Source organism: Lagenorhynchus albirostris, chromosome 8 (genome assembly GCF_949774975.1).
Source record: "Lagenorhynchus albirostris chromosome 8, mLagAlb1.1, whole genome shotgun sequence".
NCBI classification, from domain to species: domain Eukaryota; kingdom Metazoa; phylum Chordata; class Mammalia; order Artiodactyla; family Delphinidae; genus Lagenorhynchus; species Lagenorhynchus albirostris.
This window is the reverse complement of record NC_083102.1, coordinates 31,478,476-31,766,833: the sequence shown is the minus strand read 5'-3', so window position 1 is coordinate 31,766,833 and position 288,358 is coordinate 31,478,476. Positions and strand designations below refer to the sequence as shown.

General features: G+C 40.0%; 2 protein-coding genes, 1 non-coding gene and 1 pseudogene across 3 annotated transcripts in view; 2 read left to right on the top strand and 2 right to left on the bottom strand.

The window, feature by feature from the left end:
- Positions 1-12,963, top strand: part of CFTR (CF transmembrane conductance regulator) — a 198,490-nt gene extending 185,527 nt beyond the window's left edge. The window contains exons 27-29 of the mRNA XM_060156169.1: positions 9,179-9,351; positions 9,991-10,096; positions 11,252-12,963. Coding sequence (XP_060012152.1) covers positions 9,179-9,351; positions 9,991-10,096; positions 11,252-11,452 — 480 coding nt within the window. The 3' untranslated portion in view covers positions 11,453-12,963. The remainder of the gene's footprint in view (positions 1-9,178; positions 9,352-9,990; positions 10,097-11,251) is intronic.
- Positions 12,964-85,268: 72,305 nt separating this feature from the next.
- Positions 85,269-241,437, bottom strand: CTTNBP2 (cortactin binding protein 2). Its single transcript, XM_060156004.1, has 23 exons — positions 241,357-241,437; positions 229,494-229,601; positions 182,061-182,285; positions 166,552-168,181; positions 160,393-160,596; positions 158,865-158,964; positions 150,635-150,785; positions 147,414-147,665; positions 136,787-136,904; positions 133,124-133,399; positions 130,419-130,514; positions 129,094-129,173; positions 110,667-110,753; positions 110,490-110,589; positions 102,059-102,211; positions 101,700-101,887; positions 98,227-98,405; positions 95,751-95,950; positions 95,214-95,396; positions 91,801-91,864; positions 90,538-90,670; positions 89,441-89,542; positions 85,269-86,302 (listed from the first exon to the last, which is right to left on the bottom strand). Exons 1-23 carry the CDS (start codon positions 241,435-241,437, stop codon positions 86,087-86,089), a joined length of 4,926 nt encoding a protein of 1,641 aa, XP_060011987.1. The 3' UTR covers positions 85,269-86,086.
- Positions 99,924-100,025, top strand: LOC132525028 (U6 spliceosomal RNA). Its single transcript, XR_009542158.1, has one exon. It is a non-coding gene; the product is annotated as a U6 spliceosomal RNA (small nuclear RNA).
- LOC132524925 (hypoxanthine-guanine phosphoribosyltransferase-like) lies at positions 112,220-112,878 on the bottom strand (annotated as a pseudogene).
- Positions 241,438-288,358: the final 46,921 nt, after the last annotated feature.

Sequence of the window (288,358 nt, the reverse complement as noted above, 5' to 3'; positions counted from 1 at the left end):
AAGGAAACAAAAAGATGACCCTAACATTGTGGTCTAATAAATTGGTAGCATTGCTGTACATTTTCAGGCTAATATGTATAATGGGCCCAGCCTAAGGCCTGCCACATAATAGGTACTAAGTAAATGTTAGCTATTATAATCATGTTTTCATGAGGTCTTTACCTGGCCGTCTCTTAAATGTTGTTGCTTGTCAGAATCCTAATTGTTTTCTTACTTTACTTACTCTTCCTGGGAAATATCATGCATCCTCTTAGCTCTAACTAATACTTCTGTGCTGATGACTCCCAAATCCACCTGTCCCCAGAGCTCCCGACCTGACATCTCAGCATGGACAGGCATCTTATGTCCATAAGTGAGTCTCTTAGCTGCCCCACCCACACAAGTGTCCTGCGTTTCCAATTCCAGTGGATGGCATCACCAGCTTCTCGTTGCCCAAAGCCAAGACCTGGGTCTCATCCTTGACTCCCAGTTTCTCCACCTGTCTTCACATACCAAGCCCTGTCAAGACTGTCTCCTGCAAAAATCTAGGATATACTCACTTTTCTCCATCCCCATCTCACACCACTACTAATTCTCATGTGGATTTTAGAAACAGGCTCCTGTTCGGTGTCTCTCTTACCGGCTCCCTACAGTTCATTCTGTTCTTTGCAGCCTTGCATCTGAGCACTTGTTTCTCCCCTTCTAAGGCTCCTTATTGCCTGTTGGACAAAGTCCACACTGCTCAAGGTGGCTTGTAACGTCCTTCATGATTTCATCTTTGCCTGCCTCTCTAAACTCCCTCCCCAACTGCCTCTGCTTGCCAGAATCCAGCTACACTGAATTCCTTTGTTTCCTCTAAGGCACCATGTGCTGTCTGTTCTCCAGAGGTTTTTTCACACGCTCTGTGCCTGGGGCACCCCCAGCCCTTCACTGCCTGATCCCCCTCACCATTCAGGCCTCTCCTTACATATCACTTCTTCCCAGAAACCTGCCCTGATGCTCCAGGTGTGAGAGAGGAGCCCCTCCTACGTGTATCCGGTACCTCCACCCCTTTCACAGGTTTCTTCGCACAGGAGAGAGATTTACCTCTTAACTTGTCCATGTCCACCACCAGCTTGTAAGTTCCTTGAGGGCAGAGATATTCACTGTGGTATTTCCTTGCTTAGAGTAGTGTTGGGCATGTGCATGGTGTTCAATAAACATTGATTGGATGAATGAATGAATGAATGATCTGATTCATTTATTTAAATGAATAAATAAATGGTTCATGTGTAATGTATCATGCAGGTAGCCTTGTGATTGACACACAACGGGTATCACCATTAGCAATGAGGACACTGAGCCCTGAGACATCGGAGGGACTTAGCTGAGCTGGGTGGTGGGCGCAGAAACAGCTGTCTCCCTCGATTTCTGGTTCACAGGCTCTTTCGCCACAGTGAGCTTTCCCAGTGGCATCCATAATCTCAGGCTCCTTCACCACAGTCTGTGTTACCCTGTGTCATCCAAGCAGCACATCTGTTGGTTCTAGAATGGTTTAGAATGCTTTTAGAAGGAAAACTGTTTGGTAATTGTTTGCTTTTTGGATTACTTAGAAAATAGTTTCCTTCCTTACACATCGATAGTCAGGTAAGCTATTTTAGAGGGCACACAAACTAACAGAAATAGTGGCCTTTTAAGGTGAAAATTTGCCCTGGAAAACCTGCAGAATAGCAAAAGGAGTGTCTAAAGGAGTTGACAGAGTCTATTTTTATAACTGCCCAGTCCAACCACAGTTCACTTTTCTGATTTTTTTTTTCACGTTTCCTTATCACAAGAGCAAACTCTTGCTCTATAATAACATTCCAGAGGGCAGCAATAGCAAAAGTCAACACTTTGAAGAAAATACCTGGTCCTTTACAGACTGTAATACATTTTTGAAGTTTCATATGTCACAAAATAAAATTTCTTCTTTGTAAATAGTAGTTTGGAAATACATATGATTTATTAGCTCAACTGCATAAATCTGACAAATTCTTTCTTCCCAAAGTTCTTTATATCCACAAACTTTTGATGCTTTGATTAATTTGTAATGCTAAGTTGGAACAAAAATACTTAGAAATGTTTAGATCCCAGTAATTAAAATTCACCTTAGTTTGGACAGAGCTAATCTAAAGTTTGTATTTTTTTTTAATCTGTTGAAAAGTGGTTTGTGACAATAGTATAAATAATATTATATTGGGAATATATATGTATATGTGTGTGTATACATGTATATATTTATTTTTAAAGAATTCTGCTGTTAAAGATCACTAAATTAGATGATCTCTGTAGCAAGTTCCCTTTAAGTCTTTCCCCCCCCCCAATAGCTCTTTTCTCTTTTAACAGTAATTTCCCACCTATTATTTTTCTCCCTGTCTGAGCCATGAGTTCCTTCAAGGCAGAGCCTTGTGTTATTCATCTTTGAATTCCCAGGTCTGCCATAGTGCCTAGAACTTAATAAACTCTCATTAAGAGTCTATTAAGGAATACATGACTGAGCACCCAAACAATCACGAGGTTAATTTAAGCCATTCTTATCAGTACCTGGAGTTGGTAACAAGAACTTTATATCTTTTAAAAACCAATTACTAGTCTATCTTGCTTCCCATTTTCTCTCCAAAGCCTATCACAATATCTGGCAGAAAATAGGTAATTAATACATTTGTTAAATATTCACTGACTTCAAACTAGTAAACTTTTACTAACTTATGTTGACCTTTCTCTAGTGAATATGATTTTAAAAGATTTTTACTATACTTGATAGTGAGTAAAACAGTTGAGATAGGAATGTGGCAAAATGCACCCTAGATTGGCCTGTGTCTCTGTCACTCATTTTATACAGTTTTCTTCTCTGAATATTGACAGTGCTATATATTTAGGTACTTATTTACTTGTGTTAAGAAATAGTTTCATTTGGGTAAGAACCACACACTTTGCTCAGCTCTCTATCACAAGAAAGTACAAAGTATAACACACTAAAGTAGCTTTCCCCCTATGGCCTTAGGAAACTAGAGTATGATTGGTGTGAATCTAAAGGGAGACTACATGCTGCAATGTTCTTAACAAAGTCTCAACCTTGTTACTAAGCATGATGTAAATTACTAGTATTGTGACACTTTCTGCTAACTTGCTTTCCAAGGTAACTTGTAAAGGGAAAGTCTTACAAGTCATACTGTCATACCAGGGAAACGTTTCAGTGGCCAGGCCCATGTCTTGGGATTTCCCAGGCTCTAACAATACTAATAGTCAGGGTTGATTAGGTGCTTACCACAAGCTACACTCTGTGGCAAGCTCTTTCCACAAATTATCCCATTTAGTCCCCATTACAAGCCTTTGAAGTCTATCCTAGTATTTTCTCCATTTTTTTCCAGTGAGCTAAGTGAGACTTCCAGTAACACATCTGACAGCGTCAGCCAGCGAGTGGTGGAGTGCAGACTTAAAGCCACTTCTGTGTGACTTCATAGCTCCAGTCTTTCATCAGCACTTTTCTTGATGCTTAATTTGACTTAAGAAAAGTTCTCAAGTATTTCTGATTGATCTGAAAGGAAATGCTGACCTATCAGTGTTAAAGAACTTCTTATTTGATAATTTGTTTTTAAGGAGTTTTATAGAGTCTTAAAGGTGAGAAAGTGGAGGCACACCGACAGGTGAAGTGACTGGTTTTAGATCACACTCCATATTGGGGGAGCTAAAACCAGCACTCATTCATTTACCATTTGTCATTCTTCCTTAAATCGGATTGATTTGTCATTCATCAAAACTGTGTTTGTTTTGTTTGGCCAGCATTCCAGGGGCTCAGTACACATTTGTTGAACAAATGAATGGGTGTGTTGAGGCTGACAATGTGTCTGACATTGGTAGTGAGCTAAAGAGCACATGTCTTTACCCTCAGGAAGCCAACAGTCTAACAGGGGAACTTGCACCCATACTTCTGTGACTATGTGCCTGACTGCCCTAGAGGATGATCAGGAGTATTTGGAATGGTGCTCCCGGCTAAGGAATGGCACAAACCTGAGAAGGTCAAGGTGTATGGGGAACTACAAGCTGAGTGTTTAGTGCTGCTGGAAGTAAAAGTGGAGGGGGCTCGATTCTGGTTGCCTTATCTGCCATCTGAGAGAGTTCAGTTATTCTGTCAGCAGGAGAGCCACCATAGGATTTAAAATAGAGAAATGATGGGGTCAAACCTATATTTTAGAAGGATCCCTGTGAGGTTGTCAGGTGACAATCAACTTGAGATTACAGTATGAAGCTTAAGAGACAATAATGGCCTGGCCTAGGGTTGTTGTAATAGGGCTGGCAAGGAGATGGAAGATTAAGAAGTATTTGGAAGAGGTCCAGGGCTGGATATAAAGATGAAAAATCGTTCGCTTATCAGTGGTAGTTGATACTCTGAGCATGAATGAGATCTCAGAAGGAGGATTTGGAGAGTTGGCAATGAGGAAAACTAATATTCAAGGGACAGGAAGAGGGAGAATTACCTACATGTGATAATAAGAAGAAATGTCCATAGAGGGTGTGGTTTCTCATAAGGCAAGGAATAGATGTTTGAAGAAGGGAAAAAATGTTCTATGGTCTCAGGCAGTAGAGACAACAGATACACACTCGTTATTTAAGATTTCTAGATGAGAAAAGGGGGAGACATTAAATAATAGCTAGGGCTTCCCTGATGGCACAGTGGTTAAGAATCGGTGTGCCAATGCAGGGGACATGGGTTTGAGCCCTGGTCCGGGAAGATCCCACACACCGCGGAGCAGCTAAGCCCCTGAGCCACAACTATGGAGCCTGCACGCCACAACTACTGAAGCCAGCGCATCTAGAGCCTGTGCTCCGCAACAAGAGAAGCCACCGCAATGAGAAGCCTGTGCACTGAAATAAAGAGTAGCCCCCACTGGCTGCGACTAGAAAAAGCCCGTGCGCAGAAGTAATGAAATTGAAACTGTAATTTAAAATCTTCCAACAAACAAAAATCCAGGACCAGATGGCTTCACAAGTGAATTCTACGAAACATTTAGAGAAGAGCTAACACTGATCCTTCTCAAACTCTTCCAAAAAATTGCAGAGGGAGGAACACTCCCAAATTCATTCTATGAAACCACCATCATCCTGATACCAAAACCAGAAAAAGATATCACAAAAAAAGAAAATTATGGACCAGTATCACTGATGAACATAGATGCAAAAACCCTGAACAAAATACTAGCAAACAGAATCCAACAACATATTAAAACGATCATACACCATGACCAAGTGGGATTTATTCCAGGGATGCAAGGATTCTTCAATATACGCAAATCAATCAATGTGATACACCGTATTAATGAATTAAGGAATAAAAACCGTATGATCATCTCAATAGATGCAGAAAAAGCTTTTGACAAAATTCGACACCCATTTACGATAAAAACTCTCCAGAAAATGGGCATAGAGGGAACCTACCTCAACATAATAAAGGCCATATATGACAGACCCACAGCAAACATACTCAGTGGTGAAAAGCTGAAAGCCTTTACTCTAAGATCGGGAACAAGACAAGGATGTCCACTCTCACCATTCTTATTCAACATAGTTTTGGAAGTCCTGGCCACGGCAATCAGAGAAGAAAAAGAAATAAAAGGAATACAAATTGGGAAAGAAGAAGTAAAACTGTCACTGTTTGCAGATGACATGATACTATACATAGAAAATCCTAAAGATGCCACCAGAAAACTACTAGAACTAATCAATGAATTTGGTAAGGTTGCAGGATACAAAATTAATGCACAGAAATCTCTGGGATTCCTATACACTAACAATGAAAAATCAAAATGAAGAATTAAGGAAACAATCCCATTTACCATCACAGCAAAAATAATAAAATACCCAGGAATAAACTTGCCTAAGGAGGTGAAAGACTTGTACTCAGAAAACTATTAAACACTGATGAAAGAAATCAAAGATGACATAAACAGATGGAAAAATATACCATGTTCTTGGATTGGAAGCATCAGTATTGTGAAAATGACTATACTACCCAAAGCAATCTACAGATTCATTGCAATCCCTATCAAACTACCAATGTCATTCTTCACAGAGTTGGAATAAAAAATTTTACAGTTCGTATGGAAATACAAAAGACCCCAAATAGCCAAAGAAATCTTGAGAAAGAAAAACGGAGCTAGAGGAATCAGGCTCCCTGATGTCAAACTATACTACAAAGCTACAGTAATCAAGACAGTATGGTACTGGCACAAGAACAGAAATATAGATCAATGGTACAGGATAGAAAACCCAGAGATAAACCCACACATATATGGTCACCTAATTTACGACAAAGGAGGCAAGAACATAAAATGGAGAAAAGGCAGCCTTTTCAATAAGTGGTGCTGCAAAAACTGGGCAGCTACATGTAAAAGAATGAAATTAGAACACTCCCTAACACCATACACAAAAATAAACTCCAAATGGATTAAAGACCTAAATGTAAGACCAGACACTATAAAACTCTTAAAGGAAAACATAGGAAAAACACTCTTTGATGTAAACCACAGCAAGATCTTTTTTGACCCACCTCCTAGAGTAATGAAAATAAAAACAAAAATAAACCAATGGGACCTAATTAAACTTAAAAGCTTTTGCACAGCAAAGGAAACCATAAACAAGACAAAAAGACAACCCTCAGAATGGGAGAATATATTTGCAAATGAAGCAATAGACAAAGGATTAATCTCCAAAATATACAAACAGCTCATGGAGCTCAATATCAAAAAGACAAACAATGCAATTAAAAAATGGGCAGAAGACCTAAATAGATATTTCACCAAAGAAGACATACAGAAGGCCAAGAGGCACATGAAAGGATGCTCAACATCACTAATTATTAGAGAAATGCAAATCAAAACTACAATGAGGTATCACCTCACACCAGTCAGAGTGGCCATCATCAAAAAATCTACAAACAATAAGTGCTGGAGAGGGTGTGGAGAAAAGGGAACCCTCTTACGCTGTTGGTGGGAATGTAAATTGATACAGCCACTATGGAGAACAGTATAGAGTTTCCTTAAAAAACTACAAATAGAACTACCATACAACCCAGCAGTCCCACTACTGGGCATATACCCTGAGAAAACCATAATTCAAAAAGCAACATATACCACAATATTCCTTGCAGCACTATTTGCAATAGCCAGGACATGGAAGCAACCTAAGTGTCCGTCGACAGATGAATGGATAAAGACGTGGCACATATATACAATGGAATATTACTCAGCCATAAAAAGAAACGAAATTGAGTTATTTGTAGTTAGGTGGATGAGTCTGAACCTAGTTTGTCATACAGAGTGAAATAAGTCAGAAAGAGAAAATACTGTATGCAAACGCATATATATGGACTCTAAAAAAAAATGGTACTGACAAACCTAGTGGCAGGGCAGGAATAAAGACATAAACATAGAGAATGGACTTGAGGACACGGGAGGGGTGGGGGAAGCTGGGCAAAGTGAGAGTAGCATCGACATATATACACTACCAAATTTAAAATGGTTAGCTAGTGGGAAGCAGCTGCATAGCACAGGGAGATCAGCTCAGTGCTTTGCGATGACCTAGAGAGGTGGGATAGGGAGGGTGGGAGGGAGGCTCAAGAGGGAGGGGATATGGGGACATATATATACATATGGCTGATTCACTTTGTTGTACAACAGAAACTAACACAGTATTGTGAAGCAATTATACTCCAGTAAAGATCTGTTAAATAAATAAATAATAGCTAAAGGAGAATCTGGAGGCAAATGAGGGGTTTTTGTTTCGAGAGGGGAGAAATGTAGCAGGTTCACAGGCTGAAGCCAATAAAAAGCGAAAGTTGAAGAGAGAAAGAACACAAGTCCTCCAGTTCCTCACCCAAGAGCCCTTATTCACATTCTCAGCTGGTTAGATCCAAAACTAGTTTTATGTTTGAGTCTTCCAGGATACATGAGAATAGTCCCCCTTGTCTAATTAATATGTTTACTTTCCCTACCATCTCAGAAACTCTTTTCAAACATTAATGAATTCACACAAAGTGAGGTTGTTTTAATGAGAAATCCACTCAAGGAAAGGAATATTGGCTGCAATACATATCCTGGGCACAGTTAATATTTACTGAACAAACACAGTGATGTGAGCCATCTCCAGATTCATCACTGAACTCGTGAGAGTCTGTCTTAAGGCCACTATCTTATTCTGCCTGTATTACAGGTAGGTGGGAACACATCTTACCTCCCAATACTAAATCCCAGACTTCCCAAGGGCAGGATATAATCATATGTTATCTCTTTAGGTCTCAAACACTCAGCAACACTTGGCAAAAATATATATATATATATATATATCCGTTCTCAGCAACACTTGGAAAAAAATATATATATGTCAATGTCAATTTGAATAAGTGATATGAGGCAAGGTTTCATTTTTTATCTTATTTCGAAAGAATGGGTTTCTCTATCTCATTTGCTTTTTCAACCTATTTATTTTTCCTATCTAGCTTAAAAAAATAAGCCGTTGACCCTAACACAACTCTCATATTCCACCCGAATATTTAAGCACCTTTAAATCTCCAGTAATACACCACCATTTTAACTCCAGTTATTTTTACTTCATAGTTTCGTGACTTTCTTAAAGTCAGTTTTTATGAATTAAAGAGATGAGTAGTACATTGCCATATGTGGTTTTGAATGGCTCCTCAGTTGATTTTTATTGCTGCCTTTCATGCTCTGTTATTCCAGAGTAGAGAATGGAAGGTAACATAAAAGAATCTGTCATGATACAGTGAGTAACTGCATTCTATACATATTATCTTTTCTAGCATGTATTAAATTGTGTTATAATTATCTGTGTATGTCTTTATAAACCCTGAGCTTTGCAGGGCCCATGGACCATTTATCCTCTCTTTAATCCCTATTGGAGGACCTGGCATAGAATAGGCATTCCCTGAAAACCTCATGAAAGGAAAAGTACAGAGCTGAAACAGTCTGTAGACTGATGCTTTAGAGCTGCCAAGATTATACATAGTCTTTTGTTCAGTTAAAGCCAAATATGAAATTTTTGTTATGAAATTTAAACTTTTAGAACTCCTGTCTTTTCAGATTATCAGCCTCTTAAGTGTTTTTAACCCTGTGGTATGTGAACTACCCCTCCTAAGCCCAGTGTTTTTCCTCTTTTTTTTCTGCAGGTTGGACTCAGATCTGTGATAGAGCAGTTTCCTGGGAAGCTTGATTTTGTCCTTATGGATGGGGGTTGTGTCCTAAGCCATGGCCACAAGCAGCTGATGTGCTTGGCCAGATCCGTTCTCAGTAAAGCAAAGATCTTGCTGCTTGATGAACCCAGCGCTCATTTGGATCCAATGTGAGTTTCAGAATTCCTGCTATTTAATAACACAGGGGGAAAAGAATCATTGAGACATACTTCATATTGACACAAATTTCCATCAGGCTGTCATGTCTGCAAGCAGGAGACTACCTTCTAGATATGAAATAATTGCCCAGTGGAAAAGTTACTATTTGACATGCGCACAAGTGCTTATTTCCTAGTATAAGAGCTATGTGTTCTCTTCTAAGTGTAATTTTGCAATTTCATACAAACTCTTCCCCCTTATTGACGTGTGATAAAATATTTAGTTACATGGGCATACTTGGGTTCTTATGGTCTTCCTTACTATCCCATTTATAACATAGGAAATATTTATAGCATAAAATAAAGAACTACTATTGATGCTACATAATGAAACATATACTTATTTGGGAAACTTTTTTCAAACTGTGAAATTTTTTCCCAAATATTTGTCCTATTTATTGATGAAAACTTAGAATCTGCCCTGTGGTTGGAAAGCTGATTGTGGCTGACTCTATTGCAACATTCTGTTAAAAGGATTCAAGGAAAGATAATTTAAGGAATTACATTGACAGAAGAATAGGTATGTTATCAAGGATAGAGACAGATTATTAACATTCTGTGATGTTATATGTGGTATTTTTTCTTTGCTAGAACATACCAGATCATTCGAAGAACCCTAAAACAAGCATTTGCTGATTGCACAGTAATCCTCTCTGAACACAGGATAGAGGCAATGTTGGAATGTCAGCGATTTTTGGTGAGTGTTTCTAATTTACTTAAGATCTCATCTCGCCTTTGATTCTTGATAACAATCTGATATGTGCTGGTTCCTGCAAGTCACAGCAATGTACAAGCTCACAGCTATCCAGCTTTACTCAAAATACCTGCCCAAGTGTCTCACTTTGTGCAACGAGTTGAGGTTGGAATTCAGCCAATCTAAAATAGCAGCTTATTACTAAATTACATTAATAAATTGGAACATCTATACTTTTTGCTTCTTTTATTTGGGGATCAGTCATGAAAAAGACTAGGTCCTGATGCTTTCAGTAACTGAATCTCCCATGGATGGGGTCCAGAACAGGCCTGGATTGTCTTGCAACCTGATGTATGGTTTTAACGCAGTAGTTGAAAGGTTTATTTCATTTTTCTAGCCATTATTTGGAACTCAGCTTAGTGCGTCTCCCAACCACCTTCTCATTGTGGTTTCAAAACTGTCACCGATTCTTTCAAGTGATGTTTACAAATTCCTTTGGGTTTAGCCACAAGGAAATCCTGAGGAGGATGCATCACATCATTTCTGTTAAGGCTTTTCAGGCTCCTGGAGGTAAATGCTTTTCTTACTGATAGATTGTTATTACCATTATTATTACTAAGCTTCGAGTGATAAGTTAGGGGCCGACTCACAACCTCTTGCCCAGCTACGGTCAGGTTCAGCTTGAACGAGTGAAGGAGGCACAGTAACTCAGGCACATCCTGACCAATTTGAAATTGTTAAGCTTCAAATCCACTGTTGACGTGGTTCAACTCTTTATGGTGCTGTGGACTTAACACTCATTTGTAAGGTTAATACACAAGGGATCTAACATGAATAGTTCTTGTTTTCAAAGCCCCCTTAGTTCCTCTAAAGTTCTCTGAAGAAGCACATTGTTCAGTACTATATCAATTTAAAAAAAGCAATCTCCCAGCTTCTAAGTAAAAAATTACAGCTGATTTCACAAATGGTAGAAGCTCCATAAAGCACGAGGACTCAGCGGTGAAACAAGCTCTCCCTGACTGTTCAGACTGCAAGCCTCTGGACACTCGCTGTGTGTTCTTTCTGGCTTTCCTCATCCTCTGAGCCTGTGCCCTTCTTGCCTTGCTTTGGTCCGCCCTGCCTCTTTGTCCGAGTTGTCACTAACGGCCACTTCCCTAGGTCATAGAGGAGAATAGAGTGCGGCAGTACGACTCCATCCAGAGGATGCTGAGCGAGAAGAGCCTCTTCCGGCAGGCGATCAGCCCCACAGTCCGCTTGAAGCTCTTCCCCCACCGGAACTCGAGCAAGCAGAGGTCTCGGTCTAAAATCGCTGCCCTGAAGGAGGAGACGGAAGAAGAGGTACAAGAAACAAGGCTTTAGAGAGCAGAACAAAGGTTTGCCTGGGACATTCACGCGTGGAGTTGAAGAAAAGAAAAAAAAAAGAGTTTCTGCCTCAGAAAACAAGGATGAATGATGTTTTTTTAAAAAAGGAAAACTTCGGGTAAGAGGAATTAAGGATGTTCCCGTGGATGAATGGCTTCCTGGCAATGGTCAAACCGTGTGACAGGTACTTCAAATCCTTGAAGGTTTACCACTTGGAATCGCAAGCCAGCTTTTCCTGAAAACTTTTCCCTTTGGTCGTCACTGGAAAGGTGGCTGTAAACGTCAGCCAGCTTAATTCTTCAACTTATTGTTTAGTGAAACTTACTCATTTATATTATTGAAGAAGAACTGTAATCATACTACTTAGAGATACAATTAAGTAATGATAACTGGAAACTTTAGTGGCTTATATATGTTTATATACCTTTTTCTCCACGATATTTAAAAACACAGCTATATTGTCTGTTAAGGATTCAGACTGCCCCGTTTCCAAGCAAGTAATGGAATGCTGTGAGAGTCACAAGACAGCCCATCAAAATATGCACCACACAACACCTAAGTATCAGTCAGGAGACAGAACTTCCCGATCTTGGAAATCAGGGTTAGTACCATTCAGCAATACCCAAATGCAAATAAATCAGAAAACATCCGTTATCTGGGAAACGGGCTGTTACAGTCCCATGTAGGGAACCAAGATGTAGCTCCCTTGATTTGGAAGAGAAGATGTCTGCTTCCAGAAAGTAACAAGCTCATAAGACTTCTGAACTGAAGGATGGCTGGAAAAACGCTTTAATGCAAATTGGTGCAGGAGAACCCTTCATCACCCAGAAGCTCCAGGTAGAGTGTGTAGGCAGGTAGGCTGTGGGCGCTACAGGTAGATGTACATGAAATTCAAAGATCTAGGTATAGAAAGGGTGATGTGGTGTGTTTTCAGGCTACCTATGTGTACTTCATACTGTATATACTGAGCAGGAGAGATAATGGACACACTGAAGTAGAGTCAATCATGAATTAGTTTTATATGCTTCTGTTTTATAATTTTGTGATGCAAATGAAATTTTCTCTAGGAAATATTTATTTTAATAATGTTTCAAACTCATATAAATGGCTGTATTTTAAGAATGATTATATTATGAATTATATTTGTATAAGAGATTTTTATATTTGAAATGTTGACTTTTATGGTACTAGCTATTTTTATGATATGTTAAAACTGGGAGGAGGGGAAAACTTGGGGGATATTAGCCAGTTTGAATTATGAATTATGTTGGTGTGGAGAGAAACAGTAGGGCCCACACAGATATTGCATATACCTGTGTGATTCCCGGCCAGTACACTTGTTCCCTCTTAGATGCAGTTCTAAAGAAAATGGTACCACAAAATCTGACCACCCCTATCAAGGATACACTGCCTTCTCAACTCCAAAGTAACCCTTAAGATTGCATTCTATTTATTACTGTAGGAAAATATCGTGTGTCAATAAAATCCATATATTTGTGTGAAACTTAGGGGTTTTCAGATGTGTTCATTAATCGTGTCTCATTGATCTCTTACTTCAGTCTCTAAGGATCATGGTACACAAAACATGAATCTTTCCTTTAGATATAGTTTCTTGAGAATCCTATGTGAATTAAGACACTCTAAAAATTATTTCTTTTTTTAAATTGTGGTAAAATATACATAACCTAAAATTTACTATTTTAACCATTTCTAACTGTACAATTCAGTGGCTTTAAGTACATTCACATTGTTGTACGATCATCATCACAATCCATCCACAGAAATTTTTTCATCTTGCAAAACTGAAACTCTGAAACCATTAACTAAAACTCCCTATTTATCCTTCCCCCCAGCTCCTGGCAACTACCATTCTATCTTCAGTCTCTATGAATTTAACTACTCTGCGTACCTCATGTGAGTGGAATCATATAGTATTTGTCCTTTTGTGACTGGCTTATTTCACTTAATAATGTCTTCAGGGTTCATCATATTGTAGCATATGTCAGAATTTTCTTTTTTTTCTTTTTTTTTTTTTTTGCGGTACGCGGGCCTCTCACTGTTGTGGCCTCTCCCGTTGCGGAGCACAGGCTCCGGACGCGCAGGCTCAGCGGCCATGGCTCACAGGCCTAGCCACTCCACGGCATGTGGGATCTTCCCGGACCGGGGCACGAACCTGCGTCCCCTGCATCGGCAGGCAGACGCTCAACCACTGCGCCACCAGGGAAGCCCAGAATTTTCTTTTAAGGGCTGAGTGATATTCCATTGCAGGTACATATATATGACATTTTGATTTTCCATTCATTTGTCAATGGGCAACTTAGGTTGCTTCCACCTTTTGACTATGTTGGATGATGCTTTTATGAACATGGTTGTACAAATAACTATTTGTGTCCCCACTTTCACGAATGAGGACACTTTTGAGCTTATTTCTGTTTTAAAATGGAGACTTATAGAATAAAAAAGATAATATATTCCACAAGGGCTCATTTATTTATTTGAAAACTTATTTAAAGAGCAGTAGCTATCTTGACAAGTGAGCAAATCTCATCAAGGGAAATAGTACTTCTACACTAGAACCTGGGTGGATTTCTTTGTCCAAATCCCTGTTTTTAATTGATGAGGCTTCTTGGGACCCCTTTTCTTCCTTGCAGAGTTTCTTCCTGAAAGATGCAGGTGCCATTGTGTGGTAGATGGACAGTAGATCCCAACTGAGTGCCAAGGCCTCCCACTCCCTTTTCTTATTGGGAGAAAAAAATTTTTATTTTCACATGTGACCCCGAGAAGGCAGTCTCAGAGCATGCTCTATTCTAGTTAACCCAGTTCAAGTTTTTAAATGAATAAACTTTATTTTTTAGGGCAGTTTTAAGTTCACAGCAAAACTGAGCAGAAAGTAAGAGACTTCCTGTAACCCACCCCCATCCCAGCCCTCCCTAACCTCCCCACTCTCAACATCCCGCACCAGAGTGGTACATTTGTTACGATCAACACATCATTATCACCCAAAATCCAATGTTTACATTAGGTTTCATTCTTGGTGAACCCTTATTCATACCTTCCTCCTTCCTAAGCCCCGGTAACCACAGATCTTTTTACTGTTTCCATAGTTTTGCCTTTTCTGGAATGTCACATAGTTGAAATCATACAGTATGTAGTAGCCTTTTCAGATTGACGTCTTCTCATGACTTGCTATCTCATTTCATTTTGGTATAGAATAATATTCCATTGTCTGGATATACCACTGTTTATCCATTCACCTACTGAAGGACATTTTGGTTGTATCCAACTTCTGGCAATTATGAATAAACATTCCTGTGCAGCTTTTTGTGTTGACATAAGTTTTCAAATCCTTTGGGTAAATACCAAGGATCTTGTGGTAAGAATATATTTAATGTTGTAAGAAACCTTCAAACTGTTTTCCAAAGTGACTGTACCATTTTGCATTCCCGCCAGCAATGAATGAGAATTCCTATTTGAATCCTCACCAGCATTTGGTGGTGTCAGTGTCTGGGAATTTGGCCATTCTAATAGGTGTATAATGTTATCTCATTGTTGTTTTAATTTGCATTTCCCTGATGACCTGATGTTGAACACTTTTCATATGCTTATTTGCCATCTGTATATCTTCTTTGATGGGATGTCTGTTCAGGTCTTTTGCACATTTTTTAATTGGGTCGTTCGTTCTCTTATTGGAGAGTTTTAAGAGTTCTTTGTATATTGTGGGTAACTGTCCTTTATCAAATGTGTCTTTTGCAAGTGTGGCTTGTCTTATGCTCCTGACAATGCCTTAGGCAGAGCAGAGGTTTTTAATTTTAATGAAGTCCAACTTATCAATTTTTCTTTCGTTAATCGTGCCTTTGGTGTTGTATATAAAAAGTCATCGCCATACCCAAGGTCATGTAGGTTTTCTATGTTATCTTCTATAAGTTTTATAGTTCTGTATTTTATATTTATGTCTGTGATCCATTTTGAGTTAGGTTTTGTGAAAAGTGTACGGTCTGTGTCTAGAGTCATTTCTGGTGTGAGGATGTCCAGGTGTTCTAGCACCATTTGTTGAAAGGACTGTCTTTTCCCCGTTGTATTGCCTTTCCTCATTGTCACAGTTAAGTTGACTATATTTATGTGGGTCTGTTTCTGGGCTCTCTACTCTGCTTCATTGAACTATTTGTGTATTCTTTTGCCAATACTATAGTCTCTTGAAACTTTGTAGAAAAACTTGAAGTTGGGTAGTGTCAGTTCTTGGACTTTGTTCTTCTCTTTCATTATTGAGTTGGATATTCTGGGTCTTTATTCTCTCCATATAAACTTTAGAATCAGTTTGTTGATATCTATAAAATAACTTGTTGGGATTCTGATAGGGATTGTGTTGAATCTGTAGATAAGTTGGGAAGAACCAAAATCTTGACAATATTGAGTCTTCCTACCCATGAATATGGAATATCTATTTAGTTCCTTTTTTATTTCATTCATCAGAGTTTTATAGTTTTCCTCACATAGAGGAAATATTTTGTTAGATTTATACCTAAGTATTTCATTTTGGGGAGGATGCTAATGTAAATGGTAATGTGTTTTTAATTTCAAATTTTACTTGTTCATTACTAGAAATAGGAAAGTAACTGTATTTTGTATATTTACCTTGTACCTTGTATCCTTGCAATAATCACTTATGAGCTTCAAGTGGATTTTTTTTTTTGTCAATTCTTTTGGATTTTCTACATATGTGATTATGAGCAAATACAGTTTTATTTTTTCCTTCACAATTTGTATGATTTTATTTTCTCTTCTTTTTGAATTAGCTAGAACTTCTGGTAAGATGCTGAAAGCAGTGGTGAGAGGGTACATCCTTGCCGGGTTCTTGATCTTAGTGGGAAAGCTTCAAATTTCTCACCATTAAGTAGGTTAGCTGGAGGGTTTCTGTAGATGTTCTTTATCAAGTTGAGAATGTTCCCCTCTATTCCTACTTTGCTGAGAGTTTTTATCAGGAATTGGTGTTGGATTTTGTCAGATGCTTTTTCCGCATATATTGTTATGATCATGTGATTTTTTTTATCCGGTCATTGTGATGAATTACATGAACTGATTTCAAATGCTGAACCAGCCTGGTATATCAAGGAATAATCCCACTTGGTCATGGTGTATAATTCTTTTTACACATTGTTGAATTTGACTTGCTAATATTTTATTCAGCATTTTGCATCTATGTTCATGAGAGATATTGGCCTTTTGTTTTCTTGTAAAGCCTTTGTCAGATTTATTATTAGGGTAATGCTGGCTTCAAAGAATGAGTTAGAAAGTACCTCTTCTGTGTCCATCTTCTGAAAGAGATTGCAGAGAATTGGTAGAATTTCTTCCTTAAATGTTTGATAGAATTCACCAGTGAACCCATCTGGGCCTGGTGCTTTGTTTCAGAAAGTTATTAATTATTATTTCAATTTCTTTAAAAGGTCTATTCAAATTGCCTACTTCTTCTTGTCTGAGGTTTAGCAGATTGTGTCTTTTGGGGATGGGTCCATCTCCTCTAGGTTATCAAATTTATGGGCATAGAGTTTTACATATTATTCTTTTATTGTCTTTTTAATGCCCATAGGATCAGTAGTGATTTTCCCTCTTTCATTTCTGATATTAGTAATTTATGTCCTCTCTTTCATTTTCTTAGCTAGCCTGGCTAGAGATTTGTCTATTTTGTTGATCCTTTCAAAGAACCAAGTTTTTGTTTTGTTTATTTTCTCAAATGACCTCCTGTTTTAAATTTCATTGATTACTGCTTTAATTTTTTATTATTTCTTTTCTTTTGCCTAATTTGGATTTAATATGCGTTTCTTTATTGGTTTCTAAGGTGGAAGCTTAGATGATTGAATTTAGGTCTTTCTTCTTTTCTAATATATGCCTTCAATGCTATAAATTTTTGTCTAAGCACGATTTTTGCTGCATGCCACAAATTTTGATAAGTTGCTTTTTTATGTTCATTTAGTTCAAAATATTTTTATCTATATTGAGATTGCTTGTTTGACTTGTGTTCTTTAGAAATTAATGTTTAATCTCCAAGTATTCTGGGGTTTTCCAGCTATCCTTCTCTTATTGATTTCTAGTTTAATTCCACTGTGGTCTGAGAGCAGACATCATGCGATTTCTATTCTTTTAAATTTGTTAAGGGTTTTTATGGCCCACAGTGTGATTTTCCATGCAAGGTTGGTGAATGTTCCATGCAAGGTTGAAAAGAGTGGGTATTTTTCTGTTGTTGGATGAAGTCTGTAGATGTCAGTTATATCCAGTTGATTAATGGTGCTGTTGAGTTCAACTATGTCCACACTGATTTTCTGCCTGCTGAATCTGTCATTAATAGAGCCTCTCAACTGTAATAGTGGATTCATCTATTGCAATTTCTCCTTGCAGTTCTGTCAGTTTTTGCTTCATGTATTTTGTGTGTACACACACCTCAGTTGTTAGGCAAATACACATTAAGGATTGTTAAGGCTTCTTGTAGTATTGACCTCTTTATAATTATGTAATGCCCCTCTCTATCCCTAATAACTTTCTTTGCTGTGAAGTCAGCTCTGTCTGAAATTAATATAGGTACTCCCACTTTCTTTTGATTAATGTTAGCATGGTATAACTTTTTCCATACTTTTCATTTTTAAAGTTGGGTCTAATTTTTTTAATTCACTCTGACAGTCTCTCTCTTTTAAGTAGTGTTTAGACCATTAAAATTTAAAGTGATTATTGATATAGTTCAATTAATATCTACCATACTTGTTATTATTTTCTATTTATTGCCCTTGTTCTTTGTTCCTATTTTTGTCCTTGTCACTTTTTCTCCCTTTTATGACTTTAATTGAGCATTTTATGATGACATTTTTTCTCCTTTCTTAGCACATCAATTAAACTTTTTTTTCAAACTTTTTTTAGTGGTTGCCATAGAGTTGGCAACTTTAAATAACACCATGGCACTGCAGGAGTAGTACAGGTACCTCATAATAACAAAATATTCCTAATACCTCTCTCCTGTTTCTTATATCATTGCTGGCATTCATTTTATTTATTATGTAAGCATATTTATATGCATGCTATATGTAACCAAATATGTTTCTATTATTTATTGAACAAGCTATAATATTTTAGATCACTTAAGAATATAAAAATAAAAGATTTTATTTTACCTTTACTTATTCATTCTTTGATGCTCTTCCTTTTTTCATGGAAAGCTGTGTTTCTGACCTATATAATTTTCCTTCTCTCTGAAGAACTTCTTTTAATGTTTCTTTCTAAGTAGGTCTACTGGCAACAAATTCCCTCAATTTTTGTTTGTTTCACACTGTCTTTATTTCTCCTTTACTTTTGTATGATAATTTTACAGGGTACTGAATTCTAGGTTTTGGGTTTTTTCTGTCAACACTTTAAATATTTCACCCCACTCTTCTTGCCTGCATGGTTTTTGAGCAGTAGATATCCCAAATGTAATTTGTAATTACAAATTACAAATGTAATTTGTCTTTTGTAATTCTTGTCTTTTCTCCTCATAGGTATAGTGTATTTTTTCTTCTTCTTTCAAGATTTTTTTCTCTATGTTTGATTTTCTGCAGTTTGAATATAATGCCTAGGTGTGGGGCTTTGGAGGGCCATTAATCTTGCTTGGTATTCACTGAGCTTCCTGGATCTGCAGTTTGGTGTCTGACATTACTTTGGGGGAAGTTCTCAGTCATTATTGCTTCAAATATTTCTTTTGTCTATTTCTTTCTTTTTCTTCTGGTATTCCTATTACAGATATATTACACCTCATGTAGTTGTCCCATAGTTCTTGAATATTCAGCTTTTTTTCTGTATGTTTTTCAGTCTGGGAGGTTTCTATTATCATATATCGTCAAGCTCAGAGATTCTTTCCTCCACCATGTTCAGTCTACTAATGAGCCCATCAAAGGCATTCTTCATTTCTATTACAGTGTTTTTGATTTCTACATTTCTTTTGGATTCTTTCTTAGAATTTCTATCTTTTTGCTTACATTATCTATCTGTTCTTGTATCTTGTCTATTTTTTCTTTTAGATCCCTTAGGATATTAATAGTTTTTATGCATTCCTGGTCTGATAATTCCTGGCATATCTGACTGTAGTTCTGATACTTGTTCAATCTCTTTAAACTGTTTTTTTAACCTTTTTGTATGCCCCTTGTAAATTTTTTGTGATGTACTGGGGAAAAGGAGCTGTGGTAAATAGGCTGTTAGTTATGCAGTAGTAATATGTAGGGGGAAACAAGAGTTCTGTACTCTTATGACTAGGTCTCAGTCTTCTGGTGATCCTGTGCCCCTGGACTGTGAACTTCACCAATGCTTCTCAGCATTTTTTGCCCCTCTTAAGTGGAGCTGGATTGCTAGAGTGGGTTAGAATTGGGTACTTCCCTTCCCCAGATAGGTTAAGCTCTGGTAAAATAGTCTTTTCTGAGGTCAGGCCTTCTCTGGTATTCTTCAAAATGATTACCTTTCTGCTCCCCATGCTGGAAGCAAAAGGGAATTTTCGTCCATCTTTTTTTGTGAGACCCTGTTAGAGCTTTGGGAGGTAAAACTCATGAAGGTGTGGGTCCCTCTCCCCTGATGACTGCATCCCCTCGGAGTTTTCATCTCTCCGGCTTGCCTACACTGAGCCTCTAGAAACTCATCAGTTACAGGTTGTCCTATCCCAGCACTGGTTCCTACGGAGATTTCTCCTTGGTAGTTTCTACTCAGGTAAGTTGTGATTCTCTGTATACACCTGTCTGTCTCCAATTTTTTAAAGCTGTTTATACAGGTTTAATCTATGTCAAATGTAGTTACAAAGGTAAAGGACAAGTACCTTTGTATAGAGTGCACAGACACAGCATCACACCATGGGGCCCATTAGAGGGGCAAGGGAGACAACACTTTTCCCTGGCAACAGCAGCTCTAATCCCAGGAAAGGTTCTCGACAGAAGGCTGGGCAGCCAGGAGCACCCTCATCTAGCCCCAGTCTCAGCCCCTGCTTCAGCAGCAGTTTGTCCTGTGACTTTACTTCTCTGACAGATCTACGAAGAGTTGCTGATCTTTCAGTTTGTTCAGCCTTTTATTTATTGTTAGGTTGGAGTGGCAACTTCTAAGTTCCTTACATACCAGATCAGAAACCAGAAGCCTTTCTAGTTCTTTTTGAGTAAAAACCAAACAAACAAAACTTTGCAAAGGTAGAAGGAGTCAAATGCAAACTCAATGTGACAAAAGAAGCCCTAATTCTAAAAGCTCACTTTAAGAAGGAAAACGCTGAAACAAGAAGGGAAAGTCAACGTTGTTCACCCAAAGTTCCACTGCTCATCATACCACTGGGCTTTTCCTCACATCAGATTTTCTTCACTCCTTTTTTTTCATTTTCAAAATATATTATTCTGGCCACAGGCCTTCTACTTTTATCTATTTATTTTCTATATGTAAGTCTGGAGTTTGGGGTTCTACTCATCTCAGTCTACACCCACTCTCATCTGACTCATACTTTTTTCATTTATTTCTCAGACCTTTCACTTTATTCTTCCTCATTACGAGAAAAAAGCTAAGGCTTGAAACAAGTACATTTCCTTCCAGTAACTGAGAACCTTCCAGGGTTGGGAAATTGCAGTGTACCAGAGTGAAAGGTTAATAAAACCCCCAATGTAAATATTTTAGTAGTTTGCTAAAGAAAGAACCTTCAAATATTATGTGGAAGACAATTTAGAATGAAGTTTAAAAAGCTCAATATAAAAACCTGTTTGACCTGTTAAAACAGGTGCAGACAATCACAATTCCCTATTAAAAGATACAATGAGAAAAACCCATAAATTCAAGACAAATGCCTTGGGCATGAGAACTCCAAATCAATAGATGGTGAATTATTAGCTGCTTGCAGTGTGTAGAGCCAAACAGACCCCAGTCACTTTCTGTCTGTTGACAGGAAACTGGGGAATCATTATCTATGTACCTTCTCAGAGAAGGGAGACTTCTTGGCAGAAGTTCAGGCTTTATCCTTAATTCATTATAGTGGGACCACTCAGTTGCTTTTTTAATAACTCAGTTTCTCTAACTGTAAAATGATATGGAGCATTGGGAAATGTGGTCAAAATTTTTGTTTAAGCAAATATGCTAACGCTGGCCTTTAATTTCAGGTAGCAAAATGAATTAATGCAGCAGTAATGATAAATAGTTACTTGGATCAAAAGTTGACACAATTTACATCTTCCATTCATCAAAGTACAAAATCGGTACAGAAAGTACAGATTGACCTTCAAATAGTGCTCCCTTGTAGAGATTTGGTTCTATTGTTAGGCTAACTGCTTTTCCCCCCAAAAAACGCATATGCCAATTACCGAAATGAACTCAGACTCACGCTGATTTAAATGAATCTCTAATACATTTTCTCCTGAAGCCATTGTAAATATTGGAATTTAAGCCTAAATAATTTTCGTGTATAAACAACTCTTTAACTATGTTCTTCCCCATTCACCTTTGACACTGATGGAATAATAGAAGGAATGATCTTCAACAGCAATGACAGATGTGCTGATAAATGGAACTAAAGCTGAATTGTATTTTGATTGACAAGTATTGACACAAATGCTAAAAAAATACAGAAATCCATCTTGCAATTAACTCCTAAGAAATTAAAGTTGTAATTTACCTAAAATTATAATGTAAAGAAAAGGCTTTCTCTGTTTTATTGTTTTAAAAAATACAGAGTAGAATGGTGGTTGCCAGGGGCCAAGGGAAATAGGGAGATGTCAAAGGATACAAACTTTAGTCAAAGGATACAAACTTCCAGTCGTCAAGATGAATAAGTCTGGGGATTGATTACAGTTAACAATCTGTTTTATATACTTGAAAGTTGCCAAGAGAGTACATCTTATATATTCTCACCACAGAAAAGAAGTGGAGATTATGTGATGTGATGGAGGTATTAGCCAACACTATGGTGGTCATCATTTTGTAATACATAAGTATATCAAATCAACACATTAAATTTACACAGTGCTATATGTAAATTATATCTCAATAAAGCTGGAAATTAAATTCAGTGGTAAAAAGAAATAGTTGGCCACAGTTGATTGCCTGACCATCATTATTGTCAGAGTTCTATAAGCTAACAAAAACAAGGCAATTTTCTAAACAACCATCTCTCTTCCCCTCTGCCTCTTCACTGGCAACAGGTACCAGGGGCTTACTAATATTCTATGGAAACGTATAAACAAACTTATGATCATAGGCAATACTCTTGTGAGGAAGAAATCTTTATTTTTATTTCCTCTTGTCACCCATTTAGGTTGGATGCTCCAGTGCCCTTGAGGAGGCAAAGCAGGCACTAGAGTGTCCTTGCACAGACTAAGCTTCCTTCCTACTTGGGAGCCCACACCAGGCTTTGCACTTGAACTTTGCAATGTTGCCTGGCTATTCTGTGGCCAGGGATCCACAAAGTAAAATTAAACATTGGATGATGATCTTTTTACATTATCTGGCCAATTAGCATATTTAGAAAATTTTGGAAATTTCAAATATATATAAAGGTAGGCATATAATATAATAAACTTCACATCCCTGTTGCTGAGCTTCAATAGGTATCAACACGTAGCCAATCTTATTTCATCTGTTCTCCCTTGAATTTCCCTTCTACATAATTTTCAACAAATCCCAGACATCATACAACTTTAGCTGTGTGTATCTCTAAAAGGCAAGGACTTCCTCTCTTATCCTTTTGTTTAAAAAAAAAAGAAAGAAAGAAAGAAAAAAAACCATATCCACAATGCCCCTGCAACAACTAAAAAGAAAAAAGTCCTTAATATCCTCAAATATCCACTCAATGTACAAGTGCCATTGTCTCATTTTTTCCCAAACATAGGTAGTCCTCCCTTTGCACAATAGTGTGGGAATGTTAAAGTACCATACAAAAATAATTTAAATAATTAATGGGAGCTCAGTGGTTTGTGACCACCTAGAGGGGTGGGATAGGGAGGGTGGGAGGGAGGGAGACGCAAGAGGGAAGAGGTATGGGAACATATGTATATGTATAACTGATTCACTTTGTTATAAAGCAGAAACTAACACACCATTGTAAAGCAATTATACTCCAATAAAGATGTTAAAAAAATAATAAATAATTAATGGGAAAAATATGATTGTTCCATGACCTTTAAAAATATTAAACAATTTTAAAACCTCTCAAACTGCTGGTTATAAATAAGGAAATGAAATATCTGGTAAAACTAATATTTAATACACTCTAAAACATTTAGAATTAAAGTGTTTTATCTCTTTATAAATAATCGTCAAGAATTGTTTGAGCAATGCTTTTCTTCCGGGCATGTAACTTGCGATGTGAAGAGAGCATGTCTTGGCAAGTTGTCATACTTTCTGTTTGGATTGGCTTCCAACACTTTTTTTTTTTTTTTTTTGCCGTACGCGGGCCTCTCACTGTTGTGGCCTCTACCGTTGCGGAGCACAGGCTCCGGACGCGCAGGCTCAGTGGCCATGGCTCACGGGCCAGCCGCTCCGCGGCATGTGGGATCTTCCCGGACCGGGGCACGAACCCACGTCCCCTGCATCGGCAGGCGGACTCTCAACCACTGCGCCACCAGGGAAGTCCGGCTTCCAATGTTTTATCCTTAGTGTCTCCAATGTTGTGAAATATCTCCAAGAGTCTGTTTAATGTAAAGACTTTGGCTGATGTCACTTCTTCTGGGACATCTTTGTCTTTTTGTCACAACCGCTTTCCTCGTTTATGTCACTAAGTTTGCCTTCATCAGGTCCCTCTGGCTGCATATCTAGAATCTCTTAAATAGCTGTTCAACATTCCCATGGTCGGCTGTTTCTTCCATAACTCCATTTACGTACTATTTGAATTTCACTTCCAGCGTTATCACTTTTTGTCGCTGCTGCATTTTCATCTTTGTTGGCCAATTCCCTCTTGATTTTCCATTTTTGTAAACTAGCATGTGGGTTTATCACTGTGAGACCAGGAGGCACACCACCACACACTCCACACACCGTGCTGTTTTGATGTTTTTTTTAACATCTTTATTGGAGTATAATTGCTTTACAATGGTGTGTTCGTTTCTGCTTTATAACGAAGTGAGTCAGCTATACATATATATATATATCCCCATATCTCCTCCCTCTTGCGTCTCCCTCCCACCCCACCTTACTGTTTTTGAGTGTACTGAGTAACGGTTGCACAGAGACCAGTCACCAATAGACTTTGAAAGAAGTGACGTGATTGGTCACTGAGCCTGATGCAAAACCTGCAGACATGGAGGGTCGACTGTATTCATTGTACTCTGCCATTTTATATAAGGGACTTGAGCATCCACGGATTTGGGTATCCATGGGGGCTCCTGGAACCAGTCCCTGTGGATACTGAGTGATGACTCAGAGTCGCGGACAGAAGGGCTAGTAATGAGGTTTGTATTTTATGCAATTATTCACAATCAGTATACTGTGTCAACTGAAATTTGAACGATGTTGCCGAGGGACTGGTATCATTTAACTAAACTGTTGTAACAGATATTTATTCATATCTGAATGGCATAAAACAGGCCTGCCTAGTTTGTTTGAATCAAGATCCTATTAAGGTTTACATATTGTAATTGGTTTATATATCTCTTAAGTTGCTTTGTAGATTCTCCCTCCATTTTCTTTTCTTTCTTTTTTTCATGCAATTTACTGGTTGGAGAAACTGGGTTTTTTAATCCTTTGCAGTTTTCGACAGCCTGGATTTTGCTATTTTCTTCTCCCTAGAGTTGTTTAACAAGTTTCTGTACTCCCTATTTCCTATTAATTAGTAGTTAGATCCAAAGGTTTCTAGTTGAGCCCTTTTGAAACATCCTAGTAGGTTTTGATAGTTTCTTTGCATCTTGGTATCTCAGCTTACTTGTACATATTCTAAGCTTACTTGCAGACATGGAACTTGCCACTTCTCCAAGGAGCCCAGGTTCCTCTCAGTGGGAAATGGTATTTGAAGACCAAAATTTGGTCACTAGAGTTGCTCCTTGCTATTGAACTGGTCATTGCATTGGTCTTTTCAGTGGATCGAGCTAAGAAATAGATATAGGTAAAATATATAATGGATTTGAACTGAGCAAAGAAGTACATCTCTCTATATGTCTATTTCTATGTTTATGTCTATGTCTATATCTCTACCTATTTCTATACTATAGTGAAAATATGTCATAAGGTCATACCATCACTTTCAATCCAAATTCAGGACTATAGCGTTTTTACTTACCTTCTTCTATCTTCTATCTGCATTTTCTTTCTCCCATGCCAAGAATTCCAGTCCTCAAAACACTAACAGTGATAAAAGTTAGGGTATTATGTAATTACTCTCTGGCTCACAGTTTCAGAATAATAGTACAACACTATACCAACACTACAATTACTGAAAAATGTTTGATTTCCTTTTCCTCTGTTTCCCTTGCATTTTTTTTTTCATCTTTAGGGTATATTCCACCAGAGATGCAGGCAAATTTCTGTGCTTTAAAGTCATTTGGAATAATTCCTTTCTGTGTGATTAAGCTGCCTGCTTGTGACACATTTAGGTTCCTTTGTTTTATTTTATTTTTTCTTAGCTGTCTTTTTTCCTGGTTCTCTCTGGTAAACTAGCCGGCCTACTGGTTTAGCTCGTTGTTCTTTTTTTTTTTTTTTTAACATCTTTATTGGAGCATAATTGCTTTACAATGGTGTGTTATTTTCTGCTTCACAACAAAGTGAATCAGTTATACACATATCCCCACATCTCCTCCCTCTTGCAGTGTCCCCCCCCACCCCCCCTCCCACCCCTCTAGGTGGTCACAAAGCACTGTAGCTACCTTGTTCTACTGGAGCTACCAGCCTGCTCTCAATTTCTTCCCACCCAAATCTCCATTGTTTCTGAAAGTGCCTTCAGGCTTGAGCTTCCCCCACACTCTGTTCCCAGTAAAGTCCTTTCCTTTGGGGAGAGTTCTCTGTCCTGATGATGTGCCTCGCCACCTGGGCAAAATCCCTGAGCCACTCTTCCAGAACTGGGGGCAAGCCGTTTCCCACTGCCCTTGGAGGACACCCCAGTTTTATAGCAAGGTATTGAGTTGGGGTGGTAGAGTCTGGTCTTCTAAGCTTGCATCTCCTGACTTCTGCCCTTTGAATGAGCTAGTGTGTGAGTAATCAGGGCCCAAGCGTTCTCAGCTGCCACACCTGGGATGAGCCTCCGCCCTACAGTGGGGACTGGGGGGAGGTGGAGGGCCCTGACCTCTCCATTGCACTCGTCTGGAATTTAGCCTCTGTGACACAGAGCTGCAGGCCAGGGGAATGCGAAATGCTGCTGGCCTGCACCCATAGGGAGATCCTGTAGTCCCAGACTGTGAACGGGGGGGGAAAAGGAACCCCGTCTTCTTGGCCACAACATCCCAGAGTAGAGCTTCTTTCATACCAAGCTAGGGAAGGGATATGGGAGCAGGTTATGGCTGAATTGCTGTGGACTTTTGCTGTTCTTAATAGATTTACTACATTTTCTTGAATAAATGTTTCTTCATTTACTGTATGCCTTTAGTCCAGAGACTTTAAATGGTTGTTTGATGATTTTTTACCAGTAACCATTGTTTCACTGGGGAGCAGGTCCACAAGTTCCTCACCTGCTGGTTCTGGAAGGTGTCTTCCAGCTTAATACTAATTCCTGTGGCTTTCAGTTTTTCTGATCTTTCATCCCCTAGTTAACTCTATTTTTTTTTTTTCACTGAGTTTGTGCCAGGTGCTTTTTATATATAGTTTTCATTTTGTTCCTCACGCAATCCCTATTGAAGGATGTTCAGAGAGCTGTGAGGCTCAGAGGTCACAGGTCTTTCCAGAAATCACATCTGACTCCTGGATTTGGAGCCACTGGAAGTTTAGACTCATTTCTAATCAGAGGCAAGTCACCTGGCTGTTTACCACACAAAGAGAGAACCACTTTCTAGTTACACTTTCCTGTGTAGAGAGCCTACCAGCCCTGCTCTACCCTCCCACTGGGTCTCAAACTGCAGAAAATCTCTTCAGAAAAACAGAATGCTCACAGCAGGAGAAAGCTCACGTTTCCCAGCACTGCCGAGATTCAGGTTTGTGGCTTTGTCGTTGATTGGTAACAGTCTTTACTAATGCTGAAGTGATTCTACCTAATATAACCCAGTCTGTAAAGGTATACTAACAAGGGGCTTGGATGGACCTGTATCAATAGTTTCTCAGTCTGTTTAGGGGAATGTTGTATGTTACTGAAGGACGTTTCAGAGCCTTTAACTTGCAAAGGTGCATTTTCAACTCTCTAAGAGTGGAATATCATGTGCAGTGTTTCCCATCTTATTTGGCTGTGCAGCTCTATTTCCTTGTGCTACTTACACTCTGTGTGGAGGATGGTTGGCCTAAAACACTTACCCAGCAAGGAAAGGGCATGGGAAATCCTTACCAATGGCTGGAAAATATTTGCATATTAACAATGTTTCCATCAGTCATCCTTTAGGGTTAGTTTTTGGATGAGAGTACCTACTTTTTTGTCTCTTAAAGGGAGAGCACAAGGACAAACTGTTCAGTTGCTGCAAGGGCCCGTGAGGGCACATCCAACTCCCTATTGAAGTCTAATCTGCATTTCTGTCTGGAGAACTCTGGAATAACCTCCCAGGCTACCTGTTGATCCTTGGAAGAAATGCAGAAAAACACTTTGGGGCCAGTGGTTAACTTTGCTATGGCGAGAACACCCTGCTGTATCCTCCAGTGCCAAGCATGGTGTATTGTGCATAATAGGAGTTTAATAAATTATTTTCTTTTTAATTTTATTTGTTTTCTTTATTTTTTTGGCTGCGTCCGGTCTTAGTTGCAGCACACGGGATCTTTGTCGAGGCATGTGGGATCTTTCATTGCGGCCCATGGGCTCTTCCTTATGGCATGTGGGTGGCTTCAGGGCACGCAGGCTCTCTCATTGAGGCGCACGAGCTCAGTAGTTGTGGCCTACAGGCTTAGTTGCCCCATGGCATGTGGGATCTCAGTTCCCCGACCAGGGATTGAACCCGTGTCCCCTGCATTGGAAGGCAGATTTTTTTTTTTAACCACTGGACCACCAGGGAAGTCCTAATAAATGCTTTAAATAAATACCAAGTCAATGCACAATTCAAAGTCAAGCTTCCCCCCCAAAAGGAAAATTAGTTCTGCCCTCACTGTTGGGGAGGGAACTCACTCTGAGGAGAGAGAGAATGAAAGCGCCTTTGCTGCTAGCACCCACGTGTGGGTGCCTAGAGGGTATGACCAGGACTGCAGAAAATGCTATCCTGCTGAGAGCTCCTAAACCCAGTCCCTGCAAGGCTACTGGAACTTTCTCCACAGATAGTAACCTGAAAGAACTAGACCAGTGGTTCGCAGAGTGTGGTCCTGAGGCCTGTAGCATCATACATTACCTGTAAGCTTATTAGATATAGAAACTCATGTACTCCTCCCCGAACCTACTGAATGAGAATCACTGGCGGTTTGCCCAGGAAGCTGTTTTAACAAACCCTCCAGGTGACTCTTATTCACACTAAAGTTTAAAAAACACACTATTCTTTCAAGGTCAAAATGATTGCTATGGTCTGAACGTTTGTATCTCCCCCAAATTCCTATGTTGAAACCCTAATCTCAGTGTGATGGTATTAGGAGGTGGAGCCTTTGGGAGGTGATGAGGTCATGAGGGTGGAGCCTTCATGAAGAGAATTAGTACCCTTATAAAAGAGATCCCAGAATGCTCTCTGGTCCTTTTCCGATGAGGACGCAGTGAGAAGATGGCTGCGTATGAACGAGGAGCTCGCTCTCACCAGACCCCAGATCTGCCGGCACCTTGATCCTAGACTTCCCAGCCTCCAGAAATGTAAGAAATAAATTGCTGTTGTAGTGGTATTTTTTTGTAGAGCCTGAACTAAGAGTGATAATTATCAGAGCAGTGGTTGTTAAACCTGGATGAACATTAGGAAAATCTGGAGAACTTGAGGAAACATGGAGACAAAGCCCCATTTCAAACCAATTAAAGAAGAATCTTGGGAGGATGGAGTTAGGTTATTGATAGCTCAAAGGCTCCACAAGTGATTCTAATGTGCAGCCAGCTGAGAACCATTAACCTTGTAGCTTGGGCAATCAAGCAGGTTGAAAGAGCTGGGATGCTTCGGAGACCAGTGGAACATTACAGCAGTGACTGGGGAGACTGAAGCTTGTCAACTAAGTACAAGAACAGTAATGTGATGCCTGGCACCTGAGGGTACTACAGAAGCATTTATGAAAAAGTGACATCAAATGAGGCTTCTTAACCAGATGTTCAACAAATTATCAAGTGTCAGCTCTGTGTTCTAGGTGATGGTGGTATAGCAACAACGAAAAAGGCAAAGTCTTCAGTCTCATGCAGCTTACATTCTCTTGGGTGGGGACAGAAATAAACAATTGGTTAAACTATGTGATATAGTAGATTAAGGAGAAAAACTAACTAGAGATTTAAAGGGAAGTAAGCCATGTGGGTATCTTGAAGAAGAGTCACTGAGGCAAATGGAAGAGCAAAAGCAAAGGCAAAATTATCCTCATTAAGTTGGAGGAACAACAATGAGGTGTTTTATTAAGATTAGAGAAATAGAATCATAGGGATAAGGGTGGTAGGAGAGGAGATGATGTGGTCTTCTGTAAGAACACTGGCTTTTACCCCAAGTGATAAGGAAAACCATTGGAGTGAGAAGTGAAGTGATTGGAGTTATATTCTAGCAGCATCACTCTGCTGCTGTGTTGAGACTAGACTGAAAGAGGTAAGAACATAAAGGAAGAGAGACCAGTTAGGAGTCTGTTGATATGGTCCCAGTGAAAGACCACAACATCTTGGACCGAGGTGGCAACAACGGTGTAGCTGAGAGGTGGTTGGACTCTGCATGTATCTTGAAGAAAGAAGCAACAGAATTTGATGATAAATTGGATATAGGTGGCAAAGAAGGATAGTACTCAAGGATGATGCTAAAGTTTTTGGTCTGAGAAGTTTTAAGGATGAAATTGTCAGTTACTGAGATTGGGAAGACTGAAGAAGAAGCTGGTTGAGGGACAGTAGGATTCAGGACTTGTTTTAGATATATTAAGTTTGAGACATCCGAGTGGAATGGCAAGTGAGCAGTTGAATATGAGTCTGAAGTTCAGGAGAGAGGTCCAGAGTAGAGACAGAAACATGAAAGTCATCAAAATGTAGATTTTCTTTCATGCCATGAGAGCGAACTAGATCGTTGCTCCTTGCACCATTAACATTACCTAGGAGCTTGTTAGGAATGCAGAGTCTCAGACCCTACCCCAGAACTATTGAAAGGATATTGGCATTTTACCATGATCCCCAGGTGATTTTAAGGCACTTTAAAGTTTGAAGATGCTTTAGGATTAGATGACCTGGGGTCTGACTCAATATAGAAAAGAAAGGTTGAGGGTTCAAGAGATTGGGGAGAGAGCAATTAGAGACAGTAAGTATAGATTTTGAGTTTTGCTTAAAAGGAAAGGAGAGAGATGGGTTGTAAGTGGATGGGAAAGTGAGGTCAAGTTTTTTGTTTGTTTTTAAGATAAGAAAAATAACATCCTATTGGTATATTGGATGTGGGAATAAGCAGCTAAGGGGAGGTGGGAGTTGTCCCAGATACCTTGAGTAGGAGAGAGTGAAGGGACCTAGGGCACAAGAGGAGGGATCACCTTTAGTGAAAAGGATGGACGTTATTTACAGGAACGGAGAAAAGGCAGGTTGATAAATGTGGGGGTGGAAATTATGAAAGTTTTCTCTTGATTGACTCAATTTTGTCAATTAAATAGGGAGAAAGCCGTAAGTTGAGCATGAGAATTGGGAAGGAAATATTGGGAATTCAAGGAAAAGGATGTATGAACTATTGTCTAAAATACTTTCCCTAATTTTTTAAAGTCATGGCACACATAAAACCATGAGAATATTTGGGTGGCACACTTGGGTATTTATGAGGGCATTTGGAGCTCTGGACAAGTTTATTGGGGTAGGAGGCAACTGGCTCAGGTCTTTTGCTTGCCATAGGTCCTGCCTAGATGTTCACATGGGTAACAAAAGTAATATCTCCTGGCACCCTGGTTCTGTTTGCCATATCGCTTTGAAGTAAGATATGGGAATGAATGGACCAGAGTAAAGAGATAGCAAGGTATCGCGAAAGGATCCATGTGCAGTAGAGTTCATGAATTTGAAGAGAGACTGGTCAGGATGTTTGTATGTTTTTTAACCATCTTCAGCTACACAGGTATAGTCATACAGCAGGTGGAGAACTGGATTTAAGTAGGTTTGGAGTTATGCCAAGCAAATACAACAGGAAGAGAGAGGGGATGAGGGAGTTGAGGAGAATGCAAAGGAATGACTTAAGTTTGGAGCAGGTAATATAAACTAGGTGAGGAGGGAGACCAGGACACTGAATGGGTGAGGAATATTGAAAGGTGAATGGTTGACTGGACTGTGAATTATGTGGGGTCTCAAGGTTTTTGGAATTGGGATACCAAAAGGAAGGAGATGATCAAAGAATGGAATGCTTGATCATGGATGGGATGCAGATATTGGTAATGACAAAACCAAGGTGCTGCATGAGAGTGATAGCTGAAGAAAGGTGGAGAAGAGGTTGATGAGCTGAGAGGTCAGGGTGTCAGAGGAATAATTTACATTGATATTAAAATCACCAAAAGTGATACCAGCTGATGGTAACAGAGCACATGGAGATAAAATCTTCAACAAGCAAGGGAGAGTAACTCTAAAGAAAGATATGTGACCATAAAAAAGAGCCACTATTGTCTGCTGATAGAGTCTGATGTCAGAACTTCAAAGAAGGGCATTTGTGGAGGAGGGAGGTACAATGTGTTGGTGGGATAAGGAGGTCGGGGAGGCCATCATCCTCCACCTCTGGGTCTGGTGGTACAAGATGTATGGAAAGGAGAACAATCCACTTGAGGGCACCAGGAAAAGCGGTGTGCTCACAGAGAGCCAGATTTTCATTAAAACCATTTGGAGAAAGAAACAGTTGGCCGTGTTTGAAGATGCAGAGATTTTTCTGAGAGGGCTGTGATTCCAGAGGGTACAATGGGAGGATATGAGGAGTTGGGAGTTTGGGAAATCTGAGAGATGAGATCAGATTGGGGGTACGTAGAGTGATGGGGATGAGAGTTCAGGTGATGAAGTGATGGGTATTGCTATTACTGCTGCTGTTACGATTACTGGTGAGCAACAACAATTCTGAAAATTCAGAATTTTCTACCTAAGCAGCTACAGGTTATCTAATGTCACTTTTCAGATAATGTATTTTTTTTCCTAAGACAAAATATTTTCTCCTAATCTAGCTGAGAAAGCTGCCTGGCCTTCCTTTAACCCTTTCTTGAAAATTTCCTCATTTATCAATTCCAGAAATGAGAAATGAATCTCATCTAATTCCCTGCCTTAAGATAATTCATTCTAGAAAAGTGATGATCCATTTTCTTTAAGACTCTTTTTAAAGCCTCTTTATTGAGTCTCCCTTCTGATTTGAACATTGGTCCAAATCTTTAGCAGCCCTCATTCCATCTTAGTGTTCCGTATGAGGACATGAGCCTTTGCTCTGGAGGTGAGGGCGGGTGTATACCAGTGTATGTGAGAGTGTGTGTGTGTGTGTGTGTGTGTGTGTTGCCAGGATGGGAGTGGTAGTGTCCTGAATGCTCTTTAGACCTGACCTCTGTGGACTTCCATGGTATTTCCAATTCCTGTGACCTGGTGACTTTGGGTGTGACTAATGTTCTTTTCAAAAACACTGTGCACTGAAGGACAGCTAGGAAATTCTAGAAGTCTGTCCAAATTCTAATGAGGAGCAATTCCCCTCCCTCACAGCATTTCATTGGGCAACTTTTGTTAGCACTTGTTTTCCAAGTTACCAGATTACTCATTTCAGAGGTCAACTACCCAGAAACTTTCTTCTAAGCCCACAATAAGAGGCAAACAATAAAGACAATCAGTATGTAGGATAAGGGCTGGCATGTGGGTGGTCCCATCTTGGCTGTGATGCCACAGGGAAGCAGTGGGGAAGAGAGAAGCCAGCCTTCCGGCAGGCAATGGAATAATCCTGCTGCAACATCCCACCTCACATCTTGGTAGGATATTAGTTGGGCTTTTCAAGGTCACAAGAAGGAATCTTATAAATAACATATCACCTTCTCTGATGGGATTTTGTCAGAGTATGTGAGAACTTAGGGTAGGATGGGAAATTTCCTCATCGGCTACACAATTCCTCCTGGTCCAAGAGCCTCAGAGCTGGGATGAGGAAGCACAAGATTTCTCACCTCTAATCAAAGGGAAGAGAGGTACTGTCTTCTCTTTTTTCCCGTCCCACCACAGAGTCTGAGTCAGCTTTTAGCTTTTCACTGTGAGGCCCCCCAACTAGAAATCGTTCCCCAAAGTTCACCTCTTTGATGGTCAGCTTCTCTAGCATCGGGGAGTTTTGACCTGAGGCTTTGGGGATCCACAAACCCCCCTGGAATTATATGCCCAAATGAGAGTCTGTTCCTATGTGCATTTTCTTGGGAGTTGATCACCCATTGCCAAAGGGGCCTTAATCCTTGCTTCAGTTAACCATGGCTCAGGTAACAGATTTGGGCTTTACTCATGGCCCATGACAATGCAGGCGGGAATGAGTTCATTCGAGTCATCACCCTCAATAGGGGTCCATGACCTGGCAGCAGCTGGAGGCTTCAGAGCCTCCTCCTGCAGCTGGTCACAGAACAAAATGTGCAAGGTAATTCTCTCACCTCCCCAGATTGGATTCTGATATCTCCTTCTGGTCTTTCCATTAATCACAGAAATTCTCCCATCTGTCTCCATGGGCTCATACCCACCCCCTGACTCAGTGACAAATGTAGCATGGTTTTCTTGTGTGGTTCTATGGCCAAATAAGTTTCTTTTACGCTGTTCAAATAGACTCTGTATATGCCTTAACAATGGTCGCCATAGTTGCTGCACTCAGTTCTCATTTCCTCCTGAGTGATCAAGGTTGAATAAGTGAAAGCCTTTCCAGGATTTTCACTTTTTAGAGAGCAGACAGTTTAGATACCAATCTCCCACACTTTAGTGGTAAAGATTCTCCGACTGTATATACGGGAATTCCAGGCAATCCTAAAGGTTTCTCTGGTCCATGCCTCTGTGCAGAGGTAAATTTTTAACCACCTGCAGCAGGGTTTTCAGTATATCCGGCATTGACTCAGACCCAATCAACAGCATTATCAAAATAAATGGATAGCAAGTCTAAAAAGAAAGTGTAAATGCTGTTCTTCAACCCCAAAGATGACATGAACTTACGTTGCTTGTATAGTCAGCTATTCCAAGTCGAATGCACTTATCTCTTGATGTAAACAATCACTTTCATAGCCAGGGCTCTGCCTGGGCTTCAGGGCGCTGAGTTAGAGAAGATGGAAGGAAGGTTTGGGTGGTGTTTTTCTTCCGAGTGAAGCAACACGTGGTTCAAGTTCAACCTGATGTCATTAACTCTGTAAGTGAATTAACCAGCAGCACCTACCAAAGCTAACCAAAGACAGGAAACAAAATTTATTTTGCCAGAGTTTTCAGTTCGCTGACATTGAAAGGGTTTAAGACTTGATAATGTGAATGTACTGTAAGGGTCTTTACAAATTTTTAAGACATCTTTTGAGAGTAGGGATGATCACTACTCAGTTCCCTGGGCATCAAGGATCGTTGTTAATTTTTGCAGAAAGTTGCTCATGCAAAGACCAATGTAACTGTAAGAAATACTCTTATTTTTCTTCCTTTGAGAAATCTGAACTCTTTTAAAAAAGTGAAATGAAAATTCATTTCAGTTGAAAAGGCATTTAGGGCTTTCATTTGTATTTTCTGCATTTGTTTTGGAGGATTTTTTTTTAATGTTTATCAATACCAGGTCTTTTATTATAATAGACTATTCTATTAAGGTAAAGAAAAAAGCCAATATTTCAATAACATGCTCTACACAAATCTTGAATACAGCTCCAGGAAAGACACGTAAAACATGATGATTACATTTTACTTTTCTCTTTGGATTTGGAAAGGGTCAGAACAATGCTTATATTGAATCAAGAAGAGAGAAAACCCTTATGAAGGAAGACAGATCAACACAACCAGCTGGCATTATGTTCGCAGCAATTTTTTTTTTTTTTTGCGGTACGCGGGCCTCTCACTGCTGCGGCCTCTCCCGTTGCGGAGCACAGGCTCCGGACACGCAGGCTCAGCGACCATGGCTCACGGGCCCAGCCGCTTCGCGGCATGTGGGATCTTCCCGGACCGGGGCACAGAACCCGTGTCCCCTGCATCGGCAGGCGGACTCTCAACCACTGCGCCACCAGGGAAGCCCTCAGCATTTTTAAAAAACTTATTTTTGGCTCTACTTCTGACCTTACCTTTTATATTGTTGTTCATGTAGTTTTCAGAGAGCTTGGTTCTTTTCCTTTTATTTGAACACACATCTTATTTGTTGGAAAAACTTCCATTACATTATCTTGTCAGCTCCCACCACACTTTCTTTTCGTGGCTCTTGCTGTCTAGGTTATAAGAACCCACGGCAAACACGAGAGGCCCCGAAGGAATGTGTGATGGATCTTCCTGAAACATTACTGCCTGGATCCAGTGAGATCTTCGCCTCTGGGAAGCAGCGGAGAGAAGGTAGGTTGGCCTGTGCACGGTCTCTCATAGTGGATGGGTTTTTCTTTAGAGTAACCATGTCAAGTAGTACCTCAGGGACTAACTGATACAAAGCTGAGGGTTTGGCAGAATGTTCTCAATAAATGTTAAATAAGTAACTCTCCTGCAGGTACTTCTTGGTTGGTATTTACCTTATGATTTCCACCTGGTACTGTTCAGTGTATCCTCTCAGAGCCTAGGAGGTTGTCTTCTATCTCTCCCTCAGGACAAATGGGTTATTGTTTTCAAGCTTTTTTGCTATGAAGACAAAAATAATAAAAACAGCCTTATTTCAGTGATCAGTTTTATTACCTCTAATGAACAGTGATGGCCAGTGTGACCGTGCACCACTACATTAGGTTAGCATGGCCAACAGCACATATGAGACCATCAGCTGTCCCTAGGCAGGCTGCTTCCCTTTGGAGTGCAGCCCCAGGTGGACACTGACACCTCTGCAGACTTGGCTTTAGTTGGAGAAGAGCTCAGAGAGAATAAAGAGTCTATTTTCATGTACTTTTAAAACCCAAATGGTTGTTTTAATTAAAATACTACCATGCACTGGCATTTTACGTTAAAAAAAAATGATACACAAGTTAGAGGAAAAAAATATAAAGCAATTCCATCTTCTAGGTTTGACTTAAGCATCCTTTTTAATGAAATTAAGGATTATTGAGCTTTGCTAACGTGGCATAGAAAGGTGAAAGAGTTAAATGCCCAGGCGCTGCATCAGGGGACTTGTTTAATAGTGTGATGCACCCTGGGAAGATCCTCACTTTTCAATGTGGAAGTTAATCCTCCCACCCAAAGGATCAGAAGAAAAGCACCTCCCCCGCAAATCCAGGTGGAGTGCATTATGTTGAACCATATGATATTGCTGATATTGACCATTTTTGCCGGACAAAAAGAACAATTTCGTATTATTTAACGCAAGAGAATCAGAAACTCCTATAAGGACTGTGACCTTTTCCACTTTTTCCTTTCTCATATGCTTGAGCAGAAATTCCCAGTAAGGAGTAAAACTTGCTTTGTTCCCAGGAGAGACAAGGAATTGTTTTTTCCTTCCTCATTCTCTGCAGTGTCACAAAATATCGTGAAGTATCCCATGAGACCTGAATATTATGCCTGCTCTCTCCTGGAATCCAGACTTCTCCATCCAGATTGGCCTTAACTTTCTCTCCTAATTAAGCCTCATATGTTTGCTGGGTTAGACGGAGTGTGGGGACAGACATGGGGGTGTTTTTCTCTACATATATAAAGTTACTTTTCCATAGGATAGGCTTAATTTTCTCAATGTTTTTTAATGTCTTGGGTGAAGGAACCCCTTCAGGTATTGTTAGTGATATATATCTATAACATCAACTGATGATTTCAGTTAAGATTGTTTTACCCAATGAGTGTAGGCCAAGTAAGCATCATTCCTTACATACTGCTGCTGTTTAATGATTGTGTAGCTGTCTAGGTGTGTTACATGTTACATAAATCTTGGCTTTCCTAGAGGCTGTCTCAGGATACATTCATATGACTCAACTACTTCTGTGTTCTTGACTTTCTGTCAGTAAAGCTAATAGCAATGTGTTTGCTCACCTCACCAGCTGTTACACTGAGCACTGATTTCCCTGGAAATAGATTCTCATTTCTTCAGGCAAATGTTTAACAGGCCAAGCCAGTTTGTCATTAGTTTCTCACCTTGAACAATCTTGTCTTTTATAGAATCTCCAACATTCAAAATGGAGGGACTTCTAAACCACTGTCAAACTCTTAACTGTTTTTTGATATTGACACCATTATATCTTTTGATTAATAACATTTTTTTAAAAAAGAGAGATGGTGTATTATAAGTTTCCTAGGGATGCTAAAACGAAGTAACAGAAACTGGGTGGATTAAAACAACAGAAACTTACTCTCAGAGTTCTAGAAGTTCTAGAAGTCCAAGATCAAGGTGTTGGCAGGGCCATGTTCTCTGAAGGCTCTAGGGGAGGAGACTTCCTTGCTTCTTCCTAGCTTCTGGTAGGTGCCAGCAATCCTTGGTGTTCTCGGCTTGCAAACGCATCACTGTAGCCTCTGTCTCCTTTATCACATGCCGTTCTCCCTGCGTATCTTTGTGTATCGGCATTTCCCTCTTATAAGGACACCGGGCACTGGATTAAGTGCCACCACCTTCGTCCTCAACTTAATGTGATCACTTCTGCCAAGACCCTATTTCCAAATAAGGTACACTCGTAAGTTCAAGTGAATTTTGGACAGACACTATTCAACTCAGTACAAGTAGTCTTGAAGATATTCTTCTTAATATGCTAAATCCTTTTAAAACTAAATGTGGTTCAAACAAATACCTAGACAGAAATAATCACCATCACATTCCCAAGTGCCACACTTCCATTCATTTAACAAATACTTATTGAGAGTCTGTCAGACGCCACAGACAGTGGTGGGCACTAGGAAGACAGTGAAGAACCAGAGACACGAGGTCCTTGTTCTCAAGGAGCTTACATTCTAGTTGGGGGAGAGAGATACAAGTACAATTTCACTGGGCTCACCGGCAATATATTTTGAGAACTGACTATGTGCTGGTCACTGAGGATGAAGAAGGGGAAGAAAGAGCAGAAGTCCATGCCCTCATAGAACTTACTTTCCATTGGTAGAAAAACAATTCATAAATTAAGGAAGCAAAATAATTTTAGCTAGTGATAAATGCCATGAAGAAATAAAAGGCAGAGCAAAGTGGTGCAGGGAGTTCTTTTGTTCTGAGCCTGAAGGAAGCCAGGATATGAGTCTCCTGAATGTGTAAGTTCAGTGTTCTAGTGGGAGGGACTGGAGGTAAAGGAAGTTCCTGGTACATTTAGAAACAGCAGGAGGCCACTGTGGAGTCAACCAGGAAAGAATGGAAAGAAAAGGATTGAGCAGTAGTAGCCTGGGGCTCAGATAGAGCCTGGTAAACCATCAAAAGATACTATGGCTCTAAACCTCTGGAAAGCAGTCTGAGGGTTTTGAGCAGGAGAGTAATTTGAATTTACTTGGGTTTGATAGGGAACCCCCTTGGCCATTTTTTAAAAATTTTATTTATTTTTTATTTATTTTTATTTTTGGCTGTGTTGGGTCTTCGTTGCTGTGCATGGGCTTTCTCTAGTTGGGGCGAGCAGGGGCTGCTCTTCGTTGCGGTGCGCAGACTTCTTATTGTCGTGGCTTCTCTTGTTGTGAAGATTGGGCTCTAGCTGCGTGGGCTTCAGCAGTTGTGGCACATGGGCTCAGTAATTGTGGCTCGCGACTCTAGAGCGCAGGCTCAATAGTTGTGGCTCACAGGCTTAGTTGCTCTGCAGCATGTGGGATTTTCCCGGGCCAGGAATTGAACCCATGTCCCCTGCATTGGCAGGCGGATTCTTTACCACTGCACCACCAGGGAAGTCCCCCCTCCCTTGGCTATTGTGAGTAATGGGTGGAAAGGGACTCAGGTTTGGGAGGGATTTTGACTACAGAGCCAATGGAATTCAGATAATGAAAAGTGCTGTGAGGTAAACTTGGCATGAAGGAGAGGAGGGGTGTGCAGGAAGGTAATTCTGTTAGGCTGCTAGTAACCAGGCAAGGTCTCCCTGAGGAGGTGACATCTTAGCTCATACATGAATGACCAGAAGTAGCCGGCCTTCTAAAAACCTTGAGGGAACAGAAATTGGAAAGCCTTAAGCCCAGTGTGTTGAAGGAAAGAAAGGACAGCTAGAACCTTGATGATTCCAGCCTGGGAAGCCATCAGATGCACCGTAGCAATCAAAGGGAAAGAGGCAGGGCAGCGTCAGGTGGGCCCCTGTGTGTCCTGTCTTCATTTCCTGAACTTCTTCAGAGTACCAGCGGGGACACGAGGCTCTGTGGCTGCCTTCCAGGAACAGGATACTGTCCCTGGCCCCTGAAGTCGCTGTTTGTGGATCGTGGGCTCCCACTGCCATTGTAAGGCACAGGATTCCTCAATGTAAGACGAAGCAGTGACCACTTTGTGAGATATGATCATTTAGAGGATGTCCCTCTGCAAAGCATTACAACTAACTCTAAAACATCTATGCCTTTCCCACAGCAAGACCATTTCCAGGAATCTGTCCTATAGAAACAAAATTATTAATACTTAAATACAAAGTGTAAAGATTTTACTGTGCCGTTGATTATAATAGTAGAAACAACATTCAAAAAACTGAAACAATCTCCTTCACTGTTTTCTCAATTATTGACTTTTTAATTAAAAAAAAATTTGGGCTGACTGTGCATTCTAACTTCATTCTTCTAATTCTCCTGATTAATATTTTCGTATACTTAGTTTTGTCAAAAGCAAATTGAAATATAGCAAAATTTGGATGAAACTTACACCTGATACGAAAAAGCTTTATTAAAGCACAAATGAAAAGAATTGAAGCTACATAGTGGCTTCTTACTGTGGTTCAATGTATAATGACCCACTTTGACAGATAAATGGCTAATGTTTCACAAAATTGTCTATTTTCTCAGTGAAGCGAGATCTCTCTTCTTTGCTCATGAATTACAAATCTGTTCTGATTGCTGGTAATATTGTGGATTAGGTGATTAAATGAACAGTTGAATGATAAGGCTTTCCTTGTATGCAACCTAAGAAAGTAAGTGGAAGGAAAATACACCCATGACTCAAACCCCAAGTTTCTTTTAAGGAAAAAGAAGTGACATCTTGGACTTCCCTGGTGGTGCAGTGGTTAAGAATCCACCTGCCAATGCAGGAGACACGGATTTGATCCCTGGTCCGGGAAAATCCCACATGCCGCGGAGCAACTAAGCCCGTGTGCCACAACTACTGAGCCTGCGCTCTAGAGCCCGTGAGCCACAACTACTGAAGCCCACATGCCTAGAGCCCGTGCTCCACAACAAGAGAAACCACCGCAATGAGAAGGCTGTGCACTGCAATGAAGAGTAGTCCCCACTCGCCACAACTAGAGAAAGCCCGTGCACAGCAATGAAGACCCAGTGCAGCTAAAAAAAAAAAGTCACATCTTACCAATGACTTTAGTACAAACAGCAGGAGATAAAATACAGGATTTAATATGAGGGGGAAAAAGAAACCCTGAAACAATCTGAATAAAGCCCATCAACAGGGAAATGGATGAATAAATTATGGTACATATATAAGATGGACTTCTATGCAGCTATTAAAAAGAATGTGTTGGATCTGTATTTGACTTAGAAAAATGTCCACAATACATTATTTTGAGTGGTAGACTGGCCTACAGAAATAATATGTAAGTAGAAAGTGTAATACTATATAACAATCTAAAATTATTTAAAAAACCCATTATGTGGTGATAGAAATGTTTTGTATCTTAATTGTAGTGATGATTTCATGGGTATATACAACCGTTAAAACTCATGGAATTGTACGTTGAATGTAGTTCATTTTACATAAGTCCTTTCTCAATAAAGTTGAAAAATTACACCCCTATAAAACCTGTCTACATTTGAGTAGGTTTGTGTAAGCAAATGAAGAAAATAAAGGTAGTGTTTACATAGGGATGAATTTGAAGAGGATTGTACCTAATCTAGAATCCTATAGTAGCCTTAGCCTCAAGCTGCTATCCGGCCAAAATGTCTTAATGTGACAATACAAATTTGTCAACAGAGCTGAGCTAGGTAAATATTTGGGCTGGCTAAGTGAGGAAAGTAGCTCCCATGTCACTTCTGCACTTTGTGTGCGTGTGTAAGGAGGTGAGAGATGAAGAGGATATGGTTGTGGTCAGCTATAATTAAACGTAAGCCTCGGATTGGATCATTGACCAAAGGATCATTCTTTTATAGCCAGTCTTGGAACACAGTGGAAAGCAAGATGTTTGAGGTTAGAAATGCCCGAATTGTAATTCCAGCCTTTCTTTCCTTCATATGCAAAAAAGTAATAACCCTCATAGGATTGTAGAAGATTAATTCAGGTGAAATGTTCACAGGGCCTCCTGTATTGAATGTCAGTACACAATATTATTACCCATGTGTAAAAGTTCTTTTTCTAAGGATTGGTGAATTTAGTGTGCTTATTTGCATGGCTGGGCAAAATGTTCATTAAAAAGTCCTAATTCTAGAATCTGCTGTGAGCCCACTCTACAATATTGTGATTTGGTACACTTTTAAATATTGAATTTGTAATAACTTCAGCACGTTCTCCAACATCTCAATGAAATCAATGATCATGTTTGGTCAGATAGTGTGTAATTCTCTGAAATTTGTTTTGTCAGGTTTAGGGCAGCCAGAACTCCCTCCACCATGATTTTCTTGCAGCCAGTGAAATTGCTGTGATGAAATGATGTTCCCAGATATCCATGGATTTTAGGAGACTAACTTGCCCAAGTGGCTTCTCAAACTTGGTGGTAGTGGGGTGGGTTATCATCAGGAGACAACACTGATTTTTTTTTTCAGGTAATAAGCAGAGGACATGAAGTTGCCTTTTGATCTGTTTCTACAGATGCTATATTGTCTGCCAGAAAGTGTTTGAGATTAAGCTCTGTGTTCAGAGATGCATGGAGTGAGGAGAGTGAGCTTTCTCTGAAAGATGTGTGTGTCCCATTGTTGTAGGGCAGCCTCTGCTGAAAGACCTGGCCTCCAGTACATTTATTCCCTGTCACCCTTCAGCCACCATCTTGTAGCATGAGGTGCACTGCACTAATACACCAGAATCCTGGGTCTTAGTTTCCCTTTTACAACAGACTTGCTGGGTGACCTTGGGTTAATCACTCGGGGTCTAAGCTATTCATCGGTAAATTGGGGATAAGACTATTTCTCTATTTGTCTAAAGGCAGAGAAGTGAACAGGTAGCCCTTCCAATTTTTATTTTTATTGTGTTCAACTTTATTTTTCTGCTTTTCTCTTGTCATCTTCTTTCTAGGTTTCCTATCTTTTATATACAGGACACTCTAGCTCTCCCACTCAGCATTTTATGCTAGAAACTATCATCCATGCTGTTTCTAACTGCAGGGAAAAAGTAAGGGTGACTTGCAGGTTTGTGTCTTTATGCTCCTGACACCTGAGATAAGGAACAAGAATAAAAGCATATGAAGGTAAAGAAGGAGTAGGTTCAGATGTGGCCATGTCAACTTCAAGGCAATTGTCTGTCATCATTTCACAAATAGATCTAAGTATTTACAACCCACAGTACAGATATGAATTTTTGGTAATCATTAGCATATAGGTTGTTAACACCATGGGAGTGGATAAGATTCTTCAGGAAGAGTTTAGTGAGCAGAAAAACAAGTGCAAAGGGAGGCTGTGCTTGAACTTTTGACTTGAACAGATAGAGGTTCCAGTGAGGGAAGCTGAGAAGCAGCCACTGGAGTAGAAAGAAGACTGGAAGAGCTTGGTGTTCTGGGGGGACATGGAAGGAGAAAGCCTTTGTCGTGGTGGTGGAGGCAGGAGGGGAAGGAGAGGCATGATCAATAGTGCCAAATACAGCATGGAAATGTAGTAACTCAAGGCTTAAAATCTGCCCATTGGTTCTGGAAGTTAGAAGGTCATGGGTGATTTTAGGGATAGCAGTTCCACTAATAGAATGAGCACAGAGCCCATTTTAGTTGATTAAAGAATAAAGGAGGGGAGGAAAAGCCTGGATGAGAAGACATGGGAAGAGATGTCAGTTGCTAGAGGTGGTCCTTTTCATTTTTTAATGAGGGCTTTTTGAGCTTACATGTGGGCTTAAAGGGAAAGAACTACAATGAGGGAAGATAAAGGAGACCAAACAGGTCACTGAAGGAGCTAGGTCCTGGGCAGTTGTGCAGGTGAAAGAGAAAACCTCATTTTGTGATAAGAAGTATGTTAGTTTGGGTTCTCCAAGAAGCAGACACCAAGATGTGATTGGATGTGTAAGAGTCACTGGGGAAAACACTTGTGAAGGATAAGGAGCAAGTGTAAGTAGGGAGAGCTTTCAGACTTCGGTGGAGATCTGACACCTGTGAAAGAAAGGGGAAGAAAGGAGGATTAGGCAGGAAGTATCTCTTCTCTAACACAGTTCCAGGGAAGTTTGGGCCAGGCCTATGGAGTGTCAAAGTCTCTAGTTAAAGAAGTTCTATGTGTCATAGGAATGGGCCGGTCAGTATCCCTTCCATGCTCACTCCCTGGCTGGGGGGCAGCCTATGGGCAGTGTGGCCTCAAACCAATGAAGGGGTGGACCCCTAGGGGCAGCAGCTGGAGTCCTCAGGGATTCTGCTTGCTGCAGCAGGAAACCTGGGCAGTGCATTTTCATGGTAAAATGTTGATACAACTGTGGCTGTGTTTGGATGTCAAGAAATGAGAACAGGAAGATAAGGGAAGTCTCAGCTGGCAGCCTCATTTTTCTTTGAAGTATGGAGCTTTACGTTTTAATCTGGCTAAAATGAAAAAAGAGGAGAGAACAGAATTGGGGAAGGAACCTGTGTGATGAAGGTTTGGAACAGCAGAAACTGAGAAGATAAATGATTTTGTGCCACACAAGGTATCACTGAGAATGGAAACTTAATGGACTGTGTTGTGTAGTGGAACTAACAAGGCACAAATGTGCTTTCCTCTGGAGGGATGTAGTAAGAATAGAGAAGGATGATCTTGTGACTGATCCCTTTACTGTTAACGTCATGCCTGGTTCCAAGGCAGAGTCACATTGAGACTTTAAGTTATTAGTAAGTTGTCCCTCATTTAATTAAATATATACATATACATATATATACACACACATATATATATATATATATATATATATATCACTTGCTATGTATACAGCACAGAGGGAGATATAAACATGTTTTTCTGCCCTCAAGGAATGTGTAACTGTGAACAAGGGAGGCTATGATAGGTGGCATAAGAGAGGTACAAATAAAATCTATGGGATTTCAGAAGAGGTATAGAGCCACCTGGACAGGAGATAGTAGGGAGGGTAGGTAGGTCAAGAAAACCTTTGTGGAGGTGGCTTTGGGTTGGGACTCATAGAGTGGATAGAGTTGTGGCTGGGTTATTATCTTCAATGTCTAAAATAGCACCAGGTGCCGACCCTTCTCCCCATTTGTCATCTTCTAATTCAGGACCTTGATCCGGGCCAAATGGTGACCACCTCATGTCTAGATTGCTAATCAACTGCTCAGTCACTCTTTAAATCTAGTGTCTCATATGCCCAGTTTCAAACACAGTTGGGTAAATCTGTTGTTCATACACTCCTCAAGCTTTTGGGGATCTCTCCCCTATTTCCCGAGCTTAACAGATGCTGCTGCATTTTGCACTTCCTGCACATTTTCAAATTTTGCACATTTGCACAATGCCGTATTGCACCAAGGTATTTCCCTCTGCTAGGCAGTGATAACTTTGTGGGCAGGAAACTACATATACTTGGTACATAGTAGTGTTGGTGCCGCGTCTTAGTTATTCACTTAGTTATCTTACCTGCCAATGAGTCTGTAAATCAGTCAAGGTCTGGGTTTGGAGAGGAAAGGAGGGAGGTAGCCCTGCTATATTATCTAATTCACCTTAACCAGTAAATAAGCGAATCCTGAATGTTGATTATTAGTCTGTTTGGGCTGCTAAAACAAAAATACCATAGAGTGGGTGGTTTATAAACAACAGAAATTGATTTCTCACAGTTCTGAAGTCTGCTGAGTCCAAGATCAAGTCACTGGCAGAATCGTGTCTGGTGAGGGCCTGGTTCATAGACAGCTGTTTTTTCCCCTGTGTCCTCACATGGCAGAAGGGGCAAAGGAGGACTCTGTGGTCTCTTTTATATGGGCACTAATCCCATTCAAGAGAAACCTACCTTCATGACCTAATCACTTCCTTAAGTCCCTACCTCCTAAAACCATCACATTGGGGATTAGGTTTCAACATAAGAATTTGAGGAGACACAAATTCAGTCTATAGCATTTCTTCACTTGGGCCCTTTTGTTCATTTCCAAACGTTTGAGACTCCAGCTAGTCATAATATGTGGAACCGTTTAAAAAATTTCCCCCTCATTAATAAGCCTCTTCTGTCTTCTCAGTAACTTGGGATAAAAACTACTGGAGGATACAAGTATAATATTGTATAATCAGGGCCTCTACCTTATAAGGTAAAAATGAATTGCTGTACAGAATGTACTTACTCTACAGAATGGAGGGAAATGTACTTACTGTACAGAATGGAGGTTATTCAGTGCTATTGCTAAGTTCTTCCGATGAAGCTTAATACAGTCCATCAAGATATGCCCAGCTGAATTATCTTCACTGTTAATGCTACACAGTAGACTCCAGTCAAGAAAACATGTTTAAGCCTCTTCACACTTGATTAATTCACTCCAGGCTTCACAATGTCATACAGAAATATCAGTAAACAGTTTTGAATGAAATTAAAGTCATAGAGCCCTTGCCAACGTGATAAGCCCCTCCAAGAGACTTTTCTGGTGATTTGCTCAGATAACCAGTACTTAGATGTTTCATAATTAGTGATTTTTCATCTTTTCTGAAGGTTAATATTTTTCTCTCTATTTAGAGGTAAACTCTGAGGACCTAGATTTCAGCTCCAATTTCTGCTTGTTATGTAGCTACCATTGGTCTCTCAGGGTTCTGTTCCTTCAGAGGAAAAGACATCTTCTTTGAGGAAACTTTGACAAGGTCAACAGAACAGAGCGGATTTATTTGAATAATCCTTTTGTATTAACAGTATCTACTTTTAAGGTTATTAAGATCTACTTTCCTCCCACATAGCAAACTGGGCTGTTGCCACTTCAGAAAAAAGTGGAGTTTGTTAGTGTTGGCGAAAAGGCTGGAAACTTAATGTCATAAAGGAAAGGAAGATGCAGATGGATAGGACCTTAGAGTAGCTGAGAAAAGGACTCTGAGGGAGGCTTACTCTTCTATCTTAGATGTGGTAGAACCTTCCATGTGAGAGTCTTCTCCAACACATGTGAAAACTCTTTTTAATTATCCATAGGTCTAACTCTAAGTGTTTTCTTTGCACTTTATTTTATTCTTTGAGGGTTGGGGAGGTGAGCTGCCCCTCCTTGGATTTAAGGTTCTTACTATTTTAGCTTTCAATATGCAGAGTCTCTGGCTGTCTGGTTCTGCACACAAAGGCCATTTAGAGCTCCATTTCAACAAGTGATTGCATCTTTGATCCAATAATCCTCTAGAACCAGAATCTGACAATCCTTCTCAAAATATTTTCCAAACAGCTTACAGCCATCCTTTTCATTGTGTTAAGTGCCAGGTAGATAAGCATGGAAAGGCCACTTTCCATGCTGCCTTGACAAACATCTAAGACATGGGTAATTGACCCATGGTTGTAGGAAGTTCACATAATATTCAACCACCTCTCAAGTTTGCTTGTGACTGCTCAGTTACTTGTGACATTGGGCTGACATCCCACCTTTAGACAACCTTATTCTCACCTATAGTGTATGATAAAAGGATTACTTGATCAGTGCCTCAAAATGACCAATTTATAGACCACTGAAGCCCATTGGTGGATTATGTCCAAGTTGGTCCCTGAACTTCATCATAACATAAACCTTGGTAGCTGGGTCCTCTTCCTTTCCCCTTCCTCTTACTCACTCTTAGAGAATTTTATAATTTAGGTGAATGGCTAGTTCCAGGCTTAGGGTTAGAAATATGTCAAAGGAATTTACCGTGAAGCTTAAGTTCATGGATATTCTCTTACACTGACCCATTCCAAACCTCCAAATATTCTCCTCAGTGGTTGCAGGTTAACACAATAGCCACAGCATGTGATAAGAGATACAGTGTTGTTATCCAGAAGCTTTGATTACCCCAGACCAATAGACCTCATCCAGGATCAAATCTTGTTTTTGCCCCAAGGAGAAGAATCTGAATGAGTCACTGCTTTGCTCTCTGAGCCAGACCACCGTGACTTAGCCTATATGACCAACTGGCCCATCCTGCCCACAGCCAGAGGCAGCAATAATTAAAGTCTGAAAAACTCTGCTACAGTAAAAACTGAATTATCTTTCTATTTTTTTCTATAGAAAATTTTACAATATCATTGCCACATTACAAGGAAAACAATCCCGTGTGGTCCTTGAAAGAGTACACTCCTTAGACTGCAACTTTTTATTTTATTTTATTTTATTTTGGTAACAACTTTACCGAGATATAATTCGTATATAGGTAGGATGTTGTACAATTCTTCCATTTGAAACCACTACAATTCAATGGTTTTTAGTGTATTTAGAATTATGAAACCATAAAAAAATCAATTTGAGATATTCTTATCACCTCAAAAAGAAACCCTACATCTTTAGCTATTACCTCCCTCAACCCCTCTATCTCCCCTAGGCCTAAGCAACTGCTAATCTACTCTCTATCTCTTCACAGTTACTGGTTTTTTGGCTTTTTAAAATACATAGCGTTCTGTAAGAAGATTTAAAAAATGTTTTTTTTAATATATTCTCTGGCTTGGATTTCCCTGTTTCAGTCCCTTGGTGTGGAGAAACACACACTGGGTTCTGTTCTCTGCACTCCAGTTGGATTAGCACCTGTGACTAAACGTACCATTTACTTCAAAATTAAAGCAGAACAAAATATATTTTTTAGCACTCTACATAGTATCAAAGCATAACATTGAGAAGGAAAAGAGATCTGTGCTATGATTAGAGAATGCCTGGTTAGTTTTAGATAGGCTTTCTTTCCTTTTTTACAAAACGTGATCATGTATGGCATGGTATAGTTGGAAGTTATATTACTTAGAATTTCCAATCACAAGAGACAGAAGTCTGACTCACGCTGACTTAAGCAAAATGGGAATTTATTGGCTCATGTGAACCCAGGGTTCTTAAGCACTGCCAGATTAGATGCTCAAACACTATCACCAAGGTTCAGTCTTGTGCCCTCTGCCTTTCTTGGTTGACTCCATTCTAAGGCAGGCTTGCTCCTTAAGGTGGCAGGGTGGCTGCCAGCAGCTCCAGACGTACAATCTATCCTCTCAACAACCTTAGTGGTGGGGAGAATACCTCTATGTGAACCAGAAAAATAGTCATAGAATTGAGTGTCCTTGGCTCTGATTGGCCTGAACTGGGTCACATGCCAACTCTTGGCACTGGAGAGGGAGTCAGCTCTGTCTGATCCACTTGACAGAAAAGGGGAGAAATTGTCTCCCAAGGAAAATTGGGTGCGTTACCAGAAGAAGCGGTCAAAGGGATGGCTTTGGGGCCGGTAAAAAGAAAGGATCATGATTAAAGACTGCTGCAGTATGAGTCATAAAATCTGGATTTTAGTCTTATTTGCCACTAAGTAGTTTTGTTACCTGAAACAAATCACTTACTCTGTAGACATTGGTTCCAAATTTTGTAAAACTACAGACTTGCATAAGTAGTCCTTAAAGGTCTCTGTTTAAAATTCTATTTCAGTGATGAATTGGCTAGATATTTTGGTATTAAATAGGCATGACTAGCCCCGAGTTTCTTTGATAAAAATCAGTACAATGACTTTCATGGAATATATCCTATAGCAAGCACGGTTCTGCCTGGAGTCATGAGGTTGTGTGCTGTCTTTGATACTGAATATTAACTAGAAGAGTGCAAGGTTTCTAACTCATTGTTGAACTCTCCCGTCTGTTTAAAGAAGTTTAATCCCTTATGATTTAGAAGAAGTCATACTGGATATCAAGTTGCTTCCAGTACTTTCTGTATGTTTACATCAAGCCTTGTGGTGTTGCTTAGAGAATGAATGAATTCTTGGAAGTAGCAAGGATCAGTTAGAAAAAACGAGATAGAATCAGGTTGCTAGCATAAATGAACCTTCTGATACGCTTTTTTTTAAAAAAATGGAGCTATCATCACAAGTTAAGAACTATAGAATTGAGCTGGAGAAAAGAGTAAGCCCAAAAGAAAGGTCTTAAGACATTTATCCAAAGAAGATATACAGATGGCCAACAAACACATGAAAGAATGCTCAACATCATTAATCATTAGAGAAATGCAAATCAAAACGACAATGAGGTATCATCTCACACCAGTCAGAATGGCCATCATCAAAAAATCATGAAACAATAAATGCTGGAGAGGGTGTGGAGAAAAGGGAACCCTCTTGCACTGCTGGTGGGAATGTAAATTGATACAGCCACTATGGAGAACAGTATGGAGGTTCCTTAAAAAACTACAAATAGAACTACCATATGACCCAGCAATCCCACTACTGGGCATATACCCTGAGAAAACCATAATTCAAGAAGAGTCATGTACCAAAATGTTCATTGCAGCTCTATGTACAATAGCCAGGACATGGAAGCAACCTAAGTGTCCATCAACAGATGAATGGATAAAGAAGATGTGGCACATATATACAATGGAATATTACTCAGCCATAAAAAGAAACGAAATTGAGTTATTTGTAGTGAGGTGGATGGACCTAGAGTATGTCATACAGAGTGAAGTAAGTCAGAAAGAGAAAAATAAATACTGTATGCTAACACATATATATGGAATCTAAAAAAAATAAGTCATGAAGAACCTAGGGGCAAGACAGGAATAAAGGCACAGACCTACTATAGAATGGACTTGAGGATATGGAGAGGGGGAAGGGTAAGCTGTGACAAAGAGAGTGGCATGGACATATATACACTACCAAACGTAAAATAGATAGTTAGTGGGAAGCAGCCGCATAACACAGGGAGATCAGCTCGGTGCTTTGTGTCCACCTAGGGGGGTGGGACAGGGAGGGTGGGAGGGAGGGAGATGAAAGAGGGAAGAGATATGGGAACATATGTATATGTATAACTGATTCACTTTGTTATAAAGCAGAAACTAACACACCATTGTAAAGCAATTATACTCCAATAAAGATGTTAAAAAAAATATTTGATGAGAGCTAAGACCAATAGTCAACTTGACAGCTAAGCTAGCTCAGGGTGTGATTGAGAGCAGCTGGGAAAGACCTTGGTGTGGAGGAGACCAATTCTTCATGCTTGGGTATAGCACACCAATTAATTTTCTCAGCTAGAGGTTCTAGCTTTGGGTGATAAAGGACTTTTTAAAATAAGTTTTCAATAAAAATGCAAATACTTGAGTGCCCCACAGATGATTGAGACTCAGATATCAATTAAAAGTCAGGAATTATGACTCTTAGAAATTCCAACAAAACTCATACGTTTCATCTGTCATATTGGCAACATACATCTTGGCTTTTGCTTTGGTATAGATGAGTCACTCATGTGGGGCTTCAAAGCAACACATCTTTAATTTAGGATAGGCTTTTTCTCAGCTTGGACATGAATGGCAGATACTCTGGGCAGGTGGACATTTTTCACAATCCAAAGGAGGCACCATTTGCATGGAATTCAATGTAAATTGTGTCCCCTGAAGCATAAGTCTGTTGATGTCTCTTTAAAGACACTATACTAGTCAGATTCCACAATTTACAGGTTGACTATTCCCAAGGGGAAATGTAGCTCGATTTGAAATTAAAAAGCAGGCATTCAATCTCAGATCTACCCCAAAGTATATGCTTCCATGAATCTGGGCCACGTTTTTGAAAAGTCTAAAGTGGTTATGCAGTACATCTGTCAAGGAAAGTGTGAGAAGGAGTAAAATAATGATCCATCTTGGCAATGCAAATGCTCCAGTGAATGGGGAAGTTGGTAGATGTGAGCTTAACAGGTTGCTAGGCTTATACTGAAATACGTACGTACATATCTACCACAAGATTTCCGTGATTGGCATGAATGCCCAGTCATGAACCTTGTATGAGGGATTAGTTGGTACAGTAATGCTCTCCAAGTACTTTGGGTAAGTATTAGGTTTAAAGGTGAAGTACTTTATAAGTATTTACAGGATTAAGTGAGGTATAAATTAATATTAGCACCTCAAAGGGAGGGAAAGAAGATGATGTTGTGGTCACCCCACAGAGGGAGTAGGAACCCTCCACCCAATATTTGGTTCAGATATCAAAACTGATGAACACACACACCCCACCAAGAAGGTATGAAAGGTTTATTACTTATATAATGAGGTCTTCTAGACAAAGCAGGGTGGGCTCCCATGCAAGTCCAAAAGTGGACTTCAATCAGGGAGGACTTGGGGTTCTATGGTGGTTAGGTGGTAGGGCTGGGGTAATGATTCCTTTGTATGGGTGAGGCTTATATGATTTGAACTTCTCACCAGTGCTAACGGAAGGAGAATCCAAGTTTTCTCATCATCTTGCCCAGATGTGGGTAAGGGGAAAGGGGAGTGGTGGAGCTTGAAAGTAGCCAACAGTCAAATTCAATGGTTAGTGCTTTTTACATCCTGAGAAATCTGTGCCTAATCTGAAGTTAAGGGTTTTTGCGTATGGTTTCTTTCAGAAGTTGCATACTTTTAGCTCTTATATTTAGGTCTATACCCCATTTGAGTTGATTTTTATATATGATGTAAAGTAAGGATTGAGGGGTTTTTTTCTTTTTGTTTTTTACGTATTGATGTAAAATTGTATCAGTACCATTTATTGTAAAGATTATCCTTTCCCCATTGAATTTCTTTTCAAAATTGGTTTGGCTATTTTTTGTCCTTTCTATTTCCATATAAATTTTAGATTCAGCTTGTAAATTTCTTTAAAAAGTGCAGGGAGTTTAATGGGGATTGCTATGAATCTATGGGTCATTTTGGGAAGAATGGATATCTAAAAAATACTAGCTCTCTTCATCCACTAGCACAGTATATCTCTCCATTTTTCTGAGTCTTTTTTTCCCCACATTGTTTTACAGTTTTCAGTGTACATGTCTTACATACTTATTTTACTGAAGGTATTTCTAACTTTTTCTTAATTTTGCTGATATTATAAATAAGGTATCTTTTAAAATGTCCATTTGCTACTGTATGAAATTCCTAGTGATTTTTTCTCTTTTCTTTTTTTCAAAATTTAAATATAATTGACATATTGTGTTAGTTTTTAGATGTACAACATAATGATTCGATACATGTATATGTATATTGTGAAATGATCAGCACAAATTTAGGTAACACCCATCACCACATGTAATTACCTTTTCTCTTTTGATGAGAACTTTTAAGAACTATTGTATTAGTAACTTATAAATATATAATAGAGTATTATTAATTAGAGTCAACATGCTCTACATTACATTTCCTGGGCTTGCTTAATTTATAACTGGAATTTTCCACCTTTTGAACACCTTCACCCATTTTACTCCCCTACGTACCCTGCTTCTGACAACCACCAATCTGTTTGCTGTATTGATGGGAGTTTTTTTGGTTGTGGTTTTTTTTATGATCCCACACATACATGAGATCATACGGTATTTGTCTTTCTTTATTTGACTTATTTCATTTAGCATAATCCCCTCAAGGTCCATCCATGTTGCACAAATGGCAGATTTCCTTCTTTTTTTATGGCTGAATAATATGCCATTGTGTATCTATGCCACGTTTTCTTCATCCATTTATTCACTGATGGTCACTTAGGTTGTTTCCCTATCTTGGCTATTGTAAATAATAATTCAATGAACATGGGGGTGCAGATAACTCTTTGAGATGGTGATTTCTTTTCCTTCTGTGAGAACTTTTAAGAACTCTTCTATTAGTAAATTTCAGACATATAGTAAAGTATTATTAATTATAGTAACTGTGCTGTAGATTACACCCCCAGGACTGACTTATTTTGTAACTGGAAATCTGTACCTCTTGACCACCTTCACCCATTTCACCCACCCATGCCCTACCCTGTACCTCTGGCAACCACCAATCTGTTTGCTGTATCCATGAATTTTATTTGTTTTTCTAAGATTCCCAAAGTGGAATTGCCGGATCATATGATAATTCTATTTTTAATTTTTTGAGGAAACCTCATACTGTTTTCCATAGTGGCTGCACCAATTTACATTCCCACCAGCAGTGCACAAGGGTTCCCTTTTCTGCACACCCTCTCCAACATTTGTTTTTACTTGACTTTTTGATAATATAGCCATTCTAACAGATGTGAGGTGATACCTCATTGTGGTTTTTATTTTCTTCCTCTGTGCTGGGGTCAGGGTGAACAGCTGGGGTAAGGTGAACCAGTAAAAACTTAAGTTTTTGTTTCCTACAGTCCTGTGGGGCTCCTGAATGGAAACCCCATTGGTGATCAGAGCTAAGGTAATCTGGACACCCACCTCTTAGGTGGCAACTGCAAAAGTGGGGTATAGATGTGTGTCCCAGCTCCCTCCAGGGAAATACTGGCTACTTGGGACACGCAGGGAGGAGACGGTGGGTGAGGTGTCTGCTGGCTTCTCTCATCTCTGGGAAGGATTGCAGTCAGCCCCTAGGTGTATGCTAAATTACAATTTGACCCTGAGGCAGTAGCTTTTAAAGGATGCAAATAGATTTTATTCAGGGGAAGACTGGGAAATGGGCATTTTTTGCCTGCTCTTTCTGAGTGGAACCCTGGTGATGGCTTCAGTGAATGTTTGTGCCGTTAGAGTCTTGTGGGTCTTGTGGACCCAAGCTTTGTTAGGTTTCAGAGGTAGGTGAGGCCCATCCCTCCTGTGGGATTCTTAAAAGTTGGAGTGCTAGACTGGGGTCCAAACCCTTTGCTCCTCATGGAGAAGCTGGGATTTGAGGGTTCCCTCCCAACTGTATGGCACTGTGCTGAGGTGGGGTTACTCCTTCTCTACCCACTTCCATGTGGGTTTTCTTCTTGTTTGCCCTATGTATAGGAATCGCTCAGCTAATTTCTGGATTTCTTTTGGAGGAAATTGTTCCGCGTGTAGTTGTTCATTCAGTGCATCCATGGGAAGAGGGGGGAGTTCAGGAGCCTCCTGTGTCACCATTTTAAAAGGCTTCCGTGTTGTTTTGTTTTTGTTTTTTGTAGATGCCCTTTTTCAGGTTAAGTCTCTTCCTGGTCAGCTGAGAGTTCTTATCATGAATGGGTGTTGAATTGTCTTATGTGTTTTTCTGCCTGTATTGAAATGGTTATATATCAATATTTTTTCTCCTGTATTTTAACCTTCAGAAGATATTTTTCACTGGATATTGAAACCATAGGTCAATAGTGTTACTTTTTTTTAGCACTTTAGAAATATCATTTGATTTTCTTCTGGCTTTTATAGTTTCTGATAAGTCTGCGGAAGTTCTTATCTTTGTCTGTAATAAGTCTGTCTTTCTCTGACTGTTTTTAAGATTTTCTCTTTATCACTTTAGTTCAGGCTGTTTTCCTAACCAGAAATCCATACCCCAGGGTGGTCGGCCAGCATTCTAAAGAGGAAGCCCAGGCGACAGAAGCAGATACTACAAGCACTTTTCTAACGTCACCACTGATCAACATTAGATCCTTGGCTAGTTAGTGTAATACGTGTCTGAAATAAGTTTTCATTGATGAAATTAGTGACTTGTCAATTAGCTAAATGAATGTTAGAAATATTTGTTGGTTAAATGAGTATTCAAGTTTTATGACCTGGCTAGAATATTTTGGAGACATTCTTTACAGAGAATAAATTATAGGCATCTTGGAAATTCTAGCACCTCGAAGACGGTGCTTGATCTCTTAAGTGCTCCCAGATCCAATCATTAGTTAAGGGTTTTTCTGGTTGACCAGTTCTGACTATAACATAAATCAATCTGCTTTAAGAATATGTCTACCTCAAGCAAACTTTTTTTTTAATTGAAGTATAGTTGATTTACAATGCTGTGTTAATTTCTCCTGTGCAGCCAAGTGACTCGGTTATACATATATATTGATATGTTCTTTTTCATATTTTTTCCATTATGGTTTGTCACAGGATATTGAATATAGTTTCCTGTGCTATATTGTAGGACCTTGTGTTTACTCATCCTATATATACTAGTTTGCATATGCTAATCCCAAACTCCCAATCCTTCCCTCCCCTACCTCCACTCCTGCTTGGCAGCCCAACAAGTCTGTTCTCTATGTCTGTGAGTCTGTTTCTGTTTCATAAATATGTTCGTTTGTGTCATATTTTAGATTCCACATATAAGTGATATCATATTGGTATTTGTCTTTCTCTTTCTGACTTACTTCGCTTAGTATGATAATCTCTAGGTCCACCCATGTTGCTGCAAATGGCATTATTTCTGTCTTTTATGACTGAGTAATATTCCATTGTATATATATACCACATCTTCTTTATCCATTCATCTGTTGATGGACATTTAGGTTGTTTCCATGTCTTGGCTATTGTAAATAGTGCTGCTGTGAACATAGGGGTGCATCTTTCTTTTCATATTATAGTTTTGTCTGGTTATATGCCCAGGAGTGGAATTGCTAGATCATATGGCAGCTCTATTTTTAGTTTTTTGAGGAATCTCCATACTGTTTTCCACAGTGGCTGCACCAATTTACATTCCCACCAACAGTGTAAGAGGGTTCCCTTTGTTATTTGTAGACTTTTGATGGACACTTAGGTTGTTTCCATGTCTTGGCTATTGTGAATAGTGCTGCTATGAACATGGGGGTGCATGTATCTTTTTGAATTAGAGTTTTGTCTTGATATATGCCCAGGAGTGGGATTGCTGGATCATATGGTAATTCTAGTTTTAGTTTTTTGAGGAATCTCCATACTGTTTTACATAATGGCTACACCAATTTACATTGCCACCAACAGTGTAAGAGGGTTCCCTTTTTTCCACACTCTCTCCAGCATTTAATAGTTGTAGACTTTTTAATGATGGCCATTCTAACTGGTGTGTGGTGGTACCTCATTGTAGTTGTGATTTACATTTCTCTGATAATTAGTGATGATGAGCATCTTTTCACGTGCCTGTTGGCCATCTGTATGTTTTCTTTAAAGAAAAATGTCTACTTAGGTTTTCTGCTGATTTTTCGATTGGGTTCTTTGTTTCTTTTTTATTTTTTTTAACATCTTTTTTGGAGTATAATTGCTTTACGATGGTGTATTAGTTTCTGCTTTACAACAAAATGAATCAGTTATATATATACATGTGTTCCCATATCTCTTCCCTCTTGCATCTCCCTCCCTCCCACCCTCCCTATCTCACCCCTCCAGGCGGTCACAAAGCACCGAGCTGATCTCTCTGTGCTATGCAGCTGCTTCCCACTAGCTATCTACCTTATGTTTGGTAGTGTATATATGTCCATGCCACTCTCTCGCTTTGTCACAGCTTACCGTTCCCCCTCCCCATATCCTCAAGTCCATTCTCTAGTAGATCAGTGTCTTTATCCCTGTCTTGTTCTTTGTGACATTTTTTTTCTTAAATTCCATATATATGTGTTAGCATACGGTATTTGTCTTTCTCTTTCTGACTTACTTCACTCTGTATGACAGACTCTAGGTCCATCCACCTCATTACAAATAGCTCAATTTCGTCTCTTTTTATGGCTGAGTAATATTCCATTGTATATATGTGCCACATCTTCTTTATCCATTCATCCGATGATGGACACTTAGGTTGTTTCCATCTCTGGGCTATTGTAAATAGAGTTGCAATGAACATTTTGGTACATGACTCTTTTTGAATTATGGTTTTCTCAGGGTATATGCCCAGTAGTGGGATTGCTAAGTCATATGGTTATTCTATTTGTAGTTTTTTAAGGAACCTCCATACTGTTCTCCATAGTGGCTGTATCAATTTACATTCCCACCAACAGTTCAAGAGGGTTCCCTTTTCTCCACACCCTCTCCAGAATTTATTGTTTCTAGATTTTTTGATGATGGCCATTCTGACTGGTGTGAGATGATACCTCATTGTAGTTTTGATTTGCATTTCTCTAATGATTAGTGATGTTGAGCATTCTTTCATGTGCTTCTTGGCCATCTGTATGTCTTCTTTGGAGAAATGTCTCTTTAGGTCTTTTGCCCATTTTTGGATTGGTTTGTTTGTTTTTTTGTTATTGAGCTGCATGAGCTGCTTATAAATTTTGGAGATTAATCCTTTGTCAGTTGCTTCATTTGCAAATGTTTTCTCCCATTCTGAGGGTTGTCTTTTGGTCTTGTTTATGGTTTCCTTTGCTGTGCAAAAGCATTTAAGTTTCATTAGGTCCCATTTGTTTGTTTTTATTTCCACTTCTCTAGGAGGTGGGTCAAAAAGGATCTTGCTGTGATTTATGTCATATAGTGTCCTGCCTATGTTTTCCTCTAAGAGTTTGATAGTTTCTGGCCTTATATTTAGGTCTTTAATCCATTTTGAGCTTATTTTTGTGTATGGTGTTAGGGAGTGATCTAATCTCATACTTTTACATGTACCTGTCCAGTTTTCCCAGCACCACTTATTGAAGAGGCTGTCCTTTCTCCACTGTACATTCCTGCCTCCTTTATCAAAGATAAGGTGACTGTATGTGTGTGGGTTTATCTCTCGGCTTTCTATCCTGTTCCATTGATCTATCTTTCTGTTTTTGTGCCAGTGCCATGTCTTGGTTACTGTAGCTTTGTAGTATAGTCTGAAGTCAGGGAGCCTGATTCCTCCAGCTCCATTTTTCGTTCTCAAGATTGCTTTGGCTATTCGGGGTCTTTTGTTTTTCCATACAAATTGTGAAATTTTTTGTTCTAGTTCTGTGAAAAATACCAGTGGTAGTTTGATAGGGATTGCATTGAATCTGTAGATTGCTTTGGGTAGTAGAGTCATTTTCACAATGCTGATTCTTCCAATCCAAGAACATGGTATATCTCTCCATCTATTTGTATCATCTTTAATTTCTTTCATCAGTGTCTTATAATTTTCTGCATATGGGTCTTTTGTCTCTTTAGGTAGGTTTATTCCTAGATATTTTATTCTTTTTGTTGCAGTGGTAAATGGGAGTGTTTTCTTGATTTCACTTTCAGATTTTTCATCATTAGTGTATAGGAATGCCAGAGATTTCAGTGCATTAATTTTGTATCCTGCTACTTTACCAAATTCATTGATTAGCTCTAGTAGTTTTCTGGTAGCATCTTTAGGATTCTCTATGTATAGTATCATGTCATCTGCAAACAGTGACCGTTTTACTTCTTCTTTTCCGATTTGGATTCCTTTTATTTCCTTTTCTTCTCTGATTGCTGTGGCTAAAACTTCCAAAACTATGTTGAATAAGAGTGGTGAGAGTGGGCAACCTTGTCTTGTTCCTGATCTTAGTGGAAATGGTTTCAGTTTTTCACCATTGAGGATGATGTCGGCTGTGGGTTTGTCATATATGGCCTTTATTATGTTGAGGAAAGTTCCCTCCATGGCTACTTTCTGCAGGGTTTTTATCATAAATGGGTGTTGAATTTTGTCGAAAGCTTTCTCTGCATCTATGTTTCTTTGTTATTGAGTTGTATGAGCTGTTTGTATACTTTGGAAATCCCTTGTCAGTCACGTCATTTCCAAACATTTTCTCCCAGTCTGTAGGTTGTCATTTTGTTTTATTTATGGTTTCCTTTGCTGTGCAAAAGCGTATGAGTTTGATTAGGCCCCATTTGTTTATTTTTTTGCTTTTATCTATATTGCCATGGGAGAGTGACCTAAGAAAATATTGGTATGATTAGTGTCGGAGAATGTTTTGCCTATTGTCTCTTCTAGGAGCTTTATGGTGTCATGTCTTATATTTAAGTCTTTAAGTGATTTTGAGTTTATTTTTGTGTATAGTGTGAGGGTGTGTTCTAAAGTCACTGATTTACATGTGGCTGTCCAAATTTCCCAACACCACTTACTGAAGAGACTGTTTTTTCTCCATTTTATATTCTTCCCTCGTTTGTCAAAGATTAATTGTCCATAAGTGTGTGGGTTTAATTCTGGGCTCTCTATTCTGTTCCATTGGTCCATATGTCTGTTTTTGTGCCAATATCATGCTGTTTTGATTACTGTAGCTTTGGAGTATTGTCTGAAGTCTCAGAGGGTTACGTGTCCTGCTTTGTTCTTTCTCCTCAGGATTGCTTTGGCAATTCTGGGTCTTTTATGGTTCCATATAAATTTTAGAATTATTTGTTCTATTTCAGTGAAAAATGTCATGGGTAGTTTTATAGGGATCACTTTAAATCTGTAGATTACTTTGGGTAGTATGACCATTTTAACAATATTAATTCTTCCAATCCAGGAACATAGGATAGCTTTCCATTTCCTTGAATCATCTTCAGTTTCCTTTATTAATGTTTTGTAGTTCTCAGCATGTAAGTCTTTCACCTCCTTGGTCAGGTTTATTCCTAAGTATTTTATTTTAGGGGGTCCGATTTTAAAAGGATTGTTTACATTCCCTTTCTGATATTTCATTATTAGTAAAGAAATGCAAACGATTTCTGTATGTTAATCTTGTATCCTGCTACCTTGCTGAATTCATTTGTCAGTTTTAGCAATTATTTTGTGGAGTCTTTAGGGTTTTCTATATATAGTATCATGTCATCTGCATATAATGACAATTTTACTTCTTCCCTTCTGACTTGGATACCATTTATTTCTTTTTCTTGTCTGATTGCTGTGGCTAGGACTTCTAATACTATGTTGAAGAGAAGTGGTAAGAGTAGGCATCCTTCTCTTGTTCCAGATTTTAATGGGAAGGTTTTCAGCTTTTCACTGTTGAGTATTACAGTGGCCATGAGTTTGTCATAGATAGCTTTTATTATGTTGAGATATGTTCCCTCCATACCCACTTTGGTAAGAGTTTTTATCATGAATGGATGTTGAATTTTATCAAATGTTTTTCTGCATCTATTGAGATGATCATGTACTTTTTGTGTTTTCTTTTCTTGATGTGGTGTATGACATTGATTGATTTGAGTATGTATTACCATCCTTATGACCCTAGGATGAATCCAACTTTGTCCTGGTGTATGATCTTTTTTATGTGTTGTTGGATTCGAGTTTGCTAATATTTCATTGAGAATTTTTGCATCTATATTCATCAAAGATATTGGCCTGTAATTTTATTTTTTGGGAGTGTTTTTGTCTAGTTTTGGTATCAGGGTGATGGTGGCTTCATAGAATGTCTTTGGGAGTGTTCGCTCCTCTTCAGTCTTTTGGAAGAGTTTGAGAAGCATTGGTATAAGTTCTTCTTTGTACGTTTGGTAGAATTTGCCTGTGAAGCCATCTGGCCCTGGACTTTTGTTTGTAGGGAGTTTTTGAATTACATGTTCTATTTTGCTTTCAGTGATTGGTCTGTTCAAATCATCTATCTCTTTTTGATTCAGTTTTCGTGGGCTGTATGTTTCTAGAAAGTTGTCCATTTCTTCTAGGTTGTCGAATTTGTTGGCATATAATTGTTCATAGCATTCTCTTACAGTTTTTTGTATTTCTGCAGTATCTAGTGTTTTCTCCTCTTTCATTTCTTGTTTTCTTTACTTGGGACTTCTCTCTTTTCTTCCTGGTGAGCTTGGCCAGAGGTTTGTCAATATTGTCTACCATTTCAAAGAACCAGGTCTTGGTTTTATTGATATTTTTCTCTTGTTTTTTTAATCTCTATTTTATTTATTTCCTCTCTGATCTTTATTATCTCCTTCCTTCTCTTGACTTTAGGTTTTGTTTGTTCTTCTTTTTCTAATTATTTTAGGTGGTGGGTTAGGTTATTGATTTGAGATTTTTCTTGTTTCTTAAAAAAGGCCTGTATCACTATGAACTTCCCTCTAATAACTGCTTTTGCTGCCTCCCATAGATCTTGTATGGTTGTGTTTTCATTGTCATTTGTCTCAAGGTATGTTAAAATTTCTTCTTTGATTTCATCATTGACCAATTGGTTTTTTAGTAGCATCTTGTTTAGTATCCATGTAATTGGTTTGTTTTTTCTTGTTTCTTTTTCTGTGGTTGATTTCTAGTTTTATGCCATTGTGGTCAGAAGAGGTGCTTGAAATAATATCTGTGCTCTGAAATTTGTTGAGGCTTGTTTTGTGCCCTAGCATGTGGTCAATCCTAGAGGATGTTCCATGTGCACTTGAAAAGAATGTGTTTTCTGCTTTTTTTGGATGTAATGTCCTGAAAATATCAATTAAGTCTAACTGTTCTGTTGTATCATTTAGGATCTCTGTTGCCTTATTGATTTTCTGTCTCAAAGATCTGTCCATTGATGTGAGTGGGGTGTTAAAGTCTCCTACTATTATTGTATTCCTTTCAATTTCTCCCTTTATGCCTGTTAGTATTTGTTTTATGTATTTGGGTGCTCCTGTATTGGGTGTATATGTGTTGACGAGTGTAATATCTTCTCCTTGTATTGATCCTTTTATCATTATATAGTGTCCTTTTTTATCTTTCTTTATAACCTTTGTTATAAAGTCTATTTTGTCTGATATGAGTATTGTAACCTCTGCTTTCTAGTCATTTCTGTTTGCATGAAATATCTTTTTCCATCCCCTCACTTTCCATCTGTGTGTTTCCTTTGCCCTAAAGTGCGTGTCTTTTAGGCAGCATATTGTAGGCTCTTGTTTTCTTATCCAATCTGCCACTCCATGTTTTTTGATTGGAGCATTTAGTCCATTGACATTTAGGTAATTATTGATAGATATGTATTTATTGCCATTTTAAACCTTGTTTTCCCGTTGATTTTGTATTTCTTCTTTTGTCCCTTTCTTTTTCTTTTTGTTTTTCCTTTTGTGGTTTGATGATTTTCTTTTGTATTATGTTTATGTTCTCTTCTTTCTGGTTTTTGTGAATCTACTGTATGTTTTTGATTTGTGGTTGCCCTGTTACTCAGGTATGTTAACCCCGTCCTATATCTGCTTGCCTTAGACTGGTAGTCATATAGTCTCAAACACATGCTAGGGGAAAAAAAATCTACATTTTCTTACTCTCCTCCCCCATATTTTATGATTTTGATGTCCTCTTTTATATCTTCATGTTCATCCTTTTGCTGTTGATTGTGGTTATCACTGCTTTCACAGGAATTTTTGATTATTTTTTAATCTGTGTACTGGCTTATTTAAGTGATTACTTTCCAATTGTGCTTTTATCTTTCCTATAGATTCTTACATATTTTCTATTTAGAGAAAACCTTTCAGTATTTCCTTTAGGATAGGTTATTATTGCTTTATTCTTTTAGTTTTTGCTTGTCTGAGAAACTCTTTATCTCTCTCTACTCTAAATGATAATCTTGCTGGTTAGAATACCCTAGGTTGCAGACTTTTCCCTTTCAGGACTTTACATATATCTTGACACTCCTTCTGGCCTGCAACGTTTCTGTAGATAAATCAGCTAATAGCCTTATGGGGGTTCCCTTGTAATTAACTCTTTGTTTTTCTCTTCCTGCCTTTAGAAACCTCTCTTTATCTTTAACTTTTGCCATTTTTATTATAATATGTCTTGGTGTAGGTCTGTTTGGGTTTATATTGTTTGGGACCCTCTGTGCTTCCTGTACCTGGATATCTGTTTCCTTCTGTAGGTTTGGGAAGTTTTCAGCCATAATTTCTTCAAATACATTTTCAATCCCCTTTTCTCTTTCTTCTCCTTCTGGGATCCCTATTACGCATAGAATGGCATGCTTTATATTATCCCATAGGTCTCTTACGTTGCTTTCATTTTTTTCATTTGGCTTTCTGTCTGCTGTTCTGATTGAGTGATTTCCATTATTCTATCTTCCAGGTCACTTATTCATTCTTCTGCATTATTCATTCTGCTATTCATTGCTTTTAGCTCAGCTTCTGTCTCAGTGAATGAAGGTTCTAATTTTTCTTAGTTTCTCTTTATAGTTTCTAGTTCCTTTTTATAGCAATCTGCATTTCTGTTGATAGCCTTTCTTAGTTCCTTCAGTATTTTCATTATCTCCTTTTTGAACTCAGTCTATTAGACTGAAGAGGTCTGTTTCATTGTTTGTTCTTTCAGGGGAATTCTCTTGATCTTTTAATTGGGAGTGGTTCCTTTGCTTCTTCTTTTTACTTATCTCTCTTTGTCTTTGACTTTAGGAGAAACAATTTTCTACTGTGGTCTTGGAGGGCTATTTCTATGTGGGAGCGTCCCTGTGTAGCCTGTGTGGGTTTAATGTTTTTTGGTGTGAGTGCTGTTTTTTAGTGTGCTTGCCTGTTGCCTCTTTCCTCAGTGTATGCTGGCCAGTATCCCCTTGATAGGAGGTGTGACTAATGTTGTGGTGACCAGAGCCTTCACTGGATACTGAGCAGGACCTCCTCTTTGCTCTGTGGTTGCCACTGCCCTGTCAGGGGCTGACTCTGTTCCCTAGCTGTTGGAGTAGAAGCCCCCAGATCTGTTTTTGAGCTGTGGTGCAAGGTAGATGGATTAGAGCACTCCCACTGGGAGAGGAGCCACTGAGTATTTCTCTACCAGAGCTGTTCACCAGTGAGTGTGCTCTGTTGTGTCACCTGTCACCCATTCTGCAGACACACAAAGTACACTGTTGTTGGCACTGCCCTTGGCCCCCTGTCAACCTTGGGAATGCCAACAGTTGGCCCTGGTGTCCCTCAGACATTGTTTTTACAAGTCCACCAGCACAGATCCACTGAAATCAGGTCCCAGGACTGTAGTGATTGTGCACCTGCACCCACTGTGAGAGCTATAGAGGCAGTTCAGACTTTGACCTGGCCCAGCCCCCATGTGCACATGCCCACAAAGCCCACAGCTGCTAAGGCCCAACCCATCGTAGCTGTGGGAACCCCCATTGTCCACTCAGATGTCCTGCAGGTGCTGAATCTACAAAGCTGCTAGTGGAAGTGTAAGTCTGCGGCTTGCATAGCCATGGCGAGAGATTTCAGCCCTGCTTCCTAAGTCACGTGGCCCCTGGGGCTCAGCTGTGGTTTCAGCCCCACCTCTGTGAGTGGGCAACCCACTGGCTTCTGCTCCTGGAGCTGGCTGAGGTGGCAGCTGGGGCATGACAGCCCATGGAGACAGGAGCCCCCCAGGCAGTGACTGGGGCGTGTTCTCCTGGAGCCCATGGAGGTGGGGGCCGGTGCATGGAGAAAGAGGCTGTAATGGCAGCCCCGCCCCTCCCTTTGTGCACCGCTTAACAATGGCTCTTCGCTTCTATGGCAGATCAGGGCTTCTGCTGTGAACACCCCAGGTTGTGGCCATACCCCACTCCAGCCCCTTCTGGCTGTCTCCACCCATCCAACAGCAGTCCTCTCTCTGGGACTGTCCTTGAAACAATGAATCTCAGCACCCAGCCCTGGCCCCTACCAGTGGACATGCATGTCTCAGGCTGGGGCTCGCAGGGCAGTGGCAGGGATCATCTGCACAGGTCTCTCTCTCTCTCTGTTCTGCCTGCCACAAACCAGTTGTTGTGCTGTCCTCTGAGCTTCTGAAATTCCCTTCCTGTCCCAACTGATCTCCCTGCCAGTGAGGAGGCTTCCCGGCGTGTGGGAACATTTCCTGTTTTTCAGCTCCCTCCCAGGGACACAGGTCCTATCCTGCTTCCTCTTTTTTTTTTTAATTTCAGCCTGGTTATATGGAGATCTTTCTTGTCCTTTCAGGTGTTTGAGGTCTTCTGCTAGTGTTCAGTAGGTGTTCTGTGAGAATTGTTCCATCTGTAAAAGTATTTTTGATGTATTTGTGGCAGGAGGTAAGTTCCACATCCTTGTATTCTGACGTCTTTTCATGCAAGACGTTAGATCATCTGAAAGGGATAGAAAGCCGAGACTTCATCAAACTTCTTTAAAAAAAGTTATGAGAACTGCTTGGTGTCTAATTTCTAATGAAGGTTTTTAAAAACATGTGAATATGAGGCAAAATTTGATCTGAGATTCTTGCTTTCATAATCACCTGATAGTGAAGTTGAGGGAAGTAATTAACCTTTACCCACGTTTAATATTAGGTGGCTATCAGTATTTACCAAAAAGGACCTAAGAGTTGTGCACGACCAATTTATAACAGGCCCCACATATACCATGGGATATTATATCCCCACATACAATGGGATATTTCTCAGCCATAAAAAGAAATGAAATTGAGTTATTTGTACTGAGGTGCATGGACCTAGAGTCTGTCATACAGAGTGAAGTAAGTCAGAAAGAGAAAAACAAATACCGTATGCTAACACATAGATATGGAATCTAAAAAAAAAAAAAGGTTCTGAAGAACCTAGGGGCAGGACAGGAATAAAGACACAGACGTAGAGAACAGACTTGAGGACACGGGGAGGGGGATGGGTAAGCTGGGATGAAGTGAGAGAGTGGCATGGACATATATACACTACCAAACGTAAAATAGATAGCTAGTGGGAAGCAGCCACGTAGCACAGGGAGATCAGCTCAGTGCTTTGTGACCACCTAGAGGGGTGGGATAGGGAGGGTGGGAGGGAGATGCAAGAGGGAGGAGATATGGGGATATATGTATATGTATAGCTGATTCACTTTGTTATACAGCAGAAACTAACACACCATTGTAAAGCAATTATACTCCAATAAAGATGTTAAAAAAATTTATACCAGGCCCCAAATTAGTTAATGGTCCTTATAAAAATGATTATTAAAATGTACTAGATATATAAATAGAAAATAAGACTTAAAAACATGAAATCACCCAAATAGCTTTTTTCTGTCCACAATATCCATCTTCAAAAACATCAAAAAACTTAAATCACAGCCTTGAGTCACAGAGTTAGGTAGGTCAGGGTTGAAAGAAACTTTCAATGTTATCTATATAGTCCTTTAATTTTTTACTGTCCTTCCCTAGACACTTGATTTAATTGTTCCAAGGATTAATCAAGGTCCTCTATGAAATCTCTCTAAAGTTCTGATGAATCCCATGTCCTCTCCATTGACCCTTAAGGTTTAATAATTTAAAATTTTATCTGTACAAATAAAATTTTATCTGTTTAACCACAGACCTTTGTTTGCTCATCTGCATTTGTCTAGATTTTAGAGATCACACTTTCTAATGTGTTGACCATATAATAGGTTCTCAGTGGTATTTACTTTTCATCAATTCATCTTTATAAAAACCCTATGAAGTAGTACAAATATTATCTCCATTATTCAGGTAAGGAACTTGGAGTCAGAAATGTATGTAATTTCCCTAAGGTCATTCTCAGCTAGTAAATGAAGGAGCTGTTACTCAAACTCAAGTCTGTCTACAGAGCCAAAACTCATCTGATAAACTATATGATACAAAACAATACGATACTATTTCTCAATATATTAGGTGGAATAATGCATGAGGTAACACTTAACACAGTAGCTGGCATATATATTTAGATCAATGAACATTATCTAATTTAGTAGATAAATAATCTTTTCTTTTTTTCTTTGCCATTTTAGATGGATACTTTTTAGCTTTTGAGTTTAAACTAATTGGCCATGAAAATTCTGTGAAGTCAACTAAGGACTTCTCTTCTGCAAGGGAAAAGCACTTGGGTGGGCAGGAAATGATGGAAGTAGGGAAGAAAGAGCAAAGAAGGGGTTGGGGAACCCAGGGTCTAAAAAACTGGGCGTTCATTAGGAAACATGGTTGGAAAAAGAAGCCAGTGGCTAGAGGGAAGAGCCACTGCTAGAGGGCCCATTTGGATGCTCAGGAACCTGGATGGGATGGGGGGTTTACAAGCTGATGGTTTGCATTTTCCACCTGCCAGTTCTTATCCTCTGGTTTTTGCCCTACTGTTATCAACCTAATGCATACAATCACAGGAGCTCTAACACCCTACATGAAAGACATGTAGTTATCTACTGTGGTGGAGGAGGTGAGGGCGAAGGTGAGAAGCCCTTAGAACTTTTCTTAAGAGGAACTTGAACTGAGCTTGGGTTCCTGGTTAGTCTAGGACACTACCATCATATCACCATCATATTTTTATCAGTTCTTGTCAAATATTTATGTATCTATTATTGTTCTACTGTAGGGTAGTACTAGGTATTAGAGGTAAAAAGAAGTGAGGAAGGCATGAATGACCTTTGCCTCCAAGTAGCTGATAGAGAACCTTGTGTTTGGTTGGTGTTAATATTTGACACAATATTTTATTTTCATTCAGAGTTCCTGGACTCAGCTAGGACTAGCTGGTTGAAATATCTCTCCACCAAAATGCCCATCTTCTGTCTGTGTTTCCTTTTCATTACCTACTTTTCTAGCTTCTGTGTATTTTCCTCTTGGATTTTCTGCTCCTCACACCCTTCCTGTACCAGCACAGCGTCTTTCACACTTTCGTGGTGTTTCCCTTCCAACACCACGCACCTGGGGCATCACTTGATGTTGAGGGACCCATGTCCTTTATCCTATCTGATGGCTTCCTTCTAACTAAATGCAGGGATTCTTGTGCCATCCTTCAGTGTTCAGCTGAGAGAAATTAAAGAAAAAAAGCTAACCTGAGGTTACTTGAGGTAGTTGATAAATTATAGAAGCAAAGATTTCTGGAGTTAGAAGGTACTTTCTTTCCAAATCAAAAACCTAGGCCCAGGAAAGTTAAGTGTCACAAGGTCGATGACACAGATCAGTCAAGGGTAGAACAGGAAATTTTATTACTTCAGTTCCTGTGCTCTCTTGACCAAAGCACAAAATGCCACAGTATATATCACATCTTAAGACAGTTTAGAAACGAGAAAGGGAAAGAGTGGGGCAGGCAAAGCTTGCCTCACCTCTCAAATTATACCACACAAATGCTACATATTATACTAGTGCCTATTTCATTACACGGCCAGTCTTGAAACTTCCAGGCTAAAGTGAATGAGTTGTCAGAAATATCTGAACAACAAACTGGTTTGACAAGACCAACTCAGGCTGCTTTTGCTTTTTAAAAATACTTTAGCTAAAATATTATTATATTTTGACTTGAACACTCCTTGGAGGATTTGTCAGGAAGAAAATAGAACATTGATTGTTTAGGCCCCTTGGTACAGAGACCCAGAAGCCAGATGAATTCAGTCAGCCTGTTTTTCCTTCCTAAAGAGGAGAAAATGCCCCCAAATCAATGCAATTATTGTAGAAGGAATTCAGCTCTAAGCCAGAGTGACTTGAATATCTTTGTGCAGTTTCTAGGTCAGAGGGCCAAGCAGATACACCAGAACTTTCCAGATTAAAAGGGAAGATATGCTCTTTCAAAGAGCTTGTCAACTTCTTAAATTTTTTTTTTTTGCTGGGATTTTTGTTAGAATTGCACTAAATCTGTAGATTTGGGACAAACTGACTCAACTTTAGGTGCTCCTAGCCACTAACACGCTGTGTCTCTACATTTATTTAGCAATATTTTGTATTATTCAGCATAGGATTTATACTTATTTTGTTACATTTATTCCTATATTTCATATATTTGATGCTACGGCAAATGACATTGTTTTCCAACTGTTTATTGGTAGAATATAAAAATACAATTGATTTTTGTATACCAACCTTGTATCTTACTAAATTCACTTTATTAGTTCTAGAAGCTTTTTTGTAGATTCCTTAGGATTTTCTATGTATATGATCATGTCATCTGCAAATAATGATAGTTTAAATTCTTCCATCCCAATATGTAGACCTTTGTTTTGTGTGTGGCTATTTTCAGTAAAAGTGGTAAGAGTATCCTTGCCTTCTCTTGATTTTCGGGGAATACATGAAATCTTTCACCATTGAATATGATATTGGCTGTAGGTTTTTCCTAGATGTCCTTTAACAGGTTGAGGTAATTCCCTCTATTCCTTGTCTCCTGGGAGTTTCTGTCATGAGTGGGTGTTAAATTTTTTCGGATGCTTTTCTAAAACTATTAAGAAGATCCTATGATTTTTCTTCTATATTCAAAAAATGTTGAGTTGATTTTTTCCAGCTTTCTTGAGATGTAACTGACAAACAGTATTGTATAAGTTTATTGTCAACACAATGATTTGATATATGTATGTATTGTGAAACAGTTACCACAATAAATTTAGTTAGCTTATTCATCACCTCACACAGTTACATTGTGTGTGTGTAAGAACTTTTAAGTTGCTCTTCTCTTAGTGACTTTCAAATATACAATACAGTATTGTTAACTATAGTACCATGCTGTATATTGTTGGGTTGGCCAAAAAGTTTGTTCAATTTTAAGTAAAAATAAAAGACACACTTTTCATTTTTACCAAGAACTTAACATATTCATTAACCGAACGAACTTTTTGGCCAACCCAATACATGCCCAGGGCCTATTTATATTATAACTGGAAGTTTGTACCTTTTTACCCCCTTCACTCATTTCCCCAAGCCCCCATCCCTTGTATCTGGCAACTACCAATCTTTTGTCTGTTTCTGTGAGCTTGATATTTTAGATTCCACATATATATAAGTGACAGTGTACAATATTTGTCTTCTCTGACTTATTTCATCTAGCATAATGCCCTCAAGGTCCATCTAGGTTGTCACAAATGGCAAGATTTCTTTCTCTTTTATGGCTGAATGATATTCTATTGTTTATATATACCACATTTTCTTGATCCATTCACCCATTGATGGACACTTAGTTTACTTCCAGCTATTGTAAATAATGCTGCAATGAACATGGAGGTGCAGATATCTTTTTGAGTTAGTGTTTTGATTTCCTTCGGATAAATACCCAGAACTGGAATTGCTGGATCACACAGTAGTTCTATTTTTAATTAATTAATTAATTTTTATTGAAGTATAGTTGATTTACAATGTTGTGTTAATTTCTGCTGTACAGCAAAGCGATTCAGTTACACATATATATATACACACATATATATATATACATTCCTTTTTTTGTTTTGTTTTTTTCAACTTTATTTTCGCATACAATAAAATACCCATTTTAAGTATACAGTGCTGTGAGTTTAGAATTGAATCACTACCATAACCAAGATATAAAACATTTCTATTGCGCCCCAAATTCCCATCTTTCCCACTTAATCTTCCATTCTTACACCTGGGTCCAGGCAACCATTGATCTGCTTCCTGTCATCATAGATGAAGGTTCTCTTTAAGTTTTATATCAATGGAATTATATTTTTGTATTCTTATATCTGGCTTCTTTCACTCATGGTAATTATTTTTGAGGTTGATCCACGTTGTTGGTGTGGTCTAGTCCTTTGTATTGTTGTGTGGTATCCCATTGTGTGGATGTACTGTAACGTTCTTAGCCATTCTCCTGTTGATGGACTTCTGGGTTGTTTCCATTTTGAGGCTATTAGGAATAAAGCTGCTGTGAACATTTATGTAAAGTTCTTTGTGTAGATACATTTTCATCTCTCTGGAGTAAATATTTTAGGAGTAGCATTTACTGATATGAAGGGCTTAGAGGTCACACAACCAGAAAGACACCATGCCTGGATTAGCATTTAATTATTCATCTACTGACTTCTCTTCAGGATCCATTCCATTGGACCAGTGATTTTTACACTTGTAGAGCACCAGGACTCTTTCACATGAAATACTGCTCAAAATACCCATTAAAGAAACCAGACTAAAGTGATGTAGACAGGCTCCTCGGAAAGTTCAGATAGTCCTTTTTTGGCTGTTAACCTGCTAAGCACCCACGCTCTTCTCGTGGAACCCCTTTGCAAAGTGCTGCACCACTTTGGCTACTTCTTGAGAGCAGAGTCTGGGCCTCTTGAGGTCTAGTCCTTAAACATCTTTTTGTTTTTTTTTTTTGAAGTTTATGATTAAATGTCCTTTTTTTTAACATCTTTATTGGAGTATAATGGCTTTACAATGGTGTGTTGGTTTCTGCTTTAAAACAAAGTGAATCAGTGGTACATATATATATGTCCCCATATCTCTTTCCTCTTGTGTCTCCCTCCCTCCTACCCTCCCTATCCCACCCCTCTAGGTGGTCACAAAGCACCGAGCTGATCTCCCTGTGCTATGTGGCTGCTTCCCACTAGCAATCTGTTTTATGTTTGGTAGTATATGTATGTCCATGCCACTCTCTCACTTTGTCCCAGCTTACCCATCCCCCTCTCCATATCCTCAAGTCCATTCTCTAGTAGGTCTTTGTCTTTATTCCCATCTTGCCCTAGGTTCTTCATGGCTTTTTTTTTTAGATTCCATATATATGTGTTAACACACAGTATTTGTTTTTCTCTTTCTGACTTACTTCACTCTGTATGAAAGATGCTAGGTCCATACACCTCACTACAAATAACTCAGTTTCGTTTCTTTTTATGGCTGAGTAATATTCCATTGTATATATGTGCCACATCTTCTTTATCCATTCATTTGTTGATGGACACTTAAGTTGCTTCCATGTTATGGCTATTGTAAATAGAGCTGAAATGAACATTTTGTGCATGACTCTTTTTGAATTATGGTTTTCTCAGGGTTTATGCCCAGTAGTGGGCTTGCTGGGTCCTATCGTAGTTCTATTTTTAGATTTTTAAGGAACCTCCATACTGTTCTCCATAGTGGCTGTATCAATATACATTCCCACCAACAGTGCAAGAGGGTTCCCTTTTCTCCACACCCTCTCCAGCATTTATTGTTTGTAGATTTTTTGATGATGGCCATTCTGACCAGTGTGAGATGATATCTCATTGTAGTTTTGATTTGCATTTCTCTAATGATTAATGATGTTGAGCATTCTTTCATTTGTTTGTTGGCAATCTGTATATGTTCTTTGGAGAAATGTCTATTTAGGTCTTCTGTCCATTTTTGGATTCGGTTGTTTGTTGTTTTGATATTGAACTACATGAGCTGCTTGTAAATTTTGGAGATTAATCCATTGTCAGTTGCTTCATTTGCAAATATTTTCTACCATTCTGAGGGTTGTCTTTTGGTCTTCTTTATGGTTTCCTTTGCTGTGCAAAAGCTTTTAAGTTTCATTAGGTCCCATTTGTTTATTTTTATTTCCATTTCTCTAGAAGCTGAGTCAAAAAGGATCTTGCTGTGAGTTATGTCATAGAGTGTTCTGCCTATGTTTTCCTTTAAGAGTTTTATAGTGTCTGGTCTTTAATCCATTTTGAGTTTATTTTTGTGTATGGTGTTAGGGAGTGTTCTAATTTCATTCTTTTACATGTAGCTGTCCAGCTTTCCCAGCACCACTTATTGAAGAGGCTATCTTTTCGCCATTGTATATTCTTGCCTCCTTTATCAAAGATAAGGTGGCCATATGTGCATGGGTTTACCTCTGGGCTTTCTATCCTGTTCCATTGATCTATATTTCTGTTTTTGTGTCAGTACCAAAATGTCTTGATTACTGTAGGTCTGTAGTACACTCTGGAATCTGGGAGCCTGATTCCTCCTGCTCTGTTTTTCTTTCTCAAGATTGCTTTGGCTATTCGGGGGTCTTTTGTGTTTCCAAACAAATTGTGAATTTTTTTGTTCTAGTTCTGTGAAAAATGCCAGTGGTAGTTTGATAGGCATTGCATTGACTCTGTAGATTGCTTTGGGTAGTAGAGTCATTTTCACAATGTTGATTCTTCCAATCCAAGAACATGGTATATCTCTCCATCTATTTGTATCATCTTTAATTTCTTTCATCAGTGTCTTATAATTTTCTGCATATGGGTCTTTTGTCTCTTTAGGTAGGTTTATTCCTAGATATTTTATTCTTTTTGTTGAATGGTAAATGGGAGTGTTTTCTTAATTTCACCTTCAGAGTTTTCATCATTAGTGTATAGGAATGCAAGAGCTTTCTGTGCGTTAATTTTGTATCCTGCTACTTTACCAAATTCATTGATTAGCTCCAGTAGTTTTCTGGTGGCAGTTTTAGGATTCTCTATGTATAGTATCATGTCATTGGCAACAGTGACAGCTTTACTTCTTTTCCTATTTGGATTCCTTTTATTTCCTTTTCTTCTCTGATTGCTGTGGCTAAAACTTCCAAAACTATGTTGAATAATAGTGGTGAGAGTGGGCAACCTTGTCTTGTTCCTGATCTTAGTGGAAATGGTTTCAGTTTTTCACCATTGAGGACAATGTGGCTTGGGTTTGTCATATATGGCCTTTATTATGTTGAGGCAAGTTCCCTCTATGCCTACTTTCTGGAGGGTTTTTTTTTTATCATAAATGGATGTTGAATTTGTCGAAAGCTTTCTCTGCATCTATTGAGGTGATCATATGGTTTTTCTCCTTCAATTTGTTAATATGGTGTATCACATTGATTGATTTGCATATATTGAAGAATCCTTGCATTCCTGGGATAAACCTCACTTGATCATGGTGTATGATACTTTTAATGTGCTGTTGGATTCTGTTTGCTAGTATTTTGTTGAGGATTTTTGCATCTATGTTCATCCGTGATATTGGCCTGTAATTTTCTTCCTCTGTGACATCTTTGTCTGGTTTTGGTATCAGGGTGATGGTGGCCTCGCAGAATGAGTTTGGGAGTATTCTTCCCTCTGCTATATTTTGGAAGAGTTTGAGAAGGATGGGTATTAACTCTTCTCTAAATGTTTGATAGAATTCGCCTTTGAAGCCATCTGATCCTGGGCTTTTGTTTGCTGGAAGATTTTATATCACAGTTTCAATTTCAGTGCTTGTGATTGGTCTCTTCATATTTTCTATTTCATCCTGGTTCAGTCTCAGAAGGTTGTGCTTTTCTAAGAATTTGTCCATTTCTTCCAGATTGTCCATTTTATTGCCATCTAGTTGCTTGTAGTAATCTCTCATGATCCTTTGTATTTCTGCAGTGTCGGTTGTTACTTCTCCTTTTTCATTTCTAATTCTATTGATTTGAGTCTTCTCCCTTTTTTCTTGATGAGTCTGGCTAATGGTTTATGAATTCTGTTTATCTCCTCAAAGAACCTGCTTTTAGTTTTATTGATCTTTGTTCTTTTTTCCTTCATTTCTTTTTCATTTATTTCTGATCTGATTTTTATGATTTCTTTCCTTCTGCTAACTTTGGGGATTTTTTGTTCTTCTTTCTCTAATTGCTTTAGGTGTAAGCAATTTCTCTAATTGCTTTAGGTTGTTTATTTGAGATGTTTCTTGTTTCTTAAGGTAGGATTGTATTGCTATAAACTTCCGTCTTAGAACTACTTTTGTTGTATCCCATAGGTTTTGGGTCATCGTGTTTTCATTGTCATTTGTTTCTGTGTATTTTTTGATTTCCTGTTTGATTTCTTCAGTGATCTCTTGGTTATTAAGTACTGTATTGTTTAGCCTCCATGTGTTTGTATTTCTTACAGAGTTTTTCCTGTAATTGATATCTAGTCTCGTAGCATTGTGTTTGGAGAAGATACTTGATACGATTCCATTTTCTTAAATTTACCAAGGCTTGATTTGTGACCCAAGATATGATCTATCCTGGAGAATGTTCCATGAGCACTTGACAAGAAAGTGTATTCTGTTTTTGGATGGAATGTCATACAAATTTTAATTAATTCCATCTTGTTTAATGTATTATTTAAAAGCTTGTGTTTCCTTATTTATTTTCATTTTGGCTGATCTGTCCATTGGTGAAAGTGGGGTGTTTAATTCCCCTACTATGATTGTGTTGCTGTCAATTTTCCCTTTTATGGCTGTTAGTATTTGCCTTATGTATTGAGGTGCTCCTATGTTGGGTGCATAAATATTTACAATTGTTGTATCTTCTTCTTGGATTGATCCCTTGATCATTATGTAGCGTCCTTGTCTCTTGTAATAGTCTTTGTGTTAAAGTCTATTTTGTCTGATATGAGAATTGCTACTCCAGCCTTCTTTTGATTTCCATTTGCATGGAATATCTTTTTCTATCCCCTCACTTTGAAGTGGGACTCTTGTAGACAGCATATATACGTGTCTTGTTTTTGTATCCATTCAACCAGTCTTTGTCTCTTGGTTGGAGCATTTAATCCACTTACATTTAAGGTAATTATCGAAATGTATGTTCCTATTACCATTTTCTTAATTGTTTGGGTTTGTTATTGTAGGTCTTTTCCTTCTCTTGTGTTTCCTGCCTAGAGAAGTTCCTTTAGCATTTGTTGTAAAGCTGGTTTGGTAATGCTGAATTTTCTTAGCTTTTGCTTGTCTGTAAAGGTTTTAATTTCTCCATCCAATCTGAATGAGATCCTTTCTGGGTAGAGTAATCTTGGTTGTAGGTTTTTCTACTTCATCACTTTAAATATGTCCTGTCCCTTCCTTCTGGCTTGCAGAGTTTCTGCTGAAAGATCAGCTGTTAACCTTATGGGGATTCCCATAAGGTTAAGGTTATTTGTTGTTTTTCCCTTGCTGCTTTTAATATGTTTTCTTTGTATTTAATTTTTGATAGTTGATTAATATGTGTCTTGGTGTGTTTCTCCTTGGATGTATCCTGTATGGGACTTTCTGTGCTTCCTGGACTTGATTAACTATTTCCTTTCCCATATTAGGGAAGTTTTCAACTATAATCTCTTCAGATATTTTCTCAGTCCCTTTCTTTTTCTCTTCTTCTTCTGGGACCCCTATAATTTGATTGTTGGTGCGTTTAATGTTATCCCAGAGGTCTCTGAGACTGTCCTCAATTCTTTTCATTCGTTTTTCTTTATTCTGCTCTGCAGTAGTTATTTCCACTATTTTATATTCCAGGTCACTTATCCGTTCTTCTGCCTCAGTTATTCTGCTATTGATCCCTTCTAGAGAATTTTTAATTTCATTTATTGTGCTGTTCATCACTGTTTTCTTTGCTCTTTCATTCTTCTAAGTCCTTGTTAAACATTTCTTGTATTTTCTCCATTCTATTTCCAAGATTTTGGATCATCTTTACTATCATTATTCTGAATTCTTTTTCAGGTAGACTGACTATTTTCTCTTCACTTGTTTGGTGTGGTGGGTTTTTACCTTGCTTCTTCATCTGCTGTGTGTTTCTCTGTCTTCTCATTTTGCTTAACTTACTGTGGTTGGGGTCTCTTTTTCCAGGCTGCAGCTTCGTAGTTCCTGTTGTTTTTGGTGTCTGTCCCCAGTGGCTAAAGTTGGTTCAGTGGGTTGTATAGGCTTCCTGGTGGAGGGGACTGGTGCCTGTGTTCTGGTGGATGAGGCTGGATCTTGTCTTTCTGGTGGGCAGGTCCACCTCTGGTGGTGTGTTTTGGTGTGTCTGTGACCTTATTATGATTTTAGGCAGCCTCTCTGCTAATGGGTGGGGTTATGTTCCTGTCTTGCTAGGTGTTTGGCATAGGCTGTCCAGCACTGTAGCTTGCTGGTCATTGAGTGGAACTGAGTCATAGCATTGAGAGCGAGGTTTCTGGGAGCTTTTCGCCATTTGATATTACGTGCAGCTGGGAGGTCTCTGGTGGACCAGTGTCCTGAACTTGGCTCTTCCCTGACACCTGGCTGGAGCACCAAGAGCCTGTCATCAACATGGCTCAGAATAAAAATGAGAAAAAAAAAGAAAGAAAGAAAGGAGAAGATAAAATGAAGTAAAATAAAATAAAAAATTATTTAAAAATTTTTTTAAAATAATAAATAAAAGAAAGAAAGAAGAGAGCAACCAAACCAAAAAAGAAATCCACCAATGATAACAAGTGCTGAAAACTATACTAAAAACAAAACAAAACAAAAAAACAGAACCCTAGGACAAATGGTAAAAGCAAAGCTATACAGACAAAATCACATACAGAAGCATACACATACACACTCACAAAAAGAGAAAAAGGGGAAAAAAATATATATCGTTGCTCCCAAAGTCCACCTCCTCAATTTGGGATGATTCGTTGTCTATTCAGGTATTCCACAGAGGCAGGGTACATCAAGTTGATTGTGGAGATTTAATCTGCTGTTCCTGAGGCTTCTGGGAGAGATTTCCCTTTCTCTTCTTTGTTTGCACAGCTCCTGGGGTTCAGCTTTGGATTTGGAACCACCTCTGCATGTAGGTCGCCTGAGGGCGTCTGTTCTTCGCTCAGACAGGATGGGGTTAAAGGAGCAGCTCATTAGGGAGCTCTGGCTTACTCAGGTCAGGGAGAGGGAGGGGTACGAATGCAGGGCGGCAGAGGCCAGCGTGACGTTGCACCAGCCTGAGGTGCGCCGTGTGTCTCCCGGGGGAGTTGTCCCTGGATCACTGGACCCTGGCAGTGGCGGGTTGCACAGGCTCCTGGGAGGGGAGGTGTGGACAGTGACCTGTGCTTGCACACAGGTTTCTTGGTGGCAGCAGCAGCAGCTTTAGTGTCTCATGCCTGTCTCTGGGGTCCGCGCTGATCGCCGCAGCTCTCGCCCATCTCTGGAGCTCCTTAAGCGGCGCTCATAATCCCCTCTCCTCACGCACCAGGAAACAGAGAGGCAAGAAAGTCTCTTGTCTCTTTGGCAGCTCCAGGTTTTTTCCCGGACTCCCTCCCAGCTAGCTGTGGTGCACTAGCCCCCTTCAGGCTGTGTTCACGCCACCAACCTCAGTCCTCTCCCTGCGCTCCGACCGAAGCCCGAGCCTCAGCTCCCAGGCCCGACCCGTCCCAGCGGGTGAGCAGACAAGCCTCTCGGACTGGTTAGTGCTGGTCGGCACCGATCCTCTGTGCGGAAATCTCTCCGCTTTGCCCTCTGCACCCCGTTGCTGCGCTCTACTCCGTGGCTCGGAATTTCCCCTGCTCCGCCACCCACAGTCTCCACCCGCGAAGGGGCTTCTAGTACGTGGAAACCTTTCCTCCTTCATAGCTCCCTCCCACTGGTGCAGGTCCCGTCCCTATTCTTTTGTCTCTGTTTTTTCTTTTTCCTTTTGTCCTACCCAGGTACGTGGGGAGTTTCTTGCCTTTTGATTGGTCTTCGGTCTTCTGCCAACGTTCAGTAGGTGTTCTGTAGGAGTTGTTCCACATGTAGATGTATTTTTGATGTATTTGTGGGCAGGAAGGTGATCCCCATGTCTTACTCTTCTGGCATTTTGAAGCCCCTCTACATTCTTTTTTTATATTCTTTCCCATTATGGTTTATCATAGGATATTGAATATAGTTCTCTGCACTATACAGTAGCACCTTGTGGTTTATCATTCTGTATATAATAGCTTCCATTTGCTAACCCTGACCTCCCACTCCATCCCTCCCCCAACCTCCTCCCTCTTGGCAACCACAAGTCTGTTCTCTCTGTGAGTCTGTTTCTGTTTCGTAGATAGGTTAATTTGTGTGATATTTTAGATTCCACATATAAGTGATATCATATGGTATTTGTCTTCTGTTTCTGACTTACTTCACTTAGTATGATAATCTCTAAGTCCATCCATGTTGCTGCAAGTGGCATTATTTCATTCTTTTTTATATTCCATATATGTACCACATTTTCTTTATCCATTCATCTGTTGATGGACACTTAGTTTGTTTCCATGTCTTGGCTATTGTGAATAGTGCTGCTATGAACATGGGGGGTGCATGTATCTTTTTGAATTAGAGATTTGTCTGGATATATGCCAAGGAGTGGGATTGCTGGATCATATGGTAATTCTATTTTTAGTTTTCTGAGGAACTTCCATACTGTTTTCCATAGTGGCTGTACCAACTTAAATTCCCACCAACAGTGTAGGAGGGTTCCCTTTTCTCCACACCCTTTTCAGCATTTGTTATTTGTAGAGTTTTTAATGATGGCCATTCTGACCAGTGTAAGGTGGTACCTCATTGCAGTTTTGATCTGCATTTCTCTAATAATTAGCAATTTTGAGCATCTTTTCATGGGCCTATTGGCCCTTTGTGTGTCTTCTTTGGAGAAATGGCTATTTAGGTCTTCTGCCCATTTTTCGATTGGTTTCTTTGTTTTTTTGTTGTGTTGTATGAGCTGTTTGTATATTTTGGAAATTAATCCCTTGTCGGTCACATCATTTGCAAATATTTTCTCCCATTCTGTAGGTTGTCTTTTCATTTTGTTTATGAGTTTCTTTACTGTGCAGAAGGTTGTAAGTTTTGATTAGGTCTCATTTGTTTATTTTTGCTTTTATTTCTATCATTTTGGGAGACTGGCCTAAGAAAACACTGGTGTGATTTACATCAGAGAATGTTTTGCCTATGCTCTCTTCTAGGGGTTTTATGGCATCATGTCTTATGTTTAAGTCTTTAAGCCATTTTGAATTTATTTTTATGTATGGTGTGAGGGTGTGTTCTAACATCATTGATTTATATGTGGCTGTCCAACTTTCCCAACACCATTTGCTGAAGAGACATTCTTTTTCCCATTGTATATTCTTGCCCCCATTGTTGAAGATTAATTGTCTGTAGGTGTGTGGGTTTATTTCTGGGCTTTCTATTCTGTTCTATTGGTCCATATGTCTGTTTTTGTGCCAGTACCATGCTGTTTTGATTACTGTAGCTTTGGAGTATTGTCTGAAGTCTAAGGGTTATGCCTCCTGCTTTGTTGTTTTTATTCAGGATTGCTTTGGCAATTCTGAGTCTTTTATGTTTCCATATAAATTTTAGGATTATTTGTTCTATTTCATTGAAAAATATCATGGGTAATTTGACAGGGATTACATTAAATCTGTAGATTGCTTTGGGTAGTATGGCCATTTCAACAATATTCTTCCAATCCAAGAGCATGGGATAGCTTTCAATTTCTTTGAATCATCTTCAATTTCCTTTATTAATGTTTCATAATTCTTAGTGTTTAAGTCTTTCACCTCCTTGGTCAGGTTTATTCCTAAGTATTTCATTTTGGGGGGGTGCAATTTTAAAAGGTATTATTCTTTTACATTCCCTTGCTGATATTCAATGGTTAATGTAAAGAATTGCTGTTGTATGTTAATCTTGTATCCTGCTACCTTGCTGAATTCATTGATCCATTCTAGTAGTTTTTTTGTGGAGTCGTTAGGGTTTTCTATATATAGTATCATATCATCTGCATATAATGACAATTTTACTTCTTCCCTTCTGACTTGGATACCTTTTCTTTCTTTTTCTTGTGTGATTGTTGTGGCTAGGACTTCCAGTACTATGTTGAATAGAAGAAGTGAGAGGGGGCATCCTTGTCTTGTTCCAGATTTTAGCAGGAAGGCTTTCAGCTTTTCGCCTTGGAGTATTATATTGGCTGTGGGTTTGTCATTGATAGCTTTTATTATGTTGAGATATGTTCCCTCTATACCCATTTTGATGAGTTTTTTTATGATGAATGGATGTTGAATTTTGTCAAATGCATTTTCTGCATCTGTTGAGTTGATCATGTGTTTTGTTGTTGTTGTGCTGGGTCTTAGCTGCAGCACGTGGGTTCCTTAGTTGCAGCTAGCTGGCTTCTTAGTTGTGGCATGTGAACTCTTAGTTGTGGCATGTGAACTCTTAGTTGTGGCATGCATGTGGGATCTAGTTCCCTGACCAGGGATTAAACCTGGGCCCCCTGGGTTTGATTGGGAGCACAGTCTTAACCACTGTGCCACCTGGGAAGTCAAGATCATGTGGTTTTTACCTTTTCTTTTGTTGGTATGGTGTATCACATTGATTGATTTGTGTATGTATTACCATCCTTGTGAACTTGGGATGAATCCCACTTGGTCATGGTGTATTATCTTTTTTATGTATTGTTGGATTCAGTTTGCTAATATTTTGTTGAGAATTTTTGCATCTATATTCATCAGAGATATTGGCATGTGATTTTACTTTTTAGTAGTGTCGTTGTCTAGTTTTGGTATCAGGGTGATGGTGGCTTCATAGAATGTCTTTGGGAGTGCTCCTTCCTCTTCAATCTCTTGGAAGAGTTTGAGAAGGATTGGTATAAGTTCTTTGAATGTTTGGTAGAATTTGCCTGTGAAGCCATCTGCTCCTGGACTTTTGTTTGTAGGGAGTTTTTTGATTACATATTCTATTTCACTTCTAGTGATTGGTCTGTTCAAGTTGATAGGGGGTACGCAGATGCAGAGGCTGGTGCCGGGTTCTGGGGTTCTCGGTAGTGGTGATGGCTCACGCACACCCCTGGAGCATGCAGTGGGAGCAGAGGTGGCTTGTGACCTCTCCTGGAGTCTGCGAGAGTATTTTTAATTTTTGAGGAACCTCCATACTGTTTTCCATAGTGGCTGCACCAATTTACATTCCTACCAACAGTGCCTAAGGGTTCTCTTTTCTCCATATCCTTGCCAACACTTATCTCGTCTTTTTGATGATAACTATTCTAACAGGTATAATGTGATATCTCACTGTGGTTTTGATTTGCATTTTCCTTATGAGTCGTGATGTTGAGCACCTTCTCATGGACCTGTTGGCCCATCTGTATGTCTTCTTTGGAAAAATGTCTATTTAGATCCTCTGCCTGTTTTTAATTGGATTGTTTGGTTTTTTGCTGTTAAGTTGTATGAGTTTTTAAAATATGTTTTGGGTATTATTCCCTTATCATATATATATGATTTGCAAATATTTTCTTCTACTTTATAGGTTGGGTTTTCCTTGTGTTGGTTTCCTTTCCAGTGCAGAAGGTTTTTGGTTTTTATTTTGTCCCCCTTGTTGATTTTTGCTTTTGCCTTTACTTTTGGTGTCGGATCAAGAAAATCATCACCAAGACCAATGTCAAGGAGCTTACCCCCCTATGTTTTCTTCTAGGAGTTTTATGTTTGCAGGTCTTACATTCAAGTCTTTAATCCATTTTGAGTTAATTTTTGTGTATGGTGTAAGATAGTGGGTTTAGTTTCATCCTTTTCCATGTAGCTGTCCAGTTTTCCTAACAGCATTTATTAAAGAGACTGCCCTTTCCTCATTGTATATTCTTGGCATCTTTATCAGAAATTGTCCATATATGCATGGGTTTATTTCTGGGCACTCTATTCCATCGATCTGTGTCTGTTTCTATGCCAGCACTATACTATTTTGATTTGTTATAGCTAATATAGTTTGAAATCAGGAAGCATGACACTTCCAGCTCTGTTCTTTCTCAAGACTGCTTTGTCTATTCAGGGTCTTTTGTGGTGCCACACAAATTTTAGGATTGTGTGTTCTATTTCTGTGGAAAAAAAACATTGGAATTTTGATAGTGATTTCACTGAATCTGTAGGTTGCTTTGGGTACTAGGGACATTTTAACAGTATTAATTTTTTAATTTCTAAGCACAGAATCTCTCTCCATTTATTTGTGCCTTCTTTAATTTCTCTCATCAATGCCTTTTCAGTGTACAGGTCTTTTACCTCCTTGGTTAAATTTATTCCTAGGTATTTTATTCTTTTCGATGAAATTGTAAATAGGATTGATTTCTTAATTTCTCTTTCTGACATATTCTTGATTTCCTCAAAATATAATCCAAGTAACCTTTTTTTGGATATGTTTAGCTGATGTCGTCCCTTATTAAGGTATCAGAATGTGTATGAACAACTATCAGGATTTCTGAGTTTCCTATTGTACTTTTCTTTCTGGGAACAAGAAAAATCCTCTATTTTTTCTTCCAGTGAAGACATTGACACCTAGAGATATTACATGTTGTCTTAGCCTTGTGGCCAGAACCTACAGCACATGACTCTTGATAGTCAAGTGTTATCTTCACTATTAAAGACAGAATAGATATGGTGTGTAACTCATATCCTCTCTTCATATATTTCCATAGTCCTCTCTTTCAAATCAACAATGGCATCTTGGTCTACAACTCAACTATTTATTCACAGTAAAAACCAAATTAAACTAACAGGATTATCTATTCACTAACTTACTCCTTTGACATCTGAGGGATGTTCTCTGAGAAAAATGTTACAGAAGGAGTCAGATAGAATTCAGAAAGTATCACATAACTTCATAGAGTAAGTTTTGTGTAATGGCTCATAGTTGTTAAGAACAGGTGCCTAAGTCAGGTGTTGGCTAGGTCAACTGAACTTAAGTTGCATTAAGTATTTATTGCACAGAAAAAAATATTATGGAAATTCAGCCTTGTCTATCAAAATTGGCTTTTTTCATTATCAGATTTTGACACATCTACTAGTTTTTCTTTTACATAGGCAACTGCAAAATGTGTTACCTTGATGATGAGGTTCTCCTAAATAGACAACATAAAGGAAAATAAAATTTGCTAATGTTTTATATTAATTTCCAATTAGCTATTTCCATCTGTTAGGTGTTTCACACAACTGTAGTAAAATCTGATGCTCATAATACAGCTGTTAGTCGTTGCTTGTGAATTGATTACAACTTGAAAAGACGTTGGATTGCCACAGAGTTCTGGGACATAATTTATTACTTTTTATGTATGAGGGGAGTAACTAGGAACACTATATTACCTCATTTTAATGCTCATGGATAACTTGTAGGGTTGTCATGTCCTATTTAACTATTGTGAAACCTGGGTCAAAGAGATCAGGTAACTTGTCTTAGGTCACACAGCTAGTAAATGTTAGTGCTTAATTCAGTCCCAAGGCTGTTTATCACCAAAGAACTTTTTACCCCCAAAGCACCCCGACCCTCACCACTAGGTTCCATTATACCGTAGTGACTTTCAAAGACTTTTGGACATGACCCACAGAAAGAGTTATGCTTTACATCACAATCCAGTGCCTACATCCATGTACCTACATAATAGAAACAAAATCTTCACAAATAGTTCATTTATTGACTGTGATACCATGATATGTACTCTGACACTTTCTATTCTATCCTATTTTCAAAAAAATGGTACTTGTGACCCACTCAATTGATAAAATGAGCAATTACTAGGTCTCTATCTGTATTTTGAAAGCTCCTGATCTAAATGCCTTTAGACATCTTCCAGTCTACCACCCAATTATAAAAAGTATATGTGTTGAATTTTACTAATGGATCAGTTACTAGAGGTCATCTTAATAATATATTCCAAATTTTTTCTCTTCTCTGGTCCTTGAATACACTAATGAGATCCTTATCTTCAGAAAAGCTGCTAATATAAAGCACAATGCCTTATCACTAAAAAATCAAATACGACACAATCTAAGAAGGTGTATGTAAGCAGGAGGAAACACGTTAGAGCCACCTCATCTATGTATGTTGGTCTATGATATCAAGAGCATTGAGTTTTGTTCCCAAGATTAATGTCTTTTTGTGAAAACACTTGAGAGTATCAAATACCACCAGGGTACCAAGAATTTGAGTCCAGCTCAAAGGCGTTATTGTGTTCAAGCCTATTTCCTCCAGCCTCTCTCTCCTATCTATCTACCCTCTGGCCCTTGCTCTAGTTTCATCTCCCTGTCCATGAGGTCCATGCTGTACAACCAAGGATTGCAGAGATGAAGGCTGACAGGTACTGGAATTGATCTCTTCCCTGACCCTTCCTCTACTTCACCCCATGTGGCCTAATCTTCACTATACATTTTTTAAAGATACTTGCAAAGTGTAATATAGTTTCAATGCACATGTATATACTTTAATGTAAATAACCATTCTGGCCAAGAAAGGACTTTCAGTATTCTCAGTACTCAAATGACTCTTGGTATATAATTATACTTTATTTTTGTATGTATGAAAAAATTTTTTTCAATGAGCACCTAATTCCTAGAGCTCCACTGAAATGTTTTAGTTTAGTTTAAACCAACTGATACTTTCTAACAAGTGTGAGTCTTTCTCTGAACATCTACTGAAATACCAACATGGAGGACCAGTTTTACAAATGTCCTTAAATTGAACACAAATATCTTTTGCATGGATAAACTACTAGGAGCGATAGAAACTACAGCAAAATTATTTCACTAATTCAATATTTTATTTGGTGTCAAGGCATATTAAATTTTTGAGTTAAGTCATTTCATTAGTGAAACAAACCGTCTAGAAAATATTATCCATTGTGCCACTAGAATTGAAGAGGAGTTAAGTCTCATTTATTGAAGCATTTACTTTTTTATATCCACTTAGGTATAAAACTTTTGTTAAGAAAGATAACACTTTTTATTGCATTATATAATTTCATATTTTACAGGCGTCAATAATGCAAATTCATAAGCATAAATATACATGATGCAACCATTAAAAGATTTAAAACTGGAAACTAGAATTTTAACAGGCAAAATACTTAAAAATACTTAATATGGCTTTTAAGAAAAGTAACTGTTGAGAAATGATTTGTTATTGCCCCATTCTAGCCATTTCTCATCAAGTGAACATAAAATTATGATCTCTTTAAAATGGTACTTGTTATCTAAGCCAATGTTGCATACATGTAGTATGCAATGATTCAGGCTTTCTTAAATATACATATGTACATATATATAGATATACAGTACACAGACAGTTGTTTTAATACCCCTGAACATCTTGAGTAAAACTATTATGACTTTTCTATTATAAAACTACTTGAAAAGTGGGTATAACTTCTTGGTATTGCAGTTCAATCCTACAGAACTGAAAAAAAAAACCCTAAATGTTGATTATAAATACACTTTACAAAAAACTGAATAGTGGTCCTGCACTCATACTTTATATTGCAGTGAAAACATGTGATTCATTTAAAGGTATTTACATCTTGTCCTTGGTTTCTGTGTGAAATATACAGAAGAATGAGAATATTGTAGGCAGGCCTATTTGTTAGGTTTTTCTACTTGTTCATTTTTGTGTAAGTTTCAAATCTTCTTTTGAATTGTTTATTTCTATTTGCCTTGTATTACTGCTGCTGCTGCTTCTTTTGGTGTTCTGGGAACACTGGGTGACTTTACTTCTAGGAACAGGAAGAAAAGATTTAACTCTTGAAACACCCAACTCAGTCTTTGATTTACTGTTGCTGCATTCGGTCGCTTGATGGCTGCTGAGAGGACTGACCTCCTGTAAGAAAGGCAAACAAAATAGCTTGTCAATTTGACATTGTTCCCAACTTCTGTGATCAGTCCTAACTTCCTCCTCTCTGTCCCTGAACACGCAGGTAGGAGTTTCTCTCTTAAGTTCAGTTCTCATGAAAAAATGAACAAAAGACAATGGAGGGGAGAAGCTGAATGCTTAATGTCTTATAGACCCACTGGCTGATTTTCATTAGGTCCTTTGTGGTATCACAAAACTTATAGACCCACTGGCTGATTTTCATTAGGTCCTTTGTGGTATCACAAAAGTGCTAGACACAGGAGTCAATGAATCGAGTGCCAGAATCCGGGGTCTCCTCACCAGCTGGAGCTGTATGAAGTCCTAGGCCTGAGGAAATCAAACTGGACTACTCCAACCATCTTTAAGCAGTTCTACAATTCAACTCTTTCACCTTGAGCACGTCACTTAATGCTTCTGCCTTTAGATCTAATTGGACTATTACTCAACACATATTTTGAATGTTTAAAAGACAGACAAACACTGTTCTAGGTGCTCGGCTTACAGTAGAGAACGTAAAAGAGCACCATCCTTGCTCTGATGGAGCTTCTGCTGTAGTGAATTAAAGTTCCTGCATAGCAATTCTCTACGACTAAGGAGCTCAAGATCTTCCATTCTTGGAAACTGCATGCTCTTGTCTTCCTAGTGTTTCAGAACTCTTCTGGACCTGGTCTAGGTCTCTCATTTTGCCCCCGAGGAACCAGAGTTGGATAGCGAGCAACCAGAGTTGGATAGGTGAGAGTGATGATGCTGGGATAAGACCTTTTACTCATGCTGTTTTCCCTGATCTTGAGTTCACTTGGGTAGGCCTCACTTCATGTTTGCCAGGTGGCAGAACTGAACTCAAGTGAGTATGGGCTATGACAGGTGAAGAGGAAAGGGTTCCATGGGAAGAAGGAAGGGTGAAGATGGGTATGTTGTTGAAATAGTAAATTACATGTAAAAATAAGTTAAGGACGTTTAAGGACATATTTGGAAAGAAATGGGGTGGAAAATAAGGAGGATGAGAGATCAGAGGTATGTGTTGGAGAGTGGGTCTAAGCCCTGGCTGCACATGAGAATCACCAAGGAGCTTTTAAAAACCCCAACGTCCAGGTTGTACCTTGGACCAATTACATCAGAACCTCTAGGGCATGTGGTCCAGGTACCGGGGATTGGGAAAAAAAAAATCCTCAAGTGGATTTCATTATGCCACCAGAATGAGAACTTCTGCTTTAGGGGGTTTAATTTGCATCTTAATGAGAAGAAAACATTTATTAGTATCTACTCTCCTGGTGATTTAAATCTGTATTTATGTAAATTGTTTAAGAAGACTGGCTGACATGCTACCTGATTAAATAGGCCCCTCTCTGGCCGCATAGGAGAAAGTGATTTCAACTAACACAGACAGCTCTTACTTCTAAAGGGAATTACTTCCTGATAGTAGAAGAGACTGGGCATCTAACCAAGAAATGCTCGCTGAGTTTCTCACAGTAGAAGAGGTATGAGCCTGTGAAGCTCTCAGGAGGCTGGCAAATGCCAAATGAGTATACTTCACCCTCTGCTGGCAGGTTCTGAGAAGAACATCTAGCCACGGGGAACAGTCCTCACAATGCGTTCAGTGGGCAAAGCAAGAGGGGGCAGCTGTCCTCCTAATACCCGCATCAAACCGCACATTTAAAAAACTCTATGGTTCTTTCTGAAGAGCCCAGAAAGTATAAAATGATCCATTTTTTAAAAAGGTCCCTTTTAAAACAAAGCTTAGCCTCCCTTCAGTACTATTTTTCTGGACAGTACCTCATGGTAGCAACCCAATATGGTCCTGTGACAGAGAAAAAGAGGCACAAAACTGTCTTCATTATCCAACAGCTGCCACTCACTACCAGTCAACCTTTTTATATAGGAAAGTGACTGGGCCCTGTGGACAAAGAGTGGCTCATTGCACCCCTTCCCACTGGCTGCTGCGCAAGGAATCCTGAAGAGGGGTCCTGGAAGCCCAAGAAAGGTGTTCTGAACCCCAGCTCCTGAACAAATATTTTCCAGCCAGAATTCTCCACAGGGACCCCAGGTCACCTCCTTAGTCATCCTCCCTTACCTGCTCTCCAAACTATGCTTTTGCTGTGCTTCTAAACTGTTCCCAATTGGGGGAAAAAAGCAAATACTATACAGAGTAAGCCAGACAGGTCATGCTCTTCTTCACAGATCATCATGTTATGTATTTTTTTATACAAGAACTCAGCCTTGTTAATATTCCCCGCAACACACACAGCTTCCGCGTAACTAATCAGGACTGAAACCTACCGAAGCTGTGAGAGCAGGGGCAGGGAAGCCCAGGGCTGTCTGGTGATCAAAGGAGGGTTAATAATGTAATTCTGCTTTCTGCACTCCCTCCCCCCCACAACAGGTCTGTGTCAGCTGCCATGCGAGGGGGTGAGAACAGGATGTGAACCACAATCGACATGGCTTGGTGAGCTTACAAAATATGCATCCTCATAAAATCACTACCGGATAAGAAGTAGTTTTATTGTTTCTATTCACCCAGGAGTACCATGCTGGGCCATCTCAACTCTTGGCATTTATTAACCAATCGTATAAGTTATTTCAAGAGGTTGAGGAACTCTATTGGAATCCTGGCTCTTCTATTTGACATTCTGATTTGTTTCTAAAAGAAAGTCTCTCACTGAAACATGCATGATATGGCAAGTTAAAGTAAACCAGAATGAGATTTTTTGTGTGTGTGTAGATCTTTATCATCACTCAGCACTTTGCTAAAATTAACTCTAGTTTTCCAAAATAGTGCTCAAATGAAATTCAATATCCCATTTTAAAATACAGCAACAGAAGACAGAAATCTAGTTTCGGCATAAACAAATGAAAACAAATGGAAAAGACACCCAAAATTCTGGCATCAAATAGAAGGAAAAAGAATGCTTTTCTATGTGATTCTTTCAAGCTATTATCCAAACAATTTTTCTAACCTTGATTACCTTAGAGAACACTTTTGCCTTTATCCTATTTATTTCCCAACTATGGTTTAAAAGTAACTGTGATGCACATTGAAAGATTTGTGAAGTCAAATTCCACAACAGTCCTTCTTTGTCCCATTTTGGAGGGAAAGGGGACACTTACCTTTTGTGACACTGGCATTCTTGGATTATTAACAGTTGCTGAAAATGCAGGGTGGTTTCCTGAACGATCAAACCTCCCTAACTCATCCCCGGAATCAGCAATCTGGAAGATACACAGTTTATCAAGTCACCGTGGAAAACCCACAACAGAAGTGGGATCCTTCTCTTACTGTCAGAAGCTCTACAGAACAGACCTGCAAGTCCCATAATGTTCATACGAAGACCTGAAGTCTTCATGTGAAACTAACGGCAAATGCATGAGACATAACCTCTAAGGAAAAAGTCTTTTAAAGTCAGAAGAAGACAACCAGATGAGCCCTATTAAAAAAAAAAAATCACTTGGCACAAAATGAAAGGATATAAAATTTGCAAGATTTTCATTGTTACCTTATTTTTCCAGAGGTTAAGTATTTCGACGCATTTGCAGCAACATTAAATAAGCTAGTCAGTTCTACTTTGGCCAGAGATTAGGACTGTCTAAATACAATAGGTGAGTCTTTGGGCGGAAGCTGCACCAGTTATAACTACCTTCTTATGCTCCCTTTCAAGTAAAAGGCATTTATCAAGGAAGTTTGGTCAAATTTGCTGCAGATATCAGGTGCCAAAACAGGTTGAACTTGATGCTGTTAATGCTTCGAGATTTTGGGCCACTGATTTCCGGATTTGGATCTCAAATTTCACAGCTTGAAGACTTTGACTAAACAGATTACACAGGCCACTTATTTTTATTTGTAAGGAAAGTTGCCATTCCATCCAGAACACAAGGCTGCTGTAATGCTCTCTTACTGACTGGTGACTTATGGGCCAAAGTTAGGAATACGAAAAGGAAAAGGATGTATTGGTGTAATTTGTGGTAACGCAATGAACACCTCAGGTTTTTCAGAGAAGGTGTGCTACATAGAGCTCCCTTATTGTAGAAGGAGTATTTTGGAAGAAAGAGCTTTTCTAAGCAAGGTAAGGGATGTTCTGATTTGGAGCATTAACATGCTATTGGATGAGGAATTTCTGGCGGGGAGTGAGAGTTATGACGTGGCTCTAAGAAGTCTCTCGAATGCTGGGTGGAACCATTCAATGTCCTCCCCCAAGCGTCCTGCTTACCTTGCTTATATCAGATTCAGACTTGCTGGAGCACATGCTCTGAAGTTCCGTGACAAGGTCCGCTTCATCATCCGAACCCAGAGAGAGTCTTTGATCCAAATTCAACGCCAAAGATAGATCATTCTCTAGAGACCTAAAAAGTTTTTAACATCCTTTAAAGGCATCCATCAATGTCACGCAACAACCCACTCCCACCCACTCCCGCTGGACCTTGAAAACTCCCACTTAAAATTCTCAATAGGGTAAAGTTTTACTACACAAAGAAATCTACTTGCACTTAAAACATTCCAGTCTTACTCCTCCCTCTTCTTCTCTGTCTCCAAAGATAAAGCTAAGACACTGTGTGCAGGGGGCAGTGTGATAATGGAGTAAATAGGAATTTACCACATATTAGCAATATGACCACAGGTCAGGTTTTCTTTTTGTCCTCAACACCTCACTCAGTTCCTGGGTTCCCTTCTCTCTAACAAATTCCTTATACCTACAACATAGAGTTATTACAAATATTATATAGGCTGTTGAATACAACAGATCTAACAGTGGACCCGGCAGAAACAAGCATGTGATGCAGATTCAATGACCCCCTCACCCCCTTCTGTAATTCTGTGAACCAGGGCACAGGGTCCTAAATGCTACCTGCCAAGTGATTGAGCACACAATTTACTGGGCTACACTGGGGACCTATTTACAAACTACCAAGCATTTTTATTCTATGATAAATAATTCCTTATTTCAGCTTGCTTACAAGTTTGGAGGTATAATCAACAATTCCCTAGGAGCAACATAAGAAAAAAAATAAGTCATGCTAGGTTTCTGTAAATCTATCATTAAAAAAAAAAACGGGGCTTCCCTGGTGGCGCAGTGGTTGAGAGTCCGCCTGCCGATGCAGGGGACGCAGGTTTGTGCCCCGGTCCAGGAAGATCCCACATGCCGCGGAGTGGCTGGGCCCGTGAGCCATGGCCACTGAGCCTGCGCGTCCGGAGCCTGTGCTCCGCAACGGGAGAGGCCACAACGGTGAGAGGCCCGCGTACCACAAAAAAAAAAAAAAAAGGTCATCTAAAAAGTCTGTTTAAAAGTTCACAAGTGCAGGATGTTACAATATCTTTGTCAAATGCATTAATAATAACTATCAAATTTGGTACAAAATGAAGCCAATGATAAAAGCAAAATAGGCTAAGAAACTTTAAGAAATTCATAGTTGCACAGACTAATCATGAGAATGTGTATTGTTTGTTATGAGTTAAATCTACAAGGGAAACTTACTTTTGTTTTGACAGAGAAGCATTCCTGTTACAATTCAGCTGTAATATAGTCTTATTTTTGATACCTGTTTAAAGAAAAAAAATGTAATCACATTTCAACAGAATGTCCCTGTGCATCTTGAACTCTGTATTTAAAAGAAACAGGCTATGGACTCTGCTGTATTTTCATATTGTTTTTGGATTAAATCCATCTCTTGAAGCCCTGTGGAAGGTCAGGGAATGACCAACAACCTCATGTATTGATATATTTATGACTAAAGACGGTACAACTCACACCACCTGAGGCTCAATTCAGGAATCCTGAACTCTGGTTTCATCAATGGACCCTATTCTAACCAGTCAAGCCCCCACATCCTTAGGGCTTTGTTCTCAAAGTACCTAAAAAGGGGTTAATACGTGCCTTTTGATGATGGTAATTTCCCTTTCTCTCCCTTTGTTTGCCTTCCATGTTACTGACTAGTTACTGACTGTAGATCTGAAGCAGTTTTTGATGTCTGGGCCCCATGATATATTACAGTGTGGGTGGCCTTGGTGTGTAGAAATTTAACTTTTAATTGCTTTGCGTTTTACGGAAAACAAAATAGGAACAGTATACAAAAAGTCACAGCATTAAAACAAATACTGCATATCACACCAATGTTCTTCAAACTGCGTATTTCAACGCATTTAAAAAAACAAACAATAGGAAATATCAGATTGCACAGGTTGCAGTAAATATATAAATTTGTACCAGTTATAGATACATGCAAATGCATAGGTTTGTGTGTACTGGTCAGGCTTTAAAATATATTTCTCACTATGGGTTACGGTCAAAAAAGTTTGAGAAACACTAAAACATTTTAGACTCAAAATGTCTTTCTATAATACACACTGTAATTTTATAAGTTCATTAACACAGTTGCTTCTGAGTTAATTCTAAAATTGTACGAATGGTGCTAGCACAGATTAATCTCTAAAGAATGATTTTGAAAAGTAAGTCGAATTTGATATATCCTGATTAAAAGCAGATCATCAAAGAATCTCTGTATATTTCCTCATCCATACTTTTGTCATTGTCAGAAAGCAATGACTAGTAGGTTTCCCCTAATTACCATGTAAGTGCACAGCCTTGGGCCCTGCTCTCCAGAAGCCTGTGACCAACCCCTCAGCCTTGGTTTAGGTCAGGAAATAAAAAGGCTGTGTCTTTATTAAATTTTATGAGTTTCCACAGTGGTCTGCATGGAATGCAAAAGGGTTCTATTTTTGGTTTTTTTCTTTTTTAAACCAATGATGTCAAAAAATCAAAAATCAACCCAAACATGGTTGTAATAATTTTATATTTTATTTTATTTTTGCCGTACACGGGCCTCTCACTGTTGTGGCCTCTCCTGTTGCAGAGCACAGGCTCCGTACGCGCAGGCTCAGCGGCCGTGGTTCACGGGCCTAGCCGCTCTGCGGCATGTGGGATCTTCCCGGACCGGGGCATGAACCCGTGTGCCCTGCATCAGCAGGCGGACTCTCAACCACTGCGCCACCAGGGAAGCCCTGTTGTAATAATTTTTATATCAAATGTAATTATTAGAAAAAGTTACTATTATAAAAAAAATAAAAACTAGAGGCATGTCCACCTTTGGTCCTTAACCAATCAGTGGTTCATGCACCTAAACACTGGCCAATGCATTTTATAAACCTCTGCGTTGAAGTCAGTGTAAACCATGGTTGCACACAATTTTATTCATCGACGTTTTCATGTTTCAAAGAATATTTGATATATCCAATAGCTGTACAACTAGTAATTATTTTAAAAATATAAATGAATTTAAAATAATTTATAAGTCAATTTTGCCTGATACAGTCTGCCAAGTTAGACTTACTTCCATAATATTGTTTTAAGTTCATATTCACTTTATGGATTTTGTCTGTCAACTCTGAAGTATTGATATATATTGACAATGCTTATTGTTCAGGAAAGCAGCTGGTCCTGAGCCCTAAAGGAATTCTAATGCACTTGGAAATGATACAGTGAAGAGCCTGCACGGGTGTCCTTCTTTGAGTGCCATGCATTATTATGAGTGGCACAGACTGAAGAAAACAGCATTGGACTCGCCAGGAACGAAAACAGGGATTGCAGAACCCCCCGTTTGTAGAAGTGAATTGGAGCAGGTAACCAAGGGTTTCTGAGCCTCAGTTTTGCTCTCTGTAAATGGAGATGATAATCCTCCTCGTAGAGCCCTTCTGGATACTCTCAAGGGATCAACAGGTAAAAGGTATAATCCTTGTTACAGAAAGTCATCTGAGGGAGACTCTTTGCTCTACTGGGGGGCTAGAGTCTCATGACTTTATTCCCTGAATCAAACACTCTAACTTTAGGAAGTAAGGGCAAGCCTTTGGGATCAGAATGTATCCCATTATAAATACATAAAACTTATCTTTACAATGAGAGTTTATATTTTTTTTCAGTGACTGTCCATTCAGTCATTTAAAAAAGTGCTCACAATTTATTTTCACATACTTGGGGTAATTACAGAACTCTGGCATGTACTGATATGGTTAAAACCATATTAAATTTTTATTAAAAATCAATATAAGCTTCAATATAAAAATATAGTAATAAAAGCAACTTTTTCTGCTCTAAGAAAGATTTTAGGCATCATATTCTTTTATTTAGCAACCCCATTGCTGTCAACTTGCCATAAAATTACATAAAACAGAACATTTTGGGGTGCAAGGGGGCTCCTGAAGACCTCAATTACATGTAACAGAAATCCACAATGCATATGAGGTTGGAACATCTTTTCAAATATGATTGCCTTTAGGGAGGACATTTAAAATTTGTACAACTGATTATGCTATTATCAAAGCCAAAAGGAAGAGGTCTAATAATTTATTAGAATGTAAACTTTATGAGGGGAGGTATTTTTATCTCCTGTTTTCACTGCTCTATTTCCAGTGCTTAGAATAAAACTTGGTACACAGTACATCCCATGTATGAAAAAAATGTGTAAAGCTGACTGACTCACTTGTAAAGACCTTAAACTGGTATCAAATACATCTATAACACATACTTCTAAAAATTTAAGGTTGGCTTAGGAATGCATATTGGCATATTTCTTTCCTTTTATGTGTCAATTTGTATTACATAAATATAATTGTGTGCATCCCAAGAAAATCAAATTAATAAAAAGCAGATGACCATTAACATGGTAAAGATTTAATTTCAGAATTCTAGTATGAAAGATTATTTTTTCAGGTAGGGGGCTCTCAAATATTTTTGGAGTGTAACTACCACGTGTTTTATTCCATGAAAATATGTATCTGAAATACTCAGAATTTTGCTTTGTTGAATGCAGAGTGATAAAAATAAAGCACGTTTGCATTCAGAAACCACCTCATGGATGCCCACATACGTGTGGGTGACATGCCTGCCCCCCTTACCTTCCTCACTCAGGTCCGGCTTGTTCCAGGTGGGTGAAGAGAACCGGCCAGACTTCTTGCGAGGACTGGTGCTCACCTTTCTCCAGGCACCACTCTCTTTCTTCTTGCTGCAACTGTTGTAACTTGAAACTATGGATAAAGGGAAACTTCCTCCTTTGAAATCAGCTGTATGCTGGTCTAGCTCTGAAATAGCATAAACCATGTTTTGTCAAAAGGACAGAAGCAATAATGCAGTTTCAGAGTCGAGTAAAATCCAACATTTCCAATACTTAAAGAAATAGCCTCTTCAAAATCACAGGCCTGTAATACCCAAGCAGGCGTTTTGTCAACCAGCAAACTTTACTTTGAAGTCTGGTATTTAAACATGAGCCAGTAATGAAAAAATAGAGAGTTCTAAAGCTGTGTTGTGCAACATCCATTACATGGAGATAATTTCTCTCATTACAAAGAGAGAAAATAGAGCACCCTAAAAACAAATTCAAGCAAGCATTACATAAGAGTGTGAATTTCCTCTCCTCCCAGCGTGAACCCACATACCTGCTCTCTGGAGGGGACAGCCATGCAGAACAGCTTTATTAAGCAAGATGCTGAGAGCAGCTCTAACCACAGCCTGCTGTCCCTGGCTAGGGTTTTTAGTTGTTTGCCCAAGGCTGGGTTGTCTTTTCACAGAGGCTCTTGACAATATTGCTTCTTGAACTCTGGGTGCAATGACAGCATTCCACAGCTTAGACATCCACCTTCCGAGAGAGGAGTGGGTTTCACAGTTAGGACCAAACCTCTCAGGAATCACACACAACTCTACGGGGAACAGGTTGGAAGACTGTGCAACAAAACCTAAGTGTTTCTACGGACAGGCTACCTTTCCCAGGTCATTTTGGAATACGTGAAATTATCCAACACCAAAGTAGTTTGAATTTGCCTTAAAAATACAATGTATTTCAAATGAAACTGCTAACATGTCGCTCACATTTTTCTTTATAAGATCCTGGAGAGCTGGAGTGTTGAATGCACAAATAAAATTAAATATATGGAAAGGGAAAAAAATACATGGAAAACTTTATAGACTAAAGAAGTCTGGAAAAAGATTTCCTGAAAGTCTGTGTCTAAATAGCTTAAGCTTATTTGCCATTTTCCTTAATAAGACGCATATATTGTATTTTAGTATTTCTGCAATTGGGATACATTTTATGATCCCTGGCAAATTAAATCTGCCTGCCCCAAGGCAGGGGCTCAGCGTCTGCACGTGGTGGGTTAGCCCTGTAGAGAGGGGATGGGATCAACCAGCCACGGCCTCAGGTGGACTCTTTGCATTAATAGCTGTAGCTGCTGCGGGACTTCAGCCCAAACGTGGAGCACTTAGTGCCAATCAAATTCCTTCAAAAAAGATTACACTTTGTTGCAGCATTAAAAAACAGTTAATACAGTTAAAGGCTGTAGACAAAACTCCATCTCCCAGAATAGGAAAGTTTTCAAAGTTATTAGATACTGACATAAGCCTTTCCAGACCCTTAAAACTATTTACGCAGTATCAAGCATCTATTGTCAGCTGCTCTGTTAATGTCTAGTGACACGTAATTCAGGGGGAAAAAAAGTACACAGGAAAAAAAAGTACTCCTAAAGGTGCTGAAGGGGTAAAGATGACATAACCCTTGGCTAAAACAATATATAGTTTTTTTAAAAAGGCAGCTCCTTAATATGGCTGTTGGGAGCTAACTCTCCGTGGCATTTCTGTACCTCTTGTGTCAGCTGTTGCTCTGGATTATCTTTTCAAGGCTGTTTTACTATCGTAAACCGATTTGGAAAAACAGAGACAGTGTCTCCTTCTGGAGCAGAGGGCAGATTTGTTTCCTGACGATAATGAAAGTTATATGTCCTTCCTGGGCAGATTTGCCAGCATCCCCGTTAGAAAACTGGGTGATTCCCAAGCTCACAGTTCCACAGCTTTGATACAAAGCCAGCATCCACCTGGGCCAGTATGCATCACCCCATAGGGCCTGAGGAGGTGGGGAAACCAATGCAAATACGAAGCCTAGGCTGTGGCTGTGCTCTGAGTGATGCAGTGCTGGGTCAGAAGCCACATCCTGAATGTGGCAGGCTAACCTGTCAGCTTGCAGATAAGGTAACAATCTCAGAGCCTCTAGCTCTTGACAATGACCATGCAGCAGACAGGAAAGGCCAAAACTGCTTCCTAAGAATCCTGAGGCTCTGGACATTAAAAAAAAAAAAAAAAAAAAAAAAGGCTTAAATTTACTCATGATACTGATAAACAAAGGGGTAATTAAATAAGTGTATTTCTGCTTTTTAACAAGAAATTGCTGTATACTTTTTAATATAGCACTTCTTGTGTTCCCTCAATTAGCTGTTATTAAACTGATAGCTTGTCTTACAATAGAGAAGACATATTATCTGCATACCCCGCTTTCCAAAATAGATTTCTGTCCAGGATGCCAGAAAGTACAGAATCAAATCTAACAGCGAATCACAGAACCCTTACTAAGTAAGCTGGAATGGTGACAAGTTTTTTCCTCCTTTCAATTTCCTTCTAATTTTCTATTTCATTAACCTTACTGTATATATGTCTGTTTTCATAAGCTGCTCTAAAACACAGTAAGTACGTAAGTCTCATTAATAAAAGAGGAAGCTTTTCAATTCATCAACAGAATGTAAGTGGGTTTTTTGGGGGGTGGGGTAGGGGGATGGTTACAGGATACTTGACCTAATGTCTCATGTGGGCCTTCCCCAGGAGACACTGCCCAGCAAGTCGCACACGAGTCTGATGAAAGTTTTGTAAACAGGGAAATTGGGATCTATCCAGTCTTAGCAAAATAGTTTCCTTAGGAAGTACCCACCACATGAGTCACGGTCGTCCTCTGACAGGAGCACAGGGCACTGGCTTTCCGTGTTCACAACAAGAGGTGGCACAAGGTGGCCCCTTCAGCTTTCTCACCCCCAAACATTCCCTATCAGCCAGGGCTCTACTTTAAATAGGCAAAGAAGGATCGATGACACTTACTTCACTGTCGCTTGGGCATGCCCTGGGATTACAGGACAAGACAGGAAATACTTTGGCCCAAGAAGTGCTTCCGGTGTGCCCAAGCGGGCCAGGCACGAGTTGAGCTGGCGCCAGACAGCCAGGGCCCAGTCGACCGTCTTGCACACGGGGTCGCAGGGAGAGGGCACCTGACCCCTGAACTAGAGACAGGGAGGGGGAAGACGGGGGCTTGGTTTAGAACAGTGCTGCTTGTCCTTTTGTTTCGAACACTCCAAAATTAAAAATATAAAAATTCAAACTGTACAATGAAACTGTAGCCAAATCTGATTTTACCTTCACTTGGGGTGGCTGGAAGAGGGCCAGGTAATAACATACTCTATGACGTGTGTTAGCACGAGATACAGATACAGATCTGCAGCTTATTACACGCAGTGAAAGGATTCAGACATGATAGTGCAGTAAGACACCTTGGATGAGGTGTCTTACTTGGATGAATTCTTAAACATCAATTCGGGAAGAAATCGTTTTTCACATGTGTATAGAATTCCTCACAAGGTCTTGCAAATAGCAGGTGTTCAAAAAAGGATTCTGAATAAATGAAATTAAAATTACATTAAATATTTTAATATTTTGGGTAAGTTATAAGATGGCATACCTGGATCTGTGGCATGTTCACCTTGTATTACTTCTAATTCCCCTAGAAGGAAGGCTCAGCTAAAATGATAACTTCATCAAAATGCTCTGACAGCATAAAGAAGTATGTTTTCAAATTTTAAAACGTGCAAATTTTAAGTAATACTGTATAACACACAGCTGAATGGGAGAATTATATCTTATAGTTGAATAGTTAATTATATCTTACAAAAGGTCCCTTTTTGGTAGTACAGAGGGGTCACAAAAGGACAAAGGTTTATTTACTATGAGGAGAAATCTCTCAAATATTTAGAAGTCAGATACAGCAATTGACTCTGTATTTTATAAGAAAGCAGATTCACATAAATCTCTACTTTACCAAGGAATTATGATATTAAGACTGAGGATAATACATGAATGTTTTTATGTCCTACATGAAGGGATAGAATTTGGCCTAGAAAAAAAAGAAAGAGTGGTTCAGTGATTCTAGCAGCTCCGTTAAAGTAACATCACTGTGTTACATGAGGCTTTGGGATCTGTTTATCATAGTTTCCCTTTTCTTCAAAAGAGGAACAATCATATTTCTCCCACTTTCTCTGATCCTCTTCCAGAGAGAATGAGATCATGTGCTACAATTAATAGCTGAATATTAATTTCCTACTAAATAAAGTATAACTATTTTTTATTAAATACTAGAAGCCTGGTATTGTCCAAAAAAGGTCTGCTTACTTATATCCCTGTGAGGAGCTGGAAGAAGAAGTTTTGATCACGTGCCAGTGTGCTTCTAAGTGCCCCCAAGTATTTGGTTCCATCCTGCAGTTACAAGATTTCTGGCGTTTTGCAGGAGTCATTCATTCCCATTGTACTCCTACCCTGGAATCCGTTTTATTAACCTACTTGAAGTGATTCCTGATAAATGAAAGGCATTACCTCCCCTCCCCTTTCTGTTCTTCAGAGCACACCCCACTGGACCATTCGCAAACACAATGGAGGAAAGTGTAGAGCCTGAAGCTTGGAACTTTCCTTTCCAAATAAGTAAAATCAATCCTTTTCAAACTATGTTTACCAGAGAGCCAGAGGAGGGAAAAGGAGGTACACTTTACCAGGTAAGATGTACCTTTCAAGGAAAATTAGCATGGCCCCTGTGCAAGAAAGACATGCAAATTCGTGAAGCATTCCATGTTTTTCTCTTGGGCAAACCAGGGATTTTGATGTGTCAGTGTAGGTTCCTCCTTGATAAGAAAAGGCACCGTTCTGGTGATAATGGAGGAGGCTATGCATGTGTAGGGAGCAAGAGGTAGATGGGAAATCTCTGTACCCTCTTTTCAATTTTATTGTAAACCTAACACTGCTCTAAAAAAAAGTCTTTAAGAAAAAAAACTGGTATCTTTTGCAATTATTTAGGTGAATTTTTTGGCAATAAGATTTAAATATTAATAGTGATGAAGTTAATGGAAGTATCAATAATCTGAAAAGCTGTATACCTATGACTGTCTTTGCCTCACCTTTCTTCCTACTGGTTGAGGTCATATAATAGATGTGCTTTGGTCAAAAGAATATATTTACGACCAGGCAACTGACTTTAGCAGAGCTTGGGACAGAGGATTTCTGATTCAATTAGGAATTTCAGATATTAACGCAAATCACCACTAGCAGGCACTGTTCACTGAATTACCAAAGGCATTCCCATCCCACACTTCTCCCTCCACCCGCCTCCCATGGCCCCAACTCCACAACCGCACGTACGTTCACACACTCTAACATAACGGACACCGAATTTTGTTCAGGAACTTGGTGGAGAGCTTTGGCCTTGGGAAGGTAGTTCTAGCCAAGGTCTCTGGCGTAGAGGTGTGCATGAAACCAGTCTGGTGAATGAAACCATTCAGGGGAAATCTTCTTTCTGGGAGTTTCAGAAAAAGATTCCTTCCCCCTGATAATGAGGAGACAAAGGAAGCCGAAGTTCCCTCTCTGCACAGCATCCTGCTTCCTGCCTATGAACAAGTTTGTGTGAGGGCGTGATGCCCAAAGTCCTGCAATCCTGAAGGGAGGTCAAGAGACTCACCCAGACCTGGGACCTGACATCACAGAGGTGTGAATGGACATCATCAACACCTACTGCAAGGCATCTGGTTATGTAAGGGAAAAAAGCCGCCTGTGTGTGTGAAGCAGCTAGCAGTGGGGTGTTGTGTTACCTACAGCTTAAAATCCTGTGCTGATACAATGAAGATCCTGTCCTCCAAGTGTGGCCCAACTGTGCAGGATTAAGTGATAAAATCTTGCTAAATCGAGCTCTTTTATTTCAAGTCCACCCAGACACTCAGCTACTGGCCCAACTTATGAATATTAAATAGTGATATACTCGAGTTGGTCAGCACTGAATTAATTTTGTTATCTTGATAGAATACAGAATATTTTATTATTCTGAAAAATCACTAAAAGTGATTATTATTCTTGAAAATGTGTCAACAGATAGAGATTTCTAATTTTCTTCATGTGACTTTTTAATAGCGCACTGTAACAAATATTAAAACTAGCTTGAGGGATGGATAATGAAGGCTCCAAGGAAGCAGTAGCTTTTCCTTAAGAAGAGTGATTAATTTTCTAATCTTGTTTCCCACAGCGTTTAGAACTTGGAGAGACTCCTCGAGAATAGTTAATAAAAAAAATAAAACCTATTTTTTAAAATACTTAATATAGTCCAGAAACTGCTATGGGTTTTACATGCATTATCCTATTTAACCCTTGCATATCCCCAAATTTTACTCGCTGGAAGCCACACAGTAAGTGGTACAGCTCAAGCCTGGGTCACCTGACACTAAAGGCCCCTCTCCCAGCAATAGGCTGTGCCTGTGGTTTGTTACCTTATTCACGACTTTCCTCCTTAGGAACCTCTGCAGCAGCCCCTGCATGGGCTCGCCATCCCACCGCAGCTGTACCCAGCGGAAATGCTGCTGCACCAGCAAGTCGGAGCCCTGGAGACAGGCCTTGGCAATGGTTCCCAACAAAAAGCAGTTCTCATGAAAGTAATAACATTCGGACGTTCTGTTTCCTGAAACAAACCAAAAGCAACAGTCCAACCTCAGCAAGCCACAGTAGGGGACAAGTTCAAATAAGTGAAAGAAAGACGACCATGAAGCATAACATGTGCTCTGGGAAACAGAAAGATTAGAAGGATCTCAAAGCAGCCTGCTTCTCAGCATGGTCTCTCTACCATCTTTACCTTTTTGGAAAGTACAGGGGCTTTCAGTGCTGCGATTTTCCAGAGGTCCCAGAAAGTCCCCCAGTAACTCAGACAATGAAGATTTTTCCAAATTCTCTAAGATGATGATGATTTTCTTGTTAGCAGGAGATTGTTTCACTGGGATCAGACATGCTGTGGTCAAAAAGGAAATTCAGTGATTAAAGATTTTACAAAAACCTATAAAAACTGGCAAAGATTTAAGTGTTAGCAAAGACGTGACACAATGGGAATGCTCTGACATTGCTGGGAGAGTACAGGATTCTGGAAAACAGTTTGGCATTACTGAATACAGTTGAAGATACACAGACACAATGATCCAACATTAGTTCCACAACAGATTCCAAATGGAATCAACTCGAATCTCTACCAACAACAGACTAGATAGGAGTATATTCATACAACGGATATGAAAGTGAACAAATCACAGCTACAAGCAACCGCATGAAGACTTGTCACAAACGATATATTAAGAAACAAATCACAAAAGGCTACACACAATATGATGCCATCATTTGAAGTTCAAACAGGGGCAACACTAACCTTATAATTTAGGGATTCATAGATAGTAAAACTATTTTTAAAAAGGAAAGAAATGATTATCACAGAAGACAGACTAGTGGTTACCTCCATGTGCCCCACCCCTTGTGAACAGGGGTGGGGCACATGGGCCCATTCTGGAAGCTGAGAATGTTCTATTTTGTGACCTGGTCAGTGGTTAAATGACAATTTTATTTTAAATTATTCACTGATCTGTAAAAATAGGCAGTATGTATTTTATAGATGGATATTTCAGAATACAAAATGTTAAAATCCTTAAATGATCTTTAAATTACACATATATAAAATATTCATAAAATTACGGAGACAGGAACTCAGAGACCAGCAGGTCCTTCCTAGGTCCCTCCTACAGGCTCTTACTGCTGAGGTGAGGACAAGAGGTAACAGGAGCCTCATCCAGGGCCAAGGCACAGAACAAAAGGATAGTCTGAGATGAAGTGAGCAAAGCTCAGTGGCTGATGTCTTGAGAGAGGGGCGGAGAGGGAATAGCAGAGACAACTCACAAGTTCCCACCGGAGAAGAGGCCATGCAGTGAATGGAGACAGAGGGCACATGAGCAGGAAAACGCTTGAGGCAGGGGAGGTGGTGATGGGTTATGTTTCAGGCCTGAGTGATGAGTGAGGCATTGCTCTTGAGATGTCCAGCAGGGGCTGGGACAAAAGGATGGAGGCAGCAAGGGAGGATTCAGGCTGGAAATAAACGAGTTTATAGGACTGCAGGATGTCTCTTGGAAAGACACAAACTCATTCTCCTGAGTCCACAAGCAAGGACTGTATTGTCAGTGACTTAATTAACCCCACATTTAATGGACAGCTTGTGCCCTAGACAAAAGGGGTGTGGGGTGCTGTTCATAACAGTTGGGTTGGGTTTCCACCTCATCTTTGTTCATCTTGGTCTCCTCTGAGGTACCAATCAGGGTCAAACAGACTGGGGTTTTTGGTGAAAAGCTTTGTCTTCAACGCTGATGGCCTCATATGTTCAATTTTTTCAGTAACATCTGCTTCTCCATCTGACCACTTAAGTTCAACAACCTAAAGCAAGTTGGTCCAAATGTAAATTTCATTTTAGTTGTGAAATAGCATGTCTAGTTCAAGTTATTTAACATGGTTTCAATTCTAAAATATTAACCAACCATAGAAACAGAAACTCATTACACCTTTGGGTTTGAAGGATTATTCAGCCTCTGATCAGGGTTCATGGAGACATAAGGTGGCCACTCACCCCATGTTATAGCTAGAGATTCCTTTCGGCCTATTGTTGGAAAGTCAGCCATTTGGATTCCCTTTGCCCCATGCTAATTCAAAGCCCTATTTCTGAAACTAATCTACCCTTTTTTTCCCCTGCTTCCAACTTTATAGGTATGTCAGCTCTGCCCCTCTCCAGAGGTCAGTAATCTTAATCAGACACTCACTTGGCTAGGCTCAGGGCTATAGTCCAGTTTTTCATACCCTTGTATTAAAAGTTCTGGATAGCTAGTTCTAGAGCAAGACTCATTAGCTTAAAAATAATTAACATATCACATTTATAGTTAAATCCAAACTCCTTTATATCTAAGGTGACCCCAAGTCCATAATCTCCTCTTTGGAGATGGAAGCAGCCCATCTTTTACACTGTCCACTTAAAACAAGGCTCTGCAGGGATGATGCTCTGAGTCCAGATGAGAAGCAAGGGACGGACCTCCAAAGAGCCTCCGGTAACGCAGGGTCCAAGGAAGAAACTCATTTATGTAGCCTTCAATTACATATTATTACAGTAATTCTATCGTTATTACTTCTGAAGTAGAAAGTTCTCTCAGGAATCCTAAATATTATTTTAAAATACCAATCTAGTGTTTAATTTTTTTTTTTAACTACCACTGTCACATGTAATTTTAAAATGTATCTGTCTTGCTAACCTAACTCAATACCTTATACTGAGGAGAAATATGACCCAATTCTAATACACGTTCAGACCCTCCTTACCAAATAATGGAGGCATGTGATGTGATGGTCTCTCACAAAAGTCAATATGAGAAGGAAGATGTTATTTTAAAATAAACACAAAATACCCACTGCTTGCATAAGGGCTACGCCATTCTTTCTGAACTGATCTTCTGTTCTACATTCTTTTCTTCACTGGCACCATTTTAGTCTCCATGTAAGTTTTAGATTCTTTTTTTTTTTTTTTTTTTTGCGTTACGCAGGCCTCTCACTGTTGTGGCCTCTCCCATTGCGGAGCACAGCCTCCGGACGCGCAGGCTCAGCGGCCATGGCTCACGGGCCCAGCCGCTCCACGGCATGTGGGATCTTCCCAGACCGGGGCACGAACCCACGTCCCCTGCATCGGCAGGCGGACTCTCAACCACTGCGCCACCAGGGAAGCCCCAAGTTTTAGATTCTTAAAGCTAATTATTTAAAAACAAATCTGCTACTCTTCCTTCTTGTATTTTTTCACTCATACACGTCTTTTATTCATTCTCTGTGTCTCTTTTCACTGGCTTTCTTCTACAGAGTCGTAGAGAGGAACATATAAGGTAATGTATGTGCTATGCCCATTGGAAGATGCAAGTTCAACGTTCTAACCTCCAGCTGAATGTAAGTAGTTTAAACTTTTTTTTTTTAAGAAAATAAAGTTAGAAACCAGGAATAAGTTTAGAACACCTTATGAATCAGTATATTCCTCACTTGGGAGTCATATGATTTGATCCGTTTACTTTCTTCGTAAAAAAAGAAACGCAAGACAGTAGCTGATACATAATTCCTGTCCTCTAATTATTCTAAAAGCTTACGTGGAACAGCCTAGAAGCTCCTTTTCTCTGATCCAGATCTCAGCCTTCTCTACATTCTGTCCTTTTCCATCACCCTTTGACCAAAGAAAATTCCCTGCTAGGGGCTTTCTGCACTACAAAAGAAGTGACACCACACCACCGGTCCTTCCCTCTGGCTCACTTGTGAGTCCCTGGCACTGCTCAGAAGCTTCTGGTGTCCCCATCTACTCAAAGTGTACATTCTCCGTTCTCCATGATCTCGTCATTGGCCACCAGTCAGCAGCAGTGGGGCCTACTGCTATGAAAGTGATGGTGACAGTGGATGGAGTTTTAGAAGATGAGGACGGACAGCAGCAAGGGGAAGATCCAAAGCCAGCCGGTAACGCTCTTGACATGACATTCAGAGACCTTCAGCGCTTATTCTGGAGCCACTGCAGTATAACAGCAGGAAAGTGTCATGAGCAGGTTTCTATTGTAGGGTGAGCCCTCTGGACACCTGCAGAGGGCTTGTGGAAGGAGCGAAAGCAGAGGAAACAAGAAGGGTTAGTGATGAGGCCTCCACAGGCCCTTGAGCAAGAAATGATAGGTGGTAGGGGGACTGGAGAGCAGGAGGGGGAGGTGAGATATAGGAAGCAGATTCAAAAGAACTCAGGACTGACCAGACGTGGGGAATAAGCCAAATGAGGGATCTATGATAAGCTCCACGTGCTAACTTGGATAACTGCACTCAAGGCCTCAGCAGGTGAATCTTGTGTTTATATCTTACTTTTGTTATTAAAAATAAGAAAGAGGGATTTCATACATATAAATTACTAAGCCCAATACCGAATAAAACTCCTTTACTATTTGGAGATGCTGCACTATTTCCTACATAAGAGAGTAGAGTGGAGACTTTTTGGCCTCAGTCTGTCATTTGAAAACTTCCTTTTTTCAAATCCAATTCACTCTATTTTTATGCCCTATCATCAACTACTGTCTCAACAACTTCTGCACTCTCTAATCTTACTTCTCTCTACCTCCACTGTTAGCAAGTTCTTCCACTTGCTGACAACTAAATGCGATTAACATTCCCTTTTTCTCTGCGCATGCTACTTCTTGTATCAGGTTCATGCACTCATTCAACAAGTAATTATTGGCAATCAGTGTACAAGGTGGAATGGAAGAATAAGCTACATTACTAGCCTTCAAGGAGCTCATAACATGTGTGTGGACCAACACAAAAGCCCAAATAATACCCTCACCGCCTTGAACTATAGTTAGGTGGGGCACAGGGGTAAACAAAGCCTACTGCAGTTCATCAGAGGTAGTTGGCATACCTGGAGGGCTCCGACAAGCCTTCATTTGGGGGTGTCCTCAGAGTATTTCAACAGGGGCTTCCATGTCTATTTTAACCAGGCCTGTACCACACAGTACTTTACACAGTACCTGCCATGCAGTAGTTATGGGTGTGTGTGGGGGGGGCAGTTTGTGTGCTTATTCTAGATGAAATTTTAGAGTAATTCTAGATGAACGCTGCAGCATAAACAAAGACATGGACAGGGGGAAAGCAAAGGACATGTGAGGAAGAAATACTGTATTCTGCTGGAGCTTAGATGCCTATTTTTAAAAAGGGTCAGATATTCCAAAGAAGATATACAAATGACCAATAGGTACAGGAAAACAGGTTCAGCGTCACTAACGATCAGGGATATGTAAATCAAAACCACAATGAAATATCACTTCATAACTGTTAGAATGGCTATCATCAATAAGAGTTAACAAATGTTAGTGGGGATGTGTAGAAAAGGGAACCCTTTCACATTGTTGGTGGGCATATAAATTGGTGCAGCCACTACGAAAAACAGTACGGAGGGTCCTCAAAAAAACAATAATAGAACTACCATATGATCCAGCAATCCCACTTCTGGGTATATATCTCAAGCAAATGAAATCAGGATCTTGAAGAGATTATCCACACACCTGTGTTCACTGCAACATAATTCACAAGAGCAAAATACGGAAACAATCTAACTATCCATCAAGAGATGAATGGATAAAGAAAATGTGGCATACATATACAATGTAATGTCATTCAGCCATGAGAAAAAAGGAAATCCTTCCACTTGCAACAACATGGATGGACCTTGAGGGCATTATGTTACGTGAGATAAGTCAGACAGAGAAGGACAAATACTGCATGATATCACTTGTACGTAGAATCTAAAAAGGCCAAACTGATGAAACAAGAGTAGAATGGTGGTTGTCAGGGGCTGGAGGGTGAGGGAAATGAGATGTCAGTCACAGGGTACAAACTTTCAGCTGTAAGTCGAATAAGTTTCAGGGGTTAATACTGTATCTGTTGTATACTTGAAAGTTGCTAAGCGTAAATATTAAATGTTCTCACTGTAAGAAAGGAATGGTAATTATGTGACGTGATGGAGATGTTAGCTAATGCTACCGTGGTAACCACTTTGCAATATAAAAGTGTATCAGATCAACAAATTGGGGCTTCCCTGGTGGTGCAGTGGTTGAGAGTCCGCCTGCCGATGCAGGGGACACGGGTTCGTGCCCCAGTCCAGGAAGATCCCACATACCGCGGAGTGGCCATGGCCATGAGCCATGAGCCATGAGCCATGAGCCATGGCCGCTGAGCCTGCATGTCTGGAGCCTGTGCTCCGCAATGGGAGAGGCCACAACAGTGAGAGGCCCGTGTACCGCAAAAAAAAAAAAAAAAAAAATCAACGAATTGTATACCTTGAACTTACTCTATGTTGTATCTCAATTATATCTCAAAAAATTAAATTAAATTAAATTAAAAAGGGTCTGATAAGCAAATTAAGTGGATCAGTGTCCTAGAATGGAAGACCCTGAATGGGACTGACGTAGTTCAGTGGGTGACTGGGGCATGTGGGAGTCAAGAATCACAGAGCGCTTTTAATCAGGTGTCTGGTGATCTGTGAAGGATGTTCAGGGAGCACAAGAGGTAGAAGCAGCCACTTACAGGAAAGTAGATAAAATATAGTAAAAGGAGGCATAAAGGCACACTGAGATCCATCTGGAAGGACATGACCATGGACTGGCTGTGGGACGGGAGTGAGGGGTCCATGACTCAGAGGACCTGGGGGTTCTAGACGGTCCTAACATGGCTTAAAAATTAAGACAGTTGAAAACATTGAAACATTGAAAGAAAAACCTCCCAAATTTTCACTTAAGAACCAGGATGTCTGGCTTCTTCCAAGTCACAAGACCTCACGTCACTGAGTCTACACTCAGCTGCTCGCAGCTGGGAGCTGCTGCCCTCGTGGCGATGGAGACAGGCTTCCCCTCCCCTCCAGCCCCAACCAGCCTGCTTCACCCCTTAATGTGGCTTTTTGGCACCCGTGGGCATTTAGGTTTTCAATTCTGCCAGGGGGACCTGAGTTCCAACTGTGGGGTGCCAAGAGACTCACCAAACTGAGAAATTAGGAAGAAGAGTTCTTTCTAAGAAGATGCTCCCCAAGGATTTAGAAATGCTGAGTTGGTCACCTTCGCATCCTTCTTGACCTAATTCACTGCTCTCAGATTTTTCTTTTTCTAGCTCTCTAAGTTTAGAGCAGCATTCAGTCTAATTGCTATCTACTCTGATAGGGTGAGAGAACAATATTTTAACTTCTTACTCTGAAATGAAGCAAGACTGAATGCTGAAAACCATAGGGGGCTTTTGTTATAAAACTAAGGGGAGAAAAAAAAATTGGGGCAGGTGAGTTTTTGAGGAGCAGCGGTGGGTAGTGACTCGGGTCCAGCTGAGAAGCCGGAATGCCTAGTTTGAGTCCTACTGTGCTGCATCCTCACTGCAGGATCCACTGCGTCCTCACTGCAGCGTACTTAACCCTCTTGTCTCAAGTGTTTATAAATCAGGGTGTTTACAGAGTCAAAGCTTAATAGACATTAGCTATTGTTAGTATCATCATCAGAGAAAACAGCTTTTCTCTGTAGCTTACTCTCACTAGTTTCTGACCAAAGACTGACCTGAGTACTAGAACAACATTCAGATTCTGGTGGGATTTTCTTGTCCCCAAAATGTGCTTCTAGGCTTGTGGAGTCCTCAGTTCCCCTCTAAACCTGCCTCTTAATTTTATTTCTTGACTTAGGAACTCCTGGTAATTTCCTTCTTCCTCAACCTGGTCACCAGCTGTCCCAGCCACAAGGTATCTCCCTTGATCACAGCTCCAAAGATAAGAATCACCCCTCTCCCTAAAAAAGAGACCTGAATTCACATTTCAACTCGCCCTTCACCCAGCTCACAGCTCCCTCCTTCACCCGCTCCCCAGGGTCCCTGTGGTTTTGAGCCTCTGGAGACCAGAGGTTGGTCCATTTCAGTTTTACTTCACTAGTCATGCTATATACTGTGCAGAGTTACACTAACTCCACCTGTGCTGAAGCTTGGGGTGTTACGCTCTGGAGCCTAAGATAGAAAATTTATGAAAACTTTTATTAATAAACATGTTTAATCACGGTTCTGCCACTATGTAGTTGTGGTAAGTTACTGAAACTCTCTACGCCTGTTTTCCTCACCTTTGAAATGGAGATAATACCAACTTGCATAGGGCTGTTGTGGAGATTAAATGAGTGAATTCATGCGTGTCATGTGTTCAGCGAAGTGCCAGCCAATGGCATACTAAGAATGACGTGGAGAAAGAAGTGCACCCCAGGTGCAGCAATAGGGGTGCTTTCGTTGCAGAGAATTTATGAATAATAATAACATTTATTAAAAACCTATCCCCTTATTATCACCGTGCAATTCTAAACTGCACCAATAACGCAATGCTTAGTTTTGCTAAGGCGGACTGCTCCCACCACCCCCTCCCCTGGTATCCTCTAGTGCCAGTTATGTAGTAAGCTCCCAACAGATAATTTATAAACAAAAGAAGAAAAATATAGGATGTGCAATAGATGCAATGGTATGTACATGAAAATAATTTTTTGCAAGTGCTCACCCGGGTTCCCAGTTTTCATCCCGCAGCTGCTCCATAACTGAAAAGCCACCTTAAATTGATCCCCAAGCAACAACATTTATTTCCATATAAAGGCTTACTTGAAGGGCATGCCTTTCGGTTATCACAATTCAGTTTGTGGAGATGGTCTTACCGCTACTGATGAACAGATCTACTAGCTGGTCCTTGGAGAAACCAGTATCCACTTCAGCTCTCACTATTTCGCAGGGGAATCCTGCAGCCATTTGTCTGTGCTGTGATAAGAGAGTGATTAGTTCTATACGCTTTTGTGTTTTCAAAGAAAAGGCGAGGGTACGTGAGTGATCCATACCTTCATGCAGAGTGCAAGCTGATGGGCTATGTAGTCTTGCAAGCTTCCTTCTGGGCCGTGGAAAATGACATTATGATATTGCTCGACCTATGAACAAAACAAGAAGAAACCTTAGGTAAAAATGCTATGAAGAGAAAAAAGGGGTACACAAGTGTAGAATTTCCTTTCTGATTGTCACCAGCCTTTCAAAAGATTAAAAATATTATTTTAGGGCTTCCCTGGTGGCGCAGTGGTTGAGAGTCCGCCTGCCAATGCAGGGGACATGGGTTCATGCCCCGGTCCGGGAAGATCCCACATGACGTGGAGCGGCTGGAACCGTGAGCCATAGCTGCTGAGCCTGCGCATCCGGAGCCTGTGCTCCGCAACGGGAGAGGCCACAACAGTGAGAGGCCCGCGTACCGCAAAAAAAAAAAAAAAAATTATTTTAGGGATTAGCTTCATTCACTGGGCATGTGAAGTCTTTCATTTTAATGTGAAACACTGGCAAACATATTATTTATATAGTATTTTACCTTTTATATAGTACTTACATATTTATAGCAAGAGATGGCATTTTTTTAAAGAGCATACTTCTTCTCCCTCCATTTTCTACACTGAGGTTTAGTACATTAGCTGGGAACACAATTCCTAGCATGTTTTTGTCCCTTGCAGATGTTCCATAATTTTTTTTCTTTATTATCCCTTACAGATGCTCTTTAGTTTGAATTTTCCCAATGCATATTTTACTTTTCAGAGGTTAAAATAGCAATGATTGTTTTTCAGGAAATTTTGGAAAATACAAAGAAAAATAAAGAAGCAGAATAGAAATCACTGAAGCAACCACTGTAAATATTTTTATGTTTCCTTCCAGCTTTTTCCTCTGCATAGTTGATGCGTGTGTATTTGGTTTTCTTCTTTTAAAGAGACAGCCTTTATTTTAAGGATTTTTACACTGAAGACTTCAAAAAGTGGCAGGTTTTTAGAACTTATTGACCTGTATTTAAAAGGAACTGTTGACAAAGGTTCGCCAGAAATAATCTGAACAAGTGGGAAAATACAGTTAATACTACTGAAACCTACTAAAATAACTCCAGGACATATGGTTTATCCAACATAAAGATACCTCTAAATGCTGTCAGTGATATGAAACTGACTACTTCTTTTCTAAATACACAGTGGTATAATTAACAATATTCAATCACTTCTGTTCTTTCCTGAATATATAAAAATTAAAATACCAATTAAAAAACTAATACATTCTTCTCTTTCAATGTTTCTTACAGATACAGTTTCAATATTGTCATTCAATAGTGGTGTGGTTTAAGAGATTTTTCATTCGCAAGTCAAACAACGATCCACCCAAAGGGAAATGATAGTCTATAGGCTCATAGTGCAAATGAAGAGCTCGGGAATGCAGCAACTGACCTTTCTAAAATACAAAACGGATGAAATTCTTAGAAGATACATGTAACAAGCTCTACTAAGCAGCTGGCCACAGAACTAGAACATCTGATAATTTTCCTGGTGATTCACTGGGACTCCAGATGTTTCCAAACTCAACTTGAACTCTCATCTTAGTAGGATTCGTATTTTCCTTTTCCAGTTTCGCTAATGACACAAACACGATTCAAATCCTTGAAGTAGTCATTATAGTCAAGGGCATATCCTACAACAAACCTGTCTGGAATTTCAAATCCAACAAAGTCTGGTCTACATGCAACACTTTGAGGGGTCCTTTTAACAGGCAAGCTTGCAACCTTGAGCATCTTTGGATTATGCTGCTTGACCAAGGAAAGCAAGGTTTGCACTGTTCTGCCAGTGTCAATTATATCTTCAACAATCAAGACATTCTTTCCAGTTAAAGTTGAGAGATCATCTCCACCAATTACTTTTATGTCACCTGTTGACTGGTCATTACAGTAGCTCTTCAGTCTACTAAAATCTACAGTCATAGGTATAGATCTGTCACTATTTCTCTTCAATGCTTTGATGTAATCCAGCAGCTCAGCAAAGAATTTATAGCCCCGCTTGAGCACAGAGGGCCACGATGTGATGGCCTCCCATCTCCTTCATCACATCTTGAGCCAGCCGTTCGTTCCTGTCCATAATTAGTCCATGAAGAATAAACACCTTTTCCAAATCCTCAGCATAAACGATTAGGTATACCATATACATCTAGGTCATAACCTGGCTCAACATCATTAACCACGACGCTGGGGCTGCGGGCTGCCATAACGGAGTCAGCTGGCGCGCGGGCTGAGGGCAGTATGGGGAGAAGCCAGCGGGGCCGAGCAGAAGGCGGGGCCGCGCAGGAAAGCAGACTGCTCCGCCTGAGCACTCTTCGCCACCGCCGCCGCTCAAAGCGCAGGCGCCTGTATTTGATTTTTAAGAAGGATACAGTGGTGTAATCTTCTTACAGCTATTGTATATCAGAGGATACCTTTGTGTTGACTTTTTGCATAAAAGACATCTTCGTGAGTATTCAATTCTTGAATCAACTATGTGATCCCATTCTTCAAAGCACTGAATTCCAGAAATCTAGGTAGAGAATGACTGATACTTTTACTTTGTAAAAATGAAAATCTCTTGCCTGGAAGCCTATAGGGTCTAAAACACATCTTTATCCTCATGTATAAGGATATCTCGCCTAAGAACATGTGGAGATGTAGTGGGTGCTGGGACAGAAAGCCATGACCTTTTATGTATGTCAAGGGCCGTGACGTTTGGAGTAAAATGTGGAGGGGAGGTCATGATCCCAGGGCTGAGTTCCCACTCCCAGCCCACATGCTGGGGAGAAGCTTTCTTCTTGAAAGGTCTTGCAGAAAAGCACCTGTGTAGGTGTAGCACCTAACTAACCAGTACAGTTGATGAAGCTCATATGTGAGGATTGAGCCACCCATACTTAGAGAAGTGTTAGACACAACAGGGTCTGTTCTCTCTTTATAATTTGTAGTAGGACAATGTAAGAACATGTATATCTTTGTGCTATTGTTGCTCTGCTGTGCTCTGATGAGTTTCTCCCTTTTACATAACAGGGGAAGGGCACATCCTTGAGGATAGCCAGAGTAGACTTCTACGAAGACAGTGACTATGCCCCTGGATCCTTACAGGAAAAGGCAGATTCTGAGATATGAAAGGAAGGCTTGAGGGAAAGCCCTTAGCATGGAAGGAAGAGGGAACTCCTTCCTTACCTGGGGACTTTAAGACCTGAGCTTTGGCGTCCCAGGAGACCATGACATAAACTTAGAGGAACTCCTAGAAAATGGAAGAAAAGTAGTCTTGACCACTGGGTGTCTGAAAATGAGCTAAGGAGGGAAGTGATTCTTAAAGGGGTCCCTTGATGTTGCACTTGGGACTGGGTTTTAGGCTCTGAAAGACAATTTATCTGGTAGCCACAACTGATTTTCTCTGAGTTTAAATATTACTCCACCATTGCTAAGCCTTCCATAAAAAAGGGAAGAGCTGGATTCACACTGTGGGTAGGGCACCAACACGGAGAGTCGTGGCTGGAAGACACAGGACAGTGGCTGTAGCTGCCTGAGGAACATCAGGATCCTAAAGCCACAGGATGAACTCAGCAGTGGCTGGCCTGGGCTGTTTTCTGTGGTACTGAGAATCTGTGAGCCAAGCAATGGTAGAGATGCCGGCCAGGACCAAGACTGGGACAGGGCCTCTTCCAGAGACATGGGAGAGATAGTAACCTAAAAAGTTCAGTTGAGGTTCTGCTTCTTAGACAGTGAGGCCATAGAGCCATAAGACTTCAGGGGTAAGTTATTATTAAAGAAGAATTGTTAAAGAATAATATGTTCTCATTTGTACCTATGTGATGGGGAAGCTTGGGGATACACAGATTATACTTTTCATTAAAAAATGTTGCCCAGGGCTTCCCTGGTGGCGCAGTGGTTGAGAGTCCGCCTGCCGATGCAGGGGACACGGGTTCGTGCCCCGGTCCGGGAAAATCCCACATGCTGTGGAGCGGCTGGGCCCATGAGCCATGGCTGCTGAGCCTGCGTGTCCAGAGCCTGTGCTCCGCAACAGGAGAGGCCACAACAGTGAGAGGCCCGCGTACCACAAAAAAAAAAAAAAAAAGTTGCCCAGATTTATATAGTTAGGGCCTCTTTCTCCCAATTTTAAATGCAATATGGTAAATCCTTCTGATATGCACAAACTTTTTTGGCTTGGGAAATTTTTCTTCCATTATGTTTTTGTTAATTTCTCCTCTTCTAGTTCTAATTCTAAGGAACAACTACAAGGCTTAAGTTCCCTTGCTGTTCTCTGTAAAGACACCTGTCCCCTTATCTCTTCATTTCTCTCTCTCTGTCCTTCTCTTCTGCCTTCTGGGAGTGAACTCCTCACGTTAGTCTTTCATAGCCCTGAATGGAACATTCATTTACCATCTCACTTTTGCTCTCTGTGATCTCAAGGGCAATTTTAATGATGCCATTGCATTTTTAGTTGTTCTTATAGTTCCTTGCTTCATCCATCTCCTTTCCAACTTTCTTCCTTTTAATCTTAGCCTGCACTCTATCATGGCTTTCTTGCCCTGCTTTCATAGTCTATCCCCTTGCATTCTCTAGAGAATGAACATAATTTTCCAAACTCCTTTGTTCTGTATTTTTAAGCTGTGTTCTTCTGAGTTTTCAGAAGGATAACTCTGTTCTGTTCTGCAGTATTCTTCCGTAGGTATAATGTTAACTTGCCATTGGTATTCATATACTGTGAAACCACAGGAAGAATTCTGCAGTGAAGCAGGATGTGTGGACCATCACTGATTTTACTCGCTGTCCACTGATTTTCCAGCTGAACTCCTGCCTTAGGTCACTGGACAAATGGCGGGCTGGTGTCTATAATTTCTAGTTAAACTCCAGCATCCAGCACTGGCTGCAGTGGACTGAACTTCTGCTGTCCACCTTGGCGGACAAATGCATGAGATGAACTGCAATACAGGAAGCAGGATGCTCTTGTACCCGTCCCACCGAGAGTGCTGATATAATATACTTCCTGGATGCAGCAGTGTCTCACCAAAGCCCGCCGACTTCCTGCTCAGGGATTTCTCGGATCCAAACTCTGAATGGCTGTGGAAGGACCTGTGTTGACAGGGGGTGGAGGATAATATCATGGTGCAGCAAAAAGCAGAGGCAGTAAAGGAAACATGCCCAATTTTCTAGCTGCTGTAAATCTTGCTTTTTTGAATCATTAGTAAGATGGTAAGAGAAAGATAAAAGTGGTTTCCTAATAAATCTCAGGTAGGTCTCAAATAAAGTAAACCCAACACTCTCTTGCGCCTAAAGTTAGTGAAAATTTTTTCTAGATTCTTGACAAAGGAAGACCTCAGTTCTATTTTTCTCTGTTATTGTGAAGTTTTATCACTTTTAAAAAGTACTTTAGGACTTCCCTGGTGGTGCAGTGGTTGAGAGTCCGCCTGTCGATGCAGGGGACACGGGTTCGTGCCCCGGTCCGGGAAGATCCTACATGCCGCAGAGCGGCTGGGCCCGTGAGCCATGGTCGCTGAGCCTGCGTGCCCGGAGCCTATGCTGCGTGGCGGGAGAGGCCACAACCGTGAGAGGCCCGCATACCGCAAAAAAAAAAAAAAAAAAAGTACTTTAGTGGGAAATTGTGTGTTGGGTACTTGCCAGGTGCAATTTTAAACCAGAAATCTTGAGCTCTCCAAATTAATCCCAAACTGCCATGACTTATAGTGTAGAAATTCGCTCACAAGGAATGGACTGTTTCACACCAGTGGAACAGGATACAGCTTTTCAAGATTTACTGAATATTCTAGCCCTGAGATTTTCAACTAGCACTGCTATTTAATACTGTCTCACTTTTGAAAACACGAGTGCTCTTTATAGCCATCGTGTCAAACTGCCTACATTTTCTTAAGATTGATTCTGAAATCATATAACAGCAAGAGACCCAACTTCATAGATAAGCTGTCTTCAATTCCAACCTCATTTTTTCTCAGATTGTTGGTTCTCAGGGACAGGTAACATTCCATTAAAATTTCATTGAAAGGCCATTCACTAGCAATAAGCATTTCTGTTCACACTCTATTATCCTTTCTGGAATAAGGTAAAATATAAATAAATGAATTCAGTATGTAAATCAAGGTAAAAGACTTCCTGATCATTCAGACATTCTAATGCATGATTCCTATTAGTAGGTTTCTCCTCATTTCAGTCATTATCAATTTTTTGTTAATGGTATTTTGTTCTACCTCATCAAATGATACAGTTGTGTTGGTGACCATTTAAGATCTGAACAAAAAATTAATTATGGAAGCCTCTTGCTCTGAGACTGGTGCAAACATGCAAAGCTATGCCAAGAAAACATATTTATCTGTTCTAGTGCTACCATATTTCTCCAAATAGCAAGATCTGAGGTATAATGAACATACATGCTCCATGCTTCCAGCAGAGGGCTCTAAAGATAGACAGGTAGGGAGGTATTATAGATAGACAGACAGGAAGGCAGACAGATTTTTTGGGGGTAGGAGGAGGTAAATATTTGAATTCTGTTGAAAGGAGATCTATTTTGTGAAAAAGAAATTCAACTTCTAAATTGTGAGTTGTAGTCACCAGAATTATCTTCTAAGTGCAAGCTTACAGTGTGACATTTCTGCTCATTAAGCAACAGACACTGGGCTTTTTGATCACAGTTGGTACCAATTCCTTTTATTCTTGTGTCTTCACAGCCTATTCAGGAAGCTCTTATCACATGTCAATTAGTGCTTTGTGAGGCAAATGACTTCTGGATTAAATGGAAACAATGACCTCCACAAAATCCCATCCATCCCTTTATTTTTTTCCCTCCACAGTGTTTTTCTGCAGAATGGAGTTTACCAGAGGAGCTATAGTCTCCACTAGGGTCAATGTAGCACCCGCAATGTGTTTTCAGACTTGTGGCATTATTTTAAAGCAATAAACTTCAACTTTCGTTTGGAGCTTCACTTGTCAGAGTCTGAGGAAAAGCTTCTACTACCCTGAGACGGTTTTAGGCCAAGTTGTGTTGAGATGCTGAACTTAAAAAAGAATGAAAAATAAAAGGTCATTACCAAGCTAATAAAATTGGAATGGTTATAAAATAAAGGGACATGCTTTATAGCTAAGATGTTCGTTCCAACCTCTTCCGGAACTTAATTTTTAAAGGACTGATTTATATATGACTTTAGAGCCACGTACAATACAGTTACTGTCAACTTATTCATGTAAAATCCCTCCAAACAATATTGGCACATCCAGCATCAGGGATACACAAAACCAGTCTTTCATGTTAGGGGTTTTAAGCATTTGCTGAGGTCCCTCTTTATAGAATAGGTGTAAGAGAATAATGGAATTCAAGAGAAATTATAGTTCACACACAGAGGGACACCCATACTATATGCTTTTAAAAATTAGCTTAGTGAAACCATAAAAGCCAAGATCAGGGCTTCCCTGGTGGCGCAGTGGTTGGGAGCCCGCCTGCCGATGTATGGGACATGGGTTTGTGCCCCATTCCGGGAAGATCCCACATGCCGCAGAGCGGCTGGGCCCGTGAGCCATGGCCGCTGAGCCTGTGCGTCCGGAGCCTGTGCTCCGCAACGGGAGAGGCCACAACAGTGAGAGGCCTGTGCACCGCCAAAAAAAAAAAAAAAAGGCCAAGATCAGACTTGGTTACTAACTTCAAATAAAGATAGGCCCTCACTTATTAACCCAGAAGTAGTAACTTGGGTGTTATAACTATTTAAAAAGTAAAACTAAAAGATGTAATTCGTGGATATAATTTCCCCCTGGTCACCTCACCTCTGGCACTCATGAACTCTTGCTGCTCCAGACCTCCTCTGGGCTGACACTTGCCCTACTGGCCAGAATCTTCTTGCACTGTAGCCAGGGAAGCCAAGGATCCACTGGTGTTGGAATCACCTCTTCCTCATACCAGGGAACTGGCTTCCTTCTTCCACTACGACCTTACCCAGCATTGCCCCTCCATACTCTGAATAAGCTCAGGCTAAACTTGGTCACCTGCTAAAGGGGTTGATGAGCTTTTGTGGGCCGTCTTAGATACGTAACCATCATTTACAACATTACTTCTATGGGAACATAGCAAACTTATTTGGGGAATGTATGAAGACTAAGTAGAATCTCCTAGTGATGATTCTTGATAATGAGCATGGCACATACTTGAGTGGACAGCCAATATAATTCTCAAGAACTGTGTCCATGGGGATTCTGTGCTGTACATTTAAAACTAGGGCTTGGGCTTCCCTGGTGGCGCAGTGGTTGAGAGCCAGCCTACCGATGCAGGGGACACAGGTTTGTGGCCCAGTCCTGGAAGATCCCACATGCCGTGAGTGGCTAGGCCCGTGAGCCATGGCCGCTGAGCCTGTGCGTTCGGAGCCTGTGCTCTGCAACGGGAGAGGCCACAACAGTGAGAGGCCAGCGTACCACAAAAAAAAAAAAAAAAAAAAATAGGGCTCAAGGGACCTTCCAGATGAAAGAGGAGTAAGATATGGAGATCACCTTCCTCCCCACAAATACATCAGAAATACATCTACACGTAGAACAACTCCTACAGAACACCTACTGAATGCTGGCAGAAGACCTCAGACTTCCCAAAAGGCAAGAAACTGCCCATGTACCTGGTCATGTGGCTGACAGGGTCTTGGTGATCCAGATGGGTGTCAGACCTGAGCCTCAGAGTTGGGAAAGCCAAGTTCAGGACATTGGTCAACCAGAGACCTCCCAGATACACGTAATATCAAACAGTGAAAGCTCTCCCAGAGATCTCCATCAAAACGCTAGGACCCAGTTCCACTGAACGACCAGCAACCTACAGTGCTGGACACCCTACGCCAAACAACTAGCAAGACAAGAATACAACCCCACACATTAGCAGAGAGGCTGCCTAAAAACATAATATGATCACAGACACCCCAAAACACACCACCAGACGCGGTTCTGCCCACCAGAAAGACAAGATCCAGCCTCATTCATCAGAACACAGGTACCAGTCCCCTCCACCAGGAAACCTACACAACCCACTGAACCAACCTTAGCCACTGGGGGCAGACACCAAAAACAATGGGAACTACGAACCTGCAGCCTGTGAAAAGGAGCCCCAAACACAGTAAGATAAGCAAAATGAGAAGACACAGAAATATGCAGCAGATGAAGGAGCAAGGTAAAAACCCAGCAGACCAAACAAATGAAGAGGAAATAGGGATTCTACCTGAAAAAGAATTCAGAGTAATGACAGTAAAGCTGATAAAAAATCTTGGATACAGAATGCAGAAAATACAAGAAACATTTAACAAGGACCTAGAAGAACTAAAGAGCAAACAAACAATGATGAACAATACAATAAATGAAACTAAAAATTCTCTAGAAGAAATCAATAGCAGAATAACTGAGGAAGAAGAAAGGATAAGTGACCTGGAAGATAAAATAGTGGAAATAACTACTGCAGAGCAGAATAAAGAAAAAAGGAAAAGAATTGAGGACAGCCTCAGAGACCTCTGGGACAACATTAAATGCACCAACATTCGAATTATAGGGGGCCCAGAAAAAGAAGAGAAAAAGAAAGGGACTGAGAAAATATTTGACGAGATTATAGTTGAAAACTTCCCTAATATGGGAAAGGAAAGAGTCAATCAAGTCCAGGAAGCAGAGAGAGTGACATACAGGATAAATCCAAGGAGAAATACGCCAACACACATGTTAATCAAACTATCAAAAATTAAATACAAAGAAAAACTATTAAAAGCAGCAAGGGAGGGCTTCCCTGGTGGCGCAGTGGTTGAGAGTCCGCCTGCCGATGCAGGGGACACAGGTTTGTGCCCCGGTCCGGGAAGATGCCACATGCGGCGAAGCGGCTGGGCCCGTGAGCCATGGCTGCTGAGCCTGCGTGTCCGGAGTCCGTGCTCCACAATGGGAGAGGCCACAACAGTGAGAGGCCCGCGTACCGCCCCAAAAAAAAAAAAAAAAAAAGCAGTAAGGGAAAAGCAACAAATAACATACAAGGGAATTCCCATAAGCTTAACAGCAGATCTCTGCAAGCCACAAGGAAGGGGCAGGAAATATTTAAAGTGATAAAAGGGGAAAACCTACAATCAAGACTACTCTACCCAGCAAGGATCTCATTCAGATTCGATGGAGAAATTAAAACTTTTAAAGACAATCAAAAGCTAAGAGAATTCAGCACCACCAAACCAGCTTTACTACAAATGCTAAAGGAACTTCTTTAGGCGGGAAACACAAGAGAAGGAAAAGACCTACAGTAACAAACCCAAAACAATTTAAAAAATGGTAATAGGAACATATATATCGATCATTACATTAAATGTAAATGGATTAAATGCTCCAACCAAAAGACATACACTGGTTGAATGGATACAAAAACAAGACCTGTATATATGCTGTCTACAAGAGACCCACTTCAGACCTAGGGACACATACAGACTGAAAGTGAGGGGATAGAAAAAGATATTCCAGGCAAATGGAAATCAGAAGAAACCTAGAGAAGCAATTCTCATATCAGACAGAATAGACTTTAACACAAAGACTATTACGAGAGACAAAGAAGGACACTACATAATGATCAAGGGATCAAACCAAGGAGAATATATAATATTGTAAATATTTACGCACCCAACGTAGGAGCACCTCAATACATACGGCAAATGCTGACAGCCATAAAAGGGAGAAGTCGACAGTAACACAGTCATAGTAGGGGACTTTAACACCCCACTTTCACCAATGGACAGATCATCCAAAATGAAAATAAATAAGGAAACACAAGCTTTAAATGATACATTAAACAAGATGGATTTAATTGATATTTATAGGACGTTCCATCCAAAAACAACAAAATACACTTTCCTCTCAAGTGCTCATGGAACACTGTCCAGGACAGATCATACCTTGGGTCACAAATAAAACCTCGGTAAATTCAAGAAACTGAAATGGTATCAAGTATCTTTTCTGACCACAACACTATGAGACTAGATATTAATTACAGGAAAAAATCTGTATTTTTTTACAGATTTGTTTGTTTACAAATACAAACACATGGAAGCTAAACAATACACTACTGAATAACCAAGAGATCACTGAAGAAATCAGAGGAAATCAAAAAATACCTAGACACAAATGACAATGAAAACACGACAACCCAAAACCTATGGGATGCAGCAAAAGCAGTTCTAGGAGGGAAGTTTATAGCAATACAATCCTACCTTAAGAAACAAGAAACACCTCAAATAAACAATCTAAAGTTACACCTAAAGCAATTAGACAAAGAAGAACAAAAACACCCCAAAGTTAGTAGAAGGAAGGAAATCACAAAGATCAGATCAGAAATAAATGAAAAAGAAATGAAGAAAACGATAACACAGATCAATAAAACTAAAAGCAGGTTCTTTGAGAAGATAAACAACATTGATAAACCACTAGCCAGACTCATCAAGAAATAAATGCAGAAGACTCAAATCAACAGAATTAGAAATGAAAAAGGAGAAGTAACAACTGACACTGCAGAAATACAAAGAATCATGAGGGATTACTACAAGCAACTATATGCCAATAAAATGGACAACCTGGAAGAAATGGACAAATTCTTAGAAAAGCACAACCTCCTGAGACTGAACCAGGAAGGAAGAGAAAACATGAAGAGACAAATCACAAGCACTGAAATTGAAACTGTGATTAAAAATCTTCCAACAAACAGAAGCCCAGGACCAGATGGCTTCATGGGCAAATTCTATCAAACATTTAGAGAAGACCTAACACCTATCCTTCTCAAACTTGTCCAAAATACAGCAAAGGGAGGGATACTCCCAAACTCATTCTATGAGGCCATAATAACCCTGATACCAAAACCAGACAAAGATGCCACAAAAAAAAAGAAAACTACAGGCCGATATCACTAAAGAACACAGATGCAAAAATCCTCAACACAATACTAGCAAACAGAATCCAACATCACACCAAAGGATCATACACCATGATCAAGTGGGGTTTATCCCAGAGATGCAAGGATTCTCAATATATGCATATCAAACAATGTGATACACCATATTAACAAACTGAAACAGAAAAATCATATGATCATCTCAATAGATGCAGAGAAAGCTTTCAACATAATTCAACACCGATTTATGATAAAAACCCTCCAGAAAGTAGGCATAGAGGGAACTTACCTCAACAAATAAAGGCTATATATGACAAACCCACAGCCAACATTGTTCTCAATGCTGAAAAACTGAAACCATTTCCTCTAAGATCAGGAACAAGACGAGGCTGTCCCCTCTCACCACTATTATTCAACATAGTTTTGGAAGTTTTAGCCACAGCAATCAGAGAAGAAAAAGAAATAACAGAAATCCAAATTGCAAAAGAAGAAGTAAAACTGTTTGCAGATGACATGATACTATATATAGAGAATCCTAAAGATGCCACGAGAAAACTACTAGAGCTAATCAATGAATTTGGTAAAATTGCAGGATACATAATTAATGCACAGAAATCTCTTTCATTCCTATGCACTAGTGATGAAAAATCTGAAAGAGAAATTAAGGAAACACTCCCATTTACCACTGCAACAAAAAGAATAAAGTACCTAGGAATAAACCTACCTAGGGAGACAGAAGACCTGTATGCAGAAAACTATAGGACACTGATGAAAGAAATTAAAGATGATACAAAGAGATAGAGACATATGCCATGTTCTTGGAATGAAAGAATCAACATTGTGAAACTGATTATACTACCCAAAGCAACCCACAGATTCAATGCAATCCCTATCAAACTACCAATGGCATTTTTCAGAGAACTAGAACAAAAAATTTCACAATTTGTATGGAAACACAAAAGACCCTGAATTGCTAAAGCAACGTTGAGAAAGAAAAACGGAGCTGGAGGAATCAGGCTCCCAGACTTCAGACTATACTACAAAGCTACAGTAATCAAGACACTATGGTACTGGCACAAAAACAGAAACATAGATCAATGGAATAGAATAGAAAGCCCAGAGGTCAACCCATGCACATATGGTCACCTTATCTTTGCTAAAGGCGGCAAGAATATACCATGGAGAACAACAGTCTCTTCAATAAGTGGTGCTGGGAAAACTGGACAGCTACAAGTAAAAGAATGAAATTAGAACACTCCCTAACACCACACACAAAAATAAACTCAAAATGGATTAAAAACCTAAATGTAAGGCCAGAGACTATAAATCTCTTAGAGGAAAACATAGGCAGAACACTCTATGACATAAATCACAGGAAGATCTTTTTTGACCCACCTCCTAGAGAACTGTAAATAAAAACAAGAACAAACAAATGGGACCTAATGAAACTTAAAAGCTTTTGCACAGCAAAGAAAAACATAAAAAGACGAAAAGACAGCCCTCAGACTGGGAGAAAATATTTGCAAATGAAGCAACTGACAAAGGATTAATCTCCAAAATTTACAAGCAGCTCATGCAGCTCAATATCAAAAAAGCAAACAACCCAATCCAAAAATGGGCAGAAGACCTAAACAGACATTTCTCCAAAGAAGATATACAGATTGTCAACAAACACATGAAACAATGTTCAACATCACTAATCATTAGCGAAATGCAAATCAAAGCTACAATGAGGTATCACCTCACACCAGTCAGAATGGCCATCATCAAAAAATCTACAAATAATAAATGCTGGAGAGAGTGTGGAGAAAAAGGAACCCTCTTGCACTGTTGGTAGGAATGTGAAATGATATAGCCACTATGGAGAATAGCATGGAGGTTCCTTAAAAAATTAAAAATAAAACTACCACATGATCCAGCAATCCCACTACTGGGCATATACCCTGAGAAAACCATAATTCAAAAATAGTCATGTACCACAATTTTCACTGCAGCTCTATTTACAATAGCCAGGACACGGAAGCAACCTAAGTGTCCATTGAGATATGAAAAGATAAAGATGTGGCACATGTATACAATGGAATATTACTCAGCCATAAAAGGAAACGAAATTCAGTTATTTATAGTGAGGTGGATGGACCTAAAGTCTGTCATACAGAATGAAGTAAAGGAGAAATTAACACACCATTGTAAAGCAATTATACTCCAACTAAGATGTTAAAAAAAACACGGGGCTTCCCTGGTGGCTCAGTGGTTGGGAGTCCGCCTGCCGATGCGGGGGACGCAGGTTCGTGCCCTGGTCCAGGGGGATCTGGGCCTGTGCGTCAGGAGCCTGTGCTCCACGGCTGCGTGGGGGCGGGCCACGGCGGTGGGAGGCCCGCATACCACAAAAAAAAAAAAAAAAGAGGAAATGGAGTTATTTGTAGTGAGGTGGATGGACCTAGAGACTGTCATACAGAATGAAGCAAGTCAGAAAGAGAAAAACAAATGCAATATGCTAACACATATATATGGAATCTAAAAAAAAAAAAGAAAGAAAATGGTTCTGAAGAACTTAGGGGCAGGACAGGAATAAAGACACAGACATAAGAGTGGACTTGAGGACACGGGGAAGGGGAAGGGTTAGCTGGGACGAAGTGAGAGAGTGGCATGGACATATATACTCTACCGAATGTAAAAATAGATAGCTAGTGGGAAGCAGCCACATAGCACAGGGAGATGAGCTCGGGGCTCTGTGACAGCCTAGAGGGGTGGGATAGGGAGTGTGGAGGGAGACGCAAGAGGGAGGAGATATGGGGATATAGGTATATGTATAGCTGATTCACTTTGTTATAAAGCAGAAACTAACACACCATTGTAAAGCAATTATATTCCAATAAAGATGTAAAAAAAAAAGAATAAAAAAAAATAGAGCTCAGATCAGGGTGATCTCATATATTTTTCTAAATATAATAATTATTCACATTCATTGAATTATTAAATTACAGGGTTATTAATAAGCTAATAAAAGTTGCGAACTGGCTAAGAGAAAAGTTTGAGTTAATAAAAAGTTCAACTATTATAATGTTATTAGTGATTCAAACTCAATTAAGTTAAATGTCTCCTATTATCTCAAGGATGGAGACTTAAAATTCACTTGTATTATGTAACTATTCAATGAAAGTATTTAAAATTAACATCATTTAAACAAAACCAAAAAGCCTGATTTAAAGGTTTCACTGCGTTTGGTTTCCTGCATAAGGGCTTTAATACATGCATTTTATTTAGCACATTTACACACCTAGTAAAAACTGCTTACTACAACTATGCCTTAACCAATAGGTTAATAACTAGCATAAACTCTGGTAACATGCATGAGAATAGAAGACAGCCTAGGTTCGATTCCTTAGACTTTACCACTTTCTTGCTGAGGACCTTGGGCAAATTACTCTGAGTCTTGGTTTACTCACCTGTAAAATGGGAGTAACTGGTATAAGTAGCTACCTCATAGCATGTTTAAATGAGACAATCTATATACTTAGAAGAGAGCTTGGCATATACAGGCATATCTCGGAGACACTGCAGGTCTGGTTCCAGACCACTGCAATAGAGTGAGTATCGCTGTAAAGTGAGTCACATGACTATTTTGGTTTCCAGTGCATTTAAAGGTTATGTTTATGTTTATTCTACACTGTGGTCTATTAAGTGTGCTATAGCATGTTTAAAAAACAATGTACATACCTTAATTAAAAAAATAGTTTATTGCTAAAAAATGCTAACCATCATCTGAGCCTTCAGTGAGTGGTAGTAGTAATATCAATGGTCACTGACCACAGATCGATGACAACAAATAATAATGAAAAAGTTTGAAATATTGGGAGAATTACCAAAATATGACACAGAGACACGAAGTGAGCAAATGCTGGTGGAAAAAATGGCACCAACAGATTTGCTCTACACAGAATTGCCGACAAACTTTCAATTTGTTGAAAAAATTAAAATGCAGTGCCTATGAAGTGTGATAAAGTGAAGTGCAATAAAATGAGGTACGCCTGCAATAAATACTCAATAAAAGTCAGGTATTACTAGGTCTGCATATCTCACATACAGATTTTCAACAATTCAAAGACACATCAGTATGACTATAGTTACTGTGGCTCCGGGTGGATATGTCACTCTAGCTCAAGTCCTACCCAGTGGCTTCCTATCATAACTGGAATAAAATTCAAAGTTCCCACCTTAGTCCTGCATGATTTGGCTTCTGGTCACCTCTCAGACCTCACTGCCAGTCTAGACACTTTTGTACCAGCTGTTCCCTCTGCTTCAAACACCCTCCCCAAGGCTACAACCTTCACTTCATCTAGCTTTCTGTTTACGTATCATTATAGGAAGGTTTTTCCTAACAACTCCATTCAAAAGCTTTCTGCCACCCCTTCCATTAGCTCTTTACCTCCTTATCTGCTTTATTTCTCTTTATACTTATAATTAGTACTGGGTATCACATTACAGATGTATTTATTCATTTGTTTTTTTATCTGTCTCCCCCCACTAGAATGTAAGCTCCATGAGGTCAGGGAATGCATCTTATACATAGCTATGTCCTCTAAGTTTCTAACTGCTTGCGTTTAGGAGGCTCTCGACAAACAGGTGTCAAACAACTGAATTAAATAACTAAACCGAATACAAAAATGCATCTCACATGGTTGATCTCCATAAGGGGTTTATAATCTTGTATGGAAGAAGAAACAGTCACAACGATTCTGTGTTATTATTGCCTGAATCACTTTAAAGTGATTGCTAATGAGTGACAAATTTTCATTATCTGCATGCAAGGGTTAATTGTTGGATTTAAAAAAGCCCTTTGCGTATACTCATTACATTGACAATAGAACTCACAGCTGAGTTCATGTAGCCTCTGGTTTGCTGGTCATCTGGAGCTAAACTGTTTTCTGCCTTACGAGGCGCACACACACAAATGTACTTGGAATGTGCCGTATATAGCGTGACTCGCAGACATTTCATTTGGCAGACCTACTCAGTCAAGGCTAAGGTGCAGTTGTAATCAGCTGCATCACCTTTCTAGTCATTTTATCATCTAAACAGGTAAGTGAAAAGCCCTGATTCTACCAGATGATTCTACTGAAAGCCTAGGCTCACATTCCTGAAAGCCAGTTGGTCACACAACTTCAACCTTCACTGAAGCAAAGGAATAAGACAGCTCTCCTTCCCATTTCTATGTAACACTCAGGCTTACTGTGAGGCTTCAAGAAGAAGGAAGCAAATCGCAAAAGCAAAAGAAAGAGTGAATGTATCCGATTTAGAAGACACCATCTTTCCTAAACTGCAAAGCCTCTGAATGTTTATATGCTGCTGCGGCTGCTTTTACAAAGGTCAGTCCCAATGGTGAGCCTCCCGAGATCAACCGAATAATTTTGAAAACTTCTTTATATCAGGAACAAAGACATCAATTCACAGTTAATAGAAACGACGTTTGTAAAAGGTCAAACCCATTCATTTTTTAAAAAGCTTTCCAAATTAAGGCAAAATGATTGTTTACTTAATGTTTTATACCTTCAATATTAGTTTTAGATGTGTCTCACACACAGAGACACACATGTGTGTCAGGGACTTGCACAATCCTGGCTTTATCTCTCACTGGCTCTGTGGCCTTGAGCATGTTATCTTACCTCTCTGCTTCAAGTTCCTCATCTATAAAATGGATGGTGTTTTCTACCTCATATTGCCTGCCATGTAATAAGTACTGGACAAACGCAAAGCATTGAATTTATCCATTTTGTATCTAGAATTTACTACTCTCTCCTGATAATCATATTCTCCTCCTTCCTTTTAATAACAGAACTACGTCTTTTAGCTTGGTGCATGGCTGCCCAGCAAGACCACACTCCCACTAGGTATGGACAAGTGTCTAAATTCTGGTCAATGGGATGTGGGCAGTAAAGATGTGTATGGCTCCTCTGAAAGGAAGGAACTTGCCCTCCTGGCTCTCCTCCCTCAGGCTGGAACCTGACAGCAGGAGTGGTGACTGTCTGACCAAAACCACACACATGACGCCCAGGGGGTAGCAGCCCTGGAGAGGGAAGGTGCTAAGACCCGCAGGGCTCACCCTGAGCCTTCCTCCTCCCTGGGTCCCTCATCTGCTGGGACTTGCTGTGTTTGAGAAAAATAAACTTCTATACTGTTTATGCTATAATTGTTTCTGCTGAAGTGGCCAAATTAATACACTAACTAATGCTAGCATATTTCCTCAATTTTAAATTATAAAAGTTCACAGCCAGGCATCTTGAAATCTATAGTCATTCTCTTCCATATTGATGATCAATTACTTGATGTCAAGTCCTTGTTAGGGGAAGACACCCTCCTCCTGCCCAAATTAAATCACTTGGCAGGTCACAGGTACTGTCTGGGTCCTGGCAATGGACACCTGGATGACTGTGACAGAAATCGAGAAGGAAGGTACCAGCAGTTGTCCAGGGAGGGGGCCGTTCAGGAAAGTCATGAGGTCAGAGCACAAAGTGCGTGTCAGGGCTGGCAGCGTAAGACCCTACTTGGCAGGTCCACCTACCAGCCTGAGGTAGTTCTGTAGCATCTGCAGAGGGATCATAGAGGCATAGGTCACGCTACTGAGGCAGCCTTCCTGCGGCCCTGTGAGAAAGAAGCAAACGGAAGGAAAAATGGGCTCTTCTTGTGAACTGTATAAACGATCAAAACATAAAAGAGCCTATCATAAAAGATACAACATGTTTATTGACTTATGTAGGCAGAGCTGACATTTAGCCAAGAGGCACCAGTGTGCCTTTACCATCGTGAAAATACTGTAACACTTTGTATTGACTGACAGCCCCTGCTGCTGGCCTCCCAAGACCTCCCCAGCTGCCCCTACCTTCCCCCGGGAGCCCACCCATCTCCTGTCAATCACTACCAGGGCATTCAGATCCGGGCTCCAAAACTATAGCTTGTATTTGCTCTGACTGCTGGATTCAATATTTTACTGTTTATAAGCAAATGTCATCAGAGATAATCCCAATCCTCAGAAAGTTCTAGCCTTGCCAGCGTTAATGTACGGGTGCATTCCCAAACTCTGTCCCCTGCCCCCGACCCCCTTCCGTGTTCAGCCACTCTCTCAATATGGTGTTTCAGCCTGAAGGAATTTTCTGGAATGGTCTCACACTTTTTTTAAACTTAAGTATCATTCAAGCAATAAAATAGAACTTTATTAGTTCAAACTGAATTTTTAAAAGCTCCATTCCCAAGTCTGGGAAATGCATGATGAAATCAGTACCCTTTTAGAGTTAAGGGCTGAGAAACTGAGAATTTCTATACTACGTACTAGCTTTATGTACTCAGACAAGAAAATCAATCTCTCTGAGCCTCAATTTCCTTGTACATGAAATGAGGATAAACATAAATACGTATCTTAATTAACATAACTAACATAACATAAATCTTAATCTTAATTGGGCTGTTGTAAGGATTACAGGAATTTATACTTGTATTGTGCTGTAAACAACAGAGCCTAGCACAGAGTAGATGCTCACTGAAATTAGCCTGTACCCTAATAATCACATGGACTTGACAGCAATAAAAGACACTGCTCTTAACATGGTATCTGTCACTCTCTTATAAGCACATCAATTTGTTCCTAAAGAGAAATGCAATCAGAATCTCAGCAATCAATGATCAGGACAGACGTCACCACAGGTATCAGAAACATGGCTTTTGATTTTCCTCTTCTTAAACATTTCAAAAAACATCTAATTACCTAGTAGTGGGAGTCACACATGTGTGGCCTGAGGACACAGGACAAAACCATGCAGATTCAGAGCCTGTGCTGTGAAACACTCATGATGCAAAGTCTCCCAACATCACCTCAGTCTGGAATACCCTTACCTGACAAAAGCGCAGTGACCTGCTCTGCTTTATTCGTTTTCATAAAGTCCCACGGGGACTGCGTGAAGCTCTGACCTGCTGACCACGGCACATTTCCTAGTTCAAAAAAAAATAAAATGAAATATCAAGAGAAGCTTAAAAGTAATTCTTCTTGTAAGAGTCAATGAACGATCTCCTGTGTGAGACCCCAAAGGACTCCAGAGCTTAGACTGTCAGAGACACAGACAGACTATGGAAAGGGTCACACAAAGGGTTAACTCCCTCGTACAATTTTTGTGGATGGTCAAGAGGAGGCCTTCAAGCTACAGCCTTCTCCAAAGCTGTTCTTACAAGGGATTGAAAGAAACCTGGTGAAAATACAACCAAACATGTCCAGGGTGAAGTTTTCAAGGACAAAGCAGATCATAACCTTTCATGGTTCTTCCAGTGCCTGTTTCACAAAGCCGGAGCACTTTGGATGAGATAACAGGTCCTTTACGATCTGGTCCTTGCCCCACTTTCCAACAAACTTTTGGATTCTAGTAAAAACAGTTAACTTCAGGGGCTCAGAATAAAGCAAACCTTTTCACAGTCTGGGCCCCCTGCTCACTCTTGCTCAAAAAAGGGTCCCAATTCGTAAGTGTCCACTCTGGGGAGGCATTAGTCCTCAGTACTTGTTTCCATCTCTTCCTTCCACAGATCAATTCTCAAATACCTATTCTCAGCACACCTCCAACACACGTGCACACCCTACCTGTAACTCACTGCTTCTCCGTTGCCCTTGGTCCCTTTAATCCAGTTGAGGTTATCAATAAAGTTACTTATATACATACATAATAACAGTGGTGTGCAGGCATGCCTCTTTTTATTGTGTTTTGCTTTACTGCCCACTGCAGAGCTTGTGTTATTTACAAACTGAAAGCTCTTGACCCTGCATGGAACAAGTCTATCAGCGCCATTTTTCCAACAGCATTTTCTCATTTTGTGCCTGTGTAACATTTTGGTAATTCTCACAATATTTCAAACGTTTTCGTTATTGTATTTGTTATGGTGATCTGTGATCAGTGATCTCTGATGTTACTATTGCAAAAAGATTATGACTTGCCGAAGGCTCAGACGATAGTTAGCATTTTTTAGCAAAAAATGTTTTTAAATTCAGGTATGTACATAGTTTTTTAGACAATGCTATTGTACACTTAATAGACTGCAATACATTATAAATAACGTTTATATGCACTGAGAAACCAATACATGTGACGCGCTTTACTGGGGTATTCTGTTTATTGTGGTGGTCTGGAACTGAACCCGCGATATCCCTGAGGTATGCCTGTAACTACCAGTTATCAAGTGGCCACAGCCAGGTACTAAACGAAAGCCTTTACCCACAAAACTCAATGATTTTTAGATCTGAAATGCTTCTTGGGTGCCCTGCACCTCTGGGACAAGGATGAACACCGGAACGGTCAGGCCTTAGCACCCACTGCTCACAGAAGTACCTGGATCTGATGCTGGTGAATACCCATTTGCCTTCCCCAGTTTCCAGATCAGCTGGATGAGGGCTGAGGGTGGAGGCCCATTTCATTCAAAACATAGCCGTGAGGACTTCGTTTATTTGACCCCTGGGCAGAACCACACCTTAAATAATACTGCACTTTCTGGGCAAATGTGTTCCTGAGAATCATTTATGACTTATTTTTTTAATGCACTTCTAAAATTATATAATAATTCTTCTGTAATAATTATTTTATGATAATAACTGATCCATAAAATTAAGTTGTGAATAATTTGCTTTAAAACCTGTTGGTAATATATGTTTTGAAAGTGATTTAGCATATATGTGTGAAAATAAAATACTTTCTAATATAATAAGCTGATACATTAATCGCATGGTGAAAATTGCCCTTCCCTCAATCCTGACTATTCTTTTGCAACCTGGTGCTATTGAAAATACGCAGGCTTTCCTATAAGACAGGCTGGAATCTGAGTCCTGACTGTGTGACCTCAGGCAAGTTAACTTGTAACCAGTTATCTGTAAATGAGCCTGCGGTAAGGACTCACTAGGTCTGTATATAAATAAAGCTCCCAGCACAGTCCTGCCATCACAGGAGGTTCCCCATAGATGTCTTAGCTCGACAGGAAAGAAACTAACCAGGGACAACTAACATTTATAGTACACTTACTATGTTTACCAGAAAGCAAATCTTATCTTTTGAAGTTCTTTGGAGTCCTATCAAACAGAAACAACCAGGTATCACCCTGACTCATCCCAAGTGGGAGCTTTGACTATATTTCATTAAAGTGCCTCTTCTAACTAGACTTTATTAGGACTCCCATCCAAAGGTAAGGTGTTCATACACTACTGCATCTTTGGCACAGCCCAAGTACAAGCTTGGAGCTGTGTTCAGAGCTTGTGTATTAGCAAAGCAGCTGCAATGTGGTTAGTTTCTTGCATTTATCAAAACAGCAAGTGCAATCACAAAGCCTCATCAAGGGCTTTCATGTTCTTTACTCTCTGGATATTATTTGAGGCATAAAAGCATTTTTACACCAACAGGCAACATTATGTAATGGCTGCATTATGAATACTCAAGTTTTTCAGCACCAGCAGCTGCCACAAGTGAGCTTTGAATGTATTTAATCAGTGAGCTGCGCATCAGGTTAGGGAGCCCATGAATGTAAATAAACCCAGAATTTTAACTTTCCCTTCATTGCCGGACTGCTGATACCTAGCGTGATGGATCGCACGCTGCTTGCGCCGAGGCCAATGCTAGAGTCAGCGGTGCTATTAAACGTCACGTCTTCCAGACTCCACCATCCGTCAGAAGAGATTGCTTGGAAATGATTTGTCAGAGCTTGACTCACTGCTTTTGAAAAATCATCCCATGATGTCTGTTTGCGAATATTTAAAGCACATATTGTGTTTTCACGTTCAAAATCGTCGGCACCGTAGTTGCCTGGTTGAATCTCACCCACTGAAATCCTTAAGGGTATTTTAAGAGCATCTGTTGGAAGAATGAAAGAATTAGGGGGAAAAAATCCTGACAGGATAAAAACCAGCAAAAATCTTACATAAAACAAACAGATATAAACATTTTAAAAACAAAGCAAAGGGCTGCTATCCTTTTTTAAATATCATCAATTGAATATTCGTCTACTGGAGTAAATTTTGGTCTCCCAATCTCTTCACAGTTTCTTTGGAACCATGTTGCTTGAACTGTTTATCTTTCCTTGTCTCTTTGGCCAGTTCTACTTCCTTGATTCTTTCCCTTCAGCAAGGTTCTCAAATTCTTTCAAAAAGCATCTGAGAAAACTAGAGCCCTCTCTTGACCTCTCTATATCAACTTTTCTCCTCACCTTCATTGATAACATCATGAAGAAGGCAGGTTACAGCTGCGTAGGTCAGTGTGCTTAGGACAGTGGTTTCAGACTCATACAGACCTCGGGCTGGGCCTCAGGGTCAGCTTTCTACTTAGCCATGTGTACTTGGTAAATGGCCTTCATATCTCTCTATGCCCCAATTTCTTCCATAAAATGGAAGGAACGTACAATTGAGATGCTATGAAGAATAAATGAACTCATGTTTGCAAGGGATTAAACACACTATTTGTTTAACACATTATCTGTTAACACACTATCTCACAAGAACTAGTAAGTACTTGATAACTGGTGAACAGTGCAGTAGAAGCTTTTAAAATGATCTTTCCAATCTCTCTGTGACACCAGCGGACTGGGGCCCCCTCCCAGGTGGATAGCTCCCCATGTACTTGTTTTCATGAACTGAATTATATGCTTACCAAGAGCCACTTGTGTTTAATCCCAAATCTTCTATGTCTGTTGAACTCATTACTGTAATTAGTAAATTAAATATTCCAGATACTGATGAGATGAATTACTATTCCTATGAAAATCAGAACACTTTTGAGACTGAACAGAGGAGCTGCTATAAACAAGTTTTTAGTGAGATATGGATGAGACAACTACATAAAATTAGAAAAAAATTAATTATCTCTAGACAGATACTGCCTTTAGTTTGCTTCATAAATATGTTTACGTCCTCAAACAACAGAAACCACAGACAAAGCATTAAAGATGTGGTCTGTTCAAATAAGAATACGCGGCACTTCAATCAGCAGAACCATATCAATATAAAGAGCTTCACCCAAACGTTGATGAAAGAATTACCTGGTGTGTTTTAAATGAAAATGAAATGTTTAAAAATATTTTTATGATCCTCTTCTTAAACTGACTTTTTTCCATTAACCGACCACCTACTAGATTTTATTTTTGGTCCTCATGTTACTTAGCAGCTTGTGACACAGCTAATCTCTCTGCTCTCTGATACACTCCTCCTGGATTTCCTCACACCTCATTGGTCACCCTCTAACATTGTTCCTTTGCTGGTCCCTCCCCTTCTTCTAGATTTCTTAATGAGAGTCTTGCAAGGCTTGTTTCTCTTACTTTTTCTATCTGTGTTCACTGCCTTCGAGACCTCATACAGTCCCATGACTTTAAGTACCATCTCTAGACAGTTGACTCTCAGATTTATAAATCCAGCTCATGCTCACTCCAGAATTCTTGCTGACTTGACATCTCCTACATAGATGCGCAGACACCTCAAATTCATAATTCAGAACATAACTCCTAATCTTCGTTAGCAAAATCTGCTTCACCCACAGCCTTCCCCTAGACAGCTGATGGCAATGCCATCCTGCCGGTTGTTGCCATCCTGCCAGTTGTTCAGACTGAAAACCCTGGAATTATCCATGAATCCCCTCTCTCATACCTCACACCCAACCCATCAGAAAGTTGTGTTGGCTCATCTTTGGCTACATCCAGAACCGACACGTCCTCATTTACTACAATCCTGAACTGAGCTGTCATTACTGGCTCTCACCTGGAACACTACATTAATGGCCTAACATCAGGCCTGTGACTTCCTAGTTTGTTTTTTTTTTTTGACAAAGCAGCCAGAGATACCATTAAAACGTACACCATTCTTAATTAGGAACATTGCCAGGGTTGGCCTTTTACAATTAGTATGAGATTTCTTTGATGTTATCTTTTCTTAATAGTTATTTTAAAAAACTTTTTATTGGCGTATAGTTGACTTACAATGTTGTGTTATTTAGAAGCTCACTTATGTTTACTAAGTTGATAAAAGCAAAATTTAAAATGAGATAGCTAAAAAAAATAAATTAAATAAAATGACAGCTAACAAATGTCTTTTTTTTTTTTTTACAGGGTAGGAATACTTACAATGTTCCTGAATTAAAAAATGACAAAAATTCTTAAAAAAAAAATGTACACCAGGTCCCGTCACTCGTAAGCTCAAACACTGAAATGGTTACCTTAAGTCCCAACAATGGCCTACAAATTCCAGTTAGATCAGGCTCAATCCCCATCCCCTCCTGCAACTTCTCTGACCTGTTCTCCTACTTTTCTCCCCTCACTCGTTGTAACACAGTCACTCTGCCCTGCTTGCGGTTCCTCAGACACAACAGATATGCTCCTACCTGTTAGGGCCTCTGTCCACTTGATGCTCTGCCTGGAAAGTTCTTACCTGAGAGATCTACAGAGCTGCCCCTTCCTCGCCTCCAAGTGTTTGCTCAGATGTCTTATCAGTGAGGCTACCCTGTCTATCGTTTTAAAAACTGAAACCCACCCTCTCACTCTCCATCCCTCTTAGTCTTTTCCATAGCACGTATTACCATCTCATATACCATACAATGAATTATTGCTTATGTTTATTGTTCATTTTCTGACTCAATGTTAGAATGTAAGCTCAAATCCAACTACTGATACAGCTGGCTGACTGGATGGACTGAGTGATAATCCTGATATAAGAGGTCACAATGTTTCATCTGATCTAGCACTCCATATTCATAAACCCACAAGTGAACTTTTCATAAATGTTCAGAAGTGTATACTCTTAAAGATGGAAGGGACCCAAAAGATCATCAATTATCTTCCTAGACAGGTAGGCAACCAGACGTTGAGAGATAACTGACCTGCCTGCCTACATCCATATGATCAGCTAATAGCACACTAGACGGCCATGATTTCTCATAGCTTCCTAGTCTCATGCCTAGAAAGACAATCTAAGTCAGAAGAAAAGAGCAATAATTATTTAAAAGCTGTCCAAGGTCAGTCAAATACAAGGAAGACCTAGCGTTATTTCAGTAACAACTAATTCTGTAAAAAGCCACTGTATGTGGAAAAATATAATTACCCCATTTATAACCAATTAAGTGTTTTTGTAGCAGCTAGGGTTCAAAGAAGGTTAAGAAGAGAGTGAGAAAACTGTAGTTGCATTAATATCTTTCCCACAGTCCCAGAGGCCCCAGCAGTGTGGATGCAGCATGAGCAATGCAGCTGCAAAGGGCACTCACTCAGATTCTCCAGCAGGTGCTTGCAGTCGTCAGTGGCGACATCATGTGCAGTCCGATTACACTTATCTCTTTTTTCTGGCTCCAGCCCTCCATGCCTACACAAGACTTGTAGGCAGTTCTGTAAAGAAACGAACTCCATTACCTCACGTCCAAGTGAATAAACTCAAGCAAAAACTCCAAGGGAAAATTCAGTTGCCTGTGGCAAGCAAATCAGGAATTCTCAGCCAGAAAGCTTCTTTCTTTCCCAGCAACCCAAATACACAGATTAATCTAAACACTGTCTCCAAATGAAAAGCAAACAGTGCTTCATTTACATGTGATTCACAGGATCGAAACACGGCTCCACAGAACAGCCTCTTAGGTTTCAGGAGAAAAAAATTAGCTTACTAATCACTCAGTTTGCAGAGTGAAATTAAGGAAAAAAGACTTCAGCAGACAGTATCCTTTTACTGTAATCTGGAAATATAAAGCAAAAAGACTTCTGCTACAACCAGATGCACCTTGCTATCTTCTAGATCAGGCACTGCTTTCCTGGTCATGCAAGTGCTGGGCTCCAATTGTAACAAGTCCGTCCCAGAGTCCTTGTAAGCACATATATATTGGAGATCTTACACTGTCTTACTTTGTTTATTTGAGAAATAGGTGTGAACACCATGTTGACTGAAGTTTTAGAAAAACATTCTCAATAGATATTGAAGTTAGGTGCCCTCTCTTTTTCAGTTTTTTCTTGTGTTGCTCCAGGAAATCTCCATTTAAAAAATATCACTAACCTATGAACTGAAGGGTCGTAGTTTTCCAAAATTTTTCAATTCAAAGTGGTAGGCAATTTATATGCAAACATTTTCAAATAAGGAACTGCATGGCAGGATATTACATCAGGATATTTATCAAGGAACTCTGCTATTTCAACTTCTACCACTTCATGATTTGTCTGTTGATTTCCCACCACAGTAAGCACAAAACTGAATAAACCAGAAACCATGAAAGGGAACTAACAACCAAAACAAGCACTGTCCTTCTCTTCGCTCCCCTACACACACACACACACACACACACACACACACACACACACACACACACACACACACACACACACACACACACACACACACACACACACACACACACACACACACACACACACACACAGAGGCTCTGGGCTGACTTCCACTTCTGACAACACAGTAAACTACGCAGTCTGAACAGCTTTCTCTAATTGTGCTGTAAAACACTTTTTTTCTGTTTTGTAAAACATATGTCTTTCTTACTGATGTATAATATCCACATAGAAAAGTACACAAGTAAGTGTGCAGCTTGAAGAATTATCACAAAGTGAACATACTTGCGTAATGAGCACTCTGGAAGCCTCCTTAATGTTCCATTTCAATCACTAGCCCCTCCCCTTCTCCCCCAAAGGTAGCTGCTACTGTGATTTCTAAGATCAGAGATTGGCTTAGCCTATTTATGAATTTTATATAAATGGAACCATATTACAGATACACTTTTATATTTGGCTTCTTTTTTTTTTAACATCTTTATTGGAGTATAATTGCTTTACAATGGTATGTTAGTTTCAGCTTCACAACAACATGAATCAGTTATATATATACATATATTCCCATATCTCTTCCCGCTTGCGTCTCCCTCCCTCCCACCCTCCCTATCCCACCCCTCCAGGCGGTCACAAAGCACCGAGCTGATCTCCCTGTGCTATGCGGCTGCTTCCCACTAGCTAACTACCTCACGTTTGGTAGTGTATATATGTCCATGCCTCTTTATCGCTTTGGCTTCTTTTCATTCAACATAATGTCTGTAAAATTCATCCATGTGTTAGGAACAGTTATAATGCAATTCATTCTTTTTAAAAATTACTGGGTGTTATTCTATCATATGGATATACCACAATTTACTCATCTATTTTCTTGTTGGTGGACATTTGGGTTCTACTATAGACATTCTGGTACGTGTCCTTTGGCGGACACATGTACATATTTCTGTTGGGTGTATGTAGACTTGGCCTTCTGGGTCATGGGGTATGCACATGTTCTGTATAAGTATAGACTGCAAAGAGCTTTCAAAAGTGGCTATACCAATTTCTCCTCCCACCAGGAGTATACTTGAGTTCCAGTTGCTTCATATTGGCCCCAAAATATATTTTAAATCATGAGTTCACAAGGAAATACAGGAAATCCCTAAGCGTCAGAAAGAAAAACAAAGAGTAAGCTGAGACCACCAGTTAAGTGAAATTTGAACAGGAAGCCAGTGCTGGTTTGAGGACAAAGCCAATACAGGCAATCTTTTGGATGCTGAGGGGATGGGAAACTAGGCCTTGGTACCTGCACAATGGAGCCGCCGAGCCAGAGGACCTTTGAATCAAGAAAATCTGTCTTCTGCAAAGGGACTGACTTGGACGTTGGTTTCTCACTGCTCAGGTCGGAGGGATCTTCTCTAACAATTGTAATCAAAGTCTAGCTTTCACTGGTCTGGGGTTCAGGTTTAAAAAAAAATCACTAAGCCAAGAAATGAACTGAAAACTAAGTCAAATACATAAATTTTTTGCCCAATTGTTATCACTAATTTGTACAAAATCAATAAATGTATAAAATATTTAATAAAATTAACTCTAATGAAAGATTTAAGTAGAATGCAATCTGAGCATTAAACTTTATGAATTCCCAGATGATAAGAGATAAAAATAATACATTTATTACACAAGTTAGTACTTGCAGCAAAAGCAGGTAAGAGCCAAAACAGACCGGGGGGTGGGGGAGGTCTACGCCTGGTTTTATCTACGAATTTTGGTAAATCATTTAACCTTTTCCTGCTCAGTTTCCATATCTGTGTCTCAAATATCTGTATTTCATAGGGCTGTTACATGACTTAAATGAAAAGATGGGTAAAAAGCTTTTACATTCTTGGCACGCAAAACGTTCTCAATATTTATTAGCTGCTGTTTTTGTTATAATCACCATAATCATCACCAGTTAGAACACAGCCCAAATATTCAGGTAAGTGGTGAGGAATTACAGCACATCAGCAAACGTCATAGTTCTAGGTGATGGTACTTCAAATTACAAACAGAAATGATAAAAGATGCAACCAAAATCTGCAAGATTCTTTTAAGTCTGACCTATAAAGTGGGTTGTGTATAATTTTTATTACACTCAGGTAGGTCAGTAGGCAATAAAATAAGCAGTAGCTTTCTCTATAAGGAAGCAAGAAATGTTGGAAAGATAGCAGGATAACGCGTATTCAAACAGGGTCACAGCTGTGAGTTCCACAGCACTATGCTGGGCTCCGTGGGGAACACAAAGAAGATGAAAACTTGACCCAACTGACACTGAACAGCAGCAGCTACAGTAACTACTGGAGCACACACTAAGCTCTAGGCACCGTTCCAACACAGCACAAGTATTTAGTGCTCACACATCCTCACAACTTTATGAAAGAGATACTAAGCACCTCTGTGCCAGGCGCTGTGTTAGAGCCCAGGGTTGTGACGACGAAGATGGTAACAGTTTCTGCTTCTCCGGCAGAAACGCAAAGTATAGTCAAGAGCCACGGGGAAAATGTGCCCAGAAGAGGGGGCTATTGAAGTGAGGAGAAAGTTCTACTAAGGGGAGGGGGAGGAGGTGGGAAAGGCAGAGCAAAGAATCTAAGCTCTCTCCTCGAAGGGTGGGCTTCGAGTGAAGAGAACACTTGCTGTGATGCTAGTTGCTTCTTCTGGAAATGGATTCTCAGGGGACCTAAACTGGGCAGGCTGTTCCAAGTGATGCAGAGCAAGAGGTCTAGATGAATGAGTCTCAATCAAAGTGCTGTTAACTATGATACAGATACATGTGCTAGAGCAGAGACTTTATTTTTTAATTTATTATTATTTTTGGTCACGCCGCACAGCTGAGGGATCTAAGTTCCCCGACCAGGGATCGAACCCGGGCCCTCAGCAGTGAAAGCGTGGAGCCCTAACCACTGGACCACCAGGGAATTCCCTAGAGCAGAGACTTCAGAAAGCAGTGGCTTAGGCTTCAACTTCTGCTTCCACTCACATCCCAATCACCAGAACTTAGGTAGGTGTCCATGGTCACCTGCTACGGAGGCTGGAGAACATAGTCTTTATTTTGGGTGGTCAAGAGCCCAGCTGAACTCTGAGAGGTCCGTTATTGTAGAAGAGGGTAGAAAAGATGTTGAGGGACAATGAACCACCTCTGCCAGGGGCCTTTAAGAGCTGAGAAGCAACGTACCAGTGCCAGGGAGAATAAGCTGAAACCCCAAGCCCAAAGAGCTAGAGATAAGATCCTAGTCAGGACAGGGAGCTGAGGGTCTGACACTGGGCAAAGGAAGTGGGAGGGAAAGCAGTCTGCAAATGCACAGGTAGGGCCTGGCACACGTGCTGGGAACAACTTGGGGTGTGGGTGTGCCACTGTTTTGCAGGGCAGGGGAGATGGAGGCTATCACAATGGGAAATAACAGTATGAGGAAGCAGGCAGACTCAGGGGTGAGATGAAGACAGCTAGCGTCAGCCGTGGAGGGCTGAGTGCTAGGGAGCCTCAATGTCTTCCTGGAGGCATGAGGATATGTTCGGGTAGGAAACGCCACGATCAGCTCAGTTCTGAAAACCAACTGGTACATTTGGAAGACATACAGAAAAAGAGAGTGACAGAAAGGAGACCAGTTAAGACAGAACTCCCATAAGATAGCCCATTCACTCACTGATTCAACAAACATTTAGTACTTGTGGGCCAGAGACTGCTGAGCACAACATATACAACGATGAAAAGTGATTTTTTGGAGCAGATGGAAAGGGAGGGAGGCATACACATAATCCCAGTAAAGAACAAGCTCCCTAAGTGAAGTGTGAAGAGGTGCTCTGGGGACCAATGAACTCCTGGAAGCCAAGACTTAAGCTGAGATGTTTTCCAGGCAGGGAGGGGTCAGGACAGAAGAGGCCATTTGAGGTAATGAGAAGAGCAGATGCAAAGGCAGGGAGAGAAGAGACAGCACGGGGTGTCTACACAACAGCCAGCACTGCAGGGTCAGAGCAGACAGTGCATGGGGAAAGGAGACAAGTGTGCTTGTGGAGAGAGGCTGAGGCCAGATCTGGATGGGACTTGTCTGTCATGTAAAGATCTGGCACTTATGCTTGAAGCGACTGACAGGTCACTTCTCCTTGTAAAGACGAAAGGTAAATTACATGACCAACTTCCTGTTAGGAAGGCCCCTCTCGAGACACCGTAAAGGAGCTGGAGAGACTGGAGATGAAGAGCTCACAGCAGGGCCTACACAAGTCCAGACAGCCCATGACGAGGGCTCCCCAAGGGACATTTAAAAAAACAGCCTTCCCTTTGTTTACGTGTTCATTTATAAGGGAATAAAATCTAGAGTTTTATCAATCATTTGAATTCATTATCTTAGGAAGATGGAGCAATAAACACAAATGTCAGGTGATGTTAGTGGATTGAGAGGAGGAACGAGAGATGCAGCCTAAGCACGGGAGCCCAGGCATGCATCCTCATGGAGCTGTTTGGTGGAAGTAAACATGAAGATGGTCATCAATAGGGTTACCATATAATTGGCTAAACTGGGACACTTTTACGAGTAAAAAGGGGCACTGTTAATGGTTACATTGGGATGATGGGCATAAACAAGGACTGTACTGGGCCAACTGGGTTATCAAGGAGATGCCCTGTAAAACCGTGGGCGTCCTGGATAAGACCTTCCTGAATGGACTCAGGACACGGTTAGGTGGGCTAGAGAGAAGATTCTGGAATCTCTATAGATTATATTCTAGAGACCAAAAAGATCATTCAAGAGGGAAAGTAGAGAGCAAAAGGAGGAAAAGGGTCAAAACCAGACCCATGAAAGGTGTTAGTGGAAAACACCAGAAAGTGTATGTCTTGGGTGAGGGGTGGAGCAAAACTCTGGTTGGCCAAGTTTATGTGAGAATCCTTTAGGATTCTGTGAGTCATTGCTGTTCAAATTAAGCAAAGATGCAATACTCTGCACTGAACACTCTGGAATGAGAGTTTTAAAAAATAGCTTTCCCTTTATCTACACACAGTCTGACCTTTTCGAAAATAATTTTATAAAAATTAAGGGAAAAAAATTATCATGCAGAATCAAAAGCACAGATTTCTATTTATCATCTAGTCCCAAAGACTTGGTCCAACATCACAGGTTATCCTGTCTTTGTCTTCTCCTAGCCAGGTACCCAACTCTGTGACAAGGAAGACATTTAGGGACTCATCATTTTTTTTTTCTCTTTGCAGCCATGACCTAGGGACAGGAAATCTAAATCCTGGGGCTCCATGTGGGCCTCTGTGCTTAAGACACATACCACATCCAGACTATCCAGTCAGGTGGATGCTGGAGGGTGGGAGGGAATGCCTGACACTCGCCTGGCTAAGAGGTAACAATGCGTCCATCAGTCCACAGTTCCTACACACTGTGAGGATGGCCACTGCCTGACCAGAGGACTGTGGGACTGCCTAGAGATGACCTCTAGGATGGTGGAAATAAATGTCTGGAAGACAGGTAAAAAGCCAGGTATGAGATCTGGGTTTGGGAAGAGTTACTGTAGAAGCCACAGTTAAAGCCGAAAGACTGGATAAACTCTTAAAAATAGGACTAAGCAGGGGCTTCCCTGGTGGCGCAGTGGTTGAGAGTCCACCTGCCGATGCAGGGGACGCGGGTTCGTGCCCCGGTCCGGGAGGATCCCACATGCCGCAGAGCGGCTGGGCCCGTGAGCCATGGCCGCTGAGCCTGCGCGTCCGGAGCCTGTGCTCCGCAACGGGAGAGGCCACAGCAGTGAGAGGCCCGCGTACCGCAAAAAAAAAAAAAAATAGGACTAGGCAGCTAGGAAGGAGCATGGGAGTTTCTGAGGGTTAAAAAACGAAAGAGAAAAACCAGAAAAACAAAGAGAAAGCCTGGTCATCAAATTCAGAAGGGAAGCGAGGAAGGAGCAGTGTTCCAGAAGCTGAGGAGGAGTCTGCATTAGAGTCAACATGTTAAACAACCCAGAAAGGCTGAGTAAGAGCATGAGTGACAGGAAGCCACTGGCTTGGGCAATACGTAAGCTAGAATTATCATCTACTCAAAACACATAATCCGCCAAATAAAGAATCTGTTTGAACGAGAGCTTCAACAACTAGCCGCTCAAATCCAGACACTCTCCCTAATCTATTTCTGCGGCAGGAACTTGACATGTCAGAGTTCTCATGACAGAACACAGAGTTTCACTAAGAAACTCTTCTATCCACTCACCCTAAGTGATGAAAACAAGTTTATCCTCAGTGATGAGTTCAACTTCGGAGCAGTCACAGACCAGCTTTAGAGAGAGCTACTCTTGTTACCAAACACTAAATGGTGATTTGCATAAATTGCTTAAACATTGGGAAAACGACCAAGAACCAAGTGGAAAAAGGACTGATTTGGGAATCTGGTCTTCTATGAATTGACCTTGGGGAATTAGTTACACTATTTCCCAAAACTTAATTTTTTCATCTGCAAGGCAAGGCAGCTGGACTAGATGAGCTATGTGTCTTCAAGCTCTGAAATCCCACTTTTTTTTTACATTCAAAAACACATGGAAACTGAAGTCATCTTCTTGGGTAACAACAGTACTACTACCTTATGCAGATTGGACACATATATGCTATTGCAAAGAGAAAAAAAACATACACCTTTTAAGCTCTACTTGAGGTCAGTGTAGAATCTCTTCACCCACACAATGATTAACTCAGAACTGTCATTTATTTTTTCAGAAAACTGGTCTTAGCAACTTAGTTGTGAATGGATTACCTCTATGGAGTCAGCCAGGATATAAACACTGTATTAGGCAAAGGATGAAAAATATTTTCCAATACCCATGACTGACCAGGAAGGCAGGCCGCACAAGTAAAGAAACCAGGCATTCTGGGCTTCATTTCCAACTTCTATCTATTAATCCCTCCAGGGTTTAAATATCCTAACCATAAAATGAAGAGGTTAGCCTGGAAGACGACATATCTACTCCAGGGCAAAAAAAAAATCTATTATTTCAATTTATTATTTTTCTTTGCAGTGTGTGGATATTGTCAGTCACGTTCACTTTCTAAAATCTCTCCTTGTTCAAAATTTATCTTAAGCTTCTTAACATAAGAGAATACAGAGAGAGTCATATTACACGTGAGAAAGAAATCCTATTTCCCTTTACTCAATGATGACAGAGCATCCACGTTGCCAGGGGCCTGGGAAGCCATGAAGACGCCATCCTCGGCTATACAAACACCAGGACTTATGAGGAGTTCATAATGAAGGAGTTGAGTGGCAACACAAGCCCCCCACCCTTGCAGGGTAACTCACCCTGGAGAGTGGGCTCCTCTCTCTGCCTAGCATCAGAGGGTCAGTGGCTGAACATTCTAGATCAGTGATGCTCAGGTTTTGTTTTTTGTTTTGCCTTTTTTTTTCTTGCCTTCAGGTTGAGTGCATGAACAACCTACCGCTGTCAGTAACCTCTTGCATTATCCTCAGATTTTCTTGAAGGGGGAAGTAAGTTGAGAACTACCCCTTCCATGTACCTTTCCTCCATCAAATGAGATTCACTGTCTTAGATTAACTATGCATTTTCAAATTTAAGCTTTCATATTTTCCATCTTTGTCTTCCAAACACTTTTATGTCAAATGTCATTGCCTTCCATTCAAACCAATATATATATATCAAGTTCACGGAATTTCTGTAGGTTTTTTCTTTTAAGGATAAAATAGGAGTAAACTACTACTAGCAAGCAATACCTCCACGTTGAACTGAATCATGCCTTTCTCTCACTAAAAAAAACCCCAAAGTCCAAAATGAACAGCTTCTGCTCTAGATCATAACAACAGGAAGTTACCCAACCAAGAGCTCCAAATGCACATTTCTAGCTATTTCCAGATATCTCCATCTGGTTGAACATATCCCAGAATTAAATTCAGCATGCTTAAATCCACATTCTATCTTCTTTTTTTTTTTTTTAATTTTATTTATTTATTTATTTTTGGCTGTGTTGGGTCTTCGTTTTTGTGCGTGGGCTTTCTCTAGTTGCAGCGAGCGGGGGCCACTCTTCATCGCAGTGCGCAGGCCTCTCACTGTCGCGGCCTCTCTTGTTGTGGAGCACAAGCTCCGGACACGCAGGCTCAGTAGTTGTGGCTCACGGGGCTAGTTGCTCGGCGGCATGTGGGATCTTCCCAGACCAGGGCTCGAACCCATGTCCCCTGCATTGGCAGGCAGATTCTCAACCACTGCGCCACCAGGGAAGCCCCACATTCTATCTTGATCACAATGACGCCTCTTCTTTCTCTTTCTGAGAATGTCACTATGATCCTTCTATTTAGCTCGCTCATTTCCTGTATCTAATCTGTCTTCAATTCTTGGACATTTGTACTCCGTGATCTCTCTTAGTATTTCTACCACTCCCATCATCTTTCACCTAGTCTCTCCCCTGCCACCAATGTTTTCATAATCCCCAGTCTTCTAAATGTTATTGCTCAGTCAATCAATCTAAACTACAGAGCTGATTCTTTTGCTCCTTTGTACAAAACCTTTCAATGGTTTTACTCTGACTAGTAAATAAAGCTCAAACTTCTTAAGACATCACTGAAGGCCGGTGCCATACTGTGGAACTTCTCACTACTCTTCATTAGCTCAGGTGGAGCTGTTACCCACCTCCCTACTTCTGGTCTGTTCCTACTGCTCCCTCCATCTGAACTACTCTCCTCTCCAGTGATGGGTGACAAATTTAACCCACCCTGCAAGACCAAAATCGTTTCCATCTCCTCCAGAATGAGCCATTCCTGAGCCTAATATTCCGCAACTCTGCTCTCTGAAATACATGCACTCTCTCTTCCAAAAAATAAAAATTTGCATTTTTGTACTGTTCCAACCACGTGTCTATTACCCTTGTTTTAAATTTTTTGAAATTCTCTTATCCTACACTTGTCTTGTATCTTGCACCCTTGCCACTGAACTAGGAGTTAACTAATCGCATAAATGATTCCTGCAAACGTTAGCTGACACAATGCCTTGCACTCAGGAGCTTCCTGATAGATTTTCATTGTTAAAGCAATATTATTGCTCAAGTGATTTAAATAGAAAAAGAAGCATGAATGGATGGCTTACTATTTCATGTTATTTCCTTAATAATCAGAATCTTTCTCTCTTCTAACTGATGAGTGAAATCTAGAATGCCCTCTTATGTATCATAAGACAGCACAGGTAGGGCTAGTGAGGGAGTTCAGAGTACAGGACATGTGTACTTGAATCCTGGCCCTCCCTCTAACTCATGGCATGGTCTTGGTACGGAATCAAACAACCCTGTGGACTCTATCAATATCCAACTTTTCCTCTAATCTGACATGAGATAAAATGTCTGGAATTACTCCCACATTTGTTAACAAACTCCAAACTGATTTTTGTGATTAAGTCACATATACGCTTGGCCGTAAATATCTGCTGGACAAAAAAATGTTGGTTCGTACTGGAAGCGGATCATCTCCTGCAATGGTACTGCTCAGTCCCCAATTATACAGGTGAAACACACTCAGTCAATAGCAGACAACTTCGCCACTCATCAAAGTACAACTGTGTAATGAGGCCAGCTGCTACCAGACACACCTTAAAACCTTTTGAAGCAGCTATATGGGCAGCAGTCCAGCCTTTGCTGTTGGCGTGGTTGATGAGGTCTGCAGGAACAACAGGCTTGGATGTGCCCTCACGACTCTCTTCTCCTCCGTCCAAGTCAAAGACGCCCGACTCGGGCTCCTCGTGCAACGAGTTTCCACGAGCTGGGGCCCTATGGTACATGAGAAGCTTGAGGCTGTCCACATTACCAGTGTCCACAGCTGCATGAACTGGTGTCCAGCCATCCTGAAAATAAAACGACCGGGGGAAAGGGTTGATTACAACATCAATGTTGAGAACTGTGTTATTTAAAGTTCACCTCTACATGTTCTTGGGCATGGACCACTGAGCTGGGAAAATCAGGCTTCCGATCCTGAATATCATAGATGAGCTAAGTTCTCAGACCACTGTCAATTAGTGTATTTTCCATTGCTATGACTCGTGTTTGCTATTTGGTAAGAATTTCCTCTTAACAGTTGACCATCTGGAGTGAACAGGTACTGCCCAGGATGGTAACTAAGCATTATATATGGTAAAACAAAATCTCAATTTAATATTACGAAAGAGAATGAACTTTAGCATAAAGATTTTTTTTTAATTTATACGCAAATATAAAGTTACCAGTACTGTACTAAATGAATGCTGCTATAAGCCAGTTTTACCTACAGGGAAGAGTCCTAATTCTAGTTATCTTAAAATTTTATGCCACTGATTTCAGAAGGAAAGATTCTAGATAACAGGGAAAAGGCAGACATAAAGGAAAAACAAAGTCAAGTAACTTCATGAGATACCTATCAGCCTCTATGGAGCTCTCTGTGACTGCAGCTGGATATTGATAAATGCAAGCTTAGAAAATGCTCCAACTGAAACGCTTGGGCCCATTCTCTAGAACATATTCTACTTTGAAGCCTCAACCGTCCACTTAGCTGGTTGCTAGAGCAGACTCACAACTCTTTCCTAGCACAGTGGTTCTCCAAGTGTGGTCCCCTGACCAGCAAGCAGCGTAAGCACCACCTGTGAACTTGTTAGAAATGTGAATTGTTGAGCCTCATCCCAGACCTACTGAATCAAAAATCTCAAGGTTGGGGCCCTGCAATCTGTTTTAACAGCCATGTGGGCAACTCTGCTGCACTAAAGTTTGACAAACACTATTCTAGGGGAAATCCTGATCCCCTCTGTAGTCTCTCATTTTTATATAAAGATAGGTCTGCCTTCTACTCAGGTATCCACCTTCCTTAGATTTTTAAGACTTTCATAAAAGAACTGAGAATTATTTCGGTGATACGTATTTTGGCTTCATTTCATTTTCCCTTTGGCCTATTTTTTTCATTTCATTTCATTAAAAAAATAACAGGGAGAAGAACAGACAATAAATGGTAACCATCTACATTTAGACTGAGTCATCTGATCACTTGCTAAAGCTCTCACTGAATGATGTGGCTTTTTCTCTAGTCCTGTACTTCATATCAAGGGAATCGACTTGGCTAACAGCAGACCATGGCTGGGCAGTAGCTGGAGTACCATATAGTCCTCCGGTGTACCCCAGGCAGATAAAGTGTTTCATGGCTTGTTCTTTGTTGGGCTGTAGATACCTTTACATGGGTATCAGCCTTAATTAGGCAACAGAGTGTAAGTGTTCCTGACCTTCCTTAATTTATATTACAAAGGCCATGCAGTTACTTCTGAAAAATTTAAAATCTTTCATTCTCCTTTGATTTCTTATTAAAAATCATGAGAAATAATTATTCCCTTAAGATCCTTTATCAATTCTGCTATTTATCTCTGTACTTTGGAGCCTCTGTACTTCTAACGATTTCATTCAGCTTATCAACAACTAGCTTGAGGGCATGGATTTCTGTGTTCTCTAACTTATAGGATGTGACTTTTTATGTTGAACTACTTATTTTTCATTCAGATAATGATGTAAAATTCATTCCTTTTTCATATGTAAGGCAGAATTTTATAATGAATGTGTAATAACACAGATTTCTTAAATAAAATATATAAAACAACATGAATCTGGACTATTTTCTCAGATTTTAAAAAAATAAATAGGAAATATATTAAAGAAAAAAAGCCCTTGCAATAGGACTCAATGGAAAATGTCTATACCTAGCTTATATCTCTGGTTATACCATTAATTGTTTGTTTTCTTCTGATAAATTAAGAAAATCCAAAATCTAAGAGTGACCTTAAAGTAGGTAATGCACCTTTTTATCCTAGAAAATGTTAAGGGTGTTTCCTATGAAATGGATGCACAGTATAGTCAATTCTCTATTAACAGAAGAGATCCAAGGTTCAGATAACCTTTGGAGATTAAGATGTCTACACTTGTCTTTCCTCAGGAATATCCTGGAGGGTAGTGATTATTACACTTTTCACATTCTGGGAAGCTGAAAATAAATAAATAAATAAATTCCTGATCCTAGTGAAGAGTGGGCTCCGTTAAACCCACCAGTCCTTAGATGGGCCCCCACTGGAGAAATGCATGCCAGTGTACAAAGGCTTATTTCTTGGTCCTTAAATCTATCATGATAGGTTGATGAAGACCAGTTTGGGAAGCTGAATTGAGAAGTTTGTTTCAAATGCATTTCTGTGTGGCTGAGCCAGAAGTATTATCCAAGGACTCTTCTGTGGATCAGACTCCAAATTTCTTCAGTTTCCAAGTCCCTGACTTCACCTGTGCACCCTGTACAGGAGGTACCAGAACTGTGTGGGATGCAGTCAACAGCTACCTCAGCCTGTTAGGCTTCATAGTGGGTTTCCATACACAGTGCTTCAAGTTCTGACTCAAATTAGACAATGACCTTGAACTCTGTGAGGTGTTGCATAATCTTAGCAACAATAAACGTCAGTCCTGGGAAGAACAGTGAGCACAAATAACCTTCCTCTAAGTACTGGCAATGGGCACTGTCTTGCCACAAACTCCCTCCTGTTTACACATACTATAAATGAGCACTACTGTGGATAGTGACGACGACCTCGATGACAGCTGACCTTTGTCCATTGCTTACAATTCCCAGGCACTACACCAACTACCTTAAAAAAGAAAGGCTAATGAACAAGCTTCTAATAATGAGATGCTCAAACAAATAAGACAATGTCCTTACCCAATATCCTCAAAGCAAAACAAAACAAAGCAACTGTATTTCGAGCTGTAGAGTTTGGAGACGTATTGTAAATTATAGGACAAAACCCAACATACAGGTACTCACTCTGGTTTTTACACTTCGGTCAGTTCCAGCTTCCAACAAGAGTTTAATACATTCTTTATTTCCATTTTTACAGGCCAGGTATAGAGGTGTCTGTCCTCCATCAGCAGCATGATTAATATTAGCATCATATGCAATTAATAATTCTACACACCTAAATGCAAGATTATGATTAATTACATACAAACTGGGTTTGATTTCTGAAGTACCACCTGACCAAGATATTAAATAGAGAAAATAATGCTAGAGCAATTCTGCATCTTTATTTACATGAATTATTAAATATATGTATCAATTATTCCTGGTCTTATTACATAGATACTGTTTTTAACAAGCCTGGGAAGATGTATTTTAACTACTCCCATGAAAATTTAAAATAGCAGCTTTGATCAAGTGTGAATACGTGGTTTATGACAGTTCTCTGCAACCAAACTGTGAAAGTAGTCCTTGGAATATGTTTAACTGTGCTTGACATATATATTATTTGTGGTTCAAAATAGTTTGAACCTTGAAAAAAGTCAGGCTGCTGAGTCATTCTGAGATTTCCACTTGAGAAAATAATTAAAAATAGCACAGACAGCAGGGCACCATTTGCCTCCACTATAAAAGGCAGTACGGAGACAGAAAAGGGCCATCTTGGGGAGAAAAGACAGCAGAGGCTGTCCTGTCTCCTGAAGTGGGGCTAGTTTATGAGGAAAAAGACACAGCTAAGCAGAAACACATTGCCCTGAAAATCAAGAAGGAAAGCAATGAGGTAAATTCAAGACTTCACGGCACTTGGGAACTAACTTCAGTTTGCAAAATTAGATGAGAATAAACTTAAAAAAGAGTGATAAATCATCAAATTAAGAAGGAACTCACATCTTTGTTTCTTTGCTCAGATGCATGTTTTTTTCTTGGCTTCCCTTGGCAACATTTGGTTTGTTTATGCATATTTTTAAAATAAGTTACATACTAATGTGTATCTAATACACATTTAAATTAATCAAGCCCCTGCATTTCACCAGGGTTCTCCCTTTTTGCAAAACCATCCATGCCTCTGTTCCCATGACTGTTACACTATCCAAGCAAGTGGCCCTACAGATTGCCTGCTGGCAGTAAAGGTAAAAGTGTAGCCCAGAAGAAGAATCTCTCTTGGAGGACTTAGGATACATGCAAAAAGTAGCAGCAAAATCAGTAGCTCTGATCCTCAACAATAAACTCAGGGTGATGAGACAAGTTAGACACACAGAAAAAAAAAAAATACTGTACTTTATGGATGCATTTTGAATTTTTTAAAATTTATCTTTAGGACTAGTAACAGTAGTGTAAAATGTAAAACCCGTACTTCAAGAATTCTGAGATTTGTTAAAGGAAACATTTCTATCGGGATGGTAAAATAAAAAAGTTGAACACAGCTTTCACTCTCCAGAGCCTGCCATTTCATCACAGGCAAATAAAGCAATTCAGCTATATTCTATTTTATTATTAAAATATTACTTGATTTTAGAAAGTTATATCTATAGTCAACTGACTTATTAAGCTACTGAAGAAATCACTGCTAAACTTACGTATATTTTACTTGATAGGCTCTTTTTGGTTTTGTGCTGTAATTTCTTTCAGTATGTAAGCTCTGCTTCAATTTTTTTTAATGATAAAACAAAGTGAATAACTGGGATTTAATACTGAATAAACTGCCAGTAGGAAGCTATAAGAGTATTACAATTAATATAATTCTATGTTTTACGTTTAATGCCATCGCACATAAAAAAGGTTTTTAGGGCTTCCCTGGTGGCGCAGTGGTTGAGAGTCCGCCTGCTGAGGCAGGGGATACGGGTTCGTGCCCCGGTCCGGGAAGATCCCACATGCTGCGGAGCAGCTGGGCCCGTGAGCCATGGCCACTGGGCCTGCGCGTCCAGAGCCTGTGCTCCGCAACGGGAGAGGCCATAACAGTGAGAGGCCCGCATAGTGCAAAAAAAAAAAAGGTTTTTAGGTTGCGGTGGTGGAAAATAGTGAACAGCAAAGTGTTTAACAATCTGTTATATAACCACATACACAGTCGGCTGACCTTATCTGCAGGTTTCACATCTGCGGATTCAACCAACCCCGGATGGAACATACTTAGAAAAAAATCCTAGGAAGTTCCAAACAGCAAAACTTGAATTTACCACATGCTCGCAGCTATTTACATAGCATTTACATTGTATTACGTATTATAAGTAACCTAAAGATGGTTTAAAGTATACGGGAGGACATGCGTGGGTTATATGCAAATACGGCACCATTTTATATAACGGACTTAGAGCATGCTCGATTTTGGTATCTGTAGGAGGTCCTGGAACCAATCCCCCATAGACAGGAGGGATGACTTTATGTTGATATGCTAAAAATAATCTTCTTCGGAAGCAAGTTCATTCACATGAGGTTTGGAAACAGCATATTCCTCTTCTTCATTTCCCTCATATACAAACATCTATTATTAAGAAAAGCAAATTTAGGAAACTTTCACAAGCCTCTTAGATAGCCTCATCCACCAGAGGGCAGAAAGCAGAAGCAAGAAGAACTACAGTCCTGCAGCCTGTGGAACAAAAACCACATTCACAGAAAGATAGACAAAATGAAAAGGCAGAGGGCTATGTACCAGATGAAGGAACAAGATAAAACACCGGAAAAACAACTAAATGAAGTGGAGATAGGCAACCTTCCAGAAAAAGAATTCAGAATAATGATAGCAAAAATGATCTAGTACCTCGGAAAAAGAATAGAGGCAAAGATCGAGAAGATGCAAGAAATGCTTAAAAAAGACTTAGAAGAATTAAAGAACAAACTAACAGAGATGAACGATACAATAACTGAAATGAAAACTACACTAGAAGGAATCAATAGCAGAATAACTGAGGCAGAAGAATGGATAAGTGACCTGGAAGACAGAATGGTGAAATTCACTGCTATGGAACAGAATAAAGAAAAATGAATGAAAAGAAATGAAGACAGCCTAAGAGACCTCTGGGACAACATTAAACGCAACAACATTCACATTATAGGGGTCCCAGAAGGAGAAGAGCGCGAGAAAGGACCAGAGAAGATATCTGAAGAGACTATAGTTGAAAACCTCCCTAACATGGGAAAGCAAATAGCCACCCGAGTCCAGTAAGCGCAGAGAGTCCCATACAGGATAAACCCAGGAGAAACACACCAAGACACATAGAAATCAAATTGGCAAAAATTAAAGACAAAGGAAAATTATTAAAAGCAGCAAGGGAAAAACGACAAAAAACATACGAGGGAACTCCCATAAGGTTAACAGCTGATTTCTCAGCAGAAACTCTACAAGCCAGAATGGAGTGGCATGATATACTTAAAGTGATGAAAGGGAAGAAACTACAACCACGATTACTCTACCCGGCAAATATCTCATTCAGATTCGATGGAGAAATCAAAAGCTTTACAGGCAAGCAAAAGCTAAGAGAATTCAGCACCACCAACCAGCTCTACAACAAATGCTAAAGGAACTTCTCTAAGTGGGAAACACAAGAGAAGAAGAGGACCTACAAAAACAAACCCAGAACAATTAAAAAAATGGTCATAGGGGGCTTCCCTCGTGGCGCAGTGGTTGGGAGTCCGCCTGCCGATGCAGGGGACGCGGGTTCGTGCCCCGGTCCGGGAGGATCCCACGTGCCGCGGAGCGGCTGGGCCCGTGGGCCATGGCCGCTGGGCCTGCGCGTCCGGAGCCTGTGCTCCGCAGCGGGAGAGGCCACGGCGGTGAGAGGCCCGCGTACCGCAAAAAAAAAAAAAATGGTCATAGGAACATACATATCGATAATTACCTGAAACATGAATGGATTAAATGCTCCAACCAAAAGACACAGGCTTGCTGAATGGATACAAAAAGAAGACCCACATATATGCTGTCTACAAGAGACCCACTTCAGACCTAGGGACACATACAGACTGAAAGTGAGGGGATGGAAAAAGATATTCCAGGCAAATGGAAATCAAAAGAAAGCTGGAGTAGCTATACTCATATCAGATAAAATAGACTATAAAATAAAGAATGTTACAAGAGACAAGGAAAGACACTACATAATGATCAAGGGATCAATCCAAGAAGAAAATATAACGATTATAAATATATATGCACCCAACATAGCAGCACCTCAATACATAAGGCAACTGCTAAAAGCTATAAAAGAGGAAATCAACAGTAACACAATAATAGTGGGGGACTTTAACACCTCACTTACACCAATGGACAGATAATCCAAAATGAAAATAAATGAGGAAACAGAAGCTTTAAATGACACAATAGACCACATAGATTTAATTGATATTTATAGGACATTCCATCCAAAAACAGCAGATTACACTTTCTTCTTCAAGTGCGCACAGAACATTCTCCAGGATAGATCACATCCTAGGTAGCAAAGCAAGCCTCAGTAAATTTAAGAAAACTGAAATCATATCAAGCATCTTTTCTGACCACAACACTATGAGATTAGAAATGAATTACAGGGGAAAAAACGTAAAAAACACAAACACATGGAGGCTAAACAATACGCTACTAAATAACCAAGAGATCACTGAAGAAATCAATGAGGAAATCAGAAAATACCTAGAGACAAATGACAATGAAAACACGACGATTGAAAACCCATGGATGCAGCAAAAGCAGTTCTAAGAGGGAAGTTTATAGCTATACAAGCCTACCTCAAGAAACAAGAAAAATCTCATATAAACAATCTAACCTTACACCTGAAGGAACTAGAGAGAGAAGAACAAACAAAACCCATAGTTAGCAGAAGGAAAGAAATCATAAAGATCAGAGCAGAAATAAATGAAATAGAAACAAAGAAAACAATAGCAAAGATCAATAAAACTAAAAGCTGGTTCTTTGAGAAGATAAACAAAATTGATAAACCATTAGTCAGACTCATCAAGAAAAAGAGGAAGAGGACTCAAATCAATAAAATCAGAAATGAAAACGGAGAAGTTACAACAGACACCGCAGAAACATAAAGCATCCTAAGAGACTACTACAAGCAACTCTATGCCAATAAAATGGACAACCTGGAAAAATGGACAAATTCTTCGAAAGGTATAACCTTCCAAGACTGAACCAGGAAGAAACAGAAAATATGAACAGACCAATCACAAGCAATGAAACTGAAACTGTGATTAAAAATCTTCCAACAAACAAAAGTCCAGGACAAGATGGCTTCACAGGTGAATTCTATCAAACATTTAGAGAAGAGCTAACACCCGTCCTTCTCAAACTCTTCCAAAAAACTGCAGAGGAAGGAACACTCCTAAACTCATTCTATGAGGCCACCATCACCCTGATACCAAAACCAGACAAAGATACTACAAAAAAAGAAAATTACAGACCAATATCACCGATGAATATAGATGCAAGAATCCTCAACAAAATACTAGAAAACAGCATCCAACAACACATTAATAGGATCACACACCATGATCAAGTGGGATTTATCCCAGGGATGCAAGGATTCTTCAATATATGCAAATCAATCAATGTGATACACCATATTAACAAATTGAAGAACAAAAATCACATGATCATCTCAATAGATGCAGAAAAAGCTTCTGACAAAATTCAACACCCATTTATGATAAAAACTCTCCAGAGGGGCTTCCCTGGTGGCACAGTGGTTGGGGGTCTGCCTGCCAACGCAGGGGACACGGGTTCATGCCCCGGTCCACATGCTGCGGAGCGGCTGGGCCCGTGAGCCGTGGACACTGAGCCTGCACGTCCGGGGCCTGTGCTCCGCAAGGGGAGAGCCCACAACAGTGAGAGGCCCGCATACGGCAAAAAAAAAAGAAAAAAAAAAAAACTCTCCAGAAAGTGGGCATAGAGGGAACCTACCTCAAGGTTCCAACCAGGTTGATTCTTTATAGGAACCAACATATAAAGGCCCTATATGACAAACCCACAGCAAACATCATTCTCAATGGTGAAAAACTGAAACCATTTCCTCTAAGATCAGGAACAAGACAAGGCTGTCCACTCTCACTACCATTATTCAACATAGTTTTGGAAGTCCTAGTCATGGCAATCAGAGAAGAAAATGAAATAAAAGGAAAACAAATTGGAAAAGAAGAAGTAAAACTGTCACTGTTTGCAGATGACATGATACTATACATAGAGAATCCTAAAAGTGCCACCAGAAAACTACTACAGCTAATTAATGAATTTGGTAAAGTTGCAGGATGCAAAATTAATGCACAGAAATCTCTTGCATTCCTATACACTAATGATGAAAAATCTGAAAGAGAAATTAAGGAAACACTCCCATTTACCACTGCAACAGAAAGAAAAAAATACCTAGGAATAAACCTACCTAGGGAGACAAAAGATCTGTATGCAGAAAATTATAAGACACTGATGAAAGAAATTAAAGATGATACAAACAGACGGAGAGATATACCATGTTCTTGGATTGAAAGAATCAATACTGTGAAAATGACTATACTACCCAAAGTAATCTACACATTCAATACAATCCCTATCAAATTTCAATGGCATTTTTTACTGCACTAGAACAAATAATCTTAAAATTTGTATGGAGACACAAAAGACCCCGAATTGCCAAAGCAGTCTTGAGGGAAAAAAACAGAGCTAGAGAAATCAGACTCCCTGACTTCAGACTATACTACAAAGCTACAGTAATCAAGAAAATATGGTACTGGCACAAAAACAGAAACATAGATCAATGGAACAAGATAGAAAGCCCAGAGATAAACCCACACACCTATGGTCAACTAATCTATGACAAAGGAGGCCAAGACATACAATGGAGAAAAGACAGTCTCTTCAATAAGAGGTGCTGGGAAAACTGGACAGCTACATGTAAAAGAATGAAATTAGAACACTCCCTAACACCATACACAAAAAAAAAACTCAAAATGGATTAAAGACCTAATTGTAAGATCGGAAACTTACAACTCTTAGAGGAAAACACAGGAAGAACACTCTTTGACATAAATCACAGCAAGGTCTTTTTTGATCCACCTCCTAGAGTAATGGAAATAAAAACAAAAATAAACAAATAGGACCTAATGAAACTTCAAAGCTTTTGCACAGCAAAGGAAACCATAAACAAGATGAAAAGACAACCCTCAGAATGGGAGAAAATATTTGCAAACGAATCAACGGAGAAAGGATTAATCTCCAAAATATATAAACAGTTCATGCGGCTCAATATTAAAGAAACAAACAACCCGATCCAAAAATGGGCAGAAGATGTAGACAGGCATTTCTCCAAAGAAGACATACAGATGGTCAAGAAGCACATGATAAGCTGCTCAATATCACTAATTATTAGAGAAATGCAAATCAAAACTACAATGAGGTATCACCTCACACCAGTCAGAATGCCCATCATCAGAAAATCTACAAACAACAAATGCTGGAGAGGGAGTGGAGAAAACGGAACCCTCTTGCACTGTTGGTGGGAATGTAAATTGGTGCAGCCACTATGGAGAACAGTATGGAGGTTCTTTAAAAAACTAAAAATAGAATTACCATATGATTCAGCAATCCCACTACTGGGCATTTACCCAGAGAAAACCATAATTCAAAAAGACACATGCACCCCAATGTTCATTGCAGTACTGTTTACAATAACCAGGTCATGGAAGCAACCTAAATGCCCATCAACAGACGAATGGATAAAGAAGATGTGGTACATATCTACAATGGAATATTACTCAGTCATAAAAAGGAACGAAATTGAGTCATTTGTTGAGATGTGGATGCATCTAGAGACTGTCATACAGAGTGAAGTAAGTCAGAAAGAGAAAAACAAATATCGTATATTAACGCAGGTATGTGGAACCTAGAAAAATGGTACAGATGAGCCGGATTGCAGGGCACAAGTTGAGACACAGATGTAGAGAACAAACGTATGGACACCAAGCAAGGAAAGCGGTGGGGGGATGGGGGTGGCGGTGGGATGAATTAGGAGATTTGGATTGACATGTATACACTGATGTGTATAAAACTGATAACTAATAAGAACCTGCTGTATAAAAAACAAACAACAACAAAAAAAAAGAAGAGCAAATTTAGGATCCTACTTTGCATTTAAATTCTCAAATATGTTTAGTTGAATTTATTTGCCAATGGATCTTAAGCACTAGTTTACACATTCAGCCAGAACTAAAATATGTATGCAAATTATAAAGAGGCTCTTTTCATAGGAAAAAAAAAAAAAGAATTAAGAGCATCACTTACTTGAAATGTCCCTGAGCAGCTGCAGCACACAAGGGTGTGAAGCCATTTTTATCAGCAGCATTGACTTGGGCTTCTGCATTCAGCAGCAATCTCACACAGTCTATGGATTTTAATAGAAAGCCATTTTAATTCCCCACTTAGTCATGATGAACCAAATTCTGTACGAGCTGTAGACAAACACTAACCCCAAGGGACCTCTCGGATGCACAGCTCATCTGACAATTTTTTTCAGGGCCGCTGTGAGACTCCACAGACTGTTGTAAAGGGAAAGCGGCCCCTTTCCCCCAGGACTGTAATACCCCAGAGTCACCAACTAAGACATGACTTCTTTCTCTTTTTTTTGGCGGGACGGGGGGAGAGGAGCTGCTGATGAGTGAAAGGACCGTCATATGTCAGAAAATGTTTTATCAGATTTTCCCATCAGTCAATCCCCAAAAATAATATTACTGGATGGAGAACAAAATCCATTCACCAAATTGATATACCATTCTTTGTATTTAAATAGTTAAATTCTTACTTTATGATGTTTAATTTAATCTTTAAAATGCTTTCATGTTGTGGTCATCTTACACTTAACTCCCTGAATGAAGATCAAGGAGAAGCCACACAAAGTCATCAGACTCAGGCAAAAATAGCACCTAGACCTCACATTCCACATGTTATTAACTAGACTGAATTTCTTTAGAGAAAATTCCCACAGTACTTTGGAAGAAGTACTCCAAAATACTTTTAAAATAATGAGCTATCATCTTGTAGTTCACTAGAATCTTGCATGTAGTCCACTCGAACAGAGAGAAGCTCTGAAAACTTCCAAGGAAGCCACATTATGTGAGTTATCCAAGGATCACATGGCTTACATATGCAATACTATTTGACTCTGTTCTTGCCATCGAATCATCTCTTTATCTGCACTACTGTATGTTTTAGTATATTTGACTCTAAGATTTGCTTTTCAAGGAACAAGATTAATTCCCCGACTTCTTCGATATGTCGTTTATAATTGTACAACCTCTCCGTTCTCTTAAAAAAATCCAAATAACTATAAATTGTTCCAACTACAGAACAATTTCAGACCCATGACCTTTCCTAACTACTCAAACTTCCCCTCACTGCAGCATGTGCTAAAGCCCTAAGGCTCTGCTTTCGCAGACACCAGCTATTTCTAACAAATTAGAGCTATTTTGTCCTGGCCAAAGCGATAACATATGGGGGGGCTTTATTTGAAAATGTCCTTTACAGTTACTAGACCCCAAATTTCTACAAACCGAATACATTTCATTGTGCATAAAACTGAGATAACTTTTTGCTATCTGCAGTAAAAGTTTAGGTTATTACGGAACTGTCCAATTTGGATTTTTAAAATGCTTATAAAATCTTTAAATCATGTAAAAAAGTTATTTATTCTACCTGAAAGAGAACATTTGAAACCTAAATTCACCTTTTGCTCATAACAGTGGTTACAGGTGCTTTCGATTCTGCATCCTTTTGCAAGAGGGTGATACAGTGAGGTAAGATGCCACCACCTTACCTGTATGTCCATCCTTAGCAGCAGAATACAAGGCAGAATGGCCATCTTCACAGGAGTAATTTATGTCCAGTCCTTCTTCATTAAGCAGCATTGATAATAAAGTGACATTTCCCTGGGCAGCAGCTTGCTGAAGAAGGGTGGGCCTGCCAGCCAGGGGGGCAGGACCACCACTCATTAGCAAAGGGGTTAGGGAGGGTGACCAGCCTGTGGGTTAAAGTGACCCTAGTTAGAGAGTAGGAGCAAGGTCAAGAGACAGATATTACCCACTCCTTTCTGAATTACACACACAGACACATGAACATGTACCCCTAGAGGATTACGTGGTTTCTAACATTATCAATCTGTTAATATTTACTTTAGCATAAATCTGTACTGTTATTCCAATCTTATATCTACTGTTAGTTAAATTAACATACATGGTGACAAATTATTTTTAGTCATCAGTCTTGCACAGATAAGTGTTAAAGGGGTGATTGGTTTCAGGAAGCTAAGAAAGCTGTCTCGATTTGAAAGTTCAAACGCCTCCTCAGGGTTTCAAAACAATTTGAATTTTAAAATTATGTACAGATTTCCTCAATTTTGGGTATCAACTGATAGATATCTTTAGGTATAAGATATAGAGAATTCTAAAAAATAGAAATTTTCCTTTTTCTACAATGTTTCCAAGGTACTTAATATAAATTTTACATAAACCACTGAGATGGACCAAATACTGTCAAGGAATCTATTTACATTCCTTGAATTCCCTTATTTGGGAAGAAAAATAATGGGCAGCCAACTTCTATTCAGTGTCAAGAGCTAACAGAAGCACAACATATATAGACTATACCAGCACAAATATTCAATACACAATTTTGAAGACTATGTCATCTGGCCATCTTCACATTTTGCACCAAAAACTTTTCATCAGCCACAAAACAGAACACTCTACCATAGAGTTTTAACAAAAGTCATTAAGAGTTATCATAGAGATTTCTCATCAGTATTTAGCAGCTTTAGAAGAGAATCTGTTAAGTGTGTGAAGTCGGTTGCATATAGCATGGAAAATTTTCTGAATTCTTCCTTGATCAAAAGGCTGTAAAAACAGTAAAGTAAAAATGTTTATTTAACATGATATATAGGTACTTAGCGTATTTTAGGCTTAAATACAATTAACTTTCAAAATAAGTCATTTTTATTTCTTCCTTATGGAGCCCCCAAAACCTGAAAGTTGGTGTGTATATGGGGCATATGTGCACATATTCACTCCTGGGGTACACTTTCTACCTCTGTCTGGTAACATTCTCTGTAGTAAGATACAATAGTGGAGCTTTTACATTCCCTGCACCTTGGTAACAGGATAATATTCTAAGTACATGGGTGTTATATTAATATGTAATAAACTCATAATTGAATCTTGAATTATTGGCCTTAAATTATTTCACTAAGTATTAAAAAAAGTGCATACCAAAGTATTTCTCAGTATTTTAAAGATTCTTTGGGGAAAAAAAAAGCAGTCTCTACAAATGAAACTGCTTATTAAAAACTGGATATTATATCTTCAGAATCAATTATTTGGGTCTCTGAGTAATTTATTGCTTTTACCCTATTAGACTGCAATAACATAAAATTCATTGCTCACAAAATTAAATATTTATCTAAACTTTACGATATTTTCCCATTGATATTCATTAGCTCTTCTTACAAAAGTAAGATTTTTTACTTCATACTTACAAGAAGGCTCCTCTCTGATAACATTTTACCTTTTGTATTTTCTTAAAAACAAAGAAACAAGCCCACAAAAATTAAATCAGTACTTATTAGAAATAGATGATAAACAGAGAAATTATAAACACCAAGGTATGAAACCTTGACTGCAAAGCAAACACAAAAGCAATTCAAACGCATTGGCACTGTGGTCCTCTGTGGAATAGGAGGGACTGTGGCTCATGCTCAGTCAGTCTGTCTATCTGTCTCTCTCCCTTTCCTCCCTCCCGACCTTGACCCCAGTCCCCTTTCTGTCTCTCCCTCTGTCTGTCTCTCTCAATCCCTCTACCTCACCCCAGGGGTCTCAGTTCTTGACACCCTTTTAAGAATATCAACTGGTATATATTAAATGGTTTCCTATTCTTTTGGGTTTTGTTTTCATTTTTCTTTTTTTAATACAATTCTAGACTTTGGGGGACAATTAAAATATCAATATATTTTAACTTTTTTAATGGAAATAGTCCATTATGGAGATAATTTCCTGGGAAACTCCATTTCTAATGTTAAGCTATCTTAAGACAAAATATTTTATTCAAAAATTTTCTCAATCTCTAGACCACTCAAGAGTCTTACAGTTCTGTTATACAAAACTCCAGAAGAATATATATCAATTTTATTTTCTTATTTTAAATACACTTAATAATCTTTTAAAAGTGAAAAATGCTTTATAAATACCAAGTATTCTTAAAGTTTAACTACATTTTTTAATCTCCACTATCATTTCAATTTTCTCCAGCACAGGCAAGCTTAAGTTATTATAATAAATCCTGCTATAAAGATGGGAAAAATAAAACTTCACCATGAGACTTTACTGTTCATTTGAAATTCCGGACAATGATAAAAGTGATAATATTTAGCTGACTGGTTAAGTAATGGTTAAGTAATGATAGAACAGACCTGCAGTCATACAGCTACTTTAATGATGTTAGAAAAAGGTCATTCAGCTTTGCAGTATCATGTGCAAACATTAGTAAAAGTGAGCATCTGGCAGAACGTGCAGTGATGAAGGGAACAGACAGAACATGCAATGGCAGAGGAGTGAAGAACAGCTTCTGGCATCAGCTTCAGAGTGTGGAGAAGGTTAATCTCATTCATAGCTCAGATCAATCTCATTTTCTGACTTAGCCTTTAAGCCAATTAAACATGGAGGATAACTTTGTAAATATATGTTTACCTAAGGAAAAAAATCTGAACCAAATTAAATAAAATGTATCAAATAATAATTTTTTAAAAAAACAGAAACAACACTTGCAAGGGTATGGAAACTCAGTTGCCTGGGGTGATTTCTGGTTTAGGCTTCTGTTCACCTAACAATTAAAATGTGTTCATTTGACAAGGTCAGCAGCAGCAAGAAATTCTAATTTGTTTATAATTTTAAAGGTTATCTAAAAATTTAACATTTGGCTATAAAACTGCTAATCGAGTTAGAGTAATTTACAACACAATTCATTAAAGTGGTATCTTTCGTCACTGCAATTCTCCTCAGTGCTTTCATTTAACCATAATTGTTTATCATACATATAAGCTGACATAGAAACAGATTTTTAGAGTTTGAAAGATCATGGGATCTAGATTTCCAAAGAGGGAGAGGTAGTGAGATGCTCTTTGAAAAATTCAACAGGCAATTTTAATACATCTTTTTGGTTTGGAACTATTATTACTTTTTTGGTTCAGTGCTTTCATTTTTAGATGGAAAAACTAATAGCTCAGAGAGAATTTGCTCTGCAGGGTAATACATAGCAAGGAGCAGAAATGGACTAACGTTGCATTTTTATACTCAGTCCAGTGCTTTTTTCATCACCGACACTGGAAAACACAGCAACCAGGTATTTGATAGACATGCTCTGTCCCCATGTCCTGCTCTTACCAATCACAATGACATTAGTGGCTATTTACAAGATGCATACCCTTCACTGAGCCTACGTTTTGGCGAGGCACATGCTCACCCAGGCACAGGTAGGTTAGGAAGGAGGATGGGGGGTGCTTCCTAGTTGCAGCGGGCACAGCAGCAAAAATAGGGGCATCTAAATGGAAAACAGGTGAAATCCTATATCTCATTTGGAAAGTTTAGGTTGACCTACATCCACGGTTGAGTTATACACCCCAACTATGTAACTGCAATAACATTTCTATCCCCCAATAGAATGGATGTTCAGTAAATTCTTGCTGATGACTAACAACTTCCACTGCCTCCATTTTCTCCTAATAAACTATATCTTATAATCAAACGACAAAAAAGCTTGTTACCGCACCAAATGCAATCCTGCAGTTCTAAGAATATTTTGGCCAAACTGCAAAATCAGAGAACAGAAAATGAGGAACCAGTTTCACGGATCTTCAGTGACTGCTATTTCTTTGGTTCCACTATTTATCCTCTTTTGTTCTCTAGACACAAGCAAAGGTGTTTCTTCAGAGGAGTTATGGTTCCTTTATCCAAAATCCCATTGTATCCTAGGCAGGGCATTTTAGTGAATAAATAATGGACTAGGAATTCTCTGACTTTAAAGGTTAACTTAAAATCCTGCTGTCAAAAGTTCTTCAGTCACGGATCCTGATTTTAAGCTTTTCCATGGGAAACAAAGGGCATTTGGAGCTGAACTCTGGAACACAGTAATGACCAAGGCAACTACTGGCAAATCACTGGGGTATAAAGCAAAGATGGCTTTGTATTTTTTAAAAAACTGGCAAAATTCATATATCCCAGGAAGTGTTTTCTGTTTTATAGTCTATGCATTTATGTCAACAGCACTGCCATGTCCCCAAACATTTTTGGAACTTGTGTTTTGCAACTACCTTAAGTCCTTACAGCACATTCTCTGATGCTCCTTGAATGGTAGCAAAAATTCCTCCTTTGAGGGTGGATTTAACTTGTGGCAAACAGCTAACATCATTTTAGGCCATGAGAAAGGCCATCCAGCTCAGTAATACCATTTTAGATTAAAAAAAAATATGGAATGCTCAATGCCTGGAAAGACATCCCAAAGTAATACCAGAGTCAATTCTAAAGGAAATTTTCAAAATGCTTTAAGCAACAGTAAATTGAAGCAGTAATAGCACCTCTTTTTGTTCATCACTCATGCTGCTCTAAGCTCAATACCATGCTCTTTGTACGTTATGATATTAAATCCTCCTAACAGCCACCCTCCCCAATATGAGCAGCATAAGCTCCACGTTAAGGATGAGAAAAGTTGCTCAGTTCAAGAAAAATCCCCCAAAACATACAGCTGTCAATGGCAGAGCCTAGATTCCAAGGCAGATCTGACTGACATCAAAGTCCATGCTGTTTCCAATTCCCAATTTTGCCCCTTAAGATATGAATCTAGCCTCTCAAAGAGCTTAATTTCAAGGAGACAGCTTATAATTGGATAAATAAGTCCCATTATAATGCTCTCATTACCTGATAAAATTAGCAAGTACAGTACTACCTGTTTTTCTTATTCCCATGCTTCTCCCTAAATTTTAAATATAACACAGCTCAGATCTTCCTTTAATTCTTAAAGTTCTCTCTCATTAGAACCAACAGTCTCTACTAACTACTAAGATCCTGGGGTAGAAGAGACCCTGCAAAGTTTCAACAGAACTATGACACCGTAACATTATTTTAGAGCCACATTTACTCAGTGAAAGATGAATGCCAATAAAAAGCAACGCTTCCTCTAGCACTGTATAACGAAAGGGAAAAATCCAGTTCTTTATCGATTCTTTGTTCAAGAGTCCCAGATTCGGTGACTTCATAAACCACATCTGCAGTGGAAACCTTCTCTAATATAGCCCACATGCTATGTTATCCATCTGTGCTCAAGTGTTAGGAGATGACAGCTCTAAATAACTTCTGAAATAAACTAAACTTAGGACAGAGACTTACAAATATACACACTATTTTTGAGGTTAAAATAAATAAACACCAAACTGCTATTAAAACTTAGGATATACCAATTACAGAACACCTCTAATCAATTTGATAATCCAAGGTTGACTGTAGTGTCAATAACTACTTGAAAGCATTCTTTCAAATGTCATCTCAGAAGGGACAGAACTGACTGTCTGGCGATGGCTCACTAATACTGAAGTCTTCTGAGACAGATATTTAATAAGAAGGACGAGCCCTTCCTCCCATGGAAATGCTTCAGTCTCTCTAAATTAATGGTCTCCATGTGCTCCAAACCACTACTTTCAGGTTATTTTTAAAAGAAGACAACACTTAGCATAACAAAACCACAATTCATATAGCAAGATGAATCACCATACCCCGGAGCCTTTAGAGAAAAACACAAAAAAAGAGAGGAAAGAAATAGGAAAAAAAAAAAAGTATCAAATTAAAAAAAACGTTTCAAGGCAAGGTGAAGGAAACAAAGGCAAGTGAGAGGACAGGCCACATTCTTAAAGAAGGGTATAACATTCCAATCCCTTTACCTGATGCTGTTACCAGGAGGCTGTCTGAGGCACCTGCTCTACAGGATGAGGCACTAACAGGGTTTATGGAAGAGCGAAAGGCAATGGTGGTGGGAATGACAAGGGAACTTTCTGAACATGCAGGTTGGTTCAGTCCAGGGGTTTCAGCAGGCCAGGCACCCACCTGAGACGTGGCCAGGGCTGAAACGGCACAGCCTGCAGGTGCCACAGTTAAATCTATGGATGGTTTTGGTGGCAGCTGAGGGGAGGAAGACTTAAGGAGATTCTCCTCACTTATTACCCTGTTCCCTTGTGGCAAACTGGAAGGAGGCGAAGCCACAGTTTTGTTATCAACTTTGGCCCCTGCATTGGAGGCCCTGCTGCTATCCATGACAACCTTGAGTTGCGGGTGCGGTGGAGAAGGAGTGTGGGAGAGCCCTGGCTTTTTGGGAGGGATGGGAGGAGGGTTTCCTCTGTCAACTCGTGCGGCACCGGGAGTCTTTAAACTGGTCCGACCGACGGGGGGGTAGGTGCCAACGTCCCCCGTGGGGGGCACTCCAGGTCTCGGGGGCGCTCCCGCTGGAGGGCTCGTAAATCTTGACAGTGCTTGGGTCACAGTATTCCGAGCTAGCTGTTTGGCCACTAGGTTGTCACGACTTGTAGGAGATACATCTCTGGATGGAGGACTTTGGGTGGTGTTCCCGTTTTGGTCTGGGTCATTAGCATTGCCCTGAAATCGAAACCGAGCCGCTTGGATTCGCGGGTTCAGGCCTGGATGCAGAGGCGCGTTGGCACACGGTGAATGTAAACTGTGAGGAGGTGGGGCGGGCGTGTGCCCAGCGGCCGGGGCGGCGGTGCTGGGAAGCGGGGATGCGCTACTGGTTAAATCTGGTGTTGAGCCGCTGCTCGGTCCATTCTCCTCAATTCTGTTTGCGCTTGGAGGTGGGACAGTGGGCAGAGAGGAACCAGTCAAGTCACCGTGGGAAGCCTGCCTGTCGATACCTGGCCTGACCAAGTCGGCACTGGCACACGCGTTCCCCTTCGCATTGGCGGAAACTAGGGGGCTCCCCATGGCAGGCTTTACAGGCACGGCCACAGGTGACTTCTTCACGGGGTCAGTGCTCTCTATCGCTAAGTCTGTCTGGCATGCAACAGATCTTGTCATCAGTCCCTCTGTTCCCACAGATATAGAGACCAAACGTCTATCTTTTGTCTTCCGGGGGAGAGAGAGGCTGGGTTTGCTGTCGTTTCCCCTTTTCAGTTGCTCGATCATCTTCTTCATCTTGTCTATCTCCTCTTTGAGGTCAGTGGTGTGTGCTTCTTCTCGGTGCAGCTTGGCACGAAGCTGTTCCCGCTCTGTGTCAAACTCTGAGAGCTGTTTTTCCATCTGAGCTTCCATTTCTGTGCTTCTTCGTTTCTCAGCAGCGAGTTCCTCTTCTAACGCACTCGTCTTTTTCTTCTCCTCTTCCAGTTTGGCCATCACCTCTTCTAGCTTCTGGGCCTCCTCTAGGACTTTGCCTGAGAGCTGCTTGCACTCCTTGACCAGCATCAGGACCACGTGCTTGTTCTTGCCTCGCTCCTCCTCCAGGCGGGTGGCCAGCTTCTTGTGCTCTTGCTCAAGGGCTTGGAGCTGAAGCTTTTCCATCTCCAGCTGAAAGAAATGCACAGGACAGCCCTGATTAATAGGCAGAGGATTCTTTCAGCCAAAGAAGTGGAGACATTTTTATTAATTTTGTAACAATTACATGGTTTGGGTTAAAGTGCCACGTTTCTGAAATGTGTTGTGAGATGACAGATAATATTTTAGAGACTCATTAAAATGAGAAACTAGATGTAAACGGTTTTACAAAAAACATCTAAATTACAGCAACAGAAAAAAAATTTAATGTATTAAAGTTAACTGTAGAAAAGGAGAATAGTTACCTGATGCTTCAAAATCACAACAGAGTTTAGCAAGGTCTGCTTTGTAAAAACAGAACTCTGTTAGGGAACTGACTTTTTTTTTTTTAAGGTTTAATGCCTTAAAATTACTCATCTTTGAGGCACTGTTTAATAAAAAGTGCTGAAAACAGAGGACTTCAGTTAATTTCTAAACTCCTATACTTGCTAATCATACTGCTTAGTTTTTTGTAAACTTCTTTGAGCTTATGATGGGTTGCTGTAAAAATCATGTAAAATCATATATGAAAGTTCTTTGAACTAATATATAAGAAATATCTTATTAGAAATACAATCAGTATCAGTGAACCCCAAGTCTGACCTCATCTCCTTCAATCCCACTTTGCCCATTTGGCTCCCATGACACTGGTCTCCCCGGTGTTTCTTGAACATCATCCTGCCTCAACGCCTCTAATCTTGCTGCTCTCTCTGCCGAGAAATTCCACCACCACCCATCACACAGGGCGCCTGCACTGAGGAGTCTGTGCACTGCACAAGGGTGACTGGCTGCAGGGGTGAGAGGGACCGAAATCCAGCTCTGCCTTCTCACCACGTGTCTGCCCAGGCCTGGGGTTGTATCTGTCTGGAAAGAAGGGTGCGTTTTCCTTCAGGAAAAAGGCTCTGTCTGCTCACTGAGCCACAGGTCCCTAGGATTTAGGCTTTCCAAAGCAACATTTGCTTAACTGATCAACATAGAGAAGAAGCTTTTAAAAACTTTTAAACCTCCAGGTGGGTTTTCTAATATGCACAAAAACACCCAACGGCACAAAAGCCTGGCTCTTTTTCTTCCTTCAGGACTCTGCTCAACTGTCACCTTCACAGCGAGGCTGCCCTCACCATCCTGTGGAAGACAACAGTCCTTCCCACCCTTGTACTTATCACTCTTTGGTTAGCACCTGCCTACCTCGACTACAACAGGACTCCACGAGGGCAGGGACTGTGTCTTCTTTGCTGCTGTGTCCCCAAGACCTAGAACAGTCTCTGGCACACAGTGGTGCTTAATAAACTACTGATTGAATGAATGAAATCAACACAGTTCACAAAGACATCAAACTTCCAAAGGCTGATGGACATTTTGGATACGAAGGCCTTACAGATGCACTATTCTAACATGTTCACCCAGGTTTCCCACTTCTCTCAAGGAAACATCTGCCATGAGGTGCTTGTGAGGGATACATCCCAAGCTGGGCTGTAGTCGTCAGGCCAGTCCACACGCCTTACCTTCTCAACTCGAGAAACTTTCCCTTGGTGGTCCTTACAGTTTAAGGTTAAAGTAGATCTACCTGATGAAAGACATGGAAAGGACTCCCGCAACCCCCAGATGTTAAACACAAATATACTCTCAAGAGAGACAGGGATTATTCAAGCCAGTTCCAAGTCATCAGTGACAGAGGAAGGAAACGCTCGCATGTGATCCATCAGTTGAGAACGTGCTCCTGTTCCTCACCGTGAAATCCATTCCCCTCAGTCACGCACGAGACCAAAAGCAGAGAACGGCTCACTGCCCAACCAGCAGTCAGAGGTATGATTCACTTACTTTGGGATTCTTCCTGCTTTGAGGAAGTCGCCGAATAGCAATGCAATGGGTCCTATAAAGAGGTGATCAGGAATACAGATAATTCCCCAAGAATAATTAGAGACAACTATCCATACACATACACTCTACTCTACTATATGAAATTTGGGGGTGACTTCATAAGTAGATTACGTAAGATTTGGGAAACAACAGTGCTGTCCTATACTAGATGTATATGTATATTTTATTCATCTGGGTGCCTCACAGAAAATTGGACTTATTAATAGCTAAAGCACTTTTAACTCTTCTAAATGCATCAAGCAATAGGTTACTATGGAAGGCATACAGAAAATTAGAGCTATAAAGAAAATATTAAATATGTTTTGTATTACCCCCTCCCCTTCCAAATTCTTATAGCAACGTAGGAAAAAGCACATATCGGGTAAATTTTCAGCTTATTTTTAAAATATGATTTTTCTAATTTATCTCTGAAGGTGGAAAAAAAAGTTTTCTTGTAGAATTTAAGGGCTACCTGCACTTTATAAAACAACTAACTAGAGGCCAACTTGGCGATTTCCCTGATGTCATCCAGTTATTCCATGTCAGGATCCTGGCACTCATTCAGGTCTCCAACTGTCTCAAGTTTTTCCCACCACATCACACACGCTGCCCATAGTATTTCTATACTATGGGTCATCACACTTTATATTTTTCTTTTATTTTTTGCAGTACGTGGCCCTCTCACTGCTGGGGCCTCTCCCGTTGCGGAGCACAGGCTCCGGACGCGCAGGCTCAGCGGCCATGGCTCACGGGCCCAGCCTCTCCGCGGCATGTGGGATCCTCCCGGACCGCGGCACGAACCCGTGTCCCCTGCATCGGCAGGCGGACTCTCAACCACTGCGCCACCAGGGAAGCCCCACACTTTATTTTTGAAATAACTTTCATCTTACATTTTAGAATCAAATTAAAGACTTCCAACAGGAGATCAACTCAACTAATCTCAGATATTTATACAGAAGACTATACTCCTATAAAAGCACCCATAATTCTTCTGCATCTTTGTCCTACCATCATTCGTGCCTTATAAACCTGATCTCGGAGGAACATGAGTCTTTTTAATCTCACTACAGATAGCAAAGCACAGAGGAAACCACATAACCATGCACCTACAACACATGGTTCCAAACTCAATTGAGCTCTGAGCCCCAATCATCAATCACTCTGCCTAACTCTGTTTAGCCTCCTCTACCATTTACTACGTCAGGGAATATTTAAACCTCTGCTACTCTCCCCAATACTTCACCCAATGACAACTCAAGAGACTCTCAGTCTACCCTAATAGACTCTTTTATCAAGAAAATTCAGACTAACTCACTCCCTCTACATCCTGTCTCGTCCCTTAAGCATTTTTATAGCCACTCCAATCCATATGTCCTTCCCTTTACTCTAAGGGAGAGAGGTTTCCATCTGCTGAAGGTCAGACTTTCCTCAACAATTAACTTCATTACTCCCTGTCACCTCTGACTTGCTCCATCAGTGATCACACTGCTCTTTATAAATATTAAATGTCTTCCTCTCTATCAGCTCCTTCCAATCAGTATATAAACATATTCCCATACTTAAAAACTAATTTTTATATTAAAAAAAATTCCTTGACTATTCTGGCCCAGAGACAAAGTTCTTGTCCTTGAAAGAGTAAGAACTATAGTACTAAGTTCTAATCCCAACTTCTTGGCCGTGTCACCTTGATAAGTTTTCCCTCTAAAGATCAGTTCTGTTTGGTTCTCTTATCTGCACAACAGAGCGATGACAGTCATTACATTATAGGATTAAATGAGGCAAACACATGTCAAGTATCTACCATTGTGCCTGGCACTAAAAACTGTTAAGTTTTCATTTCACAACATAATAACTATTTGTGCTATTTAAAAATGTCAGTTTTACACAGTGTTTTTCCTCTGAAAACACATTTAACAGGCAAACAAAGATCTAGAGAGCGGACCATATTAAACATACAGATGATGTTTTTTATAAGTTTGATAGCAATTATAATATAACAATGCAAAGTACATCAGAGAAAGTTCCACTACCAGTAATGGTGAAACAACTTTTATTAGACTATCTTCTCCTGCAGATAATAATGATAAACATTTGATAACATATTAAGAAAATAACTATTTGAAGGCTCTGGAGAGCAATAAAAGTGATAAAAATAGGAGAGGAGTACACCTTCCCATTAGGAAGAAGTCAACAGCACTGGATGAGACTTCCCCTTGTACAGCTTTTCAAGTGAGGGCTATTCCCTGTGCTGATAGCTCTGGCAGTAGGAGCTCAAGCACAAAGCACCCCTTACAGAGGCCTGAGGAGCCAGAGGATGAAAGCAACTGGAGCCACTGCAACTAACCTCACCAGCATCACTGGTTAACTCTTGAATTATACATTCGTAGAAGAGATTCCATCCTGAATGACAGAGGTGGCTGCTCAGTGGAGAACTGAGCAAATACTTCAGCTGTTGCCAACTGCAAAAAGCCAGAGTTCAGAGTATGAATCTAACCAGGTTAACTACTTACTAGAAATACACTCTTCAGAAGATAACAGAATCCACAGTCTCTGTACCACATCAACCATAATGTCTAGTATGCAATAAAAAATTACTGGGCATGCAAAAAACGTATTTTAGGTGATCCACTGTCAAGAGAAATGTACTCAAACAGAAACTGATCTTAAGATGATCTACACTGGAATTCGCAAACAAAAATCTTAAAGCAGCCATTTTCTAAGAAAGTATAGTTGCAGTGACTGAACAGGATAGGAGTCTTCGCATAGAAATGCAAACTAGAAACAAATGGAAAGTCTAGAACTGAAAAGCATAATATCTAAAATGAAAAAAAAAGTTGACTGAATGAGCTTAATAGAAGATTTGAGAGAGGAAAACTTAAAAAGAAAAGAAAAAACAATGAATTTGAAAATAGAGCAAAATAAAGTATCCAATTTGAGGAACACAGAAAAGAAGACTGAAAAAGTGAAGAGCACTTCAGTGACCTGTAGGACAATATAAAGTGGTCTAAATTCCACATAACTGGATTTCCAAAGGGTGAAGAAAGAGAGAATGGGGAAGAAAAATATATTAAAAGAAAAAAATGGCCCCCAAATTCACAAATTTGGTAGAAAACAAACTTACATATCCATGAAGCTAAGAAATCCCAAAACAGAATAAAGAAAACCATACCTAGGCACATCAGAGTAAAACTGATGAAAACAAAGATAAGAAATGGTATTGAAAGCAGCCACAGAAAAAGACACATTACATACAGAGAAACTATAATATAAATGATGGCTGAATTATTATCTCCAAAATACATGAGGTGAGAACTGACAGAAGGGAGAAAGACAAATCTGTAACAATTTTCTCTCATCTAGATTAAAAAATCAGCGAGAACACAGTAGCTCCGAATAACACTATGAAAATCACCTGGCCTAACTGACACTATGGAACAGAATACCCTAGGACTACAGATGATGCAGTCTTTCCAGATGCCCTTGCTGAGCTATTAAAAACCACCAAAAAATTACAAAAGACTAAAATGTTACAGAATATGTTCTCTGACCACAGCAGAATTAAACTGTAAATAAATCACAATAAGATATTAATAATACCCCAAAATTCAAAAATAAAACAGTTCTAAATAGTACAAAAGTTTAAGAAGAAATCACAAAGGAAGTCAGAATATACTTTGGGCTGATTGAAAATAAAAAATATCAAAATTTGTGGGATGCAGTGAAAGAGGAGTATTTAAAGGCAGATAAAGTAGAGGATACAGACAAACTTATATCTTTAATTGCTCACATTAGAAGAGTTTTCTCCCAAAGAAGACATACAGATGGCCAATAGGCACATGAAAAGGTGCTCATCACCACTAATTAGAGAAATGCAAATCAAAACTACAATGAGGTATCACCTCACACCAGTCAGAAAGGATATCATTAAAAAGTCTACAAATAATAAATGCTGAAGAGCATGTGGAAAAAAGGGGACCCTCTTACACTGTTGGTGGGAATGTAAATTGGTACAGCCACCATGGAGAACAGTATGGAGGTTCCTCAAAAAACTAAAAAGAGAGTTGCCATAGGACCCAGCAATCCCACTCCCGGGCATATATCCAGACAAAACTATATTTTGAAAAGATACATGCACCCCTATGTTCACAGCAGCACTATTTACAATAACCAAGACATGGAAGCAAACTAAATGTCCATCGACAGATGAATAAAGAAGATATGGTGTGTGTGTGTATATATATACACACACATACATACACACAATGGAATATTACTCAGCCATTAAAAAGAATGAAATAATGCTACTTGCAACAACATGGATGGACCTAGAGATTATCATACTAAGTGAAGTCAGAAAGAGAAAGATAAATACCATATGATATCACTTATATGTGCAATCTAAAATACGACACAAATGAACCTGTCTACAAAACAAAAACAGACTCACAGATATAGAAAACAGATTTGTGTTTGCTGGGGGTGGGGAAGTGGGTGGGGGTGGAGGACTGGAGTTTGGAATTAGCAGATGCAAACTATTATATACAGGATGGATAAACAACAAGGTCCTATTGTAGATCACAGGGAACTATATTCAATATCCTGTGATAAGCCATAATGGAAAAGAATATATAAATCTATAACTGAGTCACTTTGCTGTACAGAAGAAATTAAACACAACATTGTAAATCAACTATACTTCAATAAAATTTTTTAAAAAACAAGAGTTGTCTCAAATCAATCATCTAAGTGTTACCTTAAGAAGCGAGGAAAAGTTAGGTGAATGAAAGACAAAGTAAAAGGAAAGAAATAAAGGTAAAAACGAATGAAATACGAGACAAATGACAGAGAAATTAACAAGGCCAAAAGTTTTTCAAATAAAATACCATTATATTGTTAAACATTTAAAGAACAGATTAAGAAACATAGAAAAACACAAATTACAAACAAAAGGAATAAAGGATGGGGTACCACTATGGAATGAATATTAAAAGGATAATAATGAAAACCCTGTGCCAATAAATTCAACAAATCAAATTCCTCTGAAACACACGACTTTCAGAATTGACATAAAATGAATAAAAGATTGAAATAGCTTTATATCTTTATAAGAAACTGAATTCACAAATAAAAATTTTCCCCTAAAGAAAACCTCTAACTCATATGGACTTACTAGTGACTTCTACCAAACATTAAAGAAAGCCAAACTCATACATGTCCTTTCAGAAAATAAAGAAGGAAATGCTTCCATTTTCCTTTATGAATCCAGGATTACTTTCATATCAAAACCAGTCAAGTATTATTTTTAAATTTACAGAAAAATTATCACTCATGAACACACACACAAAACTCCTTAGCAAAATATAGGCAAACTGAATCCAGCAATATTTAAAAAGAGTAATAAAAGGTGACCCACTAAAGTTCACCTCAGGAATCCAAGTTGGTTTAATATTTAAAAATCAATGAGTGTGATTCATCATATTAAAAGAATAAAGTGCAAAACCATGACTACAGCAATAGATGAAGATAAACCATTTTGCAAAATTCAAAACTCAATCATGATAAAAACCACTCAACAAAGAATAGAATGAAACCTTAATGAGATAAAGGGCATCTATAACAAAGTATAGCTAACATCATACTTAACCATGAAACAGACTGTTTTCTCCCTAAGTAAAGGAAAAGCCTCTGAAGTCTGCTCTCAATATTTCTGTTCAACATTGTATTGGAGGTTCTAGTCAGCGCAATTATGGCGGAAAAAAGGAAAAGAGGAAGGCAGGCAATTTGGAAAGGAAAAAGTAAAATGGGTTCTGTTCATAGGTAACATGCTTGTTTACCTACAAAATCATATAAAATATACAAAACAACTGCTAAAACTGATAAGCAAGATTAGCAAGATCACAGGATACAATGTCAACACACAAAAAATCAATTAAATACCCGTATACTAGCAACAAATGTTTGGCAAAAAATTAATTGTGTTTATAATAGCATCAAATCTTTAGAAATAAACCCAACAAAAGACATTTAAGACTACTAAACTAAAAACAGTAAAACACTGCTAAAAGAAACAATGAAGACCTGAAAAAAATGAAGAAAAATACTATAATCATGGGTTGGAAGACTCAATTTTGTTAAAGATGCCAATTCTCAACATATTAAAGGGTCAATGAGACTTCAATCCCTGCAAACTTTCAGAGAAACCAGCAAACTGATTTTAAATTTTTATGGAAATGCAAACGACCTAGAACAGCCAAAACAATTTTTATAAAGAATAACAAAGTTGAAAGACTTGTGGTTTGTGCATTTAAGGCTTATTATTTAACTACAGTCATCATTTACCTGAAGTTGAAGTACAGAGGTAAGACTAATCCATGATGAGAAAATCAGAAGAGTGTTCAGTGGCTGCCTGAAGTGGGGGAGGGATTTATGGAGAAGACACTCCAGGAAACTCTCTATGGTAATGGACACATTTTCTATCTTGTAAGGGGTACACCTTACACAAGTATATGCATTTTAAAAACGTCAATTTGTGTGCTTAAGATGTAAATTTCACTTTAATGTAAATATCTCTTTAAAAGCTATAAACAATAGTAAATTCCAGGTTTGCATGTTTGCTTTTTATAGTGCTATGGATTAATAATTCTGAAACTACTCTCTGTGTGTTCTAGGCTGGAGTACATGAGTAATATATTTAAGTATAATGGGTTCCAGCTTTCTCACTGTTGGAGAAGTTAGTTTTAAATACAGAAAGGATAAGAATGTACTCCCTATGGTTTTGGATTAGAATCAGAGGTGTCAATATAAGTACGAACTCATGGTTTCATACAGACAGAACTATAGATAAATAAAATATAGATTTGTGTGTATATGAAATATATGTATAAATATGATAATTATAATTTCCTAGCTTTAGTTTCATTTCTAAACACCACTTTCCATTAAAAAGGAATGGAAGTAACAGCTTCTGGGAGTAAGAGCTAACTGCAGGGGTTGGGAAAAGAAAAGTGTACGATGAGCCTGCAAGAAAAAAAATACCTTGCTGTAACAAAATAAGGAAGTGCTCAAAGGATGATGGGAATATATCAAAAGGAGTAGCTCGAAAGGGCTCTCACTGGTCAAATCTGGGACAATTTTGAGCAGTGATCCACGGCCTGTGGACCTGATGGGTAGGGGTAGGAACAGACACCCCCAACTAAACTGCACACTGCGGAAATTATAAAGGAACCACAGCCTCTTGTGCATAAAGACTACCGAGTTCCAGCTGACTCTGTTCTACTATTGTCCAATTTATACCTACTCACAACCACTTCCAAGTAATGGCTGAAAGGGAATTTTGCATGGAGCGGTATTACCAAAGCCTTTTGCAAAAAGCAGCGGATTATGTGGAAGAGCTTAGAAGAACTAACACAACTTCACTGGTAGTGAGGAAGTGGGTGGTTGCTCCAAGAACAGCACCCAGACTGGGAGCTCTGAATGAAGGGAGGGAGCACCAAACAACTGTTTTTCCAGAATGAAAGGAAAAGCTCTATAGGTGGAACAGAGCAGCAATGTAAAGGCGATTAGTTCTAAATCAAAGTGTAAAAGACAGAGGCAAGCAATTATGGTCATTTGTAAAATAAGAAAGCAGACTACGGGTCTGTCACAACCACAAAATATTCTTATGACATTTTATTATATTCTTTATTACTCCCTCACGTGTTTTAACACTCACTGCACCCTTCCTTGTCCTCTGCCACACGGTCACCCTCACTGGCACCTGCCCAATCCCGGTAAACAAATACATAACGATGAAATATACTGAGATTTTCTTCTTTATAGGGGCTGGAGCTACCAGTCAGCAGTTGGGCTCTGTAGTTCTCATCTGCCCCTTCCTCTTTTTTTTTTTTTAAACATCTTTATTGGAGTATAATTGCTTTACAATAGTGTGTTAGTTTCTGCTGTATAACAAAGTGAGTCATATATCTCCATATCCCCTCCCTCTTGCATCTCCCTCCCACCCTCCCTATCCCACCCCTCTAAAATAATGGTTCTCATGAACCTAGCGGCAGGACAAGAATAAAGACGCAGACATAGAGAATGGACTTGAGGACATGGGAAGGGGGAAGGGTAAATTGGGACCAAGTGCCCCTTCCTCTTGATCTAGTTTCAAAAGAGAGAAGGGAAGACATGGATGAGGCAAGTTGTTCTCTCCTCTAAATCCCTGCTCAGAGCTGCAGACCTCAGTCTCCAGCTCCCCTTAATGCCCACTCTGCAGTGCTCCTGGGGAGTCCAAATGCATCTTGAAACGTAATAATGAGTCATACAAAAAAGACTCAGGGGCTTCCCTGGTGGCGCAGTGGTTGAGAGTCCGCCTGCCGATGCAGGGGACACGGGTTCGTGCCCTGGCCCGGGAGGATCCCACATGCCGCGGAGAGGCTGGGCCCGTGAGCCATGGCCGCTGAGCCTGCGCGTCCGGAGCCTGTGCTCCGCAACGGGAGAGGCCACAACAGTGAGAGACCCGCTTACCGCAAAAAAAAAAAAAAAAAAAAAAAAAGACTCAGGAAGGAGCTAAAAACAATCATTCATGTACAAAGCATCCTAAACATTCTTCCTAAAAATGTTATTTTAGCTGTTTCTCTACCATGTTATCCTTGAATGAAAATCATGAAAACAATTTAAAATTAAATTATATTTGTATGTTATAACCATTATATAATGAAGTAGAAAACAGTGAATACAAACGGCAAAACAAATTACAATTATTTATAATGGGAAGAAAAAGGCATATGAAATAAACAAAACACATATTTTGATTGCTCTTTTCTCGTCCATTTGTCATTTCTTTGGTCGTCTAGCACCTGAAACTCCTTCCTATGTCAGGAGAATTCTCCACCTCTGGTTCTCTCCTATAGTAGTTAAATATGGCCAATAGTTGCTTTCCCAGTCTTGTAGCTAAGGACAGGGCATGGGGCCTAAGGGTGGCCAATCAAATGCACCTGCTCTTAGGCTTCAACTAGGAAATGAGTAATGCAAAGAAGCAGGGCCAGAGGAGGCACCACTCAAGACCCAGAGCAGTGAATGGCAGTGGTGCTGTCTGGCGTCAACAAACTTCAGTATCTAGCTCTCAGCAGACGGATCAGCCACGGCAGACTAGATCTACGGTGAGCATTTGTCAGTGATGCTGGCTGGTACAAGCTTGTCCCCTAGTTCTCCCAGCCATGCTCTACCATGCTGTAAGCGAACAAATAAATGCTGTTTCTGCTTAACTCAAGAATACTGGATTCACTTGCTCGCAACTACAAATTCTGCCTGACGCAGCTACCAGCATGCAACTGACCACATCATACTGAGCGGCCGCCTAGAAGGAGCTCTGTCTAATACACAGAACTACATTTAGTTTTTCCTCTGGTGAAAAAAACTGTCCCCTTCTGAATTTCCTAGTTGTTATTTTGGCTTCTTTCTTTTAAAGGCTCTGATCAAATTAAAAGATCTTTCCTATCTCAGGGCTAGAAATTATACTATGTATGAATAAAATGACCGAAAATAAATTAGAAAAGAAGCTGTATTAACAGATTGTGCGTAAGATAAATAATAAAAACCCAAATAACAAGCACCCTAGGTTACTGGTTCTAAACGGGGGAGTATATTACCAGAGGCAAAGTTCCCCATGATGATTACTCATTAGCTTATTCAAAGTGGCTTGAGGCTCAGGCCATTTGCCAAATTGACTCTTGCCCAAATTTTCCTGGCACACAAATTACCAAACAGTTAACCCTCCTATTAGTAGTCTCAGCAGGAACCAACGCATCAATGAGCACGAAGTCTCTTCTCCCGCCTTGAGAGGGCAACCAGAGCAGTGTTCAGGCCAAATGTCTTAGAATCACCACAGAGCTATGCCCAGTGTCAGATAATAAATACTTGATTGTAGATAATGGGAACTTTGCTTTCCCTGACTTTTGCTGTGGCAGTGATTTAAAGACCTGGACTCATTTAAAATAATGGATTTTTGTGTCTTAATGCTTTTAGATTTCTAAAGCTCCAATTTACTCTACATGCAAGAGAACTGAAGATGTTTGGTTAATATATTTAATTTCAAGAGTAAAGGTGACAGGTAATTTTGTTGCTAAAATGACTTTGTTGTTACTGGCCTTATTAGCTGCTCTAATACTTTCTTTAAATAAAGACTTGGGATAAGAGTACAAACTGTAACTCTTCTCACATGCTACAATCTACTGTAATAGAATATCCTTTAGGGACAAAGGGTAGCACTGCCTCTCAGACAGACCCTTCACTGAGACTGCACAGCCAGTGAATTTGGCCATAAAGGACCCCTGTATCCCCATTATAGGCGGGAGACAGATCACTGGCTCATTTCATACTAGCCTCTCAGGACCCCTAGGACAGAAACAATTTCCTTTCACTTCCAGCCAGGTTGGAAATGACCCAGTCATTCAGAAATAAACAGGATGTAAGCTGATTTTAAAAAAATCAACTAGATAATAAAATCTTTGATTCAACTCGAAATGAATTTCTTTTTTTCTCTCCTATAAGAGGAATGATAGATACAATGCAAAACAAGTAAAATTTAGGAAAGCATGCATTTTATGTATTGAACGAAAACTACAATAAAAAAATATTTTCTTGATTTTTGATAACACAGCATAAAACCGAGCAGATGTACTTTATCATGAAATAGCTCATTTGACACATTAAGAACATAATTGAAATGTGTCTCATCCAAGACATACAAATGAGTTTTAGTGACATCAGCGGAAACACACTGGCTCTTGCTTATGCGGTTTGTGGGGATTTTTGAAAAGCTCCAGAGACCTCAGTGGTTGTCTGCAGGGCTTTGTAGAGGGTGTGCAGAGTCCAGTGTAAAATTGTGTGATTCGGTCTCCCAGGCAGGGAAGGCCTTCTATTCTTTACTATTTTACCCAGTGCTTTAGTTTTCTACCCTGTGGCATACTGAGCAGAAGGTTTGCTTTTATTCAACACCTATACCAGAATGCTGGCATATATACGTTAATGCAAGGATACAATTACAGGGAGAAAACCTACACATTCAATGACAGTATCATAGACATTTATACAGTATAGTGCATTCAGGTTAATTGTTAACCAGGTGTTAAATGTGAGCTATAATAAGTTCTCTGAAAAGGACAAACAGAAGAAACATTTTAATTTATGCTTTAATAATGGTTGGAAGAACATGTTACTTTTAATTCTAGTAATTAGACATCATTACCTTCTCTGATTTCCTCACTCTCTTTTCTAATAAAGGGAATCAGTAGTCTCAGCAGCATATCGGAAGGACAAAATTTAAACTTCTATTTACTTATGGCTGATCGCAGTAAGCTTTTATCACTTAGGAATCTTTGAAGCACGTGTTCATGTGCAATAATATGTATGTGTGTGGTGCGGGAGGTGAGGAGGGGGGAGGAGGCTGGTTTAAATGAAACACATGTGAATAGGAGCCTGGAGGTCTGCAGCAGACACACCATCAGACCCCAGAGGTGAGTCTGAGATGAACCAGAACTTCAAGATGACATGTTGTGAGACTGCGTATACTATGCAAACTTTCATTCTATTCTCATATTATTTTCATTTTCAAAAAAAATACTTTCTAGTTGCAAAGAAATACTGGAGACCAAAGTTGGATAAACTAAGTTGGGGATGCCACCATATGATCAGTCCTGGTTGCATTACTGGATCACTCATCTAACAGTTAAGCATGTCTTAGGGCACTAGAAAAGGGAAATCCATCCCCTCCCCAAAAAAATCCATTATTTTAATGAAAGCATCACAGTAAATATTATGGGAAACATAATTTGTCATACTTCTTTTATGATTTAGTGTTATATTTATTTTGAGTTACATTTGAGAAGGGCCACCAGAATTTGTCAGTAGTTTGAATTTCTAAGTCCCTATCCCAACTCTTCTTGAAAATATTTAACAACAAAACAACAACCTCAGAGATGGTCTCTTCATTCTACACTGTGTTATGGGAAAAAGAATTGTTTGAAAGTCTCAATACCTTCTTTTGTCTGCTCTCTGCAGCAGCCAGTTGTGTGGACATCCTTTCTTGCATTTTTCTGCAGTGGGCCATGACTGCTTCCAGGATGGAGAGGGGGTTGGTACAAACTGGCTTCTTCTCTTTATCGCCAGCACCTGCTTCATAGTCTCTCTGCAGTGCCAGGAATGGGTCATTTAAATTAAATCTCCCATACCGTTCCTGGATAAATACCTCCTTCCTGCGAGCCTAGAACAAAATCAGAGGAATGTATTCAAGAAAGAAATGAAAATATACAGAAGGCTATTTATACGAAGGTTCTGTGATTACTGCTCCAAATGGTATTCACAACTGTCATGAGTAATAGCTTACATGTGATGTCAGGTGGTGAGTGAGAGGTAAGGGGACTGTGACCCCAAAGCCTGACCAGCCTGCCATGCCACTCAGTCTACTTTCAAATTTTCTTCCTTTGGAATATTGTCTTTTAAATTACAAAAGCTGCAAATACAGTTTTTCCCATGACGCCTACTCCTTCAAGGATCTGAATTTTAGGTACAGTCTGTTCTCATTTAGAGTAAAATAAAAAATATCAACAACAAAATAACTTTTAGCAAAAATTCAAAAACAAAATAATATGTTTATCGAACTTACATTACACATAATCCTCGTCACGTTAAATCACAAAATATAAATCTCCAAGTTTTATACAGACAGAATTTTATAAATATTTGAAGAAGAAAATATTTCATGAATTTTTTATGTCAAAAATCACAATATTCACATTTTGTGAAGTGTAACCAACTACAAAAAAAAACCTCCAGAAAATTAGGAAGATGTAAATGTCTTCTCATCATTGAAGGACATTAAAATATAGTTCACAGAGTCCCAGGAAAGAACATAGCCTCATTTTACTTTAAATGTCAGTCCATCAGCGTTGAAGTGAATTTCACATCCACTCGGCACTAAATGCAATTTTCTATAATTAGCCTACAGTGAATGGCCTTTGCATAATATGGAAAATAGCAGTAGAAATGTATTGAAAACAAGCAACAGTTTCCTAACTCAGGTCATTTGGAATAGCTACCAGAAAAAATTATTCTATGTCACTGCCAGTGGAAAAACTAAATTACAATAAATCAAGCTTAACTGTCCAAAATGTTAAACATGCTTTCTGAAGAAATATTACATACATTTCCTTAATTTAAAGGCAACTGCGTTGACTAACTCAACTTTTCCATTTTAAGACCACTATCAGCAAGCCAAAAACTAGATAAACACAAGTGCAAAACTGGGAAAATCTAATGTTTCTTCTCCTATTACCAAATTAGATTAGGAAATACAATTTAAGAAAAGTCCAATTTCACCAAAAATTTAAGCTAGCTTTCAGAGGATCATTTTACACTTAAAAGTCAAAGTGGTTTATGAATCAAAAAGCGTTTCGTATTTCTAGATTCTTCAAATTCAATTATGTAATCGATAAGCTGAATAAGTATCACTTCAGAGATGCAATTACAAAAGCAATTTCATTCTGTCCTTCACTTTTCTATTAATTTTTATTCAATGCAGTAGTTCATCCCCCACCTCTGGATAAAAACTTGGGATAGCCCCCATGGTTTTTCTAATTACTTTTATCTAATACAATTCCTATAGTCACTTTAAAATATAAAACTCTCGGGCTTCCCTGGTGGCGCAGTGGTTGAGAGTCTGCCTGCCCATGCAGGGGACACGGGTTCGTGACCCGGTCTGGGAAGATCCCACATGCTGCGGAGCGGCTGGGCCTGTGAGCCATGGCCGCTGAGCCTGCGCGTCCGGACCCTGTGCTCCGCAACGGGAGAGGCCACAACAGTGAGAGGCCCACGTACCGTAAAAAAATATATATATATACATATATATATATATGTATATATATATATAAAACTCTCAATTTGGTTATTAGAATATCCAACTTCAGCGGTATGATGGCTTCCCTTCCCCAGCTAAGATCTGCACCACCTGGGAAGGAAGCGTTTAAGAACACCCCTCTTGGGCTTCCCTGGTGGCGCAGTGGTTGAGAGTCCGCCTGCCGATGCAGGGGACACGGGTTCGTGCCCGGGTCTGGGAAGATCCCACATGCCGCAGAGCGGCTGGGCCCGTGAGCCACAGCCGCTGAGCCTGCACGTCCGGTGCCTGTGCTCCGCAGCGGGAGAGGCCACAACCGTGAGAGGCCCGCGTACCGCAAAAAAAAAAAAAAAAAAGCAAAGAAAACCTCTCTTTTATCCAATCTTCTCCCCCCCTTTCTTAGCTGTTTTAGTCCTCTCTGGGTTGGAAGGGACCAGAGGTAGAGGAGGATGATGAAGATGCAGGTGAGAGAACAGGAGCATTCTTCCTGACTGGTTCAGTCGAGAAACTAGCCTTACCAACTGGGTGTGGCAAATACTTAAAGCCTACTCTGTTCCCATGAAGTGCTTGGTAGCTTGAGAAAGCCACACACACCTTCTCACTGCTGGGGACCCTTCATCTACAGTTTCCCCAATGTAAATCATAAATTTAGGACAGACTACATAACCTGCAGAGCCCAGTACAAAATGAAAACATGGGCTCTTTGCTAAAAGTTATTAAGAATTTCAAGATGGTAACAGCATATCCTTTAACCAAGTCTAGGGTCCTTCTAAGTGCATGGCCCTTTGTGACACAGCCTGCACACCCATGAAGCCAGCCTTGCATACATATCTTCTGTAGCATCTAGAATCCAGTTTTTTGTCAGCTGAGGTCCCATGTTCTCCAGACTTCTCTACTGAACTGGATCTGAATCAATCTCATTCCTACTCTTTGATGCCTATGGCCCAACCTAGTCTATGGGAAACACTCCTGAACCTTCATTTAAAGAAAATCTGGGAGTGCAAGATGACCACTGCAACCATCTTTTTGTCATTTCCACAGAATGCCTGCTTTTTTCAGCCCCACCTCCACTCAGAGCACCAAGACCTCATAAGGAGAAACCTAGTAAGTCATTAAATAGTCTGGCTGAAGCACTTTCCTCTTGAGGTGAAGGGAAAAGCAACTAAATGGGGGGATGCCCAGCATTCTCTCCAGAGAAATGCTCTTTCATAAAAACCTTTCTCTCTTTAATCTCCAAAAATTAGGTATTTTTATACCCTTAAAGTGGGTAAGGAATTTAAAAGTCAAAGCTGGATTTCAAACTGTCTTCTGAAAATTTTGCATCTTGGTCCTCATTTTAGTAACTAATATCACTATGGGTCCCCTGCTGAAACTTACATTTTAACAACCAGTTAAAATTACCTGATGTCTACTTACACATCCAACGTATTTTATGAGGTACAATATCTGTAACACTAACTCAAGCCATTTCTTAACCACACACGTTATTCTTAAATCAGAGTGAACTTTTGATAAATGGGTTAAAATTAACTTTTATATAAGAGGTAAACACATATATCATAGGCTATTTCCAGTTTAAACAGATTTTATGGTCTGAAAAAATTTTTTAATTATTTATTTTTGGCTGCATTGGGTCTTCATTGCTGCATGTAGGCTTCCTCTAGTTGCGGAGAGCGGGGGTTACTCTTTGTTGTGGTGTGCAGGCTTCTCATTGCAGTGGCTTCTCTTGTTGCAGAGCATGGGCTCTAGGTGTGTGGGCTCAGTAGTTGTGGCACTTGCGCTCAGTAGTTGTGGCATTTGCGCTCAGTAGTTGTGGCTCGCGGGCTCTAGAGCACAGGCTCAGTAGTTGTGGCGCACGGGCTCGGTTGCTCTGCGGCATGTGGGATCCTCCCGGACCAGGGCTTGAACCTGTGTCCCCTGCATTGGCAGGCGGATTCTTAACCACTGTGCCACCAGGGAAGTCCCCTGAAAATTTTTAATACTTTTTCTTTTTACTACTGTGAAAGTTTTGCATGTATTTTTCGTTGTATTTTGGCTTTATTATTTTTTTTTAAATAAATTTATTTATTTATTTAATTTATTTTTGGCTGTGTTGGGTCTTTGTTGCTGTGCGCGGGCTTTCTCTAGTTGCGACGAGCGGGGGCTACTCTTCGTTGTGCTGTGCGGGCTTCTCATTGCAGGGGCCTCTTGTTGCAGAGCGTGAGCTCTAGGCATGCGGGCTTCAGTAGCTGTGGCACGCAGGCTCAGTAGTTGTGGCTCACGGGCTTAGTTGCTCCGCGGCATGTGGGATCTTCCCGGACCAGGGATCGAACCTATGTCCCCTGCACTGGCAGGCGGATTCTTAACCACTGCACCACCAGGGAAACCCTTGGCTTTATTTTAAAATTACTAGCTTTAACTGTGGCATTGTCAAGTGTGGGCAATTTTTTTTTCTGCTGAAAATGTTGTATAATTATATGTCTACAGGATCATAAACATAAAACTGCCAACTCATTTGCTTTGCCAATATAGACTGACGCTTAACCTTTATGACGAAGTTCAAGACACATACATTAGCTTCTTTTAAGGGAAGAAGTAGGGCTAACAAGCTATGCAACTTTGTCCCCAGTATCTTTCATTTTCAAAATGAGATCAATGAAGCAGCCTCATTTGTCTCTAGGGCCCCTAGAGTATACACAACAAATACGATTTTATTTTCTTTTAAAGTTCCTAAAAGCCTGGAAACCTCAGGTAAAATGAATGTGAAAGATTTTATACATTCCATTAAACTGACCCCTGATCCCATGTTTATTGCTTTAAGACAGTAGTCCCCAACCTTTTTGGCACCAGGGTCTGGTTTTGTGGAGACAATTTTTCCACGGACTGGGGGGTGGCAGGGGAAATGGATGGTTCGGGCAGTAATGGGAGCAATGGGGAGTGGCAGATGAAGCTTCGCTCGCTCACCCTCGCTCACCTCCTGCTGTGCAGCCTGGGGGGTTGGCGACCCCTGCTTTAAGAGATGCCAGGTAATAATTCTACTCTATAGCCATATAGGAATTTATTTATACATGTTACATATATTCAACATGCATTTTTTTATATCCTTGTCTTAAAGTTAGAAGCAGGGGTTCTCATTTTTCAACTATTAATGTTTATTTCTTATAACATTCTTGTAAGAAGTATACCTTTCTTAGCATATCTTTCTTTGTAACAGAGTGCTTAATTTTGAATGTACCACATTACTTTTAAAAAGGGCAGATCAACAATATATACAAGTGTTAATATTTAAGGAGACTGTGTAATAAAAAAGGACTTCAAATGTGTATCATACTGCGCTTGAAGAGGCCGATCCTTAAAAAAAAAGGAAGAGCTGAACGTGCAGATAACTTCTTGCTTTATGCATCAGAATTACTTGAGAATGAAATGCATTTCAGGGTAATGAGTCATTTGAAGACACAGGCTGACTATAGTTATGAAAACAGACTCAAATTCTTAAAACCGGCTACACTGATAAGTAAAAATATAATTTCATTAGAATATAGAATCTTGAAAAAATCACAAGCAAGAAATAAAAACATGGCCATTATTAATGGAGGATTTGACCAATACAGAGTTCCTACTTTTGGCTTTCATTGTTTTGTAAGATCAACTGAAGTAGGTTGGACCTGACCAGTAATAATAAAAAGAAAAGTACTTTAGCTATTCAACTTTTTCTATAGCATGTAATCCTCTTAGGAAAAAAACCCTACAACTTGGATTGTAAGTCACAATTAAAACATATCACCGATTAATTTTAAAACATATTGACAAACTTGTAGCTACAATTATTCTGTCTTATGAAAAGCTGGAATGATTTTGTAACATTAAAAAATATCAATACTTATAAAAGATAACTTTTACTGAGAGCATTTTTTTTCTTTTTTTTTTTGCGTTACGCGGGCCTCTCACTGTTGTGGCCTCTCTCGTCGCGGAGCACAGGCTCCGGACGCGCAGGCTCAGCAGCCATGGCTCACGGGCCCAGCTGCTCCGCGGCATGTGGGATCTTCCCGGACCGGGGCACGAACCCGTGTCCCCTGCATCGGCAGGCGGACTCGCCACCAGGGAAGCCCGAGAGCATATTTTGTATTGCTAGGTTTTCATACTCACTTTCTCCTAAAACTAAGTCCAGAAGATAGCCACTTTTTAAATTCACATTTTATAGACAAGCAGACTGAGGCGCAGAAAAGATTAGCTTACTCTTCCAAGGTCATTTCAACAGGAGCTGGTATTCAACCTAGGCAGTCTTTCTCCAAAGCCTACTCACTGAAGTATTTTTTAATTATGACTAGAGTATTATGGAACACTAGAAAAGGCTGCAAAAGTAAGTATTGTTTACAACACTATTCAAACCGATACAAAGAAATAAAGTTTGAAAGACAAAAATATGACAATATTCTAAGTAGTTAACAGCTTTCCATATGCTCTATACGTACTTTCATTGTTACTGACCATATACTAACATAATGTAATCAAACTTAATCGTTTTTCCCCCAAGATTCTTCAGAGATTTTATGCAAGTGCAAAATACAGTTCAATAAGAAAAATAGTTTCTAAATATGCTCTTCCCCAAAAGCATATTATCAAAAAGCACTGACTACCTAAAAATTAAAAAACCAAACCCAAAACCCACTAGCGTTAATAGAGATCTAACTGCAAGAAGACTGCAGAGGAATTCTGTCCTCAGCTCCAGCCTACTCAACACAGTGGCCACTGTCGTGGATGCCAATGATACAAAACTGCAAGGGAGGGATGGTCGAAATGATGAACCCAATCTGACAAGATGGACTTTCACAGGAATAAATATGAGTCAGTTCTTGAGTAGAAACACAGAGGCAAGTATGAAAATCACTTAGGGGCTGCAAGCAATACTACATTGAAGGACTGAACCATGAAATGAACACTGTTCCTCCACCACACCTCAAATCAGGACTCCACATCAGGCTTCATTAATTAATAGAAAATAACTGTCAGAACTAGACAATCCCTGGACTGCTGGGCTCACTTCTGGGTGAAATATTTAAAGAATGATCAATAGAAAAAGGACCTGAAAATAGAACTGAGTATAAAAAGAAAATAGGAATGCTTAAAAGACTTAGAGCAGCACGATAGCATTCTTTCAATATCTGAAGTCATTGCATGTTTAAAGAGGTATTTAACTATTTACCTGATTCCCAAGGAACAGAATTATCACCATTATAATAAGGAATGTTTAAGGGTCAAAGCTGTTCCAAAGATACAATAGGCTGCACTGGACTGGAGTGAAATCTGCCTCTGGCTGTGTTTCAAACATCGGCTGAAATGGTAGAAATGGGGAGCAGGGGTCTCAAAAATCAGGAAGGCTGTTGGCTTCTAAATCAAGAGGGATGGAAAATACATATTTTTCCAAGAAGCCAACACAAAAATTCATCTATCTAGTTCTAAATCTCTGTCTTAGTGGTAAGAAGTTCCAGTAGACCCAAAATGTTTTTGAAACTAAAATTAAGAGCTCTTCTAAGAAGTAAGGGGAAAACATCCTAGTTGCAAATAAATCTCACTCTAAGAGGGGTGAAATATTCTGGGAGTGGGTTTACATATACAACACACACACACACACACACACACACACACACACACACACACACACACACACACACACACACACACACACACACACACACACGCACGCACGCACGTACGTTAAGTAGCGCCCAGAGGGTGGGAACAGCTATGTGAAAGTTACACAGTCTTTTGGAGAAGGACAGTCACTGCCCTTCAATGATTACAAAGGCTTAGAAATTCACTAGCCAGGAACAAGATATAACTTCCTGGAATAAGAATAAAATGTCAAAAAGTCTAAATAGTTCAGCTGAGTGAACACATTTCAGACATTGCTTATATGTGGCAAGACATACACGGGACACAGAAATGAAGGCATGTCATGGCATCGCGTGAGCTTTCCTGCAATGCAGGAGGAGTATGACAGAGAAGAGGCAAGTTTTCCCTGCTCTCTCCCCTCCCACTCTTATGCCCCAACCTTGCGGCCATAACATCCTACCTGCTCATGGACAAAATAATCTGGATGTGCAGAAACTGTCGTGCTAGGAATACATTTACATAATGAATATCGTGAATCATATATCAAGACTGACTTAGATTTATCTGGTTCCTGAGGCTAAAATCTGGAAGTCATACTTCAATAAACCACCAATTTTCTCACAGAAATGTAGACCATTCTAACAGAATCTATGAAATGGCTTGATTTCACAGAAGCCAGAGCCAGAACTAATCTCCTAATCCTTTACTGTTGACCTTGCCTGCAATTTACCACCTTGCACACACCCAGCAGTGCTCATCTCAGTGGCCCACGCTCATCTGTAAAAATAAGATTACCTTTATTGCCTAACTAGGTCAAGAATCGTACACAATGCCTCGCTGTTCTGCTCCCTTGCTCGGAGTAGACATTTATTAAACTATCAGCACACTTTACGCCGAATCCAGGAATGGCCTCCCAATTTGTCTTAATACATCTCTCCAGGCAGTCGCCACCCATCAGTCAGAACTGGAGCACAGATGAACGGCCTGCCAACTCTGCCCTGGGCAGTTAATTGCTACAATTAGCTATATCTTTACCTCTACTAGACAGTTAAAACCATGCCTTTTACGTCTCTGTACTACCAGTACAATACACCACATGTACCAATTACTTATTTAAGGCTGATAGAAGTAATAGCTTCTATTACTGGGATTAGTCATTCTCAATGACCCTTGACTAGAAACAAACTTTTCATATCAAAAATCAATAATTTTAAATTTCATAAAAGAGGCACTATTACTCAACATTAATAAAAAACTAAATAAGTGTGTTTATCCACATCTATAAGCATATTTGAACTATTTTTTATTTAAAATAATACATGTTTGCTGAACTTGGGAAAATATGATAAAAGGGAAAAAGAAAAAAAAAATCCATGATTCAATCATCAGAAAGTAGTTACTATTAAGTTTGCCTGGTACTCTACAACTGGAAACTCTATTTTTTCCAAGCACGTACTAAAAATAGCTATCAAGGACTTAAGGGAATATGTTTTAAGCAAACTTTCTCATTTAGTTTGCTAAACAGTTCCCACTTCAATGATCTATATCAATATTTTAATAGTATTCCATAAATGAACACTTACACACTAAAAAAGCTCATTGTTTATCACTTATTTCGCTTGTAATTGTTCTAACATACCTGGAGGTAAACCTGTGGGAATATTTATAAAATTCACTGAAGTAGTATTACTGGGTTACAAAATAAAAACAATTTGGTATGAAAGGGTTTTTCAGTATCCACAAATCAATCAGTGTGATACACCTCATTAACAGATTGAATAAAAACCATATGATCATCTCAATAGATGCAGGAAAAGCTTTTGACAAAATCCAACATCCATTTGCGATTAAAAAACAAAAAAACTCTCCAGAAAGTGGGCATTGAGGGAACATACCTCACCATAATGAAGACTTTTGAAATACATTACCAAATTCCTCGTCAGGTGTTCACCAATTTTATTCCCACCAGCAGTAGTGTTTTTGCATCTATAGTTATGAGGGAGATTGGTCCATGTTTTTCTTCTGTATTTTTAAAATATCTTTGTCAGTTTGGAGATTAGGATACCACCAACCTCAAAAAATGAGTTGGGCCATGATGCCCCCTCCTGTATTTTCTGAAAAGTTTTGTGTATATTAGTATTATTTATTTTTTGAATGTTTGATAGGATTTACCAGTGAAATCATTTGGGTCTGAAGTTTTCTTTAGGGGAAGGTTTTTAATAATGAATTTTTAAAATAGATACAGAGCTATTTGGATTTTTTATTTCTTCTTGTATCAATTTTGTAAGTTGTATCTTTCAAGAAATGTGACCACTTCCCCTGGGGTGTTGGAGTTGTTCACAGTATTCACTTAATATCACTTTACTATCTATAGGATCTACAGTGATAATCCTTTTTTTTAATTCCTAATATTGGTGATTTGTGTTCTTTTGTTCTTGCTCATTTTAGCCAGGAATATGTCAATTCTGTTGATTTTTTTCGATAGCCAGCTTTTGGCTTCATTAATTTTCTGTATTGTCTATTTTGCATTTTCTTAATTGCTGATCTTTAACAACAACAACAAAAATCTCCTTCTACTTAGCGTTCACTTCGTTCTCCTCCTTGTAGTTTCTTACTGTAGAATCTTAAGTCACTGATTTTTAGATCTTTCTTCTTTTTAATACAAGCATTTAAGTCTCTCAATTTCCCTCTCAACATTGTTTTAGCTGTATTTCAAATATTTTGATGTATTTTGCTGCCATTCAATTCATTTTCTAAATTTGTGATTCTGTCTTTGTCACACTGAAGTTTTTTTTTTCCCCCAAAAATTCCAGGTATTTGGAATTTTCCCAAATAGCTTATTGTTACTGATTTCTCATTTAATTCTATTGAGGTCACTGAATGCAAATGTCAATTAATTAAAGTGGTTGATAGTGTTGTTCATATTATCTATGTTCTTTTTCCCTATCAACTACTAATTGTTCTATCAACTACTGAGAGATATTAAAATCTACTATGATTATGAAATTGCCTATTTCTCCCTTCAATTCTATCAATTTTTGCTTCAGATATTCTGAAATCTGTTATTAGTTGCATACACATTTATAATATCTTTGTGAAGTAGTATCCTTTTATTATTATGAATTGCCTTACTTCTATAATACTGGGTCTTTTTTATATCTTTTATTCTGTTTCATTTATCTTCCTATTCATAATTCTCCAGTACAAATGTTTTCATTTGTATTATTAAATGCTATCCACCAAAAGGAGAAGCCTCCTTCACAATATCAGTTTCTAAGAATTTCTTTGCTATACTACCAGCTTATTCTTCTAGATGAAATTTAGGCTTACAACTTCTAAAAATTAAAGCAATGATACCTCTGATTGAAATTATGTATAAATTAAAAACACATTTGAGGAAAGAAAACTTTTTCATAAAATTAACTCTTGCCATTGGAAAATAATCTTTTATTAAAATTTGCTTTTATATATTATAGTTTTCTATTTTCAAATCAATTACCATAAATTTGAGAATAAAGGGATACTTTTTACAAATCTTTGTTAATATCCCCACTTCCCTAATTATCTCTGTACAGTACATACTTTATCTTGACTGAAACTGCTGAAGCAGTAGTTCTCAATCCTAGCTGCTCATCAGAATCATCTATGGAACTCTTCAAACACAGCTCTGGCCCAACACAATCAGTAAGTCCATAAAGATTCTCGTAAGCACTTTGATGCCTCGGCCAAAGGTAAGAATAACCGATTTCCTGCTTCTCTGTACACTTTCCTACCATTATTTCCACACTTAATATCTTTATGCTTATTCCCAACTAGGTAAATCTTTAGTTCATTTACTTTTCAAGCAGCTTTCGGATGGGAATATTTTCTATCTTTGCTCACCTGAAGATGACTTCTATTTCCTTCTTACATTTACTTTGTCTGGGTAAAAACATTCTTAGGGGGTATCCTAAGACTCCTTCTGTATCCAACAGAAGGATACAGAAGGACACATTCTTGTCCTTAACACATCCAACAACAGATGTGTTAAGGACAAGAAGTCTCTTTGGCCGAACCTGTCCACTAGTGCACAGGAGCAAGTCCATGGCCAGGTGGATTTTGCTCCCTTTCAGGTAAGCCTCCTGCTTTTCTGCCTGATTACATCAATTTTCTAACCTTAAAATTAATAAATAACATTTAAGATTATTCCTGGTGTTGGCTGGTATTTTCCTGGCATGTAGCTTTTTCACCTGAAGACTCTGCTACACCTTGGTTACAGCAACCATTTCACTCGTCCTAGTCTCTGAGGAGCACCAATTTTTCTCCCAGTGGATCTCCATTCTCTATGTTCTACACACACGTATCTTCATTTCTAATCGTCACTTTAATCCCTTCCTCTGGGTTCTAGGAAATCTTAAATTTGTCATGGGTTCAATGTTTTTATAGTGCTGATTTTTTTCACCCTTACTTCTAATAGATACTTTAATTCTCCTAGCGCATTCTGAAGTCTCTTAACGACCACATTAGGTAGGTACCGCTGCCCTCACATTACAGGTAAGAGCACTGCAGCACTGAGAGGGCAAGGGGCTTGTCCACGGTTGTGTGGCTACAAGGGGTGCAGCCAGGACTCACTCCAGCAATCTGCCTCCAAGATCCACGGCCCATTCTCTGCTTTCTTCCCCTCAGCTGTGCAGCTAGTCAGCTCTCCATCACAATCTGGCTCACCCACCATTCCGTCTCACTTCAGAGCCTATGTTTCCTTGAATTTTAAGACACAAAGCAGATGCTATCTAAAAATTACTTTCTAAAATTTACTCGTTTCTCATAATAATTTTTGTCAGATGTAGGTTGTTCCTTTGCATTTTAAGTGTTATCTTCCTTGTTCTATGCTGCAAAATCTTTCATAGGCCCTATGGGTTTTTCTCTTTCTTTTCTTTTTTTCTGTTTACTCCATCTTTGGGTCAGTAGGAGTCAACCCAGATCTGGTGTTTATCCATAAGCAGGTAAGGTAGAAGCTCCCTGAATATCTTGACTCTCCAGCCAGTTGCCATTAAAATGCTCCTCTAATATTGGGAGCAGTGAGCAGACTGGTGCAAATTTACATCGCAAGGCTGCTTTCAGCTGAGAGTGACAGGAAGTCAGAGCCACAGCCCCCATGAGAGACATGGGCTCCTGTTAGGTGCCCCCCAGCCTGTGTGTTAAGGACAAGAAGTCTCTTTGGCTGAACCTGTCCACTAGGCATGAGCACTTGTCTGTGGCATCCTCTGTCCTGACAGAATGTTAGGTAGTGGCCCCACTGCCCAGACAGCTCTCTGGTTCTTGCAGCAACCTTTCTTTCTGATGCTTCTCCTTCACAGTCATAGAGAGGGATTTCAAGTGACAACTCCCTACCTACCCCTTAGCCTGTCCTCGCCTCTCCAAATCCTAGGAGGTAGGAGTTGGCTGGCTCTTTGAACGTTACAGGTCCACCTCCTGAGAGAGCATCACAGGGACCCAGGCAGTGAGTCGGTCGGTCCTCATTCATCCCTCTGCGTGGTCACACAAACATTCTACCTAGAAGATACTCCTTTATTTTTCAGGACATGGGAAGTACAACAATTGAGAGTGGGCTCCGAGATCAGACAGAAAGGATTTGAATAGTGACTCTGCCACTTCCAAGGTATGTACACTCGGGCTGGTTACTTTACTCCCCTGGGTCTTCTCCACTTACATGAAGTTAACAGAGTACTTAACCCAGAGAGCTGTCACTGTTGTTTTGAAGGATTAATGAAATAATGCACGTAAGGCACTTAGCTGGGTGCCTGGACAATAGTGCAAGTGTAATAAACAATAGCTATCATTTTACTAATGATGGCATTCTTTCTAGCTTGTGAGTTTTTGCTTCTTTTTATATCCTTTAGCCTATCTCATCTGACAAATGAGAAGTTGGGAGTCAGAGGCCAGTGCCAAAGTCACCATGTTATTTAGAGCTCCCAGGAGAAGTTTATCAAGCTTCTAGCATGCTGGGTGATTGTGTTCATGTGTGCATTCACACACTTAGAACTATCCTGCCTCTTCGGTTGCATCATACTCCTTAAGGGAAAAGCCCTGTGCTCCTAATGGTCCATTATTCTAGACACCCCTCAGTGTAGTGGAAGACCAAGCACTGAGGGTGCGCTCATGAGATGCTACACGTGCAGTAAAATAGAATCAACATGCCTGTGGATGGAAATGAACTCATCATCCGACACTTACAGAAACGCACATGAATATGACAGTCCAGGGATAGGGAAGATACAAAGTCCTTTGAGAGATTTTTTTGAAGGATTACAAAGCAAAATACAAAGACCTAGAGCAAAATACAACAGAATCCTATTTCAATACCACTCTTTGATACATGAAATCAGTTCTAACGTAAGTCCAATGATATGTTCTCAAACAGCACATTTACAGAAAGGAGATACCGTTGTGCCATTAACTTTATAAGCTTTGCCTTATTAATGGATGTGTTTTTCAGCTCTCAGCGTAAATTTAGATGTCAACATGTAAATATTCTATCTGTAGCCTTAAAATAACAAATGTACACTAGCCACTCATTTGCTGAAGCTCTAAATCATATTGTTTTCTAAAACTTCTAGATACTGAATAAACTGGTAGAATTTTTCCAACAAAATATATAACCATCAAAAAACCTATCAAAGTTTGTTGCATTATAGTAAACTAGCAAAAGAGTAGCTTCTGGTAAACAGACTACTTAGAACATCCATAAGAAAATATGCTTCTGATGCAAATCAAAACTACAGTGAGGTATCACCTCACAGAGGTCAGAATGGCCATCATCAAAAACTCTACAACAATAAATGCTGGAGAGGGTGTGGAGAAAAGGGAACCCTCCTACACTGTTGGTGGGAATGTAAACCAATACAGCCACTATGGAGGTTCCTTAAAAAACTAAAAATAGAGCTATCATATTATCCAGCAATCCCACTCCTGGGCATATACCCGGAGAAAAGATACATATAACCTAATGTTCATTGCAGCACTATTTACAATAGCCAAGACATAGAAGCAACCTAAATGTCCATCAATGGAGGAATGGATAAAGAAGATGTGGTACATATGTACAATGGAATACTACTCAGCCATAAAAAAGAACGAAATAATGCCATTTGCAGCGACATGGATGGACCTAAAGATCGTCATAGTGAGTGAAATAAGTCAGACAGAGAAAGACAAATATCACATGATATCGCTTACATGTGGAATCTAAAAAAATGGTACAAACGAACCTATTTACAAAATAGAAATAGAGTCACAGATGTAGAAAACAAACTTATAGTTACCAAGGGTGAAGGGGAGGAGAGAGATAAACTGGGAGATTGGGACTGACATATACACGCTACTATATATAAAACAGATAACTAATAAGAACCTAATGTATAGCACAGGGGACTCTACTCAGTACTCTGTAGTGACCTATATGGGAACAGAATCTAAAAGAGTGGATATATGTATATGTATAAATGATTCACTTTCTGTACAGCACAAACTAACAACATTGTAAATCAACTATACTCCAATAAAACTTTTAAAAAAGAAGATATGCTTCTGATGATTAAAAAGAAAGTAAAATTTACTCAACCATTGATTTTAAAACAAATGTTTGAAAAATAAGGCTTCTGTAGAATGGTCTGATACCATCCAGGGAAGCAATTACCACTTCTGGGTACTGAATATTTGCGTACCAAGCACACTGGCAGGGATTTGGCAGGTACACTCTTCATGTTTGCTGGACCAAATTCCTGCTCTGAAAATTCTCAAACAGGTTTTCCTCCCGTTTGCATGTTATTCACATTATCATGGCTACACAGAAGCATTTTCTGATTTGGCTTTAATCACCTAGAACTTTTGACTCATAACAAAAGAAACAAAACCAGCATTAAACGCCTTGTCTAAGATGAACATACAAATAGCTATCCAAACAAACAAAGAGAACCTCAAGAGAAAGCAAGGTAGCTTCCTTGAAAGATTGCAATATTTTGGGAATAATGTAGTTCACCACTATGATAATTCCGGAAATGCCTACTTATCTGTGACTCAAGTGAAGAAATGTGGAAACAGGAGTGGGTGTGGGAACAGTGTTAACATAAGCATCCCCACGCGAAAAATTTAAAAAGTGAAAAACAAAAAGAGGGCAGTGTTGTCTCCTGGGGACAATATAATAGATAATTTCTGTGGGCAGAGGTTGTGATCAAAAATTTAAAATACTATAAGGTCCCTCTTATAGCTGCAGGAAACATAAGTTGACTCAGTTAAAAATAAAATTCAGGACAAAGAGAGAGAACGGTGGTGATGATTTGCTCTCGGTGCTGCACCCGCTCCCACCTCCCTACAGAACCAGCCCTGGTCATTGAGAGCAACTCACCAATCACAAGGCCTGCTGAGCATCTGGAAAACATAAACAGAAAGATCTCAACATTCTCACTGTCTACCAGCTGAAGATGACTCACTCCCTATCAACAACCATCAAGGGAAATGGAATGTCGACAGTTTGAAAGCAGTCTTTATTCAAACCCCGTCAGTAATTTGACCACCATTAAACGTTCCCCAGTCCCTAAAAGAATGTACCTCCTGTACTCCTCGCAGCAAACCAGAAAACCACCGCAGCTGCGAGAGAGAAAAGGATCACTCACTACACAGATCACTGGGCAGCCCTGGGAGAAAGCAGAGTCATTGGAGGGTAACTTCATCACATGCCAGCAATAAAAGACGGTGTGTGTGCCCCCACAGATGGTGGCAGATGTGCAAACTTCAGGTCGGACACTCCTCTCAAGTCAGAGTCAGGGACCTAGCAAGGAACAGGTGAGGGGGAAGAGCTGATCTTATCCAAGGGACCGGCAGATCTCAGCAGGACAAGTGTCATTTGCAGGAAGAGGGTAAGAATCCATTTCAGATCATGCAATTTTGTCTTCCTTCACTGCATGTGATGCAAGAACAGCTGTGAAAATACTTTATACACGATTAACTGTGGTGCATAGGTTGTTTGGGATTACTAATATAAAATCGAATAGGTCATTTATCAGAGGTTTGTGTTGGCTTACATTGCTGAAAAGGCTCAACTATTTATGTTTCTGCTAGACTTTTCTTTTTGTTTTACATCATTTATTCAATGAGAATGCATCAGGCAACGTCTGTGCACGGGACATTTCTCTCTAGCAATCAGCTGCCTTTGTCTTCTTTATTCTGCTTTGTGGGCAGGATGGGGAGGGGGTAGTGTATCTTAAATAGTCTGTAATAGAGAATGAATTATAGAATACTGTAAGCATGTGCTACACATTATGAAACAGTTAAAATGTGGCGTCTCCTCCAAAGGAGTTTAGGCCAAGATGAATGATACTCATTTCCAGAGTCTCCAACATGATTTATGACTGGCTATGGTCAATTTCTGAAAAGAGTAAACCTGAACTCTAGTTCTAAAGCCTATTCTTGTAAAAATCTATTTTCTCTTCTCCAAGCTATGCCACCCACCTTCTCAGTGAAAGTGAGCACGGGTCTGAAAGCCTCTGTGGGCTCAGACTAGATGACACCACACTTCTGTGTAGGTGGCGCACGACAGCGCTCGCTGGAGTTTGCTGCGGGAAGGAGGTCAGGACCCTGCCGTTCCCACCCCCTCTATCCTGGAGCAGCTACTGAAGGCATCTGTTTCTGTCCTTTAGTACCCTTAGTCTCCCATTAGTATTCCCGGAGAATATAAGAAGAGGAAAAATAACAAAGTTAGGATGGGACTAAGGTTGTCCCCCTCTGCCAAAAACATGTCAGTTCTTAAACTCTGGTCAGTTACACAGAATGTTGTTTAAGTAGAACTAAAGCCCGTGGTCACAGTCTCTCAACCAGAGTAGACAACACCATCATTCACACTAAAGACAGTCATTCTCATCTGATGATGAATACAAGATCAGATGATGCTATCAAACTCCCGGAGGACACACATCCCTAGGAGCTATAGGACTAGGAATGGGCAGCCACACATGCTGGTTCAACCACTGTTGCAAGCGGCTGTCTCCCCATTTGGCTAGCCAGCAGGAAAGGATGTGGGTATACTTTAACTGCCTCCAGAGTAAATGCCCCAAACAGGAATCACATCCACAGCCCTGGTCACAGGTAGCCCTACCCTTGAACTGACTGACATTACTGCGTACCAGAATTTATAAAAGAGGAGCTGTCAGAGGCCATCTGAGGCAGCATGATAGCTGTCTGCGATGACGTGGTACAGCTGTGCATTTAGGAGATCCCTCTAGAACAACATCATGCTTGCCAGTGGACGGACAGATGGCTTTGCCTGTGTAGTCTCTTTTTAAATATTGGTACCAGGCACATGGACACTGGCAGCTGTGTTTGAGAAGTAAAGGATAACGTGCACTTGAGATCAAGGCTGGCATCCACAGAAACAACTCCTACTGCATTACATATAAATAACAGCATCAACAGAAAAGTCCACCAAAATGACCAAAAAATTAATTTATGCAAGGAAAAATCTTAATAGCCCATTTCCAAAATAGTTCTTTCTGAAGTTGATTTAGTACCATCTTAATTTTCTTACTATTTCTCAATGCTAAAATGACCCCAGCAGACAACAGATTTTTTTAAACACACACACAACACATATGGAGTGTACAAAAGGCAATCAAATTCTCTTTATGTCCAGGAGGATAATAATGGAATAAATGCACCTCTATAGGTGATCTACGTTACAGTGCTTTTGCTACGATTCTATTGAGCCAGAGTCATGCTAGGAGGCCACAAGCAAGTGCTCGGTGGATATCTTCTAAGGTCAATCATCAGCACTATGACACATTAAGAATCTACCCTAGGATTAATGAACCTGTGTGCCCACGTCTGAGTGAAAGGACAGAGACACAGCAAAACACACTATGCATCTGTTATTCCTATTCCTTTCTTCCTCTTCTTCAAGAGTCAAGAACCAGATTTGAAAATGAGAGTAAAGAATTCGAACTCGAAACATACAGCCACTGGGAGGAATGTTGTGCTCAGAGCTGATGCATTATTTGGAAGGAGAGGGAGAGGGGCCCAGGGAGGCGTTAGAATCACTGAACTGCTGGTGGTTTTCCAACAGTACCGGCTCATTCTTCATCACAAAGCCCACAGGCAGCATCAGCACCACTCTTCGCTGGCTCCATGGCCTGGAGGCTGCCTGCTCCTCCCAGGAAATAAACACCTCTCAGTCTGAATGAATTGAAAAAGTAATCACTGTTTTTGTTTCACAAGAAGATAACAGGAACTTGTATTTGAACACTCTTTGGGATGAACAGCCTAGATTACCAAACAGTCAAAGAATCCTATTGGCTAGGAAAAGGCTAACGATGTTTCCACATGTAAGCTTTTTTTTTTAAAAGTAATGAACCTTAGGGTAAGGTAAGGAATAATTCTAACTGTGGATGAAATATGTGACAGTTAGGATACTTTCATTTTAACTTCCAACACTTAGAGAAAGATAAAAGATAAAATGGTTTCTCTACGACTTTGGTGCCCCCTGTTCACTGAGAACTTTGCCTTTATCCGGGAGGCCTGGAGCTCACCGTTTCCTAATGTCCTTGGCTCCAGCAGCCTTCACCAGAACCCTCCCTCGACATCCTCACGTCCTTGGACTTCATCGTGACCATGCCGAGATCTCAGAGGCTTCCTTCTCCCTCAGCTCATCTCCCACTCCCCAACCACTTCTCTCCTTGCAGTGTAGAGCTCACGTTTGTCCAGATGCTTCTTATTTTTCAAGCCATTATTTCTCAGTACCATCAGCTTGGATCCACCTAGAATCTGCCATCTGTGTCTCTCAGGAGACTGAGCTGTGCTGAAACACCCAACAGCTTATTTTAAAGCCAATACACATTTGAAGTCTCCAAACTCACCTCGGCCCAACGAGCCAAGGCTACTACAGGTTCAGTGAACGATATTGGCTCCGAGGAGGCCTATTCACCATGTGCCTCTGGTTCCACGATGACCACTGCAAACCTCCTCTGTGCTCCCAATCCATCCATATCCCCCTCATGGCACTCAAGCCTTGCTTTCCTCTTCATGTTGGTGATCATTTTTTCCCACAGCACTCTCAAAATTCTGTTCCCTCCTTTATGACCTTTTTCAAAGGAAACCATTTCTTTGCCCCTCTCTAAGGTTATGTATTCTATCTATGCCTTGCTTTCCCTCTCTAATTCCTTTTATCTCTAAGCTGCCACAAACAGTACTCTGAGATCAAAACTACTTCTTACAGACCCTTAAATTCAACTGCCGCTAAATAACTTACCCTGGGTCTTTCCAGCCCAGAAAAATCAGCAGGTACCAAACTGAAGTCTTCATCTTCTCCACCAAACACCTCTCACCTCACGCTCTCTCTGCCTTGGTTGTGGCATCACCACAGCTCGCCTGAAACCTGAGTGTCCGCAGTTGCCACTTTCACCTCTCGTTCCCACAGCGTATCAGTCGAGACTTATCGTTGCCACATCCTAAAAATTGTTCACATTTATCACCTCCTCTCCATCCCAGCCACCACTGCCTTACTCTAGCTGCTTGTCGTCTTTCTCACTAACACTTGCAACAGTATCCTGCTTGGTTTCCGCATCTCCAGGCCTGATACCTCTCCAATCAATCTTCCTCTTTGCTGACCAGAAGAATTACCCCAAAATGCAGCTCGAAGGTATTACTGCATTGCTCAAAAGCTGTCAAGAGCTCTTCATTACATAAAAATGAAGCACAAACCCTCGTCAAGGTCTTCCATGAGCTGACCCCTTCTTGCCTCTCCTCTCGCGTTTTCTTCGTTTGTTTGTTTGTTTGTTTTTACATACTACCACCCACCCTCCTCCTCTTCATCTCCTAGGCTTTTTATTAACTCTATTTTCTTATTTTCCGTATTCTTGGGGTTCTAGCATCTGAGGCCTCACTGAGGAGGGGAAGACTGTCCCTTTCAGGGCTGGCCAATTTGTAGAGATAGCAAATTACTCTTCTGCAAATGTGCCTTTCATATGCAAACCAACCAACCTGCAGCCCATGCCCCACCTCTCCCCTGCCTTTATCACCTCCTTTATCAAACTCTCTCCCATTAAACCCACTATCCCCTGTCCTAATCACTCCAGCGACAGGCATCAGCCAACCAGGGGCAGTTCCTACCTCCTGGAGCTTTTTGAAATTATTCAAACTAGTCACCTTACCCACTCCTTCCCACAGAAACCATAATAAAAGGCTTTCTGCCCATCCTTTCTCCTTGCTCCTTCTGCCTCCAGACCGACCCTGGTGATTCCCCACGTGGCCCTGTGCGGCAATGCCGTGCCTTCTATTTCTCAGGATCTGAGTATAAAAACTTCTTCCGTCATTGCCATGGCTGTGTCTTACCACATCTGATTAAAACAAATCCTGGGTACATTTTAAAACAAGTTTCAACTACAAAACTATTTACAGGCCTTTAATTCACCATGCTGTTTCATGCCACTGTAACGTAGAGCTGGTAAGCTGCATTTTTCCAATGAGACTGAGTTCTAGTTTGTCTTTCTCTGTAAAGCCTTTCCTGACCCTCCAATGCTGAGCCCCTTCTCTCTGTGCCACCACCATATTTTGTATATAGGTCCTGGCTGAACATTTGCAATTCCAACACAACATAGTTAATTGCTTGAAAGTCCTTCTCTCCTCCTAGGCTAGGCTGTAAACTACAAGATAGAGACTGGGCCCTAGGCATGGTTATCATGAGTACTGAGCTTAGTACACAATAAACAATGAATTCTTTATGAATTAATTTAAATGTACAACAATAGTGTTAGTATTGAATAGTGCTAATGACTAGCTTTGCTACTTTGAAATAAAGCTTTCCGATTAAGAATTTCCAGCTGGAAAAAAAAAATAGCTAATCAGTAACAACCTTGCACACAACTTACTCTCAGCCATTTAAACTATTCAAAGAGGTAGAGAGCGAGAGAGGAAGGGAGGAAGGGAAATGACATCTTAACGGTGGCTCAACCGAATATATTGTCTTTAGAATGTATCTCGTACATATATTTGGCTAAGAGTATGTGATATAACTTAAGAATCCAAAATACAATACCTCCAAAAAACAGGGAAGACAATCTGATTCTGGACTAACAGGAACTTATGCTAATTTCCTTTTTATCTGCCTACCTAAGATTCTTATGATCCCCTCCAGTTAGGAAAAGATATAAAGCTGATCTCTCTTTCCTTCCTCATGAGAAGCAATTTAAAATGTCAATGCTAAGTTGTAAGAATGCAAGGTAAGTACAGTTTGAGGGAAAGAATATTTACTTATGTCAACTTAGTAAAGAAGTACTGTATAATATTAACATTTAAAATGAACAAGCATTACTTTCTAAAGCGTTGATAATAAATTTCTCCATCTTAACATTTGGAGAAAAATCATTTAGAGCATTCAAGTCTGTTGCTTTCAAGAAGTGATGAAATTTTTTTGTGTGTGTTTGTGTACGCGGGCCTCTCACTGTTGTGGCCTCTCCCGTTGCGGAGCACAGTCTCCGGACGCGCAGGCTCAGTGGCCACGGCTCACGGGCCCAGCCGCTCCGCGGCATGTGGGATCCTCCCGGACCGGGGCACGAACCCGTGTCCCCTGCATCGGCAGGCGGACTCTCAACCACTGTGCCACCAGGGAAGCCCCAAGAAGTGATGAGATTTTATAATTTGTTCTATTTTCTTTTCAACACAGGAACGTTAATTCTTTGGTCCATGTGGAAGGTATTAGGTTGGGTTTACTTATCTTCTCAGAACCAAATAATTCTGGCCCTTTAAAAGCTACACAAGCAAAAGGTTCAGGTTTTACTTATTCAGAGGTGCCTCCTGGGAATGCTTCAGAGTTACACAACAGTGTTCCAGTTTTCCTCCTCTCTTCAGGTAATTGCCAGCATGAAAAAAAGGAAAAACAGCTTACGATGCTCACATCCTCAGGTGGAATTCTGAACCCAAGAGGGCCAGCTGCCTCTTGGATGCCCTAACTGTCCAGCCTCCCACAAGGGACGGCTGAAGGTGCGTTTGAATGGTGCTTGTAGGAACCAACCTCCCTCTGGGCCCCAGGGACGCCATAGTGAGTTATCAGGGTGCCTCGTCCTCAAGAACATGGGCACAGTAACTCACACGGCTCTCCTTGCTTAGAGCTAGAGGGTCTGGCCTGAGCATCTGGAAAGAGACTGAAGATACTAGGGAGGCAAAGCCACATAATTCAGTCCAGGATGGAGGCTCTGGTTTCCAACTGCCTGGATTTGAATTTTGGCTCTAAAATGTCCTAGTTCTGTGGCTTCTCCCAAGTTGCTAACCACTCTAAGCCTCAGTTTCTCATGTGTTACATGGAGATAATACCTAAGTCATGGGACTGTTATAAGGTTTAAAGAGAGAATTAATATGTGGTGCATAGCATGTTGCCTGACACAAGGACAAGCGTGCAGTTCTGCCGCTCTTAGTAAAAGAGGATAATTTATACACCACATAAACTACCCAGGCTAAGTCTGGGTCCGAGGGACGGCCACAGGAGGCTTCATTACCAAGGTGATGCTTCTACTTCTTCCTGCTCCTTCAGGTTTTAAACACAAGCCATGCTCTTGCATTAGCAAGCTAAAAACTGCTAACTTTTTTTTTTTTTTGAAAAAGACTATTTTTTAGAGCAGTTTTAGACTCACAGCAAAATGGAGAGGAAGGTACAGAGATTTCCCATCTACCTTCTGCCCCCCCCACTGGCACAGCTTCCCCCATTAGCAACAAACCTCACCACAGTTGTGTATCTGGTACAACTAATAACCTTATATTGACACATCCTCACGGAAAGTACACAGTTTATCCAAGGGGTCACTCTGGGTCTTGCGCATTTTATGGGTTTGGACAAATGTACGGCATAAACCCACCATTACAGCATCATACAGAGTAGCCTGGCTGCCCTAAAATTCCCCTGTGCTGCTGCTGTTTGTCTCTCTCTCCTCAGCCCTGCCACAACCACTGATCTTTCGACTGTCTCTGTTTTGCCTTTTCCAGAATCTCGTGTAGTTGGAATCAGATTGGCTTCTTTCGCTTAGTAACCTGCACTCAAGGTTCCTCCACGTCTTTTTATGGCCTGACAGCTCATTTCTTTTCAGCACTGAATAATATTCCATAAATATCCCCCAGTTTATTTATCCATTCACCTACTGAAGGGCATCTTGGCTGCTGCCAAGTTTTCAAAATTATGAATAAAACTTCTGTAAACATCTGTGTGAACGTAAGTTTTCCTTTGGGTAAATACCAAGGAGCACAATTCCTGGACTGTATGGTCCCTGTATGTTTATTTTTGTAAGAAACCTCCACACTGGAGTACCAAAAGCGACTGCACCATTTTGTAGTCTTATTACCAGTAAATGAGAATTCCTGTTGTTCCACATCCTCACCAGCATTTGGTATCACCAGTGTTTGGATTTTGGCCATTCTAATAGGTGTGCAATGCTGCTAAATTTTTATCATTTCATGGGGTGTTTTCCCCCTTACGTTTCTCTTTGTATTAAAACTGAAGCGGGTGATCTTTAAGAATACAGCTGGGAGGGTTAATAAATGTAACTCTTGTAGAAGACACCCTAATCCTCCAATTCAACCAATGTCATAGTTTTCAAAGAAACCAGTGCGTCTTTGCCTGAGTAGAGTTAACCTGAAGAAATAAACCATGGTTGAGAAATGGAGAGAGTGAGACGGCGTATTTCTTGGGAGTTATTTGGTTTCTCTCACTTGCAACCAAAAAAATTTCTCAATAACAGGGCACTGAACTCCACACTTTGGTAACACCCCCCCGCCGCCACCAACAAAATGTTCTTTTTTAACATCTGCTAGCCTGACAAACTTTTCTCACCACCATGAATCTTCTCTGACAGCATCTTTTCCAGATTCTTTCTGATTTCTACTTCTCTTGTCTTGGTATACCCTGGCTACCTTCTTTGCTCTTATACACTTCCTGTCAATGGCTCTAACCAGTCTCTCCCAGTTATAGAAATGCCAACTACCTGTATAAAAAGGCTGGCCTAAAAGACCTAGAAAGGGACATCCACCTGAAGCTGTGGCCCACGGTGTCCCTCATCATCTGACGTCTGTCTGCCTTCTCAGCCTCACCTCTTACTGCCCTATCCCTCACACTAGCCCAGGTGAACCCAGCCAACCCACAGAGATCATGACAAGAACCAATCAGTGTTTAAAATCACAAAATTTTGGCAAAGTTTGTTATGTGGCAAGAGATAACTGTAATATGGGTCTAACGGACACAGTCTCCTGAGGGGAGATACACAGACTCCACCTAGAGGTAAGCACCAGGTAACAAGATGCTTAGTTTAATGCTTTCTACAAACACTCAGCACTTTACTGCTTTCTACGAACCCCCTCAAGCATCAGAGTCCACCTTTGGTGTGAGCTACCACCATGGTGAAACGGACAAAAACTAGACTCTGAGCCCAAAGATCAGAGATCTGCCACTAAGATCAGCAGACAGTTGACCTGCTGAGCTGCAGTTTCCCATCTAGTGTATGGGAATGTTATAAAGAATACATAGCACGAAACAGGAGCATGGTCTCTAATGCTAATATTATTAAAGAGCTTAATGTTGCATCTGACACCCTGTTTGGGGGTGCAACTTAGACTACAGGCAATTGTTCCCTTTAGACACTATTCAATCATTACAAATGAACTCTGCATTAATCACAGGCCCAATCTTTGAAAACTATCCTAGCTACTAAAAGGATTTATATATTCGAATTCAGACTTTTTTTAAAACAAATGACCAGGTATTTAACAAGTGATCCAGCTTGGAAGATCTGATGCAGAGATTCTCCAAAATCTACTATTTCATTTATGAGGTTCAACTTTTATATACCACCTTTGATTCTGCTTTTACCAAAATGTTAATGAGAACAGTGGCATATAAAATATTGAAAGAAACTGCACTAGAATAAAGATTTCAGGACTTACTATAGTTTCTCTAGGCTTGTTTATATAAATCTTTTTAATAATAAGCATTTATGAAGCATCTGGGAACCACTGTACCATTTTATTATTTAGAATCTCTTCATTTTTTAAAAAGTGTTTTCCACATTCTTGTTATATAATGTATACGAATGTTCCAAATGGGCGTTTAAAAAAAAAAAAATCCTCCAAAATGCAATTTCCACAAGTTCATGGTCATTTCCCAGAGAAACATTAAAATTCATTTTCAGGCCTTTTCTAACCACCCTATCTAAAATAAGAACCTGCCTATTATTCTCAACACAAAATCTGGTCACAATTAGTGATTCTTCCCCACAGTTTGTTCCCCTCACCCCATCTCCCTGTCTGGCACATCATAAGGGCTATTACTGTTAAGGGTTTATATACGTAGCCTCATTAAACCCTGACAACCACATTAAGAGAGCTATTTTATACCCCATTTGTCAGAGTGGTAAACTGAGGCTGAAGGTACGGGAATACATTTCCTAAAGGCACCCAGCTAATAAAGGCGAAGTCTGCATTAATACCCCGCAACTGCCTTAATAATGCATCTTGTAGTTTAGTAAAATCCTCTAGTAACAGCTAAAGGTATCACAGTAAATGAAAAACTTCAACACACATAATATGACAAATCATTATATTCATTATGCTAGTAAATTACTCACTTTAATGGGATCCAAGCACTTTACTCTTGTTAATGTCTTCTTGTGAGCATGTCAGCGACATGGTTAATTTAATAAAAATGCTACTTATATCTAAAAAGGAAGATCAAGCCTCTGACTTTAGGAGCCACGTGATAGATGGGCAGGAACCTAGAGCCTGGTCTTGGTTCTACGCTCGGTACCAGTCCTGCCGAACCCTGCAGGACCCTGGTCATGTGGCCGCACCTCCCTACACCTCAGCTTTATCACCTACAGCACTATTACCTCGGTGTTCCACAGAGTAACCCATCTTTACTTCTACAAAATTACCCTAAAATGGTTTTAAAAACACGCTTTACATATAAAATATTTTGACCATTAATTACTATATAATAATAATAGTAAATTACCAAGTAATCAAATCCGATTAGTCTAAACTTCTAAAGTTATGATTCAAATTATTCTCCCAACTGTCATTCCTCCCAATTTATGTGAAGTATAAAAATTACTAAACACATATGTTTATACACATATGTATATACAGACAAGTATATACACATACACACAAAAACACCTGTTCATACATTCCATAAATATTTAGGGCATATTTTAAAGGTTTTTGAAGACTGAAAAGTACAAAACCACAACTAAGCATCACAGCTTTATTGAACCCGTAGGCTTTTGAAACATTTCTAGTTCCAGAAATAGGCTAGAAGGGGAAAATTTTTTCTTTTGTGAAAAGTGGAACATTCAGCAAGACCCAACCCCTGTCAAAGACTCAAGGGGAGGGGATATTTTTGATTCCTGTCAGTATCCCAAGTGTCAAGTCGAGGTCAGGCACATCACAAGATCAAAAAAAAAAATGCTTCCCCTGCCCTCTTCCCACCCCCCCACACCCTCCCCACAGATGTAAACTATTATCACACAGGTGCATCATTTATAAGCACACGCCAGGGATCCTGTGCCGTCATCTTCTACAGTTATAGCTTCCTGCGGCTGCAAACAGTATGGCTCGCTCTCTTTGGAAAGGAGTCTGGGTTTCTCCTGTAGGCAATTATTTCTAGTATCATTGGACAAAGCTAAGTTTTCCAGAAGGAAATTTCAGTTGTGACGGCAAACCCTAAGTAATCAAGAGAGACTGCTCAGCATGGGCTCCGCAGGAAGAACGGGTCTAAGGAGGACACAGCTGAACGTGAACGAGCCCAAATTATCTGACCAGTGGTTTTATAAGGTCTTGATCTCAGGACTCCTGTATACGCTTAAAAATTAGTAAAGAACCAAAGAGCTTTTGTTTATTCAGGTTGTAGCTTTTGCTATTTATCTTACAAGAAATTAAGACACAAAATTAACGTCTATTCATTAATTTATTCTGAGATAATAATAAAGCCACTGAATGGCAACATAAACAAATTTTTATGGAAAAAAATCACTGTATTTTCCAAATCAAACAAAGAAAAATGGCATTGTTTTATATTTCTGCCAATTTCTTTACTGTCTGGCTTAATAGAAAACAGCCCGATTTTCATATCTGCTTCTTCATTTGATCTGTTACAAAATCGTACGTCATAAAGCCTCTGGAAAACTCTTAATGTATACTCATGACAGGATGAGAGTGAGAAAAAAAAAAAGAAAATGTCTCCTATTATTAAGAAAATTGTTGTTATCTCCTGAACTACTTAGAAGGGTCTTGAGGATTCTAGGGACACTAGACCACGCCTTGAGAGCTGCTTGTTCAGACTCCACTACTCTGTCTTTATTTCCCTTTCATCCTCACCCTTTCATTAAGTCTTTGGAACATTTCAGACTTGTGCCGGCTTTGCTACAGAGAATGAAGAACCCTCTACAGACACTTGTGCCAGAAAATGAATGAGAGAACAGCAACTTCCAAACATCAAATGGCAATGTGGCGGTAGCCTCAGGAGCCTAAAATAGTCTGTCCCATACCTCTCCAAGGATAAATTAAGTCTCAAATACAAAAAGGCAGACTTTCTGTGGAACCCCTTCTTTCCACCAGAAATGATGTGCTCAAGAACGCAAAAATAAAAAAAAGGCTGGATGGGGGCTTCCCTGGTGGCGCAGTGGTTGAGAATCTGCCTGCTAATGCAGGGGACATGGGTTTGAGCCCTGGTCTGGCAGGATCCCATATGCCACGGAGCAACTAGGCCCATGAGCCACAACTGCTGAGCCTGTGCGTCTGGAGCCTGTGCTCCGCAACAAGAGAGGCCATAATAGTGAGAGGCCCGCGCACCACGATGAAGAGTGGCCCCCACTTGCCACAACTAGAGAAAGCCCTCGCACAGAAATGAAGACCCAACACAGCAAAAATAAATAAATAAACTCCTACCCCCAACATAAAAAAAAAAAAAAAAGGCCTTGATGAATACATGATTATATGCCACATACAGACACTAAATGGTGTGGTCAGATAAAAGATCACTTTTTCCAGCATGATGGTTGAAAAATGATGGAGTACAAAAGAATAGAAAATCAAGGCATAAAAGAGAAAAAAACAGAACAGTAACAATTTAGAAGTAGCTGCCATTAGAATCAGAACAGCAAATGGCAGGAATGCTACATGCAGAGAATAAATAAAAGAACCAACAGCTCCCCTGGCTTGGTGAACGGGGGAAAGGGACACCTGATCAGAGCACAATTTCTCAAGTGCTCTTGCAGGCTTCATGGTACCACACTAACCACTAATCTCTATATACCACAGAGTGAAGAGGGGGTGGGGAGAAGATACCATGAAATATAGGAAAGTAATCCATGCTCCCTAGAAATGCAGACTCAAGTAACACCCCAGAACAAAGCAATACATTAAAACTGTCCTCCCCAATGGCTCTATCATCTATGGAAAGAGAAAAGAGCAAAGAAATGTATAAACCTAGAAGCAAAAAATGAGTATTTCTGTATGACATGAAAAAAGTAAAAACAGGATACGTCCATTTCTATACAATATTCATTAATCTAACCTCTCTGATACAAAAGTACGTTTATTTCACAGGGGAAATTTGGAGTCCATCTAAATCAATTCATTCAACAAATATTTATCGAGCCAGGCACCATAAAACAGTGAAACAAAACAAAATCCCTGCCCTCAAGGAGCTTGTGTTCTAGTGGGAAAATGAAAACAAACAAGTATGTTAAACATGTAAAAATATATAGCATCTCAAATGGTAATATGTGTAATGGACCTAAATAAAGGAAGAAAGGAGGAAGGGGAACACATGCGATGTGGACAGGGTGGCAATATAAACAGGTTGGATGACATTTCAGCAAAGACCTTCAAAGGCAAGGGAAGAAGGCCACAGGTCCATTCAGAAGAGCTTTCTAGGCAGAGAAAACAAACGCAGAAGCTCCAAGGCGGAACAGGCAAGGGGGCCGGCAAAGCTGCAGAGGAGGAGGGAAAAGGGACTATGAGATTGGGGCGGGGGTCTGCGCATCACGCAGTCCTGAGGGCACTGAAAGGCCTTGGTCTTTGACTCAGAGGGAAGGTAGCCACTAAACGGATGTGAGCTGAAGGATGACATGATCTGACTCCTGTTTTAATAGGAGCACTCTGGCTGGAAACTGATACAGAGAAGTGTCGGTGGAGATGGGAGAAACAGTTAGGTTGTACGTATAGTTAGAGCCAACAAGATTTACAAAGACTGGATACGGAAAGTGTGAAAGAAAAAGAGGAACTGAGTCTTACTCCAAAAGTTATTTTTTGGTTTGTTTTGATTTCTTTTTTTTGTTTCCTGGCAACTACAAAATGGGGTTGACTTTTGGAAGTTATAGCGCTAGGAAAAGCCTGATGAGAGTTAGGTCCAAGGGAGAGTGGAAGAAAAGTAATGTCATCAGCTGGTAAGCAACTATGTCAAGGAGTTTTGCTGTAACATGGCAAAAAGAAATGAAGCAACAGCGGGAGGCAGGGCCAATCTGAGGAAAGATTTGATGACACAGAAGGATGGGGATAACTGCTGAAGAGGTGTCCCAGAATATTTGAGAAGGCATGGAACTGGGTGCACATAGGCCAGCTGAGCCTGAGCCAGGAACATGGGTAATCTTTCCACAGTGAGAGGAGGAAAAATGAGTATGTGGGTACAGATGCCTGCGAGTTGGTTGATGTGATGGTGAAAGAGGATGAAAGTTCCTTCTGATTGCTTCTATGCTCTCAGTGAAATTGAAAGCAGCTGAGAATGAAGCAAAGGGAGGAGGTGCTAAAGAAAGGTCTCAGAAGGAGAAGAAAGTGTAAAAGAATCTAGGGGAACAGGCGAGTAAAGTACTAAGAAATGTGCTATCACTGCCAACCAGAACCAAGGGCCAACGAGAGGCACATATGGTCATGAATTTAAAGCGAGTCCAGTCAGCAAGGTGGGATGGTCTTTCTCCAGCCTCTACTACCCTATGGGTGTGAACATGAGGTAGGCAGAGAGTTGAACTTAGCAAGCATTGGGGTTTTTTTGCCAAGTGAATGGGGCAAACTGAGAGGAGGAAACTGGGGGGATCTGCAGAGGAGGAATTGTGGTGATGCCTCACGTAATCTAAAATGGGTACGGAGATTTCCGGCAATTGAGGTTTCATCAAATATACCGTGGTTAAAAATCACAATGTTGATAAATATCTAGTGACATGTTCACAGTATACTGAGAAAACAAACAGGTTAAACAAATTATTATGTAGAGTATGATCCCATTTTGAGAGATATATACTATGTAGGCTCATTAATGCAGAGAAAAATGGTTACTTCTGAATGATAAAGTTTCCTTTTTTGTGCCTTTTAAAGGTATTCTACAAAGAACATGCATTGCTTTAATAATTCGGAAAATATACATGTTAAACAGCATAACTTAAAATTCTTTGTAAATTACGTCATTTAAAAGTGCACCAGGGGGCTTCCCTGGTGGCGCAGGGGTTGAGAGTCCGCCTGCCGATGCAGGGGACATGGGTTTGTGCCCCGGTCCCGGAAGATCCCACATGTCGCGGAGCGGCTGGGCCCGTCGTGAGCCATGGCCGCTGAGCCTGCGCGTCCGGAGCCTTGCTCCGCAACGGGAGAGGCCACAACAGTGAGAGGCCCGCGTACCGCAAAAAAAAAAAAAAAAAAAAAAAAAAATGCACCCAATTAAATTACAGGTTTTAGTTTATATGAATAGGGTCATCCTAAAATCATTAACAGGTGTTACCAAGACGCATTACGATGACAGATTTTTACAGGAAATGCGTTTGATTGGACTACACATCTCCGTGGAAGCCTTTCCAAGCTAAAATGTTTCCAAAAGACACCCATCACGAAGGCTCTTGTTCAGCCAGTATGCATAAGATGGTGTAACGGATGTCATGTGTCCTCATTAGTTAGGCATTCCTTTTTTTTTTTTTTTTTTTTTTCCCGGTACGCGGGCCTCTCACTGTTGTGGCCTCTCCCGTTGCAGAGTACAGGCTCCAGACACGCAGGCTCAGCGGCCATGGCTCACGGGCCCAGCCGCTCCGCGGCATGCTGCATCTTCCCGGACCACGGAATGAACCCATGTCCGCTGCATCGGCAGGCGGACTCTCAATCACCGCGCCACCAGGGAAGCCCAGTTAAGCATTCTTGATTCACTGGTGCCTGTGTAGTGTTATTAAACATTTTGAAAGTCATCCCTGCCCACCACTAAAAGAAAAATTGCAGATGAGAGAATACAGAGGAATAATTAGGTTTTACTTCTTCAAGCCTATGAAATACAGTATAGTTTAAAAGGCTATAAATGATGAGCACTAGGAACACTAAAAGTATTGAAAATGTTTGATAAAAATGGAGAATATAAAACTGTGTTGAATAACCTAGCTACAGCTATGTTATGGGGATAAGATTATGGATGAATTTTGAAGTCAGAATTTATCAAATGATATATGCTTCTATTAAGAAAAAGTAGTGTAACTTTCTAGTATATGAAGAATTAAAACTCACTTATTAGTGAGGAAAACTGTCATAGAGAAAGACTAATCCCATATGGGTCCTATAGATCATATACAAAACAAAAACAAAAACAAAACAAAAACTGTGACTTTAAAATATCATACAATGTTATCTATACAGTTAGGACAATGATTAATGAAGAGACATTTGAATAGCCTGTAAATTGTTACATTTTACAAAGCTGGTATAAACTTCCAATTCTAATAATTATTTTTACTAATAAAAATGCTTAAAAGCTGCTCCATTATTATTCCTATCGGGGAATCTTCACTCCTTTGTTAAAAATGTCAAGACTTAAAAGCTAGCTTCTTTGTCTCACTAAAAATACTCTCATTTTTAGTCAGGGTACAGTAGTTAGTTTAGTTCAGGTAAGGTAGCCTAACTTGCTAGGAAGCAAAAATGACAGTGAATATTTACCAACAGTTACACTTGGTTAGTTCAATTTGAAAACATACTATCCATTTGGAGACACAGCAGAGGGTAGCAACAAGGCCCTGTAAAAATCCATACACAATCCACTGGCAGGAAGAAAAGAAATGAGTAACGAAATTCTAGACTGCAGGGTTACCAAAGTGCTTGTAACATTTTAAACCATTTGAGGTGTGCCGGAAAAAATGTGGCACAAACTGGTCTTCAAAGCATGAAAAGTACAATAAAGGGAACTGGAAAGTCCAAAACCAAGCATGTGGAAAACTGATAAGCTTTCAAACTGATGAACTTCCAAACTGAAGTCAGTTGATTAGAGGAAATATTTAGTGAAATTATTACAGTGCTATAGTGTGGTACATCCAGTGCTTAATGTCAACTAACAGTAAACTACAAAGGACATTCATAAATTTGTGACACAAAAATGTTTGTTACAGGCAGTAATCAGACATTCTTAGAAAATGTTATAAGCCATAATTATTTAACATCAATTCTCCTTTTCTTTTGGAAGCACCGATATAAACCGTTTTCACACTTTTTTGTCCCATGTTCAATTTTTTTTTTTTTTTTTTTGCGGTACGCGGGCCTCTCACTGTTGTGGCCTCTCCCGTTGCGGAGCACAGGCTCCGGACGCACAGGCCCAGCGGCCATGGCGCACGGACCCAGCCGCTCCGTGGCATGTGGGATCTTCCCGGACCGGGGCACGAACCCGTGTCCCCTGCATCAGCAGGCGGACTCTCAACCACTGCGCCACCAGGGAAGCCCCTCAAATTTTTAGAGCTACTGCTTTGCCTAACCACATTTGAATATAAATGACTTGTTCAGTCTGAAAAACGTGTAGGTGAACTGATTAAACAAGGAACAGCAGCAAATGATATGAGATCACACTGGCAAATGGTTTGAAGGTGACACAGTCCATCTGCTTATTTAGAGTGTCTACTGACTGCCTCCTTCACAGCAAACCCCCGGGGAAGCTGTGCATTAACCCCCTGCTGCCCTGCCCCACTCCCACCACCCAACGCCCTTCGCTTCCACCCTGGCTACCTCACCTAAGCATCCTGCCTCTCACTTATGTCTCTGGATGGTAGGCAAAAGCAGTCATTTACACCCAGCTATCACACTTTATGTGGACACCGTTGAAAACACCTCCCATCTGAAGAGGCACTACAGAAATGTTCGACCTCAGTAACCCAGAGTCTGCCTTCCCTGTGGAAGTAACTGCCATGGCAGTTTTCCTTACGAACAACACAAATCATGTAACTTGCCCATTACTGTTTTATTTTTCCCATCAGGAAGCACAGAACCCCAACTTCTGCTTCAACTCAGTGGCTCAGCTTCTGTTTTATGTACTGGGCCCCCGAGAAAGATTTCATTAGAGAGGGTCTTATAACTACAAGGCTTGTGTGCCCCTGTTTTAACCCCTAATCTCGATTTTTACATACTTCTATTTTTCCATCTTGCTGTTTTTATTCTTGTAAGCTACATCACATCATCTGTGGAACCATCAGGGGTATAAGCAGTAAATAAAACTATCACATTGACCGTAACAGAATATCCATTTTTTACACACAGTTTTTAATGTCTTGATAATGTGTTTTACTTTAGTCCAACAATTCACAAAAGCTCCTTTAGCATGATTCCCACAGCTTCTTTGAGAACATGCCTGGGCTGAGTCACCTGATGGCGGCTTCTGGAGAAGCTGTCCTGAGGCCAGCCACTGGCTGTCCTTTTCTCATCAAAATCTCTTTACAACTAGAATCAGCAGCAGCCACCAATTTGCGGGCCATTCTGCTTACTGGGCAGAAAGCCTTTCCAGCTTTCAGGGATTTTACTCAGCACCAGGGATTTCAGTGCACCCTGATTTTATGTTACATAAAACATACCTGCTTTACAGTGAGTGCCCACCCACCCCTTAGACCAGTGGTTCTAAAATTTGAGCACTAATCAATCACCTGAAGGGCTTGTGAGACCAGAGAATATACCTTGTTCCACCCCCAAAGTTTCTGAGCCAGTTGGTCTACAGTGCAGGGCTAAACACTTGCATCTTTTTTATATAAGCTTCAGGTGTACAGCATATAATTCAACATCTGTCTACATTACAGTGTGATCACCACCACAGATCTAGTTGTTACCCACCAACATATAGTTGACCCCCTTCACCCATTTTGCCCACCCACCAATGCCCTTCCTCTTCCCCTCTGGTAACCACCAACCTGGTCTCTGTATCTATGAGGTTTTTCTTTTGTTTGCTCATTTGTTTTAGATTCCACATATGAGTGAAATCATTTGGTATTTGTCTTTCTCTGTCTGACTTTTTCAATTAACACCATAACTTTTCTAACAAGTTCCTAGGTGATGCAGATGCTGCTGGCCTGGAAACCACACTTTGAAAACCAATGCCTTGGGGGCTTCCCTGGTGGTGCAGTGGTTAAGAATCCACCTGCCAATGCAGGGGACATGGGTTCGAGCCCTGGTCGGGAAGATCCCACATGCCGCGGAGCAACTAAGCCCGTGTGCCACAACTGCTGAGCCAGTGCTCTAGAGCCCGAGCCACAACTACTGAGGTGCCACAACTACTGAAGCCTGCGTGGCTAGAGCCCGTGCTCCACAACAAGAGAAGCCACCGCAATGAGAAGCCCGCACACCACAACGAAGAGTAGCCCCCGCTCGCCACAACTAGAGAAAGCCTGTGCGCAGCAACAAAGACCCAACGCAGCCAAAAATAAATAAATAAATGTATTTTAAAAAAAAGAAAACCAATGCCTCAGGGTCAGTCCATTTCCCTGCTTAAAAATCTTTAGGGACTCTGCCCTGTCTATCCTATTAGTCACACAGATGTTTCAGCTTGGCCTTCAAACCCTCCTTGACAGAGCCTGTCCCAGCTCCTACTACCTCAGTCCATAGCCTGCCTGTTCTCCAGGCCCCTTTACATCCTCACTCTGCCCAGAGCACACAAACATCCTGTGCTCATGCTGTCTTTCTGACTCATACCCACTTCTCATTGCTCTAATTATTAATTGCTCTAGAAATTAATCATTCTTCAAAGGACTCGTGGAATGCCACCTCTTCCCAGAAGCCATCCATCTTCATTAAAACTCTTTCAGGGCTTCCCTGGTGGCACAGTGGTTGGGGGTCCGCCTGCTGATGCAGGGGACGTGGGTTCGTGCCCCGGTCCAGGAAGATCCCACATGCCGCGGAGTGGCTGGGCCCGTGAGCCATGGCTGCTGAGCCTGCGCGTCCAGAGCCTGTGCTCCGCAACGGGAGAGGCCACAACAGTGAGAGGCCCGCGTTCCGCAAAAAAAAAAAAAAAAAAAAAAACCTCTTTCATTTATGCTTTAGGACAATATACAAGCCTGCCTTGCATTATAATTAGTAGCCATTGCACAACTCTCTTCCACTACATTATACAGGAGAGTGGTTAGGAAGATGCACTTACAGTCAGAAAGGCCTGGGTCCAAGTTTTGGCTCCACACTCATCAGCTGTGTGACACAGAACACATTTCTTAACCACAAGCCTTAAAGTGAGATGACAATACATCTCCTTCAAGGGAGACAGCTGAGGATTAAATGAGATAATCTACATAAAGTCCTAAAGAGTATTTCTGGCAGATAGGGCTCAGTAAGTATCACTTTTCTGGAGTTTTTGAAACATCATCCCCAAATTCTTTGACACTCCTCCCAGGTGGTCAGGTCTATGTCTCTTCCCCTTGAATCTGATTCCTGTGACTGCTTGACAGAATATAATGGAAAGTGACCTTGTGACCCAAACTTTAAGGCACTACAAGATTCTGTTTCCTGTCTCCTAGGATGTTCACTGATTAATCCTAGCCACCCTGAGACGAGAAAGCCCAAGCAGCCCATGGAGAGGAACGCAAGCCCCCAGCCCATAGTCTCCACTGAGCTCCCAGCAGGCAGCGAGCACATGAGGGAGGCATCTTGAAGCAGATCCTCCAGCCACCCCCCCACCCTACTCCCATTGCCACGTGAGGTGCAGATGGTGAGCGGTCCCTAAAAAGCCCAGCCTCAACTGCAGACATGTGAGCAAAATAAATGATTGTTGTTCTTTAAAACCATTACATCTCCGGGGGGTTTGTAACACAGCAAGAGATGACAAAGCAGGAAAATGTTATTATCTTTGCATCCTTTCTCCTCTCCAGCAGACAGGATCATAGGTTAGGATCTTCTAGAGTGTTGATCACAAGATTCAGACACTTCTAGAGGGAAGATCCTCCCAAGGGATCTCTCTTTGTGAGTAAACAAACATTTCAAAAAAAATCAATGATGCTCTTCTATATTTTCATAATTGCCATTCAATAAGATCTTAGAAGTCTTGCCGCATTTACTTCTGTTTATAATTACCTGCAGTCACTTGGGAGGGAACAGCACTTGATTAAACAGAAGACTTTCCAACAACAATTTCTGTGTAGTTTCAATTTCTGTGCAGTTTTGATATTTACAATTGACTACAGGTGTGTGGGAAATGTTCTGGGAATTCACAGCATTTAAAGTAAGAGAAAGATTCCATGAATGACAACTTCCAGCTCTAGGAAAATGATTAGTGTCATCAATGTTTCCTTTGAAGCAGAGGCATGGTGAGAGCCAAGGTTAGGAGTCAGAGAGAAAATGGCTTATTGATTCTCAGAGGCTGTTTCTCTATTCCTAAAGTGGGCAACTGTAACTGATCAAGCGATTTCATACAGATGACAGGAGATAATGTATGTGAAGTGCCCAGCACATAATAAAAACTCAATAATGTTAAGTCCCATTCCATCCCCACGTCCTGCTCCAAATTCTGCCTGCTGGAAACTGCAGCAAACCTCAGGATTCCTTGGAAGCATGAGTCAAATGGAATTGACCCTTTTCTTGATTTCAGTTTGCCTACTGCCTAGACCACAATCATGGGGTGAAGGAAGGAGGTTGTAGAAAAGAAATTGTTTTAGTTTGAAAGGATTTTTTTTTTGTAATTTATTTTTATAGTGGAGTATAGCTGATTTACAGTGCTGTGTTTCTTTCTGGTGTACATCTCCTGGATTCACTTACAGAGAGAGACATCTATATATTCTTTTTCAGACTCTTACCAGTCTTATATTCTCTTCCGGTGATTACACTGTGTTGAGCCGAGTTCTATGTGCTATACAATAGTTCCTTATCGATTACCTATTTTCTCTATGGAAGGGTATGCCTGCTAATTTCCACCTCCTGGTTTATGCCTCACCCCCTCCCACCTTTCCCCTTTGGCAGCCATAAGTTTGTTTTCTAAATCTGTGATTCTGTTTCTGTTTTGTAAGTTAGTTCATTTGTATCCATTTTTAGAGTCCACCTATAAGTGATATCACATGATAGTTTGCAAGGATTGAACCACCTCCTTCCTCTTCACTTTTAGATGGCCAGGAACAAAGGTGGCTGTAAACAGAATGACTCATGCCAAGTTTAAAGCAATGCCACCGAAAATCAAAGATTTAACATAAAAAAGCGTATGCTGCCTAAATATGAAGATGTGGGAAACAGACTGACAAGCTGTAGGATAAGTATTTATAATGGTTCATAGGTCTAACTGTTATCCCACCATTTCTATACACTTAAAACGTCACTTTTAAAAATAATTGACAGTACACATTATCCTATTCCCAAAACACTTGAGAAATTTCCAAAATTGCTAAGCCCTCTTTTGGCGGGGGATAATTTTACTTTAGAAAACGTTGTCTGGACAACACCTGACAAGTCATTTCTCTTCACTCAGGACCCATACAGCCACCACAGGAGCCCCCAGAAATGATGCTGACTCTACCTCTTTTCAGCCTGTGGTGTGATCGTTCAAAATATCCATCTGATTTCCTACCACTGCTTATTTTCCTGCCTGCCTTAGGGGCTGCAAGGATAAATTAGTAGCCTAGATTAGCGTTAGTTTCCATCTGGCCAATTCTGACTTGAGAAGTGAGAGTTCTACCCTAAGAAATAAGAAGCAATGCCCACTTTATTAGACAGGAAGCAGGTGACCAAGGTCTAGTCCTATAACTTTCAAAGTGTGAGGAGGAGAAAGTGCAGGGGAAAATATTTTCTACCAACACAGATTGAGATTCAAATGCAAATACTTTTTTCAAGCACCTATTATGTGTCAGATTCTTTGCTAGGTGCTGTAGCGTATGACCTTGTTTAATCCTTAGAATTCAGACAAACCTATGACTTTGCATTAAGGCCAGAGAGATGTGCTACTAAAGCAGCCACCCAACCCCATTTACCTAGGGATTTAAAGTCTTCCTTAAAGGCAGAAGAGCTGCAATGCCCAGACACCAGCACACAGATGGTCCTTTCCTTCTAACTTGGTGAGAATCAACCTATGCTGTGCATAAAAATCACTACTCAGGCTTGTATATACAAAACTATGTCTCATGTACTTTACTGGTAAGTTAAGAGCTTCCCAAGGGCTTACTATCTGCATTATTTTAACCATTAAAACCTAATACCCATAGGAGATGCAACTCCACTTTAATACAGGGAAGGTGCCTAGTGCAGTGCCTGACACCAAGAGAAGACTCTGTCCACGGTCTGTTTTCCATGGAAGAATGTCATGAGAAGGGGTCGGGGCTGCTGGAGAGCTTGTCGGCTTTAGCATTTTATTTTTGTAAGGGGTAATTATGTGAGCATAAGCCCTGTAATGGTCCACTTAAAATAGGCCAACATAGATGTCCTGGAGCAGAACAAATTCCGACCGCGCTGAAATGTATCTTACATTCTTGCCAGGTCATCTTTAGCACTATGTGAAGCAATCTTCTGCTCCTTTTCCCAACCCTCTGTGGAAAAGCTGAAAAGGCATTTGATTTTATAACAGATAAGATTACTGTAAAGTCCTAAAGACCTAAGTTATGAAAGAAGAGGTCTTTTAACCAAAATTTCATTTAATTTAAAAATCTAAGCTGAACTGAGGAGAACTGGATTGGGGAAAAAAATACAACTGAAGAGAGAATTTTGCCTTTCAAAAAATTTCAAGTGGAGGATTTACCTTATCCATCTTATCTTAGGTGCACAAGACCTTAACTAAAAAACATAATCAGCTCATCTTAACCCTCTGAAGAAAAACACTGTTCATGGCTAAGTGACAAAAGTGATGAGCAAGCACATTTTCCATGCCCTCTTCAAGGGTAATATTTGGAAGCATCTGAGATATTCACATTTCTAAGACAACCACTGTGACATTCTACCTCTTTACTATGGCTCTCCTACAAACTTTTGTCTGCCCAACAGCTAGGGTGTTCTTTGTAATTTTTCCTTTGGAAGTGGTGATAAGCTAAAAATATTTACACTTAATAAATTAAACTTCTGATACAAAAAATAGAATACACTATAATTTTGCATTTTCTTAAAAGATGACTTTAACAGCACATCAAATCACTGGGATTCTCCAGCTTAAACACATCAACAGCTGACCACCTGATGTAGGATGAAATCCAGCCTTTCCACAGCCTTCGCCCTCCAGCATGGTCTGGCCCCAGCCACCATCTGTATCTGATCTTGTGCCACTCTTGCTTGCTGTCTGGTTTCCTGAAGTTCCTATCAAGTATCAAGCTCCTTCCTCTCCAAGGGCCTTTGAATGTGCCGCTCCCTTTGCCTGAACACCCTTCTTCCAACTGGGCTCAGGATATCCCTCCTTCAAGTCTCAGGGAGCGTCACTTCCACAGGGAAGTCTTTTCTGACCCAATGTAAGCTACCCTGAATCTCGTAACATTCTTTCCTTTTCTTTCATAATCATAATTTGTCCTTAGATATTGTGTTTATTGGTTTAATGTCAATCTCTCCCACTAGACTCTAAGATCCATGAGAAAGAAAGCATACCCCTCGGTCACGACCCTCGAAGCCCAGGACATGTCTGAAGACAATAAACATCTGCTGAAGAAATGGATGCTGGATCCCCTCACCTTTCCCCACCCTGTCCAACTACATTTGAAATATGGGATATAGCCTTTCCTTTCTTATTTGTTCAACAACTATTTATATTTTGACTCAGAAAACTGAAAAGCAGAACCTGAAACCTCTTTTCTTCCCAAAGTAACCACAACCAAAGAGAAGGAGGGTAGAACTTTGGGTACTGCTTTAGACCCTTGTTTCTTCTTATAATCAAGATAGAATTAGTCATATATGTGGCAAAGGAAATTCCCACAAGAACCCATGACTTGTAGCTTAGCCACTGAGGGTTAAGATGAGATGGCTGAAATACTATCAGAATGCCTCAAAGGAACACCCTTTATTTTCAGATCACAGGGAACTAATTCTAAAGTAACGGTTAATTGAACTGACAGTCCCACAAATTATGATAATCTTCGAAGTGTACAAAAGTACATTCCTGGTTTCATACCACTTGTAACCCTGAACCTATCCTGCATCCAGTGTGGATCAAATGATACATCACTGAGCTGGGAAACCTTCATCTTTAGTTTGTTCTCACAGATATCCTACTGATTTATTAATAATCAGGAAGAAAATGTTACTTGAGTGACGTCAGTTGCGTATTAAATGGTAGTGATAAACGCTTTGCTTTCATGGCATCATTACCTTTTTTTTTACCATATGATTCCATTTATATATTTTTTTATTGAAGTGCCGTTGCTGTACAATATTCTATAAGTACGATACAGTGATTCAGTTTTTAAAGGTTATACTCCATTTATAGTTATTACAAAATATTGACTATATCCCCTGTTGTGTTGTACAATATATCCTTGTAGCTTATTTTATACCTAATAGTTTGTACCTCTTCATCCCCTACCCCTAATATTAAAAAGAAAGCAGCCTGATATTCTTCTATTTTTTTGCTTCACTAATAGCAAATGTTCAACAGGGAAAATAAAGTCTCTCCGAAAAATCAAAATTGATATTTCCTGTTTGCCCTACTAGACCAAATACAATGCTATTTAAAAATCATCAGCTATTGTATATTATGAAAAACTCATTCGCTTGCAGAAAAAACACAACGTCTGGTCAACTCTCTTCCTTTTTCTAGACGCAGAACAAAGGCGTTATCTCAGCAGACGGGGAAGAAAACAATTTATGTTTCACGAATTCAGCTCTGCTCAGCAAATTCATTCGTTAATTAAAATAAACAGCACAAAAAAGGGTACGTTTTGGTCAGTCAATTGCCTGCAATCATAGGAGAATTTTGAAATACAAAAGGCTGCGTGTTTTACTTAGCTGAAACCAGAATGTTATTCTTTTATCATTATTTAGCAGACAAGTCATATGAGGAAAACCCTCACAATACTCTGTAGTATACTTGCAGCTGCTTTCAAAATGAGTGGAAACATTATTCTATTTAATGCTTTCATTTTATTTAAAAAGATTGACTTTGTTCTATGTAAAGTTTCCAGCACTGAGACATACAGCCATAAAGGTTTTTGAATTTTAAAAATAAAACATTTAAGTTCTGCCTAAGAAGCTATAATGCAATTTTAAATATGTGCTGTGTTTTGAAAGAGTCATGAAATTTGTTAAAATGGCATTTTCAGATTAATTTTTAACTTTGAGAAAAAATATTTCACAGGAAAATCACTGTATCATAAAATATATTTGAATCATTAAAGTTCTTATATTTATTTCAGCAAATATAGTTTTGAAAGTGGCACTTCCTTAAGCAGTATTACTTTACAGCAGTGTTTCCCAAATGGGGGTGATCTGGAGACCTTTTTGGCTGTCACAACTAGGGAGGTGCTGCTGGCATCTAGTGAGCACACAGAGGCCAGGGAGGCTACAAAGCGTCCTGCAGTGCAGAAGATAGCCCCCTCCCTGCAACAACAGCAGCAACAAACACCTTGCCCCAAGTGTCAATCATGCTGAGGGCGGAAAAAACCTGCTTTAAAACAAAACCGTTAAAAAATTTTTTTTAATTGAGTTAGTTTTGAACCCAATGGAAAGGTCAGGTTTTCAAAAAGGAAGATATTCTAGGCAAAATACATACTGAGTCACCGCCTGAGAAAGTATAACTTAGGCCCAAATGACATTACTCAGAACAATTAATTTTAAATATATAAAGTCAAGATAAGAATTTTCTAAATGGGAACAATCTTGGCATTGTAATAAAGCTCCAGTGACATTCAGTTCAAACTTTCTGTGCCTGGTACAAAGTAGGCACTTAACAAATATCTACTGAGGGAAGGAGAAAGAAGGATCTTCTTGTGCCATATCCCAGGACACTGTATACGGTAACATTACACCAAGATAATGGGCTGTATTAGGTTGTGAGGGGTCCTCTAAGCTCCTCCCTTCCTCCACAGCACTAGCATGTAGCCAGCCAGTGGGTGACATTTCCCTGTTTCCTATGCAGCTAGGTGCGTCCACAAAAGTTCTCACCAATGCACATGTGTGCGCTGCTTACAGGAAGTTGCTTCTTCATTTCCTCCCTTGCCCCCACCCTTCACCGTAGGTTGGGATGTGGAGGTGGCACTGACCAAGTTTCAACCGTACAGAAGACGCTAATTCCCTAAAGGAGAGCAATAAGCCACCTGGGTAGCTGAAGACCACTTGGCACAGAGCTGCCCCTCCAGCAGAGATCAATCATCTCCAGAATGGTATGTGAGAAATGAGCTACTTATTTAATCTATTATACTTTGGGTCTCTTTGTTGCAGCTGCTTGCACAAGTCAGTTCTAAAATCTGATATCCCCTATGATACAAGGGCTACAAATGCTGTCTATCTGAGGAAGTGTTAAACTGGCTAACTTCTTAAAGTTTCAGTGCGAATAAGACTTGAAAATCTGGATTATACGGTCACTCTATAGTGACTACTGGTTAGGATGAAGAACTGCCATGTCTGTTAATAGTGTTAATTCTCATTTATCTAATCCAAATGGAAAAAGAAGGCAAATCTGGAGCTACCTGCCCAAGGAATTCATTGTTTCAATGATATAATATTTACATAAACTCATGCTAATGATAGCGGGCTAGACCCTGTAAAAATGGAGGCTAAAACAATTTTAACTCTTAAAATTTTATAATTACAGCATTTTCATCTTCTGCCTTTGTCTCCCCTTTGAGTAAGATGCTGGTAAAAATACTAGTAGCAAGAGGGAAAAGGGAGTGAGGGCCAGAGGATTCCACAAACTAAACACTGAGCATTGAAATAATGATTTCTGGATTAAGTTGTATATTCATATCTTGAACATTCAATTAAGTTTGATTCAGAAGCCTCTGTGTCTATCTTGGTTTTCAGAAAATATAGCTGCTTCTTGTTGCACACGTTCTTTATTAAACCCCAAAGTATTTTCTAGATTTTATTTGATATAGAATATATTCATTCAACAATTTATTCCTACTTCATGTGAATGAGAGGGAAATCATTGAGAAACAAAATATTTCTTATGCGATGAAATTTAAACATATTACATTTAAGCAGCTTTATGCAATTCAGATTTTCCATTAATATTGCTTTTTAAAATATAACTTCCCCCCAATAAAAATTAATGTCTAGAATATTATATCTGTTATAGAGTCATAAACTTACTGAGAAATATTTTTACCTTAAACATCTGAAAACAGTAAAAGTACCAAAATATATATTGTAATTTCCTGACACCCTTCCCCCAAAATCATATTTATGGATTGTCCTGACAAGTCTATGGCCATTAATTCAATGATCTATGCAACTTTTCATGGTAACCTGACAATCAAGAGTATCAGGATAACACGATTAAAAAAGTAAAATAGCTTGGTCTGAAATACCTTTTTAAAGTTTCTAAAATTCTGAAGAATTTGAATGCCTCACAACAGAAATCATTTCTAAATTTTAATAAAATTCAGGGCACAAATTAGGCATCTTGTATCTCAAAAAAAATCACAATTTACATATTAAATTCAAAAATCTTTACTATACTGAGAAAGTACTTTTGACTTTTTCTTGAAACAAAATGTATTTCTCCCAACTGAATACTGTTTACTAATTTAGATTTTGACTTTTAATTTAGGAATAAGTTTATCTTATAATATGAAATAAAAATAAAAGTTTCACATTCTCTCTCCTTCCCAATTTCTTTCTGGGGCACTAGCCAGTCACTAAATTATATTCTACTGTTAAAGGAAAAGGTAACTAAAGGACACATCTGGACCCAAGTAAATATTTCACTAGTTTCACCAGTTCCAACTAATGCCCCCAAGGGAATAGTCAATCAGTAAATCAACACAGTGAGTCTACCACAGCTACAACAGGTATATGAAAATGACATTATTACCTACTCCTAAAAATGCAATGATCTAAACAAATCAATCACAATTCTCAATGTTAAAAAGGGACGAAAGGCTTTAAGAATCTCCAAACATGCCAAGTTCTGGCATGTCACATTTTCAACCTGAGAAGTCTCAATCTCTTTGGACTTCCTTATTGTTTGTTTGATTTCAGTCTATAAATAAAAGAGACTGGTATCAGCCAGTGGTCCTCCACAGGGGCAGTACCCTAGATGTCTTGGAAATAAGCAAGAACAATTAGTTTTCACAGTGATTGGCACTTAGGGAGCAGGGCTAGGGGTTTGCTACACATTCAGGAACTGTCCCAAGTCCCCAGAATTTTCAAATGTCCCTCTGCTCATTCCTTTCATTAGAACCTTCAGTATGACTATCTGAGCCTAAAGAGTAACTTCTTTCCACACATAAACAAGTTGTTTTAATTCAGTTTTAATGAACACTAAATTTTTCAGCCATTCAACTGTCATGTAAATGTCTGCTTTTGTTGGGAACTTTACCAAGTGTCATTCACCATTTCAGAAAAATCACCTCACCAATAGTAAATCTGCTCCCTGTACCCAAGTCAATGACATGGCATGTGTGGATCAGGATTCTTTTGCAACGACTGCACTCATGTCAATGTTATGGGAATAGGTGGGAACAGCCATCTATTTTATCATGTCTTCCACTAGTCATGCCTGAGCAGTTATATGTTGAAACACCTAATATTTTATTATAAATTACTCTCCTGTTACTTTTTAATCACAATTAGGGCAATGTATTCGTTATTATTAACATAGCCTACTTACACATGCAATTTTCCATACATTTCATTTCAGCATAGTAAAAGGGTAATACAAAGTATTTTATGAAAAGGAAAAACTAGGTCTGATAGATATGCAAATCCTGAACTAGAATATCACCTAAGGCTCCTTGCAGCTCCAACATGCTTTGATTCTACGAAAAACTTTCAGTTTGGCAAGCCCTGATCATTAGCAAGCCTTTACCTCTGCTCAAGTTTGAAAGTATCGCAATTAAGTAAAAATGAAAAATACATGTGGCTGCTAAGGTGATGCATAAAAACACAGACTCTGCTCAACGCTCCAACATTTGTGTGAGCAGAGGGAAATGCCACGTGCTGATGCCTTTTACAGGTGAATAGAGAGGGACAGAGAAATACCTAAGGGAGAACTGAAGCCCTCACATCTCTTTGCTCTCAAGAAGCTACACTACTGGCCTCACAGGTGACTGCTGCCTTGTTCTCTCCTTGGGCTGAGGGTCACAGATCTGAGTGCTGCACTGCCTTAGCCTGTCTCCCCCAAAGTTCATTCAAGAAAATATACACTGGCAAACAGTGCAAATGTCCCAAAAGTGAAACAGGAAGAATACCTCTCACTATCAAACTGTGCACAAGTCTACTTAGCAATTCTTATCCTTCAAAAAGCAACACCCTCAATTCATCACTGGCATGGAGCTGGTATAATCACACTCCACTTTTTCTGAGGCCATCATTCTCTGTCATCAGATTGAAGAATAATTATTATCCCCACTATACCAACTTCCAGGTTATGAAAATGTACTTAACTCATTATTTCAGGAACTGTTGCCCCTTGCCCCACTGGATTCTCAGCGTGTCCACCATCTCCATTATGTCTGACCGTCCACCGTTATCTCTTTCCCCACCATATTAGCACCCACAGGGGCAACCTTGTTTTTATTGATACATTCCACAGAGTTTCACTTGTTAAAATAAACTCCCTAAGACAAAGTTTGAGGAAATATTCCCTGGTGAAAAAAATAAATCCATACTTCCTGTGTAATAAATATATCCCTCTCGGTCAAATGACCAAGAGTCAGGAAACACCTGATTACATACAAAGTATTAAATATAAAAGAGGAAAATAAAACCTTAAGTTTGGCTCACATAGCAAAACAAGCGCAATCTTGGGAGTGACCAGTTAAGCTTTCTTTTTTTTTTTTTTGCGGTATGCAGGCCTCTCACTGTTGTGGCCTCTCCCGTTGCGGAGCACAGGCTCCAGACGCGCAGGCTCAGCAGCCATGGCCCACGGGCCCAGCCACTCCGCGGCATGTGGGATCTTCCCGGACCGGGGCACAAACCCATGTCCCCTGCATCGGCAGGCGGACTCTCGACCACTGCGCCACCAGGGAAGCCCTAAACTTTCTTGATGTAGAATTTTCTAACACAATTTTTAAGGAAACAAGACTTTACTGAGGTATTCTAATATACTGGAAGATAATTCTTTGCAAATTATGGAAAGTTAAAAATTACTGTAAGATCAGATGAAAAAAGTAATAAAACTATTCGAAGATACATTATGTACATATAAACATTTAGTTTTTAACTCAAGAGTCTCTGAAAATAAGAAATCATAATTTATACATGAAGGAAAAAAACCTCTATTTTCAGCAATTTCTCTTATAAATGATTCTCTTAGTTTTTCCTCACTGGCCTCACATATGTTTAGGATACCAAGCTACCAATTTTCTGAGAACTTGTGTCTTTAACCAAATACATATGGGAAACATAAAAGGATTTCAGAAGCAATACAGCTTAATTCTCAAGTTCCTCAAATTAAACGGTTTAGAATCATTCCCCCTCCTTTCAATGACCATCTGACCTCAGTGTGTGTTTGGGCTTATCAAGGTTATGGGTTGGTATCTGGGGTAAAGGGCACATTTTAACCTGATGTAACATTTTCAATCTATATGACTCAAAAATTAAGAAGCAGCAGCTTTGCCACTGGCCATTTGAGAAAAGAAAATGATATAGAAATGGGACTCGGCCCTAGAAGGTTCTTACCCGCAGGGCCTCGATGACGAGGTCTCTGGCCTCCAGCTCCCCTTCCATCACGCTGAGGAGCATCCGAAGCTCTGATTTACTGAGGTTGTCCACATCGAAGTCTTTTTTCTGTAACACAAATTTTAAAAAATGAAAAAACTTCCCAAAGGTATGCAATGGACCATTTTTATCCCAGTGGCTCAGCAAACCCGAGGGGCCCCGTCTGGCAGCGATCCACGGTCTGACCTTCTAGGAGAGGTAAAAACCACAGTGCCAATATCCCAAATCTCTCCACTGAGATCTATTTTCCTAGCCTGCCTCCCCACCCAGCTTCAGGATCTCTTTAAATTATACTGTGCAATACAAATTTAAAGTCCCTGGAGTTTGTATCAAAACAGGCCCAGTGTGTGTTGGGGAGTTTGTATCAAAACAGGCCCAGTGTGTGTTGGGGAGAAGTTGCAAAGGTAGCAAAGAGAGCAACGAACGTATTGCTCGAAGGGCCCCAACATAAAGGCTCCTGTGAGGTTATTATAAATTCCAAGACTTCCAATAATAACAGGTCATGTTTATAGAACACTGCAGCAGAGGCCACCAGCTAGCAGCCTACAGCCAAATCTGGCCCACAGATGTGTGTTACCTGGGCCACAAAGTGTTTTGTTTTATTCAGTCAGTGCTAAGAAAATCTAAAGATGTCACCCAAAGATCCAGATCGCTGGCTTCCCCTCAAAACTCAGATGACCGGGTAACCCCAGATTCACATTCCCACAGGGTAATAATCCGCAGAGCCAAGTAGCAGCTGCCCCTTTAGAAGAAGCGTGCTCTGTGCTACCCGCGACCAAACACACACACGCACATGTAGTGTGCTTGTAAGAGGCCTGGCCTGCCACCCACATGCAGTCATCTGGGCCTGTGGTCAGGCGAGTCTGGTTCCCAACTCTCTTGTCTCCAACTCTGCCCTCTTTCCTCACAACTTTTACAAGCAGGTCTCCTGATAGCCATCTTATAGATGAAGCTGAGAGATGACGGGTTAGCGGGCTCACAGCCGGGCCTGGGTGAGTCCACAGCCCCAGCTTCCTCTACAGCACACAGTCCACTTCTCCCTTCCGTGGAGACTCATTTGACAAACCCAGTCGCCATCAGAGGGAGGGGAGCACACGTTCATCCCCAAACGTCTCAGGACACCCGACCTCAGAAGCCAGTCTTCAGGACGTTTCCGAACATGCCTTCGCATCTGCCTAGCACCCAGTGGTTTCCAAAGACCTCTCAAAGAACCAAATCTAACCTATAAAATAGGTATCATCCCCTCTATTTTTCGGATGAGGAAACCACAGCTCAGGAGTCGGATAATGCACGCAGTTCACACAACCAGGAAATGGCAAAACTGCAACCAAGTACTGGGATTTGTCTGCACACTTTGTCAGCACAGTGCCAACATTCTAGAGATGAAAACAGTGCTATTCTATCAATGATCCAATGAGAACTAGTTTAGCACCTATGTATCTGACACTGTACTATCACTGTGATGACACAGAAGTAAACATAGCAAAGCCTATAAACGATTCCAGGGACTTCCAAACAGGTATGGCCAGAACTGGTCACTTCTCAGTTTCCAAAGAACCTTCTGGAAGAAGATGATGGTATAAAAGGGAAAGAGACCAGAGCTAGCTGGCTCTCTGAAGAAAGATTTTCAAAGGATCTTCCTCTTAAAACTGTTTCTTTTCGTACATACATTCAACAGAGCAGTTATTTGTAAAGGCAGGGGCTAAGGATGGAAAAAAAGAAAAAAACCTATAGCAAGCCTACAGGATGGATAGTTCTGGGAGACCCTTGTTTGGAAGGTTAACTTATGGATGTTCTGTGAATAGTAAAGTCCAATATACTAGGGCTTAAATTCTGCTCCCATTCATACTTATTTCACGTAAGTCTTATAACCCAGTTCTTTTCAAATTCAGGCATAAGAATCACCTGGAGATTAACAATCTGTTAACACAGATTGCTGGGCTCCCTCCTTGAAGTTTGATTCTGAGGTGGGGCTGTGAATTTGCCTTTCTGTGTGCTCCGGCTGCTGTTGGTGGTTCTGGTCCAAAGACGATACTTGGAGAAGCATTCTGTAACTTATCTGAGTCTGTTTTCTCATCTATATAAAAGAAATCCCAACATCTATCCCACAAAGTTCTTGTGAGGATTAAACAAGAACTTATCAATGACATACACCCCCATGTTCACAGCAGCACTATTCACAACAGCCAAGACATGGAAACAACCTAAATGTCCACCGACAGATGAATGGATAAAGATGTGGTACATATATACAATGGAATGCTACTCAGCCATAAAAAAGAATGAAATAATGCCATTTGCAGCAATATGGATGCAACTAGAGATCATCATATTAAGTGAAGTAAGTCAGAAAGAGAAAGACAATATGATATCACTTATACGTGGAATCTAAAATATGACACAAATGAACCTATCTACGAAACAGAAACAGACTCACGGACACAGAGAACACACTTGAGGTTGCCAAGCGCAAGGGGGTTGGGGGAGGGATGGAGTGGGATTTTGGGATTAGCAGATGTGAGCTATTATATATAGGATGAATAAACAACAAGGTCCTACTGTATATGTATAGCTCACATCTATACATATGTACATACATACATATGTACGTATAACTGAATCACTTTGCTGTATAGCAGAAATTAACATAACACTGTAAATCAACTATACTTCGATTAAAAAAAAAGAACATGTCAATGAAGTACTAAATAAAGGCAGGTGACTGTTATTATTAAAGCTGAGAGCACCCAGATGTTTTATGTAGGGAGGAGGGCTATTGGCTATGAGCCTATTTCTTTGAAAATCTATCAGCCCAAGTCCAATAAACTCAGTTTATTGACTATGATGAAAGACTCTTTTATCCTGGTTTTTCCCCACTGAGATGGGAGAGTTAGATGCAATTCTATGTGCATTAGATGGTAACATTTTATTAATGCTACTGCTGGTGGTTCTAAAGATTTTAATTAATTGTACATTTTACTGTCCTTGTTTCCCTGAAGCTTCCCAAGCAAAGCACTCCATTTTAAAAGCTAATAAATTATGAAAGACATTGCCAAGATTCTGATTCACATTAGAGTCAGGAGAGCTTGCCCTGGTTCCATCATCATCAACATCACAACATGTGACCGGCAACCAACACGTCTATTTTTTAATACATCACCGTCAATAAAAAGGAAAATTCATTAAAGAAACACTGTTACAAGGATTCTTGCTAAACCATAAATTATGCTACAGAGAATGTTAAAAAAAATCTGTCTCCCATCAAAATATATTAAGTGATGTATTATTTTAAACATTGAGTGCATCTGTCTGCCTGCTTCTCTCTCCCCTACGTCTCACCCCCACTTCCTCACTAAAGACACTTCTAATGCCGGCCTTCAATCATAAAAATATTATAAGAATATTTTCAAAGGGTCATTCTCCAATACTTGATGTTTTCATTCCCTATTCCGGCAAAACTGGATAAAAGAAAGTACATGAATTATGTTACAGGTCTTAGGACTCTCAGTATTTTACAAATAAATTCAAAACATTTTGGTAGTTTTAGAAAAATAAAGAAGCTCAGAAGCAAAAATCCCACTAAAAAAACTATTATGGTTTCATATTAAGCGTCATTTATCTGACCTGATGCACTTATAGTGCAAAAGTACTTAGATATAGAAAAAGCCATCATTAAAGTTTCTTGGTTTAAGAGCAAAATAATTATTCTAACTTGTGTAATTTTTAACCCACTTCAAGGTAAAATTGACATAAAAATGCTGTACATTTTTAATGTATACAATTTGATGAGTTTGAAGATAAGTATATATACCCGGGAAAGCTTCACCACAATCTATGCCACAAACAAATCCATCACCTACAAAAGTTTCCTCTCATCCTCTCATTTTTTGATGATAAATCATGTAATATTTTAAAAGACTAACTTGATAAGCGAATTTTCAAAAGAAGAGACAAGACCGGATAGATCTAAATGCCACACTCACATAAAAAATTAGGATCTCCATAAAGGCACCTAAGCCAACATGATACCCATGCCTCCCCACCCCCCAAAAAAACAAAGCAGACATGTTCAGAGACTAAGCTTTATTACTACTGCAACAGCTTTTCCTAATTAACAGAGAAAAATCCAAATCTCATTTTTTAGTGATGGCAAGGCACTCAGAAAGTAAAGGGAAAAAAAAGAAACTGGTAGATTTCAGCTCCGCAGGCCACTCCCCTGCCTGTCACGTTTGATGTCTGCCAGGAAAAGCGCTCGAGGAAAAGCACTTCTTAACACCTATTTTTAAAAATCTGGCACAGGCAGCTTAAACTAATCCAGAGTCTGGCCATCAGATAGAAAGACTTCTTTGGGGCATATATACATGAAAGAGGAGACACAACCTCAAACTCTTCCTGTTCAACACAGCAGTCTGCAACAGCTCTGAATTATGCGGAGCAGGTGTGGGGATGGCATTCTTCTGGATAGTCTCCTATAGGCTCGGAGAGAGGGAGAGAAAGGGAGGAAGATGACAAAATAGAACCTGGCTGAACTGTCATCTTAACTTGCCAACTGAACATAGGCCAATACCAAGTTTCCTCCACTATCACTCTCCTCCCACTCTTCCTGAAAGAAACAAATCTAAAATACTTGGTTTATGTAGGGAATTCGACAGTCACAGCCAAAAAGCACCAGAAGACCCTTACCTGTATCCTTTAGGAATTAATGGGGTGAGCACATTGATGGGTACCATAAAAGCCTTCAGGAGTTATTATGAGTCACAGTGGCAGAAGTGTCCCTCAGATCTTTGCCCAAACACATCAGCTATGGTGAAAATCTAGTGACCAGACACAAAGCCAAACATGTTCTCTGGCTTCTCTCACAGACACCAAGAGCATCTCCTCCAGTTTCAAATCTAGTGGGTTGTGCCTACATTTGATCAATGAATTTACAAGGGAGGGAGGAGGGGTACCTGAGAAAGCAGATGGACTGAAAGAACCTTATTTCATCTCTTTGGACCTCCGGTTTCTCAGTGGTAAAAAGAGAATGTTGTACTAAGTGATCTTTAAAATCTCTTCCAGACACCAAATGTCCTGATTTCACATACCAGCAGAGTAACTGGATTACTGGACTGAGGAAATTTAGGTCATTCATTGAAGCCTTTGAGAAATATTTGAAGAAAATTGAGTTTGCCTCTTTACTCAGAAGTAACAGAAATGTATTTTCCTCCCAGTTTAATAGTGGGTACTAATAATTAATACTGCATTCAGAACTTCCTGTGTAAGCAAGATTTATGCTTTGGGAATGAATAAAAAAGGCTGTAAGGAAGGGAAAAGCAATGAAACTCGTCTTGAGATTAAGGAGAAAAAGCAAAATGTGAACACTATCATTAACATGAAAAAATTAAAAAGAACCCTTACATTATTTTTAAAATGTGAATTTGGCCAGTTATGAGGATTTTCACGATGAAAAGTACGTGTTTCCATGGTCTAAAACTATTTCAAACTATTTCTGCAGTTATGTCTTGCTTTGAGATTATTCCTCCTGATTTCTCTCTACAGGGAGGTAGCAGTGTTTCTGCCCAGGGCTGCATACCTCTAATTTCGTTCTTCCTAATCCTCCTTTCTCCTCTAATTCATCTGAATCCCATTTTCTTCAGGACACAGCTCGAATCCCACTTCCTTATGTCCTTCCAGACACATAAATCTCTCATTTTCTCAGTTCAGTCTTAGAGTCGGTTCTATTCGTTGATTTACAATTAATCATGCCCTGCCTTGTGTATTTCCTCACTATATTAAACTTTACTTATCCATATTTACTCTATTTTCTCACCTCTACTAGAAGTGTCAGGACAGCAAGAGTATTACATCTTTACATGATTTTACCTAACATATATGCCTCCTGCTTTTGGTGTGAAAATGCCTCTTTCACTCAGTATAACAACACAAACCATGTAAATGATGTGTAAACGGATATACTAGTCTTACTTAGGTACAATATTATGGCCCACTCTGGGGGCAACTAAGTAACTGATCAATCATTTTCATTCATTTTTCAAAAACCATTTACGGTAACCTAAAGTAGGGCAACTTGGCGTGTGCCTTTAAAGCCACATGCTGAGAACTTGGGATCAACTCTCCATGGCCATGCACCTCAAATCAACCATGCCACCCCCACCCGGGGTCTGTCATGCAAGACAAGCAACTCGGGTGCATTAGAAGGAAGTAAAACCAACAAGTAAACAGACCGTCAGGAAGGAAACCTGGTAATAGATGTAATTAATTTCAAGTTCGAGAAAATGGGAATGAAAAGCACAAACGTGGCTCAGTTAGGGGCAGTAGCCTCTGGTAATTAAGTGCAGCTACCTCCCGTTTCCTCCTTTTAGATCTCCTCTCAGCCTCCATTTTTACTTTGCAGGAAAAAAAGGACCACATCTCAGATAAAGCAAATGTCTATTTCCATCGTAACTCAGTTTTTCAATGTTAACACCACCCCTATGTGGGACATGGATCATTTTCACGTGTGAGCTGGCACCCAGATCCAGTAATTGTCCTTTAAGGAGCTTAGAATGCATTGAAGACTATCACTTCAATTATCTGCAGGTGGCAAAGGTCAGCACGCTGATTTTCAAGCGAAGAGCTGAGACATGAGTGACTAAATGATCTTCTTACATTTACAAGGCCCTTCTGTAGAAGAACTCAGGCCTTTGGCATTACCTTGTTGCCTTTTCAATGAAATATAAAAATGTCAAAACCAAATCATTTGCAAAGAAGTATCCATTCCACGTAACAATGTGGGCTCTACTGCACTTACTATAATAACATTTTACATCCATGTTCAACCTATTTGGTTATTTACTAACAATTTATTCCAAGACAATTTTTTTCTCTTAAACCAGGATTTCTACATGGATGGCACCACACTGTGCACAGCATTAATAATATGATCTCAATATTTTGTGCAAGTTATTTTAAGAAATTAAAGTAAAATTTTTAAAATCCTCTGCTTTCAATGTCATCATTATCATCATCTCTTTTGTAACTGTTCTCCATTTCTTTACCTAATCATCAAAGACAAGTTTCCTTTTCCCTGTTATATTAGTCCTGCAAAGGAGCTCCAACAGAGAAGAATACAATCAAGTGCATTCAAATAAAGCCTCCTTCTAAAGCAATAATCAGACGGTGCTTAGGTGGTAAACTATGCAGGGGCAGAAGGGAGAGAAACTGTCCATCCTTCCTGGGCACCTTCAAAGCTGAAATCTAGTCCCACGTTTCTAGACATGTGCAGACTATTGCAAACCTCCTTCCTGCCCAATCTTTCCTTCTACTTCCTTTTCCTGTTTGCAAACTTCCCTGCATCTCCCTCTTGATCGCCTCTCAACCATCCCCTCCTCCACACCCCAGTGGGTGATTTGGCCTTGACTCTATTGTTAGAAGAATTCGGGATGGGAGCGGTGCAATTTCCATCCCTCCACCTACGCATCCCCAGCCTCAACCATTGTTTTGAAGAGGGAAAATTTAAAGGGAAAACTAACCATGTTGGAAATTAAGTTAAAATTTAAAAAAAAGAAAATCTGTGAAGTATCTGAAATATCATTGAGAAAAGCAGCTTAGAAGGGGACAATATAAAAATAAAAACCCAAAACCATAAGAATCAGGGTCATTGTGCTCAAACAAGAGGAGCCCTCTAACATCTATAATGTTAATTACTACAAACTTCAGGACAACAGTTTCATCACAATCTAGTAACACATGAAGTAAAATTTCTAGTTAGCCAATCAACATTAAGAATTATGACACAGTCTCTTGGTGAGTGTTCATTTTCTTCATTCAATAAATATTGGTGGAACATCTACAATGTGCCTGGAACTGTGCTAAGAAACCTTAGCTTTTACAAATGAAACCCACACTGCTCTTCTTGAAAAGATGAGGCTGCTCTCTCCCAGCCAGGGCCTTGCTGTGCATATGATCAACAGCAGATATTTGTAAATGGCTAAGTACTAAGTCTGTGAACCATTTTCTCACCTCATAAAGTTATGTGAAACACAGGAGGGGATAAAACCAACTGGCAGTCTAGCCTAGGCATGTATTCAATCATAGAGGAGGACAAATATTTTTCTCTAAACAAAATTGCTCCTGTTGGAAATATAACAGTGATAGCAACAACGATAATAAAGTCCAAAAAACAGATGCAAACATAAATATATAACCTATTTAAAAATAAACAAAGTAAGAAGCATCATGATAAACTCAGTTATATTCTGATCTTTGGGGATCATTTTTGTCAATTTCTTCAACCTTTAAGCAGTTTTTCTAAAGCACATACTTGAGACTGAAACTTTTATGCTCATCTTTGCCCTAGGCCCCCTCTCAAGGAACCCTAGAAACCCACCACACTTGTACACAGCTACCTGCAGTCTCCCTGCTCAAGTCCTCCATCCTTCTGTGGAATGTTTCCAGATCTTTCCACTAGGAATCCTGCCTGTGACTCTTCTTCTCCAGACTCCTAATGCAAATTTTTTGTGCCTCTCATGACACCATGGTCTTTGATTTGATTCCCTGGTGCATGTGAGGTTCTAGCACTGAAATGTTTTACTTTAGGACAGCAAAGATGTTACAATGTCTCCACTTCAGTATGTATTTGGTAATGTGTGTTAAACCTGCAATATTTCTTACCTAAATTATACTGTGAAACTTTCAATACTCTATAGCTGCCACATAACTGTAATTTTTTAAAGAAAGCTTAGCAAAATTGGCTAAAAAGTTTCTTTTTATTGCATTTACGTTCAGTACTGTCACCTGGAAACACAATTTTCAAGGTGCCAGCTGCTAATTTGTTTAACATCACTATCGTGCATTTTTAACAAAATAATTATCCAAGGTTTTCTTGTCACTATCACCATGACAACAAAATGTATATCTACTTTTTGTATATTAGTTGCTCCAGAAAAGCCCAGAATGACAAGAATGTTGGTCTGCTTCCCAAACATAGTTCTAAAAAGATCTACATTTTCCTTTCACTCTTAAATTCTTTGGTGACAATAAAAAGCTGGAAGATTTCTGTTTTCCATAGTGCCTTATCCATTAGGACGTATTTTCAGAGTAGACATAGCAATATAGTCTAAGAGTCATCACATTTGGCTAAGGCGCTGAAAATAACCCAGGTCTCCGGCATGGTTCACAGCAAAGACTATTAATATGACCCTATTGAATAATGTAGCTGTTACCTTAGCCTTATACTTGGGATGCTTTCAGGATTTAAGCAGCTAAGAACAAGGACCACAAACTAAATTTAAAGCACTCCACTGAAAATCATATTAAGCTGAAAACTATAAATTAAACTTGTCTCTAAGCAACAATCTAAATAGTCAAAACTTAGTGAAAACATTCCCTTTCGAAAATAGCCTACTGCTTTGGGTTTCCATTGACTCATTACTGCCAAATATACATATAAAATGCATAATAAGTAAACCAACTTGAAATGAAATAAAATTCAAAAAAGAATTACCCACTAAAAAATTAAGTCCTCGGCTGCCATAAACTCAAAATGCATCAACATGCCTTTAAATTTTAATCATTAGATAAGAGGCAGTTATAATGACAAATATTCTTCAACCTAACTTTTCTTTAATTAAAAAATCAGTCTAGGGGGCTTCCCTGGTGGCGCAGTGGTTGAGAGTCCGCCTGCCGATGCAGGGGACACGGGTTCGTGCCCCGGTCTGGGAGGATCCCACATGCCGCGGAGCGGCTGGGCCCGTGAGCCGTGGCCGCTGAGCCTGCGCGTCCGGAGCCTGTGCTCCGCAACGGGAGAGGCCACAACAGTGAGAGGCCCGCGTCCCGCAAGAAAAAAAAAAAAAAAAAAAATCAGTCTATAGGTCAAGTAGCTGATATAGGCAGACTATACTTTATTAAGTGAAAAGTTAAATGTTCAGTTTACTGCATAAGAAGCCATCATTAAAATTTCACTGAAGTACCAAACATTTTTTTAAATACTATATTAAGAATTCTATTGCATCTCCTCAGAATCCTATAGGATTTTATGGAAATAACAAAGGAGTTTCACTTTCACAGTTTTTTCGTGGCTATTCAAATCAACCAGGGTGAAATGATCAAACTTCTACCTATAAGCAGTTAAAAATCAGGCTCCTGAAAATTTTAAACAGCAGAAAGGGAACACTGAACTTGTTAACAAAAAAATCTGCTTAGTGTCTAAGGCTCTGTTTATAATCTAACCAAATAAAACTATAGGTCAGCTACAGAGCATAACTCAGCTGTTTTTGTTTAATTGTCAGGTGATTAAAATACTGAGGGTAATAGAAAAACCCATTTTAAGTCAATTAAACAAACAAATTCAACCTTCCTGGGAAACAAGAAACACACCCCTCTTTCTTTTTTCTCTCACTCCCCTCCCCTTACCATCTCTTGGGGATGAAGGTACCCAAACACTTCAACTTCTCGGAGAGGTTTGTTGTCTTAATAGCTACCTTCTTTTACTTCACGCAGGGGAACTGATTTCCTGCATCACAAGTAGGCAGATTTCATACGAAATCTTAGGATCACATTTTCTACGTAAAGAATGAAAAATCTATTTTCCTAAAAGTTTCAAATCAAAACTTGCCAGTTTCACAAGTGGAAATCAGCAGCCCTCCGCCTCCGTGTTTCCTTCTCTCCCTGTTTCTCTCTTTCCTTCCCAGGCTCAGCTCCTCTCATGCCCAAGTAGCTTTCCTCCACATCTCTCCTCTACCTCTCCAGAAAGCCCTACCTCCAAATGCAAGGGGAGGAAGTTCAAGCAGCTCTGGCTATTCACACCTGGCCCTGCCCTCAGCTGCTCCCGCACCGAGTCTGGTCAGGTCATGAGTGGGAAAAACGGAGGGGCGTCCACGCTCGGCTCACTGCATCCTACCCGGAATCTCCTGGGGGAGCAGCAGAATCGCGCCTAGGGTGGGAGGCGCTCCCAGAGCTGCCTTTCTTTGCAGATTCTTGCAGCTCCTACCAAGCTGCTTCCCAAACCCCAAAAACATTTCCACGCAGGAAATGTGGGATCAGCCTTCCCCTAAGGTACGGGCTGGAAACCAACCGATGAGCCTCTGTGCACGGGGAGATTCTGGGGGTGAAAGTAGGGACCAGCGATGGATGGAAGCTCATTTGGCTTCTAGACCCCAGGGAAGAAACACACTGTATTGATACCAGGTGTTGAACCTCCACCTCGCCGGGGCATAGTCTCGGGAAGAACGAGGACACCTCCCCCGCCCCAACCCCAATCCCCATCACCAAGTGATGGGGTAGCAGGCAGCTGGGACCCAAAGCGCCGGCGCTCAGCGGCAGCAGCGCCTACAGCTGGGCATGGGGCCTCTCCCAAGGGGTCTCAGGCACACGAATGAATACACACACACGCACACACACAATGGGCATCCCCACACCTGCTCGGCGCCAACCCGCCTCCCCCTCGCTGCTCTCCGGGTCCGCTGAGAGGTGCCAGGCACCCCCGAGACACGCGCCCACAGCCACGCGCGCAGAGAGAGGCCAACAATGGGAGGGTGTCCAGTTCGCCGGGAAACACACCCCAGCCCTCACCCCTGGCCAAACCCGACCGAAGCAGAGGGAGTGGGTACAGAGGCCACACGCAGGGAGCCCCGAGAACCGGGCGGACCGGGGCTGCTTCCCTCGAGGCTCGGAAAGGACAGGCGGTATCCCCAACCCAGGCGGCCGCCTCGCCCCGGCCTCGGGGGATGAGGCACCCCGAGGAGGGGGCACCCCGAGGAAAGCGCACCCGGAAGAGCCCGGGCTGGCAGGGCGCCCCGGGGGCTCCCACCCCGGAACCCCGCGCCCACCCTGGGACCTCGGTTACCGCCGCCTCCGCCGGGGCCCTCGCCGCCTCCTCTGCGGCGCGGGAGAAGTCGGGCTCGCAGCTCGCGCCGTCCGTCGCCATCTTCCTGCTCTAGCGGATCCGAATGCGAGCTCGGAGCGGCAGCTCCGGGTTCAGCCCTCCCGGCGGCGGGCGGCGCTTAACCCGCGGCGCTCCGGGGACGCGGGCGCTCGCAGCCGGGCCGCCGCCGCCGCTGCAGCGCTCCCTCCGCCCCCTCGCCGCCGCCCCCGCCGCCTTAACCCGCTGCGCGCCGGTGCGCCGCCCGCCGCCGCCTGGTCCCCGCCCGGGGCTGCCAGCCATCAGCCGGCTCCTTGAGGTGAGAGAACTGGGCACGTGCCCAGGCCGGGTTAAGGCCCGGAGCGCAGAGGGCAGAATCAAAGCTCCAGGGCGAGGCGAAGGAAAGAAGGCGCCCAAGAGCTGATTCGCCTGACACGGCCCCACCGAGCCGGCGGGGCAACGACGGACCGATTAAATGCCCGGCCTCCCTAATCCGAATTCTCTGTTAGAGCCAGGAAAGTCCTTCACTTCAGCCCCCTCTCTAGCCCACCTCTAGAAAACACAGAAGGCACCCTTTGCTTTTTTCTTAAAAAAAGAAAAAGAAAAAAAATTTTTTTACATCCAATACTGCCGCCAGGGCGTTTTTACCCATTTGGTGTATATGCCTGCCTTTGTTTGATTCTCCTTCTCCCAAAACCATCAACTTCCAGATCAAAATGCGTGCTGCTACCCTTTATTACGTTACACCCGGCCCCTCAGCCCTACCTTTCTATACAATCTCTTTTCAAGAAAGGTGAAGCAAGGCACTTTTTCGTTCTTTACCGCAAAACTGAGTGATTTTCTGAAGGGCTAACCAAGAAGTGTTAAGTGTCATCGCTTGTAAAAGAAAGCTCTCTACTTTTAAGAGAATTTAAAAGAATTACTCCCATGTGGTGGGGACACACACACCAAAAAACAAAAAGAAAATAAAAACTTGCCTAAAAATTGATTTTATGGGAATTATAGGTCTCAGAAGGTATCTCATGAGATGAGTGAGTTAGGCTCAAGGTCTTAATTTTCCCTTCCCACATCGGATTCAGTTCCTACCCTTTCCTGCCAATTCCTAGGATGTGAAAATCTATCACCTTATCAAGACCGTATGGTTACATGCCTTCCCAAATCACCAGATCCCAAAAATGTGCTGAAAGCACAAAATCAAATGGAGGCATTCAAGCTGTGTCTCAAAGAAGTAAAAGCAAACCATAACCAAATCCTGGACTTGAATTTCTGGAAGATGAATGTTTAGTCTGAGGGTTACAGATCAGAGTTCATTCTTTAAAATGGCAGACTCCTAATGAAAGGTTTCAGCACTTTTATTGCTTCACTTTCCAAACTAGATCTAAATATGACACAAAACGGGGCAGAGAAAAATCTTTTCTGCAAAGGCCCTGAAAGGGGGGGGGGGTCAATACATTGTAAAAAGTTCCCTTCCAGAAAAGGTCTACATCAAGAGAGAAGTTTCACCTGGAACCCTGGGGTTAAGGGTCAAAGGTTTAGAAATCACCTCCAGGGTATCCTATAACCAGAGGTGCTCATTATTTTTCTTTGACTTCACTCTGATAGCTACTCCCTCTCTTAGCCCTATGTTTTCCATCCCTGTTCATTGTACCACTTTCTTTTATGAAATAGTCTCTCTGAAATTGCTCAATATTAGAATAACTAGATTCCTTGTAAGATGAAAGAAAAGCATTTGACAGTAAAACTTAGGTGCTGAACTGATAGTAAAAATTTTAAGTTGAAACCTAAAAGCATTCCTTGTTCTTTTCAAAATGCATTTTCACATCACAAGGTAATACATTTTCTTGATACTGATACTTGATACTGATGTTGAATTACTACCCAAGAAATTAACCAGCCCACTTCTGGGGGGGGAAAATAAAGAATAAACTTCACTTGGGAGTTAAGAACTGGGAATATGACATGACAATATTTCTGGGAAGCAAATCCCATTCATTTTATACATGCAGCTCAATTTTAAAAAATCGTCATTGGGATGAAATAGCTTCTATTAGTCTAAATAAAATTAAAGCAGAATCACATCACAAAGGAATCAATCCCTGAGTGGTTTCTTCCCTCTCACCTTTTTTTTTTTAAATGAAAAATAAACAGGTTAAAAAAAAAAAGGAAGAAATCACAGGACAGCACATTTTCTAACTGCCAAAATCTAGGACATGGGAAGGAAAACAAACAGCATTTTGTCTCTACCTTAAAGCTGCCACTGCCCACTGCTGAGGGCTGAAGGAATATCCCACCCTACTGCACAGAAGTAGAACACGAGGAGTTAACTGCCTCACCAGCTGCCTGGCCCAGGCTGCTTCTCCACCTGGAGGACACTTGCTGGGTTTTTTTACTCTCCTGAGAATTAGCCTCTGTTGAGATTGCAAATTAACTCTTTCTGAAAGACTTCCTTTGCACAAAGACAGGCTCTATTAGCATCAAACCAAAATAGATCTGAAAGGGTAGTGACTTGATGGCTCTAGAAATTAAATCTTTTGAAGCTTCATAAACAGCTTAAAAAAAAAAAAAAAGACATCCCAGGGTTAGAGTGAAAATTTCTGGAAGGTAGGGAAAAGAAGAGAGATGGAAGTATACACAGGAAGAAAAGAAACTAATATATATAACAAAATGAATCATGATCGTTAATCAGTAAATTTCTTTCATCATTAAAATGGAAGGAGAGATGGCCTTCCCTGGTGATCCAGTGGTTAAGACTCGGTGCTTCCACTGTAGGGGGAATGGTGTGGCCAAAAAAAAAAAAAAAAAAAAAAAGGAAGGAGAGATACTGAATATTTTACAAACAGAGAAAACTATTGGTTTCATTATTTTCTGAATCCTGGAATAGAGGTATTTGTGCTACACCATAGCACACTCTTCAAGATTCTCTTTTAAGACCAATGAAATGGGTTTCTGCAGCTAGAAATGCAAACTTAGCTTGGGGAGCCAAGTGGCTTTCTGATTAAACCATGGCCTCGGCCTCACTAGCCACATCCTCCAACCCGCTAAACCAAAAACCCAAAGAGTTATACACAATGATGCAATGGGACACTTCATCTTTTCACATGGAAGGAACTTACACATATCCTAAAACAGTTTCCCTGGTAGAATAAGAGAATTCTTTATTTCAGTCAATGACAACATTTATGTTAACTCCAAAGAGCAAACCATATGTTATCATGCCTAAGTATTACCAAATGACAAAATTACTGAGTAGCAAATCATTTCTGACTCTACCCACAAGGCTATAGTTATACAATTTAAATATTCCAGACCATGCTTATCCCTGTCTGCACCACAGTGACCAACCTGGGAAGCCCCAAATCTTGACATAAGGAACTCTAACAAAAGAGCACAGATGAGCTTTGAGTGCCCTGTATCTATCACATGTTTTTGAAACCAAGACATTGCCAGAAATGAGTTTTTATATGACCTAACTACATTCCCTCTTAGTCAACTTGTCATTATCTGCATGTGCTTAGGCTCTTTGTGGATTTCACTCAGTAAATTTAATCCTAATCTAGTTAGCCACTCTTGTCAACAGCCTATGGTTCTGGAAGGCCTCCTCCACCAACTGCAGTTGGTGTGTGCCAAGGGAATGCAAGCTAATTTTACCTAAATGAAAGCAAAACATAATTAGAAAATTAAATCTGCCAGGTAGAAGCAAGCCAAAGTTAAACATAAATATATTATTATAATCACTCCCAGTCCCTTTTACCACCACCTCTAGCTGGGAATTGCATTTGGTCATTCAATGCTAAAGGAATGTCCAAATATAAAATATTTTTGAAGAGTTAAAGGTTCAGTAAGAACATTATTCCCCAGTTTGGTCACTCTAAGAACAGAAACTAGGGCTAATACAGAACAATGAAGCAGTGTTGGTTCAGTTCTATTTAATGTTTTTAAAATCTTAAACCATTACTTGCTGATTGGACTCTTATCTGCAGAAGTCATTTACAAGAGTAAGTTTTACTGCAGAAGGATGTTTTAGTGCAAAACCATTACGGAAAAACAATTTTAACGAAGAAATCTAGCCCGCTGCTGCCCCTCATCCACCTGAATTGGAAATGAATCTAAGTATTTCCGTTTATTCAGCCTCTTTAGCAACCCCACAAGCCTGCAGTATGTAGTTACCAGGCAACCACTAAAGCAGGGATGTTTATACCACTAGGCATTAATTATAGAGAACTTTATTTTTCTTAGAAAGTTTAAAAGCTATATAAATAGGTTGTGAGATCAGACCCTTTTCTCCTCTGATGAGGAGTGTAGAACTAACTATAAAATCAGAGCTGAGATTTTCTTTTCACTGTGGGCTATGTATTATTTTTTTTTATTTATTTTTTTTTTTGCAGTACTCGGGCCTGTCACTGTTGTGGCCTCTCCTATTGCGGAGCACAGGCTCCGGATGCGCAGGCTCAGCAGCCGTGGCTCACAGGCCCAGCCTCTCCGCGGCATGTGGGATCTTCCCGGACTGGGGTACGAACCCGTGTCCCCTGCATCGGCAGGCGGACTCTCAACCACTGCGCCACCAGGGAAGCCCGGCTATGTATTATTCAGTTCAAAGGGAAATGTAACATTTGAAGAATTGATAAGGAAACTAAAGATGATGACCTTAAATTTTGACAAATGTGTAGATGGCATTTATGATTGACTTAGTGATGATTTACTTGTGATACAAAATGCAAGAGAAAAACCATAAATGAATAGCTCGCCAATGTAAAGTTATGAAATAAACGATACATCAACATTTCCCAGACAATTATAATCAGTAGCCATATACCAAGTTAATGGAGTTTCAAATACCTTTGGAATTTTTGAGACATAAATTCCACCTTATACTGTCTAAAATCTCACTTGATGACAATAGTTTCTTGGTCTACATTTTTTGATTGTTTCAAATCAGTTGGACTTATTTAAAATTGCCTGGAAATATGATGTCATTATTTGAAAAGACATACTCTAAATATATGTAGCAGATGTTATTCAATTAACCAACAAATACAAAATAAAATTTAATTCATAACATGAATAAAACAATGTCATAGATAGACTTGAAGGCTTAGTTACATTTATGATTCAAGAATTTAAAGAAAAAAAGCATTGGTGTTGCTATTGTCATCCTAGGGAAAGTGAAGTCACCTGTAGAATAATAAAGAGAAATACTTCTGAAAAACGAGCATTAAGGTTTAAGTAGTCTGGAATGTTATTCTGACAATTAAAGAAACGTTTAACCACTGAGGCAGTTTTATGTTAGCAATACAATATTTTTTTCCTTATGGAAAACAGAAATAGCCGTCTACTGGCCATTACTATCAGAGTCAACATCCCTTTATTACTACATCATCACTTAATTTTCATGAGTTATTACTTTGAGCATTAACATCTTCTTTGTTAAGAATCAGTTCAGTTGGGATGTATTTTACTACTACTTGTCTTCCCTTCAGTATCTGCTAAGGACCTCACATTGTCAGCTTTCAGCCTCCAACTGCTGACCATTGACTATCCAAAAGGCATGATGCTATCTGGGTCACAAGACACATTTGCTTGACATTTTCTGCTTTGATCAGCCCTCCACCCTCACCCAATGTGGCCATAGATACCCATTGGAATAGCAGTGGGGAACCCCGTTCCCAAAATTTAAAATATGAGTTGAATCGAATCTGCTCAAAACCCCTGGGCGTGAGCAGCGGGTAAAGGCACCCCATCTACAAATACCACACTGTATGGTTCTGTTTCCTCTACAGAATCATTTTTAGAGCCATAGAACCAAACAAAAACATAATCATAAATTCAAATGGGAGAGGTAAAGCAATAAAGCTTCTAAAAGGAAAATAGCTTCATAAACTGTAAATCAGAACTTAAGTCCTTACTTTCAATGCAATTAATTTATCAATTTTTTGCCTCTATGATTAGCATTTTGTGTCCTGTTTATTAAATCTTTGCTCAGCTCCTTCCCCTCCCAGATGCTGTTTTCTGTTGGTTTCTTGAAGTCTCATCCTGCCCTGCTTAGAATTCAGCGTAAAATTTAAGAGGAAATTGTATACAGATCGTTTGGACTCTTTCTCTTAAGTTTCTTCCCCTCTGGGGCTTTGTCCTTCAAATCCCAGAAACTCTGGCAATCCCCAAATAAAACTCATCTTTATTCCCCAACTGACCTCTACCCCATTCTTAGCCCTTCGCTCAAGAATCACTGTTCCTCAAGCCTTGCTGGCATTCACTACTTGCCAATGCCTTCTAACAGTTGTTTCATATATGTTGTTTCACTTGTTTAACTTTCAGTAGGAGGGCTGGCCCAATACTAGGTACCCTGTCATAACTGGAACTGAAAACCACATGTGCTTACTTTTAGAGAGACTATTTATAATTAACAAAACTTTCTAATGTTCCCTTGCCTAATTGTTTTGCTCCAGGACCGTATAATTTTTCTCGTTCTAGGGATTGGGGGTGAAACCACGGTTACACTCTCCAGTTGCCACTGACAAACAGAATCCAGGTACTGATATCTGCTACCTCATCTATAGTCAAACATGAAAAACTATGTTGGCAATAAAGGATGACACTGCAGCAGTAGAGCTAATATCATGATGTACAAACTATATTACCAGTCTTTAAAATGTAGCAATGTTCCTCTTATTTCTAGTGAGTAGCATGCCTGTGTGGGTTTCAGCAAATAAGAGAAAAATTAGAGATTGAAAGGGAAGAGGAAGAATAGAGTGAGCGGTGGCCTTGGGTTTCCCTCAGCTAAGAGACTGATGCAAATCGGATGTCTTTCAAAAAACAAAGGTATTTCAAATGTGAAGATTCCGGTACATTCTGGGAGCCTTCGGCAGATTTTCCAGACTTCAACATCAAATGAAGATTGGTGGTGGGTACATAAGAACATTACTCCAAGTCTGCAATACCTAACACTGAGTCCAATGCATGATGAGCAGTCAGTCATATTTAATCAAATTAATTCAATGGAACCAATGTGTGGATAGGTGGAAACAAAGATGAATAAATGGATGAAGTAAATGTTACTTTCTTACTCTTTCACGTGATTGGTCCCTTTGGCATTGCAGTGAAACTTACTGATTCCTTCTCAGAAAAATTTTTAACGCATAAAACAAAACATAGGCCAAAAAACAACAGCAACAAAATAGGATCATAAAGAAAACCAGTTATGTTCAAGTCCAGTGATGAAAAATTCTGCATTTACAAAACGAATTTGTAATGCAGAAATAGATGTGCTTTTTCTTCCATAGTAAATAAGACGATATAGTGGTAGGCCCATAATTAATGTAATTTTGAAGTTTCCATGAATGTAAATAATATTTTGAAAATTCTACAACAGTTTTATGTATTAAGATCTTAAATTATCTCTAATTTCTATTGTGACAAAGTCACAGGTACTGCCAGCCCTATTGTGGTCTTTTGCCTAAATTCATAATTGAAGTAAATACTGTCGGTGAGAGGTTAGTGAACATGAAAACACAATTTTTAAATTTTTATTTTTATGGACATCCTATGGAATTCTATCCACAAACACTATGGTTTAAGAAGCTCACTTTGTACCTATTAGGCATAGTTCTTAAAATGAAATTTCTGCCCAGTAGGAGACATTTAATGAGACCTTTTGGGGGGAGGGGTGGGGAAGATTGAAATTTAGGTATGATAGGCCAAATAGGGTATTCTGAGAAGGAGAGAAGTTAAAGACTCCCAAATGCCCCCAGCCCCCGAAAACAAAACAAAACAACTTGGGTCACATACCCTAGAGTAGTAAAGTGCAGGGTTCCATGATTAAGAAACTCTTTCTGTGACCTTGGGCAAGTGCTTCCCTCAGTTATCCATCAGTTAAGTGGCAGTCATAATGGATCTCACCTCTACAGGGTTGTTGAGAGGATTAAATCGATTAATTCTTTTAAAGTACTTAGAACAGTGTCTGGCCCACAGAAAACTCCTAGTAAGTCATTACTATTTTCAAGTTCTGCATATACATATTACACAATGAATAGTCAGCCTAATATACATGGAATTTCAGAAAGAAATAATTTATTGAATTTAATAAAATGATTCTGTAACTACACAATAGTCCTAACAAGGCTATTTGTATAATTTTTCAAATTTTAAACCAAGTATTCTAAGATTTTAGATTAAATAGTAAAAACTCTCCATTAAGTGCTTGCAAAAGTCATAATTAGAGAAATGTGGGATGGGTCCTATACGTCAGTTCTGGCCAAACTGATTATTGCTAGATTTAAAGCATGGACTCTTTTTTTTTTTCTTTGGTCCTTGAATTTTTTTTTTTAAAAAAACATCTTTATTGGAATATAATTGCTTTACATTGGTGTGTTAGTTTTTGCTTTATAACAAAGTGAATCAGCTATACATATACATATATCCCCATATCTCCTCCCTCTTAAAGCATGGACTCTTTTGTCCAATGAGGAAATGTTTTAATTAAATACTACATAATAATGGTTCAAAAATATCCCTAGGTTTCATGTAGAGCTGGGGTCAAAAACTCCGAGCTAGTATAGGCCATTAGATCCAAACCAGCCTAACCCAATGAAATGGGTTAAATCCAGTAAGCAGACATGTTTTGTTTGACTCATACAATGTTCTCTTTTTTGAAAAAGGAATACATTGCCAACATTTAAAAATTGGGGAACTTTATATAAAAATTCAGTTTTCCAACCTCTCAAAGACCCAGAAGATCTGAAATCACTGGGCTCACACTGAATACCTTTGAGCCTGACGAGTGTGCTCACCAGCTGTCTAGAATCTCCACCTACCCTGTTTTGTTTTATTTTACTTTACTTCCTTTCTTGCTTGTCTTCGACAGAGTTTTAACTTCATGATCCTTAAGGCAAAACATTGTATTAGTTTGTGTGATCCCAATAAGATTTTATGCATTTTATTTATTTCAGTAAAAAAGGTGGTAGAGGAAACCTGGACTTAAAAACATTTCTAAGACCTGGTGATGTGAGTACCTTGCTATCCACCATCAAAAAGCATGCTAACAATTCATAAATCCTCTGAAAAAGGTCAACATAAGCATCTGTTATGGGCTGAATTATGTCCTCCTCAAAATTCATTTGTTGAAGTCCTAACCCCTAGTACCTTAGAATGTGGCTATATTTAGAAATAGTCTTTACAGAGGTAATGAAGGTAAAATGAAGTCAGTAGAGTGGGCCCTAACCTAATATGACTGGCATCCTTATAAAAAGAGATTAGGATACAGACACAGAGGAAAGAGTGAAGAGGATAAGAGGGCTCCGAAGAAACCAGTCCATAAACCAAGGAGAAAGGCCATCTACAAACTAAGGGGAAAGGCTTCAGAAGAAACCAACCCTGCTGACACCTTGATCTTGGAATTCTGACCTCCAAAATTGTGAGAAAATAAATTTCTGTTTAAGCCACCTAGCCTGCGATCTTTTGTTATGGCAGCCTAAGCAAATTAATACAGCATCTGTTTTGAATGGACTCATTCTTCCCCTGGTCTCCCACAAGTGACTTTTATATCAACCAGCTCATCTCTAGGGTAAGCTCACATCTCTAGAGTAAGGAGATATGAACAGACTTGAGGCAGTGTGGGGTGCATCAGTGCTTCTCAGTTCAAGGGTTGCTTGTACCTGCAATCCTGAAGTTTGTCACAAGCAATTCGTCCCTAACAATAGGCACAGTACTAGAGTTTGCTTTTTTCCTTCTTTCTTTTCTTTTTTTTTTTTTTTTGGTACTGAAAATGCTATCAGATTCAAGGTCATTTCTGTATCATCTCATTCACTTTATTTTGAAGATGCTTTCATGAGTCTGGCTAGCCCACTAAGAACTGCACAAAGCTTATCACACGTCTTATTTATGCCTGCAGCGCAACCCACATGCAAACTTTTCCCATCAATGTGCCAGGACTCAGAACTGCCCACACCACACAACTAGGGGCTCCACTCATCGGGTGGTCTACGTACATGGAAGCCCCATGCTCCACAGAAGCTGTGAACGCTGAATAAGATTTTAAAACACTGGTTGTAATTTAAAATTCAGGGGAGTTGTTATTAGAAGAGCTGTTTGACCTGAAGCAGGTGACTAATCTTCAGTGAATCTCTTTTTGACGCTATACAATGGGAATGAGCATTTTATCACTTCACAGGGTGGTTGTAAGGATTAGATGAGATTAACATGTACAAGTGCCTCAAATGCTGAAAAGAGGCATGCAAGGAGTATTACAACCTTGAGTTAGCTGCCAGCCCTCAGGTTCAAGGATTCTTTCAGCTGAACATCTGCAGCCTCATCATTAAGAAATACCACCAGGGGACTTCCCTGGTGGTCCAGTGGCTAAGACCCCACGCTCCCAATGTAGGGGGCCCGGGTTCGATCCCTGGTCAGGCAACTAGATCCCACACGCTGCCACTAACAGTTCGCATGCCACAACTAAAGATCCCGCATGCCGAAACAAAGACCTGGTGCAGCCAAATAAATAAATATTTTAAAAGACAAAAAAACATCACCAGCCCTTGGTTGGGTCAGATCATGGTGGAACTTCCATCCCATGTACGCTCATATTTCTGAGCTCTTCACTGAGGAAATGCCTCCAGGGTTAAAGCATGAAAGGAGTTTCTCTTTCCCTCATTACCACATTTTTTAATAAGTGAAATTTCCCCTGTCAGAACACATCAAGATACCATGGTGACAATTGCTATAGGAATGCTAGATTTAGAAAGAAATAAGATGACCTTAACTCTGTTATCTGCTACCTGTGTTCAACAGCCTAAACCAAATCCATGCTGGCCAGGTGACTGAAAGTGACCACCTGCCCCAAATATTTTGACCATTCTCTCCTCTAGAACCTAGAACTCCCACTTCCTAAGGCCTTTCAAAGTTTGCGCATAGAATTAAGTCCCAGCCTTACCTGAGACACAGATAAACAGGGATAACATTAACAGAGTTTAAAAAAAAATTTTTTTAATTTGTAATTATCCACTTGAATCTATCAATAGGTCAGAGGTCATTAAATCAAATGATTACAAGGGCCACGGATGGAGGATATCTGAATAAGGATGGCCAGGTGTGTAACACAGGAGAGAATGATAGGGATTTGAACCAACAGGAACACAGAGGCTCTGTCCAACTATAACGGGGGAAAAATTCCTTGAATTCAGTCAAGAAACACAAACCTAGTGATGTCACAGCTTCTAATTTTTCAAGAGAAGGAAGAAATCAAGTGTTTATGTGAAATTTCCCAATTTTAAAAACATATCTGCAAGTCAAATCTGGCCATGTTTGCCAGTGTTCTGATTGATGGGTGCCCTGAATCCAGGAATCATCTCCCCTTAGCCTAAAAATACAGAAAAATTGAAGCATGGTAAATGGTAAAAATGTGCATTCCGCGTGTCCTCCCCAGGTATCCTCACCAAGTAAGCCCCTTTTGGAGGCTAAACAGCTGCATACTTTAACCAGCAGACCAGGAGATGCATGTGGAGATCAGTCAGGGACCACCTTTTGGAGCACACTGCTGAAGACAGGAAGCTACTCGCAAGCTAACATCCATCTTTGTGTCCCCTGGGCCTAGCATGCTACCAAGCATGGGAAGTTTCAGGAGTGAATGAATTCTTCCACATCCTAGTGCTGATTGATAACACTCATAAGAATAGATTTTTACTAAAAGCTGTATTAACCAATTTCATCTAATTCTCTTCAAGTAGCTAGCAAGGCCCCCAAGATACAAGATACCAAATAAATTCAGGAAAACAAATTTGGATTGGGGCAGGAAAGAAGAGCAAGGAAAATTCTGGAATATGGAACATTTTCCGGGTTGGGCAGCTCTGGGTGAGTGGGCTTCAGTGTGTGTCCCCATAGCATCTAAAGGGCTCAGAGGCACTGAGAAATATTTAAAGGCATCAAAATAAACTGTTTACCACGATAGCAAAGTTTGACATGGTGGAAAATAATTAGGCCCAGAATCTGCTGTAGTTACCATTTAGCTTCATGTATTTGTCAAAATTATGGTGGTTAATAAAATACAGCTATGAATCAAGGACAGACAGTAATAGAAATATGTCAATCAAAATACAATAAATACTGATATTATTTCAAACTCCAGATTTTCCTATGTTAATATCCCTTGAAATTCATTTGTATATTCCTCTAATTATCTTTAGAGTGAATCACAAATTTTCATTTATTAGAATTATCAACGCAGCAACATTTCCTGCTTCTCAGGAGAGGGGTGGTGAATTTTTAATCAATACTGATTTTGGAGCAACATTGTGAAGGATATCTAAAAGGCTTAGATTTTTCAAAGTAAATTATTTTGAGGGCCAGCATAGTAAAAATGACTAGAAAAGTATGTAATAAACACAATATGTGGTTACATTCATCATTGTCTTACTAATTATAAAGATCCCTGTTCCCCATGTCCTTTTTTCTACAGAAAATGGAGGTTCCTTGCTCTCTCCTCTCATTGCTGGGACCCCTTGAAGCTTTCTCAGGCTGGGCCTTATCTCAACTCCAATAGCTCTGTCCTCTCTGTTACCACTTGGGATCTCTCCCATTTTGCCTTGTGACATTATTTGATTATTCTAATATAAGTGTTGGCAAACTTTTTGCCAAGCAGTAAATATTTTAGGCTTGTGGGCCATACATTGTGGCAACAACTCAACTCTGCCGTATGCAATGTGAGAGCAGCTATAGCTGTTGGGCCAGAGTTGTCCTGCAAACTGTATTTTGCTTACACCATTCTAATAGAAAATTATGTACTTTTTGTATTATTTACAATTTTACCTTGTCTCCCCAAAATGGATCATAAGTTCCCTGCAGACAGGAAAGTCTATATCCTGTTTTGCAACACCTGTAGGACTTTGGCCAACAATGTTTGGATCATTATGTGGTCTTGATGAATGTTTGTTCGTTGACTGTTGGCTATTTGATTTTGTGTGTTGGGGGAAGGGGAGTAGACTCAGAAAACGACAGAATCATTTAATGGAAGAGACCTTGGCTGTCATCCACCCACTCACTTTGTAGATGAAACCAAGGCCCGATGGGCTTGTGATTTTAGCCATACAAGAGGTTACAGGTTATGCTTCAAGCATATATGCAGTGATCACAACTTTATCAGCCTTCTTTTAACAACCAAATGAAATAAAGTGAGCTCTCATCCCACACAACTCAAGTATGTCCTGTGCCCTCCTCCTTTACATTCCTAAGGATTTCCTAGAGGTATTTTCAGTCCCCTGTTATTCCCTTACCAACTGCTCTGAATTCTTACCTTTTGACCCTCTTGCCCTCAGATCTTCCAATCATGTCACGGTTTTCCTTTTTTCTGCACAGTGAAGTATCTACTCTGAGTTTTCCATCATAAAAAACCTCATGTTTAAACCCAATGTGCCTTTTAATAAATGTAAAAATCCAATTCCCTGCTGATTCAGAAATGCATCCTCTCAACAGCTGAAAGTCACCAACATTTGCGTATTTCCAGCAGCCAGGAAGATGGTTAAATTTTAGTTTCAGGAGTTTAAAGCATAAAACCAATTGTTTTTCAAAATATGAAATTGCATTGTTTTGCTAAATAAGCCTTTTCTTACTACACACACTGCTCATAACTCTAGAGATTCTAATTCCCATCTCCAAACCCCAAAGTCCATGCCTCTCTGGAGAGAATTACTGTGCCTAAAGGAACTGAATATAGCTCCAACCCTGGCAGAAAACCCAGGGTAAATTTACAGAGTGAGAAGGCTCAGATTTGAGAGATCAGATTATGGTAACATTCTGCTACTTTTGGAATCATACACAAAGCAGGCAGCCAATTTTACATAGTTCATTAGAGGGAAGTAAAGCATCCTTAGCACCCTTACCGACAAAGATTTGATGCTTAAAGTGATCTCAGAGTATGTGCATAATCAAAGCCTTAAGATACCCAACAAATAGCAATAAGGGCTCTCATAACTGCACCACAGTGCAGATCAGTGGAAACAATAATGGATTAATGGAATTGAGGGGTAAAACAAAACGATGGCCTAGAGCAAAGGATATTCTCTTAACTATGCCTGGCTAAGAATGATCATTAAATCCTGAAAAGGAAGGAACTGGATAAAATATCAATACCCCACATATAACATTTGTGGTTGCCAAGTATCATGACATCTGAATAGAATTTCTTCTTCTACAGTACAGGTTCCCTAATAATTCTCAACGAATTCTTTTGATGACTCATTGAAGTATTATAACTTAGCTATCTAAACTGGGGACTAAAACCTGGTAATAACCTTTGACTTTTTACAGGGGTAACATTATGTCTCCATGTGCTGTTATATGTTATGTTGGATATTTAGCCTACATAAATTTCAAACCTCAACCAAATCACTATGAATTGGTTCTTGGATGGCCTTTTATACAATAGAATGTGGCAGAGGCACTGCTATGTGTTCTCTAAGTCCCATTTGATCACACAGGAAGATGGCTATCTCAGCCTGACAGGTAGTTCCATTGAGGTAGAGTGACTATTTCTGGTAACTTAGCTATAAACAGAATTGACATATATAACTTCCAAGCCAAAGTATAGAGAACAGCTGTGATCTCTTTTCTCTTACTCAGGGATTTAGAAGTCAACAGTTCCACGTGACATAGCTACAAGGTATGCTCTCAAATCACCACTTGGATGAGAGCTGCTGGGACTGAGAAAAATGCTCATTGTGTTACACCACTCAGGTGTGGGCAGGAATTTATTACCAGTTTCACCTAGCCTATCTTGACAAGTAAGGAAATTGGAAAAAAAAAAAAAAGGATATAATGAATTTGATATTTATGTTACTGGGAAATATAAAAATAAAATACAATTACAGGTTAGAATTAGAAAACATTTTAAAAGAAATATAGTTTTGTGACATTCATAACATAGTTCATTATCCCTAGATAAATGAGGCAAATGACCTCTTAGATTGCATAAAATATTATACAAACAATAAATTTTGAGAAGGTGAGATTGAATTTAATGGGCTAAGATTTAAGTCCTTTTGATTTAAAAAGTTACCGATAAAATTAATTTTATTCATCAGTTAAGACCCTAATAATTACAGAAAATACATAAAACCATTTACAGTGTAAGCAGTAAAATTGAGTTTCATATACATTTATATTATGTAAATTAGACTATATAGCCTCCATTTAATTTACTTCGTGGCCTTTCTCCACTTTAAAGAATACTAGTTTCTAATGCACTAGGTCAGGGGTCATCAAATTATGACTTGCAGCCTAAATCTAGCCTGCTGCCTCTTTTTACAAATAACCTTTTAGTGGAACACAGCCACAATCATTAATTTATGTACTGTCTATGGCTGCTTTTGCTCGTAGCAGCTGAAATGAGTAGTTGCAACGGAGACAGTACGGTCTGCAAAGCCTAAAATCTTTACTCTCTGGCCCTTTATAGAAAAAGTTTACTGAGCACTACACTAGGGAAAGGAAAACCATAGCAAAAATGCAAAAACATACACAAAAATTATGTCCTTTGAATCCTAGTGGATTCTCCATGGCATTTTTAACTACATGCAATTTTCATCTCAACCCTGACTTTAGAACCTATACCTCCAGTGGACTGAATGTGTTACCTTCAAATTCATATGTTGAAATTCTTATCCCAATATGATATTTGGAGGTGAGGCTTTTGGGAGGGGATTAAGTCATATGAGTGGAACCTCATGAATGATATTAGTGCTCCTAAAATTGCAAGAAAAGGTTGGAGAGCTAGCTAACCCTCTGCCCTATGAGAACATAGAGAGAAGATAGCCATCCATAAATCAGAAAGAGGGCACTCACCAAGAACCTGACCATGCTCACTCCCTGATCCTGGCCCTCCAGAACTGTGAGAAATACATTTCTGTTCTCTATAAGTCACCAGTCTATGGTACTTTGTTATAGCAGCCTGAACTAAGACACATGCATAGGATGGGAAATCACAACACCTGGTCTGGTTATCTCAAATTCTGAATGAGAAGAGTAAAAAGTAGTCTAACTTTTACCATAGATGAGGTTCATCTTCAGTATATGGCTGTGTTGCTTTTAATTCTTCTTCCGAATTATCTTGCACATTGTCAGAGTAATCTGTTTATTGGTAAGATTTCCAATAAGTAGCTCTTGTATTTTCTCTCCCCTTTGATAATATTCAATGGCTTCCTAAAACCCATGGTACCAAATAGACTCTTCTGCTCCGCATAATCTAACTAGCCCTTCCAAAACATTCTTATTTTCTATCACTCCATAAAGTTCTTGCTGTGTCATTTAGATATAAATTTTCACTTTTTTCCTCCTGCAGTTTTATTAATCAACTAATGTGTTTTTAAAACAAAATTGAAGAAAAATGGTTCTGAAGAACCTAGGGGCAGGACAGGAATAAAGACGCAGATGTAGAGAATGGACTTGAGGACACGGAGAGTGGGAAGGGTAAGCTGGGATGACGTGAGAGAGTGGCATGGACATATATACACTGCCAAATGTAAAATAGCTAGTAGGAAGCAGCCACATAGCACAGGGAGATCAGCTCAGTGCTTTGTGACCACCTAGAGGGGTGGGATAGGGAGGGTGGGAGGGAGACACAAGAGGGAGGGGATATGGGGATATATGTATACGTATAGCTGATTTACTTTGTTATACAGCAGAAGCTAACACAGCATTGTAAAGCAATTATACTCCAATAAAGATGTTTTAAAAAAAAAGAAGCACTCCTACAAGGGGCTTAGCACTGGTGCCAGAGGATGCTCCTTTGATCTCTAGACATATGACCACAAAAAAAAAAAACAACTGTGACATGAATTGACTTTACAATGATGAGACTGAGCCCTTAAGTCAACAAAAGTGTGACTTTAAGGTTACATCTTAAATATATTGATACATTTAACATTGTTAATATGAGAAAGATACTAAGTTTAAAATGCAATGTATTTTTACATCATTAAAATTATTTTTTGACTATTTGGAGGCTGATTACTTTGCTTACTAAACTGTGAGCAGGAACTCTAATTCATGTATACTACATAGGAGGCCAGTTTACTGATACTTTCTACAAATGTGGATTAGGCAGGAATTTAAGTGGGGGGTTGAGTTCTTAAGTAACTCAAGAGATTGGAACTTTTTAAAAAACTCTCTACTCAGCCCCCTAAGCAACTTTTAAAAAGCTCTACCCTGTTTTGTAGCACTTGATTCCTCAAAACGTAAATCTTGTCTTTTCCCCCCACTCCTCTTGAGGGCTTTTTTTCCTTTCTGAGCTAAATGTTTTTAGATTTGCTTTATCATGTGAAATATTTGTCTTTTCCTCACATCGGAATAATTCTTTCTCCAACCAAACTACCAGATAACCTGGAAACTGTTTTAATTTCCCAGGTAGAGATTTGAATGACTGCACAAAATTTATAATAATAATCTACGTGATTGCAGATGTATGAACACTTTTGAAAAAAGGTGAAATAGGAATTAATGGAGGGAGTTCATAACTGATTTAAATCTAAGTATTGGGTACCAATGTCATTTTAGAATAAGGTCCCCTTCAACACAAACATGCTCTTAAGAGGATACTGAGAATCTGAAGTAGGAGAAGCTGTAGGACCATAGGGTAGAGATGATGTGATGTTAAAAGAAGTAGGTGGGCCATAGGAAGAGATTTGTGGATGTGGCTGACTCTTGGCTTCTCAGGGAGTAGGAGGATTTTGCATTGAGAAATAAACCATGCACCTTTTGAAGTTATGCCTCATCTATCACACATCTTTATATACTGATTAACTGCCTCTCTCAGCAAGAAGGATGAGCCAGCTTGCTCTCTCCGCACAAAAGAAACCAGTTCTGCAGCTCATGAATTAACCCTTCTATTGCCAGGTAAACTATTTTTCAGGATAATGAAAACAAAGAAATAACATGTTTCAAGGGATAGGCTGGCAAAAACACATGGTAATTATCTTCTAGCTAAACTTAAGCTAAGTGTATTACCTAATAAGCTCTAAGATCATTACCTAATAACCTGGAGTGGCTGCTAAAAACTCAGAGGTGGCAAAGGATGTGAGAGTACACCAACTGGAACATTCCTCTACATGCAGTCAGCAGCAGTCGGAATCCATTTGAGACATGGAAGGAACCAAAATAGACATGGATTCACAGAAGACTATTGCATGCTTGATGTTTGGGAGAACTGAGTTGGCTAATTTCTCATGTAGGATTTTCTAGAGTAATGAGTCTATAGTCTTAATGTGCCTACATATCACCTGGGGAGCTTATTAAACTACCTATGTTGATTCACTACATCTGGATGGGTCCTGAGAGGCTGCATTTCTAGCAATCACCCAGTCGGTGATTAACTCATCAATCTTAACCCATGCTCCAAAGTATGTAACCTTCATTCTCCTTAATCATGTGGAGTCTCTGCATTTCTATAGGCTCTCCTGCTCTTAGCCCCAACCTTAGCTATACAAGATTAGTGGTGGCCTTCCCAGATGTGCTCTGTCGCTAAATGTAGGTAGGTAGCTGGTGGACTGCAGGTTCAATTGCATTATCTTCAAACAACAGAGGGACTGCTTTATTAAAACCGGATATAGATTCAAACATATCAAAGAGAACAAGCAGAGAGAGTGGGAGAAGGCTTCATAACAATAAAAAACTCACCTAAGCATATGAATTTTCTAACTTCTTTGGCATGTGTAGAACATATTTTAGGCAAAAATATAAGAATGGATTTGCATGCAAGAATATATTCATGGTGTTAAGCAAGTAACTTACCCAGTTCTGCCGCTTAGATTGCTGCCCAAACAGGAAGCAGTAATGATACCTTACTTTTGTATATTTAGTTACAGGGCACTGTCACATGCATTATCTCTTTAACCCTTAGAATAACCCTCTGATATAGGTGTTATTATTTTACAGATGAAGAAACAGAAACTGGCAGGTTCTGTGCCTAATTTCCCAGCTGATAGATGGCAAACTTTGGACTTAAGGCAATGGTTCTCAGCCTTGGTTGCATATTGAAATTACTGGAAGATCTCGAACAATGATGATGCCTGGGTCCCACCCTCAGACATTCAGAGGTAACTAACTGGTCTAGGGAGTGGCCTGGGCATACGGATTTTTTAAATCTCCCTGTTGAGTCTCATGCAGGATTTCTCAACCTAAACACTATTGACATTTGAGGATTATTCTCTGGTGAGGAGGGCCATCCTATGCTTTGCAGGATGTTTAGCAGCAGCCCTGGCCTCTACCCTCTAGATGTTAGTAGCGCCTCTCCAGTTGTGACAACTAAATGTCTCCAGACATGGCCAAATATTCCCTGGGAGGTAGGATCACCTGGGTGAGAAGCACTGCTTAATGTACAAAGTTGTGAATGGATTACTGATAAATAGCTACATTATCAGCAGCGACTGTCAATTTATATGTTAATTTATTAATTTAAATTAACTTTACTCATGTTCAGGGAGGTGGAACAATTCATCATATTTGCCTTTTCCCAAGTTCATCAAAATTAGGAGCCAAACCTTACAAGTATTTTTAGAATACTATATTTATTTGATGATTATCTAATCTAAAAAGACAAAAGAAAGTTCTGTTTATCTGTAGTTTTTAATCCACTCAATTACATTTTCTTAGTGTTACTACAGGCTGGGCCAGTATTTCCCAATCTTGCCTGATGATAGGAATCACCTGGAATGCTTATTAGAACAACAGATTCCTAGGCCCTAACCCAGAACTACTCAAACAGAATTTCTAGGGAGAGGCTAGACAATCCAGATCATTTAACAAGTGCCCCCAGCTAAGCCTTATCATCAGGGAACTCTGGGAAAAACTGGGTTAGGCATAGGAATACAGAGAGAAACAAGACACAGCCCCTGCCCCCAAGGAGACATGTAAGCAAATAGTTATAATTCATGGTGGCAAGAACAAAATTATAAGTGTGTAGATGCCCGGAATGCAGTGTACAGGTAGGAGTAACGAATCTTTTTTTAGTAGGGGAGGCATTGCCCAGAGAAGGGCATATGTGAGAGATGTTATCTGTCTTGGATAACCAGGAGTATAAGGTTTAAAAGTCCTTTCCAGGTAGAGAAAATCAACAGGAGAAAAAAATCCTCCTGGTTTCAGTTTCTAGCCTCCTGGTTAAAATCCTCCTGGTTTCAAGCTTATAGCTATGCACATAGTAGATGCTCAATAAATATCTATTCTTTGGTCAACCTTAAGTCCACAGCACAGCACCATAAAGCTCTCTTGCCAATGATTTCACACACTTAGTATTATCCCCAAATGAACATGAGAAAATTTTGCCTACGCTAGAGGTTTGCCAATAGATTAACATTTTGCACCTCATTTAAGCACCTCTCACTCAGATTCTTTTTCCTCAGAATTAACTTTCCTAACCTTGTCTGATAGGTGATTAAAAAAAAAAAAAAAGATATTCCAAAGCTCCTTAGAAGCTGAATTACTATGGGATTACTGTGTGTGCATAAAAGATGCAGCAAGCTTCTACAGAGAATTAATGGGAACATGAATAGCATTTCCAGGTTGTGCAAAAGACCTACCTTTAAATGATGATGACACTGGCACTGCAAACCAACCGGAAGATTTGGCGACATCTCCAAATGTTCCTTCTGCTCCTAAGGCTGCTTCCCAGGAAGCCTGATAAGATGATGCTTGTTCTATAAGAAAGAGGCCGACTCAGATATAATCTCAGAATAGCTTTCTACAACTATCCACTCACCATTTCCTTTAGCCTTCTTTCTTACCTTTTTTTCACAGGATATATCATTCCCCGACATTATATTATATTTGTTCTTTCTTTTTCCCCTACTGGATTGTAAATTCCACCAGGTCAGAGACTTTGCCAGTCTTATTCACTGCAGCACTTAATAAGTATCCTTAATAAATATCCTTCATGCATAGTAGTCACTTATTAAACATCTGTTGAATAGTGAATAGGTTATGTGTTCATCTAGAACCTTGGCTTTCTTCTTTGTACACTCAACATGCTTGTCATTAGTTGTCAACATCTAACTTCTTTCTGGGCTGTAATGTTTATTACAGCAGGGAGAGTGTCTATCTTTTCTAATTATCCCCTGGGACTAACATGTAGTAGATGCTTAATAACTATTGAATTAATAGATCAATGAATGAATAAGTGAATCAACATAGGAGGCTAGAACTACATGGCTTTGATCTCACGAGCTCTGTTTCTCCAGTAGTATGCTCACCATTAGCATAGACATTTGGATCAGTAAATTCCAGGACTGAACAGCCCTGATTATTAGAGCAGTCAGCTCTTCCTGTGACAGCAGCTAAGACTAGAACAAAAGAAATGGCTAATGAGCAATAATCCTGCAACACTTCAGGTAACAGGAAAAAAGCCAAAGAAGAAAAATCCATGTATCAGTGACAGGGAACCTGTTTGAAATAGTTGGCCAGTATAGATCAAACAGAGGGCCTTGCAAGCCAAGAAAAGTGGATGTCCAGTGAGGAGATAGCAGAGGTATGGGAGTCCAGTCTAACGGTTTAGAGTGAGCCCCAAAAGCCCAGTGGAAGCCATAGAGGAAGTCCTGTCACTCGAGTTCATGTTTACTATTCAGTAGTAAGTCTTCTACCATAGGAAGTCACTTCCAACCTGAAAAAGGATTCCACATGAAAAGAGGGCTATCTGTTCATGTCACCTTCGAACTAAAACCTGCTTTACGCTCAGTATACAACTACATTCTGGAATTCTTGGCTCTCGAAGACAAAGCCTTGATTTTTTTTCAGAATAGTCATTGTTGATACCCTCAAATATGCCTTACGACATCCTTTTCCATTATGCCACACATGGAACGTGATAATTATTTGCACGGCACACTTGGTTAAAGAGACAAGGCTGCTCCACCTGCCAGCGCAAGGGTCCAGGACAGCAGTATGTTAGGCACACCTGGAACTCTTTTGCTAAGTAGCCATTAGGCTGAAGCTCACCGTTTAGAAGCTCTGTACTTGTGGATGTGTTATCAATTTCCAACGATCATGGAAGGATGACTTCATGCCAGGTTTTTTATTTATCCAAGAAATATTTTTTGAGCACCTACTGTGTGCCAGGCACTTTTCAAATCAAGGAACAAGACAGAGAATAAAACAAAGACCCCTCTCTCATGAAGGTTACATTCTAGTAAGTGAGACCAAAAACAGACAAATAAACCTATATCGGGTGTTGATCAAGTGCTATGAAAGTAAATCCAGCGGGTTAAGCAGAAGAGAAGGTGATGGTACGGATGCAGAGATGGGAGCAAGTTTATGTAATAGTGAGAGAATATCTATTAGTTTCCTATTGCTGCTGTAACAAGTTACCACAAACTTAATAGTGTAAATCAATACAAATTTATTACCTTACAGTTCTGGAGGTGAAAAGTCTAAAATGGATTGGCAGGGCTGCATTCCTGCTAGGTGCTCTGGGGGAATCCATTTCCTTACCTTTTTCAGCTCCTAGAGGCTGCCTGTGTTCCTCAGCTTACGGTCCATTCCTCCATACTGAAAGCCAGCAGTAGAACACCTTCAGATCTCCTCCCCTTCCTCCACTCACTGCTCCTTCTTATGAGGATCCCATGTTTCTATTGGGCCCACCCAGAGAGCCTTGGATAATTGCCTCATCTCAATAGCCTTAACTTAATCACAGCTGCAGTCTATTTGGCCATGTAAGGTAACATAGTCACATGTTCCAAGAATTAGGAAGTCAACCTCTTTGCCTGGGGCGGGCGCGTTATTCTCCCTATGACTGTAGGATTCTCTGATAAGGTGGCATTTAAGCAACAACCCCCCAGAAAGGTGCAGGAGAGCCTTGTAGATATCAGGAAATGGGGGTTCCTGGCACTGGCAGCAGCAATGCAAAGGCCCTGTGGAGGGGGTGGATGCGGCCTTCTTCAGGACTGGGAAGGAGCCCAGTGTGCCTGAGCAGAGAGAGAGAGGGGAAACACGGTAAGAGAAAAGGTCAGAGGGGTAGCAGCAGGCTGGGTGAGGTGTGGAGGGTCTGGTGGGCCGTATCAGGACCACATGGATAACTTCCTTCAATCCTCACAACAACCAGATAAAGTAGCTGCTGTTATTTGTCTCATTTTTAAGTTTAAGAAACGAGGCTTAGTAAAGTACAAACAGCTGGAGGTTACACAGCTTCCAAGTGCTACAGCCAAGTTTTTATCCAGGACTATTTGATTCCAGAGTGTTCACACATGACCCCTCTATGAGGCTGCCTCACCATGTTCTGAAATTTGGAGGGCCAGCGTGGAAGGGGACCTGACCATCCTGGTTTATAGGAGAGAGAAGATCCACCAAAGGGAAGAAACTATCCATGTCCTTCTGAGTCACTACTTCAGCTGTGACTCAGAAGCCATACTGGCGGGGCGGAAAGCACAGGAGCAAGGCCCAAATAGCCCCTACCAATTCCTCGTGTGACAACAAAATTAAGATCTGTGGTTGCTAGTATGTAGCTAAAGTTAAGGCAGGTAGCCTTTTTGTCCTTCAGGTTTACTATCTATAAAACGGTAATACAGAGTCACAAATGTATTTTGCTATTGAAGAATAAAAGAGAGATACTTGGACTGATAGGAGTTTTCAAAACAGAAAAAATGGGACTTTGTGCTGTATTAACAAAAGATTATCTACGGCTTCTCTATAATAGTAAGTCCTTTTGGTGCACGTGTGCACATGCATGCATGTGTGCACGCACGCGGGCACCCACACACACAGGAGTGCGTGCATAAATTTTCTGATGTTTGATTGACAACTTTTGTTAGAAAGGCACTGATTACCAGAAGGGCTTTTATTTTGCATTGCATATATTAGTTCTCTTCCTGTAGCTCAGAGTTTTTGCCATACTCCCTGGTAAAAGATGAGGAGTCTTGGGATGATTTTGCAGGTTGTGTCCCTAAGGGGCTCCTGGAAAGGATAAAAGGTTTCTAGAGATTTCTTAGTCACAGCGAAGTCTTTTTATCCCCTTCTTCCCTGAGTCCTGTGACCAGTGAGTGCAGTGCATTTAGGGGAGAAAGTCAGAACCAGTGTGGTTGGCATTGTTGCTAGAACAGTACAGCCATGTGGACTATTAATAAAATTGTATGTTTATAGAAAATTGGGCAATTTAAAAGCAGAGCTATGTGTTGCTTTCCAAACACCTTCTTGGTTGTTTAGAATAGAATTGTTAAGTGTGTGAGCTGATTCTTTAGTTTCCAGCATTCACAGCTCCCACTCACGTCTTTGAAAATTCCTTTATGGCATCTACTCACGGTAGTCGAATTGCGAAAGTTAAATGATATACACTAAGAAAAAATGGGCCCCCTAGTGGCTGTTGGTGCTTTTGTCATCATGTCGGGAGTCAGGAATCCTGGAGGGACTCGCATTGTTCATGCAACCATGCAGAAACAATACACGGTACTGAGTGTTAGAAACCGTAAAGCATCCCCCTTAAAGTGATCCATATCACAGCTCCCTGCTCCACCCTGCGGTGCATCCCCCGCCGCCCCTATTGCTTTACACATGTAGCTCTGTGGAGGAGGACCACATCACCGCATCGTGACGTCCTACGTCTCACGTGTCTTTTACTCCTACCCCATCCTGCCCCCGGTGAGTGTTTTCCGAGCTGCAGAGCTGCCCACAAAGAACAACAGCCCTGAACAACCAGGACAAGTCCAAGGGAGGTCTGAGAAGTGTCCCATGGGGGAAATTTTGCCTCCAGCCTCCATTGTGAACTGGCTCAATGGAGCAGGAAAACACCACAATGAGGGAACCAGAGGAAAATGGCCTTTTGTGAAAGTGGAAAGATATCTAGGTGTAGACTTTCCAACCTAAAGGTATGCAACGATACGGTTATTATAAGTTCAATACCTCAATGTTTAGACGTGGCCCATGTCCAAGCCTCATCTCGTTATCTGGCTTCAGCCTTCAGTGGAGCCAACTCTGCCGGGAGGGAGGAGGGGCCGAGAATGAAATTGGGAAGCAAAAGACGTGTGCTTAGATTTTTCCACTTACTAATTCCATGAACTTGGGCAGCTTGCATGCCCTTCTGAACCTCGGTGTCCGCATAAGGAAAATGGGCATAAAGGCAGAGGTCCCCAACCGTTTTGGCACCAGGGACCGGTTTCGTGGAAGACAATTTTTCCATGGGGGGGTCGGGGGCTGGTTCCGGCAGTAATGAGAGCGATGGGGAGCGGCAGATGAAGCCTGCCCACTGCTCACCTCCTGCTGTGTGGGCTGGCTTTTAACAGGCCTCGGACAGGTACCGGGTCTGCCGCCTGGGAACCCCCTGCTGTAAGGCACAAGTGAGGTCATTCATAGGGAATTACTTTGTAAGCTGTGAAATGCTACAAAAATGTAATCTGTCAATATTAATAATGGGAAAAAACAAAATCAGTGCATTGGCCTTACACTCCTCCAATTTATTTGTTCTGTTTAAATGTAACCTCTTTGCAAAAGAGGTTTAGAGATCTTTTGCAAATTATTGATGTCATTAGAAAACAACTTGTTCATATTATTTTTAACTGACTGGTAATAATGTAATAGTGCAGACTTGCATTATATACAATGGAAAAAAAAAAAGTACCGACTTGAAATAGTTACAAGGTTTAAAAACTATGGGACTATTATGGACAGCTGACCAAGGAGGGGGGTTGGTTGAAGTTGAGCTGGTGTCTTCCTATCATAATCAGAGTTAGGCATTTCTGTCTATAAAAGGTCTATTTTCCTCATGTGCAAGCTAATTTCGCTTAGACTAAGGCAACCATGTAATTTTTCACTAGTCATTATTTAAATGTAGCACAAAATATGGTGCATGGCATGAGTAACACATTAATTCAAAATGTTTTATGCTGTGTAATGATACCTGCAGGTATGCATGCTACAAATTTACTTTCAATATTTTTAGGTATTGCTGTTCTGTGAGCATGACCTTCCTCTTGTCTTCATTTATTCGTTCTCTTATTCCCATTTTTTTTTTCTGCTTGCTATTTTTCCCTCTCTCCCTTTTTCTAATTCAGCTCTTTGTCTTTCCAAGACCAACAGAAACTTACAATTGGTCACATTCAATCAGATAAAGTGCTTTAGTCAGTGTACCAGCTCGAACTAATATACTTTGGATGGATCCTTTGCTTTTGAACCCTGATCTACAATAACGGAGTTTCTCTAATGTTAGACCTGGAATATACTGTTAGGCCATGTGCTGTAGAGGGAGGGATGCATACATGTGTGTTTGGGAAAAGAGCAAACATCCACGTTAAGAAAAAATGAGGCAAGTGCAGTTATCCATTCAACACACTCTGAGTTAAACAGGAAAGCCGTTGAACATACTAGAAATACACACAGGTAATCTAGCAAACAAGACATGCTGACATTATAAATTGGTTGAGTGACCTTTAATGAGAATTAAAATGCTACACATAGCTCTAATTGAATATCTTTCATTTTGTCTTCTCAGTCAGATAAATCTGTGAAAAGACAGAAGCATATGTAACCTACATTTTTACCCTTAATATTATTGTGACTTTCTGAGTTTTCTCATTAATTAGAGTGATTTTCTCCACATGCTCAAATTGTCAGGGTATGAATAAGAGAAAATGATTTAATGGTATGATTTATTGCAGTAGCACAGAACATTCAGAAGTAGATAGCAAAGACCTTTTATATTTTTTTTCTCTTTTCATGAGCAAGCTTTCAGAAAAACAGATGGACAATTCACATTCTAGGACTAGGAAAACTCAGTTGCCAATTTAGTGGCTTCTGCATTTCCAGCCCTGAAGTAATATATGCTATCTGCCCTCCAAAAACACAGTACTGGAGTATAAATTTGATTCTTATATTGCTTGGGACCCAGCTTTAATACCTAAGGATTTTTCATATTCTTGTCACAGGCGCTGTGTGCTTTTCTTCCCCTGTCTTTCAGCTCCAGCCTCCATCCTCTTCCTGATCTCTAGGAATCCTAGTTTTTTTCCTCTCTCTATTGTCCCACTCTTCTTCTTCTAGCACCTACCAGAGCCCATTCAGTGCTGGTCACACTTGCCTCAGGAACTTAAAACTCCCCTGGGAAGGCCCTGGCCAGGGTTCTCTGTCCTGCCTCTGAACTATCAGCACCTCTGCTCCGGGAAAGAGATCAGTGCTGAGCTCGTCAGAGCAGCAGCAGGAGCAGATCTGAGAAACTGGGTTCCCTGAGCATCTTTTCTCTTTGTTCTGAACCTCGCAGAGCTGCTCACTGAAGACCCTGCCTCCAGTGTTGGCTGAGAATCCCCCCACACGCTGAACAACAGGCTTCATTAAAGGGCAACTCATTACTCAAAAGCAAGTTCTTCACACATTGACAAGGTTATGATGGATCTTGTGTTACATAAAAAGTGTTTATGAGCTCCAGAAAGAACACATCTGCTTCCGTCTCAACTCGAAGAGACTCTACCATTCAGATGCTCCTTGCGTTTGGCAGACCAACTCTCATTCTCATCACACAAAAATTGAAAGCCTACTTATACGAGGAAAAACTTCCAGTTAAAAGTGAGAATATATTCAGTATGATTATGTCAAGTGGAGTCATGAAATCATTTTTCCATGAAATTGTTCATTTTAAAATTGGACTTATCTGTTTCTTTAAAACATTAAATAAAATGTATACTTCTTGACCTAATAAACAGCTATTTACTTTTTCTAAGCTTTTGACCTCTCCCTCTTCATTGGCCTTTTCTCTCCCTTCCAAAACAGTCCTCTGCTCATTCTTTGTCCCCTTTGATCTTCTCTTTAGTCAAGCTTCTTGGTCTCCCCATTCCACCCTGCAACCACTCCCCACCTCCCACTTTCTGACTTACCTCCATTAAAACCTTTATCTGGAAAGTCAACAATGGTCTCTAAGATGCTCTCCTCTGGGTAATTTTCAATCTCCTTATTTGTTTTTTTCCTGAAGCATTTCAGGGTTCCATTTTAGTTCCTCTTCTCTCCTTAGACTACATTTTCTCGTGTGTTTTCATTCATACCCACAACATCTGTATTAGTCAGGGTTCTCCAGAGAAAAAAACCAACAGGATATATACATATAGATAATATGAGGAGATTTTTTTTTTTTAATTTATTTACTTTTGGCTGCGTTGGGTCTTCGTTGCTGCACGCGGGCTTTCTCTAGTTGTGGTGAGCGGGGCTACTCTTCCTTGCGGTGTGTGGGCTTCTCATTGTGGTGGCTTCTCTTGTTGCAGAGCACGGGCTCTAGGTGTGTGGGCTTCAGTAGTTGTGGCACGTGGGCTCAGTAGTTGTGGCTCATGGGCTCTAGAGTGCAGGCTCGGTAGTAGTGGTGAACGGGCTTAGCTGCTCTGCGGCACGTGGGATCTTCCTGGGCCAGGGCTCAAACCCATGTCCCCTGCATTGGCAGGCGGATTCCTAACCACTGCGCCACCAGGGAAGCCCTTTGAGGAGATTTATTATAGGAATTGGCTCACATGGTTATGGAGACCAAGAAGTCCCGTGATCTGCCGTTTGCAAGCTGGAGGGCAAGAAAGATGGTGTGTAATTCAGTCTGAGTCTGAAGACCCAAGAACCCGGTTGGTGGGGGGGTGGGGTGAGGGTCTGGCAATGATGTTAGTCCCGGTCTGAGTCCAAAAGCTCCCCATAACCAGGAGTGCCAGTGTTTAAGAGGAGGAGGCAATGGATGTCTCAGCTCAATCAGAGTGAGGGAATTCACCCTTCCTCTGCCTTTGTATTCTCTTCAGGCCCTTCATGATTGATTGATGCCCATTCATCTTGTTGAGAGTGATCTTTCTTCTCAGACATACTTTGCTCAGAGTACGGATTCAAATGCTAATCTGTTCCAGAGACGCCCTCACAGACACACCCAGAAATAATGTTTTACAGGCTAGGTGGGATCCCTTAGCACAGTTAAGTTGACACAAAATTAACCGATCACATCAAATATCACCTAAATGTCTAGGACTCCCATATTTATAGTTCTGTTCCAGACCTCTTTTTTGAGTCCCCAAATTTCATTCCTATATGCCTATCAGGCATCTCTGCTGAGAAATGCCATAGCGATGGCATCCCAAACAGAATCCATCATCTTCTACCCAAATCCTACACCTTACCCCCATGATGCCTCTCCTGAATTTATCCTATAAATGACACTTTCTTAACTTAGCTGCCCAAGCCATAGATCAGGGTATCAGCTCAGATCACTATTTCTCCTTTAAAGCACATATCTTGTCAATCCCTATATTCTGTTGATCCTGCCTCCTAAATAATTCTCATTTTAGGTTCCCATCTCTATTACCATGGGCACCTGTATAGTTCATGACCTTGCCCATTTGTCATTATAGGTCACTTTCTGATTGCCCACTTACAGCCTTACCTCACTATCCTTCACAAAAGCTGCTGAACTGACATTTCTAGTGTGAAAATCGGATCCCTGCCTCTACAGCTGAAAATTCTTCTGTGGCTTCTGGTTGCGTTCAGATAAAATCTGGAGTTTTGCTTGACAAAGTCTTCCATGATTAGGACCTTGTCCAACCTCCACTCCTACCTGTCTCGCACCTTCAGCCCCTCTTCTCTCTTAACACTTTACATTCTGGAAGTAACGAGCCACTTTTAGTTTCCACTAACGCTTGAGGCATGCTGTTTCTCGCCTGGCATGCCCGGCACGTTTGTCTGCCCATTTTTCAGGGCTCAGTCAGACACTGCCTTTACGCAAAGCTATCTTTTTTTCCCCCTTGAAATCATATGTTTCCAAGGTACTTAGACCTTCTTTTATAACTGGAAGGATCCTTTCTGTCTGCCTCTGTCTCCCTATTAGATTGTAACCTTCCTGGAGGCAAGGTTATGTGTTTCCATCTACGTATTTGTACATACAAGTGTCTAACGCATAGTAGGAACCCAATAAATATTTGTTAAATCAATAACTGAATGAATAAATGAGTGAAATCACAAAAACAGCCAAGGACTCTGAAGCTATGTGATGCCAAACTTTTCCCATTTCAACTTTTTATCTTGACTCTGGGCAGACATGTCATTAATTAAATTCTGGGTGCATGACAAGCCTTATAGAGCATGATTATATTTCTATCTAAGATGAAGATAAAAATATTTGCATGAAAATGAGACAATACCCAGCTTCAGTGAAGCACTCTCTCTCAGTACTCCAAATAAACTCCATTACCTGTTGGGAAATAAATGAAAATGAATCCACTGCAGTAATGGGTTTTTAGGCCAATTTTCCAAGCAAGAGCTCATTTCTTGCTGAAAGTAAATATGCTTCTCAAGCTTATGAAATCAGCTATTGCTTACGTGTACACATGCACTGAGGATGAATTCACATCTCATTCAGGATCCATGAGGTTTGAAATGAGCCCTGAGAGTGAGCATGACATCTGTAGGTTTCACAAATTCTGTCTGTTCAAGTTAACAAGCAAACCCTTAAGTTTCTGAATAATTTGAGTTATGAAGCCATCTCACATTTGAAGCATTTGCTCTTGTCTCTAAAGAGAGAACTATTTCTTAACCCTAGAAATTGGAGTGTAAGGCAAAATAGCAGAAAAACGTGCTCATTCTTTTGGTGGTTTTAATTCTTTTTTCTTTCCTTCTTCATTCATTCCCTTCTTTGTCTTTTCAGGTCCTTTCTTAAGTCACCAATGGCAGGGTATGAGAATCTATGTGCCAGCACTAGACAAGCACAGTCATTTTAATCCAATTTAATCCTCTTAACAGCCCAGTGAGATGGATACTACTATTATCATCTCCATGTAGCAGAGGAGGAAACTGACATAGGCAGGGGAGTCACACAGCTCATAGTTGGTAAAGCCAGGGCTTGAACGCAGGTGTGATTCCAAAACCTTGCTTATAACACTTTGTGGTCCACCTCATCCAAAGCATGGTTGAAATTTGTGAGATGGAGAATTATTCCATCTCCCTTTGAACCACCTCACACTCTGCTTAACAAGAATTGCACATATCCTAGTATGGTTAGATGACCCTTTACACATACTTAAAGTAGGCAGGCTTGTAGCTAGTGGTACTGATTCTGGTTTGTGAGATGTAAAAACTGGCTCAGAGTAGTTAAATGCTCCAAAGAAAATAAAGGGAATAAGGGGGGGAACTTTTTAACTTCCTGATCATATTATTGAGAAATAGCAAAACAAAACCAAACTCAAGAAAATGGAGACATTTCAGGTAAAGCAGCACTGGCAAACTGTTTTTTTAAAGGATAAGATGGTAAATATTTTCGATGTTGGCTTTGCAGTCTCTGTCCTGTGTAACTGCTGTTATAATGTGAAAGCAGTCCTGGGCAAGATGTAAATGAATGGGTGTGACTGTGTTTTAATAAAACTTTATTTACAAAAGCAAGTGGTGGGCCAGAATTGGCCCATGGGCCATAGTTTGTTGACACCTGCTTTAAAGTATCCAGATATATTCCTTACATATGTTATCAACCCAGATATTTGGAAATGATGGAGACTGATAGCATTTTAGTCCTATCAAGATTATTTTTGTGTTACCGGAGCTATAGCCCCGCTGTTGAACTGGATGTGATAAGAGTTCAAAAGGAGGTGATCTATTTAAACTTTAGAAGTGGCTGTCTGGCAATTTGTGACATCAAACTGTGAAGGCTCAGAAGAGCTTTTGGCAGCTATGGAACTGTGTTCGTACAATTTGGAATTGCAGTCTTAGCTGGGAGGATTGAGATCCAGACTCAAATATAGATAATGCAAAAAAGGTGCTATAAATCTTTGCATTGGAACCAACAAGCAAAGTTTCGCACAACAGTTTTATTGTCCAAACTGATAAATTGTGATTTTTTTTCCTCCAAAAACATTAGAAACAAGGAAAATCAGAGCCCTACACACAAATTCCAATTTCATGGCTCTTTATTAAAGTTCTGCTTTATTTTAAAAAATGGCAAGCCTGTTTTAAGGTAGTTGTTATTGCTGCTTTCAGATGGATATGGAATGGTAGAGAAATCTACGGACACAGAGCGTTTGAGTTGGTAGCTGCACTCTGCCACTTCCTAGCTGTGTGCACAGTTCTTAAACCTTTCTAAGCCTGCACATAAAGTACATACATAGCACAGGCCTGGCACTTGCTAACTACTCAAGAAATGTTTGCAAAAACGATGACGTGTCTCTTCTCCCTGATGTCTTCTGCCTCAAAGGTGTGGATCTCTGTTTTACTAGAAATAAAAAGGAAAACTGAATCTAGATGTTGAATTCTAATAATTGGCTCCAATACTGAGGTGAAAGGCTTGTGGCTATTCCAAATAATTGATCCCATAGTCTACAAACAGCTTCCTCATCTTTACAATCATTCATTACCAGTTAGACTTTGTCCCCAAGTTTTCAGTGATATAAAAGAAAATGAAACTCTCTTCTTATGGCTTTTTGGTATCATTGAAAAATAATTTGTATGTAAACCTGTGGCACGCATCTAATACTGTCTTTAAAGGACACATGTTGACCTTCGGTGTATTTGTATTCATGTGTATGTGTGTGTGTGTGTGAGAGAGAGAGAGAGAGAGAGACAGAGAGACAGAGACAGAGACAAAGACAGAGAAAGAGACAGACAGAGAGAGAGACAGAGACAGAGAAAGAGGGAGAGGGCAACTGTGCTTCCTCTGGGTAATATATATAATGCAGAAGCAGGGATGGAGAAAATCAAGCTAAAATTTCCTCCTGTTTGCCCCCTTTACTGATATTTCAGGACAGGGAAATACCAATATATAGCAGGAAGCTGTGCACATCTTGTTTACTTTATCTCTGTCCTAGGACTGGAGGCAGAACTTTCCAAACCCTTATATCTCAACTCTAGATTCCACAGGATTGAAGGAGAGATGAATAATGCACAAAAGACAAACACAACTATAAGGCAATTACAGGTCGAAAAAGAACTGTCCTGAAACAGGGTGATGCGGTAGGGTGTACACCTGTCATTTTCTATTTGCCACCCCCATCCCACTCCAGTCTCTGCCTTCCTCTTGCTGTCTACTTTCAGTTTGGGTTCAGTCAATGGGAGGCACCAGCAGAAGATGGGAGGGTGGGAGGAGAGAGCGGGAGTATTTTATTCCCCAGTCCTTCCTGCTTTGGCCCTGAGACTGTGGCAGGAGCCACATCCCTCTGTGACTGTAACTCCTGGCAGGCAGCCCCTCACCATGGCCCCCGTTCCCATGGGGTTTAGGTCAGGCAACACTTTTTCCTCCCCATTCTCCTCAGATGGGTGGGAAGGGCAGCTTTGGGTGCTTCACTAAATCATATTTGTTCCTTTAATCTTGCTTGCATTTCTGTAAGGAGCCCTTTCCTTAAAGTCTCTTCATTTGAACTATTTGGAAGTAAATTCTGTTTTCTGTGACTGATATCAGGAATAATTTGAAGGAGGCCTGTACAAAATGTTTGGAATTTTATTCTATAGCCCCACTTTCTAGATTATTTTGCTGTATTTGTTTCAAACCTTTCTCCCCATCAAGTCTACTGTCATTTTTATTTCAGAGACTAACTCATGTTCTAAAAAGCTAAAGTCTACACAGATCTGCCCTTATCAGAGAGCAATGAGGTCCCACTTCTACATCATCAACCAATCTAAACAGTTTTTGTATAAATGAATTCTTATGTGAATAATGTTCTAAAAGTTAATTCTTCATACAATAATATCAGAAAGAGAAGCTGCAGTGAACAGAAACTTCATTTTTTCCAATGCAATCATTCTCGTTGAGATGTGGGTCTCAGAATCTATAACTGTAAGGCTTTCAATCTATGACAATGTAAATTTCTGTAGTAGTGTACAGAGGGCTGGGGAGGAGGGAGGGAGAAGGAGAGAGAGAGAGAGAGGGAGAGAGAGAGGGAGGGACAGAGGGAGGCTTCTTTCCTCACTTTATAATTTGCAGAGGTCTTTTGTTCTCCCTCTATGGCTAAAAAAATGGGCTCCTCTTTGAATTTTTGCTGACTGTGCGGATTTTGCAGTTTCCTGATTCAATCCACCCTTGGACCAAAAAGAAAAGCTAAAGGAGGGAGAAAAAGAATTTCAGAAACTCACTACTGCCATACTGGTCATTTTTCAAGTTCTGACTTCCCAATATTCCAACTACTATTTAATATTCTAAGTCCTAAGTAGTTTCTTTTTGTACATTTTTCAGTTTTTACATGTAATCAATAGGAGACATAAGCTCAGTGTTCTTACTCCTACTGACTAGAACTGGAAGTTTGCCACATTCATTGATTTTTGAATGTTAAACTAACCTCATGTTCCTAGAATAAACAGAAATTGGCCATTATATATTATCCTTGATATACATATATCAATATATAAAATATATGTCATATCTACCTATCTATACATACATATTGCTAGACTTGATATGCTAATCTTTTGCTAAGAATTTTTGCACTTATGTTCCTGTTTCCCTCCCAGCATTACTGCTTTCAATTCAGTTTTGTCCTCTTCAAAATTTTTCTTTTTGTGTCAGCTCAGAGATGCATTTAAAGGATGTTTCTTATTTATAGTTTATCAAAAATTTTAGTTATTTGAGTTGGGATGCCTGTGCAGGGTATCTATTCTGTCAAACTGCCAGAAATAGAGCTCATGTTTTTTATTTCATGTTATACTGCTTCCTATTTTTATGTGTCGTCTGTTTATCGTGTCAAGTAGTAAAAGATCTCTAGAAGTTTCTTTATATAATAAAAATATTTCATATTTGTAAAACAACCTGCAGTTTACAAGTAACTTTCATGTTCAACCCAATAACTTTATGAGGAATTCAGGGCAAAACTTATTGTCTCTATATTAGAAAGGAATAAATGGGCTCAGAGAAGTTGACCAAAGTAAGGATGAGGTAGAATTAAAATGATTATTCAATTCTCTTTCTTCTCTACCATATTGCATCCAGGAAGGCCAGAAAGAAATTGCATCCTATAGCAGGATCTGGGTAAGTTAAGTTGAGGGGGCTGGACAATGGGGAACAATTGGAGTTTCATGACATTGATTTTACAGATCTTCATTGGCTTCTTTGTTCCATTGCTAATTGAACGTTCATTCAGTAAAGTGTCTTGGAGATGCCTGACCACAAAAGCATAGCCTTTTAATTTAGTCTGCTACTCTCAAAAAGAGGAGTTTATTGGTTTAGCAGTCTTGATAATTGTATTCAAGTCCTTAAGAACTTGAGAAAAGTAGAATTAGATTTGCAGAGATTGCCTTTGATCCTGAAATACCAATCAGGGAAAGGCGCTGGCTTTATTTCAAGAGTAGGAAAGACTTATCTTTGTTGAAACTCAAGTTCCAAATATAATTTGGAAGTCTTTGGTCTAATAATTTTTCATAAGATGGATGTTTTCTTTTACTATCTCTGATGATAATTCTGCCCAAAGTTTTAAAATTGAAACAATATGCATTTCTCTTTTTAAAAAAATTCAATGATACCCAAGCAAAAGATACTGTTATTACACAAATAAAGGTTGATGTCTCCAATGATCCCTCGTCAATTTAATGACCATATGATTTTCCTCATGTGTTCACCAACTATGTCATGATACCTTGAAGAGGCTAGTTTGAGAGGGGCAGTGCAGCTCCTTTTGTTTTACTTAGTACTAACTTATCATGTGCTGTGACATAGTGTAATGTAGCTAGACAAATAGCATCATTAGGTTATACTCATGTCATTAAAAAAAGGATGTTTGATTAAAATATTTATCTTCAATATTGATTACTTCTTTCATGGTTTTTAAGTCTAGTTTCTTGATGATGCCTAGCAATTTTTTTTTTTACATCTTTATTGGAGTATAATTGCTTTACAATGGTGTGTTAGTTCCTGCTTTATATCAAAGTGAATCAGTTATACATATACATATGTTCCCATATCTCTTCCCTCTTGCGTCTCCCTCCCTCCCACCCTCCCTATCCCACCCCTGTAGGTGGTCACAAAGCACCGAGCTGATCTCCCTGTGCTATGCGGCTGCTTCCCACTAGCTATCTATTTTACGTTTGGTAGTGTATATACGTCCATGCCACTCTCTCGCTTTGTCACAGCTTACCCTTATGCCTAGCAATTTTTATGTAGGTCTTGACCCAAATGCTACTACTAAGCTTGGACTCTTGTAGCTTAGTGTCTAATACACAAATGCACTCCTCTACAATTATAAATATTTCTCCAAATTCCCTCTTCTAACGTATTGCAATGATTACACCTACAATTCCACATAGATTCCAGTGGGACACAAGCCATACTTCCTCCCAGTTACTGCAGCCATCTCTGAGTCCATGATGTCCGTCTAATGTCCACTCTTCTCAATCAGGTCTTGATATGGCTCCTTGCAATCGTAATCCCTGCTACTATGTTCCAAATGAGAAATTTAACCACCCCTAACACATCCAATATACAAATAGAAGAAATATTGCTCAACAAAAGCTTCCATTTAAAAAAGCTTATTGCATAGGAGCAGGGGGCAGGGAAGCGGCACACAACGACACTATCCTTGCCTTGCTGTATTAGAAAGCAGGTTACTTCTGTTGGGAGACTTTCCTTTATGGCAATGGATAATCTACCGGGTTAGTCAGTTTGGCTGGTCTGACTGCTATGTACCAGAGAGATTTGATTTGCTCAGTGTTCTATGCGGTCTTGGTTATCAGGGACATTTGTGAGGATCTTTCTGTTGGGAGATGTATTCAGTTAGGCTGTGATAGCAAATAGAACCAAACATGTAAAGGCTCAACAAGTTAGAAGTTTATACCTTGCTTATGTAATAGTCCAGGAAAGCTCCGGTTTTGCCTTCTTCGACACATGGTTTCCAAAGTTGTCCTGGTGGTTTTCTCCACCTCTGTCTGTTAGAAGTGGGAAAGAGCATGGAGATGCACATGTAGGTTTTTTTATGAGCCAGAGCTGAAAGAGGGAGACATCACTTCCTCTCATATGCCATTACAGGTAATTTAGTCAAAGAACTACAACTCACTTGTAAGGGAATCTAGGTGGGTACCTGATGAAGGGGAAAAATGATCTTGGGGACAGCTGGGTTATCTTTGCCACTGGGCTATACCTCCTCAGCCATGCATTTCCTTTTCAGGGAGCATGAAGAATGGCCCCAGGCAGTGGGCAGTCGTAGATTCCTTGTTTTTGTGTTTTCTTTCTCTCGTTTGGGAATGGTGGTGGTGACAATAGAAACTCCTTAAAACCCTAGGAGACTGCCTAGTAGGAACTCTGTTTGCTAGTACCTAAAGCCAGTAATCTTGCCAGTCAAAAAATAAATTAAAAAAAAAAAAAAGATTAGCTTTTCTATTACTCTTCAGACTTGAGGGTTTTCAAGATGTAGTATGAAGGTTCTGGGCTCGTAAATTATAAACACATGTAAACTTAAAAAGAAATTTAAATACCTGGAGTGTCACATCCACTAGAAAAATTTTGCTGATCTCGGTACCACTCCTGAATGAGTATTACATCGACACCATCCTATTTTTATGCAATTCATGTTTCTATCACCCTGGATGACAGTCAAGATATTTGAATCTGGACCCGCTCCCATTTCACAGCTTCACTTCTTGGTGACTCTTCAGCAGACACTGCCCATCCTTCTGGGCCTCATCTTAGTACCTCTCACTTTGGTCTCTGTCTCTGCAGGGTGGGCTGCAGTGATGGGACAGGGCTACATGTCCTTCTGCCCCAGGTGCTCCCAATCTCCTTTGTAACCTGGGGACAGGGGAGTTGCCTTAGTCAGGTAGCAGTGCTTGGTGGGCACTGAGGAGATCTGACTTCTTAACTCTGGCGACACACTGGCCGGCTTTCCGTGCTGTGGGGACCTTTGGAAGTCCAGAGCGTGCCCAGCAGCAGAGTGGCCTCTTTCCGCAGCTGTGCTAGCTGCTACTCCTGCCCCATTTTCTGAAGGCTCTGCTTAGACCGCATTGTTTTTCCTCCTGCGGCACCTTATTGAAGGTTGCAAGAAGTAGCCAACCCTCCAAAATCTCAAACTTTTTTTCCCTGTAAAGCTGGAGCTCAGTGAGGATAGCACATCATCTAAATAACTTGGAACAATTAACTAAAGGCTTTGCTACTGAGTTTCCTAACTCAGAACGGAGAAAACCTCCCTGCCCCCTCTGCACCTGAATGTAGCCAGTTCCACATTTTGGATCTATCCGCCTCACTGCCTCTGTTCCAGTTACTGATTTCAGCATCAATTAGGGCTCCATAGGTTGCCAATGGTACAAACCCTGCCCTAAGTAGCTAAACAAACCAAAAACACAGATTCACTAGAGAGCAGTTCTATTTCAATAGCAACATAATTTGAGGCTCCTATGTAATATAACAATTTCTAGAAACCACATTAAAAAAATAAGAAATAAATGAAATTAATTTAAAAAGCTAATTTATTTATTTAAACAAATATTCAATATATTATAATTTCACATGTATTCATTATAAAAAATCATTACTGAGCTATTTTATAGTCTTTTTTACCCATGCCAAGTCTTCAAAATCCAGTGTTATTTTAGACACACAGAACAATTCAATTTGGACTAACAACGTTTCCAGTGCTCAAAAGCCCCATGTGGTCAGTGGCCTCCAACATGAGGTAGCATAACACTGAAGCACATTAGGGTGGCTCTTTGAGTCCAAGGAATTGCTGAAAACCATCTCTCCTTTGGTATGATGGCTTCATTGTCGTTTGCTTCTGATCTGGTTTCTCAGTGTGCCAGGCTACATGGCTATCAGCCTCTCTGGTTTCATGCACTCAAAACTTCATCATCAGAGAGGAGAGAACTCCTTTTCACTTCCTTACTACTATTCTCCTAACTACCCCAGCTGTAGGTCAAAAAAATCCTTGGAAAGAACTCTGACTGTGCCCATTTCCAGGACAAACAGGGGGCCCCTTGATGAGGTGAGGTCATGTGATTGGTCCAGCTTGGGATGGCAGTGGAGTACTGTGATTGACAGCTTCCAAGCAAACCTCATGACTAGAGCAGGGAAGTAAGAGCTGCTCAAAAGAAGAGGGGTTACTGTAACCAGAAGAAGAGGAAAAGAAGTGCTGGGAAGTCAAAAACAATAAATACATACTACCATACCTAAGGAAGAATAAAAATGGCTATTTATGCAAGTACTATGAGTCTTTTACTTTTTAATTTCAAGCAACAGCTTTAAAAAAATTTATTTATTTATTATTTTTGGCTGCGTCGGGTCTTAGTTGTGATGCGCAGGGTCTTTGTTGAGGCTTGCAGGCTGCTCTCTAGTTGTGGGGTGCAGGCTCCAGGGCATGTGGGCTCTGTAGTTGTGGTGCATGGGGTCCAGAGCACATGGGCTCTGTAGTTTGTGGCACACAGTCCTAGTTGCCCCGCAGCATGTGGGATCTTAGTTCCCCGACCAGGGATCAAACCTGCCTCCCCTGCATTGGAAGGTGGATTCTTTATCACTGGATCACCAGGGAAGTCCCACTGTAAGTCTTTATTCTTGGATGAACTGAACACGAGTACAGATAGTAGTATGTGTGGTTGCTATCTAAAAATTCCACAAACATGTTTGGGATGTCAGGAAAATGAAATTAATAGCTTCATTTAACAGCTAACTCCTCAATCAACCTATGATTCACTCTCCTTTTTGTTCCTTTGTTAAAAAATAATCAGGAAGTGAAATACATTGATTTGGTAGTTTAATATTAAATCATAAAATGTTGTGTCCCTAACTAGGAATGAATGTGTGGAATGTCTGAATCAAGAAACAAATTTGGGATCAACAACATTTTTTTTTTTTAGAATACAGTCCTGGTGATTGTTTTACAAAAAAAGAAAAAGATGTCAGAAAACCGTACAATTCTGATAAGCAACAGATCCTACCAATTCCAGAACCTTGCCAATTACTGTCATTTTGCAAAATCCTTCTTGGAGAAGATTGATACATAGTGAAACCTTGGATCTCTTCAAGTCAAGACAGAACAGAAACTACTCTGGCTGCTATGGCAGTTAATCATTTTAAGGTTAAGGGTGATCACTGTTTATCTTCATCCACGGGACCCATGAGTAGCTTCCAACAGTATGACTGTGTGATGCTAATGTTCCTCGTAAATGTTCTGGCTAATGTAAAGGAGCGAGTTTTCCCCAGGATAAATGGTGTCCTAACACACTATAGCTGAAGATGCTCCTATGCTTAGTTTAAATTGGTACTGACTGCAGAGAGTGTCTTGAGAATTGGTGGAGTTGAAAAAAATTCTTTTATATAAATTTTTCCCTTGAGTTCTTTCTGTCTCTTACGTGCTTTGTTGGGAAGTCAAAAGGAAATGTCTACCACGATACTGTCAGCTCTCTGGCTCTCTGCATCCAAGGACGTGGCACCTGTGGATGTGGAAGGCCGACTCTGATGCATCATTTTATATAAGGGACTGGAGCATCTGTGTATTTTGGTATCTGAGTGGGGCCCAGAACCAATCCTCTCCCACCACTGAGACTGAGGAATGACTGTACCCTCTTTTTTTTTTTTTTTCCTTGTGGTACACGGGCCTCTCACTGTTGTGGTCTCTCCCGTTGCGGAGCACAGGCTCCGGACGCGCAGGCTCAGCGGCCATGGCTCATGGGCCCAGCCGCTCCGTGGCATGTGGGATCTTCCCGGACCGGGGCACGAACCCGTGTCCCCTGCATCGGTAGGCGGACTCTCAACCACTGCGCCACCAGAGAAGCCCTGACTGTACCCTCTTCATCACTGGTTAAGCTGTTCTCTAAGCTAAGTGGGCAACAGCATCAGCTTGGTGCTGGTTAAAAAGGGGGGGAGGGATAAATTGGGAGATTGGGAATGACATATACAAACTACTGTATATAAAATAGATAACTAATAAGGACCTACTGAATAGCACAGGAACCTCTACTCAATATTCTATAATGACCTATATGGGAAAAAATCTAAAAAATGAGTAGCTATATGTATCTGTATAACTGATTCACTTTGCTGTACACCTGAAACGAACACAACACTGAAATCAACTACACTCTAATAAAAATTTTTAAAAAGTGTATCTCAGCTGGCCCCACTATTAGAGACCCTGAATATATCTGGGTAGGATTTAGGAATATGGGATGTTTGATAAGCCCTGCAGGTGATTCTAATATAGATCACACTTTAAGAAAACCAACTTTAGCTCATAAGTTGTATCAATGTAATTCTCCATTCTGATCATGTATGGAGGAATTAAGTGAAATGATAATTCCCTTGATGCCAGGCTCTTTCTCAAAACTTCTTTAATCCGGGGGTTCCCAGGGAAGGAAGGCCCTGGAGGAGCTCTAGGTGTCTGTGAAAGTCCTGAGATGGTACATAGCACGTTGTACACTTGTGCACTTTTCTGGAGCAATGCATCTGTAACTTTCACAAGATTCTCAAAATTCTCAAGCACAACATTAACAGCTCCCCACTGACCACTGAATTAAGTACAAATCCCCCAACCTGGCATTTAAGACATACAGAAAACTATTCTAAATTCCCTTTCTAGTTTTTCTCCCACTCCTCTGCACATATTCTAACTAGTCAGAGACTACTGACTGTTCCCTGAATTTGTTCCTCTTTCTGTACTGTCTTAGTCAGTTTGGGCTCCTATAGCAAAGACTGGCGGCTTACACAACAAACATTTATTTCTCACAGTTTTGAAGGTTGGGAAGTCCAAGACCAAGGGACAAGTAGAGCCAGCTGTCTGGTAAGATAACTTTCTGGTTTGCAGACAGTGGTCCTCTCATTGTAGTCTCACATGGTGGAGAGCAGAGAGAGAAATCTCCTGTCTCCTTCTCTTACAAGGGAAATAATCCCATTCATAAGGGTTCCACTCTCATGACCTAATTACCTTCCAAAGGCCCCTTCTTCAAATATCATCACATTGAGGAGTCGGCCTCAACATGTGAATTGGAGGCGGGGCAGGGACACAAACATTTAGTCCGTAGCATGTGCCTTCACCCATGCAGTTTCTTCCACCTTGGATTCCTCTTTTTGTTGAAATCCACAATCGTCCATTTTCTATTTTCAATTCCATCTCATCTACTTGAAAGAGGCCCTCCCATTTGGGTATAATTGCTTCCTCTTCTAAGACCCCAAAGAATTTGGTTTGAATCTGTTTTGTATTAGAGTTACTTGCTTCCTATTTTATACTTCTAACTATAGAAGAATTGTTTCTTAATTATCCCTGTAACCACTCCTAGTTCCAGCCCTGCACTTAGCATATGTCTTGCACATAAGATACTAAACATTTATTAAGTTAAAACTAAACAAAGTAGTCACTTTTGGATATTATTTCAATAAGCAAAACACTTTTTCAACTCTTCTTTAGGAACTAAAGGCAGAACATGTAGTGGTTTGTTTGTTTTGTATATCTTCAGTGGTGGAAAATAATTGTTCTTTGAGAATGAATTGATATCAGAAAACAGATAAAAAATCAAGGAAAACCAAGTCAGTTGCAGCTGTAGATAAATATCAACGTGAGACTGATCTTCACATCGTTTCAAAATACTTGCTCTAAACATTTTAAAGCAGAGTTATATAAACCTATAGCACCAGAAGTCAAGGTTATTGAGGTATAATATACATACAGTAAAATATACCCTTTTTTAGGTGTATAGTTCAAGTTTTGAGAAACTTATACAGTTGTGCAACTACCACAGTAATCAAGATATTGATTACATCCATCCCACTCAATAGTTCCCTGTGCCCCATTAGAGAGTCCTCTATCTCTACTCCAAGTCCCTGACAGCCACTGATCAGTTTCCTGGCATTATAGTTTTGCTAGCTTTCTCTAGGGTAAATGATAATGTCATATGAATGGAATTGTATAGTTTGTCATGAGTGAGTCTGGATTCTTTTACTTAGCATAATGTTTTTGAGATCGAAGGTGACTTTTACAAAGAGGACATCACTCTTAAGTGCTCATTCCGGCACATTACTGACAAAGTGCATCAGGGAGCCCCATACACATTTCGTACTGCTTGGTGACTGTATTCATTTCCTAAGGCTGCTGTAGCAAATGACCACAGACTTGGAGGCTTAAGACAACAAAAATTTATTCTCTCACAGCTGTAGAATTCTAAAATCAAAGCATCAGCAGGGCTGTGATCCCTCTAGAGGCTCTAGGGAAAATTCCATTTCTTGCCTTTTCATGGTTCTGGTGGCTATTAGCATTCCTGGCCTTGTGACTGTATCGCTCTGTCTCCATCTTCACATGCGCTACTCTTTTCTGTGTGTCTCTCCTATGTGTGCATTTTATAAGGATGCTTGCCAATGAATTTAGGATAATCCAGGATGATCTAATCTCGAAGTCCTTAATTATATCTACATAGGCGCTTTTTCCAAATAAGGTCACGCTCACAGGTTCCAGGTATTAGGATGTGAGCATATCTTTTGGTGGGCCACCATTCAATCCACTGCAGTCCACTCCCTGGCCCCCCAAAATTCACATCTGTCCTATGTGTGAAATACATTCACCCCATCCCAACACCCCCCAATATCACAACCAATTACAGCATCAAGTCTAAGTTAAAATTTTCATCTAATTATCATCAGCTTATAAAGTTCCACATCTTATGATCTAAATCAACTCAATCAGGTATGGGTGGGACTCTGGATATTACTGATCCTGAGACAAAATGCCTCTCCATCTGTAGACCTAAGAGACAAGAACACAAGTTATCTGCTTCCAAAAGACAGTGGTGGGATAGGCATAAGATAGACAGTCACATTCCAAAAGGGAGAAAAGGAAAGGAATAAAAGAATAACCAGCCCAAACAAGTTCAAAATCCAGCAGAGCAAATTCCATTGAGTTTCTGTGGCTCAAGGCAGCTCTGGGCCCACTGTAGCTCTGTACACATCTGCCTACAGCTCTTGTCTCTGACTCTGAGCCTCTGGCCTCTGCCTTTGCCTCTGCACCCATGCTACTATCCTTGGAGTCACTTCTCCTTTTTCTTGAATGGTAGCACATGCTTGCACCTTAGTAGCTCTATCAGCTCATTTCCTAAGTGTGGAATTTTGGAAGTCCAAGAGCCCACTTTTATCTTCTCCTATCTCCACCACCTTCATTCCAAGCTGGCCATGCTTCTGCTTATACAATGGTTTTAAAACCTTGTGGGTTTTTGTAGATGTGATTAACATGTACAATCAGTTGACTTTAAATAAAGGAGTTATCCTCCAAAATTTACCTGGGCCTGATCCAATCAGTTGCCTTAAGAGCAGAATTGAAAGAAGTAAAGCTGTCACTGTTTGCAGATGACATGATACTATACATAGAGAATCCTAAAGATGCTACCAGAAAACTACTAGAGCTAATCAATGAATTTGGTAAAGTAGCAGGATGCAAAATTAATGCACAGAAATCTCTTGCATTCCTGTACACTAATGATGAAAAATCTGAAAGAGAAATTAAGAAAACACTCCCATTTACCACTGCAACAAAAAGAATAAAAAACCTAGGAATAAACCTACCTAAGGAGACAAAAGACCTGTATGCAGAAAACTATAAGACACTGATGAAAGAAATTAAAGGTGATACAAACAGATGGAGAGATACACCATATTCTTGGATTGGAAGAATCAACATTGTGAAAATGACTATACTATCCAAAGCAATCTAAAGATTCAATGCAATCCCTATCAAACTACCAATGGCATTTTTCATAGAACTAGAACAAAAAGTTTCACAATTTGTATGGAAACACAAAAGACCCCAAATAGCCAAAGCAATCTTGAGAAAGAAAAACGGAGCTGGAGGAATCAGGCTCCCAGACTTCAGACTATACTACAAAGCTACCTTAATCAAGACAGTATGATTCTGGCACAGAAACAGTAATATAGATCAATGGAACAGGATAGAAAGCCCAGAGATAAACCCATGCACATATGGTCACCTTATTTTTGATAAAGGAGGCAAGAATATACAATGGCGAAAAGACAGCCTCTTCAATAAGTGGTGCTGGGAAAATTAAACAGCTACACGTAAAAGAATGAAATTAGAACACTCCCTAACAGCATACACAAAAATAAACTCAAAATGGATTAAAGACCTAAATGTAAGGCCAGACACTGTAAAACTCTTAGAGGAAAACACAGGCAGAACACTCTATGACATAAATCACAGCAAGATTCTTTTGGACCCACCTCCTAGAGTAATGGAAATAAAAACAAAAATAAACAAATGGGACCTAATGAAACTTCAAAGCTTTTGAACAGCAAAGGAAACCATAAACAAGATGAAAAGACAACCCTCAGAATGGGAGAAAATATTTGCAAATGAAGCAACTTTGTCTGGATTAATCTCCAAAATTTATAAGCAGCTCATGCAGCTCAATAACAAAAAAACAAACAACCCAATCCAGAAATGGGCAGAAGACCTAAATAGACATTTCTCCAAAGAAGATATACAGACTGCCAACAAACACATGAAAGAATGCTCAACATCTAATGATCTACAGTGAGGTTTCCCCTCACACCAGTCAGAATGCCCATCATCAAAAAATCTACAAACAATAAATGCTGGAGAAGGTGTGGAGAAAAGGGAACCCTATTGCAATGTTGGTGGGAATGTAAATTGATACAGCCACTGTGGAGAACAGTATGGAGGTTCCTTAAGAAACATACAACCCAGCAATCCCACTACTGGGCATGTACCCTGAGAAAACAGTAATTCAAAAAGAGTCATGTACCGCAATGTTCATTGCAGCTCTATTTACAATAACCAGGACATGGAAGCAACCTAAGTGTCCATCGACAGATGAATGGATAAAGAAGATGTGGCACATATATACAATGGAATATTACTCAGCCATAAAAAGAAACGAAATTGAGTTGTTTTTAGTGAGGTGGATGGACCTAGAGTCTGTCATACAGAGTAAAGTAAGTCAGAAAGAGAAAAACAAATACTGTATGCTAACACATATATATGGAATCAAAAAAAAAAAAAAGGTTCTGAAGAACCTAGGGGGCAGGACAGGAATAAAGATGCAGACGTAGAGAATGGACTTGAAGACACGGGGAGGGGGAAGGGTAAGCTGTGACAAAGTGAGAGAGTGGCATGGACATATATACACTACCAAATGTAAAACAGATAGCTAGTGGGAAGCAGCCACATAGCACAGAGAGAGATCAGCTCGGTGCTTTGTGACCACCTAGAGGGGTGGGATAGGGAGGGTGCGAGGGAGACACAAGAGGGAGGAGATATGGGGATATATGTATGTGTATGGCTGATTCACTTTGTTATACAGAAGAAACTAACACACCATTGTAAAGCAATTATACTCCAATAAAGATGTTAAAAAAAAAAAGAGTAGAATTGAAGCTTCCTGAGGAAGAAGAAATCCTGCCTGTGGAAGCAGCATCAACCCCTGCTTAAGAGTTTTCAGTCAGCGCTTCTTAATAGCCTGCCTATGGAGCTTGGTTTATGTTCCCTCCTCACCATCATAGTAGCTGCCACCACTTGCTCTCTCTTTGAGGCTCTTCTATAACCCTCCACTTTCCTTTATGCCTCCCACCTAGTTTTAAGGGTTTTACTACAATTCAGAACAAAAAACAAACAGAGGATAACAAATGTAACCAACACAGAGATTTTACAAACATTTCAGAGGGTTGCAAAATCTTAACAGTCATGGTCCTTGACTCACAGCTCTTAGATCCTTCTGAAACAAGAAATAGGATTCTTCAGGGCTTTAATTTACTTGAAGAAGGGGTTCACTAAACACCGCTTCGATTAATCTTTTTTTCTCTAAAGACTTCCTTACTAATTTTAAGGTTGACCAGAGGTAGTGAATTCCTGGCCAGCCCCCTTCTACGCTGAGAGATGCCTGAGTACCTATTTCTCATGTCTTTACCTGACAGGCAAAGTTATATGGATTTTAAATTATAGCCACCTTAATGTTGCTAATAAGTAACATTTTTTTTCTAGTCTGATAGTATGAATATTTTTAAAAATATCAAGATTCAAAGCATGACTGTTTATAATACCCAAGCTCATCGTCATTGATTAGATTTCTGACGGTTCATTTATTTAGAATGACTGAAAGGAACTTTTCAAAATGAATGCTGTTGGTATCATGAATGCTAAGGCAG

Coding starts and splice junctions, on each gene's coding strand:
- CTTNBP2 (XM_060156004.1), bottom strand. CDS start 241,437: ATGGCGACGGACGGCGCGAGCTGCGAGCCCGACTTCTCCCGCGCCGCA. Junction 160,597..166,551: donor CCTCCTGGTAACAGCATCAG/GTAAAGGGATTG, acceptor TTTAACCCACAG/GCTGGTCACCCTCCCTAACC. Junction 129,174..130,418: donor GGTCACTGCGCTTTTGTCAG/GTAAGGGTATTC, acceptor TCTTTCTCACAG/GGCCGCAGGAAGGCTGCCTC.